Consider the following 288,358-nt stretch of genomic DNA (forward strand, 5'->3'; position numbering starts at 1 on the left):
AACTCCATATTCTGAAATGGCAACCTGGTGATAGACATTTCAGACATTAGATGAGCTTCGACATTAGATGTGCTTCCCTCGTGCCAAGTAATCTGCCTCAGTCAATCACCAAGGCTAACACTGAATGCGTTGAAATTGTCATTTCAGGCTTGCTGCCTTGATCCCTCTTATTTTATTATCCCTATTATATCCCCCCTTGATTAGTAAGTGTGTCAATGGTTATGAGGAGAAGGCATGTGAATGGGGTTGAGAGGGAAGGGCAGATCATCCATGATTGAATGGTGGAGTAGACCCGATGGGCCGAATGGCCTAATTATGCTCCTATGACCTATGAACATGAATTTCCATGAATGCACACTTTGAAGAAGCTGTGCAGGGTTACATGCGGCAAGCAGCTTGGAAATCAGCAATATTTCTTTAATATTAACGGCAGTTTATGTTACATAAAGTGCAAACAAAATTAAACAACTTCTGATCAACCCATGGGATGCAAACTGAAGCAGCAATATAGACCTTTGATCAGGAGAGATGCCAACTGATCAATACATTCTCGGTAAAATGTTAAAATAAAACAATCTCCATGAAATGAATCTGAAAACATTGCATTTCGATTTAGCAATAAACAGAGCTAAAACAAGTCGGGTTTGTTTAAAATGTTCCTGATAATGTAAGACTGGTGACATCAAACTGACAACTGCTTGCACACAAAATCAGACAGGATGAGGCTAGTCTGGTGTTGGCTACTTGCTTCCCATTACAGCTGTCCATTCGCAACACAGTGGCGAGGCGGTAGAGTTGCTGCCTTACAGCATCAGGGACCCGGGTTTGATCCTAACCATGGGTGCTGTCTGTCCGGAGTTTGCATATTCTCCCTGTGACCATTCTCTTGGTGCTCCAGTTTCCTCCCTCATTCCAAAGATGTGCAGGTATTTAGGTTAGAAACAAGAAACTGCAGATACTAATAATAATAAATTTTATTTATGGGCGCCTTTCAAGAGTCTCAAGGACACCTTACAAAAATTTAGCAAGTAGAGGAAAAACATGTAAGCGGAATGAAATAAATAGTAGAGACATGACTAGTACACAAATTAAAGACAGAATTCAATTCAAAACACAATATGAGGCAATTCAAGCACAGATGAAAAGGGAGGGGGACGTGGGGCTAAGGATAGGCAGAGGTGAAGAGATGGATCTTGAGGCGGGACTGGAAGATGGTGAGGGACACGGAGATACTGGTCTATACCAACGATAGATACAAAGTACAGGAGTAACTCAACAGGTCAGGCAGCATCTCTGGAGAGAAAGGACGCTTCAGGTTGGGCCCTTTTAATTTACATCTGTAAATTGTCCCTAGAGTGTAGGATAGAACTAGTGTACGGGTGATCGTTGCTCCGTGTGGACTCGGTGGGCCAAAGGGCCTGTTTCCACACTGTATCTCTAAACGAAACTAAATCAATACATTACCAAGAACAGCTCATCCGAGACCCTTGTCCTAAACAAAATACAGATCTGAGAAGGCGGTCCTTATTTTAAATCCATTCTAAGCATGGTGTCAAACCATGTATAAAATTGACCTTGTCCAGTCAGGTTGCTGATACATTTAAACCTTCATTCAGTGCTATTTGTGTCGTGGTTTCAAAGTGATGCTAACTTTGTTCACGTTGCAGCATTGTAGGAGACACTAGAGATGACAGTTGCTGGAATGGTGATCAAATAGCAAAGTACTGGCAGAACTCAGTGAGTCAGGCAGCAACTGTGGAGGGAAATGGACTGATAACGTTTCAGGTTGGGACTCTTCGTCAGACTGAGGAGTGTGGTCCAGAATCTGCTATGATCTCACATCATAGAAACATAGAAACAAAGAAACATAGAAAATAGGTGCAGGAGTAGGCCATTCGGCCCTTCGAGCCTGCACCGCCATTTGATATGATCATGGCTGATCATCCAACTCAGTATCCCATCCCTGCCTTCTCTCCATACCCCCTGATCCCTTTAGCCACAAGGGCCACATCTAACTCCCTCTTAAATATAGCCAATGAACTGGCCTCAACTTCCTTCTGTGGCAGAGAATTCCAGAGATTCACCACTCTCTGTGTGAAAAATGATTCTCATCTTGGTCCTAAAAGACTTCCCTCTTATCCTTAAATCCTTAAACTGTGACCCCTAGTTCTGGACTTCCCCAACATTGGGAATAATCTTCCTGCATCTAGCCTGTCCAACCCCTTAAGAATTTTGTAAGTTTCTATAAGATCCCTCCTCATTCTTCTAAATTCTAGCGTGTACAAGCCGAGTCTATCCAGTCTTTCTTCATATGAAAGTCCTGCCATCCCAGGAATCAGTCTGGTGAACCTTCTCTGTACTCCCTCTATGGCAAGAATGTCTTTCCTCAGATTAGGAGACCAAAACTTTACGCAATACTCCAGGTGTGGTCTCACCAAGACCCTGTACAACTGCAGTAGAACCTCCCTGCTCTTATACTCAAATCCTTTTGCTATGAATGCTAACATACCATTTGCTTTCTTCACTGCCTGCTGCACCTGCATTCCTACTTTCAATGACTGGTGTACCATGACACCCAGCTCTCGTTGCATCTCCCCTTTTCCTAATCAGCCAGCATTCAGATAATAGTCTACTTTCCTGTTTTTGCCACCAAAGTGGATAACCTCACATTTATCCACATTATACTGCATCTGCCATGCATTTTCCCACTCACCCAGCCTATCCAAGTCACCTTGCAGCCTCCTAGCATCCTCCACACAGCTAACACTGCCCCCCAGCTTCGTGTCATCTGCAAACTTGGAGATGTTGCATTCAATTCCCTCATCCAGATCATTAATTTATATTGTAAATAACTGGGGTCCCAGCACGGAGCCTTGCGGTACCCCACTAGTCACTGCCTGCCATTCTGAAAAGGACCCGTTTACTCCTACTCTTTGCTTCCTGTCTGCTAGCCAGTTCTCTATCCACATCAATACTGAACCCCCAATATCATGTGCTTTAAGTTTGTATACTAATCTCTTATGTGGGATCTTGTCGAAAGCCTTCTGAAAGTCCAGATATAACACATCCACTGGTTCTCCCTTATCCGCTCTACTAGTTACATCCTCGAAAAATTCTATAAGATTCGTCAGACATGATTTACCTTTCATAAATCCATGCTGACTTTGTCTAATGAATTCACCACTTTCCAAATGTGCTGCTATCCCATCTTTAATAACTGACTCTAGCAGTTTCCCCACTACCGATGTTAGACTAACTGGTCTGTAATTCCCTGTTTTCTCTCTCCCTCCCTTTTTAAATAGTGGGGTTACATTCCTCAGGAACTACTCCAGAATCTAAAGAGTTTTGAAAAATTATCACTAATGCATCCACTATTTCTGCGGCTACTTCCTTAAGTACTCTGGGATGCAACTTATCTAGCCCTGGGGATTTATCGGCCTTTAATCCATTCAATTTACCTAACACCACTTCCCGGCTAACCTGGATTTCACTCAGTTCCTCCATCTCATTTAGATTAGATTAGATTAGATTAGATTAGATTAGATTCCTTTATTGTCATTTAGACCTTTCGGTCTAAACGAAATTATGTTGCCTGCAGTCATACACAGAACCAATAAAAACAAAACATACAATAAACACAAATTAAACATCCACCACAGTGAGTTCACCAAGCACATACTCACTATGATGGAGGCAAAGTCTTAGTCTCCGTCTCTTCCCTCCTTGTTCTCCCGGTCCCTTGCTATTTCCGGCAGTTTATTTATGTCTTCCTTAGTGAAAACAGAACCAAAGTAGTTATTCAATTGGTCTGCCATGTCCTTGTTCCCCATGATCAATTCGCCTGTTTCTGACTGCAAGGGACCTACATTTGTTTTAACTAATCTTTTCCGCTTCACATATCTATAAAAACTTTTGCAGTCAGTTTTTAGGTTCCCTGCCAGTTTTCTTTCATAATCTATTTTCCCTTTCCTAATTAAGCCTTTTGTCCTCCTCTGCTGGACTCTGAATTTCTCCCAGTCCTCTGGTAGGCTGCTTTTTCTGGCTAATTTGTACGATTCATCTTTTGTTTTGATACTATCCCTGATTTCCCTTGTTATCCACAGATGCACTACCTTCCCTGATTTATTTTTTTGCCAAACTGGGATGAACAATTGTTGTAGTTCATCCATGCAGTTTTTAAATGCCTTCCATTGCATATCCACCGTCAACCCTTTAAGAATCATTTGCCAGTCTATCTTGGCCAATTCACGTCTCATACCCTCAAAGTCACCTTTCTTTAAGTTCAGGACCCTTGTTTCTGAATTAACAATGTCACTCTCCATCCTGATGAAGAGCTCAACCATATTATGGTCACTCTTGCCCAAGGGGCCACGCAGAACAAGACTGCTAACTAACCCTTCCTCATTACTCAATACCCAGTCTAGAATAGCCTGCTCTTTCGTTGGTTCCGCTACATGTTGGTTTAGAAAACTATCCCGCATACATTCCATGAAATCCTCTTCCTCAGCACACCTGCCAATTTTATTCACCCAATCTATATGTAGATTGAAGTCACCCATTATAATTGTTGCACGCATTTCTAATTTCCTGTTTGATGCCATCCCCAACTCCACTACTACTGTTAGGTGGCCTGTACACAACTCCCACTAGCGTTTTCTGCCCCTTAGTGTTTCGCAGCTCTACCCATATCGATTCCACATCCTCCAAGCTAATGTCCTTCCTTTCTATTGCGTTAATCTCCTCTCTAACCAGCAACGCTACCCCGCCTCCTTTTCCTTTCTGTCTATCCCTCCTGAATATTGAATATCCCTGGATGTTCAGCTCCCAGCATTTGTCACCCTGGAGCCATGTCTCCGTGATCCCAACTATATCATATTCATTAATAACTATCTGCACATTCAACTCAACCACCTTATTACGAATGCTCCTTGCATTAAGATACAAAGCCTTCAGGCTTGTGTTTACAACACTCTTACCCCTTATACAATTATGTTGAAAAGTGGCCCTTTTTGATTTTTGCCCTGGATTTGTCTGCCTGCCACTTTTACTTTTCACCTTGCTACCTATTATGCCATGGCATTGGCTATACATCTCCTAATGTAGGAAGGAACTGCAGATGCTAGTTTATACTAAAGATAGAAACAAAGTCCTAGAGTAACTCATTGGGTCAGGCAGCATCTCTGGACAAAAAGGATGGGTGACTTTTCGGGCCAGAACCCTTCTTAAGAGTCCAAAGAATAGTTTGATAAGGTCGTAAGTGATAGGTGCGGAATTAGGCCACTTGACCCATTAAGTCTACTCCGCCATTCAATAATACTGGAGCTGATCTATCTCTCTCTCCTAACCCCATGGCTTCTCCCCATAACCCCTGACACCCGTACTAATCAAGAATCTATCTATCTCTGCCTTAAAAATATCCATTCATTTGACCTCCACAGCCTTCGGTGGCAAAGAATTCTACAGATTCACCACCCTCTGACTGAAGAAATTCCTCCTCATCTCCATCCTAAAGGAACGTCCTTTAATTCTGAGGCTATGACCTCTTGTCCTAGACTATCCCACTAGTGGAAATATCCTCTCCACATCTACTCTATTCAAGCCTTTCACCATTCGGTACGTTTCAATGAGACCCCCCCCCCCACCCCCTCTCTCATTCTTCTTAACCCCATCGAGTACAGTCAAACGCTGATCATATGTTAACCCACTCATTCCTGGGATCATTCTTGTAAATTCTACTGACCCGAAACATCACCCATTCCTTTTCTCCAGAGATGCTGCCTGACTTGTTAAGTTACTCTAGCACTTAATGTTTATATACATATCCTTTATGGTTTAGGGATGTCTATGAACGTACTGCATTTTTGTAGGCCACTCTTACATCTTCTGTATTTTGTTATATTTTCCAATAATACTTTTATTTTTAATTTAAATTTTCCAGCTTTGTGTCTCTTATTGCAATTAGTCTGAAGAAAGGTCTTGACCCAAAAAATCATATTTAGAGTTGCAGCATGGAAACAGGCCCTTCGGCCCACTGAGTCCATGCAGATCATTGGTCTCCCAGTCACACTAGGTCTAAATTATCCCACTTACACATCACTCCCTGTGCACAAGGGGTAATTTATAGAGGCTAATTAACCTACAAACCTGGACGACTTACGGATGTGAATGGAAGCTGGAACACATGGAGCAAACGCATGTGATCACAGGAAGAACATACGAACTCCACACACATCGAACCAGAGGTCATGATCGAACAGAGGTCCTAGTGCTGTAAGGCTGCAGCTCTAGTGCTGTGCCACTGAGCTGCATAGTGCAGTCAACTGTCCCTTTCTCTCCATACATGCTGCCTGATGCACTGATTACCACCAGCATGTTATTCTTTGATCATTTAATCATATCAGTGATTGCCACAATTAAATGCGCCGCCCCACCCTCCCCCCCCTCCCCACCACGGACCTCGCCTCCCTCCCCCACCCCCCCCCCCCCCCCCGCCGGTCCCTCGCCCCCACCTCACCTTTCCCACCCCCCCGCCGGGCCCAAGCCTGCGACCAGCGATCCCCCGCACACTATCCCACACACGCTAGGGACAATTTATACAAACCTGTGTGCCTTTGTAGTGCGGGAGGAAACCCTAGCCCTAATCCAAACCCTGATTCTAGCTTGATAGGGTATAAGTAAAAATTGTCTCTAGTGTGTGTGGGATAGTGTGCGGGGATCGCTGGTTGATGCGGACTCGGTGGGCCGAAGTCACTGTATCTTTGAACTAAATGTGACACAGGGGCCCCAGGACTGGACTAAAACCCCCAATATTCTACCTGCTCCTCAAGAGAACTAAACTGTTGTTCCCAAAGTCTGCATTTATCCCGTAGTCAATGTTACTAAAAAAGTTGATGAGGCCTTTATGCAGAACTATTAGTGGGATCTAATTGCCACAGGCTGGGTCCACAGATGGGGAGCGTCGGGAAAAGCGAGGGTGGGGGGGGGGGGGGGGGGGGGTGGAGAATGGAAGAAGGGAAGGAGAGGAGGAGAAGGGGATGGGAGGGGAGGGAGTGAAGAAGGGGGAGAAGAGTGGAGTGGAGGAAGGGGGGGAGAGGGGAAGGGAAAAGAGTAGGGGGGGAGTGGAGAAGGAGGGTTTGAGGTGGGAAGGGGTGGAGGGGAGAGGGGAGTTCAGTCTACACTCACTGAATCCATCCCTGTGAAAAGTGGTGATTGAGATGGTGATTGAATCTGGAAGCGGACCAATACATCTGTGTATAAAATTGGACAGACATCTTTTCATTTGCACAATTGATTTTATTCTATTAATTTTAATATATTAATGTTTAAAATCCATGCATTGAAGGTAGAATAATTTACAGCCCATCTGTGGACCCTAACCCCAACCCCAACCCCAACCCTAACCGGTCGTCACCCGCAGGACAGCACACGTCAGCGTGTGACAGGGCGCACGACATGATGAGACAACCAGATGTTGCCCCTGGATTTTGAACATTCCAAAATCCAGGGGCGACAGAGAGTCACCGTGCGGCACTACATGCGTCATCACACATCACGCTGCGTCACGACCCGACCACGACGCGACAACCTCTTTTCAGGCTGTCGCCAAAAATGTCATCCAAGTGGGACAGGCCTTTCACGCTGCGAAACTTGAGGGCAAGGCTTTCGAAGGCGGCAAACTTCTCCCTGGCCAGATTCTCGATCACCTCGGGCTCGAGTCCGCAGTGCTCGAGGAAACTGTCCAAGCCCGAGCAGGCTCGGGAGAAGTGGCAGCTGTGGTCGGCGTGCGAGCGCCGTAATCTGCCTTCACCAACCCGCCGCTTGAGCAGCTCCTTGGGGCGACCTACTGCTGCTTCTCGTGGCGCTGCTGGCGTGGTTACTTGTGCACCCTGGGATGCTGCGGGCGTAGAGACTGGTGCTTCCTGGGACGCTGCTGGTGTAGTTACTTGTGCACCCTTGGGTGCTGCTGGTGTTGTTACTTGTGCACCCTTCGGTGCTGCTGGTGTGGTTACTTGTGCACCCTGTGGTGTTGCAGGCGAGGCTGCTGTTTCTCCCTGGAGTGCTGCTGGTGTGGCTACTTGTGCATCCTGGGGTGCTGCAGCCTCTGTACCCTCTGCTAATTCTCCCCCTTCCGACGTTGCTGCTCCCGTTGCCGGCCCCTGCTGCTTGTCGCCCCGGCCCCTAGAGCCGGGCAGCAGCCGCCGGACCAGGCTGCCACTGCCCTTGAAACCGCGGGAGCTGCTGGTGGCCGCCGCTCCTCGCACAAACTCGCACTTCTGCCGGTACGTGACCAGCGAGTCGGGCCTGAGCTGCTTCTTGGAGGTGGAGCGACGCACAATGTCAGTCGGGAGCCCCAGCTGCTCACTCTGCTGGGGGCTGCCGGAGGCCAGGTAAGTCTTCGTGCTGCTGCTGGCCCCCCTGCAGCTGTTGCTGTCTTCCTCAGAGGCAGAGCTGCCCAAACCATTGGGCTCCACTTTGCACCCCCTCGTCGTCTGGCTCTTCAAGTACTTGGCCTTGTTGGCAGCCAGTCTCTCCGCGGTGCTCTGACGACCCCGCCAGTCCCCTTCCATTTGATTGCGGAGGTAGCCGGGACCCTTGGTCATGAGCCTAAGCGGCAGCATGCTTACAGTGGTCGCGATCTCGCTCGGCATCTTACTTTGATCAAGCCAACGAGGACAAACACGTTTTCACATCTGCGAAGAAGCAAAGACAGAACTTCCATGAGCAATGACAGGCTGTCTGCAATTGCCTTAATCCACATTCACTATGACTTTGCCCATAACTTGGACTAAGTCGTGACTAGTAATGCGTAGTTACATTCTTGGAAAATGGAACTGGAAAACATGATTTATGGCTAAATGGCAATATATTCAGGCGTGCCACGAGTGTCCGTCACCTGCATCACTACACCAGGACTTCCATGAGCAATGAGCTGCCTGCACCCGCCTTAATGCACATTCACTATGACTTTGTGCACGACAGGTTTGCACAATTACATTCTCAGAAAATGGCACTGGAAAATGTGATTCATGGTTAAATGGCAATATATGCTGGTCTGCCAAGAGTGTTGTCGAAGTCTGTGAGAGGAACCCTGAACTGTCTGCTTATCCCCTCACACTTCGGGAGCCCAAACAGGGCACTGCAAGAAGAGATAGAAGTCGAGCCACCTACATCAGTGTACTAGCTGCGGAAAGACACAGGCCTTGGACAGCATTAACGAACTGAGGACTGCCATTAAAGATAAAGTCACACGTTGGGAGACGAAACGGGGCACTGCAAGAAGAGGTAGAAGTAGGGCCACCTACATCAGGGGGGGGGGGGGGGGAGTGGCGTCACACACACTAACTACCATCCCGCACACACGCTAACTACCCCACTTGATATTATATGAATATTATTAATTTTCTCCTTTTACCCCATAACGGCCCTATCCACTGACGCATAGCCCCCAACTCGCAGACACGTCTAGAAGGGGGGGGGGGGGGTAGAGAGTGAAGGCAGAGAGAGAATGGGGAGAGACATAGAGAGAGGGGCAGAGGCAGAACGGCAAGAGGGAGAGGGGGGTGGAGGGGAGGAGGAGAGGATGGGTGGGTGAGGGGGGGGAGGGTGGGGGAGGGAGGGAGATGGGGAGTGGGAGGAGAGGGAGAGAGGGGGATGAGGATGGGGAGAGGAGGAGAGCGGGGGGGGTGAAGGGGGAGACAGGGGTAGGGGGATGGGGGTGGAGGAGAAGAGGGGTAGAGGGGAGAGGAGAGAGGAGAGAGGGACGGTGAGGAAGAGGGGGAGGGGAGAGGTGGAGAGAGAGTGGAGGGGGAGAAAGAGGAGATGCCGCACGCGTCTCATGCACCAAAGCTGTTGGGGGGGAGGAGCATGCGTCGTCACACACACTAAGCACCCGCCCAGACAAACAGCGGGTCCTTTGTAACATGTCAGTGAAGACTCTGGAGTTCGGGGGGAGGAGCGTGTGTCATCACACACACTAAGCACCCGCCCCACAAACAGTCACACACACACGGGCAGGCGGGCTGGCGGGATTTCTCCCCTGAAGCAGGTCGGTCGGGCACAGTTGCCAGAAGCTGAAAAACTGCAGCTGCAGTTCTGGCAACAGCCGGTGTTCTGCTCTGTATGGGGGGAGAGTGCGAGTGGGGGTGAAGGGGGAGAGGAAGGGGAGGATGGGGGAGAGAGGTGCAGTGGGGGAAGGGGGTGGGGGGGTTGGAGTGAGCGGGCGGGCAGGAGTCGAGCTGCGGGAGGCGTGGCGCGTGCGTACTTGGCGTGGTGCGGGCAGCGGGGGGTTGTGGGGGGTGGAGGAGAGCCGGGCTGCCAAATGAAGAGAGAGAGAGAGAGAGAGAGAGAAGAGGCTTCTGACTGTAAACCCACAGCTGGAATGAGCGTGCAAGGCTTCACGAGCTGCGCCAACAGCGATGATAAGGTTCAGCGCGTGTGGAGTCGCTGCCCGAGATGTGTAGAACAAAAAAGCTATAGCGGAACGGAGCTGTAGAATGTTTGTTCTGCAGAACTTTCTCGATCTCTGCACCTTTAATCCACAGCGGCGGGGGGGGGGGGGGGGGGGGGGGGGGGGGGGGGCTGGAGGCAGGTGGGCCTGAATTGGTCGGCATGTGGGCATTGTGATGTCACAGCTGGTAAGAACCGTTTAGATCTTAAAAATTGAGTGGGGGGGAGGATTTTATTAAAAAATGTGTACATAAAAATGTCTAAATGTAATGAGGAGTGGATTAGCGAATGCAAAAGTGAAATCGCTAGCGAAATGGAAAAAATCTCGGAGTTTCAGCATGTGATTTTGGCGGACCAAGGAATCAAAGGCCAAAAATCTAATCTGAAAAAATATCTGAAAATCGAATCTGACATGCACCCACAAACACACACACACACACACACACACACACACACACACACACACACACACACACACACACACACACACACACACACACACACACACACACACACACACACAGAGCTTTAATATATAGATAGATATGATATCTTGGAATCAAAATCAAGAATTATAAATTCACATTTCAAAAATGGTTTCACAATTCAGTAGTACTGATTTTCAGTCTTCCATACTGGTATTTGAGAATACATGAGGTGGCATGCATACTGATTTTCAAAAATCCAGTTTCTGTGTGGTACGTTCTATTGCATTTATGTGAGAAATACCGATTTCCCCAACAAACTACTGATTTTCAGCCATCAAAATACGGAAATGCTCCTTGAAACTTGGCAGCTCTGCAATTATTAACAATTACATTATGTTTCAGAAATCAAAATGTGATTTGTGATCTTGTTTATGTCATCATGGAACTAGAATTTGTTATATTAGTATGACAGTAAAATAGGTTCATAGGAAAGCGGTCATAGTAATGTAAATGCACCATTTAGTTTGACTTCAATTTTCATGACGGAAATTGAAGTCGAACTAAATGTTGTATTCACATCACTATTACATGTTGAAATTGATGTGGTGTGAAGTTGTTAGGTCAGGAGGACCATTAAAGGTGCACTGCACACACAAACACAGTCGAACAGTAACAGGCATTCAAATCAACACACAAAACATTTTCTAAAAAAAGGTTTTCTTTAGTGTAAAAACTTACAGTATTTTATTTGCAGTTTTTGCATGCTCCTTTATAACATTTTACATAACATTTTACAACAGTACAACTTGATTATTAAAACAAGGACAACAATTCTTGATTTAAAAAAATGTATACAACAATGACCCCAATCATCCCATTCCACCCACTCATTACCCTCGATTCAACCAAAATTATTTCTGTAATATGGGTCATAAATTTGGTGCAAAAATGCTCCAAAATAAGGCTCAGAATGCACCAGAGAACATCTAAAACCCCAGAGCTTCCAGGGCCCTTAAGGGGGCACTGGACCTCGGCCGCAAAGAGCTTCGCGCTCGTGATGTGTAATTCTGTCATGCCACCCCGCTTTTTGAAAAGCTTCATACGGGCTGATTCTCCATGTTGCATTCTGAACAGCAGCATGTTATCTTAACAAAACAGATTGATAATTTCTATTATTATTTGTTTATACTCCCTTCTGAAGTTGTGATTTAAAACACCGTACACTATAGCATTCAAACAGCTGTTGAAGTATGCCATGAAATAGCTGGCGACGAAAAGCCACTCTGGTATCAACTTTGCCAACTTTGGATTAACCGCCACTCCCAGGCCGATGAAGTTCAACGGCGCCCAGCAAATGGCAAAGAGCACGAGCACCACAAACATCGTCAGGAAGTTCCTGAAGTCGTGGGGGTTTATTCTGGATCGGTTTTCGGGTTTAACTCTCCTCTTGACCCGGATGACAAAGATCCAGATATGTAGGTAGCAATATGAGACGATGCTGATCGGCAGAATGAAGTGAATGACTACCACGGTCACAGTGTAAAGAGAACTGACTGACTGAACGAAAGTGCAGGAGTATATCCGGCGATCATACTGCAGCGACTCTACAAAGAGATTGGGAATGATCGCTAAACACGCAAACATCCAGACCAGTAACACATAGCAGAGGGTGCTTCGGTGGCTGAAGATCTTGTTGTATTTCATACCATGGCAGATGTAACAATATCTGTTGATTGCAATGCCGGCGATGTTAAAAATGGAGCCGATCACACTCAGCCCCATGAGGAACCCACTCATTTGACAGTGGATGTAGCCATGCACCCATCCATTGTGAAGTATTGCTGTTAGAATGAGGGGAAACGGGTAGATCGCCACGACAAGATCAGCAATGGCAAGACTCACCACAAAGGCATTACCTATAAAAAAAAACACAGTGGGTTAACTCAGCAGTAAACACCATGGCTTTTAATTATGTAAAGGTAGGAACTGCAGATGCTTGTTTAAACCAACAATAGACACAAAAAGCTACAGTAACTCAGCGGGTCAGGCAGCATCTCTGAAGGAAAGGAATAGGTGACGTTTTGGGTCGAGACCCTTCTTCAGACTGAGAGTCAGAGATGCTGACTGACCTGCTGAGTTACTCCAGCTTTTTGTGTGTATTATGTGTTAATTATGATAGTTGCATTAGAATTGTTAACCTTATGCTGCCAGATGCTTAAGGGAGACATAAAGTTTTGGATTATCGCCACGCCACCCCTGCTAGGCCCACGCCACCCTCGCTGGGCCCACGGCACCCCCGCTGGGCCCACACCACCCCCGCTGGGTCCACGCCACCCTCGCTGACCTCCGCTGGGCCCAAGCCACCCCCGCTGGGTCCACGCCACCTTCGCTGACCCCCGCTGGGCCCACGCCAACCCCGCTGGGCCCACGCCACCCCCGCTGAACCCCGTTGGGTCTAAGCCATCCCCGCTGGGCCCATGCCACCCGTGCTGGGCCCACGCCACCTCCGCTGGGCCCACGCCACCCCCGCTGACCCCCGCTGGGTCCACGCCACCCTCGCTGACCCCCGCTGGGCCCACGCCACCCCTGCTGGGCCCACGCCACCCCCACTGATCCCCGCTGGGGCCCCGCCACCCATGCTGGGCCCACGCCACCTTCATCCCCCCGTCCGCTGGCCCCCACTGGGCCCGTGCCACCTTCATCTTCGCCCCCCCCGCAGGAAAGAGGGGGGGATGTGAGAGGGGGGAGGGGGAGGGAGAGAGGGGAAGGGAGGGGAGAGAGAGATGAGGGAGGGGAGAGAGAGATGAGGGAGGGGAGAGGGAAAGGGGGATTATCTTTAGTGAGATTGCAAAATTAAGGTAGGTTTTAGAGCTATTATGTTTTCTCCTCCATATGAATAATATTAACTAATATCAAATATTATCAAACAATTGGAACTGCTTTCTTTTCCTTGATAGTAATACTGAAAAATATGAATTCCATAGTTTGTGACTTAAATACACATTTTAATGGGATCATTATATACAGATGTAACATTTCCATTTCAAGATCGGGGGGAGGGTTTGGGGGCAAATATGCGTCAAGCTGATAGCCCCAACAAATACAGCCAGACCCCAGTCTACAAAGAATGGACCCTGCACCCTCTCCTTCCCATTCACCACTTCACACCTACTTAAGGCAAGACTCCAGTATGAAAAGAGTGGACCCTTTCCCACCCCAACCAACACTTCACACCCACTCACAGCCTGACCTCAGTCTGCAAAGACTGGGCCCTTCTACACCCACCCCACTCCAATCACCACTTCACACACAATTACTCATTTTTAACCAGTCCCTGCAAAGATGCACTGTCCCTGCCTACTTCAAAGTCTCCACTCTTGTCCCTGTACCCAAAAAGGTAAGGATTACTGGTCTTAAAGACTACAGGCTTGTCACACTGACCTCTGTAGTCATGAAGACTGTTGAAAGGCCAAGCTAAAAAATATCACAATCGCTCTGCTGGACCATCTGCATTTTGCATATTGGGCCAATAGATCTGTGGATGATGCAGTCAATCTGGGCCTGCACTTCATCCTCCAGCACCTAGACCGCCAGGGGACCTATGCGAGGATTTTGTTTTATTGATTTTAGCTCTGCATTCAACACCATTGTACCAGAGCTACTACGCTCCAAACTTTCTGAGTTGACTGTGCCTGAACCCCTCTGTCGGTGGATCACCAGCTTTCTGACAGACAGGAAGCAGCATGTGAGGCGGGAAAGCAATCTCGGACCCGCAAACGCTCAGCATAGGAGCACCGCAAGATGCGTACTCTCCCCTCTCCTCTACTCTCGCCACACCAATGACTGCACCTCCACAGGCACCTCTGTCAAGCTTCTCAAGTTTGCGGATGACACAACCGTGATTGGACTGATCCAGGATGGGGATTTCTGTACTCTTTTCAGTTTGATATCTTTCCTATAACATGGTGCCCAGAACTGAACACAATATTCTAAATGCGGTCTCACCAACGTCTTATACAACTGCAACATGACCTCCCGACTTCTATACTCAATACTCTGACTGATGAGGGCCAAAGTGCCAAAATACCTTTTGATTACCTGATATACCTGCGACACGACCTTCAAGGAACCATGCAACCATCAACCATTCCTCTGCCCACCTGGCTAATTGATCCAGATCCTGCTGCAATATTTCACAACCATCTTCACTATCTGCAAAACCACTCACTTCTGTATCATCATCAAACTTGCTAATCTTGCCCTGTTCTGTGACGTTTCACAGAGTGCTGGAGTAACTCAGCGGGTCAGGCTGAGTATAGAAGTTGGGAGGTCATGTTGCAGTTGCATAAGAAGTTGGTGAGGCCGCATTCAGAGTATTGTGTTCAGTTCTGGGCACCATTTATAGGAAATATGTCATCAAACTGGAAAGGGTACAGTGAAGATTTATGAGGATGTTGCCAGGACTAGAGGGCAGAGCTATAGGGAGAGGTTGAGTAGGCTGGGACTCTATTTCATGGAGCACAGGAGGATGAGGGATGATCTAATAGAGGTGTATAAAATCATGATTTGAATAGATATGGTTGAGTCTTTTGCCCAGAGTAAGTGAATTGAGGAGCAGAGGACATAAGTTTAAGGTGAAGGGCAAAAGATTTAATAGGAATCTGTGGGGTATGTTTTTCACACAAAGGGTGGTAGGTGTATGGAACAAGCTGCCAGAGGAAGTAGTTGAGGCAGGGACTATCGCAACATTTAAGAAACAGTTAGACAGGTACATGGATAGGACAGGTTCGGAGGGATATGGATCAAACATGGGCAGGTGGGACTAGTGCAGATGGGAAATGCTGGGCCGAAGGGCCTGTTTCCACACTGTATCACTCTATAACTCTATCTTTCCCTCTAAAACCCATTCTCCTGCCTTCTCCCCATTACCTCTGACACCCGTATCAATCTAGAATCTATCAATCTCCTCCTGAAAAATGTCCATTGACTTGACCTCCACAGCTGTCTGTGGCAATGAATTCCACAGTTCACCACCCTCTGACTTAAGAAATTCCTGCTCATCTCCTTCCTAAAGGAATGTATTTTAATTCTGAGGCTGTGGCCACTGGTCCTAGACTCTCCACTAGTGGAAACATCCTCTCCAAATCCACTCCATCCAGGTTTTTACCAGGCTGGGACAGACGGCAACAGCTTCACACCGTGTCCCAAAGCTTGTGTCCTGTCATGCATCACTCAAGGTAGCAGAGACGTTATAGGAGAGGGTAAGCACTGTAACAAAGTAGCTCACGATGGTTTGGGTAACATTCAGGAATGTCTATGCATGACACATCATGAATATTACTGAAGAACGGTCTTGACCCGAAATATAATCTATACCTTTTCTCCAGAGATGCTGCCTGACCCACTGAGTTACTCCAGTACTCTGTGAAACGTCGCCTATTCATATTCTCCGCAGATGCTGCCTGATCCGCTGAGTTACTCCAGCACTCTGTGAAACGTCGCAGATTACCTCTCAGATTCCTGTTAATTTCTGAAATATTGGTCATAAATTTGGTGCAAAAATGCTCCAAAATAAGGCTCAGAATGCATCAGTGAGCATCTAAAACCCCTGAGCTTCCTGGGATAGAGGGACTTCACGCTTCGCGCTCGTGATGTGCGCAGCGCGCACATTATTTCACATTAAATTTTCTGTAATCCTGTCATGCCACCCCCCTTTTTGAAAAGCTTTGTACGGGCCTGCAACTACATAAAAGGTAACATAAACATCCACCACAGCAGATTCCCCACGTTCCTCACTGTGATGGAAGGCAATAAAGCCCAATCTTCTTCCTCTTTTATTCTTCCGCGGTCGGGGTAGTCGAACCATCCACAGTCAGGGCAATCGAAGCCCTCGCGTCAGGGCGATCGAAGCTCCCGCGTCGGGGCGATCGAAGCTCCTGTGGCTTGGAGTTCCCAAAGTCGGTCTCTAAGCAGAGACCGCGAGCTCCATTATGTTAAGTCCGCAGGCTCCTGCAGTGGAGCTCTCGAAGTCGATCTCCAGCAAAGGCCGCCAACTCCTCGATGTTAGGCCGCAGTGCGGACGGAGATACGATATGGGAAAAAATTGCATCTTCGTCGAGGTAAGAGATTAGAAAACGTTTCTCCCAACTCCCCCCCCCCCCCCCTCTCAATCCCCCACATAAAACAAGCTAAAGAACACTAAAAACATGCATTTAACACATGCAAACAACAAAGAAGGAAGGGACAGGTAGACTGTTGGTGAGGCAGCCATAGCTGGCACCACCCGGTGGATTCCCGTGGATACTTGACAGAAGTATATAAAATTATGAGAGGCATAGATAGGGTAGATATTCAGAACTTTTTTTTGCCACAGTGGAAATGTCCAACACTGGAGGGTGTAGCTATCAGGAGAAAGGGGAACGTTTAATGGATATGTGCAGGGCAAATGTTTTACCCAGAGAGTGGTAGGAGCCTGGAACGCAAGGCCAGGGTTGGTGGTGGAGGCAGATACGATAGTGGCGTTTAAGAGACTTTTGGATAGAAACCATGAAGTGCAGGGAATATAGGGATATGGATCATGTCTAGGCAGATTAAATCAGTTTAACTTGGCAACATGTTCAGCACAAACATTGTGGGGCCGAAGGGCCTGTTCATGTGCTACACAATTCTATGTCCTACAGCTGTTGGAAGAGCAAGATACCAAACTATTCAATCAATTGATTAATCATTCTAAAACCCCATTTTAATTAGTGTTCATTAGGCTGCAGCATTACTTCAAAAAACAACTGGCCTTTGATCCCAATACAACTGCCTTTCTCCAACCCTGACCTTGGGCAAGCCACCAGAGATCAGTGTTCTTTTTCAAGATAGAACCAAGCCATAGCTTCAGTTAAATCCTCAGGATGATGGTAAAACAAAACCATATTGCAGAGGAGTACTGAGTACAGTACAGCGACATACAATAACTATACTAAACGGCCGGCAGCACTAAACTCCAGTCCTAAAGTCCATCAGACTAAATTAATCTTCCGTGACTGGAAGAGGTCGAGTTAGTCTTTATAAATCAGATCACCGTGGGCATCTTTTCATTCCTGGTTATATTTATTTTTTATCCTGTTTATTACGTCACATAATTGACTGTTTTAGACAAAATGTATTTAGAATCAAGATTCTGAGCAGCATAATAGTTCCTTATAAACTGAACCAGGATCATGACAGAAGCCTCCTCGTGGCAATCCCCGGAAACGATGACACGATGCACTCTGTGACGAGTCGGGCGACCAATTCTGTCAACATGTTGGACGACGACAGAAGCCAACGGCGAGCTGACACACGAGCAAACGAATAAACGGAACATGAGTTGCTAATTTACAACAACATTGAATGTTGAAAGCCACAACAGGTGAGTTGTGCAGGTGTATGTGAGCTCAAAGATCAACTGATTCTTCCCCTTGTTGCAGTGCATTCCCATCTATGGGTAGGACGGAACTGCAGATGCCGGTTTACACCGAAGACGGACACAAATGCTGAAGTAACTCAACAGGGCAGGCAGCATCTCTGGAATGTAATGACACAAAATGCTGGAGTGCTCCAGAGATGTGGCTCGCCCTGCAGCATTTTGTGTCTATTTCCTTTTTTTTTAAATTTTTTTATTTTTATTAGAAGTAGACATATTATAAAATGTAGTTACATATTATAGTAAAAAAACTTTTCATATACATCAGTCATACATTATTACAATTTTCCATTATCAATTACTTCTGCTTCTAGTGTTTTTATTTTTTATAGAAAGAGGGAAAAAGAAAGGGTAGAAAGTTACAAATAAAAAAGAAAGCAAAAAAAAACACAACAGAAAAACAAGGGAGGTGGAATGGGTTACCTGTAATACATCAATGGAGATAGGTTCGTAGGTTATAAAGTATAGTTTTTCATCTATTCCTGAGTTCAAGTTTCAGCTGGGTCCTCGTGCTGTGCCAATCTATCCCTTCAGATAGTTAATGAATGGAGCCCAAATTTTATGGAAAAGATCTTGTTTGTCCATTAAGACAAGTCTAATTCTTTCTAAGTATAGGGTCTCCGACATTTCCGTAATCCACATTTTAATTGTGGGGGTTGTAGGGCCTTTCCAAAATTTTAATATTAATTTTTTTCCGGTTATTATACTGTAATTGAGGATATTTCTTTGGTTTGTTGTGAGTGTTAAGCTTTGTTCTGATATTCCAAGTATTATTAATTTTGTGTCTGGGTCCAGTTTTGTATTAATAACTTCTGAAGTTATTTCAAAAATATCAGTCCAGAAATGTTTAAGTTTTATACAGTTTGCAAACGTATGTGTTAAATTAGCCTCTAAATGTAGACATTTATCACAAATAGGAGAGATTTGTGGGAAGATTCTATTTAGTTTTATTTTAGAGAAGTGTAGTCTATGTAAGACCTTGAATTGTATTAAAGTATGTCTGGCATTTAATGAACATTGATGTATTTGTTGTAAACTTTCGTCCCACATATCTTTCGTGATAGGATGACCTATTTCATTTTCCCATTTGTATCTATATGGTTCGGTCGGTGGTACCTCGTTATTTAGTAGGGTGTTATAAATATAAGCTATTAGTTTTTCAGTATTAGGATGCTTGTTCAGACATTCATCAAGAATTTCTGATTCCCTATTCCTGTAGACTTGTGTATTAGATTTAACATAATCTCTAATTTGTAGATATCTGAAGAAATTATTTGAGTGCAGTCCATAATTCTGTTGTAACTCTTGAAATGAAAGAAAAGTACCTTTCCCATAAAGATGTCCTATATTTTTGATTCCATAATTTTTCCATTGTGTGAAACCTTTGTCCATAAAGGATGATTTGAATAAAGGATTATTTACAATGGGAAGGCAGAGTGGTATATTATTCAATTTTAAATCTTTTTTTATTTGTTTCCAAATTCGTATTCCACTATGTATTATGGGATTTTGTGTCTATTTCCTTCTATGTTTTTGCTTTGGATCTCCAGCAACAAGAGTTCTTTTTTCAAACATTGAATCAGAATATCTAAAAATATTTTTGATAGGTTGAAGGTTACATTTTTCTTCAAAATATTTATGTTGTCTTGTTATTCTTGAATATAATCTTATTCAATGACTGCAACATCATATGGTCAGACCAGGGTAAATGTTTGGTGATATATATGTCCAGGAGCTCAAAGTTCTCAACCATTATGGGTGACACACCAGTGTAGCAGTAGAGTCCCTGCCTTACAGTGCCAGAGATCTGGGTTTGATCTTGACTATGGGCACTGTCTGTACAGAGTTTGTACGTTCTCCCTGTAAGAGCGTGTTTTTTCACTGGGTTCTCTGGTTTCATCTCACATTCTAAAAACGTACAGGTATGTAGGTTAATTGGCTTCTGTAAGTTGTAAAATTGTTCCTAGCGTGTGTAGGTTAGTGTACAGGGTGATCGCTGGTCGGCGCAGACTTGGTGACTGAAGGATCTGTATCTCTATGCGTATGTCTATGTCTATATTGTCTTCTCTGGCACGCATTCCTCCACACACTCACTGATGAAGTTTGTGACGGCAGTGGCATTCTCATTGAGGTTGGCCGCAGAGTCCTTGAATATGGACTCAAAGCTCATGCAAAGGATCTCATCTGTTTCATCGGGCCAGCACTAATTTCTTCCCATATCCCAAAAACATGTGGGCTGGCAAGTTAATTGGTCTCTGTAACTTTTTCCTAAAGTGTAGGTGAATGGTAGAATTGGGGGGAGTTGATGAGAATGTGGGGAGAATAAAACATGAGTTTAATAGAAGTTTAATAGATTGGTGCAGACTTGATGGGCTGAAGGATATGTGGTGCTAAGACTCCAGTTGGTTTTCTTGCAAACCTGCTCTAATATGGTCAGACATCATTTAGTTATTTTATCCATATGCCAAGGATTCTGCAAGCACCCAAACATTCACGACAATTTATTTTAATTGCTACAGTGAGATGATATGAGCGGCACTTTCCAACTATTCATTCAGAATTTTCCGTGGGGCAAATTTTATGGTCACTTTTAGACTCAAGAGAGAAACACACAGAGGTTCTCCTGAACATACCCATGTAGCTATCACTAGAATAATGAGTTATTCAATCATCTATTTATAAATCATCCTTAATGTCATTGAAACTTCTCAGGGCAGTTCACAGGAGAGTTTTCACACCAAATAACTGATAGCAAGCCACACATAGGGATTTGGAGCAGGCGATACCAAGCTTGGGGAAGGAGGCTGGTTTGAAGGATTGACTTAGTGGGAAAGGAGATGGCGAGAGGTGAAGAGGGTTTGCCAAGTATATTTAGATATAATATAACCATATAACCATATAACAATTACAGCACGGAAAGCAGGCCATCTCGGCCCTTCAAGTCCATGCCGAACACTTATTCTCCCCTAGTCCCATCTACCTGCACTCAGACCATAACCCTCCATTTCTTTCCCGTCTATATACCTATCCAATTTAATTTTAAATGATAAAATCGAACCTGCCTCCACCACTTCCACTGGAAGCTCATTCCACACAGCTACCACTCTCTGAGTAAAGAAGTTCCCCCTCATGTTACCCCTAAACTTCTGTCCCTTAATTCTCAAGTCATGTCCTCTTGTTTGAATTGCCCCTACTCACAATGGGAAAAGCTTATCCACATCAACTCTGTCGATCCCTCTCATCATTTTAAAGACCTTTATCAAGTCCCCCCTTAACCTTCTGCGCTCCATCCAAGAGATGGTAAGAGTTTTGGAAGCTGGAGATGAGTTCACCGATGATGATGAATTAAGATGGAGACTGAGCAAGAGTTCAAAATTGCAATAGTGCAGATGGGAGGTTACAGAGGAAGGAAAGGTGAGATTATGGACGGTGCAACAAAAAAATTATGAATATTACAAGTAAGATATTTTCATTTATAGAAATAGGGACCAGGTGGTGAGAGTCATGTACAAGATGATTTTGGATTCCATGAGGAAAAATAGATGAGAAATTAGAGATGGTTCTAAACGTTTCCAGCCAGTGCTCAGCCTCCTCTTTTCTTCAGCGTGCTGGAAGATGTGAAGTTCAGGAAGAAACACTGTTGGCAAATTCATTCCTTTTTAAATTACCTCACTTGAATTGTCATCAAAAATGTTATTTGACTCGGACTGCCTCATAAATTTTCAACTTTCTTCTGTGCGCAGACATAGCAGCTCATGGTTTAAAGCCAGACTACAACCATGCTGGGCAAATTCAGATCTTCAAATCCAGTTTAGCAATAAAGGCAAGAAAAACACTGCAGAGAAAGCGTGTCTTCACTTCCAGAATGACTATCTTTGATCGGACTTTACTGGACTTTATCTTACACTAAACGTTAGTCACGTTATTCCAATTATCATGTATCTGCACACTGTGGATGGCTTGATTGCAATCATGTATTGTCTTTCCGCTGACTGGTTAGCATGCACAAAAGCTTTTCACTGCACCTTGGTAGACTTGACAATAAACAAAACTATCAATATCAATATAACTATAAAACTCTGATCTTGTTCATGTGTGTGTGTTTGTGTGTAATCACTTCGCGAAAAAACGATGCCGTAAAGTTCACATTTTTACATATTCCAGTAGAGATTTATCCCGTGGACTCTGAAATTGCCACATCTGAATAATTCATGCATTATTTCTCCAGTTATTAATCAAAATGTTCAAAAATCTGAAATATGGCCACGCGCCATCTCCCTGTGCCTCGGGTCTCTCTCCCACTCTCCCAGGCCTCTCTTCCGCTCCCCCTACCCCCCGCTCTCCCCCCGCTCTCCCCCCGCACCCCATCTCTCTCCACCCCCTCCACCCCCCTCCCTCTCCCCCCTCCCCTCTCCCCCTCCCCTCTCCCCCTCCCCCCTTTCCCCCTCCACCCTCTCAACCCCCTCTCCCCCCCACTCTTTCTATCCCCCTCTCCCCCCCCTCTCCTCCCCCCCTCTCTCTCTGCCTTTCTCTCTGCTCCTCTCTCTCTCTGCCCATCTCTCTCATTCTCTGCCCCCTCTCTCTACACCCCCTCCCTCTCTAGACGTGCCTGCAAGTTGGGGGTTATGCGTGAGTAGATAGGGTGGGGATAGGGCAAAAGGAGCGAATTAATAATATTAATATTACATCAAGGGGGGGGGTGGTTACTGTGTGTGTGTGGGGGGTTGTTAGTGTGTGTGCGTGTGCGGGGTGGTTACTGTGTGTGTTGGGGGGGTTGTTAGTGTGTGTGCGTGTGCGGGGTGGTTAGTGTGTGTGTGGGGGTGGTTAGTCTGTGTGTGTGTGTGGGGGGGGGGGTGTGGGGGGGGTGTGTGTGTGTGTGTGGGGGGGGGTGGTTAGTGTGTGTGTGTGTGACGCCGCAGGCCACCCCCCCCCCCGCCACGGAGTGTTGAGGGGATGGGACCCAACGGGTCCCACTTGGTCTAGTAAATCATATAAACAATCTATTATCCCAGAAAGCGAGGAGGTAAAGGTATTGACTGCCAGCTCCTTCATTCCCAACTAAAGATATCATTTGTGCAGAACACATGGAATTTCCACACCTGTACAAGTCAGTAATGTGTAGGAAGGAACTGCAGATGCTGGTTTAAAATGAAGACAGACACAAAATGCTGGAGTAACTCAGCGGGACAGACAGCATGGGAACGGGAAACAACAAATATAGACGATGATGTAGAGATATAGAACAAGTGAATGAGAGATATGCAAAAAAGTAACAATGATAAAGTAAACAGGTCAGTGTTAGCTGTAGCGAGGTGAGAACAAAAGGCTGGTGTGACTTTGGATGGATGGACAGAGAGGGAATGCAGAGATAAATCAATATTCATACCACTGGGCTGTAAGCTGCCTAAGCAAAATATGAGATGCTGTCCCTCCAATTTACATTTAGCCTCACTCTGAACATGGAGGAGGCCTAGGACAGAAAGGTCAGTGTGGGGATGGGAAGGGGAGTCAGTAACATGCTGCACAACACCTCTCTTCCGTGTTGTGATGTTTTAGATCGCTTTCATATCTGTCTCAATCACCACCCCCCTGGAAGCATGTTCCAGGCATTCACAACCCTCTGTGTAAAAAAAATACTATCCCACACATCCCCTTTAAACTTTGTCCCTCTCACCTTAAAACTAAGCCCGTTAGTATTTAATATTTTCATTCAGGGAAAGAGATTCTGACTATTTACCGTATCTATGCCTCTCATGATTTTGTACACTTCTATTACATCTCCCACAGCCTCTGGCATTCCAGAAAAGCAACCCAAGTCTGCCCATCGTTTCTCTGTAGCTAATATTCCCAAATCCAGGCTTCATTCCAGTAAATGTCCTCTGCACCCTTTCCAAAGCCTCAACGTACTTCCTGTAATGGGGCGACCAGAACTGCATGCAATGTTCCAAATGCAGCCTAACTAAGGTCTTATAAAAGCTGGGAATATTCAAATATTTAAAAAAAATCTTGTGAATGAATAATGAATTAGCAACCTCACGGCAAGAAAGAGTCTGTCCTCCTAATACCAAAGTATTTTGCCATAAATTCTTACTATCCTTATAATTATAATTATCCTGAGAATATCCGTATAATTATCCTTAGAATTCTGTAGCCAGACAATTTGTACAATTGTTGGAATTATTAGCTACCTGTAATCGAGCAAAATACTTCAGAGGGTTATTATCAAACAAAATATGATTACTTGGAATCATTGTTAAAGCTCAGAAGAAACTATTTAGCCCTTTCTTTCCATAATACTGCTTTGAAAGGACTATTCCCATTCCCTTTCCCCAAAGCTCTACAACATTGTTCCCATGTACATACAATGCTCTTCTGAGAGATATTTCTAAAGGGGCTGTCCCACTGCGGCGACCTAATCTGCGAGTTCTGGCGAGTTTGCACTCGACTCATACTTGCAGCATGGTCAACACGAGGTCCTAGGAGGTCTTTGTGACTCTCCTTCATGCTCGAGGGTAGTCCCCGCGTACTCAAGTCCTCAGCTAGGTCGCGGCGGATTTTTCAACATGTTGAAAAATGCTCGCGAGTAAAAAAAGGTTGCCATGGAAAAAATCAGTACTTTTTTTACTCGTAGGTTTGGTCGAAGTAGGTCGTAGTAGGTCGGCATGTTATTCGTAGGTAATTGAGGGTAGTCGAAGGTAGTCGTATATAGTCTTCATCATAGTCAAAGGGAGATCGAAGGAGATGGAAGGAGGTCGGCTTCACTCTCCACTATTCGGTGTCCAATTTTCCCGAAGCTAGTCGACGCTAGTCAAAACTAGTCTTCAACATAATCGAAGGAGGTCGTAGGAGGTCTTCAACATGACATTTTTTCTAACTCTCCTAAACTCTTCTAAACTCACGAATTAGGTTGCCGCAGTGGGACAGCCCCTTTATTCTGCTCCCATCACCTTTGCCGACAGTACGTTTGTGATTGCAGTGTGAATTTTTCATCACGTCACCTCTTATTCTTTCCATAATTATCTTTGCTCTGTCTCCTTTGATTAATAACCCACTTGCTACTGAAAACATTTAGTCAAAAAATAATTTGCAGGGTGTGGCACTCACTGGCAAGTCTGGTGTCTGAATGACTTTGAGTTTTCAGTCTGTTTCAGAAAGTAGTTGGAAATGAACCACATGCTGAGAGTCTGGAAACACATGTAGGTGTGTGAAGGGTGTGGCAGCGTAGTTAGTTGTTGTAGTTAGTTGTTGTATGGTGTTCTGACCGTCTGAAAAACAGTTGGGTGTGTCTGCAGAATGGCCGCACTTACAGATTTCCTTCCTTTCAGGCAGAGACCTGATGCAGGTACAATGGCCCATTAAAATGAAGGGGTCTGTAATGCAATGAGCCAAGCCAAGGCATTAGCAGCCAAGCTCCCAATGAAGAATGCAGCAAGGGTGGCACAGTGGCACAGTGATAGAGTTGCTGCCTTACAGCGCCAGAGACCCAGGTTCAATCCTGACTAAGGGCGCTGTCTGTACGGAGTTTGTACATTCTCTCTGTGATCCCGTGTGCTTTCCCCGAGTGGTCCGGTTTATTCCCACACTCCAAAGATGTATAGGTTTGCAGGTTAATTAGCTTTGCTAAAAATTGTAAATTGTCCCTAGTGTGTAGGATGGCATTAGCATACAGGGTGATCACTGGTCAGCACAGACTCGGTGGGCCGAAGAGCTGTTTCCGTGCTGTATCTCTAAACTAAACTAAACACAGTGCAGGTATCCATTGACCTACTGAGTGGAAGAAAATCTGCTCCTCTGTGGGCATGCAAGTTATCCATTAGTAACTTTCAGATATAGAGTCATAGAATCATACAACACAGAAACAACCCCTATGGCCCAACTCGTCCATGCCGACAAAGGTGCCCCATCCATGCTAGTCCCATTTGCCTTCATTTGAGCTGTATCCCTCAAACTTTTCTTTCCGTGTACCTGATCAAGTGTCTTTAAAAATGCTGATATAGTACCTGCTTCAATTATCCCCTCCAGCAGCATGTTCCATATATCCACCACCATATATCCACCACCATATATCCACCACCATATATCCACCACCATATATCCACCACCATATATCCACCACCATCTGAATGAAAAGGTTACTCCTCAGGCTTCTATTAAATCTTGCCCATCTCACCTTTAATTTCTGTCCTCTGGTTCTTGATTCCCCTGCCCTGGGTAATAGATTTTGTGTATTCATCCTATCTATTCCCCGCATGATTTTTATACACCCATGTACTGTAAGATCACCTCTTAGCCTCTACACTCCAAGGAATAAAGTCCCAGTTTGCCCAACCATTCCCTTTAGCTCAGGCCCTTGAGTCCTGCCTTGTAAATCTTCTCTTTCCAGCTTAATGACATTCTTGTTATAGCAGGATGACCAAAACTGAAAAAAATACTCAAAATGCGGCCTCACCAGCTCTCACCAACTTGCTCTCTGGAAAGCAGATATATGAAACTGCAGATGAAAAGACAAAAAATGCTGGTGTAACTTACCGGGTCAGGCAGCAAGAAAACATGGATGGATGGCTTTTTAGGTTGGGACCCTTATTCACGCTGTCCGACTCGCTGAGCTACTCCAGCACTCCAATAGTATTTATTATTGGTCTATATTTTGAGAGAACCAGTGGAAAATACGTGAATTCATGCACCAGTATTCATACAGTATTGGTAAGTCAAAGAAGTACAGACTGGGATTTGTTTCTGCACCATCGAGATCAGGTGATTGGCGGAGAGGATGCTATCTTTAAAAATATCTGGGTGTTTGGTCGTAGGGAAATGCATGTACATGGACCAGAGCTAAAAATACTACAGTTGTCAGAAACCTAATATAAAAACAGAAAATGCTGGAAATACTCAGCAGGTCAGAACTGGGAATGAGACAAAAGAAGCTTGTTAAGGGGCTGTCCCACTTGGACGACCTAATTGGCGAGTTTAAAAGAGTTTGAAAAATGTCATGTTGATGACCTCCCTCGACTATGTAGAAGACCTCCTTCGACTATGTTGAAGACCAGCTTTGACAAGCTACGACTAGCTACGACTAACTTCGGGAAAATTGGACACCGAATAGTGGAGAGTGAAGACGACCTCCTTCAATCTCCTTCGACCTCCCTTCGACCTCCCTTCGACTATGGTGACGACTATCTACGACTACCTTTGACTACCTTCGACTACCCTCAATTACCTATGACTAACATGCCGACCTGCTATGACCTACGAGTAAAAAAAGTATTGATTTTTTCCATGGCGACCTTTTTTACTCATGGGCATTTTTTAACATATTGAAAAAAACGCCGCGACCTAGCTGAGGCCTCGAGTACGTGGAGACCACTCTCGAGCATGAAGGAGAGTTACGAAGACCTCCTACCTCCTCGACAACGCTGCGAGTATGGTCGAGGGCAAACTCGCCAGAACTTGCGGATTAGGTTGCCCAAGTGGGACAAGCTCTTAAAGCAGCAGAAAGGGTGACTGATAGTCTTTCACCTGAAATATCAGCTCTATTTCTCTTCCCCTAGTTGCAGCCTCTTTCCAGCATTTTCTCTTCTTATTTCACATGTACACGAGCAATGTTTTATAACAGGTGTCAAACATTGAAAATGTTATTAAAAGTAGTGTACAGATCTATACCACACATATGCACAATGGATAAAGTATTGGTGCCCATTAATGTAGTCAGTTGCCTTCAGCAAAAGATGAGCAACAAATTTGGAAACAAACTAAATGGATTGATTGAAAGGTACAACATGGAAACAGGCCCTTCGGCACCTTGAGTCCACACCGACCATTGATCACCTGTTTGCTCTAGTTCTACGTTATCCCACTTTCCCATCCACTCCCTACACACTAAGGAGCAATTTGCAGAAACCAATCTGCACGTCCTTGGGATGTGGGAGGAAACCAGAGCACCACGAGGAAGTGCACATGGGCACAGGGAGAAGGTGCAAACTCCACACAGACAGCACCCGCGGTCAGGATCAAACCCTGTCCTTGAACTAAACCCATCTGCAATTTGCAAAGACTCAGTTCTTGCAAAACCTGTAAGAAAGTAAAGAAGATTTTCTCATTGACCTCCACCTTTCTTCCACTGAAGTTATATCTAGGGAGATGAGATCAACCTGGAACTTTGCTTTATGCATGAAATAACATTGATTCGAAGCTGAACCGGTGATTGATGCAAATTGCTTTTGCATTCTTTTGCTCTCTAACATTTGCCTTGCATCATTGCTTTCTAACAACTCCTGGAGATTAGGCACTTGGCATTTGCCCATCAAAATGTACCCACGAGGAATTCACATCAGATTGTCTGCAGACGTGTAATACTAGGGCAGGCGTTATTGCATTGAACTGACTCCCATTATTTCTCAAGCTACATTCAGGGAGAAATTCATGGTTTTCTTTCAAACAAATATTAGTGTCTACTGAAACAAATCAAATTCTGTTTCTGTAAAGAAAAACGTCAGTGAAGCTGGAAATAGATATCCAGAGTCTGATGTCAGAAAAACAATTGTTCGAATTATTTCCAGAAGGTTTGAAACACCAGAGATATAAATGAACACTAGATATTCCCTTAGTTTCTCTGAGCTATAATAATACATTACTTGGACTGGGCCAGCAAACAGATTTATTTTATCCCATGAGCAAGCAACAAGCCCATCAGTCGTAACATGAAAATGTTATAAAACTGTAACTTTTCCAATTCTTTAGAAATCAATATTTAATTGCATGAATCCCTAAACACCATGTTACTCTGGGGCTCTGCAATTCCTGAGGCTATAATGAGTAGAATATCTCTGTCTATAAAGGAAGCAACATTTTCCCCAGCTTCGCTACAATTTCCCTTTATCCTGCTTTCAAATACATTGACACAGAAAATTGTCCTTGTTTGTACTAATTGAATAGGTGATATTGCAGCTTTTCACTGCACACCACTTCCCCAATGCAATCCTAAAGATCTACCTCCAATCTTTCAAACCACTCCAAAGCCCTTAAATATTGTAATCATAGTTCTGCAGCACAGAAACAGGCATTTTGTCTCATTTATGCAGTGGCAACCATTAAACCCCCATTTACACCAATCCTGTTGTGTTCTCTCCATATTCACATCAGCTTCCACTGGATCCTTGCAGTGACCTACACACGAGGGACTGTTTACGATGGTTGATTAACCTGTCAACTCACACGCCTTTGGCATGTTGAGGAATCCAGGGCACCCTGATGAAACATAAGTGATCCGAGAAAGAGTGTAAATCCTAATGTGCAGGAAGGAACTGTAGATGCTGCTTTACACTGAAGATAGACACAGAATGCTGGAGTAACTCATCACATACAGGTCAAGGTTGAAGGTGTTGGAGCAATGAGGCAGCAGCTCCATTACTTGTGCCCTGTTCCTCCCAAATATCTAGCCATTTTGGTGAGACCTCTTTGTCTGCATCCCACCAATTGAATATCACAGGATTTTGAATTGGATATGATTTTGTTAGGTAGGTATTTCCTGGTCAGCACTGACCCTGTGGGCTGGAGGACCTGTTTTCTGGTGGACGAATCTAAGTTTTCCAGATCTAGTTTAATTTTTGTTCATCCCTCCATTATGTGAGGGCATTGAAATACATAAAGCGGGTGTTGGTTTGGAATAAATATTTTCTGTTTTGTGACTGCAATCAGCCTGCACCCATCGCCTTGAAAATTTAGCCCAGGAATGAGCAAGTTCTCTCAGTGAATGTTATTAATAGCTTAGCCTGTGTAAAGGTCATATCTTTATGTTCAGTGTGCAAGATGTACTTAAAATTGAAATTGTGCAGCATAATTAATAATTCATATTATGAATTCCATATTTTTTTATAGAATTATCAAATATTACAGGAGAAAAAGTCACATTTCCAAGAGTGGTACATTATGAAAGCATTCACAGACTGGCAAAGATTTGCTTCATCAGCTGAAATGGAGGAAAGAGTCAGAAGGTTCCATTAATATTATCATGTGTATCTTTAATATTATAATGTCTGGGTGTTCATCATTGTTTTGACTTTGAACCAGTGATTTGTGATAATGGTGGAGTGACAAGGATAAAGAATGTGCATTTTTTTTCACAATTTGTGCAAATTGATTCTGACCTTTTTGTCAAGCTGGAACTATAATTTATCAATCCACATCCCTGCAGAAATGACAACAGGACGATCAAGGGAGTAGCCTGCTGTTGAGTCTGCAATCAAATCACTGTTTGCCCAACAATCTTAAAAGGACTGGAAACTCAAATAATCCACAAAGTGCTGGAATAAGTCAGCAGGCCAGGCAACATCTCTGGAGGACATTAATAGGTGACGTTATGAGTCTGGACCTTTCTTCAGACTGAAGAAGGGTCCTGACCTGAAGTGTTGCCTATCCATGTTCTCCAGAGATGCTGCCTGACCTGCTGACTTACTCCAGCACTTTTTTTTCCTTCCAAGGACTTTATTCAATAATTGCATATTGCAATGTACCAGAAGGTACAAAACCGTTCAAATGTCACGATGCATCAGGCAATCATTATAATACAACAGTGGCATTTGTTTCTACAATGCACTTCACCCCCCTGCGGCGACTAGCGGCAGGCCTCTAGAGTCCCCGTGGACACCGTGTGTTCCCTCTCCAGGGACAAGCGAGCATGGACATAGGCTCGAAAGAGGGGCAGGCAGCCGACTCTGGTGTGACCATCGACTGCCCGCTGCCTGGACCCACCAATGGCCATCTTGGCCAGGCCCAGGAGTAAACCGACCCACCAGATCGACCTTCCCTACTCCCTGCCTTGTGCCAAAATTCCAGAATCGTGGGACTAAAATGCAACCAAAACTTGAGGAGCAGCCCCTTCAGATATTCGTACAGGGGCTGCAACCTCTCACACTCCATATACACGTTGAATACGGTCTCTTCCTCGCCGCAGAAGTCTCAGGCGGCTGGTGAGTCCGTGAACTGACTCAAATATTTATTACACGCCAAGGCTCTGTGCAACACTCCCCACCCCAGGTCCAGGGCAGCCAACATTGGGTGAGAGTTGAGTGAGAAATTGTGAGAGACCAAGCCCGAGGGAGTATAGCGACCGGGTGTCCCCCTCCCATTGGTACGGACATTTGCATTTTTCAGCTTGAAATTGTGCAATATGGTGCATACTGTAGCGAGTCTTTTAACTAACACTTGAATGCAATATATATGCTTTAAATTGGATTGGAGCGTTTTTGAAAGGGGGGAGGCTGTGCGATCACTGGCCTTGGGGTTACCCGGTGAGGGAGTGGAGCAACTGAGTGGGGAGAGGGTGTGGAAGAAGTGTGCCCCCCCTCCCAGGGTAGGAACCTTTTGAAATTTGATGTATTAAAATCACTGTAGAAGTATGATTTCAATGTTTTTTGTATGAAGTATTTTTTAGAGGTAACTTTTTAAGGGGTAACTTTATCTACACAAAGGGTGATGGGTGTATGGAACAAGCTGCCAGAGGAGGTAGTTGAGGCAGGGACCATCCCAACATTTATGAAAAAGTTAGACTGATACATGGATAGGACAGGTTTGGAGGTATGGACCAAAAGCAGGTGGCGTAGCTGGGACATGTTGGCGGGTGTGGGCAAGTTGCACTGAAGGGCCTGTTTTCACACTGTATCACTCTATGACTACATTATACCTCCACCATGCATGAATGCTTCAAAATCAAGTGATTGAGTTTTATTGCCATATACTCAAGCATAGAAACATAGAAAATAGGTGCAGGAATAGGCCATCGGCCATTCGAGCCAGCACTGCCATTCAATATGATCATGGCTATTCATCTAAAATCAGTACCTCTTTCCTGTTTTTTCCCCATATCCCTTGATGTCGTTAGCCCCAAGAACTAAATTTAACTCTCTCTTGAAAACATCCAGTGAATTGGCCTGCACTGCCTTCTGTGGCAGAGAATTCCACAGATTCACAACTCTCTGCGTGAAGAAAGTTTGTTCTCATCTCAGTCCTAACTGGCCCCCCCTTTATTTTTAAACTGTGACCCCTGGTTCTGAGCGCCCCCAACATCGGGAACATTTTTCCTGCAGTTACAGTAAGTGAAAATCTAGCAGGCAAGCAGGATGCTTTCACCAACCACCCGCATTTGAAGTCCACTATCTTCTACCGTATCTACCCAGTGCTTGGTACTTACTTCCAGCAGCCACTGGTTGTCCTCCAGGATGCACCGAGCCGCAGCCTGATCCATGCCGGTCACCTGGGCGAATTCGGCACAGAGACTCTCACGGCAGCGGTGTAACGCTTCGATGCCTCCGACGGCCCGGGACTCTTGCACTGAGGCTGCTCCATGGCCGGAGCTGCAGTGAGCGACTCGCCAGCCCGGCAAACACTCGCCAGCCCCGCTCCCCGTCCGCATCTGTCCCCGCCGCTGCTTCCGCTTCCAACACCCGCGGTCCATGCAGTTGATATGAGTTTTGAAATTTTCGTTGATCACAGAATTTCTCACAACAGAGCGAGAGAAATTTGTGATCAGCGTGAGAATTTGGTGAAATGCGTGATTCTCACGCTCAATGCATGGGAGTTGGCAACCCTGCATCTCTATCCCCCTCTCCCTCTCCCTCTCCCCCTCTCCCCCTCTCTCGCTCCTCTCTCTCTCCCCTCTCTCCACCTCTCTTTCTCTCCCACCTCACTCTCATCCATCCCTCTCTCCCCTCTCTCTCTCCCCCTCTCTTCCGCTCTCTCTCCTCTCAACCCCCCTCTCTCTCCCCCCTCTCTTTCTCCTCTGTCACTATCTCCTCTTTCTCTTTGCCCCCCATCTCTCTCTCTTTCCCCCTCTCTCCCTCTCTCTTTTACCACCTCTCTCTCTTCCCCCTCTCTCTCCCATTCTCTCCTACCCACTCCTCCCTCTCCACCCCCTCTCTCTTCCCTCATTCTTCCCTCTCACCCCTCTCTCTCTTCCCTCTCTCTCTTCCCCCCTCTCCCACCTCACTCTCCCCCTCTCTCTCTCCTACCTCTCCCCCCTCTCCCTCTCCATTCACGCCCCCTCTGTCTCTCCCCTCTCTCTCCTCTCACCCCCCTCTCTCTCCTCCCACTGTCTCCCTGTCTCCTTCCCCTCTCTCTCTCCACCTCCCTTTGAGAGTCTGTCCCTTCGGCGCTGTCGAGTGCTCCATGGCCGGGTCAGCCCCGCAAACACTCAACAGCGCCGCAAACACTCGCAAGTCCCCGCTCTCCGCACCTGTTCCTGCTGCTGGTTCTGCTCCCATCCCTCCCGCAGCCCCTGCTCTCCAACACCCGCGGACCATGCAGTTTATCCGAGTTTTTACATTTTCGTTGATCACAACATTTCTCACCACTGAGCATGAGAAATTTCTGATCAGCGTGAGGGCGTGAGGGTTTGCTTGAAGGCGTGAGTCTCACGCTCAAAGCGTGAGAGTTGGCAGCCCTGCAGGTCCCCGATATAGCACTGGGCCCTGCTCCCGACGTCAGGTGGTGGTAACACGGTCTGCCAGGGCGTGTCCGGACGGAAGCCGAGGGTGAGGAAGTGTAGAGTGTGCAAGAGCAACCTGTACAGTAAACGTCTCTCCGGGTCACGGAATGGCACGCTGGGCATCCCGGAAAGGCGGCTCATGTAGTGTAGGGCCGGCTCTCGGGAAAGATTCCGGGGCCTGGGTCCAATGAGCAATTCCGACGGAGCAGGGGTAAGGTCGATTGGAATCGCTCTGCGCACACGCCTCTCCTCGATACTCCAGCACTCTGTGTCTGGTTTTGTAAACCAGCACCAGCATCTGTAGATAGTGTTAATGTATGAGGTAGGTTCGGTGCCTGTTTCCACACTGCCTCATTAAAGTCTAAAGTTCCTTATGTCTAAAGAAAACAAAAAAAGAGAGACAGCAGATGTATCAAGATTCTGTTTCTTTTTCGAAGAACCTTCTCTGTCAAGATCTGGATGGTTGTTGGTGTGCAATGGCCATGCACAAGAAAATAATTAATGCACAAACATCGTTGAATTTAATGAACTGGAATGGAAACGAGTTATCTTCATTTCCTTTGAGAAGCAGACCAAAGAAATGAGGTAATCTTGTACAATTGTTCTGTAACAATGAGATGCTTAAAATACCAGCAGCTAATTTAATTTTTGATTGTTAACATACAAGCTGTAAAATTACAGCAGAGGGTTCAAGAGGCATCGCTGAAACGTTGCAATATTCTGAACTCGAAAATAACATGTCCACTGAATTATAATTAGGAGTATAATGGCGACGAAAATCTAGAGTGTCTATTTAAAGTCAGAATATGGTGGCAATCTCGAGCAGGCTTATGAGCAGATGAAAAGAGATGAATATTATTTGGGCATTCAGTTCTGATTTAATGATATATACGCACAGTTAGATCCATGTATCTGAAGGACTGCACAGCTTGCTTTCTGCTTAATCTGGTCTACATTGTTCGGGATTCATTAATATCATTATATTACTGCAATAAACACGACTGGTTTGATTTGATGGAACTGTTTGTTGTCTATTTAGAAATCTAATAAATATAATTTGGTCAAAACAAAACATTAACATGAATTGAGGACAGATTCATGAATTATAATCCAGAGTTTGAAGACCATAGGTTTAAGGTGAAGGGGGAAAGATATAATAAGAATCTAAGGGCTAACTTTATTACACAAAGGTTAGTGGGTATATTTAACAAGCTGCCGGGGGAGGTAGTTGAGGCAGGTACCATTGCATTGCTTAAGGAACATTTAGACAGGTACCTGGATAGAATAATTTTGGAGGGATATGGGCCAAACGAATGCAGGTGGGACTCGTGTAGATGGGACATGTTGGTCGGTGTGGGCAAGTTCGGCCGATGGGCCTGATTCCACGTTGCATGACTCGATGACTCTATAAAGATTACGACTTTGTCAAGGAGTTACTTGTGTAAAAGGAGACCCAAGAGGCAGCAGATGCTGGAATCTTGAGCAAAAAACATTCCTTCCTCTGGCACTCATGTTTCACACCTTTTCTACGCTTATCTCATGCTTTTTATCTTTTCATTTCCAGCCTTTGTTGGTGCCAAAGAATCCACCACCTCACCTGTATCCACCTATCACTTGCCAAGTTTTGTCCTACAAGTCTAGTCAAGAGAGTTTATTGTCTTGTGTCCCAGATAGGACAATGAAATTGTTCCTTTGCTTCACCACAACAGAATCAAAGCAAGAATTAGCTTCCCCCCCCCCCCCCAACTCCCTTCCAGATTTCTCCACCCCCCCCCCCCCCCTCCCCATTACAATCACTTTAAGAAGAGTCTTGACTAGAAACATTACCTATCCATTCCTTCCAAAGATAAACTCCTGACCCGCTGAATTACTCCAATACTTTGTGTCTTTTTTTTGGTAAACTTTCTTCTGCAGTTTTTTGTATCTGCAAAAAAAAAAAAACAGTTGGAGGAACCCAGCAGGTCAGGCAGCATCTGTGTAGGGAAATGTACAGAAGGAGGATCTCAACCAAAAATGTCATCAGTCGGAAAAGGATCTTGACCAGAAGCATTACAGATGCTGCCTGACCTGCCGAGTTCCTCCAGCAGGTACACAAAATTGCTGGGGAAACTCAGCGGGTGCAGCAGCATCTATGGAGCGAAGGAAATAGGCGACGTTTCGGGCCGAAACCCTTCTTCAGACTGAGGAGTCTTGGTAAACCGATGGGCCTGATTCCACGTTGCATGACTCGATGACTCTATAAAGATTACGACTTTGGCAAGGAGTTACTTGTGTAAAAGGAGACCCAAGAGGCAGCAGATGCTGGAATCTTGAGCAAAAAACATTCCTTCCTCTGGCACTCATGTTTCACGCCTTTTCTACGCTTATCTCATGCTTTTTATCTTTTCATCTTCAGCCTTTGTTGGTGCCAATGAATCCACCACCTCACCTGTATCCACGAGTTCCTCCAGCAGTTTGCTTTTCATAAGACTGATTGTGACCAGTGCTGCCACCTACTGTTTATAATGTGCACACTCAATGGAATAAGTCAAACTCATTTGGAACTCATGCACAAATGCCATGGTGTAAACCAGGTAACCTGTCTCAAACATATGATCCAAAAGTTTCATCTGGATAAGGGCAGAACTTGTATTAATGTGAATATGAGGGGGGGTCTTATAGAAATATTTAAAATTATTAATGGATTGGACAGGCTAGATGCAGGAAAAAATTTCCCCACGTTGGGGGAATCCAGAACCAGGGGTCACAGTTTAAGAATAATGGGTAGGCCATTTAGGTCTAAGAAAATGAAAAACCCTTTCACCCAGAGAGTTGTGAGTCTGTGGAATTATCTGCCATGGAAGGCAATGGAGGCCAATTCACTGGATGCATTCAAGAGAGAGTTAGATATAGCTCTTAAGGCTAATGGAATCAAGGGACATGTGGACAATACAGGAACAGGGTACTTATTCTGGATGATCAGCCATGATCATATTGAATAGTCGGTGATGGCACGAAGGGCCGAATGGCCTACTCCTGCACCTAATTTCTATGTTTCTATGGAGGTAAATAACACTGGACATCAGGATTGAACCAAGGTTATTGGAGCTGTGAGGCAGCAGGTTCACTAGCTGGACAGCTGTGAAACTATTGAAAGATGGTCAATTGGCAGCAGAGTTTCTGCTACAGTGATGTTTCAACCAACATTGTCCAGTCAGAATGATAAGTAATGAGATTATCAACAAAATGAAACCCTTGATTCCTTTGTGTATCTGTTGTAAGAGATCACAAAATGCCTCTTGTTCACATTGTATTTGGGGAAAATGGCAAACTACAAAAGCAGGACAAATTGAGGCATGAGTGGAATAAATTTATGATTTAAGTTGAGGAGTACTGTATACTTTTAAAAGAAAAGTTAAGGGAATAAGTGATCCAATTGAAGTAATCAAAATAATGAAAAGGCAGATAATGAATGAGTCATTGTTCTTAAAATGCAATCCAAAGCAAGAGAGCATTGTGCTAAAAAGAACATCAAAATAATTATAGGTAAAACATGTTTACATAAATGTGAAAATTAGTGGAAAACAATGCTTGAGAGGAGGAAAGGAGGGAAATAGAAAAGGGAAGTAATTTTACTTTAGTTTAGAGATACAGCATGGAAACAGGCTCTTCGGCCCATCCAGTCCGTGCCAGCCAACAATTACCCATACGCTAGTTCTATCCTACACACCAGAGACAATTTAAAAAAGCCAATTGACCCTCAAACCTGCACATCTTTGGAATGTGGGAGGAAACCGGAGCGCACGGAGAACCCACATAGGGAGAGCACAGAAACACCATACTGAAACCACCTGTAGTCAGGATTGAATTTTGGTCTCCAGTGCTGTCAGGCAGCCACTCTACTTCTGCGCCACCGTGCCACCCCTACAAAGATAGAGGGTGGCCGTGCTAAGGATGGAGTAAACGCACTGATCCAAATGGCATTCCTGTATTCCAACGAAAGTTGACAACAATACCATACATGGGAAAGGAATAAAAGGTTATTATAAAAGGAAAACGGGTTCATTTATTCATAGCTGGGATTTTGGCTGCTCCTTAAAAGGCAAGCGTGTTCTATTCATTAGTAACTGCCCATGAGCAGAGGCAGGTGATCCACGTTCTTGAACTGCTATTGATCTTGATGAACGTATTGCAAGACTACCTTGTGGGAAAGGCCCTGTAGGATGGGAGTTCCAGGACTTAGACATAAGGACAATGGAAGAATGGAAATATATGTCCAAGTCAGACAGTGCTGGCTTGCCCATGTTATGCTTGCCCTTTTGTTGATCGCAGGTTTGGCAGGATTTGTTGACGTTATATTGGCAAGCTGCCAGAGGAGGTAGTTGAGGCAGGTACCATCGCAACGTTTAAGAAACATTTAGACAGGCACATGGATAGGACAGGTTTGGAAGGACATGGACCAAATATAGACAGGTGGGACTAGTGTACGAGGATGGGACATGTTGGCCAGTGTAGGCAAGTTAGGCCGAAGGACTTGTTTCCATGCTGTATGACTCCATGACTCTATGACTCTGACACTAAGTAGCAGCAATGTATTTTATAAATGCTACATGCTGCAGTCATGTTAAATTATTCGTGGGGGGAATTCAATTCAATTCAATTCAATTTATTGTCATTTGGACCCCTTGAGGTCCATATGAAATGCCGTTTCTGCAGCCATACATTACAAACAAATAGACCCAAGACACAACATATTTTACATAAACATCCATCACATCGCTGTGATGGAAGGCCAAAAAAACTTTTCTCTCCACTGCACTCCCCCCCCCCGATGTCAGAGTCAAAGTCAAAGCCCCCGGCGGGCGATGGCGATTGTCCCGTGGTCATTTAAGCCACGCCGGGTGATGCAAGGTCGCGCACCGGGTCTTGGTGTTAGAGCCCCCGGCGTGCGCTCGCAAACTCCCGCGGCCATTCCAAGCCGCGCGGGGCGGTGCTGTAGGCCCCGCTCCAGGAGCTCTTCAACCCCGCAACTCGGGCGGGAGAAGTCGCCGTTGCGGGAGCCCTGAAAAGCGGTCTCCCTCCAGGGACCCGCGGGCTCCCGGTGCCGTCCGCCAAACCTGCAGTTGCAGCCACCGAATCTCCGGGGGGTCGGGCCGCAGCAGCGTCCACCACAGCTCCACCCGCTCCGGACTCGGCCAGCTCCGCGACGGTGAGGTGAGTGTCGGCACTGGAGCCCCCGGTCTTCCTGTTGGAGGCCGCTCCTCGTTGCAGCCCCAACGACAACGGAGACCCAACAAAGAAAAGGTCGGGTCTCCCGTGCAGGGAGAGATTTAAAAGTTACCCCCAACCCCCCCACACCCCCACAAACATACCCCAACAAAAATAACAAAAACTACATTAAAACATAGACATAAAATAATAAAAACGCAGACGGACTGCAGAGGCCGCTACAGACAAGAGTCGCGTCGCCTACCGGTTCAGAGCTTATTTGATTCTCACTACACATGTGCTCCTCCCGCCTAGATTACTGCAACTCTCTTTACACTGGCATCAGCCAATCTTCCCTGTCCCGCCTGCAACTGGTCCAAAACGCCGCAGCGAGACTCCTGACGGGCACCCGAAAAAGTGGCCACATTATCCCGATCCTGGCCTCTCTCCACTGGCTCCCTGTGCGGTTCCGTATACATTTCAAGACCCTCCTCTATGTCTACAAAGCCCTCAATGGGCTTGCCCCCTCCTACATTAAAAGTCTTCTCACCCACCACTCCACCTCCAGGTCCCTCAGATCGGCCGACTTGGGGCTGCTGAATATCCCGCGGTCTAGGCATAAGCTTAGGGGCGACCGCGCCTTTGCGGTTGCAGCCCCTAGACTGTGGAACAGCAGCATCCCCCTTCCCATCAGAACTGCCCCCTCCATCGACTCCTTTAAGTCAAGACTAAAATCGTATCTATACTCCCAAGCCTTTCCTGACGTCCACTGAGCGAGGGCTATATGTATATATGCATGTAGTTTGTTTGTCTATACTATTCTTATAACAAATGTAAAGCACTTTGGCCAACGAGAGTTGTTTTTTTAAATGTGCTATATAAATAAATGTGACGTCTTGACTTGACTTGACTTGACTGACTTAATGACATCGATTGTTTCTTGTTCCAGCATTTCTTTGACTTTAAAACTATCAGCCTTGCATTCATAGTGTTACTTATCTCCACATCTATTTTACTGACTCTCTGAATTCCTCTGTTTCTGGCCTCTTGGACATTTACAATTATAATCGTTCCACTTTTGAGAGTGGAATACACACATGCACTGAAGATGACTTACACACATATACAGATCTGTAAGCATTAGAATTTCCTCTACAAAGTGTTCTCTCTCTCTCTCTCTCGCCCCTAAAATAAATAAAAACTGAGGAAGTTGAGCCGATGCTGCAACGATATTAACACAGTTGGCCTGACACAGTGTAATATCAAGAGCAACTCAAAAGGGAATTAATAGTATATTCCTGGATCAAGTTCTGATACAATTCTGGAAGCAATTTCTTTATTCGGTTAGACTATCTCGTCCCTTTGGGTTTGTCACTGGGTCAAGTATATTTATTTGTAATAAAATGTTGACAGAAGGTAGGTACGACAGCAATAACATTGCCTGCCTTTCTCCTCTGTATTCCCTGAAACTGATTTCCTCATGCAATGCAGGAAAACTGTAGCAAGAATTTTTACCGGATCACTCCTTCCTTTATGGTTAAAGCTGTGAGTTGAAATTGCAGTCTAATAATCGGGGTGACACAGTGGCACAACTGGTAGAACTGCCGTCTCACAGCTTGTATTATGTGGAGGGTGGGGGGACACTTTTATTAATCTCATACCTCGACAGAGATGCGATTTTTTTTTTTGCGTATCATATCTCCATCTGCACTGCGGCCAAACATCAAGGAGTTGGCGGCCTTTGCTGGAGACCGACTTTTGACAGCTCCACTGCGGGGAGCCTACGGGACATTAACATAGCGGGGGAACATTCTTTGCCAGGGATCGACCTCGGAGCTCCAACTGTGGGTGCTTGTGGACTTAACATCACGGAGCTCACGGTCTCTGGTCAGAGACCGACTTCGCGAACTCCAAGCCGCAGGAGCTTCGACTGCCCCGACATGGGAGTTTCAATCGCCCCGACGCGGGAGTTTCGTTTGCCCCGACACGGGAGCTTCGACCGCCGGCTGTGGGAGCTTCGCACGCCCCGATGGAAGTGTCGACTGCCCCGACTGTGGGAGAATAAAGAGGACGAAGATTGGACTTTTTTTCCTTCCTTCACAGTGAGGAATGTGGGGAATCGGCTGTGGTGGATGTTTATGTTACCTTTTATGTAGTGTATCTTGTTGCTTTTTTTTCATATGGCTGTATGGTAATTTGCATATCACTGTACCTTAATGGTGCATGTGACAATAAAAGACCTTTGAAACCTTTGAGATTATATAACTGTTCTGAACATCAATGCCAATGTTTCTTATGTAGTGACTAAAGACATTTCTAATGCGGAAAGCAGGCAAATTGCACAAGCTCCGATAACTTGCTCGATGATTCATATTTTGTGGTCTGTCAGAAGTTCTGAGATTTAGCAGTCATCATTGAATGACAGAAGAAAGATGATAATAGTTGAGGTTGATATGCAGGCTGCCAAGAACCCCTTTGTGCGTGGCTACATTAAACTGTGTATAGATCTTTGATATACAAACATTGTGTTACATCTGTCAACAGTGTCGCTTACTCCACCAAATGTCCTTTAGAAGTCCGTAACCAAATGTCCTTAAATCGATCAAGCAGTGGTCTGCATGGAATGACCACAAAGCTCTGTGGAATTATGCCCCTGTCCCACTTAGGAAACCTGAACGGAAACCTCTGGAGACTTTGCGCCCCACCCAAGGTTTCCGTGCGGTTCCCGGAGGTTCCCGGAGGTTTTTGTCAGTCTCCCTACCTGCTTCCACTACCTGCAACCTCCGGCAACCACCTGCAACCTCCGGGAACCGCACCGAAACCTTGGGTGGGGTGCAAAGTCTCCAGAGGTTTCCATTCAGGTTTCCTAAGCGGGACAGGGGCATTAGATGCTGCATCTCGTTGAATCCCTGAGCAAATTGTCAAAGTCATATTTCAGCCAATTCTGTCGGTAGGACTTTCAAACTTGCACCGTCTTTGCATGACAGATGATGAGAAGGGCCCTCTATGACAGGTCCAAATGCAATCCTCACACACTATCCTCGATCCAGCTGTGCTGGGAACATGAACATCATTCATCAACTTGAGGCGCAGAGGCGGCACGGTGGCACAGCGGTAGAGTTGCTGCCTTACAGCACTTGAAGTGCCGGAGACCCAGGTTCGATCCCAACTATGGGTGCTGTCTGTATGGAGTTTGTACATTCTCCCCGTGACTGCGTGGGATTTCTACGAAATCTTCGGTTTCCTCCCACACTCCAAAGACGTACAGGTATGTAGGTTAATTGGCTTGGTATTAGTGTAAATTGTCCCTAGTGTGTGTAAGATAGTGTTAGTGTGCAGGGATAGCTGGTCAGTGCGGACTCGTTGGGCCGAAGGGCCTGTTTCCAGGCTGTATCTCTAAATGAAACTAAACTAAAGCTAAACCTGCTGCTTCACCACACCGGAGATCCGGGTCGATCCCAACCTAGGGTACTGCCTGCTGCATGCACTTTGCACGTTCTCCCTCTGGCCACATGGGCTTCCTTTGGATGCTCTGATTTCCTCCCCCATTGCCAAAGATGTGTAGGTTTCTATGTTAATTGGCCTCTGTAAAATCGCCCTTAATGTGTAGGGCGTGGATGAGAAAGTCAGATAACATAGAACTAGTGTGAACAAGTGATCGATGGACCGCATGAAACTGATGGGCTGAAAAGCCTGTTATCATACTGTAACTAAACAAAAGTAAACTTCTGGATTAAGTGATTAGCCCAAAAGATTTGCAAAGGAACGCAATAGTTCGTAGAGGTTCATCACAAACAGCTAGCAGGCCAGCTCTGCAGGCCATTGCTAAGAATGCACAGTAAGATTAGATGTAATGCTGCTGCAAGAACATGGACTCGGGGACTCTCATTAGTCTTCATATGCAAGAAGATGTCCGTGCTCAATTGCTGCTGACTGACACATCCAATGATCAGTACTATATGTTGTGGAACATGTTGATGATGGGCGCACCGGTCACATTGACTCAATGGTGAAAGTCTATTAGATAAGGAGGAGAAACTGAAACTGGGGTAATATTACCTTTGACTGTTTACTCAAGCAACTCATGTGGAGGAATATTGGTGTCATACTGAATTCATGTATATGGAATGATAAACCTGGTACAGACGATCTATTATGTACATTTGCAAGTGTTCTGAATAAAGTAAAATATTTGAAATATTAAAAAAAACTGCAGTACCACCGTTGACAAGTCCCTGAACATAAATTTCTTCAAAATTACTATTGGTAGGGAAAAAAATCTATGTAGTCATTGATATTCACAAGAACAGAACAGAGATATTATTCTGTGTAGTGAAAGCCTCATGATTTTTTACCTTAAATGCCACTTTTCATTAAATTGGTGTAAAAGGAAAACGGGTCGAGTCATTTTAATAAAAGTCGTCAAGTTTACTGCCATTCTCATTAGTACAATGAGTACATGTAACAATGAAAATCTTGATTACAGCAGCATCACAGGCACAGAGACTCACTTAAAACTTAACTTATATATAAAACCTATGCATAAATCACATGTAAATTACAGAAGGCAGTGAGAAAAAGATTGTGCAAAAAACAAGGCATTAGTGCAGAAACACAATTAGAAATAAGTTGATGATAGTGTAGGAGGTGGTCCATAGAATTCAGTTCCTGAGATAGGATTAGGGATGTGCTGGTCAGTTCAAGAACCTGATGTATTAGGAAAGCAGCTCTTCTTGAACCAAGTGGTGCAGGAGTTCAGGCTTCTGTATCTCCTGCCCAGTGGGAGAAGCATGATAAGGGTACGGCCTGCGTGGTTGGGATCCTTGATGATGGATGCGTTAGAGGAGGTGCACGTGAACCGTTGACACCTCCTAGGGTCTCTGGTGGGAGGTAAGGGAGGAGGTACACGGGCAGGTGTACCATCTTTTGCGGTCACAGGGAAAAGTAACTGGGGAGGGGGTGGTTTGGGGGGGGGGAGGTGGGGGGGAAGGGTTAAGTGGAAGGGTGGGGATGGGAAGATGTGACTGGTTGTGGGATGATGTTGGAGGTGATGGAAAAGACAGAAAATTATGTGCTGGATGCGGATGATGATGGGATGAAAGGTGAGGACCAAGGGGAACTCTACCCTTGTTCCATCTGCGTGGATGGGGCAAACAAGAGCAGACTATGGGACACAGAGGTGACATGGATGAGGGATGCATCCATGAAATTTACTAGGAAATCACATTTATTTAAGCAATTCACAATGGGCAATCCATCGATTGTTTATGCTTGCAGAATGATGATATTTCTATGATAATCTGAGGGAATGCTAAAGTCTTGTCTGTGATTGAAAAGTTGTCTAATGGTGCATCGCGGATATTCCACATTCATGTCTTAAACGGGGAATTGTAGGTAAATTACAAGCTGGAGAATTTGGCAAGATTAAAAACTGTGTGGGAAGGATAGCTGATTTATTCCTGTAATATTTATGGTGGCTGTTGAAAGAGACTTATTTTTCCCTGCAATTCTGACATAAATAGTTTGGAAGGAAGAAAAAAATTAACAGACAGAAAATGTAAAATATTGTTAAACAGGAATTCACCTCTTCAATAACTTTCCATTTCCAGGCTCCCATTGCCTCAACTTTACCATGGACATCCCGTCCCACTAAACCTCCATCCCCCACCAGGAATGTCTCAAGACTCTCTGATTCCTCCTTGAACAGAGAACCAATCCATTTCCCTTTACTAACACACACCTCTGCCTGGCAGAACTTGTCCTCACCCTCAACAACTTCTCTTTTGACTCCTCTCGCTTTCTCCAAGTTAAAGACGTAGGCACGGGCACTCGCATGGGCCCTAGCTACACCTGCCCTTCGGTCAGTTACATCGAACAGTCCTTGCTCCAAACATACACAGGCACCGTCTCCCAACTCTTTCTACAGCAACAGGGCTACCTCCTGCACCCGTGCAGAACTTGTTGATTTCATTAACTTTACCATTAACTTCCATTCTGCCCTCAAACTTACATAGACTATTTCTGACACCTCTCTGCCCTTTCATCGGTCTGAAGAAGGGTCTCGACCCAAAACGTCACCTATTACTTGGCTCCATAGATGCTGCCTCACCAGCTGAGTTTCTCCAGCATTTTTGTGTCCCCTTTTTGATCTCTATGTCTCCATCACAGGGAGCTGACTATCGACTGATGTGTAGCACATACATACCGACTCCCACACTTGTCTGGACTACACTTCCTCCCGCTCTGTCTCTTGTAAAGATGCTGTCCCCTATTCTCAACTTCTCTGTCCCTGTCGCATCTTTTTCCTAGAGGAGGCTTTTCATTTGAGATGACCTCTTTCTTTAGTAGATATGCTTTGCTGTCATAGATGGATCCCTCACCCACGTCTCTGTGTCCTGTAGTTTGGTTATTGCTAACCCTCCCCCCAGATGCAACAATGATAGAGTTCCCTTGGTCCTCACCTTCAATCCCACCAGCCTGCAGATCCAACACATCAGCCTCTAACAATTCCGTCACCTTCAACATGATCCACGACCAGTCATGTCTTCCCATACCCACCCCTTTCCACTTTCCACAGAGACCGCTCCCCAGACACTTCCCCTTGTAACTGCAGGAGAAGTAACACCAGTCCCTCTGCCTCTTCCCCCACCTCCATCCAAAGACCCTAGCAGTCCTTCCAAGTGAGACAGACCTTTTATAACCTCATCTACTGCATCTGATGTTCCCGATGTGGCATCCTGTATATTGGGCCGACCAAGCATAGACTCAGCGACCGTTTCGCCAAACATTTGCGCTCAGGCCTTCAAGATCTTCTGTTTGCTAATCATTTTAACTCCTCTGCCCACTCCCATACTGACCTTCATGTCCTAGGCCTCTTTCATTGTCAGTGAGGCCACTTGCAAACTGGAAGAACAGCACCTCATGTTGGGTTTAGGTGTTTTATGAACATTGAATTTTCCAATTTTAAGCAACTACCAAAACCCAGCATCCTTTCCTTCTCCCCCCCCCCCACTTTTTTTCCATCTCTCTCTCCCCTGTGCTCATCCCCATCCACCAACATTTCTTCCTCTAGTTTCACAATTCACAGCTCTTCAATCCTTTTGTCTCACACCTTTAGACTTTTCATCTCTGCCCTGTGTCCAACCATCTCCTTATCAAAAACCTCCCTCACCTCTGTCCACCATTGCTTGCCAGGATTTGTCTTGCTTCTCCTGTCCCACAACCCTCCCACGACCAGCCTGAAGAATGGTCCCAGTACAAAACGGCGACAATTTATGTTCTCCAGAGACGCTGCATGAATTGTTGAGATACTCCACCACTTTGTGCCTTTTGTTGTTAGTTTGTTAGACATGCCTAATCTCTTTCAACCAATCCATTAATGAAATTGGCACAGTCTCCTGATTTCCTCTTCTTGAAGTCAATGCTTAGTTCCTTGGTTTTGTTGACGTTGTGCGAGAGGTTTTTGTGGCAGTGCTTCCCACCCAGGTGTTCGATCTCCCTCCTGCTCTCCACACATCGCAACCCATTATTCATCCAACAAGAGTGGGGTCAGCAGTGAATTTACGGATGGATATTATGTCGGTTACCAATTTGATTCCGGGATTTCACAATAGCTGATTCCTCAATCTTATGAAGTTTGAAAATAAATGCTTTGCGTTTGCTCTGCCAGCCTGTGAATCACGTTCTTTTCACCTAATTGCTTTCATCCATTTCCTCCCACCTCCCGCCTGTCACAAATCACCCAAATTGACTGGCTTCAACACAGATTATTTCCTAAATTCACAGTAAGAAACGGCTTTTTGAGAGTGATATCGAAACCAATGCAATGACAGATAAAATGTGGAGAAAGGAACTGCAGTTGCTGGTATGTACTGATGATAGGGTCCCGACCCGAAGAAGGGTCCCGACCCGAAATGTCACCTATCCTTTTTCTCCAAAGATGATGCCTGACCCACAATGGCAGATAATGCTGGACATACTCAGTGGGTCAGGCATCATCTATGGAAAGTTCATCTTCGTGTCAATGACACCTCAGCAGAGTTCCAGTATTGGCCTGAAATGTTCACACTGTTGCCTGAGCTGCTCAGCCCTTTCAACATGTCTTTTTGTTTTCATTGCAGATTTTCAGCATTTACTGTGTTTTGCTTTGTGAACGTGAATTATCTCTGCTTTCGATATAATGTGACAGATGAGTATTGCAACAAACAAATTACCCACTCTTCGAACTTCTTTGCAACACTTTTGAGCAGCATTAAAAGGCATCAGTGTAGTGATCTCCTGTCAGGATTGCAGCGTAATACTCTGTTGAGGTAGTGGCTTAACAGAAGAAAGTCAAAGGGGAGAGACAGGGTAATGGGAGGAGTGGAAGAGGAGGGTCATAGGGAGGATTGTGGGTGGCATGGAAAGAGGTGGGGAAGGAGGGAAGCGACTGGGGGACTCGGAGGGAATGAAGACTGAGGGTATGAGGGGGGAGAGAGGGAAGAGCAGGCAGTGCAAGTGGGTGAAGCAGGAAAGGAAGGCTGTAAGGAAGTGTGGTGTTTGGAATGAGAGATGGAGAGAGATAAAGGGTGGGGTAGAGAGGAAAGGGTAAGAGGGAAGTTAGCAATTGGACCAGTGGGAAAAGGAGTGAGGGAGATGGCAGAGTGATCGGACGAGCCAGGATGTGTAAAAGGGTGGAATCACCCTGAATCCCTGAAGAAGGGTCTCGACCCAAAAAACGTCACCCATTCCTTCTCTCCAGAGATGCTGCCTGTCCCGCTGAGTGACTCCAGCTTGTTTGTGTCTATCTTCTGTGTAAAAGGGTGGGACAAGAGTCAGCGGAGGAAAGGATCGGAAGGCAGGAGATGTGGGGATTGGAAGTGGGGTACAAAGTGAAGATGTGGGGCTGGAATGGGAGGAGGAGAGGAGTGGGGTGGGCGTTGTGAGGGGTTGATACGCGGGCGGAGGAGGAGCTGGGTGAGAGTGGTGGATGGGAGGATTGGAGGGCGAGTGGAGGGAAGGAGATGGGGGGGATGTAGAATAGACACTGGTCATCCAGTAAAATCACTAAACTGTGTCCTACCGTGAAGAGCAGTATATCGGACCTTTCCGTGACTATAGATGGACGCAAAAATGCTGGAGTAAACTCAGGGGGTCAGACAGCATCTCCGGATAAAAGGAATATGTTGACATTTCGGGTCCAGACCCTTCTTCAGATCTTCTATCTTCGGTCTAAACCAGCATCTGCAGTTCCTTCCTATATCTGTAACTAAATTAAGTCCACTCTCCGCCACCACCCCCTCCCCACCTCCCGCTCCTCCTCCTCTCCAAGTAAAGTTCAAGGGAACTTGCCTGCATTTCGCAGCTTCTTGTTCCTCAACACGGAGACGATGACCAGCGAGTTGCCCACAAGGTCCACCACGATGGTGAAGATGAGCACGCTGGCCAGGGCGCTGGTCACCCACAGTCGCCGCTCGGGGAGCTTCTCCGCTTCCCCCAGCGACACATTCTTCGGCGAGATCCCCAGCCCGTTCATCGCACGAATCCCGGAGTTAGGGAGATACCGGAGTGTAAAGTGAAGCTGCTGGCGGCGGAGCTGATCCCTCTCATCCAGTTTCCACATGCGGCTCCGCGCTTGACTCCACCCCGCTTACTGAAACGCCACTCTCCATCAGTCCCTGGAGTCCAGGTGGCGACATGGCTCCCTCCCACCCCTACTACCTTCCTCTCACCCTCTCTAACCCCCCCCCCCCCCACTACCTCTCACCCCTCCACCTCCCTCCACCCTCCCACCCACTCTCCCTCTCCCTCCCACCCTGTCTACCTCCCTCTCACCCCCTCTACTTCACCCTCTACCTCCCTCTCACTCCCTCCACCTCCCTCACCCTCTCTACCTCCCTCCCACCCACTCTCCCTCTCCCTCTCACCCTGTCTACCTCCCTCTCGCCCCCTCTACTTCACCCTCTACCTCCCTCCCACCCCCTCCACCTCCCTCATCCTCTCTACATCCCTCCGACCCTATCTTCCATCCTCCAACTCCCTCTGGCTCCCTTCCACCCTATCTGACACCCTCTCACCCGTTCGGCTCCCCCAACCCCTAATCCTCCCTCCGACACCCCCCATCCCCCCCTCTGGTTCTCTCTCACCCCCTCTTGTTCCTCCCCCCCCCCTCCCCTCCCCTCTGGCTCCCTCCCACCCCCTCCCACCCCCGTTTCCCTCTAAGCCCCTCTGGTTAACTTGTACCCCCTCTGTTTCCCCCTCCCTCCTCTTTCACACCCCCCCCCCCCCCCCCATATAGATTGCTCTGACCGCTCTCTGGATCACTCACATCATTCCCATCTCCTCTGGTCCCATCTCCAGCTTCCTTTCTCCGACCCCCTCTGCCTTTCCTCCGACTCCCTGGAAGTTCCGTCCGTCCACACACACACACTATCTGGCTGACTCGTACACAATCAGATCGGGCAACATCGCGCGGTCCTGATGTTTAATGTATATCTATCACCACGGAGCTGGTCTTGGGCCAGGTACAGTTGTTTAACCAACTCTCCGCCGTGGGGAGGGAGACAGCGCTCGGGAGTGGTGTGAGGTGCGGAGAATAGATCCAGCAAGTCAACAATCAGTGAAGCCTGAAACCTCTCTCACAGACCTATGAACCAGTGTATAAGGGTCCCGACTCGAAACGCCACCCACCTCTATTATTCTTTATTCAGGGTCCGCAGGTACCAATGGCAAGATTTGCATTTGTTACTCAACCCTCATCACATCCGAGGAGGCAACATTTTCAACCGCACCAGTCCACATTGCAATGGTGCGGGGCAGAGCTACTTTGCAAGGTAGCTTGGAGTTTTTGACCAGGTGACAACGAAGGTCAAATCAGTGTGTACAAGGGTCCCGACCCGAAACATCACCCACCCTTATTCTCCAGAGATGCTGCCTGTGCCTAAATACTTTGTGTCTAACTACTTTCAAATCCAGGTGGTTGGTAATTTGCAGAGTTATGGGGCTTTTTCACGGGGCGACTTGACGCAAGAGTTAACCGGAGTTTAACATCGTGGGAACCTCGTGCGATAACAGTGCGGCATTCGTGGACCACCGTGGACCACCGTAGCGCTAACGGCAGGTCATCGTGTAACTTGGCCACTCGGGAGAAAATTCAAGAAAGTTTGAATTTCTCCAAGATTGACTTGTACACTTGTGGTTGAGTATTGCAACATTATATGAACGTAGTGGCCAGTGCGATATCCGTAAATAACTCTTACGGGTACCGTGGGAACTCCTGCGAACGGTGAACCCGGAAGCTGGACAGAGGGAACAGAAGGTGAGTAAAAATTATTTTATGTGGGATTGAATTTAAAAAATAAATAAAAATAAAGATTTGCATCCGCATATGGACATCAACTTATTTATGAGTTATGTTAATGAGATTCAAGAAAATAACTATAATCTTTAAAAGGGACTTTAAAAGGGACTTTACTGAAAGGTTACGCATTTTTATGGTCCGTGAGAAATTTTTCACATGTACTTCTTTGAGAGATACAGGTCGGAGTCCTCGGGTCCAGGGGTCCGGAACGCTACCAATCAATGTTGTACAGAGACCCGTGTAAGGAGTGAACTGCACATGCTGGTTTAAACCGAAGACAGACACAAAAAGCTGGAGTAACTCAGCGAGTCAAGCAGCATCTCTGGAGAAAAAAATCTGATGTTTCGGGACGAGACACATCTTCAGACTCAATTCCGATTAGGCTGTCTGAAGAAGGGTTCTGGTGTTGGGGGAGTCCAGAACCAGGGTCCCAGTTTTACAGTCTACCGTGGGAACTCTTTAACTCAGTAAAGTAAAGTAGCCTTTATTGTCATATCAGCGCACAGGCAGCAGTTGACTGTTGCTCTATTCAGTTTCCCAGGGGGTCGGGACGGGACTGGAGTTGGGAGAGAAAGGTGGGGGAGTCGAGGGAGAGGAGGGGGAGACAGATGGGGGTGTCTTCATTTACTGACGGTGGGTGTCTGTCACTGAAACAGGCAGGTGAGATTTCACATCCACCTTGTGTGTGCCTCTCTCTCTCTCTCCCTCCCTCTTACACAGGCTGAGAGACTCTGCCTCTGTGAGTGTACGTCGCTTTCTCCCCCTCTCCCACACACAGTAAGACCGAGGTACTGTGCTCAGTCCATCTGTGTCTCCCACATACACAGTAAAATATGTCTCCAAATGAGCCAATTCAACCAAGGGAGGATATTTATAGTGTGTGAAAAAAAAAGTTACATCATTTGTGTCACGTGTAGTTCACGATGTTCATTCAAGATTTAACGGGAAAGCTCGGGAAACGGACAAGTCACTCGCACAAATAGCAGAAATGCCGAGTACCGTGGGAACTCTTTATCTACTGCCGTTATATCGTGCGAGACTCGTGCTGGACCACGACCTCTTCACTCTGGTGACATTTTGCGTCAACTCGCCCCGTGAAAAGGCCGCTTAACTGCAGGTAATCGTGTAACTTGGTGACTCGGGAGAAAATTCAAGCAAGTTTGAATTTCTCCAAGAGTGACGTACACTTGTGGTTGAGCATTGCAACATTATATGAACGTAGTGGCCCGTGCGATATCCGTAATAACTTTTGCGGTTACCGTGGGAACTCCTGCGAACGGTGAACCCGGAAGCTGGACAGAGGGGACAGAAGGTGAGTAAAAATTGTCTTCTGTGGGATTGAATTTAAAAAATAAAGATTTGCATCCGCATATGGACATCAACTTATTCATGAGTTATGTTAATGAGATTCAAGAATCTTTAAAAGGGACTTTACTGAAAGGTCCCGCATTTTTAGGGTCCGTGAGAAATTTTTCACATGTACTTCTTTGAGAGATACAGCTCGGAGTCCTCGCCGACTAGCGATCGATGCCTTTCCGAAGCAGGGTCCGGAACGCTACCAATCAATGTTCTCCAGAGACCCGTGTAAGGAGTGAACTGCACATGCTGGTTTAAATCGAAGACAGATACAAAAAGCTGGAGTAACTCAGCGAGTCAAGCAGCATCTCTGGAGAAAAATAGGTGATGTTTCGGGACGAGACACATCTTCAGACTCAATTCCGATTAGGCTGTCTGAAGAAGGGTTCCGATTCGAATCCCCCCCCAACTCCCACCCACACACACACAAATGCTGGAGAAACTCAGCGGGTGCAGCAGCATCTATGGAACGAAGGAAATAGGCAACGTTTCGGCCCGAAAAGTTGCCTATTTCTTGTGCATGTGTCGGAAGGAACAGCAGATGCCGGTTTAAAGAGAATGCTGGAGTAACTCGACGGCAGGCAGCATCTATGGGGAGAAGGAATGGGTGACATTTCGGGTCGAGACCCTTCTGATATGCTGCCTGTCCCGCTGAGCTACATGTTGTGTCTATCTTCGTTTTAATCCAGCATCTGCAGTTCCTTCCTGGCCGAACCCGAGTGAAAGATGAGAGGCTGGGCGATAGAGCACTGGGTGTGACAAGGATCAGGCTTCAGTAAGCAAAGTAAAGAGAGGTGGCAATGTTATGGAAATGAAGCGGGTAATCCGAGTGATGGCGAGACGGTATCCTCTAATGTGTCGGGAAGAACTGTAGATGTTGGTTTGCGCCGATGATAGACACAGTAATACTGGAGACAGACATAAAATACTGGACGGGCAGCATCTGGATAAAAGATAGATAGATAGATAGATATAATTTAATTGCCACACAACCAAGGTCGGTGGAATTTGGGTTGCCAGCAGCGGTACAGTAATAAAGAACACAACCACAATAAAAGTTTTACACAAACATCCACCACAGCATTCATCACTGTGGTGGAAGGCACAGAGCTTGGCCAGTCCTTCTCCATTTTCTCTCGTGGTCGGGACCATCACCCTCCACAGCCGTTGCTGCAGGCGTCCAGATGGTAAGGGACAAAGTCAAAGTCAAGGTGAGTCCAGGATCGGCTCTTCCCAACCAGAGCTTCAGGCTGGTGAAGGCCGCAGGCCGGCGGTCAAAGTTTTAAAGTACCTGCCGTGCCGCAGCCGGAAGCACCGCAGTCTGCAGGGCCGGCGGTCGAAGCTCCCCTCCAGGGGAGATGGTAAGTCCATGCCGCACCCGTGGTAGAAGACGGCCGCGGGCCGGCGGTGGAAGCTTCTTCTTCCCCCCGGGTCCTCCACGAGGGATCCCGGGCTGTAGACGCCGCACCAGCTGGAGCTCTGCAGACAGCGGCTTCAGGCTGCCGGCTGCTGGCTGCCGCAGGCCAGCGTAACGGAGCGCTCCCCTCCAGCTAGGTCTCACCCGCTCCGCGCCGAGAGTCCACGCTGCGCCAGCCGCTGAAGCCCCGGGCGCGTCTCCGGGAAAGTCCGCGCCGATCCTTGCTGTTAGGCCACGGGGGAGGCGACCTGAAAAAATCGCCTCTCCATGGAAGAGGAGGCCGAAACGGTTTCCCCCTTACCCCCCCCCCCACACCACCCCCCTCACATAACACACAAAGAAACATTAAAAACAGACTTTTAAACATACTAAAAAAATAAAAAAAGTTGGAAAAAAACGGACACGCTGCCGACAGGCTGCTGCCAGTGCAGCGCCCCCTGGAGAGAATGGGTGACGTTTCGGGACGAGACTCTGAAGAAGGGTCTCGAACCGAAACATCACACATTCCTTCTCTCCAGAGATGCTGCCCGTCCCGCTGTGTTACTCCAGCATTTTGTGTCTATCTTCCGTATGCTCTGTGATGGTCATCTCGGAGTCAAGTGGCAACTCTGGTCTGTAGACACGAGGAATTGCAGACGCAGGAATCACGAGCAAAACACAGAGCGTTGGACGAGCCTGACCCTTTGAGTTCCTCCATCACTTTGTGTTGAAGTCAGGTCTGGACATTGCTTGGCTCAGTCTCAGGCGCCGTCTAACTAGGAAGGTCGAGTCAAAGTCCAGCACTAACACTCAAGAAATAACGTTTGCGGCCTGATGTTCCCAATATTTAATTGAAATCATTAATAAAGTAAATAAATAGATACCGGTCTAATCAGTATCTACGGGATTGGACAGGCTAGATGCAGGAAGAATGTTCCCAATGTTGGGGGAGTCCAGAACCAGGGTCCCAGTTTTACAGTCTACCGTGGGAACTCTTTAACTCAGTAAAGTAAAGTAAAGTAGCCTTTATTGTCATATCAGCGCACAGGCAGCAGTTGATTGTTGCTCTATTCAGTTTCCCAGGGGGTCGGGACGGGACTGGAGTTGGGAGGGAAAGGTGGGGGAGTCGAGGGAGAGGAGGGGGAGACAGATGGGGGTGTCTTCATTTACTGGCGGCGGGTGTCTGTCACTGAAACAGGCAGGTGAGATTTCACATCCACCTTGTATGTGCCTCTCTCTCTCTCTCTCTCTCTCCCTCCCTCTTACACAGGCTGAGAGACTCTGCCTCTGTGAGTGTACGTCTCTTTCTCCCCCTCTCCCACACACAGTAAGACCGAGGTACTGTGCTCAGTCCATCTGTGTCTCCCACATGCACAGTAAAACATGTCTCCAATTGAGCCAATTCAACCAAGGGAGGATATTTATAGTGTGTGAAAAAAAAGTGACATCATTTGTGCCACGTGATGATTTAACAACACTTCACAATGTTCATTCAAGATATAACGGGAAAGCTCGGGAGACGGACAAGTCACTCGCACAAATAACAGAAATGCCCAGTACCGTGGGAACTCATTATCTACCCCCCCCGTTATATCGTGTGATATCGTGCTAGACCACGACCACTTCACTCTGGTTACATCTTGCGTCAAGTCGCCCCGTGAAAAAGCCGCTTTAAACCCCTGTCTCACGGTGCGAGTTCACCCACGAGTGATCACGAGTTTAAAACAAATCAAACTCGTGGTAATCACGTAGAATTAAAGTCGGAACTCGTAACGCTAACGGCAGGTACTCGGGAAACTTGTTAACTCGTGAAAATCTTTCAACATGATGAAAGATTTCCACGAATCAAATTTACTCTTGAAGTAAAAATTTTAAACTTTTAAACTCGTTGTAACAACGTAGTAGCCCGTGAGTTTACCGTAGTGACTCGTGAGTCTACCGTGGGCACTCTTTAACTCAGCGGCACAGGCAGCATCTCTGGAGAGAAGGAATGGGTGACGGGATGACGTTTCCAAAATCCTGCTGCGTCTTTGTGTTACTCCAGCACTGTGTGTTCACTTTTTGTCAACCAGCATCGGCCCTTTCTTGTGTATTTCACAAGTTACCAAGTTTCCTGAGTACCTGCCGTTAGCGTTACGAGTTCCGACGTTCCCGCTACGTGATTACCTCGAGTTTGATTTGTTTTACACCCAGGATCACTCGTGGCTGGACTCGCACCGTGAGACAGGGCCATTAACTGGAGGTCCTGATATTCTCATGTACCTGTTGCTCTGGGCCACCTGGACGTCATGGCTGGAGGATGACACTTTAATGAATCATAAAATCATACAGTTGGAAACGGACCCTTCGCCCCAACTTGCCCATGCAGACCAACTAGTCAACACATCTGCTCTAGTCCCACCCACCTGTATTTGCCCCATATCTCTCTTAACCTATGCTACCCATATACCTGTCCACATGTTTTTTTTTAATCAAATACAAATTGTTGAGTACAACTGTGGCTCATATGCTTAACATTCATTTCATGCTGTTTAAGCACATTGCTTTATCCATGACAGGATTGAGCCTCTTAGACCTTCATTCATTCAAGCAAGGAGATAGAATTTAACTTCAGATTTATATCCCTGAGACATGGTGAAGATCTTAGAAGCTGCAGGATAGTTTAGATGAGATTTTTTTAGTTTAGTTTAGTTTAGTTTATTGCCACGTGCATCGAGATACAGTGGAAAGCTTAATGAGATTCAGCGTAAAGACAATGCATGATTACAATCGAGCCATCCACAGAGTACAGATGCATGATAAAGTGAATAATGTGAATAACGTTTAGTACAAGATAATGTCCAGTAAAGCCCGATCAAAGATAGTCTGGGGGTCTCCAATTAGGTAGATAGTTGCTCATGGCTGCTCTCTAATTGTTGATAGGATAGTTCAGTTGCTTGATAACAGCTGGGAAGAAACTGTCCCTGAATCTGGAGGTGTGTGTTTTCACACTTCTATACCTCTTCCTGATGGGACAGGGGAGAAGAGGGAGTGGCCAAGGTGAGATGGTCCTTGATTATGCTGCTGGCCTTGCCAATGCAGCATGAGGTGTAGATGGAGTCAATGGAAGGGAGGTTGGTTTGGGTGATGGTCTGGGCTGTGTCCACAATTTTCTGCATTCCTTCCATTCTTGGATGGAGCTGTTCCCAAACCATGCTGTAATGTACCCCGACAAAATGCTTTCCATAACGCATCCAGATGTTGGTGAGAGTTGTTGGGGACATACTGAATTTTTTCAGCCTTTTAAGGAAGTAGAGGTGTTGGTGTGCTAATAAAGGCGTTGGTGTGCTGATTGGAATAGGTTATTCCTGCAGGATACCCAACCTCTCTTCTGGCAGCAGTATTTCTGTGTCTGCTCCAACAAGGTTTCTGGTCAGTGATGGCATCCAATATGTTGACCAAAATTCTGAAAAGATGCTGGAAGCCTGAAACAAATAGAAAATGCAAGAAGTGTTCAGCAATTCAGGCAGCATCTGTGGAAGGAGAATCAGAAATAATGTGTTCAGGTTAACAACCCAACTGGGGAGCACAATGGTACAACTGTAGACACGGTACATCACAGTGCCAGAGAACTGAGAACTTCCAGTGTTCAAGAAGGAACTGCAGATGCTGGAAGATCGAAGGTACACAAAAATGCTGGAGAAACTCAGCGGGTGCAGCAGCATCTATGGAGCGAAGGAAATGGGTGACGTTAAATTCCACCTCAGGTTACGTTTTGCTTCATCGTTATGATGCGAGATGTACATGAGGCTTATTTACATTGAGTAACAATAACCTTCACAAAGTTTATTTATCCAAGGAGTTAATTCCCCTTTGCTCTAATTCAATATTGCCGTCGGTCTAAGCATCTATCTACTTGTGCTGGATCATTACAGATGTTTAATAAAGTAATGCCCAGGAAGATCCATGCACAAGGTAGACCTCGTTCTTCGGCTAACATTTTATAACCACACTTTATAACTGGGAGAAAAAAAAGATTCGGTAGAAAGCTATCAGATCCCCATGGCAAATATTGCACATATCCGAGGCTCATCTCTCTGCGGGACCAGTCGTTTAAACACACAGTCAACTAGATAGAGGTCACTCCAGGGAATGTCAAGTCAAAATGATGCGAGGTTATCTCACATCGCTGCACGTTGTTTTTTCAGGAGTTAAATCTGCACTATTGCACTGAAATTCTAGTCGAATATATTCAGTGGTAGTAATGTTCAGGGGTAATATTAATTCTGAAGATAAACACATAATGCTGGAGTAACACAGCGGGACAGGCAGCATCTCTGGATGGAAGGAATGGGTGACGATTCGGGTCGAGATCCTTCTTCAGACTGAGAGTCAGGGGGAGAGGGAGACGGAGATAAGGAAGTGTAAGGTGAGAAAACGAGACATCAAAGGGGATGGTGCTCAAGGAAAACGTAGAACAGATCATTGTTAGCTAGAAGAAGGTGACAATGAAGAATACACAGATAACATTTAATCAAGGGAACAGTGAAGGGAAGAGTCAGAGAACTAGGATGGGGAGGGATGGAGAGAGAGGGAAAGCAAGGGTTGCTTGAAGTCAATATTCATGCCGCTGGGGTGTAAGTTGCCCAAACAAAATATGAGGTGTTGTTCCTCCAATGTGCGCTGGGCCTCACCCTGACAGTGGAGGAGGTCCAGGACAGAAAGGACAGTGTGGGAATGGGAAGGGAAGTTAAAGTGTTTAGCAAACGGGAGATCGTCAGCATTGCAATCACCTGCGCATGGATCAAGGTTATGTATTTTTAAAAATTGATTCTATTTATTTACCTTTTATGCATGAGTTCTGTATAAACATGTTTTATTCTGTATTACAATATTTTGATTTGTTAATTCCGTTAAGACGTAAAAAGGGAATAATCTGTAATGGAGTTACATGTGCAATCTTTCTGTCCTTGGGAACCATTCTAAAATTTATGTATTTTGGAAGCATTGATGACCTACACCAAAATCTTTTGGTGTAGGTCATCAGGTCCTGGGAATTTATCAAATTTCATTAGTTTCTCCCATAACCATGTAACTGTTAGTGCCACTTTTTTTCACCCTAGATCCATTGCTCTCTGTTACTTCCCAGAGATTTTCTCTATCTCTTTCCCATCAACATCTCACGGATTCTACCACCCAACTTCACACCCACAGCAATGTACAGTGGCCAATTAATCTTTGGAATGTGAAGCAAATGGGAGGACCTGAAGTAAAATACAAACTCCACACCATCCGCACTGGTGGTCAAGATGGATCCATGGCCACTCGAGCTGTGAGGCTGCAACTCAACTAATTACACCACCAAATAACTGTATCAAGTCAAAATTAAAGCATTAATATCCAGGCACTGGGAGGCAGGAGTGAAATTAGTGGCAACAAGGCCTGGATGAGTGGAACTTGATGCGATATTACGTGTAGAAAGGAACTGCAGATGCTGGTTTATACCGAAGACGGACTCAAAGTGCTGGAGTAACTCAGCGCAACATCTCTGGAGAAAAAGGATGGGTGATGTTTCGGGTTGGGACACTTTTTCATCCCGATCCAAAATGTCACCTATCCTTTTTCTCTAGATAATGCTGCCTGACCCGCTGAGTTACTCCAGCACTTTGTATCTATCTTTGATGTGATATTAGTTGGTGGCAGTAGGAATCTATGCCAAAATGGATATCAACTGGAGACTCAAACGTAAGATCCTTGACTTACCTCCATGAGTTCAATTTGGAGAAAAGTTGAATCATTTTACTAGTGCCGAGATAGGGACAAAGGTAACAATTTAAAATCATACAGCATCATTAATACCATTATAATACCATCATTAATACCATTATACCGTAATATAATCTTATTAATACCATTTACAAAATTCACTTACAGGAAGCATAGTAGGGTTGCATCACAGCCAGATTTGGCAACAAATATGTCCAAGACAGCAAGAAATTGTAGAGTTGTGAATGCAGCCTAGTCTATCATGGACACCAGACTCCACACATTGACTCCATCCACACTTCACACTGCCTCGGAAAGTGGTCAACATAATCAAGGAACTTTCTGGATTAATTTCTTCTTCTCCCTGCTTGCATCATGCAAGATATACTGAATCTTTAAAGTGTGCACCACCAGACTCAGGAACAGTGTTCCCCCTCCCTGTTTTCAGACATCTGAACAGTCCTTCCATTTAGCTCGGGTACAGGGATGGGTGACGTTTCGGGTCGAGACCCTTCTTCATACTGACACAGGGTCTCGACCAGAAACGTCACCCATTCCTTCTATCCAGAGTCTCAAGGAGAGTCTCGACCCGAAACATTCCTTCTATCCAGAGATGCTGCCTGTCCTGCTGAATTACTCCAGCATTTTATGTCAATCTTCAGTGTAAACCAGCATCTGCAGTTCCTTCTTCCACATCTAGGGTACAGTACTGATTTGTCAACCTGCCTCATCGTGGACATCTCTGGATTCTCTACAATGCTGAGAAACTATATTCTGTACTCTGGAATCTTTCTCTTCACTCTACCTTTTGCACTTGTCTTGGCTTGATTGTATTAATGCATGTTATTGTCAGATTGGATTGGATATTGACAATAATAAACGTGAACCTGAATCTCTAATGTGGTGCAGCAGTTCTGCTGATGGAGTGGGTTTTGGAAACCTGGACTAAAATCAAAAGCATTAATGCACTCTCCACTCAGGCAGCTAGGGAATTTATATTCAATGATCTTCATAAATTTAAAATGTAAAAGTCAATGGCAGTTATGAAGATCTTAACGAATATGATGGATTATCATCATCTAGTTCACAAATGCCCTTTCTGAGATGGAAAGGCGATATTCTGGTCTGGACTACATTGGATATCAGATTCACAGCAATGGTGCTAATTCTTAACCTCACTCTGAAATGGCCCAGCAAACCATTTATTTCAAGGATAATTTAGAATGGACATTAAATATTGGTCTCACATCGCATGCAAAAATAATAAGAATTATTTTCAATAGTAGGAGTTGACCAACAAGTTGGAGGTGATCTAGGTTTATGACTTACAGTTAACAGTGTGCCATACAAGAAAAAAATATTTTGCTCAGAAAGTTGAACTCACTTAAATGGTGGAGGAAACAGATACTTCAGTATCGTCTTTCAATAAAAACAGGGAACGTTTACAAAGAAATTGCAATGGACGATAATTACATATAAATTCTGTGTATAAATGTAATTACTGTCTGCAAATTGGTGAGGTTAAAGGGCCTGTCCCGCTGTACGAGCTAATTCAAGAGTTCTCCCGAGTTTCTCCTGATTCGAACTCGGAGAATTACGGTAATAGCTGCTCGTAGGAACTCGGGGCTCACATGTTGAAAAAACTTCACGAGCTTACTGCGTTTCCCGAGTACCTGCCGTTAGCGTTATGAGCCGCTAAGAGACGTCCCGAGCTCCGACGTACCCGCTACGTACATTCTACGTACTTACCACGAGTTTGATCATTTTTTAAACTTGGGAGAGCTCTTGGGTAAACTCGTATAGTGGGACAGGCCCTTAACAAACCTTATTGGTAAGGGATAGACACAAAGTGCTGAAGTAACTTAGCATCAATGGAATAAAAAAGATGGGTGGCGTTTCGTGTTTGATGGGGAACTGGTAGATCATCTGTTGTCAGTTTAAGTAGTCTTAATATAAAATACTGTTTCCAAACTGGATGAAGATCATCTTGCTGAGGCAGGACAAGATGCTTGGAGGAGGACAGAGAATGATACTTCAACATGTGCACAAGAGTTCAAGTTCATCTTCTCCATACATTGCTAAGTTTTAACAAGGATGTTGTGTTTAATATTTGATAGGCATCTACATTTTAGTTTCAGTTCTAGTTTCAGTTTTACAGATACATTATGGAAACAGGCCCTTTGTCCCACCAAGTACATGCCGACCATCGATCACCTGTTCTATATTGTCTCACTTTCCCACTCCCTACACTAGTGGCAATTTACAGAGGCCAATTAACCCACAAACTCGCACGTCTTTGAGATGTGGGAGGAAACCCACGAGGTCACAGGGACATTGTGCGAACTCTGCAAGTGCAGCACTTGAGGTCAGAATCGAACCCGGATCTCTGGTGCTATGAGGCAGCAGCTCTACCAGTTGTGCCACAGTGCTGTCAGAACCCTACAGTTCAAATCATGACATCTGGGACCCGAGTCTTCAGGTGAGAAATGTAATCTCCATAATCAATGTGAATGCTGGATGTGAAATTAGCAGTGGGAGGTTGGAGAAAAATGAGTGAATTCAATGTTGACCCAGGAACAGGAAAAATAAAAATAATGGATTTTCAGAGAGAGTAGAATAAATTATTCCAAATCATTACAATTAACTACATTTAAAATTTGACAATGTTTTAATCCCAAGCAATAATTCATATCTGAAGGAATTAAATCCACATTTAAATTGATGTAACAGAAAGGTTAACTGGAAGTAATTAAAAATTAGCAGAATTGCTAGTTATGTTGGACAGATTTCTTACAACAATGTTACACCCATCCTAGGCATTTTAACATGAAGCTGAGAGCAGCTTACAATGCCCGCAAACCTAAATACAGAGCGACACAAGTGGAGGATACTAGTGGATACTGGTATTTAACTGAGTATCAGCCTAGGTTGCCGTAACAATTAGCAGTGAATGTGTGGACTCGGTATATGCTAAGGATTGGAAAAGGATACAAAAGAAGGGTCTTGACATGAAACGTCACCCATTCCTTCTCTCCAGAAATTCTGCCTGTCCCGCTGAGTTACTCCAGCTTTTTGTGTCTATCTTCTTGCCAAGGATTGATCCAAACAGCTGAGTAACAGAGAACATGCTAATCTTTGGGCTGTTCTCAGCGACATCGACATTCATCATCACAGCGGAAGACACACTTTGGTCTGCCTGAAACTTGTTGGCTTTGCAGAGCAATGCCAAATCCATTAGTGAATGCTGCCAGTTGGTACAGTCCAGACTGTAGGAGTCCATGCTGAGGGATACACCGAAGCTCGGTGCAGCCAACATGAAGACTTTGTAAGGAAAGGGGATGGTCTACACTGGATACAGAGGGCTGGGTCTTGTGTCCTTCCAGCACCTCCAAACTGAATTGTGTGCAGCTCTGGTTGCCCCATTACAGGAGGGATGTGGAGGCTTACCAGAAGGGTGTTTAACATGATACTCTGCATTAAAGGGTATTAACTATAAAGTGAGGTTGGACAAACATGGACTATGTTCTCTGAAGTATACAAAGTTGAGGGGAGATGGGGGGGGTGAGATTGAAGGATTTGCAAAGGGCACGTTTTTTTATACTGAGTGGTGAGTGCCTGGACCATGCTGCCAGGGATTGTGGTGGCGGTAGATGCCATAGTAACGCTTTTAAATAGGCACATGCATACGCAGGGAATGGTGCAGACGTTATGTGCTAACGGGCCTTTCCTGTGTTGACTTATTATATGCCCTATGCAATATGATCTATGAAGGAGGAAACATAAGTGTAAAAGCATGTATTTGTTTGAAGACACAATTAATGCATTGATTTGATAGAACATGAATATAAAGAGGCAGCACAGTGGAGCAGCTGGTAGATCTGCTGACCTGGGTTCGATCCTAACCTGGGGGTGCTGTCCGTGTGGCGTTTGCATGTTATCCCTGTGACTGCATGGATTTCCTCTAGGCCAGGGGTGGAGAACCTTTTCATGTTGGAATGACGCATTAAGTTAGCTGTAATCTAATAAGGCCGCATCCAATAAACTTCCATTAGATATACTTTAAAATGTACAGTATTTTGTAAAAATCTAACTACTATGTACTACAAGTAAATGAAAAAAATTGTTAATTCTAAAGTTAACTAATCTTTTAATGACTTGATTGTGACTGCTTTTTGTGGGAAAGCATTTGAATATTTGGTTGCAACATGGAGGTACACAGTTTCAGCTGTGATGGGTATCTGTCATTTGTGACCTTAAAGGGCCTGTCCCACTTACGCAACCTTTTCGACAACTGCCGGCACTCGTCATAGGTCGCCGAAAATTTTCAACATGTTAAAAATTCTGCGGCTAACCAGAAAGATGCTACGACTCTTTGATGACCTCTCACGACCATAGGATACCTCTCACGACCATACAGGCAACCCCTGGCGACATGTCGCGGGTGACCTCTCACAACCATAAAAGACTTCTCACGACCATACATGTTGAAAATATTCGGCTACCTATGACGGGTCCTGGCAGTTGCCGAAAAGGTCGCATAAGTGGGACAGGCCCTTGAGGGTGTCTTGATTTGGGTTAGGTAGGAGAATGTAGAATAGCAGCAATATGTGGTTGAAAAGCAAGAAAGCATTTTTCGTGCAAGTTGTCGAAGATGTGGGTATTCTATTGCATTTTTCCATATTTCAATCAGATCTTTCTTAGCGTTAAATAAGGAATTTAAAATGGCATCTTCTGAGAGCTCAAATCAGTTCCATCTGTAGTTCTTTAGGAGCCTTGGAGACATCAACTAGGTGAGGTTGAAATGCTAATTTGAGTGTGATGTCATGATTCTCAAAGTCAGTGAACCTTTCATTGAATTCTTCAATTGATAAGTCTATAACAGCTGCGTATTATTCAAATGATTCACATGAATCCTCCTGTTCATCAATGACCTTCGCTAACTAGGGAAAATGTTAATCTGAAATTACATTTTGAAGAAGAAGTGAAAAAAGATAGCTTTTTTTTAAATGTTTGTTTTTTTTTTGCCACATATCATATATAGACTTAGTTTTACCTTGCAAAGAAAAATTCAAGTAATTTTGCTTTGACATGATAAAACACAGAAATGCAATATTTCTATAGAAATCTTCTTACAATAGTTCACATTGCTGATTCCGTTCTTTATGAAATTTAACTATCTGTTCTCGCAAACATAAAAAATGGTGTTAACACCTGTCCCTGCAATAGCCAACGCACTTTACAATGATACGGCAAATCCACACTGAATGCCTCATTGTCCAACATTAGCACATTACGAAACTGACGATGCCCTGTTGCATTTGCACGAATATAGTTAACAATACTTATAACTTGTTGCAAAGTGTCACTTAAAATAGTAAGATTAAACGAGAACTTACCGGTTTGAAGTTTGATCTTTATTTTATGAGGAGTAACGTTGAGGGATTACGTGAAGAACCCGCCAGGACGCATGCGTGTCAACCTTCAAAGCAGCGGTGTGAAATCACAGATAACAGTAAATGAACTGAACATAGTAAGATTAGAGAAATAGGATACCAGTTGAACTTTATGATCGAGGGTGGGCGTGGAGGGCACGTAATCCCTCAACATTACTCCTCATAAAATAAAGATCAAACTTCAAACTGGTAAGTTCTCGTTTAATCTTACTATTTTACTTTGGAGTCACGTGAGTGACTACGTGAAGATTTTAAAGCTCTGTGATTTCATGCCGTGGAAACGAGTCCAGGCGTCATACACAGCATCAGTGGGCCAATGATGAGTGAACATTAATATTGCATTCAGACATGACATAGATTTAGACATGTTGATGCTATTAATGAACAATAGTGGGAATCGTAACCTCCCTCAACCTGGAGGAAGTATGAACCATACCTAACATAGAGTTGGCAAATACCCCCGATCTGGCAATGGGTTTATTCTGAATATTTGCACAGATTAATAGTTCGACCATCCTGCAGCCACTTGGATGTGGTTCATAACCCTGCTGCTGAGGTATAGCGGTCCTGGTAGAGTGAGACTCAATTTCAATGTACACTCCTGTATATGCCAGACCCATTTAACCATCAGGAGAAGGTTCGTAGTGATTCCTTCTAACTAGGTTTTATCTAAATAACAATATTGCTAGTCAGAGTCTATGAGGATCTTAGGGACCTTGACATACTGGTGTAGATACGTGTTCACACGCAACCCAAGGTCCATGGGATATGCAACATCTAGTTTGGTCTGTGTCCCTGTCTACTCTGCTTGACTAATCATTAACAAAACATGTTATTATAGCCCACAGATATGATCATTCTATCCAGTGTAGCAATGACTGGACCCGTAGCGCTGTACTCAGCGCCATGGCATAACCACTAGTACGTGAGTTTGACCAAGGACAGGGATGTTGCTGGTGTCTATCGGCGAAGTGATGTAGCACAATGTTAACAACCCATATCTCTGTGTCCCTAGGCCTAGGAGGTTTTTAGTTGACGATACCCTTCATAATCTAGACGTCAGAGGGTGAGATCGGACAGAGTGGTTTATATTCTCCACGGCCAAATGATGAAGAGGTACTTCAGGCACAGTAAATGGAATTTTAACTTGATGTTATAATCCCATAAAACTGAATTTCAATGTGTCAGTCATCCGTGCCGAGTTAAGCGTAAAAAAGAATAAACAATACTTCCCATCTCCTATGCGGTTCGCTGCTATTTGGTGCTATCCCTGCAATCTGCAGTGGCCACTCCTAATGCTTATGGTTTGACAACCCGAGCCGCAGGAAACGGTCTCTCCGAGTCTGTAAGTCTATGAATTGATTATATCATGCAGAGGATGGTTTCAACATCACAACTGAATCAGCATCTTTTTTTGTCCGGAAATAACCATGTAAGGTTTTATGCTCATTCCCCACATCAGCGGGAACCATAGGTGTATAACCCAGGCAGGCACTATGAAAACCCGGAAGCGGGAATCTTGTTGAATTTTGCAAGACCCGTCTATTGAGGCCAAGTGGAGGGAGACATAAAAGACCATTCCTCCCTAGTGTAGTGAGAATGCACCCTTCGCCACCCTTCGCCACTAATATGCCTCATATTTTGCAACTGTTGATTTGAGCCTGGATGCAAGCATCTCAATCGTTAGTGTTCCATCGATCCACAATGTCATTAAATACTTTGTGATCACACATTCATTCATTGATTTTGCATGATAATACACCAGTGCTAAATGCAGTTAGGTAAAGCTATCACCGGATACTTTGATTTGATTGTACCTTTGTGATTAACATATACCACCACCAAAGTGTATCACCTTGGACTTGTGCATGCAGGTTATGCATATCCACACGCCCTTTAATGCACAGAATGCACCTGGTGTCCATTGGCAGTTGATACCATGACTGAACATTTGATAACTCATGCTAATCCCATCTGCCTTCGTAACTAGAGATGGTATTAGTAGATTTCTCATCTTTGGGCAATAGCATCAGTTTGGAAATGACTGAAGATTTACAGATGAGAGGTTTTTAGTGGAGCACCGCTGAATACTGTTCGTCCATCATTGTGACTTTGTTAGTTTCAGCTTAGAATAGCAGAGTTTTGTCAGAGCTGATCCCAGACAAATAAATGGTTTGATTGTATCCCAATAATTAATAGTTTCAGTTGGTATCAACTTAATTTGAATTTAACTGGATGGGTGAGAAACTCAATTGATCAAATATAGCTATGTGGCTGATAAGGCTAATTTAGTAAAATACAGTATGTTCAATATCATCCAGATTGGCCATGCCACTTATTTGTTAGCTCTGTGCAGTCGAAGCACTGATTGTAGTGATTTGGTAAATAATCTGGAAACTGAAGTCAGCCCATTTGCAATGTTTCTGAGTGTATCATTGCCTCATCCAGTTAAATTTCAAATATCTTCAACCCTGTGAGAGGAAATGATCACATGGAAGTTATTCAGAAATGTCTATACTGCACATGCAGGTTGAGGCTGTTGACAATGATCAGTCCACATCCCATATTGTGAGCCTGCCTTGCAAGGCAACTCCAACCATACCTGTTGTGCAGTATAAACTAATCTTATGTTATCCCAAACCAGTGTAAATATTCAAACCAGTTTAAGTATTACCAACTTGTATCCGTGACGGGAGACGTCATCGATGTGGCTCCATACCTTTATCCGAATGGGAGGACTTATGCAACCCGACCCAGGAGCTGTCTCAACCATGTGTGCATGATTTTGCACTTCTGCTCCTGGGAAGTAGAGGAGCTCGAGTACGGGGTTGGCGCAGCTTCCAGGAAGGCCGTTCTAGGCTATGGCCTAAAAAAGACCTTTGTTCTGGTTGTACGGCCTTCAAGCTTTCACCAGCTTTAGTGCATCGTGGTTTGTTGGTGGGTGCTTAGGGGTGCTGCCGCCGGAGATGTGAGGTCTTGTGTGATGATGTGGCCTTCCTGAGCCCGATGGCCCTCGTCGAGCTCCTGCTGCTGGTAGTGTTGTTCCTGCACCCCCTGCACACTTGTGGTATCTTCAGCCAAACCCCTGTCTTCAGAGTCATCCCAGAAGTGACTTCTAATGCTCCCCTCTGTCGAGGGAGATGCATTATGCAGCCCTCAATAAGGTGCTGCCTTGGGCGTCCTAGGACCCCATGGTGACTAGACTCCATATACCGGAGCATGTCACATTGGAGCATCTGCTCCATCAACCGCTCCATGCGGGATATGCGATCACAGTATCCCGCTGGCGGTGAGTCTTCACAGCCCGACTTGAGTCTTGGGGCCTGTCCGACTTTTTGCTTGGCCTTCCCGCCAGTCTGTGGTGTCGATTCCGACTGTGCAGGTGCCAGGTCGGGGACTGATGATCGTTTAGCGGTCCAGGTGTAGCCAACAGCTGCTGACTGCCCGCACTCCCGCGGTCCTCCGCAGTCAGTCTGCATCTGGACTTAGTCCATGGTTCCTTTCCTGTAACACATCCTCACAGAAATAGAACTAAACAACCTGAGAGTAAAGAATTTACCTGCAAGTCCTGTTTTAAACCTTCTGCTGCGGGGGCAATGCTCCTCCCCCCCCCCCCCCCCCCCCCCCTTCGAGCTTGGTCTCGAGGTCCTTGTATGCAGCCGGGGTTCCCTTGTAGTCGGACCTTTCCTCCCCCCCCCCCCCCCCGCCGTGCTGGGTATCCCCGTGGTACCTGCAGCAGGGATATCCCCGCGGTCCCTATGAAAGGGATAGCCGCAATATACATTGTCGGGTGGTATCCCCGCTGTGAAGGTGCCACTGGCACCAGTATGAAGTCGCTGGCTCCAACGCCAACGGCCCGAGAGGCGAATTCACCGTCGCCGCTCCCGCATTCCATTGTCTTAAAAGCGGCTATATGTCACGGGGTAGCCCTGATGTTTTCCCCCCAGGTGCCACTGGCACCAGTATGAAGTCGCTGGTTCCAACGCCAGCGGCCCGAGAGGCAAATTCACCGCCGTCCGCTCCCGCCTTCCGCGGTCTTTAAAGCGGCTATATTTCGGGGGGGTATCCCCGATGTTTTCGGGTATGCCCGAGGTCGTGACCGGTATTCCCTTGACTGGGTCCTCATGACTTCGCCCCGGGCTTTACAAGACCTCTAAGTAGAGGTTCCTGCAGGAAGATAAAACCTGGAAAAAGTTTAAAAAACTTACCTTCAGGTCTGACTGCTGGCAGGAGAATCGCGTCCATCCTGCCAGTCGTACGCAATGCGTTAGACGATATGACACGCATGCGTCCTGGCGGGTTCTTCACGTAGTCACTCACATGACTCTGAAGTAAAATAGTAGATTTAGCACAGAGATTTTGCTGATGTAAGATACAATAAAAAGAAATGAGAGCATCTGGATCTGATAATACGTTTTTTATCTGTGCAATAAACCCTTCACGTTTTCCTGTCATGGAAGGTGCACCGTCTGTACACGCACTCACTAAATGAACCAAATCCAGTCCAACTTCACGACAATTATCTTGAAAGTTGTTGAAGAAATCTATTCCTCGTGTTCTACCCGTAAGAGTGCCCAAGCGAATAACTCTTCATAGCAAAGAAAATCTTCTGTTATGGCCCGATTGAAGTATAAAACCTGCGCCGAGTCAGTTGTATCAGTTGATTCATCCAAAGCGATTGAATAATATATATTTTCCTTTTGGAGTATTGCGTGAAGTTGTTCTGTTACGTTGAGGGCTAATTCATGCTGCCGATCAGTTATAGTTCTTGTTGAAAGAGGCAGTTGTTGTTACTTTGAAACCTTATCGGGGTCTAAGCATCCTATAACTTCGACAATGCATTCTTTTACGATTTCTACATCGCTAAAAGGCTTACCTTTTTCCCCCGAGTATATAAGCTACTTTATAAGTCGCTTCAGTAGCATTATTTCCGGTTCTTACGGCTGCTTGAAATAACTGCCTTTGCCATTGCTTTTCATCTTTTAATTTCTGCAATGCAACCTTTCGCGCCTGAAGACTGGACGGCCAGTGGACTCTCCCCGACATTTACCCTCTCGTCAACCAGCCTCAGGCAGTGGTGGCGCCAGTCAGGCAGGGATGTTAACGTACATTATAGAGTTGAATTAGAACTAAATCATCAGCATAACAGGTGTTAAAATAGCCCTCATGACTCATAATGTTTTAATTGCGACTGTCAGTCGGGGAGGATTAATTTGTTGAAACTTATTTTACTCTTTGGTATTTCAAATACGTTCATTTTCAGATTAAAATAAAAACAGTAAAAGACGAACAAAAACATATTAATAAAAATAAAAGGATTTATTCTACAAAATTTGGATTCATTCAAAAGGCCGCACTTAAAGGCCTAGAAGGCGGCATGCTGCCTTAAGGCCGCAGGTTCCACAACCCTGCTATAGGTGTTCCATTTTCAGCCCTCACCTCAAAGATGTGCGGGTTTGTGAGTTAATTAACCTCTGTAAATCGCCCCTAGTATGTAGGGAGTGGATGAGAAAGTTCTGATAACAGAACTGGCGTGCATGGGTGGTCGATGGTTGCATGGACTCAGGATGCAGAATGGCCTGCTTCCATGCTGTATCTCTAAACTAGAACTAAAACTTAACCTGCACTTTTTGCTTTTTATTTCCTGTGTATATTTTTTATGAATAAAATTTAGTTTTGATATTAAAAAATTACCAATATTATTAGTTTCATATTTAGTTTGAGGGAACAGTCGACCTTTTTGAATTAAAAGAGAACACTATCTTGTACATTTAAACAATATGTACTCAACCTTTTGTACCATCCTGGCAAATAGTTAAGGATTTCTATAACGTTGAGGGAGTTGCACTGGGTGAATTGAATGTAGATGATTATATGGAACTAAACGGCTGTGGAAGCTGCCTTGTTGGTGAAAACATTCATTAACAACCTGCCTAAACCGCCGGGCACAGTCAGTATGGATTTATGATGGGGTTTAGACCTGTTAGAGTTTCCTGACATTGCAACTAGCAGTATAGATAAGGGAGGACTAGCGAACATCATTTATTTTAGAATTTCAAAAGGCTTTCAATCAAGTGCAGCACAAAAGTCTTGTAAAAAAATCAGAGCACATGGGATAGGGGGCTAATGCTATGCTTTGGAATAAGGGCTGCTTAAATGGTAGAAAACAGAGAACTGGAACAAATAGGCCATATGTAGTGGTGCTTGGCATGTAGGTTGTAGCGATTTGCAACCTGTCTGTGGCTTAAATGAAGCTCAAGATATTCCATTCAACAGAACAGACCTTGCATAACAATACGTGAACCGGGGCCTTTCCTCTGCCAGCTCCACCACTACATCTGGTAGAGCAATTCAGGTGGGGATGTGGTACAGAGATGAAAGGAGAGATACAAGAATTTGGGTTTAGCAGAGTAGGACAGAAAGTGACTCATACCCAAAAGGAAGAGCTGCAAAAGCAAGAGGTCTGAGATGAAGTCAGCAAACAGATCCTTGTGTTAAAATCCAAGGCAATGAAACTGGTAAGCCTTTAAATACTTCACAAGGAAGCCTCACCTCTCATTTGAGGAAATGATTCTACTTGAGTGATCTGTGCCATGCACACACAAACAAAATGGACACTTCAAGTCACCTCATTGCATAAGCACATTATCGGATCATTACTGAACTACATGGTGCACAATAGATGGTTTTGACTTCATATTTTTACCCAATGTACAATACTGTTGGATTTTCCAGAGTCCAGAACCAGGGGCCACAGTCTTAGATTAAAGGGGAGGTCATTCAAGACTGAGGTGAGAAAAAACTTTTTCACCCAGAGAGTTGTGAATTTATGGAATTCCCTGCCACAGAGGGCAGTGGAGACCAAATCACTGGATGGATTTAAGAGAGAGTTAGATAGAGCTCTAGGGGCTAGTGGAGTCAAGGGATATGGGAAGAAGGCAGGCACGGGTTATTGATAGGGGACGATCAGCCATGATCACAATGAATGGTGGTGCTGGCTTGAAGGGCCGAATGGCCTCCTCCTGCACCTATTTTCTATGTTTCTATGTTTCAAGTGCCTTCCAGTTTTCACGCTCACTTTTGGGGAAAATTCATACTTGAAATCTGATCCCTGATTCTTGCTCAACATTGATAATCATAGCGAAGTGAATGTGAAATGAAGTTAGAAAAATGCGGGAAACACTCAGGAATCCAAAACATCCAAATGTCTATCATTTTGCCTTGAAAAAGTTAATATTAAAATTAAACCGATTTTTTTCCAAATGCTATATAAATTAACTGTAGATGCTGGTTTATACAAAGATAGACACAAAATGCTGGAGTAACTCAGCGGGTCAGGCAGCATCTCTGTTGAAAATCCATAGGTGATGTTTTGAGTCTAATTATTCCAAGTCAATTCCTCTAAATTCATTGTGCTCTTTGCAAGTTGCATTTTTTAGGGAAAAAATTATGTTTAAATATTTTTAAAGGAAACTGCTGTCAGAATTTTGAAACAGTTTGTAATTTTGGGATAAGGGTCTTCTTCTTCTTGCGAATCAAACATAAACCAATGGAATAGTTAGATCTCAAGTCGGGTGTTCAGCAGCCAGGTTGTTAGATCAATTCTTGAGCAATGAAGAAATAAGCTGCATAAACATCCAAGATCGCCCTCAGCTGAATCAGTAATGTTATTACAACGTTAAGGCATTGCATTCTATTACAACTTCAGCAGGTCACAGATTGAGATGGAATACAAACAGCAAAGCGAGCCATGAAGAGATATGAAATATACAGAACACATTCATTTTTCACTGTTTCTTATATGATAGATTTTTAGTTGTCCTGCCTCTCCCCTTTTCCAACTTTCCATTGCCCCCCTACAGTCTGAAAAAGGGTCTCGACTTAAAAGGTCATCTGTCCATATTCTCCAGAGATGCTGCCTGACCTGCTGAATTATTCCAGCACTTTGTGTCCTTTAATAGATTTTAACATTTTTTAATTGTACACTAAAGTTGCTGTATGTTATCGAAAGGACACAAAGTGCTGGAGTAACTCAACGAGTCAGGCAGCATGGATAGATGACAATTCAGGTTGGGACCCTTCTTCAGAGTACTTGTGAGGTGGAGGTGGATGGGTGAGGGGGGTGGGGGGGCATTAGCCCAAGTGTCTTCCAGTTTAGCACATTCATTCTTGGCTCAACTTCATACCAGGCTAGCATTTCCCAGAGTCTTTCCGATCTCATTGCCTCTGCGGATCTCCCCATCACAACCTCCCTCCATATCGTTCCCTAGCACCACATGAGTTACTCCAGCACTTTGTGCCCTGTTGTGTAAAGCAGCATCTGCAGTTCCGTGTTTCTGCACTAAAACATTTTATCGAGATGGGTTGATCTAATTATTCATGGCCTACAGATCTGTAAAACAGTGTATAAATATGGCAACGTCAATGGCAAATGGTTCTTTATTATCACATGTACAAACATACAGTGACATTCTTTTGTTGCATAGAGTTCAGTAAAGTAACACCATACCGCAGCACAAACACTGATTGGTACAAAGTGTATAGAAATAGTCCACTGAGACGGCATGCACAAATCGCCAGGTGTTGGCACCATTTTCAAAGTCCAGTCCGGTCCGCGCGCTCGGTCTTCAGGAATGGGGCCCGATCCAGTGGCTGGAGGGCCTCCATCCATCTCCTCCGTCAGGATCGTCCCGCGAACCATCGTTCCTTTCCTTGCCAACCTCAAGGCCACAGAAGGTAAGACCCCTGTTCACTCACCGATTTTAACTTTAGACTGTTTTGACTGTTTTACTGTTCTTTTTATAAATCATGTTTCTCGAGATATCTAAATCTAAATTTTATTAGTTAAGTTATGACATCGGATGGAAGCTGCATACCAAATCTTGTTGCACATATGTGCAATGACAATAAAATATATTATTATTATTATTATTATACAACTGTCAAATTATGTTCTCGAAGTGCAAAATTTAATGACTAAAACATTGCGTGTTTCTCCTAACCTCACATCCCCTGGTAGAAAAAGATCTGAATTTAAATAATGCTTAGAGGACCTCAAGAAGTCCCAGAGTAATTTCTTTCAAGCAGCAGTTAATTTGTCGAGCTATGTTATGCATTTCTTGCCCCTTTCAGAATGTCCCAAAACATTGTGTGTCCCATGAGTAACAAAGGTTCACCAAAGCATTTAGAGTTTAGAATTTAGAGATGCAGCGTGGAAACAGGCCCTTCAGCCCATCGATCAAAGGAACGGCACAGTGGGCACAACGAGACAAGAGCTCATGTGACCTGCTCCACACTCGAAATGGAGGAAACATGGAACGTGATGCTGGAGGAGATAGTTGAGGCAGGTACCATTGCAATGTTTAAGAAACAGTTAGACAGGTACATGGATAGGACAGGTCTAGAGGTATATAAGCCTAGGTGGGATGAGTGTAGACATAGACATAGAAAATAGGTGCAGGAGTAGGCCATTCGGCCCTTCGAGCCTGCACCGCCATTCAATATGATCATGGCTGATCATCCAACTCAGTATCTTGTACCTGCCTTCTCTCCATACCCCCTGATCACTTTAGCCACATCTAACTCCCTCTTTAATATAGCCAATGAACTGACCTCAACTACCTTCTGCGGGAGAGAATTCCACAGATTCACCACTCTCTGTATGAAAAATGTTTTCCTCATCTCGGTCCTAAAAGATTTCCCCCTTATCCTTAAACTGTGACCCCTTGTTCTGGACTTCCCCAACATCGGGAACAATCTTCCTGCATCTAGCCTGTCCAACCCCTTAAGAATTTTGTAAGTTTCTATAAGATCCCCCCCCTCAATCTTCTAAATTCTAGCGAGTACAAACCGAGTCTATCCAGTCTTTCTTCATATGAAAGTCCTGACATCCCAGGAATCAGTCTGGTGAACCTTCTCTGTACTCCCTCTATGGCAAGAATGTCTTTCCTCAGATTAGGAGACCAAAACTGTACGCAATACTCCAGGTGTGGTCTCACCAAGACCCTGTACAACTGCAGTAGAACCTCCCTGCTCCTATACTCAAATCCTTTTGCTATGAATGCTAACATACCATTCGCCTTCTTCACTGCCTGTGCTAAGATACCATTCGCCTTCTTCACTGCCTGTAGATCAAACACAGGCAGGTGGGACTAGTGTAGAAGGGACATATTGGTCAGTGTGGCGTTGGGTCGAAGGGCCTGTTTCCACTCTGTCTGACTCGATGACCCTATGGAACAAGTTCCCACAAGAAATACAGTGAATAATACTTGGATGTGTGTAAAAAATAAATAATGCTGGGTTTTGCAAGGTCACTTGTGTAAGCCCTTAATGTTGAGCAATGACATGTTCATAACCTCAAGGTGCACCGTGAGGTGTGGTGGCCTTGCATTGAATCTTGGTATCCACATTAATCAGTGGGATGGGTAAAGTTCTGATCCCTTCTCCCTTCAGCTTGTAGATGAGGATGATAATGCCCTTCTTCATTGATTCTGACACCAGCTTCAGAGAATTTGGTTTTAACCATTCACATATTCCTGGAGGCAAAGCACTCGACATCGATATGCTTAAGATCTACTGACAGACACCCTAACTAAAGTGCTATTATTTATTCTATTAAGCTAAGTGCTGGCAGGCATAAGACTGCTCTTTGTACTATTCTTTTGGACTTTCCCCAGCCCTCTCAAGTTTGAAACTGAGTCCCCCCTCAGAATAAACTAGAACAAAGCAAGTGATAAGAATAAGTTAAATGACAAATCATGATAGTCAAAGCTGCATTAGAGAAATCATGTCTAAAACTCTGAGCAAACCATAAGACAGTGATTGCTCTGCTAGGTACTATTTATTCTGATAGTGCAGCTAAACCTATTCAAATTGATGAAAATATTTGTATAAAGAAATATTTTTTAGGAACGCATTTAATTGAAAATAAATTGAAATATTAAGAAATGAGAAGCAGTGAAATAAAATAGAAACTTGAATAAAATAAATTAACTGGCCTTGCATACAGTTATGGTCGCCTCATTACAGGAAGGATGCTGAGGCTTTGGAGAGGGTGCAGAAGAGGTTTGGTTTAGGGTTTATTAGCTCTCCAGAGGTTGGACAGACTTAGATTGTTTCCTCTGGAATTCCAGAGGTTGTGGGGAGACCTGATAAAGTATATAAAATTAAAAGAGGCCGAAGGGCATGTTTCCACACTGCATCTCCAAACTAAAGAGCCATCCTGACTGTGCCTGATCAGCCTCTGCTGTTCCAAATGTACCTACATTCTATCCTTTCTCCACTAATTTCCCTACCACAGACGTAAGGCTCAATCTCTAGGTTTAGATTTATAATCGTCACGTGTACTGAGGGTCAATGAAAAGATTTGTTTTGCCTGCTGTCCAGTCAAATTAGATAGTTCTGTACATGAATACAATCAAGCCAAACTTGATAATTCTGGTATTTATATCCCTTAGTCTGTTCAGTGAAAACACTGACTAGAATACTTTAAATCATTCTTTTTTCACCATGGTGACCAGGTTTCTCTGTACCACCCTGGGAAGCTCTCTCAGTGGATAACGGAGAAACTCATGTGCTTAAACAAAGGAATTAGCCAATTAACCATATATATATGGTTGATACAGTGGGAGGTAACTTACAGAGGGTGGTGAATCTAGACTAATAACTACAGTATCACATGGTTATATAGGTGGACAATCTTGCTACCCAATTACAATCATACACAGTATAATACATCTTAGCCAATTACAATAGCATTAAACATCACATGTTTTCCTGGAAAAACGATGGAACTTAACTAAATGATGTAAAAATAAAGAAATTTAATACTTAAACCTTAGTCCTAAAGTATGCCCAATTCTACATATTCACAAACTCAAGTATAATATGTAGATCAAAGGGAAAGCTATGGAATGCAGAATATATTTTTCAGCCTTGTAGCATGACAGTTTGAGAGATAAATCCCATTGTCCGTAATGAGGTAGAGGGAAATTGTGCTGTAATCTACCTCATGGAAGGACCATTCAGAAGCAGAAAACAGAGGGGAAGAAGCTGTTCCTGACTCCTGTCTGCACACTTTTAAGTTTCTGTGTTTATTATTCATTTATTTTTATTTTAGAGATACAGCACGGAAACAGGCCATCCGGCCGGCCCACCAGGTCGGCAGCGACCGGCACATTAACACTATCCTACACCCACTAGGGAAAATTTATCAAGTCAATTGACCTGCAACCCTGTACGTCTTTGGAGTGTGGGAGGAAACTGAAAATCTCGGAGAAAATCCATGCAGGTCACGAGGAGAACGTACAAACTCCGTACAGACAGCACCCGTAGTCAGGATCGCACCTGGGTCTCCAGCGCTGCATTGACTGTAAGGCAGCAACTCTACTGTTGCGCCACCATCACTGCCCTTTTTCTGCCCAACAGGAGCGGGAGAGGAAGGAATCACAGGGGTGTGAAAGATCATTGATTATGTTGGTTGCTTTCCCGAGGCAACGTGAAGCATAGCTGGAGTCAATGGTGGGGAGTCTGGTCTGTATCCAGACTGTGGGTAGTCTGGATGGGCCACATATACAACTCTCTGCAATGTCATGCAGTCTTGAGCACAGCTGTTCCCAAACTAAGCTGATATACAACCTAAACACCATGTTCGTTGTCTGACATTCCTGCTCAGCTTTCACTACACATGCTACCCTGTATTGGTTGGCACTGATTTATGGTTGCCACAGATACAGTGAGAAGCTTTGCTTTAGATTCTATCCAAGTAAATCATAGCATCCATGAACGCAATCATACCATAACTAGAGGGTACATGAGGAGAAGTGAAGAAGGTATAGTATGAAAACTGTGAGGTCCAGGTTCAGGAGCAGCTCCTTCTCAACCTCATCAGGTTACTGAACATTAAAACTCCAATAAACTCTGAAATAGGAACTGTCTTTGGTTGCACTAGGGACATTGGGCGTTATTTAGTTATGCTCTAGATAGTTGTTTGTTTATGTTATATATTGAGTACTGTGTTTACAAACCTGTTGTGCTGTTGCAAGTAAGAATTTCATTGTTCCATTTCGTACGTGACAAATAAATACTCTTGATTCTTAACACAAAGTACTGGAGTAACTCAACAGGTCTGGCAGCATCTCTGGAGAACATGGATAGGTGGCGTTTCGAGTTGGGACCCTTCCTGTCTTGACTGTCTTGAAACGGTGCAGAATAATATTGCAGCGACAGAAAAACGAGCACATAGTGAAAGTGCAAGTACCACAAGTAAAGGTGCAAGTATCACAACTTTTCCTTCCTAATGTCCTGCTGACTGCCACCTCACTTTTATCTCCTCACTTTATTTTTGCATAAACAAAAGATTTTCTGGTGTTGAGTTACTAATTTTAAAGAAAAACTGAATAAAAACAAGAATTTAAAGATCTGTAATCAAAATAAAACCACATTTTATTGAATTTATTACAAAGTTAAAAGAAAAACACTTTCTGTACATACGGAGAAACAATATGAACAATGTACACTGGCCACACACAAATAAAACATGCTTGGAAATTCATTCCTCGTTTGGTTGTGCTAAATATGTTAGACAATGGTGTCAGTGTGTTGCTCGCCTTTGGGGACATGGTACAACACATTGTTATGATTTTACATTATATGTAACATTCCTGATGAATGGGGATGAATTTCTGGGCAATATACTCACATTTCACAAAAATGATTGAGGAAGCACAACATGTCAGCACAACTATACCAGCAACAATGGACATGTGCTGCACTTCGATCTCCGGGAGTTAAATTCAATGAACAATGAATCATTGCATCACGATAGTGTTTACCTTGACCAGTAACTTGGTTCATTCTGGGAAGTTGATCACTCTGCATTACCATTAGATATGAGAATCATAGTGGTTTAGCACCATTTGTTATGTCGCCTTGCAGGTAATAACTGAAATGAAAACTTGCTTTATTTAGTGCCTTTTATGTTCCATTCAGAATATTCCAAATGACACCCAGCTAAGAAGTGCAGTCACTGTGAAAGCAGCTCAATATCACAATGAAGTCACCCTGAAATGTTATACTCAAGTCCTTGAGCTGGGATGTGAACCAAGAACCTTCTGCTTCAGATGTGAAAATTACACTAACTGAGCCAGAGTTTATATTACTGGAAAAGACACAAAGTACTGGAGTAACTCAGCAGGTCAGGCTGCATCTCTGGAGAGCATGGATGGGTTGGGATCCTTCTTCATACTGATTGTGATGGGGGGCGGAGAGGTAAGCTGGAAAAGAGGTGGGGGGCAGGACACAGCCTTGCAAGTGATAGGTGGATACTGGTGAGGGGGAGGCCTAAATACTCCAATCAAGATACTAATCCAAGGCTGAATGCTGACTAATCATGTTTCTAGGAATGTGCAGATGTTGCTCTCCCTCAGGCAAGGGAGAAGTTACTGGATTTTAATTTTAAAATCTTTGCTATATATTAGAAACTTTCTAGATTTCGAATGATAAGCTTATTCTATTATAGGGGAGATGATTTTGCTTCAGCAAGCTCATTTCAACTCATTTGATTGATTGATTGATTGATTGAAAGATACAGCTTGGAAGCAGGCCCTTCGGCCCATTGAGACAATGCCGTCCATTGATCACCCATTCACACTTCTTCCCACTTCGACATCCACTCCGTACACACTTGGGGTGATGATTACAAAGGCCAAATTAACCTACAAGCCCACATTACTTTGAGACGTGGGAGGAAACCGAAGCACGTGGCCGAAACCCAAGCAATCCCACAGAAACCTGTGCTGACTATACAGGCAGCACCCGAGGACAGGATTGAACCCGGGTCTCTGATCTGTGAGGCAGCATTCTGCTGGTGCGTTTTCTCTCAGATTCAGAGGTTCCACCATTACCAACTCTCACAAGCTTCTGCACGCAGAAACATGCCCCTGAACTCCTGCTCGGGGGTGAATTCTTCATGATAATATGTTTTCTTCTTTTTACATCAACCATAACTTAGAAAATGTTCCCACACATTTAGGTAACATGCTCAGTAGTCAATTGATTAAAATGTATATAGCACATTGATTAGTAGAGGTGTCAGAGGTTATGGGGAGAAAACAGGAGAATGGGGTTAGGAGACAGAGATAGATCAACCATGATTGAATGGCGGAGTAGACTTGATGGGCCGAATGGCCTAATTCTACTCGTATTCCTTATCACATGACCTTATGACACAAATACATCTGCCTTATCACATCTTTGAGCTTTCAGTGGGAAGCTTGTCTTTAAAGCAATATTTACAGCTTGCCTGTAATAATGCCATGTTGACTAAATAATGTTTCAATTTGTGAACTGCAGGGGTAAAAAATGAATGGAATAATTTCTTGGGGAATGGAATAATTTATTTCCCAATTTAATATTGAAAGCAAAGTTTATTCCCTGGTCAGGTAGATTCAGAGTGAAGATTGTGAACTATGGCAGTGATTGGAGTGTCAGTTCCCATGTAGAGTAACAAAGGAGCTTGATGCACCATTATAAACATTATCACACCTCAATCCCACAAATAAAACATGCTGAATTCAAATTGTGACAGTCAAACATAACGAGTATTAAATTGGCTTTCTAGTTATTGTAATACGTGCATACCCATTAATAGCATACCTGGTGCAAATATCCATGAGCAAAGAGACAGTATCCAGAATATTGTCCACACTCCTATTATTTCAATACTTTTGTGGCTGGGGAGGGGGGAGATTATATTTGTATAGGACTACAAAAAACTGGAATTTCACCATCTCGCGAAGATTGCAATCTGAAAAGTTATAACATTGTGTTTGTTTCTTGCCAGTCTTCGGAGGGATGTTTCTCAGTCGGTTAACCTCCATACAATGTCACCTCAGTGCTGTAACCTCAGAACCTGTCTGCCGTTGTGCCACTGGTGTGACCACAGGCCAGGACTCGAATAGGCAGCCCAGTTGTTCAGATGATGACAAATCACCCATTCCCTCAATATGTTTGCTATGATGGCCTTCCTTTCGGATTTTTATAAAGTCATAGCGCATGATAAATGAGCAGTGAAGAAATTCCCTCATTAAAACATCACCTCTTCACAGCTGCCATAGTCACTCTCCATTAGATCAGAGTCTTCGTAACAAGTGGGGACTACCAGGTGAGGAGTCATGCCCTGCGCGTGCATGGGCCCGCACTCTGCGTAGGAGGGCTGGGCGACACTGAGACGGACGTGAACCTTCTGGTAGCCAGGCTGCAGGACCATGCCCGGTGCCTGGGCCTTCAGCAGCTCTGCCGGGTAGTAGCTGATGGCCGTGTACTCGTTCTGGCAGCGGGACGGCAGTAAAGGCATCGGGTTGCCATCGGGATAGTCCTCCAGCCTTTGGTCATTGTACTGTGGAGGCAGCGGTGCCCGCTTGCCCCATTTGGGGTGGTGGTCCAGCGGGAAGGGGAAGCCATCGAACGAGTCGAAGCGCTCGCTGCCCACCGGCCGTGGGTGATCCTCCTCCATTCCTTCATAACATGGGCATTCCTGTGGTCTTGAGAGCTGGGGCTGAGGAGCCCAGACTGGAGGGTCACCGTGGTAGACTGAAATATCAAACAAAAGTGAAAATAAATTATAATGTGCTTATTATACCTCCACACAAATAATCACCAGGCATTTCCAAAAGAAACCACAGCCTCTGAAGAAAGGCCCCATCCCAAAATGTCACCTATCTATGTCCTGCAGAGATGCTGCCTAATCTGCTGTGATTCTCCAGAACTTTGTGTCCTACAAAGATTCCAACATCTTCTTGTCATTGTGTCCACACCATATGCAGCCTTTTGCATGTTGTTACATAGTTTTTCAGCGTACCAACATAAACAGATCCACCAGCCCACTATGTCCATGTTGACATTTTTGTCCATCCACACACCCCTTCCCCTAGATTCCTTCCTCTGGCTTCACAATATGCACTTCTTCTATCCTTATCTCACACCTTCTCATCTCTTTTTTCCCCCCCAATCATATGCCTATCAAAACCCCCTTCTCGTGTATCCACATATAACTCAGCCTGAGGAAGGGTCCCGACCCGAAACGTCGCCTATCCATGTTCCCCAGGGATGCTGCCTGAACCGCTTTTTCTCCAGCACGTTGTCTCTTTTTTTGTGAACTGTCAGCTGCAATTCCTTGTATATCCTTTATACACTCATATTGGCTCAGTGTACATTATTCTACTGAGATAGGTCTGGCAGATAGGCTGGTCCTACACCCTTACTGTTAGCAACTCAGTACACAGATCAAGATGCTTAATATGCTGATATCTGCCCCTTTTAAGCCATTTCCGATTGTTCTATCATAGATATTTTCAATGTTCTAAACACTACCCCCACTTTACTAGTTGCAACAAAGAGGCTCTAAAGACACCCGAAACAGTGAATGTGTCTCTTTCCACGGATGCTGCTTGACTTGCTGAGTTTCTGCAGCACTTTGCACTTTCATGTCAGACCACAGTCTGTTCGAATTGGCGGAACTCAGTGGGTCAGGCGGCACCTGCGGAGGGAACGGACCAGGAGCCGCCCCAGGCCAGGGGCACCCCCCCCCCCAACAGGAAGGAACAGCAGATGCAGCCGTCCCCACAAAACGCCAAATGATACCGGGAATCCCAAGGCGAGAGGGTGAGAGCAAGAGAGAGATGAGATGGGGAGCGGGAGAGGGAGCACCGCGAGTGAGAGAGGGAGGGAGGGAGGGAGAGAGCGAAAGAGGGAGAGACACAGCGAGAGAGGGAGAGAGAGCGAGGGATGGAGGGAGAGAGAGAGGGACGGAGAGAGAAAGCGAGAGAAAGGGAGCGAGAAAGAATGAGAGACAGGGAGACCCCAGCACCCCAACCCCAAGCACCGCGGCAGACCAACGCCCACAAAAACAGTCATCCAGATCTTGAAACCCAAAACACCAATAGATTTAATCTGTTACCATCCCCAGAGATACAGCATGAACTCCTACATCCCTGCATTATCCAAGCAGCACGAGCCCAAGTCAACCTCACCGGGCCACCACCCCTCCATTGGTGAGAGGCATGGCAACGAAACAGGAAGTTGGGCCACTCCTGGCTGCTCCCACCTGCCCGCTGCACCTTGTTGTTACGATTATCTATGGTCGATTTTGCGTTGTTAAATACGGACTTTTAAAAAAATCCATATTGAACAACGCAAAACCGTACATCCGTATTCTTATCGCATTTCCGTACAAAATTCGTACTACTCCACAGCTCTGATATAGTGATAGTCATTGAGATACAGCATGGAAACAGGCCCTTCGGCCCACTGAGACCACGCCGCCCATCTATCTTCTGTTCACACTAGTTCTATGTTATCCCACTATATCCTACAAACCGGCACGTCTTTGGGATGTGGAAGAAAACTGGAGCACCGGAAGAAACCCATGCTGTCACAGGGAGAACGTGCAAACTCCACTAGGGCAACACCGGAAGTCAGGATTGAACCCAGGTCTCCGTCGCTGTGAGGCAGCAGTTCTCTGCGAGAACAAAATTGTTCTACGATACGATGTGATGTGACACGATAGAACTTGGGTTATCACGATAGATATGGATAGTTATATGGATGGGAAAGGAATGGAGGGTTATGGTCTGAGCGCAGGTATATGGGACTAGGGGAGATTATGTGTTCGGCACGGACTAGAAGGGTCGAGATGGCCTGTTTCCGTGCTGTAATTGTTATATGGTTATATGGTTAACTTTATTTATCCCAGGAGGGAAATTGATCTGAGATAAATAAAGTTCTATCCTATTGTATCACATCGTATCGTAGAACAACTTTGATCTCGCAGACAACTGCTGCCTCACAGCGATGGAGACCCGAGTTCAATCCTGACCACAGATGCTCCCCATGTGGAGTTTGCACATTCTCCCTTTGACTGCACGGGCTTCCACTTCTGACCAGTTTTGTGTGTTGCTGACCCATTTCCCAGAGGACAAACTTCATCAGCTCAATGCACATCTGTTGAGTTGCTGAGATCCTCTACTGCTAATTTCACTTTCTCTCCTATACTCCTGAACCACTAAATCCGACTGCACGATTCCGGGGTTTATGTTCACCCTCTCCAACATAACAAAACCTGTTCTATCCATTCACACGTTACCACGTGTTTCTTTTGTTAATGTGATTTATTTCACTGTGCGTCCTATTGCCTAATGTCATTGTTGCTTGTGCTGCTTCTCCACCCAACCACTTTACGGCTCATTGTATCTCCTGTGTATGTATTTGCATTCCTTCATTTGCAGAATCAGCCCAATATGAAGCACAGAAAGAAAGAGACACAAGAGACTGCAGATGCTGGAATCTGAAGCAAACAACAAACTGCTGGAGGACAAAAAAGAAGCATTCGGTCTATTGTGTCTGTGATAGCTCTTTAATGGAGCAATTTGTCCTACTCAAGTCGGAAGTAAAAACAGACCATACAGTACCTCAGTGCAATAAGATGAAGGTTTATAGCAAAGATCCTATAGCAAGCAAGATAGACCACTCCTTCTAAATGCAATGGGCTGACGTGTAGTACGCAACGGGGCGGAACGTGGGCCTTTTTTTCATCCATTTCAGTAACCGGACCTGACCCGACCGGACTCGCAGTGTAATCAGCATTGCGGGGGAACAGCTTGCGTTAATAAATTATAATTCTGAAAATGAGGAGAAGATTTTTCCCAAATAAACTTTATTTTTGCGAGGATGTTTCCGTAACCGGCTTCCGTCTCCGCACTAGTATCCTATGCGATCTTTGGTGCGGAGGCGGAAGCCGGTTACGGAAATGGGGCCAAAAATTACCCATGAATCTGCCCCATGACCGTACTATGTCTTTTTCGTCGAGTGATCTATCTTGCTTGCTATAGGATCTTTGGTTTATAGAAGCTACAGCACAGACACAGGTCCTTCGGCCCTACTCATCCATGCCGACCAATTAGCCTGACCGGGCTAGTCCCACTTGCCTCCCTATGCCCACATTCTTCAAAACTATTCCTACCCATGTACCTTTCCAAGCATTGATTAGTAGGGGTGTCAGGGGTTATGGGGAGAAGGTGGGAGAATGGGGTTAGGAGGGGAACTTATGCCTTTAAAATGTCATAATTGTATCTGTCTCTACCACTTCTGGGGTGGCACAGTGGCACAGTGGCACAGAATAGAAGGCTACTCCTCACAGTTCCAGAGATCCAGGTTCTCTCTGGGACCATGTCTTTTTGGTGCTCTGGTTTCTTCCTCCCTCCAAACACCCCGCACCTCCCTCTCTCCACATCCCAAGGATTAATTTATTACATGATTGCGGATCCACTTCTGTGAGCAGCACACAGAGTGTCTCCTGGCTTGGGCGCCATCTTGGATCAATTTGCCTCTGTAAATTGTTCTAATGTGAAGATGACCAGCAGAATTTGGGTGGAGTTGGATTGATTTGATTGAAATGTACAACATGGAAGCTGGCCACTTGGTCCAGCAGGTCCTCCTGAAATGTGGGAGAAAACCCACGCGGTCACAGGGAGAATGTGCAATCTCCACACAGATAGCACCTGATCAAATCTGTGTCTCTGGCTCTTTGAAGCAGCAGTTCTACCAGCTGTGCCATCTGAACCATCTCCTAGTGCTGATAAATATCAACCTGTTACAAATTGCTATAAATCCTACGCTGGCCTTAATTGTTTCCAGCATTCTTCTGTTGCAATAATCTATACAAAATAGTTCGAATTGTTGGCAGTTGTCTGTTGTGTTCAAATTTCTTGTGTCCGAAGAGGGTCCTGACCTAAAACGGCACCTATCCATGTTCCCGACAGATGCTGCCTGACTTGTTGAGTTACTCCAGCACTTTGTGTTCAATGCAAGACGTTAGAATCTGCAGTTCCTTGTGTCTCCATTTATCTTATCTCTGTTTTGATGAGCAACCCCCTTATTTCTAAGCAGAGACCCTTAGTTCTAGGTTCTCCTCTAGGAGGGAACATCCTCTACATGTCCACCAAATTAAGATACATGAATATCTTATGTATTTCATTCTTAGTCACTCCTTACTCTTTCAAATTCCAGTGGATACAAACTCAATCTTACCAATCTTTCCTCAGAAGTCAATCTATCCATTCCATCTATAGTGGATGGAAAAAGTCTAGAGCCTAGTTTGTGCTGAATTACTTGCCCACAGACATGGTGGGCCAGTGATCCACTGTTGTCCCTGGTGTCCATAAGCAAATGGTAGGGGGGTGGGCTAGTCCGACAGACCGGTTATGCCGAATTGGACCGCATTGCCTTTTACAATTCAGAACTGACAGGCCCATTAATAACGTCTCTTATAGAGCCTTCCAACAAACTTAAGTTCCTTAAGCTAACGACTCTGTTGTGCCTTGTGGGAATCATGAACCACATCTGCACTGTCCTACATTTGTAACCAAATCACTTCCTAAGAACAATAAAAGAAAACAAATGCTGGAGCAACTCAGAAGGTCTGGCGGCATCACTGGAAAGAATGGTTAGGTGACATTTTGGGTCGGGAACCTTCTTCTAACTGATTGTGGGGGGGGGGGGAGAGAAGAAAGCTGAAAGAAAGGAGGGGTAGGACAAAATCTGGCCGGTAATAGGATGACAGGGTCTGAAGAAGGGTCTCGACCCGAAACGTCGCCCATTCCTTCTCTCCAGAGATGCTGTCTCACCCGTTGAGTTACTCCAGCATTTTGTGTCTACCTTCGATTTAAACCAGCATCTGCAGTTCCTTGTATCCCTCTTCGGAACATTTTGCTACTGGTTATTTTCTTTGTTCAATTTCTAGAATGTTTATATAATTTAATACCCTACTATAATGTCCGATTTATTTTCTGCCTTAAATAGTTTGTTTAATATTCACTCTGTGATTCTTTCTTTACAATTTTGTTTCCACTTTATTTTTTCTTGTTCCTTTGCTTTAAATAAGGCTTTTCCATTCAAACAGTTGATGAAGGGAGGTTCTGACTCGGCGACAGGACCTGACCTGCGAGGCAGCTAACACTGAGACAGCAGTGCCGCGGGGAGTGTAATAATGGCGGAGAAACAATTAAAGGAATTGTCAACAAATATTCATGTTGTTGCAAGTGCCCCGTGGCTCCGGCATTTATCGTGCTGCTGTGTCACACACATTAGGGAGGCCCCAAAGTTAGGCTTCTGGCCTCACCAGCCGTCTCAGTACTAACAGAAGCAAATCGTTCTCGACCTAAGGCTCTGCTTGAAAAGGAGAGACTGACTTAGCAGTCACGTGCAAGTCTTTTAACTGCCTAATGAACAAGGATTACAAGAGAAGATACAGTATCCTTTTTCAGTATGGGATTCAATATGTTTCCTACATTAGACTGCAGGGTCTGAAGAAGGGTCTCGACCCAAAACGTCACCCATTCCTTCTCTCCAGAAATACTGCCTGTCCCATTGAGTTACTCCAGCTTTTTGTGTCTATCCTACATTAGTCTGATGGTTATATATTTAAAGTAGTTTGTTTGGCTGGTAAGAGCTTTGGGATGTTTCAAAAGATGTATATAAATGCAAACCTTTCCAATCTACTTTATCCTCCTGGAAGAGATATTTTTCTGAATAAAATATCCCTTATTTACCTCACCCAATAGATGATTAGGCAGAGTTCTAGTCATTACGTAACTCTGACACCAAGATAACAAACTGGGGGGGGGGGAATCTATATCTGCAGAAAGAGGATGGCTATGAATTTGTTTTAGATTGAAGAAGCAGTTTTAATGGCAGGACTGCATTTCCTCTATTACTCTTGGGAAGGTAATCATGAACCACAGCAGTCCTTCTGGTATAGGTCCTTCCACAAACCTCTTAGAATAACATAGAACAGTGCAGAACAGCCAACAAGCCCTATGGCCAACAATGTTCGTATCAAACATGATGCCAAGTAAAACTAATATCCTCTGCCTACATGTGATCAATATCCAGATCTAAAAGCCTCTTAAATGCCCCTATCGTATATTTCTCCACCACCACCCCTGGCAGCGCGTTCCAGACCCTCACCACTCACTCTGTAAAAAAAAAAATAGCATCACACATTTTCTTTAATCTTTTTACCTCTCCCTTTAAAGCTACAGCTTCTAGTCTTTGACCTTTCCACCCTTGGAAAAGGGTTCTGACTTTCTATTCTATCTATATCTCTCATAATTTTATATGTCTGGTGGGAATTTTAGGATTTGAACCCATCACCACTATGAAGGGTGATATACTGCTAATTCAGGGTGCCTTCATATGCAGGTGCTGGTATTATTATGTATCTTTCATCCTTATCTTTCTTGAGAAATTTGGAGCTGCTGTCAAAGTAGCTTGGGTGAGAAACACTGGTGAATTTATCAAATGGTGCACCGTGCTGTCTGAATACTGGTGTTGGAAGTAGTGAATATCAATCAGCTCCAAACCAATGGAGTAAGTAATATGTCCAACAGGATACATTTTGGGTCGCAAGGGTGAAAATTAATCCCATTATCCTCCGGATCAAAAGCTAATTGTGGGCACTGCAAGTCCAGCTGACCTCCCCACCATCAAAGGGATTTACCGGAGTCGCTGCCTCAAAAAGGCAGCCAGCATCATCAGAGACCCACACCACCCTGGCCACAATCTCATTTCACTCCTGCCATCGGGAAGAAGGTACAGGAGCCTGAAAACTGTAAGGTTCAGAAACAGCTTCTTCCCTACAGCCATTAGGCTATTAAAAACTACAACCTCAAATAAGCTCTGAACTACAATAGACTATTATTGCACTACTATTGTATGTTTGTTGTGTGTGCGTATGTGTGTGAGTGTATATGTATGTATATATATAGATATGTGTGTGTATTTGTGAGTATGTGTATATACACACTGGACTTTGTGTTTCTCTCTCATTAATCAGATTGTTTACAGTGTACTATGTTTACAGATTCTGTTGTGCTGCAGCAAGTAAGAATGTCATTGTTCTACCTGGGACATAGGATAATAAAACACTCTTGACTCTCTTGACTGTTAATAGATTTTCCTTCACTTGCAGAGATCAGTGGCATTGAATCTGGCTACAATTCAATGCTGCTTTGGGAACATTTTCTGCAGGTTGGGACAGGTTGACCAGAAGCCATAAAGGCCTTAAAGGCCTCCCAGGAATGCCATTCTAGGACACGATACAGACTTTAAAAGTTGAATTTGCTTCATAAAAATTGGATTTGGAAAACTATTTTATTTGAGCTTTATTTGAACTTGAGCAAAGGAATGGTGCACCATTTAAATTCTGACATTATACAGATTGATCCATCCTATTAGATTGCCTTATGAGCAAACAAAGCAAGAATTTGACACTTTCAAGCATATGGTTCCCTTTCATGCTTTTATTAATACTTATTTTCAGGAAATGCTTATGTTAGCAAGACCACACCTAATGGCATCTCCATGGCATCTTAAGAAACTGGTGAGATGCTTCCTTCATGATCCATTACAATTCATGAATTAATGTTGCTCCAGCAATTAAGACAGGAAGGAGGTGCTCTCACACCTTCTGTTCTTATCTCTGGCTTTTGTTCCAACCAAAGATAGACACAAAAAGCTGGAGTAACTCAGCGGGATAGGCAGTATTTCTGGAGAGAAGGAATGGGGGACGTTTTGGGTCGAGACCCTTCTTCAGATTGCCTGCTTAACAATCAATACCCCTCTGTCTATTACCTGCCATGTTTTGTCCTGCCTCTCCTCTTTTCCAGTCCCCCCCCCCCCCCAATCCCCCCCCCCCAACCACACACAATCAGTCTGTCGAGGGTCTTGACCCAAAATGTCACCTATCGATATTCTCCAGTGATGATGCCTGAACTGTTGAATTACTCCAGCACTTTGTGTCCCTTTTAGGAAATGCTACATTATTGGCTTAGAAATGACACTGAACATTTAAACCCACTCAATACCAATTGGGGTATTAAAGCCATTTTGCTGATCTATTGCAAGCTGTGCATTTAGGAAATTCAGCATATACATGGCATCAATCCTGGAATTGTCCTGATCTACTCAGATCATTTGGTTAGAAAGGAACTGCAGATGCTGGTTTATACTGAAGACAGACACAAAGTGCTGAAGTAAGTCAGCAGGCCAGGCACCATCTCTGGAGAAAAAGGATGGGTGACATTTTGGGTCAGGACCCTGCTTCAGACTGAAAATGGAAGGGAGGGAACTGGAGGTAAGAAAAAGTCAGAACAAATAAGGGCTGCAACAGATGACCAAGGAATGGTGAAGGCCATAATGGCCCATTGTTGGCTGTGGAAGAGGTAATAACAAAGGGGTACATTGATGCGAACAGTGGAACTAGTAGGATGACTAGGGTGGGGGAGGGGGGGAAGAGAGGGAATGCAGGGGTTGTGTGAAATTAGAGAAATCAAATTTCATAGCACACTGGTTCAATTCACTGGTCTGATAAAAATTAAATCAGAGATTATTAAACATATAATTTGTTCCCAATAGAAAGAACACAAAGGAGGAACTGAATGCTCTTACCTTCATACTCGCACTCCCAGGTGGTTTTGGGGATGGACTCGTTGTCTGAGCTGGATGAAGGAGGTGGGGGGAGGTTGGGTGCCACACTGCACACCACCGTCGGCCTGCCCTTGCAGTGGGACGGTGTGAAGGAGTTGAGCTCTGGTTGTCCCTGGCATCCGAATCCTCGGTAGGGATCTTTGTTTAAGTCGTAAGTGGAGCCCTTGAGGATATTGAGCGGGATGAGTGCTAATGAATGTGTCTCACAGCAAGGAGGGATCTTGACGGATTCGCTCTTGGAGAGCTCGTTGCTGCCGAGGACACTCAGCATGGGCTGCTTCTTCTTGCCGCACTTGAACTTACGGAAGATGACAAACAGAGCGACTAAGATGCAGACTGCCAGGATAGCCATTGCTATCTCAATGATTTCGTACTTGCTGATCAGCAGTGGAGAACTGCGCAACGGTTCCTTCACCGAAACCTCACACAAAGTGCCGGAGTATCCAGGCACGCAGCTGCAGTTAAAGGAACCATGCATGTTCTCACAGCTCCCATTGTGCATGCAAGGGTGCTTCAGACATTCATCCAAATCCTCGTCGCATCTGGAAGTTGAAAGCAAGCAACTGTTAGGAGCTTTCATGGAGGTGAAACACTTGAATTGATCGATTGATTGAAAGATTGAAAGATACAGCATGGAAACATGTCATACTGCCCATCGAGTCCATGCCAACCATCTATCACCCATTCACACTGGTTCTATGTTACAGAGCTGCCAAGTTTTGTCAGAGCTTTCAGTATTCTAGTACCTGAAAATCAGTTTTTTGCTGAGGAAATCAGTATTTCTACGTGGTGCATATACATGTAAGAGTACAAGAATGCATAACTTTGTACCAATTAACATGTCTTCTACGCACCTTACTTGACAGTGCATTCATTGCCATCTCTTTGTATACTGATCTTTGAACGGCTGCTTCCTGCTTTTAGCACCAGATGATGATGTAGAAGCCATTTTGGAAGCCTCTCTCTCCCTCCCCACCCTCTCTCGTTAGGAGACTACACAACCCATAAAAAAACACCCGACCGAGGCGCGACGCGCCGAGGGGCCGGGTAAGAAGAGAGGAACAACAGCATGAACAACCACCCCTCCTCTCCCTCCTTCGTCCCTTCTCCATCCCCTTCCCTCTCTCCCCACGCCTTACACTCTTCTCCATCCCTCCCTCTCTCCACCCCTCCCTCTCTCCACCCCTTCCACTCTCCATCCCTCCCTCTCTCCATCCCTCCTTCTCTCCCCCTTGAGCCCACCCACCGTTCTGTAAAATCAAGGCCAATCCCAATGTAACTGCAATCCCACTGGTAACCTTTCACCACTAGTCTTATCCAGAATTCTACCACTGCCTGAAAAATAATCAAAGGCTCAAAGAGAATTCAAAAGACTCATTGTTATACGAGAAATTTCCTGAACAGTCTGTGACCCACAGTGCTGTGGCCATAGTGCTATGTGTAAAGCCCATAGCGCTATGTTTAAAGCTCATAACGCTCCTTCCGGTAGCGCTATACTTAGAACCCACAGCGCACAGCTCTTCGTTTCAATTTCCACGCATTAAACTGACAGCACGCTGTTTAAACCTGGAACGGGGCAGGCAGTGACTGGAGAGAAGGAATGGGTGACGTTTCTGGTCGAGACCCTTCTTCAGACTGAGCTGAACTCCGTATTAAACAACACAAAATCGTACATCAGTATTCTTATCGCATTTCCGTACAAAATACAGGAAATCCGTGCTACTTGGCAGCTCTGATGTTATCACATTTTCACCTCCATTCCCCACACACCAGGGGCAACTTATAGAGGGTAAGCAAACTTCAAACCCACACATCTTTGGAATGTGGGTGGAAACCCACGTGGTCACAGGGGGGGGACGTGGAAACTCCACACAGACAGCACCCGAGGTGAGGATTGAACCCGGGTCTCTGGCATTGGCACTGTGAGGTGGCAGTTCTATGAGGTGTGCCACTGTGGTGCCCTGCGCCATTGTACCACCACAGTTTCTATTTAAAATCACCATTTTGAAACAGGCAAAGTCGTGGTCAACCTTGAATCCTACTACAGATGGTTCAGCAAAGAAAAACGGATCAGGATTTAAACTCTTCACTGTCTCATCATAACTGCTGTTTTGTGTTGTGGGAGCACGGAAAGCTTTGCAAGAGAATGCAATAATGATTATTTGTCATATGCCCGGATATGAACAGGAACATTGAAATTCTTACTTGCTGCCGTTTTACAGGCACATTAGATAACAAAAATATATAATAAATTTTCAACTATTCTAAGTAAACTAGACCATGATGGTGCAAAGACCAAAGTATGTAGAGCAAACATCGTAGAACAACTAAAGTAAATAGAGCAACCTCCACAATTCACAAACATTGATAGCAAAACCTACCGGCGAATAGAACACAAGGTGCTGGAGGAACTCAATGGGTCAAGCAGCATCTTTTTTTTTTTTAAATAATTTTTATCAAAACATTTATATCAATTATTAAAAATAATATTTACAATACAATAAAACAAAACAGAACCCACAGTTTGTCTAATACAAGACAAACAAATATACTAATTAAATTACTATACAACTATGTTACAATCCTTGTAGAAGATGCATTCAACCCCTTGCGGTGCCCAGTGGTCCCGGAACTCCCCCAGGGTGCCCGTGGTCAGCGTGTAGTCCCTCTCTAACACCACCCGGGCGCGGACGTAACCCCGGAAAAGGGGCAGGCAGCTGGCTCTTCCAGAGCCCTCTTCCACCTGGCACCGTGACTCGCGGATGGCCAGCTTGGCCAGGCCCAGGAGCATCCCAGCCCAGACATCTTCGGCCCTACCCTCTCCCCTACCCACAGGGTCAAGCAGCATCTATGGAGGGAATGGATGGGCAATGTCTCAGGTTGGGAACCTCTCTTCCTACTGAAGGACATTGCCTGATCCGCTGAGTCCCTCCAGCACTGAGTTTTGCTCAAGATTTCAGCATCTGCATTTTCTTGTGTCTCCACCAGGGAATAAGACTGATGCCACCTCCAAATGGGTGAATTTCAAATTATTCTGATGTATAAGAATTGTAGGCAGGCAGCAAAGGATATTTCCTTCTTTTTCCTTTTAAAATGTGTTATCTTCAATTGAAAAATTGCTTTGCTTCACTGTCTCTCCAAGTATACAACTTTCACTAACACTGAAGAACCTTACAGTCTTATCTCTGAAGTAACAAAAGACTTAGATGAGATCTGAGCGATGCTGTTAATATTATAATGTAATTCAATCTGACTGACACAAATAAATTGCTTCCAATTTAAGGTGAGTCAGAAAAGGAGGTAAAGATGCAAAAGAGCTATGAGGTTATAAGGCCTCAAGTGATAGGAGCAAAATTAGGCCATTCAGCCCATGAAGTCTATTCCGCCATTCAATCATGGCTAATCTATCTCTCCTAACCCCATTCTCCTGCCTTCTCCCCATAACCCTTGACTCCCGTACTAACCAAGAATATATCTTTCTCTGCCTTAAAAATATCCATTGACTTGGCCTCCACAGCCTTCTGTGGCAAAGAATTCCACACATCCACCACCCTCTGACTAACAAAATTCCTCCTCATCTCACCAAAATATTGTTGGACTAATTGAAGGAAAGCTACATTTGGATGAAAGCAACAGAAGGGGACTTTGTTCATATCTGTTATCACACCGACATGTACTGAACAACATTTTTTTATTCTGAGTACCATTGATAGAAAGGAACTATATATTGGAAGTAGAGTCAATTCCACAGTTAGCACTACTGATCAGGTGGAGTAATTCTTGAGGTTGGCCAGGTCAAGAAGTGAAAGTTATAACAATCTTGTTGAAAGAAGGTAAATTAAATTCCCTGTATATCTGTGGCAAGGAATAAGAGAATCATGGAGAGATAAGCATTGAACTGTAAAATAATTGATGCCAATCTCCCGAAATAATCTACACGCGTATGCGTTTGGGTACGGGCTGATCAGGTACAATGATTCCACAATGAGGAATGTTTGGAATGACGAAGGTTGACAGCCCCTGTAATATTATGCAGGAGTTAGACAGGCATTTAGCATGATTTTCAACTGAGGGGTGCACAATGGGAGCACTGTTTTCTTAAATAAAGTGCTTTGTTTCAAGCAATGAAGCAACACATCAGATATAGCCTGCAGCTAGTGATGTGAGAGATTTTATTTAGCATACCGCAATGTTTAGCCCTTCTCTTTGTCAATACGGAGGTGGAAGGAACAGAGGCAGTGAATGTAATTAGGTCTTTACCTCGGTCCTGAAAACTCCTTTGTGCAGTTACACGTGTAGTCACTCTTATGTGGGATACAAGATCCGCCGTTTGAACAGGGCTTTGATAGGCAAGGGTGGTTGATGAGCTCACAGTGCACACCAAGTATGTTCTTTGGACACTCGCAAAAATATCCTGGATTAAAGACAAAAAAATATATATTTACATATTCTGTTATAAACTGCACTGTTAACAGCCTTCTTTGCCTTTTCTGCTAATCTTATCCACTTTTCCATTAAACCTTCTGAGCTATTATTTGTAATCCATAAATATCATTGGAACCTCATTCTTCATTACAGAGCATAGACAATAAAGGTTAATGATTTTGCTGGTATAGGGGCATTTTAGTTACTAAATGAACTGACTGAATTACCAGATGAGGTTAGATAAATGTCCTTTAAGTCTACAGCATGCAGGGCAAAATGTCTCGTCTTTTACTGATGTGTGGATTACTCACCTCCAGGTAGAATTTCCTTGCACAATCCTCCATTCTGACATGGCGCTTTCATACACCCTCCAACACGGGGGCAGCAAGCTTCAATTCCCATTGACGTTTCAATGACCACATATGGCTTACTCTCCTCACCATCTTCACTCGTGTTCCTTCTCTGGAACTCAATAGAACGAAGGCACCCCTTAAACTCCCTTGTAATTTTCTTGTGATTATTCTGTCCCGGGTTGTCCTCTTGAACTTTACCCCCAAAGAACACTGCAGGATTTCTGCGGCAGGTTTTAGAGAGTGCAGCAGAATCAATGTGCACAGTGTCCAGCACTAGCTTTGCTAACGCGTTGGTTACCTCAACCACAACAGAGTGCCACAGGCCATCATTGACTGATACATTCTTCACTGACAAAACACTAATCATTCCGTCACAGGCATAAGTGAACACCAATTTTCCATCGATAACCTGTGAAAGACAATCAAAGAGAAAGATTTTAAAATATGGTCACAGTAAATCTCTAGAAATATTGTTTCTATCAGTATTAGTTAATGTTATGCAGACAACGCAGCCTCGTCAGGTTATCTCATAGGTCCTAGGGGCAGAATTAGGCCATTCAGCACATCAGGTCTACTCTGCCATTCAACCATGGCTGATCTATCTTTCCCTCTAAACCCCATTCTCCTGCCTTCTCCCCATAACCCCTGACACCCATTATATTGATCAATTTCCAGCATCACCAGTTTCAGCAGTGTGTTTTCTATTATTTACAATCTTTCTCATCATTTTTATTATATCTTCAACCATCAGCCATTCACTCTCAGGATGTTATACCCCCACCCATCCCTCACGGAAGTTAAGATAGACTGTTCACCACCTTGATGGATAATTGTCCCACAGGTGAGCTTCTGAGGATGTGCTCATTTTGTCACATGTTTCTACCTGGAGCCAGATAATAGTTTTGGAGTAGGAGGGCATTCAGCCCACAGGTCTGTGCTAGTTTCTATCAGAGATAGTTTCTATCAGAGCACACAGTGGGTGGTGAATGGGCTGGCACACAAGGTGGTGAAGGTAGATACAATTACAATGTTTAGAAGGCGTTTGGACATATTTTGGACAGCAAAGGTGTAGAGGGATAGGAGCTTGAATTGGTATAGACAGGCAACACAGTCGGCATGGAGGAAATAGGCTGACAGGTATTGTTCTTGTGTTCCACAATACTGTCATTCTATTTATTAAGAAAGTCTGAAAGATATTTAACTGTCGATCATCATTACTAAAAGAAGATGATATAATAACCATCTCATCACAGTGGTGGAAGATTGCTTTGTGCAAATAGGTTGCAGTGTTTCTCTGGGCCAGTGTCATTACAGCACAGAAAGAACTATTCAGCCCATTCCTCTCCCTATTCCTATGGCTTTACTCGTCAATTTCCTCAAGTAGCTATCTAATTTCCTTTCAAAGTGTTAAAAATAGCAGAAATGCTGGAAGAACTCAGCCAGTCAAGCAACATCTGTGGAAGGAGACACCAGTGAGTGTTTGTGTCAATGACTCTTCCTCAGAATTTGGGGAATGGTGATGGGATGATGTTGTGCTGTTGGAAATTGTGAAGGATAATACACTGAATGCAAAGCTGTGCCGCTTATACGCTATTGATGTTAAATAGACCAGCTTGTGACCAGTGATTTTATCACTTTCTTGAGCAACTTTCTTACTCTTTGATCAGACTACAAATAAAAATTATCTGGGTTATCCTGAATGTGAAAGGAATGGAAGTAAATGCAAGTCTCTCTCTCTCTCTCTCTCTGCATTGAACCGATTGTGTTCTTACCTCAACAAGGCTAGAGTCAGTTCCACGAGTGTACATCACGACTGCCTCTCTCTGCACTGTTTGCATTTGGAAGTTGATCTTTATCTTCATTGGATCTTCTTCACTCAAATAACGATACTTCAGGTAACTGTCGCCAGTGAATCTCAGAGAAGAATCTGAAATATTAAAATATCTTTGATGCATTTTCAGCCGACAACATAAATGGGAGAAATAAGTTCATAGTCAAGTCACAAATGCGAGAGCCATTTTATCGATGTGCCATTTTATGGCCCAACTCAGCACTCATACAGAGATTTGTCATTTTACTGAGAAGTCCAGTGTCTTAATTTGGCAAGAAGCTTTTCCAGCCTGCCGTTTGTGCTGTTGGCTGCCTGTGTTCTCCATCTGTAAAATCCTTGTGGACTCAACCAGGCATTGCAAACTTCTACTTCTGAGCTCTCAGGCTGGGAAATAAGACCACACAGCCCAGGGCAAGTTACGCCTGGCACAAGTACAGCTACTCTGTCAACATGAATGGAAGAATTTGGCTGTAGGCAGGTAAAGGTAAATTAAGCTTTCTCATTATTTAAATTTATTGAAATATTTTTGTGAATGTGAGTGTGTGTGTGTGAGAGAGAGAGAGAGCGATTGTGCGTGTGTGAGCGTGCACATCAGCGTGCATGTGGTTTGAATAATTAAATCTCATTATTTTACATAGAAACATATAAAATAGGTGCAGGAGTAGGCCATTCGGCCCTTCGAGCCTGCACCGCCATTCGATATGATCATGGCTGATCATCCAACTCAGTATCCCATCCTTGCCTTCTCTCCATACCCCCTGATCCCTTTAGCCCCAAGGGCCACATCTAACTCCCTCTTAAATATAGCCAATGAACTGGCCTCAACTACCTTCTGTGGCAGAGAATTCCACAGTTAAATAGCACTGAATATTATTAAATATTTGTCAGATATTCTCAAGCATTTAGCAACAGTGGCCATTATAGCTGCCATTGAGCCTGGGGACAGGGGCTCATCAACAGTCAACATTGCTGTGAGGCAGCACTGTGAGTGGACCCTGCATGTAACTGGACCAGACTCCAGAAGATCAAGGCTTGGGGCTCTATGGGAGGAGCCACTCTGACAGCACCTTCCAAAACCCCGAGCATTACCGCCAAGAACATGGAGATAGCTGGCACTTGGAAGCACCATCAACTGAGCGCTCCCTTCCAGATCTAGGGAATCAGTTGCTGCCCCTTCATTGTCATTGAGTTTACATCCAAGAACTCCCCCGTTTTTTCACCTGTTCAAGAAGGTGACTAATGACGAGAGGGGTGATGATAAATTCCCGTTTTGCCAGTGATGTTCAAATAATTGTTAAAATAGAATGGCATTTCTATTAATTTATTAATAAATTAATTTATTAATAGAAATTAAAATATTTTTTTAAAGACCATGGCCCAAGGCCAGTCTGGGGCAATATTTTTTACAATAAACATCCCCCTCATAAAGAACTGAATAAATAATTTAATTGGTGGTGATTTTGAGAAAGAGCCGCATGGGGGCAGGATGGAGTGTTTAATATGAATTACCCATTCGGTAAATCACCATTGATGATCTAAGCTCTTACCATAGATCAGAGCAAACAAATAATCTGAATTTTCTGGCATATTTTAATGTTGCATGAGCAATACTGTGATTTATTCATCTGAGATAATAAGTTATTGGACTCATTGTGTAAAAGACACAAATACTAATTTAACTTCATTTAAAGTCTTCTTCAGGCATCACTTTGAGCATGTCAAATGTTTGTATCCCAAAGTGACGCTTTAGAAACTATTCAGGGAAGAGCCAAAAATCCAGTGCAAAGCATCTAGTTATTAAATTAAGCTTAAAAACAAGAACTGTACACTTCCCAGTGATGTATTTAAGTGTGCGTAGGCATATATATAGAAGTCTTGAAGGGAGCACACTGCATTCTGCTTGACAGACTATTACAATTATATAGATTAGGCAGGACCAGGGTTTATAATTTTAAATTGCATTTGAGCATATCCAGGTTGGACATTGAGGTGAAATTTATGCCAACTTCGAGAACAGGGATCCAGATGACATTTCTCTGATGGCTCAGATAGACATTATATTTTTTTACAAAACGTTGGTCTCGGAAATACATGTCAGATTGTTTCCTGTAGAATGGAATGGGGCAACATCTGGTTTAGCTCTCTTCCTGACGGGAGATCTAATGATTTCAGTTGTTGCCGAGTACAAGGTGATAGTTATGTGGAATGTGCTGGATATACCTGAGGGGCAGCAAGTTCAGATTACTACTAGACAGTCTCCAGACCTGTAGATCATCAGGTAACTTAACATCCTAATCGTTTCAGCAAGAACCTGGGATTTTGAATTTTCCCTCCAGTGTTCAGAAGTTCTGGTCCGACTTGTGCCAAAACACAAATTCAATAATGAGAAAGGGAATTAGATCAACTAGAGTGGTTCCAGGGATGCAAGATTCATCTATGAGTTTACAATGCAGATGCTGGGTTTGTTCTCCATGGAGAGATGAAGGATGAGAGGCTAGGTGGTAGAAGTGAACAATGTAGATAGGGTAAAAGGTGGATTCTGTTCACCATTAGTGATTGCTTCAAAGACCAAATGGTACAGAATTATGTAAGTTCATGTGAAAGAAGTAGAATCAGGCCACTTGACCCATCATGTCTACTCCGCCATTCAAACATGGCTGACCTATCTCTCCCTCCTAACCCCCATTCTCCTGCCTTCTCCCCTGACACCTATAATAATCAAGAGTCTATCTGTCTCTGTCTTAAAAATATCCAATGTCGGCCTCCACAGCCCTCTGTGGCAAAGAATTCCACAGATTCACCATCCTCTGACTAAATAAATTCCTCCTCATCTTCCTAAAGGAATGTCCTTTAATTCTAGTGGAAACATTCTCTCTACATCCATTCTATTCAGACCTTTCACTATTTGATAAGTTGCAATGAGGTCCCTTCATCCTTCTAAATTCCATCGAGTAGAGGCCCAGTGCCATCAAATGCTCATCATACGTTAACTCACTCATTTCTGGGATTATTCTTGTAAACCTCCTCTGGACCCTCTCCAGAGCCAGCACGTCCTTCCTCAGATATGGGGCCCAAAATTGCTCAAAATACTCCAAATGTGGCCTGACCAGCGCCTTAGAGAGCCTCAGCATTACATTCCTGTTTTTTTGTATTCTAATCCTCTTGAAATAAATGCTAGCATTGCTTTTGCCTTCCTTACTACCGATTTGACTTGCAAATTAACTTTTTGGGAATCCTGCACCAGCACTCCCTAGTCCCTTTGCACCTCAGATTTCTGGATTCCCTCCTCATTTAGAAAATAGTCTATGCTTTTATTCCTACTACCAAAATGCATGAATCCACACTTTGGAGTTTAAAGCAAGAACAGGGTACTGATTTTGGATGATCAGCCATGATCATATTGAACGGTGGTGCTGGCTCGAAGGGCCGAATGGCCTACTCCTGCACCTATTTTCTATGTTCTATGTATCTATGCTACATTGTAATATATATTTTTTTGCAATAGTTACAAGAGGTAGATGTAAAACAATGTTTTCATCAAAGAGGGATGTGATCTGGAATTCACTGGCTGTAGGGGCAGTGGAAGCAAAATCAATCAGTACATTCAAAATAAAGATGGACAGTCAATTGAGAGAGAATAACAATTGGAAATAGGACTGGATTACTCTATTAAGAGCTGGCATGGGCTCAATGTGCTGAATGGCCCCCTCTGTACTATTGTCATTCTCTGATTCCGTGAACACCATTAATAGGAATGTATTGGACGAGTGTTGGCTTATCTGGACCACTGCTGAAGTTCAGATGTTTGCCGTGGCTGAATTTATATACAACTGGTTCCTAAATTCCCAAGAAAAATTCTGAACCTCTTAAAATGTTAAGGAGTTTGATTGCTAACGGATGGTTAATAAAAAAAATGTTGACCCTACATAGTGGTATGAATGTCTATTCAACAACAAAGTCGGATGAATACATATACATAAATAATTTGACCAAAGCTAACAAAAGAGATTTAGACCATCAGCAAAACTTTAGCCGGTATACTCTGTTGCAGCCCTGATAATGGTGTAAGATGTGGTACATTGAGTAAAAGGGTTGAACCTAAGTGTTCACCATTCAAGAGGCTTTTTCTTCATTAATTACAGCATGTTGTTATAATCTGAAATGCACTGACAGAAAGGATAAAGAAAGTGAGCATGAAACTTTCATGGGTCTTAAACATGTACCTGAAAAGAGTAAATATTACAGTTACAGAGAAATATTAGCAAATTGGGATTAATTGAATGGTTCTTTCAAAGAATTAGCACCCTCCCCCCCCACCCCAATCTTTGTACATCCTCTATCCTTTCCCCTCATTACTTTAATTTCATGTTTCATGTATTTTGTGTTTTTATCACTGTTGGCAGATCAATTTCCCTCCTGGGATAAATAAAGTTCTATCGTATCGTATCGTATCGTATCGTATCGTAGTACAGCCATAATGGAATTAATGCTCTCATTTTGTGCTGTAGAATTCAATATTGAAGCCATACAGCACAGGATTGGAAGTCAGTTGTGTAATAGTGATTAAAGGATAAGATAATTTTGAAAATCTACTGCTTTATGGCATACTGTACACAGTTTCCTTGTGTAATAACAGTGGTGTCAGTGGATTGGCATGGTTTCCATTGGTTAAAGTGAGCATCCATTTTAATGCTCGCCCCACGGTGATCAGGAAGAAAGTAAAAGTTGTAATTAAGTATTGGGTGGAGGTGTGGCGTTAGTGCCGTGCCAGCAAAACATAGATACTGCTACTTGCAAATTTGCCTCGGATGAGAAACAGAGCTAATAACACGTGTGCAAATTGAACATACACTTTGGTTATGCTTGAAATAAATCATATATCACCTAACATATTTCCAGGGAAAGTCAACAGGACTTTGGTTAGGCTGCATTTGGAGTATAGCGTGCAGTTCTGGTCGTCCCATTACAGGAAAGATGTGGAGGTTTTGAAGAACGTGTAGAGGAGCTTTACCAGGATGCTGCCTAGATTTTTAACTATAGGTAGAGGTTTGACAGACTTTGACTGTTCTCTCTGGAAGCCAGTGGTCGAGAGGGGACTTGATAGAAGTATGTAAAATTATGAGAGGCATAGATAGGATAGACAGAACATTTTTCCCATGGTGGAAATGTATAACACATGAGAGCACGGCTACAAGGTGAGAGGGGGGTAGTTTGATGGAGACGTGGTGGGCACAGAGAGTGGTGGGGGCAGATACGAGAGTTGTGTTTAAAAGATTTTTGGGGAGGCACATGTAATTGCAGGATTTGAACGATATGGGTCATGTAAATGGAGATGCTATCAGTTCGCATCATGTTCGGCATAAACATTGTGGGCTGAAGGGCCGTTCCTGTGCTGTACTGTTCTATGTTCTATGGATTTTAAATTGGCTCAGAGGATGGTTAGTCTAAGAGGCATAGAAACATAGAAAATAGGTGCAGGAGGCCATTCGGCCCTTCGAGCCAGCACCGCCATTCATTGTGATCATGGCTGATCGTCCCCTATCACCCGTGCCTGCCTTCTCCCCATATCCCTTGATTCCACTAGCCCCCGGAGCTCTATCTAACTCTCTCTTAAATCCATCCAGTGACTTGACCTCCACTGCCCTCTGTAGCAGGGAATTCCATAAATTCACAACTCTCTGGGTGAAAATGTTTTTCCTCACCTCAGTCTTAAATGACCTCCCCTTTATTCTAAGACTGTGGCCCCTGGTTCTGGACTTGCCCCACATTGGGAAAAAATTTCCTGCATCTAGCTTGTCCAGTCCTTTTATAATTTTATATGTTTCTATAAGATCCCCCCTCTGGGTGAAATGGTGGGAAGGAGAGAATGAGAAAGAGAATTGGTTCAGAGAAATCTGGAGGTGAAAATCAGGATCCTACTGAGGCAACTGAAGTCAAGGAGGTACGTGGCAAAGTGACAGAGGAGGTTTCAGAGACCTGGGCTAAAGCCTACACCAGCAGCAACTGTTGGCAGAGGTGGGGACAATTTAAAAAAAAAATTTAACACAAATTTAAGAAGCAATTAGACAGGAACATGGATAGGATACTTTTATAGGGATATGGGCAAAACACAGATGGTGGGACTAGTGTAGATGGGCTATGTTTGTCGGCGTGGGCTAGTTGGGTGGAAGGGCCTGTTTTTACGCTGTATGACTCTATGACTCTGTATTGAAAGAATGGATGGTTTGTTTGAGAACACAGAGCAGACTGGAAGGAATCAAAGAGACTTAAGCATTTAATAAGACAAGAATCTTAGTTAATTCCCTGGTTCACAGGAACAAGTCAAGGTGTAGCTCCTGTTCTGCAGGTATGTTTAGATACACTACATTACATAGATGGGATTGCAACTGATTGAATTCCACTAGTCAGCATTCAAAGGCAGCGCACTGGTCTTCTGGCAAAATGAAGCATGAATCACAAATACTAACCATTTTCAAAGAACAACGTGTGAGCAGTTTTTTTTCTTTGCTGAACATATATTCGTCTCTTTAGTCGTGATAATACAGAAAATGCAAGAAAAACTCAGCAGATCAGGCAGCATCAACAGTAAGAGAAATCGTTAACGTTTCTGATTGAAATGTGTTTTGGCAGTTCTGAGGAAAGATTTTCAACCTAAATCATTAACTGCCTGAAGAAGAGACCCCACCAGAAATGTCACCTGTCCATTCCCTCCACCGATGCTGCCTGACCCACTGAGTTCTTCCAGCACTTTGTGTTTTGCTGACTCATCAACCCGTTCTTTTTTCAATAGCTGCAATCCAAATCTCTCAGTGTTCCCAGCCTTCGTTGTTTTCATTTTAGATTTGCAAAGACTGCGGGTTCTTAATTTTCATTAGTCATATTTTAGAATGCCTCGTTCTTTATTTTGGAGCCCTCATAATTCTCAGTTGGTATATCTGAATGGGGTAGATAGATACTGATATCGGGATTTAATATGTGGCAGTCAAACAAGCCTTTCAGGATCTCTGGAATATAGAAGGAAACATCCAGCAGGATTTGCTCCTCCTAATCGCGATGTATGGGCCCTAGCGAGGTGGTACATGTGTGCATGGATGATAGATACAGGCAGGATTAGGCCAGATCATAAGATCTCCCCAAAGCAATATCGTAACGCCATTTTGCTGAAATTCTTTATTGGAGGATTTTCTACTCAAAGAAAGAATGATGGCATAATCTGGCAGTTTTTTTTAGTTCTTTTTTATTATTTTTTAAGTGAGGAAATGGGACTAGATTAGATGGGCTAGCTTGGTCAGCATGGATAATTTGGGCAATAGGCCCTGTTTCTGTGGGCGACACAGTGGCGCAGCGGTAGAGTTGCCTTACAGCGCCAGAAATCCGAGTTCGATCCTGACTATGGGTGCTGTCTGTAGGGAGTTTGTAAGTTCTCCCCGTGACTACGTGCGTTTTCCCCGAAATCTTCGGTTTCCTACCACACTCCACAAAGATGTACAAATTTGTCCGTTAATTGGCTTGCTATAAATGTAAATTGTCCCTAGTGTGTGCAGGATAGCGTTAACGTGCGGGGATCACTGGTCGGTGCGGACTCAGTCAGCCGAAAAGCCTGTATCTCTAAACTAAACTAAACTGTGCTGTATGGTCCTTAGAGTAATTGTATAGGGAGGTTGTTGCACTTAAATGGCCAGTCAAGGTGTTAATGATATTCGTCATTGGATAACTTTCCAACATCACGTGGGGAGTGCGCCCTTCTCTCAATAGTGCGCTGAATTGCAAGGTTGTGTGCTCGTGTACATATGTGGGGTCTAAACCAAAGACCCACTGATGTTCAGAAGGCACTGTAGCCACTAAGCTATGGTTGGCATCCTCCAGAGAAGAGGATAAACAGAAAAAAATGGACGGGTCTTTGATTTAATGATCATGCAAAAATATCTTACCATTACATGAGCAGGTGCGATGGTGCATGTATCGAGGAACGATGAAGCTCAGAATGGTGGTGGTGTATGTGAACACATTTCCCATGTCCAGTTGAAAGTTTCCTTGGCAGTGCTCTTGGGGGCAGTAGTAGTCGGAGCAGTGGTGAGCCACTCTAACTATGTGAACTTCATCTTTCCTCTCCAAGTCCGCAGCAGAGGAGATGAGCTTCTCTTTCAGAATGCTGGGTTCATAGAAGGACTCTTCTGACTTCTTTACCACCAGGAGCACATCCAAGTTGGGTGAGCCTTGAGTTGGCTGCAAGCTGATGAGATCAATGAAGTTCTTGCGAACCTGGAGGAGACCTGCCAGGGATCTCCGAAAGTTCCACCAGTGTTCACTGATGAACCTCTCTGGTGTAACCTGGGCCAGCTCCACCAGAATGGCCTGGTCTAACGTATCCGCCGTCACATGCATGACATGTATTTGTGCCTCCACCGTGGTGATGAACTTTCGGTCGGAGACACTGACATTGAACAGGTAGTGCCCCGTCTCTAAGGCCTGCTGTGCCTGCACTTTGCCATCTGTGCTGCCAATGGCAAACATGTTATTCAGGCCGAAGCCTGGGATCATGCTGTAGGTGAGAGTGTCATGTAGATCCAGGTCAGTTGCGTGGATTTTTCCAATGAATCCTCCTTGGAACTTGCTGCGCGTGGTAACAATGAAGACTTGCAACGGCTGCACGGATGGCGGGTACCGACTCTCCTTGATCACGCGGATGTTTATAAAAGATGAGGATGACAAAGGTGGCCAACCATTGTCTGTCACCTGTACAAAGCAGAGTTTTTTTTTAAATATCATTGCATCAATGCTCACTCCCTGTTTTTTGTTGAAATTAGGACAGACAGGATTCAGTGAATAAACATTCTGGATAACAGTGCAGAACTTGTGCCAAAACCAGACAGTACCCAACTCTATGAGGCTCTCATTTGGTAAATCAGCAGAATCTACCTAATGTCATAACCCAGTCTATAATTCCTTCCCATTCACAGTGCTCCAGCCAGGAGACATTTTAGTGAAATGGATTCCTAGAAGTATAGACCATAATTGTATTATACCTATTACTGAAATAATCTGTTTTCAGAAAGACATATCTGTACTAATGAGATAATTTTATATGCAAAGAATTAGGCAGGATCTTAAGTAAGGAGGCACATCAATAGTGGCATTGTTTACTGTGTTGTAATAATGCCAGGGTTATGGATGCGTCTGAACAGGTTGGAAGTATGCTGCTTGCTGCACCAGAAATAATCTGCAGTTATATCTCAAAGGATCCGATGGCATGAGGCAACAGTACTGCCAGAAGTGTCGAACAATGGAGATTGCCCTCTGTTTATTCAGCACCAGCAGCACAGGATCATGAGGGAACATAATCATTATCATTCATCATTCTTAAAAACTGGGGTCAAGGAAAGAGCATTCACGTCGCGGCCCTGTTTTCACCAATCTTTCCACCACCATGCACAAGAGGCACAAGCGCAAGACAGACACCATTGTAAGCAGATGCTGAGAAATGTGTTCAGCTCTGGCTGAACAACTAATCTTGTGTGTGGGCTCGATAAGAAGAAGAAGATTCTTAAAAACTGATATCATGAAATGACACCTAACTTCATGGAACCTGAATTTCCTTTGCTTTTATCTTCCCACTTTGTGCTATAGGAAAGGATTAAGCAGAATGTAGAATGTCTTGGTTAACTTACCTGGACCTGTAGAATGTACTGCTCTCTCACTTTCTGTTGGAGACGTGCCTGAGTCGTCAACAGTCCACGTTGGTTGATGTGAAAGTTGCTTTCCTCATTGCCGGCAGTGATAGTAAAAAGGAATGGCGGTCCGTTGGAGGCAGTATCTCTGTCTATCGCCACCAGTTGCAGTACACTTGAGCCAATTGCCTCGTTCTCCTGAGAATGGAGAAATCATTCATAGTCTACAGGTTTGTTGATCAACATCAGCCATGAATTCACACAGCATGGAAAAAGACCCTTCAACCAAGATGCCCCATCTAAACTAGTCCCATCTGTCCGCATATACCTCTAAGCCTTTCGTATATTGATCTATCTACCTGTCCAAGTGTTTTTTTAAATCCTGTGACAGTACCTGCCTCAACTACCTCCTCTGGCAGCTCATTCGTCTGAGTGAAACAGTTGCTCCTTGGATAACTATTAAATCATGCCCCTCTCAACTCACCCCCACCTAGTCTGATTCTGGATTCCCTGACCCAGTTCCACTTATGGTTTTATGTACCTCTATAAGATAACACCTCAGTTTCCTGTACTCCAAGGAATAAAATCCAAGCCTACCCAACCTTTCCTTATAGCTCAGGCGCTCAAATCCTAGCAACATCCTCATAAATCTTATCTGTATTTTTTCCAGTTTAATAACATCTTTCCTTATGCCAGAGTGACCAAAACTGAACACAATACTCCAAATATGGCCTCACATGTAAAACTATAACAATGTTCCAACTTCTATACTCAATACCCAGACAGAAGAAGGCCAATGTACCAAAAGCCTCTTCACCATCCAATCTACCTGTGACATCACTGGCAATGAATAGTGTACCTGCACTCTGAGATTTCTCTGCATTGTGGTATCTTTATCAAAAATTGGTCAGTGTTGCTTCATTGATGTTGGTATTTCAGCAATATGAGGGGAACAGATCTAAAGCTTGGAACAGATGCTGCCCACCTTTTGACACCTCATGTTAGTATTAAATTAGGAATGCAACCAGTTAGGTGTGACTGGCTTCTGGACTAATCATTTGACCAGCATTACCTTTGAACAAGTCTGATTGCAGCTGGTTCAAAGTCAGAATGCCTGGTTTACAATTCTCTCTCTGAATTTCCCTCTTGGTTGAATATGAGAAGTTCTCCCCATACCACATGCCAACTGTTCCCTTTCAATTACGTAATCTTCAATTTTTAGTTTGTAATTTTAAGATGATTTAAGTTTATTTTGATCTTTTACACATTTGTTGCAAATCTGCACGTGTTAAATGACCACCCAAGCGTAGCACCCAAATTGAAGATCAATGTTTTCCGGTAGGTTAAATCTATAATATACAAAGGGTACAGTGGTAGAGTGAAGGAAACTTGCTGAGTGATGATCTTGGCTTTAAAGTGTCTTTAACCTGCTGCTCCTATAACCCACCAATACAACTTGCCAAACTGCAAAGGCTTGTAGTCTGGCAGCACCTCAGTGTTACAATTCTTAACTTTAGTTTCAAATCTTTACAAGGTCTTGCCTCTTCCTGTATCTTTAACCTCCTGCAGCCAACAACCAACCCTTCATGCTCACTCCAATTCTCAAAATTCCACCCACCCTAATTTTCTTCATTCCACTCACAACTGTGTCTTCATCTGCATCTGCCTGGATTGTATCCTTTGCAAACTTCTCCCTTATTCTCCTTCCTTATCTATCTCCTTTAAGACAATCCTTAACACCTATTTATTTTTTTAAACATTTTGATCAACTATCCTAACAGATGGCTTGTTGTGACGTAACTGCACGCTAATATTACTGCACACAGCTTTGGGATGTTTTATTATGTTTAAAAGTGCCATATAAATGCAAGGTATTAGTACTTTGTCAGCGATAAAATGCATTGCCTAGAAATTGGGCTTTAATTATTCTGGCTTGCTAAATAGGTACTGTGAATAGTGATAATACTACATTAAAAAGTCACAAAAAATTGCAAAGCTGTAACATCTTCAGGTAATAATTATTGTGCCCTGTTCCTCTCCAGGAGTGTTAAAATCCAACCTATGTATTTCATAGAGAGCAGTTGCCTGTCTGACACAACACATTGGATCAATAAAGGGATCGGGTGCATTTTAGTGTAGTTTAGTTTGTAGATACAGCGCGGAAATTCGGCCAACCGAATTGGACCCGAGTCCGCACCAAACAGCGATCCCCGCACATTAGCACTGCCCTACATGCACTAGGGACAATTTTACATTTACACCTAGCCAAATAACCTGCAAACCTGTACATGTCTTTGGAGTGTGGGAGGTAACCGGAGATCTCGGAGAAAACCCACGCAGGTCACGGGGATAACGTACAAACCCTGTACAGACAGCACCCGTAGTCAGGATCAAACCCGGATCTCCGGCGCTGTGAGGCAGCAACTCTATCACTGCGCCACTGTGCCACCATGCATTTGTGGTACAGTGTTGGAAAATGCCGGTGGATATGGAAAACAGAGATGTGGTAAGATGTGGTGCATTTTGGAACAAGCCCAAAGGTATCGCATGAATTAGAGCTCTGGGATCTACTCTGGAGGACTGACTGGCACATATAGGTTACCATTATAGAGAGATGATGCAGACTTAACGGAACAAATGATCATTTTACATGCTGTAGTTATGCTTCTCCGGAATATGACGTGCAAATAAAACCTGCAATTAGTTGCAATGATGCATGGAAGTGCCCCACACAACTTTACCATGGTGAAACCAATGTCAAGAATGCATGCGGAGGATTCAAAATAGGGGGATTCTGCTCTCGACCAGAAAATGTATCCAATTTCTAGGCAATTATGTACTTCTTTCTCTGAAGTTGCATCCGTGGGACATTAACTCCTACCTGAATAACCACACTGTAGTTGAATTGAAACAACGTGGGTGGATTATCATTCACATCTAACACCTGGAGGTTTACAATGGTCTCACTGGACAGTGGTGGCGTGCCATTATCCGTGGCCCGGACTACCAAGGAATAACTGGATATCTGGGGAAAGAGCAAACACATGACTTGGAATAAGTTACAGTTATAAAAATATAATTGTAAAATACTTGTACTGTATTTCTATCATGCTGTTGAAACAAATGAATCATAAAGTCATATAGCTCAGAAACAGAACCTTCGGCCCATTTCATCCATGCTGACCAAGATGCCCATTTAGCCCCGTCCCGTCTGCCCATATTTGACCCAGATCTCTCTGAACTTTTTCCATTCATGTTTAGTTTAAAGGCCCACCGAGACCGCACTGACCAACCATCATCGGTTCTCACTAGTTCTATGTTATCCCATTTTCACATCCTACATACTGAGGGAATTTACAAAAGCCAATTAACCTACAATCCTTCACGTCTTTGTAGTGTGGGAGGAAACCGATCACCCGGAAAAAACCCACACGGTCACAAGGAGAACATACAAACTCCATACAGACAGCACCCGGGTCTCCAGTGCTGTAAGTCAGCAACTCTACCACTGCAATACTATTCCTGTCCAAATGTCATTTCAATGGTATGTTGTACCATTTAAGCGCCTTGAGTATTAGAAAGGCGCTATATAAATCCCATCCATTATTATTATTACCTGAATCCTTTTTGAGTTTGACTGTAAAAATGTACCGTGATAATGCTGTGATAATGTTCTGTAACGTGATTAAACGTTTCTAAGTTTTATTAGTCTGAGCTGATTTAGTTGAGATGCGCTCGGGGGGGATAAATGTTGGGATTGTTCTCAACATGTCTAGGATGATGGTCAACATATTTTTTCATAAATAAACTACTGCCCCTGACAATAACATTTGCAGAATGTCCTCAACACTTAAGCAAGATGTCCTGGTGAATGGGGAAGTATAATTTATCACCCTATTCCGAAGATACGTTTGGATATGTAAGCCATATCTTCAGGTAGCTTCAAAAGACATCAATTTTACCATGACACGACACGATGAAGAATACTCATAATTGAAAAGAATGAAATAATGGAATGTTAGCTAATAATACATGGCAATGTATGTCCATTCTTTAGTAAACACAAAGATCAGAACAAGAGGAGATTCCTCTCCCTTTATCTGTCACAATTTGCCAAAAAGATCACATCCTTTTGCTTATCTTTTGAACCATGGTGTAAGGTAGAAGAAAAATTATTCCAGCCATTGCAAGGTTTAAATTGATTGATTGATTGAAAGATATAGCATGGAAACAGGCCATTTGGTCCACTGAGTACTCACAGACTATCCATCACCTGTTCACATTAGTTCTATGTTATCCCACTTTCACATCCACTGCCTGCACAATTGGGTCAATTTACAGAGACCAATTAACCCTCAAACCTGCACGTCTTTGGGATGTGTAGGAAGGCAACTGCAGATGCTGGTTTAAATCGAAGATAGGCATAAAATGCTGGAGTATGTAACTCAGCGGGACAGGCAGCATCTCTGGAGTTTCAGTCTGAAGAAGGGTCACGACCTGAAACGTCACCCATTCCTTCTCCCCTGAGATGCTGCCTGTCCCGCTGAGATACTCCAGCATTTTGTGTCTATCTTCGGCTTGGGATGTGGCAAGAAGCCGGCGTAGCCAGAGGAAACGCACGCGGTCACAGGGAGAAAGTGCAAACACAGACATCACCCGAGGTCAGGATCCGACCCGCAGTAGCAAGAATACTTTGAATCAAATCCCTCTTACGGTGGCCAACATATATATTTCATAAAGTATGTAAGCGTCAGCTTTCTTCTGGTGCTGTGAGGAAGCGGCTCTATCAGCTGAACCACTGTGCCGCCCGTAAGGTCTATTCTGATGAGGTCTATACCCTGTTCAAAAAGGGCAATATATTCTCAAACAGACTAGCAATGAATCTTTCCTGCATCTATTCTCTTGTGAGGACATTGGCTTATTGCCTCTATTTCTCAGTACTTCAGTCAATGTCTTTGTACATACCTCCTCCCTGTCAAGATGCTGTGATAACAAAATCTCCCCATTCTTTGAGTCAATAGTTAGATGCTGGTTAGGATCTCCATTAACTATTGAATAATGGATCAGATTGTTAAGGGGTCCATCCTTGTCAGAAGCTGTCACCTGAGAAAACACAACAGAATATTTTCAATGTGTTCAAAAAATGGAATAAAAACACAAGTGGCTCAATGGTTCTCTTCCACGCGTTGAGAAAATATGTGAAAAATACGAGGTGCTGTGATCACAAAATCTTTTTATTCTTTGAGTCAATAGTAAAGCACTGCTTAAGATCTCCACTTACTGTAAGGAAATATGAGAATAATGCATGTCGTGAGTTTAACCAGAGGGATCACTACAGGCACAATCTCTGTTCAGACTGCTGGCAATCCCACCTGCATTATCCACACTATGTATGCTCTCCTCCATCTTTCCTGCCTCAACGGTGCACCTCACCTCCAAATGGCTTCCCACTGGTCTAAACACTGGCCCAAATAGGAAACTGTTCATCCTTTGTTACCTTCTCTCCTGACTGAAGGTCCACCTGACATTAGAGAGCTGCAGCATCCAGATGATAATTGCAGATATGGACATTCAGAAGCTGCCCCCCAACTCATCATTATCTTATTCAGCAAACCCTTCAGTAAAGATTTTTAAGACAGTAATTCTAACTCTGTTTATTTTCTTATACAAGCAGAAGCACAAGTGAGCCTACAGACTCGACTGTCACTGGCTGAATTCACCTCTAAACATTTGACAAGAATACAATAATAACTGTATTACCAAGTCTTCTGTTGGCTGTTTATTATTTCAATGATAACTCAGGCCAGCCAGACATTTAATTATAACTTTATTGTTGGGGTTGGCAAGAATCATGAAGATTATTTTCATTTTGCAACTGAAAGTTACCTTTAAAATATTCTATCTGACCTTTGACAGATCAGACACTTGATTTCCCTGCAGGAAGGAGACACAGGGCATAGAATGAAGGAGGTATAGCTCGATCTTACATACCTGAGCTGTTTATAAGCTTGAGGCAGATGGGGTGGAGTTGGTGTGTAACTAATTTATCACCAGGATAGATTGTGTTGTTATTGCTATAAATCATCAGTGCTACATTTCAAGAGCAGTTTCTTTCATGTGCGTCTGTCTGACCACAATTTGACGACAGTAGAATTGTAAAGGTTTTGTTTTCCCACTTACTTTAAGGAGCATTTCTCCCAGTGGAGCATCCTCACTGACCTCGGCAGCATGTACACTGTGGCCAAACATGGGTGGGTTATCATTCACATCCGTGACATTGAAGATTACCGTTGTTGTATCACTGAGCAACGGCTTCCCTTTCCTGTTGCCATCAATTGACAGGTAATACTCCTGGCAGGATTCATAGTCTAGGCTCCCATTCACGTACATGGCTCCTAAACACAGTAACAGATATGGCTTCTTTAGGAAAGGATTAACGTCAATAGATTTCACAATTAAAAAAAATATCTGCCATTTCTCCACTCCACTTGTGTGACTTATAAAATAATCCAAATTCTTAAAGAAGAGCAACAAATCCCTCAGGACCTCTCAAAGTACTTTCATATATAGTGAACTATACTGAAATTCAGAAAGTTAACTTTAGTTTTTACAGATGCAACACTGAAACAGCCCCAAGGCCCAACAAGTCTACGCCGACCAGCGATCGCCCCGTACACCAACACTATCCTACACACTGGGGACATTTTTACAATTTTACGGAAGTCAATTAACCTACAAACCTGCACGTCTTTGGAATATGGGAGGAAACCAGAAGTCCCGGATAAAACCAACACAGTCGCAGGAAGTACAAACCATAGTCATGATCGAACACAGGGTCTTTGGTGCTGTAATGCCCCGTCCCACTTAGGAAACCTGAACGGAAACCTCTGGAGACTTTGCGCCCCACCCAAGGTTTCCGTGCGGTTCCCGGAGGTTTTTGTCAGTCTCCCTACCTGTTTCCACTACCTGCAACCTCTGGCAACCACCTGCAACCTCCGGGAACCGCACGGAAACCTTGGGTGGGGCGCAAAGTCTCCAGAGGTTTCCGTTCAGGTTTCCTAAGTGGGACAGGGGCATAAGGCAGCCACTCTACCCCAGCTTAAGTGTTGCATCCCTAATTGGCCGAGTGAATGTGGCTTTCATTTAATATATGGCCTTGTCTCCACAATGGAAAGTCAGAACGTTTCTCAGACTGCACAGTGTTTCCATGAGGATAGACTTTAACATTGACAGATCATGGCTGTTATGCCTCACTGAAAGGCAGCAATTTTAATAACATAGAAATCTGTCTTTACTTGCAGAAGAGGCAGCATGGAATATGTTCTTACACACCCAGCAAATTTTGGCTAATCTACATTATGAGCCCACCTTCGGCAATATTCAGGATCAGCCATCCAAGTACTGATGCATATTAATCGTACATTTGACAAGCTGCATCTCAAGGCAGACAAAAAGAATGGACACTTTTAGTTGGTGCAAGTGTTACCAGATCTGGAATGACACCCTGCCCTGGTTTCATTGTGTGTTCAAAGCTCAAAGGGAAAAGTCTAGTACTGAATATAAAACAATATATTTCCTGAGGCAGTGAACTGCTTCGGCATGTCTAGGTAAGTCTGCAGTAAAGTGATATGGCTCTTTATGCTTTATTCCATGTGACACATTGCTCTCCCGTCTACACACTTAAAGAATGAGAGAGAATGTGCAGGAAAGAGCTGCAGATACTGGTTTAAATCGAAGAAAGACGCAAAATGCGGGACAGGCAGCATCTGTGGAGAGAATGTTGAGTTGCTCCAGCATTTTGTGTCTATCTAAGAATGAGAGAGAATTATTTCCACATGTTGGTGAAACAAGCAACCGTGCTATTTTGTAGACAAAGGCATGTAGCAGATTCTGGCTTACAAAAAATATATACAAAGTGCTGGAGTAACTCAACTGGTCAGGTAGCATCTCTGGAGAACATGGATAGGTGATGCTTCAGGCTGGAACCCTTCTCCAGTCGGAAGAAGGGTCCTGACCTGAAACATCACCCATCTATGGTCTCCAGAGATGCCACCTGACCTGCTGAGTTACTCCAGCACTTTATCTCTTTAACTGAGTTATTTTACTGCATAACCCCAAGTCCTTCATTTATTGGTGTCCCTTGGTGAATAATGAGTTGATAACAAACATAACATTTATGTTTTATATCATCCTAGCAATATAAATATTGATTTCTCTAATTTCACTTATCCCTTGCATTCCCTCTCTCTCTGTGTCCCTCCCCACCCTAGTCATCCTGCTAGTTTCACTGTTGTCCTGCTGAGTTTCATTGTTTATCACCTCTTCCCAGCCAACAATGGACCATTGTGGGCTCTGCCTTTCCTTGATTATGGGTGCTGGCTCTGATTTGTTCTTTTGATACCTTTCATTCATTTGTTCTTTGTACCTTTTCATAATCCTAATTTCCCTCTCCTCGGACTCTCAGTCTGAAGCAGAGTCTCGACCCGAAACGTCTCCCATTCCTTTTCTCCAGAGGTGCTGCTTGACCCGCTGAGTTACTCCAGCATTTTGTGTCTATCCTTGGTGTAAACCAGCATTTGCAGTTCCTTCCTACACATAAAATCTATCTGATGAACAGCCAAGAATGGCGTAGTAGAATTGATGGGCCGAATGGCCTAATTCTACTCCACTCACTTATGAACTTATGAAGAAACGATACAATATTTACACAGCAGAATGGCAAGCTCAATGATGGAGTAATACTATTGTGTATTATACCGATTACGGCAGTATGATGATTAATAAAAAAACGTTAAAGCCTATATATTTACCTGATTTGGAATCAATGCGGAACTTGCCATGCTCATTGCCATTCATAATGGTGTAAAGGATCTGTGCATTATTCGTGGCATCTCTTGTTAATGCTGACACGCTGAGTATCTCTGCTCCATTCTGCACGTCTTCTGGGACAGTGGCGACATACTCCCTTTGTATAAAGACAGGGATGAACTCTTCAATGCCTATGACTGAAACTATGATAGTGGCAAATGAAGAAAGACTCTGTGGAAGACCATGGTCTCTGGCCTGAACAATAAGGTTAAAGGTTTTCTGCTGCTCCTTGCGTAATGACTTTGCCAGGTATATGACACCAGAGAGCTCCTCCATAGAGAAATACTCATTTGCTGATTCCACTAAGGTGTATGTGATCTCCGAATTGCGACCTATTGATGGAAAAAAAGAGGTCAACCAAAAGCAAGCTAAAATATCCAGATGTTAAGAAGTTAAATACAAAATGCTGGAGTAGCTCAGCGGGTCAAGCAGCAGTTAGAGAAAAGGTATAGGTGACATTTCGGGTCGAGACCCCTCTTCACATGACCAAGGAGAGGTGGAGCCCACGATGGTTCATTGTTGGCTGTGAAAGAGTTGATAACGCAAGGATATATCGATGCGAACAGTGGAAAAGACAGGATGACCAGGAGGGGCGGAGAGAGAGGGAATGCAGGAGTAATTTGAAATTAGAGAAATCACCATTCATATCACTGGGTTGTAAGCTGCCCAAGTGAATTGTGACGTGCTATTCCTCCAATTTGTTTGTGGCCTCATTCTGACAGTGGAGGAGGCCAGGACAGAATGGGAAGGAAAGTTAAAATATTTGGCAACCGGGAGATCACATAGGCAAAGGCGGACTGAGCGCAGGTGTTCAGCGTAACGACCGCCCAGTCTGCACTTGGTGTCTAATTTAAGCCAGGAAGGATAATGAAGGACAGGGATTTCTCCAATGCTGTGCATGCCATGCAGTGCAAGACCAGTGTCAAACTGAGTTTGGCTATTCCTCTGAAGAATAACCCATCACAAAATCTGAAGAATCACAAGAGTCTGAAGAAGAATCTCGACGCAAAACGTCACCTATTCCTTTTCTCCAGAGATGCTGCCTGTCTCGCTGAGTTACTCCAGCATTTCGTATCTATCATTGGTTATTCCTTGGTGATTTAGAATACGAATTGGTTAAATGCCTGTATATTCAGTCAGAACCCCACAGGCCTGAATGTGAAATGAAGTGTACAGCATAGCCATGGACAGATTTGAGAATCAGTGCACGTTAATGGTATAACAGCCCTAGTAATAATAATAAATAAGTCTGAATTGCATAGTTAATGAGTCACTGGGAAGAAGAAATATTTCAGGTGAAGATCCTTCTTCAAAGCAGAAAAAAGAATGTGAACATACATTTTAATATAATAGGATAATAAGCGAGGGGGGTAGATAAAGTTGCTGCTTCTGTTTATTATAATTAAGGCATTATTAGTGAATCGGGCAATTTCACATCACAACTGCATTCCTGTTTCCAGGCAGTAGATGTTTACATTTGTGAGTGTGTAGCGCGTTATGGAAGGTTGTTTGACCAGCTCTTTCTCAACTCTGACATCATTAACGTTGGCTTGTCTAGGCTCTCCACAGATATTAGCTTGCCTGCCAAATGATTCCAGCTGTATCTGTTTTGTTTCAGATTATGGGCACCCATAGTACCTTACTCTCTCTGGCTAAAAGGGAACCAATTGACGCTAAGCCAATGCATGCACCACGTTTGTGAACCTCACAGGTGAGTGAGGGCCGACTTACAAAGCCAAATATGGACACTTGCCGGTGACTATTTGGGATTCTTAATCCAATACCAATCACAATGATTGATCCACTTACCAATATCCGGATCCCTGGCATGGACAACTGCCACAGGGGTCTTAACAGTGGTGTTATCAAAGACAGATACCGCATACTGTGAGGCGGAGAATTTGGGAGGGTTGTCGTTCACATCTTGTAGAACAATGCTGATATCTGCCTCGCAATATCGGCCACTCCCGTCAGATGCTTTTGCAACCAGGTTGTACACAGCTTGATTCTCACGGTCCAGAGTCCCAACCGTCATCAGTTTTCCTAAGGTGGGGAAGAGAAACAGGTATTAAGTGCAATAATTTGCCATGCAAATTTTTAACAATGCTCTAATGACTCAAATAAGTTCACTTTACTGAATAACTCAGCCAAGCCAAACAGGAAAGTCTAGGTTCAGTCCCAGCCTATATTGAGTCTACTCGTCACCGCTGGGACTGCTATTGTTGCCCTTAGGCCTCATACAGCAGGTGACGGAGAAAAATAGATGTGCTCATATGGTCAACTTCATATGGATTTCAGAACATCCCATGTTTTTGATGGCCATGCAATATTTATGCAGCAGATTAACTGTAGTGATGCAGAAAAGGCATTGGCCAATTTGTGCACAGATAGTTCTCATGAACAGCAAAGAGAATAATAATTAGATAATCTGTTTTAGAAATTGTGACCAAGGGAAAATATTGGCCAACTTAGCAGGGATACTCTCCTGGTCTTCTTCGTAGTGATGCTGTGGGATGGCTAATATGAGAAGACATAGACAGAAGTGATTAACTTACTACATGGTTTGATGTTATTAATTTTTATGTTTAATTTTCTTTTTCTGAAATAGTTTAATTTTTTTTAAATTGATGACCTTAATATTTTAATGGCTTTTACATTACGCTGAACACCAGAAACATTGAAAAGTCACTGGGCAGCACAGTGGTGCAACTATTACAGCTGCTGCTTCACAGTGCCAGAGACCCGGCTTCGATCCTGACTTTGGATGCTGTGTGTGTGGAGTTTGCACGTTCTCCCTGTAAATGGGTGGGTTTCCTCTGGGTGCTCTGGTTTCCGCCCACTTTCCACAGACGTGCGGGTTTATAGGTGCATTAGCCTCTGCGAATTGCCCCGGGTGCATAGGGAGTGGCTGAGAAAGTGGGATGACAGAGAACTAATGTGAACTAGTGTGAACGGCGAGCATGGCCTCTGTTTGCCAAACGGCCCGTTTCCTTGCTGTATCTTGCTATTAATAAATCAATTCAATCCATCAAGACAGTCTGGAGCTTATCAGTTCCAAGATATCACTGTTACCAGTACTGTCTGGATCCTTATGTGCAAGTTTGTGGAGTAGGGCTTGATGCCAGAACCCGATTCAGAGACAAGAACATCACAATCCAAGGCACAGTTGATAATCAACAAAAAGTAAACTCATGCCTGGTGTCTAAGTAAGTAAGTAATAAGCAAGAATTCTATGCAAGTTAGAATTTCAATGTTCTATTGTGGGACATGTGACAATAAAACACTCTTGGCTCTCTTGACTCTTGCTGCATGCTAAGCATCTACCCTGCTTGAAGTGCGCTTCTATGATTGACAGATAAGAACAAGATTGGCCTCTTTGGTCAAGTCTCCACATATTATAAATCCCACTCTTGCTCGCAAGTTCTCACAGATATTTCACTTATGTTCACTTGAGTAATCACTAGGTTGGTCAGGAAACAATGGCTAACCAATCAACCAATGCCTGTGGAACCATAGTCCAAAAAAGTGTGGTGGACTATGACTAGCCAAGTCATTCCATTCACATTACATCAGAAATGACTTCAATTTTCGTAAGCAAATGTTTCTAAAGGTATTTCTAAACAATATTGAATGAGCCCATCCGGTCCATCGAGTCTATACCAGCTCACAAACCAATTCTGTTCCGCCTCTAATATTCCCATTAAACCTTTCTCAACACATTTCAATCAATTCTTCCACTCATGAGGGACATACCTCCTCGAGATGTGGAAGGAAACCAGGGCACCTGGAGGAAACCCAAAAGGTCAGGATTGAACCTAGGTCACAGGAGATGTGAGACAGCAGCTCTAGTTTCTAGTCTGTGCCACTAGTTTCTACATAGGTTCTAGCCCAGGGGTGGGGAATCTTTTCATGTTGGAATGCCGCATTAAGTTAGCTGTAATCTAAGGCCGGATCCAAGAAACGTCAATTAGATATACTTCAAAATGTACATTATTTTGTTAAAATAGCCCTCATGACTTACTAATGTTTTAATTGTGGCCGTCAGTCGGGTAGGATTATTTTGTTGAATCTTCTTTTATTCTTTAATATTTTAAATACGTTCATTTTAAGATTAAAATAAAAATAATAAAAGACAAAAACATACTAATAAAAATAAAAGGATTTGTTCTACAAAATTTGGATTCATTCAAAAGGCCGCACTTAATGGCCTAGAAGGCCGCATGTGGCCTTAAGGCCGCAGGTTCCCTACACCTGTTCTAGCCACTTCAATTACGCAACATTTAACCTGTGGCCTTCCTCATAGAGATACACCAAGCTTCAGTGTATCCCTCAGCATACAGGTCAGGTCCAAAGAATGGGTCATTCTGCAGGACTTGATCCTGGACAGCTTATTGCATGGGAAAACCAACAACTTTAGGGCAGACCATGAGGGGTCTTTCACTGAGTTGATCATTTTCCAACCAAATTGGTATTTGTGTCAGTGTACGTCCCTTAGAGTAGCTCGAGGAACACAGGGTATTCTGTTATGCAGCTGTTTGCGCTCTACCCGGATAAACACCATTGCATCTCTTTCAAAACCTTCTCAGATAATGTTCATTCCTCGAATTAGATGTTTAGCCATCTTATCCCCAATGTAACCATTTTGAGGGTAGTGCCTGATGGCGTAACGACACCAGCTGCCCAGGAAGAATCTTCACGATAGGATAAGCGAGGTTTTGTTGCATGTTTGAACAATCTGGTATTGAGACGTTCTGCCCAGTGATTTAGACAGCATTTCCTGAAGGGCTTTGACGACATTCACGGAGATCATAGCCTGACTGACTTGGGGCATCAGAGTGGCGCAGCGGTAGAGTTGCTGCCTTATAGAGACCTGGCTACTGGGTGCTGTCTGTATGTTCTCCTTGTGACCGTGTGGGTTTTCCCCGTGAGCTCACTTTCCACCCACACTCCAAAGACTTAGGATTGTAGGTTAATTGACTTTGGTAAAAATTGAAAATTGTCCCTAGTGATTAGGATAGTGCTAGTATACGGGAATCGGTGGTTGGGGCAGTCTCAATGGGCCTAAAGACTCACAATCAAAGGTGTGCTTCTGGAACGAGTGGTGCAGTGGGCCACACATGGAGCGGCCCAGTCACAGTCAAAGGAACGTTCCACAGTTTTGTGGCCAGGCTGGGGTCAGGAAGAACTTCAGTGTGTTGTGTTTATGTACCTAGCTTGATGTAGCCACACACTAAGATAACCATCGGGGTGAGGACAACATTAGGTGTGTTTTTCCCCTCTCTCTCAATGTGTGTACATTGTGTTTCTCAATAAAACATGATTTATTTTTGATCTCCAGATAAACTGGTAAAGGACTAGGTTTGAGACAGATAAAAGGGATAGGTTATACTCCTACTGTGTTTGTACAAAGTCATGAGAGGAAGTGTTAAAAAACATGAGGGCAATAGGTTGGGTAAATGCCCAGTCTTTTGCCCAGAGTAGGGGAATCAAGAACCAAAGGACATAGGTTTAAACTGAGGGGAGGAGGAGGGGGGGGGGGGGGGGGGAGATTTAATAGGAACCTGAGGGGTAACCTTTTTACACAAAGGGTGATGGGTGTATGGAACGAGCTGCAGGAGGAAGTAGTTGAGGTAGATACTATTGCAACACTTAAGAATCATTTAGATAGGTACATGGATAGGATAGGTTCAGATTAATATGGGCAACATGCAGGCAGATGGGATTAGTGTAGATGGGACATGTTGGTCCATGTGGTCAGAAAGGCCTGTTTCTGCATTGTATGACTATATATAGCAAAGCCAAGAACACATGATCAGGTTCCTTCTTGTTATCATGTAGAATTTCTAGTTTTCCACTCACATCTATATGCTCCACCATGTTCTTGTTCTCTTGCAGGTGCTGCTGAAAACTGTGCCCTGTATGTGTTCGTAACTTGAGAACCTCTATCAGCTCCAGGCTGCAAGGGCGCTTATCGCATTTTGTTTGATATGGGTAAATAGCACAGTGCTATTTTAATATAAACTTCAAAATCAACTGTTTATTTCTTACCTGTCTGTGGGTCAAGTCGAAACATGTTAGCGCCTGGCCCCAGCAGAGTGTAGGAAATCTGAGCGTTGATGCCAGCATCTGGGTCCATTGCAGCAACTTTCAAAATGTACTGTCCCCACGGAGCACCTTCAGAAATGATTTCATTGTACATCAGCTGTGAAAGGAAAGGCCAAGTTCAAAATACAAAATGGCTGAAGTGCTGTCCTGTCTTTATTCTAAATCCATAAAAGCTAAATGCCAATATTCACGTTTCCAGAATACAATGTCCCATGACCACTGAAAGAAGAAAATCTAACACGTTGTAATACACATTATCATAGAAACATAGAAAATAGGTGCAGGAGTAGGCCATTCGGCCCTTCGAGCCTGCACCGCCATTCAATATGATCATGGCTGATCATCCAACTCAGTATCCTGTACCTGCTTTCTCTACATACACCCTGATCCCTGTAGCCACAAGGGCCACATCTAACTCCCTCTTAAATATAGCCAATGAACTGGCCTCAACTACCTTCTGTGGCAGAGAATTCCAGAGATTCACCACTCTCTGTGTAAAAAATGTTTTTCTCATCTCAGTCGTAAAAGATTTCCCCTTTATCCTTAAACTATGACCCCTTGTTCTGGACTTCCCCAACATCGGGAACAATCTTCCTGCATCTAGCCTGTCCAACCCCTTAAGAATTTTGTAAGTTTCTATAAGATCCCCCCTCAATCTTCTAAATTCTAGCGAGTACAAGCATTGTAATATAACAGTGACTCACGGAGGTCGATAGATTCTTCATTAGTACGGGTGTCATGGGGAGAAGGCAGGAGAATGGGCCTAAGAAGGAAAGAAACTCTGCCGTTCATTATGATTGAATGGCGGAGTAGATGTGATGGTCCGAATGGCCTAATTCTGCTCCTATCACTTACGAACTTAAGGTCATTCCTTCTTCTCACCGCCGCCATCAGGCAGAAGATACAGAAGCTTGAAAGCATGCAACACCAGACTTGGAAACAGCTTCTTCCCTTCTATTCTCAGATCTTTGAATGGCCCTTCCATAAGCTGGGGGATGGTCCAATTCTCTTCTACTCCATTGTGGACGTTAAACTTTGTCTCTGGAATTGTTGTGCTATAAAGCTACAATGCTGAGAACGTTGTACCTTCCCCTTCGCTCGACCTATTGTACTTGAGCTAGGCTTGATTGTATTTATGTGGAGTATTATCTGATTTGGTTAGAGAGCATGCAAAACAAAACTTTTTGCTGCATCTTGGTACACATGACACTAATAAACCTAAACCTATCTCCACAACTGTGTAGGAGTTAATATATTGTATACTGCACCTTTAATGAAAGTATTGCACAGAGGTTAACATGTTAATATAAAAAAGTTCTTGGTGGACTCTAAACCCTTTGATGTGTTCTCTGAGGTCAGAGATAATTGCCAAGGATTGTGGTGGAGTTTCTAACGATGTGCTACCACTGTTGAAATTTTAATTACTGGCGTAGGTGTTGTTAGAAAATAGAACATAAGAACATATGAAAGATAGGAACATAGATAACGAGAAAGATACATTTAAGAACATACAGCACAAGAACAGGCCCTTCAGCCCATAATGTCTGTGCTAACACGATGTCAAGTTAAATTAATCTCCTCAGCCTGCATGTGACCCACATCCCTCCATACCCTGCATGTCCATGCATCCATTTAGAACCTTCTTAAATAAGCCTATCACCTCTGCTTCCATCACCATTCCTTGCACCCACTCGATGATGGCTCGATTATAAACATGTATTGTCTTTCCGCTGACAGGTGAGCACGTAACAAAAGCTTTTCACTGTACCTCGGTACACGTGACACTAAACTAAACTGTAAATTGTTTTTGCACCCTCTCCAAAGTTGAGGTATAATTACCGGTTGACAATGTGGGCTGTTGTCATTAACGTCCTGAACAAGGACCTCAACCATAGACTCCGCCAGAAACCTGCCGTCAGTGGCCGTGATATTCAAAACATATCTTTCTCTCTCCTCTCGGTCCAGTGGTTCCTTTACAAAAACACGCCACTGGTTTTGGAACTTTTCAATAGCAAACTGGCCCAGGAGATCACCGTCTGCAAAACAAGTTGTTAATTCACAGATTTTCATGGCAAGCATTGTGACTTAAACGGCGGCAGATTTAGTTGTAGCTTTGTCTGACAACAGTTTTAGTTGCCCAAATTGTTAGTGTGAACTTTAATTCTGAGATTATTCGTCAACTGAAGGAAAAATGCTGGACTAACTCAGCGGGTCAGGCAGCATCCCTGTAGAACATGGATAGGTGACATTTCAGATAGGGATGCTTCTTCAGACTCAGGGTCCTGACCCAAAACGTCACCGATTCATGTTCTCCAGAGATGCTGCCTGGCCTGCTGAGGTACTCCAGCACTTTCTGCCTTTCCTTGGTAAACCAGCATCTGCAGTTCCTTGTATCTTCATCAACTGAAAGCGTGAAATCAAGAAAATAACATCCTGACAATATTGGTGGCTTAGAAGAGTGAAATATGAGCAGGCCCGAATGGTCTTTTAATGCAACAGGTCAATTATATTGGGAGCCCTTCCTAAACTGCAGTTCCCTTCCATTGCCACAACAGACAAGACAATCTATACTGCTTGTTTAAGAAGGAACTGCAGATGCTGGAAAATCGAAGGTAGACAAAAATGCTGGAGAAACTCAGCGGGTGAGGCAGCATCTATGGGGCGAAGGAAATAGGCAACTTTTCGGGTCGAAACCCTTCTTCAGACTGATGTGAGGGTGGGGTGGGGTGGGGGGAGAGAGGAAGAGGAGGAGCCAGTGGGCTGAGGGAGAGCTGAGGAGGAGAAAGTAGGGACTATCTGAAATTAGAGAAGTCAATGTTCATACCGCTGGAGTGCAGACTGCCCAAGCACCACACCTAAATAATAGGTGGAGCTAGTGACCTAATTTATTTGTATCTCAGTAGTTCTTGCTGCAACTTCCTAGAGCAGCAAGAATATGGGTTTGGCACATTCTGAAGCGTATTTGTTTCAGGAGTCACACCACACAGCACAGGAACAGGTGCCGAACATAAAGCCGAGCTGCACTGATCTCATCTGCCTGCAACTGATCCGTGTCCCTCCATTCTCTGCATAGCTATGCATCCATTTAAAACCCTCTTAAATACCCCTTTCGTGTTTGCCTCCATCACCATCCCTGGCAGCTCATTCCAGGTACCTACTACTCTGTATATACCTTGAAGCCATGCCCTCTAGCATTGAACATTTCCATCCTGGGAAAATGGTTCTGGCTGTCTATCCTATCTATGCCTCTCATAAACCTCCAACGTTCCAGAGAAAATAATCCCAAGTTCATCCAACCTCTTCCTGTAGCTGAAACCCTCTAATCCAGGCAGGACTCTGGTAAACCTCCTCTGCACCCTCTCCAAAGCATCCGCATCTTTCCTATAATGGGGCAACCAGAACTGCACGTAATACTCCAAATGTAAATGATGTAATAGGAAGACTATGTGGGGAATGGATTAGGGCAAATACAGTCAGCAATGAAATTAAATTGATCAGCATACCATCATCTTCACCGCCTGACAGTAAATGACAGAAGGTATTTGCGGAAAAAACAGTTAAATCAATGGGATGGAAATCAGACACGAATTGGCTGAATTCTACTCAGTGAAGTTAGTGAAGGTAAAAATCATACCCATTATTCTGGTGGAACATAATTAAATTTCTAACTTATTGATGTAAATGTATTTTTCAAAAGGGTTACCTGTAATGTAGCAGGTGGCTTGTCTGTTGGATTCTGTAACATCGGCATCTGTCATACTGAGGGCAACGACCACTTCCCCGGGTTGGCTGTCTTCACTGACCAAACCCTTGTAGATGTTCCTTGTGAACTGAGGGGGATTGTCGTTTTCATCACTGACCTCAACCTCGACCATGGCCGTTGAGGACAGCTGCACTTTTCTCCCATGATCAAAGGCCACCACGGCAAACTTGTACCTTCTCTTTGTTTCGCAGTCCAGTTCCTTCAGGGTAGTGAGCCACCCACTCACACCGTCAATGGCAAAGACATCGCCAACATCATCAAACCCACTGGAGAGGCTGTAGGTCACATGTCCATTGGTTCCTGTATCCTGGTCATTGGCAGTTACTTGTATCACCGTGGTTCCTGCTGGCATGTTTTCTGGGACAAAAGCTTTGTACGGATTGGCCTCAAAAATGGGTTGGTTATCGTTGACATCCTTTACCTGGATATTGATAGACACTGAAGAAGCCACCTCAATGTCTCCATGGAAACACTGGGCAATGACTTCAATTTGGTACCACTTTGTTTTCTCATGGTCAATGTTCTTGCCAATTTTCAAGGTTCCAGTCTTCTCGTCGAGGGTAAACACTCCATCCTTGTTGCTCTCATCAGTGTTTCCCTTCACCAGGCTATAGATAACGGGTTGGTCCGCTTCTGCCGTGACCAGACCAATTTCTGACCCAGCGGGGAGATCCTCTGAAGCAGAGAAGGAGTACAGTGGTTCTGAGAATCGAGGGATTGAGAGTTCAGGTGGGATAACCTTAACAATGACGGGAACGCAGGAATTCTTCTGCGGAGAGCCCCCGTCCTGAGCCTTCACATAGTAGGTAAACGAGTTGTTCTCCAGTCCAACCAAGCTCTCCTTGATCGTGATAAATCCCGTGTGAGGGTTGATCTCCAATATATCCTCGATTTTGTCACTGCTGGAGGCAACAGAGTAGGTGACATCAGCATTCATCCCTTCGTCAGCATCTATAGCCACTATCTGGATGACAGGAGCTCCTTTAAGGGTGCTGGCAGGGATATGCACCTTGTACTCAGCAGCCTGGAATTGAGGGGCATTGTCATTTTCGTCAGTCAATATAATATTCACAGTACAGAAGTCCACCTTGCCACCGCCATCCTTTGCCATTATTTTAATGGCAATGAGCTTTTCCGTCGAGTTCTCGCGATCCAACTTCTGAGAGGTCAAAATATCACCACTGTTATCGATGCTAAATTTCTCTTTTGCTAACTTATTTATGATGGTGTAGTCAATGCTGCCATATGGACCGGAGTCTGGATCAACAGCTAGGAGTTGTACCACATGTGTCCCCACCGCTGTGTTCTCAGCAAGTTCAACCTCGTAGATGCTTTGATCAAACATGGGCTTGTATTTGTTTGTCTTGGAAGTTCTAATTTGGACTGGTATCGATCGCCTGAAAACTCGGTCAGAAACAGACACATTCAAGTGGTAATTTGCTTCCAATATTTTCTTGCAAGAATTAGAGACAGAAATGATTCCTGATTTTGTTCCGATTGTAAAATGTCTCTGCTCGTTCCCTTCCAAGATGTTATACTCTAGGTTGTTGATGTCCATGTTATCTGAATCTCTTGCATGCACCCGTATAACAAAATGGCCACAAGTAGCCACTTCACTTATAGTTGTCTCGTACTGGTTCTGTTGGAATATAGGCGGATTGTCATTAAAATCCGAAATGTTTACATTGAGAAGGACTTCGCTGCTTAATGAAGGGATACCATTATCCACAGCCCTAATTATAAGACTGTAATGTTGTGTCTGTTCGTAATCAAGTAGGCGTGCTGTTGTTACAAGACCATTGGAGGTGTCAATATGGAAATATTCTGAACCATTGGTAGCAGCTGCAAACTGGTAGCTAATAGCTTGATGTCTTCCAGAATCAGCATCAGTGGCACTCACTCTCACCACAGAAGTACCAATGGCCGAGATCTCAGATATCGTTGCACTGTAGACCTTTTCTGTAAAGATGGGAGGGTTGTCATTGACATCTTCAACTTCAATCTCAATGATGGCCTCTGCATAAGATCCGGTCACTGAATCTGTGGCCCTCACGGTCAGCACATGCTTTGTCTGCCTTTCATAATCCAAGGAATTGATGACACTCAGTACTCCAGCCTTGAACTCAATGGCGAAGAGGTGCAATGCACTCTCAGTGACAATGTTGTAGATCACACGGAATCCTGAAGGGTTGTAGGCATGCACATGAAAAACTGGAGTGTAGGGAGAAATATTTTCAGGCACATTGACCCTGTAGTAGGCTTTCTCAAACATAGGGGTGATTTTATCTCTTACGGTGACAACTACTTCAGCCTGTGCATAAAGTGGAGGATCCCCCCTATCTTGAGCGATAACAGCTAATATATACTTATCCGCAGCGTCAGAGTCAAGGTGCTTACTAAGTGAAATATCTCCAAGGTAGGGATCAATCCAGAAGTACCTGTAGTGATCCAGAAGGTTGTAATGGATGACTGCATTATCTCCTGTGTCTTTATCATTAGCAGTGACTTGGTAAATAACATCCCCTGGCTCTGCATCATCTTGGACAGTACTTAGATAAGGCAAATGGACAAATTTCGGTGCATTGTCATTCATGTCCTCCACGAAGACTTTAACCGAGGTGTGGGCAACTCTGGGAGGATTGCGCATATCACGGGCCTCAACAACAAACTCGTATTCCTCCTGTTCCTCGCGGTCACATGCCACTCCAGTTGTTTGAAACACGCCCGATGTGTAGATGATTCTAAACTTTTCATCTGGATTTAATATGTAATAAAAGATGGGTTCGTTTAACTGATTGCCAGATGCTTTCACGACACCTAAGGTTTCAGCCAGCGTAGTGTTCTCTAACACTGAGAATGAATACAAGCGCTGAGCAAATGTTAGGCCACTCTCCTTTATATCGGATATTTTTATTTTTACCACCGCAGTGCTTTTATACGTCCCGTCAGATGCTCTGACCGTCAATTCAATATAGCCTTTGAGATTGGCTGCATCCTTGACAGAAATTAGACCAGTCAGTGAGTCAATAGCGAATGCCCCCTCGTTATCACCTTCCACTATACTGTACGTAATCTCCGAGAAGCTGTCAGAGTCCGCATCTGCTGCTTTAACTGTGTGAACAGCGGTCCCATTGAGAGCAGGTATTAGCAATGTGGTTTCATACAACTCTTTCTCAAACCGTGGAGGGCAATCGTTAATATCCGTTACCATTATAGTGATACGTGCCACGTCCATTGCAAATAGACTCGGATGCCCTCGATCATGCACCTGCACCGTGAGATGAAAGATCGAGTTCATTTCATGGTCAATGATAGCAGCTGTGCTCAGGATTCCCATATTGGAATCAATAGTGAAGTATTTCAGTATATCAGGTTCCATGATCTGATACACCAACATGCCATTGATATCTTGGTCTCGATCAGTAACTTGGATTATAAGAGGTGCATTTCTGTCATCCAACACAAGGCTGTTTATTGGAGAGTTCTCAACAATTCTACCAATGTACTCAGATTGAACAAAGACAGGAGCATTGTCATTTTCATCTAAAATGTCTATTAACACCATAATATTGTTGGATAGACCAGCCGTATTGGTACCTTGAATTTTTAGTTTATAAACTGAAATCGTTTCAAAATCCAACTTCTTATGAACTGATATTACTCCCGAAAATGAGTTGATATGAAATGCGTCATCTATGTTTCCATTCTTAATTTCATAAGTGACTGCTGACTGGCTGGTTGCAGATACCATTGCAACAGAAGATCCAATGTCAGTTCCTTCACTGATTTCTGCAAAATATTCCTTCATCAAAAACTTGGGAGGTGAATTATCGGAAACTATGACAATAATATCAACACGGACAAGTGTGCTGAGCTGAGGATAGCCTTGATCCTTGGCATTCACTGTCAAACTGTAGGATCCTTTGACAGCTTGATCTAGCATCTTAGCCACGGTTATCTTGCCTGAAGCAGGGTCAATGGCAAACGCATTGCCGTTGTTGCCTGGAAAACATTTGGAAGGAAGGTCACAGTTTACATGACTAGTAAAGGTGAAGGTTTGCAGCTTAGAAGACAAGATATTTGGGGACTATCCTACTTATCCTACATCCTGCTCATGAACATGCTGTTATACAAACGTTTGTAGCAAGTCTGCAGCTTCCATATATTTTGCTTAGTGTGCGAACAATAAACTTTCAAGGAAAAAAGAGTAACGACCCAATATTTTACTGCCAGATATACAAGCATTTGACAATTGTCAACACGTGTTCAACTGGTTTCAGTCTTAATTATAAAATATGGCCAAAATGAATACTCCACTATTCTATGCACAGTTAAAAGAGAAAGTATAGTGGAATACTCTATCTGGCCTTGCACATAGTGCAGATTCATCATTGGGTCATTTGTTCACTTCTAGGTAGAGAGACAATTAAGGAATCAGTCTGTCCCTAATGCCCCTGTCCCACTTAGGAAACCTGAACAGAAACCTCTGGAGACTTTGCGCCCCACCCAAGGTTTCCGTGCGGTTCCCAGAGGTTGCAGGTGGTTGCCGGAGGTTGCAGGTAGTGGAAGCAGGTAGGGAGACTGTCAAAAACCTCCGGGAACCGCACGGAAACCTTGGGTGGGGCTCAAAGTCTCCAGAGGTTTCCGTTTAGGGTTTCCTAAGTGGGACAGGGGCATCAGAGTGCAGAGCAAGTTCACGAGAAAATGTGGCTGTTTTCTTTAAAGGAAGCACAACGTGCAGGAGTATACGAGTGAGTCAGGCAGTATATCTGGAGAACATAGACAGGCAAACTTTCAAATTGGGACCCTTCTTCAGACCCGAAACATTAGCTATCCATGTTCTCCAAAGATGCTGCCTGACCCGATGAGTTATTCCAGCACTTTGTGCCATTGTTTGTAAACCAGAACCTGCAATTCCTTGTGTCCACAGTTAACTGGTTATTTTCAGAGGCTGAAAAAAGGGAAACATGGGGAACTGTGGAGAATTATGTCTTTGGTCACCAGCGTCAAGTGTATCATCAAACAGTTGTATTCACCTCTGCACATCCCGATTCATTGAAGCCAATGGCACACAATGTGTGAGAGGTGAGTGCAAACCTGACCAATACTATCCCATGCATTTAATGCTACAGACTACAGAAAATAAATCCACCCATCCCCTTTTAATTGTAAAGTAGAAGGTGAATTCATGCCGACGCCCTGAACATCATTGTAGAAACAAGGAACTGCAAGTGCTGGATAATACTCAAAAGGACACAAAGTGCTGCAGTAACTCAGCAGATCAGGCAGCATCTCAGGAGAACATCCATGTTATCCAGAGATGCTGCCTGATCTGCTGAGTTCATCCAGCTCTTTGTGTCCCGGAATATCTTTGTTATGCAGAATATGAAAATAGCATGGCAGAGGCTAGAGGCACAGCATTGAAATTGGCTAAGGTTTATTGCTGAAATTAAGGGATTGTAAATCTTTGTGGGCTATTGTGTAAAGACATGCTATTTTTAAAAATTTTAATCAGTGTATAGTTATCCATGTTTAACAATTGCATGGAATGAATGTTCCACATTACCCTTAAGATAGCTTATTTTGATAATTTACCTGATTGAATGGAGAACATGATTTCTGCATTTACTCCTGTGTCCTTATCCAAAGCGGTCACTTGCAGAACTTCAGATCCAAATGGTGCATTTTCAATGATACTGCCTTTGTAAACAGGACTAGTAAACCTGGGAGGGTGGTCATTGGAATCCTCCACGTTGATATTGACTCGAACAAAGTTCCGCTTCACTGGAACTTCCTGGTCACGAACCTGTCAGACATACACAAAAAATTATTCCTGAGAATATTTTCATTTTATTGACAAATTGGATTTTTTCAAATGTTAAATTTTCATCTACTCTTGAGCAAAATGAAACAGATTAGTCTGTGAATTTTAGGTCACATTACCTAAATGGGCTACAATATATGCTCCATACCTCTAACAATGTCCCATGTTGTACCTTCACCTCGTTGGAATCATATTTTATGGTAGGTACTATTGGCAGATTTTCTTGCCATAGTCATTCAGGCAGGATTTTATCAAAGACTTGATGGAGGTGGTACAGTGGGAGTTATTTTGTACCATGAGATTACAATGTTTGAACGGTTATATGCATCAAAGTCTATCAAATCTACAAGGCTGATAGATGCAACATAGGGTGTACCAAAAACAGCAAATGCTGGAAAAACTCAGCAATTCTGACATCATCTGTGGATAAATATTGCCTGGCCTGCCTAGTGTTTCCACCATTTGCTGTTTTTGTTTCGGATTTCCATCATCTGCAGATTCTTGATTTTCATGCAGAAGGCTGTCCTCGGTGTCGATGTGAAAACTTGCCTTCTTAAGAATTGTGCGGGTGGTCACTAACACCCGACATTTACATGAGCCTCTGTAGTCAGAGTTCATCAGGTTTTCCTTCATGTTAGAGAACTCGCTTGCCTCAAGCAGTTTTACCATCATTATTCAATCAATTTGACCAATGGTGGTTCTAGCAAGACATTCCAGCTGATGGATTGAAGTCTCCCACTCACAGTATATACTACACCCATGCTATCATCAGTACTTCTGCCAAATGGTATACAAGATGGAAGAATATTGATTCATCGGTTAAGGATGAATATAAAACCATTCTCAGCAAGTGAATAAATTATGTTGTATATTGCCATTTCACGTGGATCCTAATTAAGCTCTAAATTATTCTGCACTTGACACAATGAATGAAAGCATTACCTTTTCAAGCCTTCTGATCTCACAGAGAAAAAAATAATCTCTGAGGAAAAATCATTATTAAAGAGTGATTGACAATCATAATCTTCTAATAAATGAAACGCAGCCAATTTTTTGATATTGGCAAAGTATCCAACAATTCTATTGGAAGGCTGCCATTGTGTCCCTCAAACCTATTATTTACAGCCAGAATTATTTTCTGGGATGAACAACAAACATTTTTTTTTTAAACTATTAATCCTGAGTCATGTCCTTATATTTTTTTGTGCAACATTATTGACATTGAGCTAAAAACAAAGTACTGGAAGAATTTACAGGCAGCATTTGTGGAGGGAATGGACAGATAACGTTTTTTGTTTGGGATCCTTCTTCAGACTAATGGTCTGAAGAGGATGTCTGATGTGGATGTCCCAAACCAAAATGTCATCTGTCCAATCCTTCCACAAATTCTGTGACCCATTGAGTTCCTCCATTATTTACTCAAAATTCCATCATCTACAGTCACTTGTGTCTCCATTATTGACACTGATCCTACGCCATTGTACCTCCCTTATTTTGAAATATTTCAATTACTTTATTGGTTAATAAAACTGAACCAATATTTTATGAATGATTGACCTTTTTGAAAGACCATACAAATGTCACTTCCTTAAACCTAATTAATCAATCTAATTCCTATCACTCTAAATTAATAATTTGTGCATCTAAATTTACTTTTTTCTAATTCATTATTTTCTGATTTCTGGTTTAGTATGATTGGTGAGAAAATCAAGACAATATTAATCTGCCCCTCAAAATGTTATTTCAGATTTTTTTGGTCAAATCCATCTATGAAGTCTCTATGTCTCAGGAAAGCAGTCAACATTCCTTCCGTCACTTCTATCAGGATGAAGATACAGAAGCTTGAAGTGTGACCACCAGACTCAGGAATATCTTCTTCCTCGCTGTTATCGGGTTTCTGAACAGTCCTTCTATAATCGAGGGTACAATCTGATTTTCCTCGACCTAACTACGGTTATTGGACTTTGCCTCTGGAACTGTTATGCTATAATGCTAGGAAATATATTTTGATTGATTGTATTTATGTTAAATCTTATCTGATTTGACCGGATAGCATGCAATCCAAAGCTTTCACTATACCACGGCACTTGAATCATTAGTAAACTTAAACCTAAACCTATCCGAGTAATCTCCAGTCTAACAGTTCTTCATGAGATCTGTTCATTGTGAAAACTGGCTTCTTGATCATTCTTCAAAATCATTGCTCCAGCATTGGCAGCATATTTTCATCAACATGATCCCAAACACTGGAATCTCTTCCCTAAACTCTGCATATCTAATGCTCTTTTCTATTTAAAATGCTCTACAAAATGAACTATTTTGGCCAAGTGTTTGATCATCAACAACAATAGAGTCATAGAATGATACAGCGTGGTACACACTAGAATTTAGAAGATTGAGGGGGGATCTTATAGAAACTTACAAAATTCTTAAGGGGTTGGACAGGCTAGATGCAGGAAGATTGTTCCCGATGTTGGGGAAGTCCAGAACTAGGGGTCACAGTTTAAGGATAAGAGGGAAGTCTTTTAGGTCCGAGATGAGAAAATCATTTTTTACACAGAGAGTGGTGAATCTGTGGAATTCTCTGCCACAGAAGGTAGTTGAGGCCAGTTCATTGGCTATATTTAAGAGGGAGTTAGATGTGGCCCTTGTGGCTAAAGGGATCAGGGGGTATGGAGAGAAGGCAGGGATAGGATACTGAGTTGGATGATCAGAAGGGCCGAATGGCCTACTCCTGCACCTATTTTCTATGTTTCTATGATACAGGCACTTTGGCCCAACTTGCCAACACCAGCCATTATATCCCAGCTACACTAGTTCCACCTGCCCGCATTTGGTCTATATCCCTCCAAACCTGTCCTATCCATGTACCTGTCTAACTGTTTCTTGAACGTTGGGATAGTCCTTGCCTCAACTACCTGCTCTGGCAGCTTGTTCCATACACCCACCACCCTTTGTGATGAAAAAGTTACCCCTCAGATTCTTATTAAATCTTTTCCCCTTCACCATAAACCCATGTCCTCTGGTCCTCAATTCACCTACTCTGGGCAAGAGACTAGAGATTCTGTGCATAACACCAATTGCATTTATATCTCATGCCAATTTCACTATATATGGCTGACTCAAATGCTGTTTGTTAGCACACCCGTGGAGCCTGTTCAGGTGCTTCATTCTGTTAAAGTCGCAATGAAAATACAAGTGGTTGCTGTTGCAGAATCACCATCAAATTTGATACAAATGGAGAAGCAGCTGACAACTCATTTAACTCGCTGAGACTTGGCTGCCATTCTGCGGGGAACGAATTATGTGGAACAGCAACACAACATCACATTTAATGAATTCAGATCCAGACACAACCTATCGCCCTCTCTCTGCTGTCACAACGGTATGTCTCCATGTTAAACAAATCCAAAAGAAGCATAGAAAATAACAAGGGAGTGGATGTAGTCTGACTGGTGGAGTTATAGATAGATAGATAGCCTTTTATTGTCTCAAATCTCAAATCTTGGTGTTAAAGGATGGTTTGATGTGTGTTACAGTACCTACGATGGAAATTAAATAATCTGTCAGTTTGGAGGTTGAACAGAATGCTTTACGACCATGAAATTTAACAAAGTAGGCCTCAGAAATACTGCGTTTATGACCTTGAATATCCAGATCTGCTTCCAAGTGGTGTGGAAACTAATATCATGTATCATGTTGCTCATTGACAGCAACCATATGGTGGATGGTGCAGGTTTGGCTCAGTCCTGGCTTTTCCCATATGCTGCCAGCAATAATGAAAATGATTTCCGGTTCAAATCCTCAGCCTCCACAGATTCATACTGTGATCCTTTCAATGCCATTGTTATGGAATCAGTTTGAAATGAAATTAAACTTTTCCAATTAATTTATCTCAGACTTAAAATGGCAATGATATTCCTCAATCCCAGTACAGACCGCACTGATTTCCGTAAGCGTTGCGTCCCATGGACCCTTGCATGAGTCAGATGTCAAGCAAGTCGTAAATAGAAGCGCGACTGCATAGGTTCACTATTCATACTGTGTAGTACCATGTGGGAGCTCCATCATGGAGACCACATGGGAGCTCCAACATGGAGACCAGGTGGGAGCTCCATCATGGAGACCAGGTGGGAGCTCCATCATGGAGAGCAGGTGGGAGCTCCATCATGGAGACCACATGGGAGCTCCAACATGGAGACCACGTGGGAGCTCCGACGTGGAGACCACATGGGAATATCCACAAGAACAGCTGACGGGCTTGTGGAAGCAGCTTCATGCGCAGTGGCGCACTGCTACAGAGAATACCGAGACGCAGAACCCGAACATAAAGCAGTGGGCTTAAAGAATTGTTACACAAGTGCAGGTTTACATACGTTGCCTATTAAATAAGTCACGGATTGCCTGAATAAGAAAGAAAGTTCAATAGGAAATCACTATCCAGTGTAATAATCTCAGATTTCTGCAAATTTCATTTTAACTCTGCCTTATCTCTTTAATACTTCCAATTTCAACCTCAGTTGATGGATTGGCTCCCAATGAAAATGAGTCTGGAAGAGATCGATCCAGTTCCCATGTGGAAATATGTGCCCAGCAGATATCTGTGCAGCTTGTCTCTTCATAAAAGACCAGAGTGGAGAGGCAGTGAGAGTGGAAAAATGTTATGATGGAACAACATATAATTGGTACACAGTATTGAAGTACATTGTTGGGAGACGTTAACTATGTTTCTCTTTCCACAGATGCTGACTGATCTGCTGAGAACACCCAGCACTTTCTGTTTTTATTTATGGTTGATGGAGAGAGTTGCACCCAACCTCACAGTGCTGGATTTAATAAGGGCATGTTTGATGCTAACAATCTTCAACGGTCTGCTTCGCTTGGGGCAAGCTGCAAGGCCAGGCTTGGGTGGGTGGGGGGCGTCGAGAACAAAGAGGGGCCATTGGGAAATTCAATGAATACTATGTAACTTTGTCGACCCCTATACTTGGCGACTCTTTGCATATCTTGTATATGGTGAGCAAAACAAAGAATTTAACTGTGACATGGCGCATGTGATCATAAAGTATCAATCAATCAATTAAACAATCAATTGTGCTTCCACCAATTTGCTGCCATTGAAGTGGGGACAGTACTGAGAAAACTGCTGCATATATTAATGATCTGGATGAGGGAATTGAAGGCAATATCTCCAAGTTTGCGGATGACACTAAGCTGGGGGGCAGTGTTAGCTGTGAGGAGGATGCTAGGAGACTGCAAGGTGACTTGGATAGGCTGGGTGAGTGGGCAAATGTTTGGCAGATGCAGTATAATGTGGATGAATGTGAGGTTATCCATTTTGGTGGCAAAAACAGGAAAGCAGACTATTATCTAAATGGTGGCCGATTAGGAAAAGGGGAGATGCAGCGAGACCTGGGTGTCATGGTACACCAGTCATTGAAAGTAGGCATGCAGGTGCAGCAGGCAGTGAAGAAAGCAAATGGTATGTTAGCTTTCATAGCAAAAGGATTTGAGTATAGGAGCAGGGAGGTTCTACTGCAGTTGCACAGGGTCTTGGTGAGACCACACCTGGAGTATTGCGTACAGTTTTAGTCTCCAAATCTGAGGAAGGACATTATTGCCATAGAGGGAGTACAGAGAAGGTTCACCAGACTGATTCCTGGGATGTCAGGACTGTCTTATGAAGAAAGACTGGATAGACTTGGTTTATACTCTCTAGAATTTAGGAGATTGAGAGGGGATCTTATAGAAACTTACAAAATTCTTAAGGGGTTGGACAGGCTAGATGCAGGAAGATTGTTCCGGATGTTGGGGAAGTCCAGGACAAGGGGTCACAGCTTAAGGGTAAGGGGGAAATCCTTTAAAACCGAGATGAGAAAAACTTTTTTCACACAGAGAGTGGTGAATCTCTGGAACTCCCTGCCACAGAGGGTAGTTGAGGCCAGTTCATTGGCTATATTTATGAGGGAGTTAGATGTGGCCCTTGTGGCTAAAGGGATCAGAGGGTATGGAGAGAAGGCAGGTACAGGATACTGAGTTGGATGATCAGCCATGATCATATTGAATGGCGGTGCAGGCTCGAAGGGCCGAATGGCCTACTCCTGCACCTAATTTCTATGTTTCTATAAAACCATCCTGCCCAAAAAAAAAAAATGGTTGAGAAGATGAGAAGGGCAGCACAGTGCCGCAGCGGTAGAGTTGCTGCCTTACAGCGCTAGAGATCCGGGTTCGATCCCGACTGCGGGTGCTGCCCGTACCGAGTTTGTACGTCCTCCCCGTGAATGCGTAGGTTTTCTCTGAGATCTTCAATTTCCTCCCACACTCCAAATAAGTACATGTTTGTAGGTTAATTGGCCTGTTATAAATGTAAATTGTCGCTAGTGTGTAGGATAGTGCTAGTGTGCGGGGTGATCGCTGGTCAGTGCGCACTAGGTGGGCCGAAGGGCCTGTTACCGCTCTGTATCTCTAAACTAAAAAAGCGAAACTTTACATACAATCCATTAAAATTGTTCGACTACCTTGATGGTAATGTATTTCACCTACCATAACAGTGAGGGTGTGTAGGTGAATTGATTCATAATCTAATGAATCAGCAGTCAGTAGCATTCCACTGGCAGGGTCCAGGTAAAACAGCTTCAGACTCTCAGCATCCACGCTGCTCTGGATGGTATAAATCAGCTTGGTGTTCCCGTCTGTATCTCGCGCACTGATCTGCAGGATCGCAGTGGAGCGAGGAGTATCCTCAGGAATCCACACGTCATATTTACTCTCCAGGAACTGTGGCCGGTGGTCATTGATGTCAATCACTTTGACATACGCCTGGTGCATGAAAAGAAATGGGATTACAAAGTGCTGATTTTCATGTTGTTAATGAACATTACAAATAAAGGGAACAATTCCTTTTCCCGAAGATCCATATATTAGATGGGTGAGAATGAGAAATAAGTATGCTGACTTCCTGTGCCCACAACCCCAACCCACTTCATCACTTCATTTTGGGCATCAAAGTATCACTAACATCTGTAGGAAGGAACTGCAGATGCTGGTTTAAACTACAGATAGACATAAAAAGCAGGAGTAACTCCGCGGGTCAGGCAGCATCTCTGAAGAAAAGGCATAGGTGATGTTTCGGGTTGAGTCTGAAGAAGGGTCCCGTTCCGAAACATCACCTATTTCTTTTCTCTAGAGATGCCGTCTGACCCACTGAGTTACTCCAGCTTTTTGTATCACTAAAATCTATGCTGTGCCTCAAATGCTCCAAATCTTTCCTAAGGTGCGATGCCCAGAACTGGTCACAGCATTCCATGCTTCGTCTAATTTCTACCCATTATTAATCTGTTATTTTAGATATTCAGGTCTCAGCAATCCATGAAATGAACTGCCCATTCCCTTCGGGAATGGTTTAATTACTCAACTCTTAACAATGCTTCCTGAGCAGTCAAATGTCTTTATTGTCGTAACAAACTTTGCAACTATTTGTTCCCGATCCCAAAAAGCCAACGTTGTAAAAGCCAACGTCCCACTTAGGCGATTTTTTAGACAACTACAGGCGACTAGTTTGTCGTCACATGTTCACCTGTGGTCGCTGGGAGTAGCCTCCTCAGTCGCACAAAAATTTGTAGCATCTTTCTGATTGCCGCTAAATTTTCAACATGTTGAAATTTTTTTGGCGACAGTGGGTTTCATGCCAATGAGCACTACTCGACTTCTCTTGACGTAGGTGCAGTCGTAGGTAGTCGCCAGGATGACATAGGTTGTCGCCGGTTTTTCGGCGACCTGCTACGACTATGACAGTCGCTGGCAGTTGCCTAAAAAAATCGCCAAGTGGGGCAGACCCTCTCTGCATTGTGGGGCAAGCAGCTTCTGATATTTGGCTCATGGAATGTTTCCAACTCAGGCTCTTCATAGACCCTTGAATATTAAGTAACTAGTGCACCATGCTATTAAGTAACTAGTGCACCATGTTAACACAAATGTTCATTTACTCTTGTACCTGAGTTGTGACGGTATTTGTCCCATTGGTCAGTTGTACTGTCAGGTTGTAATTTGATGTCCGGCTGGCATTCAATTCTTTGGCAATGGTGATCGTACCACTGTTCTTCTCAATTTCAAACTCTTCCTCAACATCCCCACCTGTTGGAGAATACAAAGAGATGAGATGACAAACCTGAAGGTATTTGAGACTGAAGTTCTGGGTCCCCTCCTAGAACAAGAAGGGGACCCAGCGGGTGGGGAAGGCATCGAGAATGTAGAAGGACCCCGGGGTGGGGGGGCTGCTGCCACGTGTAGCAGAAGGCAGTAGATAGAAATGTTCGGCACCAAAACATGGCAAGACGTGTACTGCCTTGGTGAGGTCTTCTACATGATTTTACCAGGTTGTAAGCAAAACAAAGCATTTCACTGTACTTAGCTACATTTGACAATAAAATATCATTGAATCATTGAGTCTCAAGAAGCTGGAATTCAAAATATCATTGAATCATTGAGATGCTGGAATCTTGAGAAAAACACAATGTGCTGCAGAAGCTCAGTAGGTCTGGTACAGCAATTGTGACACACTGTAAGAAGCTGCAGAGACCAGTGGACTCAGCCTGGTCCATCAAAGGCACATCCCTCCCCACCATCAAAAGCATCCGCATGAGTTGCTGCTTCACCAAGGAGGTATCTATCATCAAGGATCACCACAATCTGCCTCAAGTCCCACACAAACACACTCAAGAACAGCTACTTTCTTACAAGTTCTTGAACCGACCTGCACACCCCTAATCCTACATCAGTAACGGAATACTATGGACCACCACTTGCAACACTATAGGCTTGTTTTCTGCTTGTGTTTCTGCACTAATATCTTGTTTTTTGGACAGTTATTTTCATTTCATTGTCTTGCACAATTTATGTTCTACTAAAGGTCTGAATCTGTGATGTTGCTGCAAGCAAGATATTAATTGCACCTGCACCTTCCCATAATTGTGCATATGACAATAAACTCAACTTCACTCACTTCCTCGTAACTCTCTTTGAAAATCTACACATGTTCTTGTCAGTTAAAATGAAATAAAGTTCATTCTTACATTAGCAACTGGAACTATACGATTGATAAATCATTTAAGGGGAATGCCTTGTAAGTTCATGCTAGCTGCATTATCGTTTGATTGAATCTCATCAACGCCTCTAAAATGGTATTTCCAGTTAAAATCTGTTTCCAAGCGGTACAGAAATTGATTCATTCACAAATCAGCCTTATTCAGTGTCCTATTTGATGTTACTGTACCATGGAAGTGACTGCATAGTACATCCATGATGCTGCTCTAAACAAACGCAGGCGCAATGGTGCATTTATTTCAAGAGGGCTAGAATTAAAAAACAGGGGTGTAATGCTGAGGCTCCATAAGGCGCTGGTCAGGCTGCATTTGGAGTATTGTGAGCAATTATGGGCACCACATCTGAGGAAGGATGTACTGTTGGATGTACTGGATAGAAGGATGCACTGGATCTGGAAAGGGTACAGAGTACGTTTACAAGAATGATCCCAGGAATGAGTGGGTTAACATATGATGAGCATTTGACGGCACTGGGCCTGTACTCGCAGGAGTTTAGAAGGATGATGGGGAACCTCAATGAAACTTACTGAATAGTGAAAGGTGTGGATAGAGTGGATGTGGAGAGGATGTTTCCACTAGTCTAAGACTAGAGGCCATAGCCACAGAATTAAAGGACGTTTCTTTAGCAAGGAGATGAAGAGGAATTTCTTTAGCCAGAGGGTGGTGAATCTGTGGGATTCATTGCCACAGATGGCTGTGGAGGCCGTCAAATGATGTTTATAAGACAGATAGATAGATTCTTAATTAATCTGGGTGTCAGGGGTTATGGCGAGAAGGCAGGAGAACGGGGTTAGGAGGGAAATATAGATCAGCCATGATTGAATGGCGGAGTAGACTAGATGGGCCAAATGGGCTAATTCTGCTCCAATCACTTATGACCTGTTGACTTAATGAAAATTTCACTTTCATGAAAATATTATTCACAATTGGGACATTCAGTTCTCTACAAAAACACCCACTAAAAATATTCTTCCTACCAGGTAGAAAAGAGAAAAGCTACTCACACAAGGTTGCTGGTTCAGGAAGTCTGGAATTTAGATTGCCTAGCAATTGGCAATATATAATGGAATGATAATATAGATAAATGATTCTCTAAAAATAAACTACAAAATATTCTTCCTACCAGATAGAAAAGAGAAAATATAGTGCAATGAGTTAACAATGTAATGAAATGACATCTTGGTGGAATCTGAGCAACAGGAGATGTATTATTTGTATAGCCAAAGAGAACACATTGTGATAAGCAGATGGATTACCCAGTGGGAATGGAGAGCGTGACAGATCCCATATGGTAACTCCTTGAATGGAATGACATTGAGAAGGTGCAAGGACTTTCTCAAGCCTCCCCTTGCAAATCCTCTTGTTTTTACTATATTCACATTCAGATGCTTCATTGGTTGCTTTACAACTTGCACATAATTTGCACCTCTCTTCTCTCAGTGTAAACTAACTTCACCAGCATTGAGAAAGAGCTATTAAACAACCAATTGTCACTGGGAGATAGAGCCAACTACAGCGGTAAATTTAATAAATTAATGACTCAGTTGGAACAGAGAAGGAAAGCGCCAGAAACATGCTCTACTTGGTGCAGCGATGCTATTTTTGATGTTAGCGTGTCAGCACTCACAAAAACGCAACTCATCCAGGATCTGAAAGATATTCTATCATAACAACAGAAAATGCTCAGCATGTCAGGCAGCATCTGTGGAGGCTAAACACAGTGAAAAATTTCAAGATCATGATCTTTCATCAGAACATGAAATTCTGTCAACTCGGCTGAGGACAGGAAAATTTAGTGAGGCCAAGCTTGTTTCTACAATGTGGTCAATTTTAGCCAATGTCCATTTTTGTGAATGCACAAATGAAAAATGACTGCATCCCAGTGTAGATTAGAATCATACAACATAGGAAGAGGCCATGCGGATCATTGAGTCTTTGATTGATCAATTGAACGGATTGATTGAAAGATAAAGCATGACAACAGTCCTTTCGGCCCACCACGTCTGTGCCGACCATCGATCACCCATTCACACGAGTTCATCATCATTAAAAGAGCTAATTAATTACTCATTTAAAGTCCTGGAGAAAATAAAGAGGAGGACTCAGCTTGATAATATATGACTGGAAAACCAAAGCCTAGTAGAAACATTTTGAATAGATGAGGTTTTTTTTTCTAAAGAGGGCAAAACTGTTTCTGATGAGTGAGAATGGGAAAGGACAGATTTAAAATAATTGGCAACAAAATTATAAAAAAGACAAGGTACAGATATCATAGCACTAATCAAAGACAACTCATGGAGTAAATTAAACTCTAGGATAAATTGATTTATGGGAAATATTGATGTTTGGGTCTAATCTGAAGAAATGAGATGATTATTGATCAAATGGCCTTTTGCTGTCCTGCTATGATTCACGAATACCACCCTTTGAAATCCATAAATCATTGTAATCTTGATCAGATCAACCATTAATCTTCTCCATTCAAGATACAAGCCTAATCTGTGCAAATCGTAGCCCCAATCATTATTGTGACAGATCTGTGGGGCACTTTGCACCTTCCAGCCCAAAATATGGCACGGTATGTAGACATAATGCGGTATGTACAAGGACAGCCCCTTCAGCACTAATGTCCATGCCGAACATGATACCAAGTTAAACTAATCTCCTCTGTCTGCACGTAATCCATATCCCTCCATTCCATGCTTATCCATGTAGACTCATAAATGTCGCTATCGTCTCGTATCTACTTATCGTATCTGCCTCCTCTTTCTCCTTTATACGTTGCCCCTTTCACAAAGCTATACCCTCGTCTTTTGATACTTCCACGCTGGGGAAAAGGTTCTGACTGTCTACTCTATCTACGCCTCTCATAATTTTATATACACCTATCAGATCTCCCCTCAACCTCGAAGCACAAGAGAAAACAATCCACGTTTGTCCAACCTTTCAATACAGCTAATACCCTCTATTCTAGTCAGCATTCTGATAAACCTGTTCTGCACCCTCTCCAAAGCCTCCAATACCCTTCCTGTAATGGGGTGACCAGAACTGTAGGCAATTGCCCACTTGCGGCCTATCCAATGTCCTATAAAGCAGCAACCTAACTTCTTGTGTCTTATGCTCAACACCCCAACTAATGAAGGCAAGTAAATCGTGCGCCTTCAGAAAATGCACTGAAAAGAATACTCCAAGTGAATCCATGGAATCAAGGAATATGGGGAGAAAGCAGGAACGGGGTACTGATTTTGGATGATCAGCCGTGATCATATTGAATGGTGGTGCTGAGTCGAAGGGCCAAATGGCCTCCTCCTGCACCTATTTTCTCTGTTTCTATGTAAGTGGGATCTCACTAGAACTTTCCCGCATAGTAACATAACCATTGTTTGTACACTAACCCAATTGAAATATCCCGAGGAAACCCTTGTGCAGGCCCATCCCAAAAGATCAGGAGATACAAAAGTTTTTTCATAGATGTGAGGGTGCATAAATTATGAATGAGTTTAGTAAGCTCGATGATCATGACCATCGGAGGGCATATTGCACTGTGGGTTATCCCTGTCGCTCACTACATTCAGAACAAAGTGCTAATGTGAACTTTCCGAGCCTATGAGCTTACAACCAGCCAGATCATATCTGTTAACACTTGGACTGAATGTTCTCACGCGGTGAACTAAAAGGCAAAAGCTGCACGCACCTCCTCACAAAAACTAGTCACTGTAACCACATTTTCTTTGGATTTGCAACGAAACATGCATGAACTTCACAACAATAACGAGCAGTATATATATTTTTAAAAAACACATCTGAACAAAACCTCAAGGATTAAACCAATCATAAAATTGATTCTTATCTGCAGGTGTACGGTTTCTGAAAGAGCTAACCTTGGCTCTACTTTCAAAGGTTCTTTGAAAAATACATCACCAGCTGGGCTCATGACATTGATTGAAGCATGTGGATGCAGAAAATACCAGTATAAACTCGGTGGGCCAAATGGCCTCATTCTGTGTTTTATGAGTCACTTTTGCATTTCTCGTTAAAACCATAGATTGATGTCTAAATCCAGAGGCTCAAACAAGCAATCCAAATTGATTTTCTGTGGGATGATGTATTGAATGAAGCCTGAACAAAGAAAATCCTTAGCAAGCAAAACTGTGGATTATTTTGTGCAACAATGAATAACAGTGGCAGCTTTGTATCCAGGATTCCACCAGCAATATTCTTTCATGCACAAATCCCAAGGCAACAATAAAACTCCATGACACGGACAAACAAAATCTTTCCTCTCTTAGATCGGTCATTGCTGGGAGTGGGGAGAAAATGCATGGATGGAGATAAGTAGATGTAGAGTTGGGTTGTGGGGCTCAGAGACATGAAGAAAAAATACATCACAGAAAAAGAAATTAAGACAAGAAATGTTGAGGGAATGAAAATGGAGGGAAGTTAAACTGAGGAAAGAGGGACAATGGGGGAAAGAATAAGGGTTTATTAAAGAAAGAAATGTTTAGCTACAGGACATTGGGAGAAGTGGCATAAAAGATCAATGAAGTAATGAGACGAGTACTGGAAAATGGGTAGATGTTAGCGATTTGACTGGGATCTGAATGACTTGGCAGTAAGAAAACAGTCATAATCAGGATCTGCCTTTATGTGAGAGCTTATGCTACTGATGGGCAATGGATGAATTAATTAGTATTTTGAAGGTGGTGTGAAGATGTACGTTGCACCATTTGATGCTGCAGCCCATGGTTGATAGTATTTAGGTGCATGAATGTTGTACAAATGGGCAATCCAGACCAAGCTTTAAAAATTATCCACTCACCCACACAGTCATGTTTTGGACTACATTTCTTCAAGGGGCACACAGAAAATTGTGCTATATCGGCACTTATATAGGAGCTTCTTATAGAACCTTTGATTCCCCTGCCTCTGCTTATTCTGTAAAGTAAGGATGCATGCAATGTCTTTATGTATCATAGACCAGAAAGTTTATCCATCAACAGTAACTGCTGTTGGTTGACTTCTCTTCAGGTTAGAATGGGGGTTGGAATTGTGGCATTCCTCACTGCTCACTGACTGACAATCCAGTCACCTACTCCAAGGTGGAATTGCCAAGGCAATGAAGGCTACCGACCAAGTGCGGGTACATGGACTTAGTGTGGCTGGTCGTATTGGACCTGAAGGGCCGAAGGGACAATTTTATGTGTGTTATATGACTCTGACTACACAACTCACATTCAAGAGAGTACATCCCCAGCTCCCATATCAAGCAACAAACCCTGATTGCAATAATATTTTGTGCATTGTTGCACTTTCCCCAAAACTGGATAGGGTGGATGTGGAGAGAATGTTTCCACCAGTGGGAGAGTCTAGGACAGGGGTGGGGAACCTGCGGCCTTAAGGCCGCATCCGGCCGTCTAGGCCATTAAGTGTGGCCTTTTGAATGAATATAATATTTGTAGAACAAATCCTTTTGTTTTTATTATATGTTTTTGTTTGTCTTTTATTATTTTAATTTTAATCTTAAAATGAACGTATTTAAAATACCAAAGAGTAAAAGAAGATTCAACTAAATAATCCTCCCCGACTGATGGCCACAATTAAAACATTAGTAAGTCACGAGGGCTATTTTAACTACATAATGTACACTTTGAACTATATCTAGTTGAAGTTTCTTGGATGCGACCTTATTAGATTACAGCTAACTTGATGCGGCATTCCAACATGAAAAGGTTCCCCATCCCTGGTCTAGGACCAGAGGTCAGAGCCTCAGAATTAAAGGACATTCCATTAAGAAGGAGATGAGGTGGAATTAATTCTGTCAGAGGGTGTTGAATCTGTGGAATTTATTCCCACATAAGGGCTTGGTGGTCAAGTCAATGGATATTTTTAAGGCAGAGATAAATGGATTCTTGATTAGTAAGGGTGTCAGGGGTTATGGGGAGAAGGCAGGAGAATGGGGTTAAGAGGGAAAGATAGATTAGCCATGATTGAATGGCAGAGTAGACTTGATGGGCTGAATGGCCTAATTCTGCTCCCATCACTTATGAACTTTTAAACTCTGTATTGTTGCAGGATCTCTATTGTCAACCATTTCCAATCACTGTCCCATGTGTTCAAGTATTCCCCTTCTGACCGGATGACCAGAGGAGGGATGATCAGACTGGATGACCCATTCCTTCTCTCTAGAGATGCTGTTTGAACCGCTGAGTTACTCCAGCATTTTGTGTCTACCTTCGATGACCAGAGGGATAAGTAAAGAAGTACTAAAGCAGCTGCTAGGAACTATCAGAAATTGTTTAAAATAACTGTTTAATTTGAGTTCTCCTCACAGTTCACACACACACATGCCCATGTCCCCTGGTGCCTCCACGATGCCTCTCACCATTTCAATTATTAACCTCACTACATGTCATGAGAGTTTGGTATTTTGGTATCATGAATAAAGGGAACACATTTATCTGGTATTGAATTGAAGAGCAACAAAACAGTTAACTTAGCAATGGTGGTTTTATCTCCTTGGTGCAAAAATACAAATAGGATTATAAGCTTAGTGTATGTTAGCTTTAAAGTGGTGATGCCACAAGATCATCCTGAATACTGCCTGCCCAGACACTGCAAGTTTACTCTCACTGTTGTACAGGAGGCCAGATCGGGAATACTGACATGGGAAGAGATGAAATAAGTATTAAAAGTTTGTTCTACTTAAAAACATATATGCTTAAATTTCCTTTTCACTACGAGTTCTGGGAGAACATGTCTTTACGTGCCTGCGAGTTCAGTGTAAAGCGAGTGCTAGCAGTGCCCTTCCAATGCACTTGCAGTAATATGTGTAATAAATTCTCAGTCGGCATATGTTCCAGTGATCTGCGTTTGATCCTGGTGCCATCTGTGTGGTGCTGCAATCCCCTCCTTGTCACTGTGACTTCCCCTGGATGCTCCAGTTTCCTCCATGTCCCAAAAGTTAATTGGTTACTGTAGACTTTTCCTCATGCAGGTGGATGGCAGGAGAATTGGGGAGGGATGCAGGGTAAATGAATTAGAATTGGTAATGGGGAAATTAATGGGGAATGGGACTGTTGGGATAAACCTGAGGGGCCAAATGGCCTCTTTCTATGTTGTGAGAAAATATGAAAACATAGACATAAAAGGCCCATGGTAATATTTTGTGAAATGGCAAATGTTAAATCCTCCATTTTGTTGCCCCTCGTTCAACATCACCCACCATTGGAATCTGCCACAGGTTCTCATGGAAGTGTGCGGTGGGCAAAATGACTCTTTTATCTGCATGTTAAATGTCTACACATGAGAAGTATTTTATTGCAGTATAGTATTTATTCACAACTTGTAATTATAAACAGAGCTCACTAAAACTTTGTTTTCACTTGAAATTATCTGTTAAATGTAGCTCTAATTGTAGCCTGCGAGTGAAATTGTATAATTAGCACCAATTAATATCAAACTGTGGGCAGATTGAAGTGAGAACACTTCTGTCAAATTGGTCTGGCTTGTACTTAAACAAGGTTGTCAGAGGCAAGACAACTTATCTTCCTTGCATTTAGGAAATTGATGTTACATTAATAACCTTGTGTGTTTTGTCAACATGTTTTATGCTTGAGTTTGTCTAAAGTATATGGTAGGTACAGTTTGAAAGGGGAAACTTGTACACAGCCCTAATATTGATAACTTACCGACAATATCAAACCACAGCTGGTTCCTGGTGAGTTCTGTGCTGGTCACCCCAACCATATGATTCACAGGATCAGTCTCCATGACAGCAAAGTTAAAATGAGGTTCATCAAATACCAACGGTTCAATGGATGGTGAAGGTTTCTGAATCCACTCAATGTGCAGGCGAACTGTTGTAGACTTCTGAGGGGTCCCATTATCAGAGGCACGGATCTGAAAGTAGAATTACAGAGTTTGACGGCTAGGATTCCATAAACATTTCTAGTTTAGTTTAGAGATACAGCACGGAAACAAGGCCTTCGGCCACACCGACCAACAATCCCCACAGGTTAACACTACCCTACACACACCAGGGACAATTTTAACATTTATACCCAGCCAATTAACCTACAAACCTGTACGTTTTTGGAGCGTGGGAGGAGACCAAAAATCTCAGAGAAAACCCAAGCAAGTCACGGGGAGAACGTACAAACTCCGTACAGACAGCACCCGTAGTCAGGATCAAACCCAGGTCCTTGGCGCTGTCTTAAGGCAACAAGGCACCAACCCCTAAGGCAACAGCAGGTCCTAAGGCAACAACTCCACTACTGAGCCCTGTGCTACCACTAATTGTGTATCAGACTACAATCGTACCAAACTCAGTACCAAATTTATTTCAGCTCTACTGTGAATAGATCTTGACTATAAAAAGTAATTTTGTAGTAATTGAATAGTAATTGTGTTATATATCTGTTATGTGGTGACTTTTGATGTTACATAGAACAGTACAACATCACTTTATATAACATCAGAAATGGGACATGGCTTATTGCCGACTTTATACAACTGTTCCATTTCATGCACAATCCCTTGAAGAGAAAGAAAATATTTAAAAGTGGTATGGAACTTCACAAGCTCACTGATCATCTACTCCCATCCTAAGGATGAATTTGGAACAGAATTATTCATTTGGAAATTAATGTATAGTTGTGCCATAGATCATTGATGAATAGAAATCTGCTTGAAAGGCAAAATGCCAAATCTGAAGATTTCAGGCACTTGGTCCGCAATGTTACATCTTGTAATATTGCAGACAAAGTTTACATGTGGCAGTTCAATTCTAAAGTTTACTGGCAATTTCAATGGTAAATATTACTATAAAAATGACTGAAGAGAGTAGGGAACTGAATGAAAGTGTCAACACATTTTTAATATTTCCATACATGTATATGACCTTCCAAACTATTACTTCTATCTGATAACAACATGAAACAGAGCATTTTCATAAGACATCGGAGTAGAATTAGGCCATTAGGCCCTTGATTCTGCTCTCTCATTCAATCATGGCTGATCTATTTCTGCCTCTCAACCCCATTCTCCTGTCTTCTCCTCGTAACCTTTGACGCCCTTACTAATCAAGAAAATGTTATAAGAGCTCAAGAACTCAAGACATTTTTATGTTTTGCTGCCACAATACCCAATAATGTGAATTAAATATATTTGCAATTAACATGGTTTAAATGAGCAATTTAAAAATATGATCCGACATTTGTAATACAAACGAATCTTGAGCGGGTAACAATTTATGACACATTTATGGACTTATTACAAGCATAAGGTGCAATAGTAATTTAAAAAATAAATGGTGCCAGGATCTGGTAATGGGGGGTGAAAAATACAGTTGGTATATCCCTTTTTGTGGAGTTTTTTTAATTTTTATAATAGAGCGATTGTTACTCTTTCTTTCTTTCTTTCTTTCTTTCTTTCTTTCTTTCTTTCTTTCTTTCTTTTCTAGGATCTATTTCTTAACCTGCTTCTCTAACTCCTTTTCTAATGGGCTTTCTTTTCCCAACACTTTCCTGCACCTTCACGACTCTTTCTCACTTTCCTTACTTCTTTTATTTCTATCTTTTTTAAAGTTAAAAAAATGAAGGGGTACAACAAATGTAAGAGTGGAATGCCATCATGGGTTCTCTCCAATTCAAATATGGTCAAACCCAAGCATACTCAAACAGCGAAAGGCCTGGTTAGAGTGGATGTGGAGAGGATATTTCTATTAGTGGGAGAGTCTAGGACGAGAGGCCACAGCCTCAGAATAAAAGGATGCACCTTCAGAAAGGAGATGAAGAGGAATTTTTTTAGTCAGAGGGTGGAGAATCTGTGATATTCATTGCCACAGAAGGCTGCGGAGGTCATTATTAAGTATTTTTAAGGTGGAGATTGACAACTTATTGATTATAAAAGGTGGTAAGGGTTAAGGGGAGGGCAGGAGAATGCGGTTGAGAGGTAAAGATAGATTAGCCATGATTGAATGGCAGAGTAGACTCAACTAGCCAAATGGCCTACTTCTGCTCCTATGAGTTATGAACTTATGAACATTACTTTAGCTGAATTATTTCTTCACACGCTACCGTTTGTCAGCTCTCCACACCCTAATGGATTATTTTATATCTTTGTTGTCGCTAATCTCTCTACCTGATGGCATAAACTTGCAACAAAACATGAAGGAACTAGATTTTCCCAGGTGTTCTGCAACTTGGCATTAACTGTTGGAAAACTGTATAAAATGCACTCTTCTACCTAACGACATGTTCTGAAGTTGTATGGATGTGATAATGCGCCTAATACTCATCTATCTATACTATTAGTAAAACTCTCATCTTGACCACATCCGGTCTGCATTTTATTTAAATGTGCGCAAAAATGATACCCTATATCGCTAGGATTTTTTCGCCGCCTTACTCACCGGTCTCCTCTGCTCCAAGCGAACTATGTTTTGTTCCGATCGGTGGAATATTACAAAAGTTATGAAAGTATAAAAAATTGTGAGATGAGCAGATTGGTCTTCTCGCCTGTCAGTCACCATGAAGGTAACGCCCCTTCTGGCACACACTGTCCAGTGGAGAGAATAAAGCTGAAGCGGACTGCGAGCGGGGGCTGTGTACTGCGAGCGGGGGCTCTGCTCTGTGAGTGAGGGGCTGTGTTCTGCGAGTGGGGGCTGTGTTCTGCGAGCGAGGGGCTGTGCTCTGTGAGTGAGGGGCTGTGTTCTGCGAGTGGGGGCTGTGCTCTGCGAGCGGGGGCTGTGTTCTGCGAGCGGGGGCTGTGCTCTGCGAGCGGGGGCTGTGTTCTGCGAGCGGGGGCTCTGCTCTGTGAGTGAGGGGCTGTGTTCTGTGAGCGGGGGCTGTGTTCTGCGAGCGGGGGCTCTGCTCTGTGAGTGAGGGGCTGTGTTCTGTGAGCGGGGGCTGTGTTCTGCGAGCGGGGGCTCTGCTCTGTGAGTGAGGGGCTGTGTTCTGCGAGCGGGGGCTGTGTTCTGCGAGCGGTGGCTGTGCTCTGTGAGTGAGGGGCTGTGTTCTGTGAGCGGTGGCGGCGACCACCACGACGACCCTGGTGCCGATGTGTGCAGCTGGGAACGAGAGCCGGTGAGTGAGTCTGGGGCCGGTGAGTGAGTCTGGAGCTGGTGAGTGAGTCTGGAGCTGGTGAGTGAGTCTGGAGCCGGTGAGTGAGTCTGGGGCCGGTGAGTGAGTCTGGAGCCGTGGAGTGTGGTCGGAGCCGGGGCCTGGAGCCTCTGAGCCTACACACCCCCATACACTCCCCCGTCAAACCCCTCTCCCCCCCACACCACCCCCTCCCCTCCCGCACCACCCCCTCCCCCCTCGCCGGCCGCGACTGCGCAGTTGGAGGCCATGCGTGAGTGGTGGAATATTGGAATTGGTGGAGAGGTGGAATATTGCGTTGGGGGACCAGCCCTCCCGTGTGAGAATGGGACCCAACGGATGGGGTTTGGATGGGGTTTCAAATGCAGCTTGCATCTGTACATTACTTGAAACCGTTGTATCGTCTACCCCATGTGTGTGCTTTGTTCATGCTTGCCTGATACATAGTCATTAAAAAAAAGATAGTAACAACATTCCTCAAGCATCATAATGTGATGCCAGTGTTGCCTGATTGTACTATGACAATTGAGGTAAAGACATGCATGAAGCACAAAATGATGGCGTAACTCAGCGGAACAGGCAGCATCTCCGGCGAGAAGGAATGGGTGATGTTTCGGGTTGAGACCCTTCTTCAGACTGCCCCTGTCTCGACCCGAAACATCACCCATTCCTTCCCTCCTGAGATACTGCTTGGCCCGCTGAGTTACTCAGCATTTTGTGTCTATCTTCAGTTTAAACCAGCATCTGCGGTTTGTTCCTACACATGCATTAAGCACATAGAGAGCAGTGATGGGAAGAAGCTCCCTGTTCAATCCTCAGGTACATTCAGGCTTGCTGGATATTGAATGGAAGCCAAACTGGTTATGGATGCTTGTTGCCATTTGACATTTTTGGACAATCCTGTAGTATAGTCTTGATGGAGTACAATGACTGAAGATGCACTACAACTTTAGCGTATGTTCATTGCAGCCAGACATGGGTGACTGCGGTGAAGCCAAGAGGGGCATGTTAGCAGGACTACCAGAAGAAGGCAGTTGTCCAAGTCCCCATGACTCCCTGAAAGTAGTAACACAAGTATATAGAGTGGCAAAGGAGGCACATGCTACACTTGCCTTCATTGGTTGGGGCATTGCGTACAAGAGCCCGGAGGCTGCAATGCACCTTTATAAATCTGTGGTTTAGCTTGCATTGTGTGCAATTATAGTCACTCCATTAAAGGAGATGTGGAGGTTTGGAGAGGGTGCAAAAGTGGTTTTCCAGAAAGCTGTCTGGATTAGAGGGCATCAGCTAAAAGGAGAAATTGGATAAACGTCTCTTGATTGTTTTCTCACTGGTGGCAGATCCTGATAGAAGTTTATAGAGGCATAGTTAATCAGAATATTTTCTCAGGATAGAATTGACCACCGCGAACAGTCTGTCGGTTTTTTTGTCTTTTAAATTTTTTTAATGTGTGTTAAAAGTTTGAGTAAATGTTCTCCAGTTTGTTTCATGTGGGGGGAGGGGAAGGGGTCGGGGGAAACTTTTTTCAGTTTCTTACCTTGCCAGAGAAGCGATTGTTTGCCGGATCATATCTCTGGTCACTCTGCAGCCTACCATCGATGGAGCTGGAGGCCTCCTCGGACTGACTTGAGCCCCACCACGGGGCATGGACATTGGGACATTGGAGCTGATCTCTTGCCTGGGACTTACCATCAAGAGCTTGCAGTCTCGGGAGAGGCTAGTCCAATGAAGCAAAGGCTCGACCAGCCCCAGCCCCAGAGTCTGATCGCCGGCTCGGGGCAGCTGACATCCCTCCGATGCAGGAGCTGATCGCCCTGATGCGGAGGTCCCAAACGCCGCCGGCCACGGGAGTCAAGATCGTCCCGTCAACGGAGGGCTCGAGACCTTCCATCACGGTGTGGAATGTGGAGGAGTCACTGTGGTAGATGTTTATGTTAAAATGTATTTTGTGTGTTCCATTGCATTTTATTTGGCAAATGAAATTCCTCGTATGTTGCAAAACATACTTGGCTATAAAGTATCATTGTGATTGATTGATCGTGATTGCCAAATATTAGAGAGCATGGCTTTGAAGTACGAGGGGTAAAGTTTAAAGGAGATGTGCGGGACAAGTTTTTTTTAATGCACTGTGTGGTGTGTGCCTGAAACGTACTGCCTGGGGGAGTGGTGGAAGCAGATAGAATGGAAACATCTAAGAGGCTTATAGATAAGCATGTGAATATGTAGGGAATGGAGGGTTATGGGTTGCAGAGGAGCAATTTACCATCATATTCGGTATAAACTTCATGGGCTGAAGTCCTGTTCTTGGGCTGTACTATTCTATGCTTTCATAAAGGTTCTCCTATATCCACTGTGCAGGCAGCAATATTCAAAGGAGGTGGCCACAGGCATCAGCCACCTGCAACAACTACAGTGTAGTTACAGATTAGACCAATAATACTGGTAGCTGAAGAGTTGGAAATGGAGGAGGGGGAAGAGGAATCAGCATCATGTCCTGTTTGCTGCCTCCAGGGGCACACTCCACCTTCGAGGTGCCCTGCACTGCCTCCTGCAGCTGATCCACTTACCAGCCCACTGTTCCGTGCATCCACCGCCACCTCCATCTTGGGTATCTCCTCCTACTTAAGTCATAAGGTCATAAGGGATAGGTGTAGAATTAGGCCATTCGACCATCAAGTCTACTCTGCTATTCAATCATGGCTGATCTATTTCTCCCTCCCAACCCCATTCTCCTGCCTTCTCCCCATAACCTCTGACACCTGTACCAAACAAGAATCTATCTATCTCTGCCTTAAAAATATCCACTGACTTGGCCTCCACAGCCTTCTGTGGCAAAGAGTTCCACAGATTCACCACCCTCTGACTAAAGAGATTTATCCTCATCTCCTTCCTAAAAGAACATCCTTTAATTCTGAGGCTATGACCTCTGGTCATAGACTCTCCCACTAGTAGAAGCATTCTCTCCACAACCACTCTATCCAAGCCTTTCACTGTTCTGTATGTTTCAATGAGCCCCCCCCCCCCCCCCCCCCCTCCTCATTCTTATTTTTCTTGCGAATGAAACATAAACCATTCTTCTAATCTCCAGTGAATACAGGCCCAGTGCCGACAAACGCTCATCATAGGTTAACCTACTCATTCCTGGGCTACTTCCCCAAGCCTTGTGCACGAGCAGCAACAGTGAGTGAGCCAGGCCTACTGTAGGTGAATATGTGCGGCACTGCGGGTCTCCCTGCTCTAATCTCTTTAGACACGTGGCTATACAGCTAAGCAGCTCCAATACCATTTATAAATCCACCAAAGGCACCATTGTTGTTGGCTGAATCATGTTAGTGATGAGTCAGGGTATAGGAGAGAGATAGAACACCTGGCTGAGTGGTGTTGCAACAACAACCACTTATCCAATGCCAATGAACCCAAGGAACTAATCATTGGCTTCAGAAAGGGGAAGTTGGGCACCAGCTTTCATTTTCCGGTTGGGAGTGGAGAGATTAAGCAGCTTCAAATTCCTGGGTGTTAACATTTCAGATGACCTGTCCATCATATCGATGTTATCACAAAGAAAGATTCCTAATGCTTCTACTTTATAAGATGTTTACTTTGGTTTGGCATGTCACTGAATACTCTACAAACTTGTACAGGTGCAATGTGGGAAGTATCCTGACTGGTTGCACCATGGCGTGCTCTGGCATTTGTAGCCCACATGAACACAAGAGGCTGCATAGAGTGGGGGACTCAGCCCAGTCCAGCAGGGACACAAACCTCCGCACCATCTGAAACATCTCCACGAGGCGCTAACTTAAGAAGGCAACATTTATCATCAAGGATCCCCACCATCTTCTTGCTGATACAGTTGGACAAGATGTACAGAAGTCTAAAGTCCCACGCAACAGATATTTCCCTAAAATTATCAGCTTCTTTAACTGACCTGAGAAATACTAATCCTATCTCAGCAATGGAACATTACAGACTACCACTTGCACCATCATGGACTTGTTTCCTATTGTGTATTTTTGCACAAACACATTTCGAGAATCGTAGTGTTATACCACACAGAAAGGCCCCTTCAGCTCAATTTGTCCATGCTGACCAATGTGCCCCATCTAAGCTTATCCCATTTCCCCACATTTGGTCCATTTCCTTCTAAATTCTTCCTGGCCATGTTACTGTCAAATGTTTTGTTTACAAGTTGTTTTCATTTCCCTGGCTTGTTGAATTTATGCATAATTTAGGTGTGATTTATGTTTTTGTGTGTTGTCTGAGTCAATGTACCTGTGACCGTGCTACAAGCAAGATTTTCATTGTATCTACACACCTCAATGTAAATTTATGTTTATTTGACTTGCTTAATATCAGAAGATCTTTCGCTGCCCAGCAGAAACTATGTGGTTACTTCCAGATTAATAAAGCAAAACAGAAAATGAAATGCATCACAACACAAAAGAAAGAAATGCCCAGGTTGTGAAATTCTCACGTAATATTAAAGCAATTCCGCCTCCACTATATACAGTGTATAATAGGTATGAAAGCCATTTGCTATGTAACCGGTTTCTAATTGGATTGATAAATACCATCACGTAAATATTCAAACTAACCCATCCAAACGCAGAACCAACACCCCCCAACACTCCAACTTATCAATTTTTTTTATGGATAAGCTCACATGGAAAGAAGAATAGACACAAAATGCTGGAGTAACTCAACGGGACAGGAAGCATCTCTGGAGAGAAGGGATGGGTGACGTTTCGGGTCGAGACCCTTCTTCAGACTGAATGAAGAATGCCCTGTTAATACATTGGTGCAAATAGGCTGATATTTATTCACCCTTGCTAAAGGAAATCCATACCTTCCAACTAACCCAACTCCTCATAGAGAAACTGCAAAGTAACAGTCCAATTCAAATGCTAAACCTGACAATTGTAAATGCCAATGTGTAACCAGTAATGCATTATTCCTTGATCCTTCAACACCTCTGCGGCCCAACTAATTAGGTGAGGTGTTGTTTAAAAAAACATCCTTTGAACCAATCATTAAATATAATTAAAAGTGTAACTGTTTGTTAACTGCTAGACTTTAATTATAACTGCAAATGTAACAAATCCAAAATGCACAGACTTTGTGCCAATACATCTGTTTACAATCTCCAGCATAATTTCCACTGTACCTTGGTACACGTGACAATAAACTAAACTGAAATGTAATTAAAATAGGCAGATTAGGTATAGAACACAAAATGCTGGAGGAACTCAGCGGGATAGGTGGCATCTCTGGATGGAAAGAATGGGTGATGTTTCTGGTTCAAGTCCATCATTGGAACATTCAGGCAAGTGTTAAGGTATGGTGGGCTGACCTCTACCATGCTGAGGCAGGTGTCAGCTCTCAGACTCCTCCTCATTCCTACCCCTTGGCCATGACCACACAGATGAACACCAGGGCAACGTCTCCTACACCGTTATCGATCTCATCAACTTCAGCAGCTTCCCCTTCTCAGCCTCCAAATCTTATGGTTCCCCAACCCAGCCCTGCCCATTGCTCTGTCCTTCCCAAAATCCACCAGCAGCAAAATTCACCAGGCAGACCCATTGTTTCTGCCTGCTCTTGTCCCACCAAATCCTCCTTGTGTCTCGGTATATTGGGCTGATTTCTGGCAATCCTTTAGTACCTTGGGAATTAGGTTATTTCAGAGTTCATCCCATGGTTTTTCATTTCTCTCAAAGATTAAATGGGAAAAGTCCACAACAAATGCAATTTTTAGTTGAGTTTGAATGAATGAATGAAAACGTTATTGTCATTCAGATATACACCTAGACACAGTGCACCTTGAACGAAATTTCGTTGCATTTGACTCTCCAAATCAGGTAAATAGTAAAAGTAAAAGTGCTAGGTGCGTCCATAAAAATGCCTCATGTGCATGGTTCTGTAAAAATAAATATATATAAAAAGTTTTTAAAAAGTGTCGATATTTAAAAAGTTCTAGCCTCGGTTTTGTTGATTGTTCAGTAATCTTATGGTTACTAGAGTTTCTAGAAGAAATATTGAAATTCCATACAGCTTTTGTTCATTGAAGATATTACAGTTGTATCTAAATGCATGTGAGCTTCTACACTCTAGGTTGGTTGCAACTGGTGCATAATTATGGTCTTTGTCAAAATAGATATGGAGGCACTGGAGAAAGATTACACTGGAGCGACTGATTGTAAATAATGGAAAAGACTTACCAGACTGGTGATTGTTTCTCAAAAAATAAAAGGTAATTAGTGACCTAATGCAGCTGTGTAGGTGTAGACAAATTTGTGGGGTTCTGATAGGATTGATATAGAGCAAATATTCTCACTTGTAAGGGATTCCGTCAGTAATGGCTATAAATATAATATATTCACTAGTAAATTTTGAATAGAAAAGGGGATGCTGTTTTAGCCTGAGACAAGTTAGAATGTGAAACTTCAGAGATGATATGGTGGTAAAAACAAAGAGCAGAGATTACTTAAGAAGAACAGACAGCAGAAAGTAATAGAAGTCTATGAATAAGGGTGGAAAGATTTGCGAAAAGCATGCTTACTTTGCACTTTGTATCATCTTCTGTTATTAATTTCCAGGACAACGCACTTCCTGAGGAAACTCAAACAGGCCTCATTCCCCACCAACATCCTCAGGACTTTCTACAGGGGCACGGTGGAGTCTGTGCTCACGTACTGCATTAACATGTGGTACTCCAACTGCAACTGCTCAGACAGGAAGGCTCTGCAGAAGGTAGTGAGGGGAGCAGAGAGGGCCATTGGCGTCTCCCTACCCTCTGTACAAGAACTGTTCCAGAGCTGCTGCCTGAAAAAAGCACTGAGCATTGCAAAGGACACACTGCACCCCCTCCACACACACCTGAATCTCCTGCCATCGGGCAAGAGATACCACAGCATCAAAGCCCGGACAACCAGGCTACTAAACAGCTTCCTTCCACAGGTTGTGAGGCTGCTAAACAGTCACTCCACCTGATTCTGCTGCTTTTTTTTTGCACTGACACTTTAATAACAAACTCTGGCACTGGCCACTTAAATCAGCTGCTCTGGACAATTTATGACTGTTTTTACTTGTATTTTATTGTTGTTTTTTACCTGCACTTTTTTAACTATTTTTATCAGGGACTGGATTGTTTTTATTTACGTGTGAAATCTTTAAGTTTTATGTGCGATGCTCTGGTATTCCCTGGGAAACGTCTTCTCATTTTGCACTGTACAACTGCTGCTTTGCAAGATGACAATAAAGGTTGGTTTGATTTGATTTGATTTGATAACTGAAGTCTGAACCACCCACACATGAGTCCACACGGATGTCCCAGCCCGAAACATCACCCATCCTCTTTCTCCAGAGATGCTGCCTGACCCACTGAGTTACTCCAGCACTTTGTGTCTATCCTTGGTATTAACCAGCATCAGCAGTTCATTTCTACACACATTATCAACCATCCTCAAAGCAAACCATGGTTCACAATGATCTTTTCAGTTTCCATTTTCCTGAGGGCTCATCAAAATCATTACTATTCTATTTTTCTTAAATAGAAGCCAAGAAGACAGTTTAAACATGCTGAAGCAATAATCCAAACATTAATTTCTTGTTCCTCAGCTTTCACATTTTATTTTTACATAAGAGATTCCTTGTCCCCAGAAAGTGTAATTAAAATGTTTTGAATTGCGCAATATTTTAAATGTCATTTAGCTTTCAACCAGCTTCATAAATTGATAAACCTCTTGTTTTCCTACAAAAAGACACAACAGTGTGTTATTACATCAATTACATAGCTGATTACACTTCTTCAACACTTTTTCTGGCTCTTATCCCTGAGCCAATTAAGGCAGGTTTGACAAGTTTTTTCCCAAACATCACTGAGGGATCAGATAAAATTGCTCAACAAATGACATTGTCAAAGAGTAGAAACAAAGAACCGCAGATGCCAGATAATACACAAAAGGACATAAAGTGCAGGAGTAACTCAACGGGTCAGCCGGCATCCCTGGAGAACTTGGATAGGTGACGTTTCAGGTCGAGACCCTTCTTCAGACTGATTGTAGAGAGGAGAGAAGAAAGCTGGATGAGGGGATAGGCAGGACAAAGCGTGTCAGGTAACAGGTGGCCAGAGACGAGAGGGGGTTTTGATAGGCAGATGGATGGAACAAGGGCAGATCGTAAAGCCAGAGGGAGCAACGTAGCAGGAGAGGGGGAAAGGAGGTGGGTGGACAGAAGGAATAGGTAGGAGCCAAGGTGGGGTATAGTGAACAAAAGGAATGGGTGAGGAAGAGAGAGGGACATGTGTGGGGGAGAAAAGGAGGGAGGCAAGGGGTTCATGGGGGAGGGGAGGAAGGTTAGTGAGAGATTACCTAAAATTGGAGAATTCAGTGCTCATACCATTGGGTTGCAAGCCACGCAAGTGGAATATGAGGTGCTGTTCTTCCAGTTTGTGTTTGGCCTCACTCTGGCAATGGAGAGGCCAAGGCCAGAAAGGTCAGTGGGAATGGGAAGAGGAGTTAAAGTGGTTAAAACATGAATGTATCTGAAGACAGCAAGAAAATAGACTGTATGAATTAGTATGTTCGTGTGAAGCAAAGACCAGTTGGGTTGGATGATCTGTTTCTGTGAAATAATTGTTTTTATTTCAAAAAAATCGAAGTTATCAGGTCCTGAAATGTTTTTCCCATTGTTATGAGACTGTATTTCCTGCAATCACCTTCTCCATCTCCCTAGTCTTCACTTCTGCAGCCGCAGGAATCTCTTCCATTTCTCATCTATATGCTCCCTCTTCCCATGAAGCTAGAGGAAGTTGAAAGGCCAAATTTGTGTGAAATTACCTGACCTAAAACTGAATAAAAGGGCATCAGACCAAAATGTAAATCAAGATGACAAAGAAAATAACTTAGTGAACATGCCTTTCAAAGCTCTTGCATTTGGTATCTGAAATAAACTAAACTAAAGCCTAAGCTAATTATACAATGAAGAAAAATACACAAGGAAAAGCAGGCAAAAATAGATAAGCCATCTTTAGTTGTTGCCTGAAGCACATGTGAGTTGTGCATCTTACGTTCAACAATGTTTATGTTTTTGTTAAAAGATGACGCATCAGGTATAGTTTGCAACAAGTAATGTATATCCACGATCTACTCCTTCCTGACAAGGTTGGCTGACCTCCAACAGAAAACAATGATACTTTAACTATTCTGAAATGATATTAAGAGTTCTTTCCTCGCTGAAGCTAAGATGCAAAGAGAACACATTAAAAATAATTTGTGAAGGATTTGAAACTCTTTAATTAGCACGTTGATTTTCTGTCTGATGGCACAGTGAGAGGATATTTCAAATCTAATGCTTCAATCAACCAACAACTACTAAATGGGCCAGAGAAGGGTATCCAATGGTTACCAGTTGGCATCACTTCCAGCAACTTTTAGCCATCTTCAAGTTTCCAGCTAAGCAACAGGGAGAGGACTTCTTGGAAATATTTTATAGGAGGAATGGAGTTTTTGCAAGTGGATGGAGATTAATTCTTCCTCTAGGCCCCACAAGAGAACATTTTACACTCAGTTGAAGACCTCTTCTTTCTACAGATCTGTTGCAGGCTTGTTTCCATCTGGGTGCAACAGGTAACATTACATTGTGTCATAGAGTCATAGAATCATACAATGTGGAAAGAGGCCCATTGGCCCAACTTGCCCACACCGGCCAACATGTCCCATCTACACTAGTCCATCTTGGCTGCATTTGGCCCATATCCCTCTAAACCTGTCCTATCGATTATGGTCCTCATGGGACTCATATTTGGGGTTTTTTCTTTTTACTGGTTAAGTTTATTATTGTCACATGTACTGAAATACAATGAAAAGCTTTTTTGTTGCGTGCTATCCAGTCATCGAAAAGACTATACATGATTACAATCAAGCCGTCCACCCATCAATTTATGCGTCTCTTTTACATTGGTCATCTTCTCTGCTTGGATGCTCTTACCAGAAGCCAAACTTGCTCCAACCAACCCTTCATTTGGGGAGTTCCTACCTACTCCACCATTCCGACCATTCAATTTTAATTCCCATGCTCTGATTCCATCCACGCAGAGGACATTCATAATTCTTTTTAATTAAGGCTTACCAGTTAGGAAAAAAAAGGCATATTCTCACTTACTGTCAGGATGTCATAGTCTCCTGGCAAGAATGCCCACATGGACGAAACCATCCCAGATTTAGGATTAATGCTGAATTTCTCTTCTTTGGAGTTACTTTCAATGCTGTAGGTGACATCTGCATTTGGGCCTACATCTTGGTCAGAAGCGATCACCTTGTAGATTGGTTCTGGCTTGTTGGAGTTGTTGCGTTCTAGCAGCCTAACGTTGTACAGAACCTCTGGGAACCTGGGAGCATTGTCATTTTCATCCATAATTTCCACCACCACCTTTGCTGTGGACTGTTTTGGAGGAATGCCGTTGTCACTCACAGTCACCTGTGAGAAAGCAGAGAGAATCCATTTTTACCACTGGGTGAAAAATGCCATTCACCATGCAGTTCCAGGAACCACTCAGTTCAGCCAATGCACAGGAACATATATAACGTTTACAATCGCAAAAAATATTTATAGCCACGCACCTTTGTGATGAGATATAGGAATTTGAATGCAAGGTGAACAAGAGATGATGAAGAATGTTCATTGTGTACTATGTCCAAGAGCATATTTAACATCCATTCCAAGTTTAACATTCATTTCAAGTTCAGTCCGCCTCTCATTTAGATACCCACACTAGGGTGGATTTGAAGCAGAAGGGTTAATTGTCGATTTGTGAGTAAATTTGACTGTGAAATAATTTAAATTGTGTCTGTGACTGCATTGAGATGGGTCATGAAATTTCCCACATGAAATTTATGGAGGATAGGATGGAAAATTGCACAGCAAATGCCTGCAATCCGATGGCAAGGAAGAATTCACAGATCCATCCCAGCGGGAAAATAAAGGCAGCAGCACAATATGAATTCTAAGTTTCAAACTGCGAGACCTGACTTCTCGCCCCAGGCTGTAAATCAAAAGAAGAGTGGGATATCACACTGATCAAAGAATCCAGCTGCAATCTTTCAAAGCAAGGCGCAGAATTAATCTCCCCATGACCAGAACTGGTTGTTGGATCGTAAGCCTCGTAATTTATCCTGTACGTCAAGATCGGCAGATCTTGATATTCTGCCTGTACCCCTGCTGACAGGCAAGTTCATAAGTTCATGTGATAGGAGTAGAATTAGACCATTTAACCCATCAAGTCTACTCCGCAATTCAATCATGACTGATCTATCTTTCCCTCTCAGCACCATTCTCCTGTCTTCTCCCCATATCCTTTGACACTCTTAATGATCAGGAATCTATCAATCTTTGCCTTAAATATACCCAAAGACGGCCTCCACAGCTATCTGTGGCAATAAATTCCACAGGTTCACCACCCTCTGACTAACGAAATTCCTCCTCATCTCTTTCCTAAAATACGTGCTTTTATTCTGAGGCTATGACATCTGGTACTAGACTCTACGATTAGTGGAACCATCCTCTCCACATTCACTCCATCCGGGGCTTTCACTATTTGTGGTAAAGAGCCCTGGAAGTCTCCTACCTCGCCCCCATCTCCTGACCATTACATGTTGCACAAACTCCGCCCGCACACATGTCACAGGATCACAGTAAAGTCACAACACAGAAAGAGGTCATAGTGTATGCCAGTTATATGCAATGACAATCATAGGTCAATCATTCCCACCCTCCCTCCATACCTTATTATTAAACTTTCAAGGACTGCATTTATCTGAATCTGTTTTAAAAGTCATGATTGAACCTGCCTCCATTGTCTCCCCTGGCTGCACATTCTAGTCCTTAACAACTTGCCGGATAAAAAAATTCCACGATGACTTTTGTTTCTTTTACCAATCACCTTTGTTCTATAACTCTTCTTCAGTCTATGTGACAGATACAGGCTTAGTCTTACAGTGAAACAGTGTGGAAACAGGCCCTTCGGCCCAACTGGACAACATGTCCCAGCTACTCTAGTCCCACCTTCCTGAATTTGGTTCATATCCCTCCAAACCTGTCCTATCTATGTCCCTGTCTAAGTGCCTCTTAAACGTTGGGATAGTCCCAGCCTCAACTACCTCCTCTGGCAGCTTGTTCCATACACCCACCACCCTTTGTGTGAAAAAGTCACCCCTCAGAGTCCTATTCAATCTTTTCCCCTTTACCTTAAACCCATGTCCTCTGGTCCTCAATTCACCTACTCTGGGCAAGAGACTCTGTGCATCTACCCAATCTATTCCTCTCATGATTTTATACACCTCTGTAAGATCACCCCTCATCCTCCTGCGCTCTAGGGAATAGAGTCCCAGCTTACTCATCCTCTCCCTACAGCTCAGACCCTCTAGTCCTGGCAACATCCTCGTAAATCCTTGTAAGTCGTCAAAGGAAAATATGATAGACATTGTTGCGACCTTTCAAATGCTGGAATCAAGGGAAATGGGGATATTGCCGGATAAATGACATGGAGGGGGATCAGCCATGATTGATGAACGGTGGAGCAGGCTGAAAGATACTCCTTGTACTAGTTCTTATGTTCATACATATACTATGGGGGCCACCTGCTGTGTGCCATGTCAGTGTTCACAGCCGGTTAGCATTGACCGAGGAAGAATATTCTCAAGGGCATTCACCAGTTCTGCCGTATACAGCCTCTGTTTATGACTGAGGAGATAACGTGATAGGAAGAGGCAATAGCCAATTTCCTTCTGTTATTCCAACTACCCACGGGCTGCGACCATAAGCCTGTGTCATCTCCTGCCTCATTTCAGATTGTACAAAGTACTACGAAGCATTGGAATGTGAGGGAGAATCAATCTTCCAAATGGATGAGGCCAAACATTTGGAGCTGGGTTATGGGAACCATTTCAGGCAGCTGGAAAACATAATTCCCAGGAAGGAAACTTCTGAAGGAAGGGGAAAGTGGGGAAAGCAGCAAGCTTACATGGAATACCCAAGCAGGAAGAATGCAAGGACGTACACTAATATTAGTAGCAGTTTTGGCTATTTATTCTTCATTATAAAAGTAACTTGTGGGACTGGCCCTTTAGATAGAGCTCTAGGGGCTAGTGGAGTCAAGGGATATGGGGAGAAGGCAGGCACGGGTTATTGATAGAGGGTGATCAGCCATGATCACAATGAATGGCGGTGCTGGCTCGAAGGGCCGAATGACCTCCTCCTGCACCTATTTTCTATGTTTCTATGTAACTCCAAAATCAAAAGTATATGAATGCACCATTCTGTGTGAAGTGACTGAGTGAGTTTTGTCAGCCTGACCATTGGAGTTGTTGTTGTCTTATGCTCCACTGTTGTGTTGCCTCGCCACATTGACAAGAAACCAGCAACCTTCACCCACTCACCTCCAGGTTGTGCTCGTCCCTCTTTTCACGGTCCAGTTTACGTGCTGTGGTGGTGATGAGACCTAAAAGCAAAAGGGACAAAACTTTTTAAATAATGGTTTTCACTACACCTGGTAGATTCAAGATTCAATTTAATTGTCACATGTACCAATTAAGGTCCAGTGAAATTTGTTACCATACTAAGTAAAAAGCAAAAATACACACAGCACATAAAATAAAGTTTAACATAAACATCCACCACAGTGGAATCAACATACACGTGACAACAATAAACTAAACTAAACATTAAATACATCTGGTTGAGTTCAACATTTCCACTCTCTGGCATCCACAATTCTCATTCCATAAATATGCAAAAAGTTGATTGAATAATCTATCAAAAATATTAGTCATTGTGACTAAAGTTGCCAGAAAAATCGCACAATAATTGTTCGATTACTCCGACCATACATGGGCAATGTTTTCTTTGCTGTGTAGCTGGATGTCATAGAGGGATACGGTACTGAATTAGGCCCTTTGATCCACTGAGACCACACCGACCATCAAGTATTTGTTTTTACACTAATCCATTTTATTATCCCGCATTCCCAAGAATGCGCCACAGATTCTACCATTTACCTAAACATTAGCACCAATTCACAGGGAACAATTAACCTACCAACCTGCACATGTCTGATATTTTCCTAGCATTGACCAATGAAGAATATCTACAATCACTTTGCTTTTCTCCAGTCATTGCTATTGATTTATTTTTGTGGGAAAATAGAGTTTCTGTGTCTGTCTCACATAAAGATTCAACTCTACCCAAATTTTATGTCACTAACTTTCTGAGGAGGTTTGGATCTCGGCTTTTGTGTACTTTGGGAAGAAATGCATGCACCTAGAATTTAAACTTTAACACAATTTACACTAAACCGTGCACAAATACTGTAGTGCCCACATTCCTACAATTTCTTCAGGGAATGAAATCTAGAGAAAGGCCCAAAATTATTCCCACCATTGCCACAAATGTGCATCCTTCTGGTCAAACAACCCTAGGCCTAAAATGTTGATGACTGGTATTGGGATCTTTGGTGAAAAAAACTATTTTCAAATCATTCTGGAAAATACGAGAGGCAATTTTAGTCAATGGGCAAAAGGTGAACCATATTCTCTATTGCTACCTCTGGGCAAAGAAAACAGCACAATACAGTTAAAAAAAAGAGTAGTGATCTGCTATATCAAATTGACATGGAATTTATTTAAATGCCATTGAAACATCATGGCAGTCTTGCGTTCTTCTTCTGACTGGAAATTTGCTTCACAAAAGGACACAAAATGCTGGAGTTAATCAGACAGTCAGGCAGCATCTCTGGGGATCATGGATATGTGACGATTCGGGGCTACACCCTTCTTCCGACAGATGTTGCTTAGCTTATCAATGCTTTTGTGAGCATATCCCAATATACTCCATCTTAATAGAATGATGGCAGAAAACCAACATGCACTCTTAACTTCCAAAACAACCACAGCACTCTTAGTAAGATATTTGACTTCTGGGCAAATATCTTGCAATTTGAGCAATCCAAATTGAAAACAAGTTGCACATAATAAACAGAGGAGTACCCAGTGAAAAGGAGTAATAAAGTGTGCAGATGTCTTTGCTTCACTGCTACTTGAAGCCTCTGCCAATCATGTCTGAACAGGAAAATGAAACTCAAATTGCTGGTTTCCTTTTTTCAAAGATGAGTCTGCCTTTACTTACTGCCTCTGGGCAATGATAATGTGCAGAAATGATTAACTATCTGCGATATCAAACTGACGTGCAATTTCTTTAAAGACCATTGGTAAGTCATGTTCTCTCAAATCACTTCTAACTTGAGAGCTGCCTTGCTTATATATATAATTTGTAAGTATATCTTAATGTTGGGCAGATAATCTGTTTAAAAAAAAAAGAAAATACTGAAAAATGGGACAGCTAACTAATTTAAAGTGAGATTGTTTTAATTAATAAATATTTCAATTTGGAAATATGCATTGTGAACAACACTCAACAGCATTATTGAATCCAAAGACAGAACAGTCTATAGAAGGGTCTAGACCCGAAATGTCAACTAATCCTTTTCTCCAAAGATGCTGTCTGACCTGCTGAGTATACTCCAGCTTTTTGTGATAACCTTTATATCAATTATTTACCTCCTTGTGCCTTAAAATATTAATTGACACCACTTCCACTGCCTTTTGAAGGCTCAACTCAGAAACCTCTTGAGAAAAAACATTTATCTTCATCTCTGTCTTAAATGGATGACACCTTTTTTAAACAATAACCCCAAGTTATAAATTCTCCCTCAAGATGAAACATCATCTCTACATCAGTCCTATCAAGACACCCAGGATACTATATGTTTCAAACAAGTCTCTTCTTACTCCCTTAAGCTACAGCAATTACAAGCCTAACCTGTACAATCTTTTCCCTTAAAGAAACCTGCTTTTTCTAAGTATTAGCTGTAAAGATTTCTAAATGTAGTAAGGAGACAATGGTATACACAGAACTCCAGATGTGGGTTCTCCAATGCGTTTCTAACAGAGCGAGCGGCTACGGTGGTGCAGCGGTAGAGCTGCTGCCTTACAGCGCTTGCGGCGCCAGAGACCCGGGTTCGATCCTGACCACGGGTGCTGTCTGTACGGAGTTTGTACCCGTGACTGCATGGGTTTTCTCCGAGATCTTCAGTTTCCTCCCACACTCCAAAGACGCAGGTATGTAGGTTCATTGGCTTGGTGTACATGTAAAATTGTCCCTAGTGTTTGTAGGATGATGTTAATGTGCGGGGATCGCTGGTCGATGCTGACTTGGTGGGCCTGTTTCCGCGGTGTATCACTAAACTAAACCGAACAGAGGCATAACATTGCTCATTTTGTGTTTGCTGCCTTTCGCAATAAATGATAACATTTTGGAGATGCAAGGACCTGCAAATGCTGGAATCCTGAGCAAAACACAAAGTGTTCGAGGAACTCAACGGGGCAAGCAGAATCCGTGGAGGGAACGGACAGGTGACGTTTCAGGTCAGGACTCTTCTTCAGTAAGATGGATACAAGTTGGGGAGTTGGTGGGGGGTAGATCAAAGCTTGGCAAGTGATAGGAGGATACAGATGAGAGGGATTTGATTGGCAGATAAGTGACAAAGGCCAGAGGACAAAAAGAGACGAAAAGACGTCATATACGAAAAGGAGGAGTGAAATGTAAAGCCAGAGGGAGGAAAATAAAGTACTCGGGTATGGAAGTTGAGTGTTTGGAGGAAGGGAAAGGATCATGGTGACTGAGGAGGTGGGAGATAGTGGGATAAGCAGGTGTGCACCAGATTGGAGGCGTGTACAGGAAAGACAGAAGGAATAGGGGAGTATACTTGAAATTGGAGAATTCATTGTTCATACCGTTGTGTTGTAAGCTACCCAATGATAATTAATTCTGTACGTCTGTACGATAATTCACCTGTACGTCTCCAAAGCATACTGGTTTGTAGGTTGATTGGCTTGGTATATATGTAAATTGTCCCCTGGTGTGTGTAGGGTAATATTAATGTGCGGGGATCGCTGGTCGGTGCAGACTAGATGGTCCGAAGGGCCTGTTTCCGCTCTGTATCTCTAAACTAAATTCTCTGTTGTTCCAGCACACAGGCCTTTTGTGAATAGTGCACTCGGACACTTAGATCACTCTGCACCGCGGAGTTCTACAGTCACTCATTATTTTTTATTTTAGATTTTTCCAGCAATTTACGTACTTGAGAACAGCAGCTAGACAGATGACGAGTCCCACTCAGGTACAGTGTCCACTGAATGAGGTCAATGGGGAATAGTTGAGCCACCCTTTGAGAATAATTCAATTCAATTCAATTCAATTCAATTCAATTTATTGTCATTTGGACCCCTTGAGGTCCAAACGAAATGCCGTTTCTGCAGCCATACATTACAAACAAATAGACCCAAGACACAACATATTTTACATAAACATCCAACACATTGCTGTGATGGAAGGCCAAAAAAACTTCTCTCTCCACTGCACTCCCCCCCCCCGATGTCAGAGTCAAAGTCAAAGCCCCGGGCGGGCGATGGCGAATTGTCCCGTGGCCATTTAAGCCACGTCGGGTGATGCAAGGTCGCACACCGGGTCTTGGTGTTAGAGCCCCCGGCGCGCGCTCGCAGAGTCCCGCCGCCATTCCAAGCCGCGCGGGGCGGTGCTGTAAGGCCCCGCTCCAGGAGCTCTTCAACCCCGCAACTCGGGCGGGAGAAGTCGCCGTTGCGGGAGCCCTGAAAAGCGGTCTCCCTCCAGGTACCCGCGGGCTCCCGGTGCCGTCCGCCAAACCCGCAGTTGCAGCCACCGAATCTCCGGGGGTCGGGTCGCAGCAGCGTCCACCACAGCTTCACCCGCTCTGGACTCGGCCAGCTCCGCGACGGTGAGGTGAGTAGTCAGCACCAGAGCCCCGGTTTTCCTGTTGGAGGCCGCTCCTCGTTGCAGCCCCAACGACAACGGAGACCCGACAAAGAAAAGGTCGGGTCTCCCGTGCAGGGAGAGATTTAAAAGTTACCCCCAACCCCCCCACACCACCCCCACCCCCCCACACACATACCCCAACAAAAATAACAAAAACTACATAAAAACATAGACATAAAATAATAAAAACGCAGACGGACTGCAGAGGCCGCTGCAGACGAGAGTCGCGCCACCTACCTTTGTGTGTGCCTTTTATCATTGCTATCAAAATCCTGCTGCTCAGCAACCAGAACACAAAGTACTTCACACGTTCATGCATTACTTAAAAGACTGTAAAATGTGGATGCCCATTATAAGCTGTTCCTCCTTAAGAACACCTTTCAGGTGTCACCTTTGCAAGCTTTGTCACCAGAGGAACTTCAATCCTTCCTCATAACTCAGGCACAAGTGGCACAGACCATGTGTGTCTTCACTAAACTACCTATTGTTTCTTCACAATTAGATCTGGGAAGAGCAGTTTTTAGTGCAGTCTGCCATAACGTTTTGGCTGCAAGTTTATCACTTAACTGCCTGTTGATTGGTGTTCTGCATGAGGTAGACATGTTTACTTTACATTTATAAGTGTCTTTATTTTGTAACATAGAAACATAGAAAATAGGTGCAGGAGTAGGCCATTCGGCCCTTCGAGCCTGCACCGCCATTCAATATGATCATGGCTGATCATCCAACTCAGTATCCTGTACCTGCCTTCTCTCCATGCCCCCTAATCCCTTTAGCCACAAGGGCCACATCTAACTCCCTCTTAAATATAGCCAATGAACTGGCCTCAACTACATTCTGTGGCAGAGAATTCCAGAGATTCACCACTCTCTGTGTAAAAAAATGTTTTTCTCATCTCGGTCCTAAAAGATTTTCCCTTTATCCTTAAACTGTGATCCCTTGTTCTGGACTTCCCCAACATCGGGAACAATCTTCCTGCATCTAGCCTGTCCATGTAACGTGCATTCTTTGAGCATTTTGCTGCATTTTTCTTATTTTCTGCCACCAGTTTTATTTGCATGTAGAAATAAACTTAGGAGAATTGAAACCGACTGATAATTAGATGTTAGTTCCATATGAGGAAAAACTTTTTCACCCAGAGAGTTGTGAGTCTGTGGAATTCTCTGCCACAGAAGGCAGTGGGGGCCCAATTCACTGGATGTTTTCAGGAGTGAGTTAGATTTAGCTCTTAGAGCTAAAGGAATCAAGGCATATGGGGAAAAAAGTCAGAACGGGGTACTGGTTTTGGATGAGCATATTGAATGGCGGTGCTGGCTCGAAGGGCCGAACGGCCTACTCCTGCACCTATTGCCTATGTTTCTATGATATTGCAAAAGGTCAACATTAACCGCTTTCCACCAATCCAATATTCAAATGCTAAAGATAGAGGTGTTCCAAACAATTGGTCAAGTACTCCCTGTGGTGAAACCGGTCTAAATGATCGTCAGCATCATCATTGTTGAAAACATCAACGGGCACGGTGCCTTACAATGCTATGTACGACAGTGATAGCAACTTCTACTGAAGTGTGGATGGCCATTGGCTCACTAGAAGCTCATCCGCCCTTTGACAGGTCTAGTTTTTGGTCCGACTGGGGGTCCACAGCCCCCTCCTCACCTGGCAAGCCCGGTGGGGGAGATGGTTTAGACGCCGACTATCCGACCATGGAGCAGGTATCACGGGATTACATGGTACCCGTGGCGGGGGGAACTCCCCCCAACCTGACCTGACCTAAATAATCACTGTACAATAAGATGCGTAAAGATATTATTTTAGATATTTAGCATAATCATCTCAATGAAGTGATATAGCAAGGCCGCACAGTGGTCCAACGGGTAGTGCTATTGCTTCCCAGCACCAACAACCCGGCTTCAATGCTGATCCTTGTAGCTTTCTATGTGGAGTTTTCACGTTCCACCCGTGACTGTAGATTTTTCCAGGTGCTCTGGTTTCTACCTAGTTCCCAAAAGATGTGCTGGTGGCTTGTCTGATTATTGCAAAGTGTAACCAGTATAATGTGTAGTCAGAGCATTAGGAGGCAAATCAACTTTAGGCTTATTTTTGCCATGTGTTCCGAGATACAGTGGAAAGGATTTGTTTGTGGAGATAAGAAGTCATAAGATCATAAGCGACAGGAGCAGAATTAGGCCATTCAGTCCATCAAGTCTCCTCTTCCATTCAATCATGGCTGATCTATCTCTCCATCCTAACCCCATTCTCCTGCCTTCTCCCCATAACCCCTGTCACCCCTGGATGTTCTATCCAATCAAGTCAGATAATACTATGTATGAATACAATCAAGCCAAATGCAAGTACAAAAGGTAGCATGAAGAGGAAGGTAACAGAGTGCAGAACAGGGGAATGTGAATGATGGGATTCTGAGTAGTGACAAAGGCTCAACATAGATATGAGTCAAGGCTGTCCAAGGCAGCTTTGGGCCATGTTCAATGGTGTAATGGTCCTCCTTCATTCTGATGAGTTACATTGCATTGAATGTAATTCCTCAAGGGAAGCTGATGGCACCCTCCCTCCTCTCCAGATGCCGAGAGGTCATAGAGTCATTAAGTCATACAGCACAGAAACAGTTCGGCCCAACTTGCCCATACCGACCATGCTGCCCCATCTGCACTAGTCGCAATTGTCTGTGTGTGGCCCATATCCCTCTAACCATTTCCTGTCCAGGCACCTGTTCAAATGTCTTTTAAATGTGATTGTATTTGCCTCAACTACCTCCTCAGGAAACATTGAATATACCCATTACCCTCTGTGTGAAAAAGTTGCCCCTCAGATTACTAATAAATATTTCCCCCCTCACCTTAAACCTATGACTTTTGCTTCTTGATTCCATTCCCCATATGATCTTACACACCGCTAAGATCACCCCTCATCCTCCTGCGCTCCAAGGAATAAAGTCCTAGCCTCCTCAACCTCTCCCTGTAGCTCAGGCCCTCAGGTCCTGGCAACATGAGGTATGCCCAAACTCTTTTTCCTTTCATTCCCGCTGCACACGTCTATCTCAACCAGGCTCCCCCAGGCTGAGACTATAGTTCAGCTACTAATAACGTGGTAACAGAGTGCAGATCAAACCAAATATGAAGAATAAGAATATTTTTGAATGCTGCTGGTCCATAGCCGCAGGGAGAGAACAGCAGTCAGAAAACCAGGAGCAAATAACTAGCTTGTTCCTCTCCCGAACATGACTTTTGAAAGTTCCCCCATCGCATTCTCCCATGTCTTCAGAAAGGGATTCAAAGACTTCAATTGAAACAAGATGAAAGAGCCAGGGATAATTGATAAAAGCCACATATAATCACTTGAACTTAAATTCTAATGATCATGGAACTACTTGCACATTTACTCATGCAAGTAAATATTTGCAATATGGCAATTTTACAAGTACAAATTGCATTATAATTAAGCATGAAGCTGAGAATGGAAAATGTTGGCAAGGATACGGATATGTGTATTATATCTTTAGCTGAAGGTTCAATCTTCTGAATAGTCAATTCATGGTTTAAAATAGGAAAGGGGAAGGGAAACCATGGATCAGATCAGACTCAGGGAGCTGGATGCACACATTTGTTACTTCAAGCAACTGTCCAGCGATCCCCAAGATGTGGCATGACTTGCCTATTTCAATTACATGCGTTATTCAAGTCTTGCTTGCAACTCGCTGCTGCAACTGGCATGTCTTTCTCTCAGAAAGAAAGAACAATTACTGGAACCTTACACCAAACCAACAATGAAGTGTCAGGCGGCGGAACCTTCCAGAGGTGCCGTGGCCACGGTGCACGCCCGGAAAGTTTGAAGGCTTGGAGGTCGGTGGGGCCCCAACCGATCACCCAGCGGTTGGTGGGGCCCATTTGAAGGCTCATCAGTCGACTGAGGCCCCCAAAGGCTTGTCAGAATGCAGACCTGCCCAAAGGTTCATCGGTCGGCGGGACCAGGAACCCGCCCGAAGGCTCGCCGGACGGTCAAACCAGGAAGGAGTTGGAGACGCTAGATGTGAGGAGCAAGAGCCGGTAGGAGGGTGAACCAGGGTTATCCTTCCAGCGCCTTCAATGTCGGCTGCAGGAGGCAACCCCGGGATACAAAGATGGCTGGATGAGGAGAGGGACGTCAGTTCGCGGGAACTGCTCCAGTATATCGAGCGCGCAGACCGACCGGACTTTGGACATGGCGCTAAAACATGGCAGGGCCTACATGTATAATATATGCAAAAATAATTTCACAGTGCCGTTGCATATGTGACAAACAAATGACCATTGAACCATTGAATATACAACAATTCACAATGCATTTACAATTCTCTAAATTCTCTAAAAAAAAATTATTATTTCAGTCTATGCCAAATCTAATCACCAAATGACAGATGCTTTTAGCAATTAATTATTTTAATGAAATGTTACATGTTCAATACTAAGTGTAATTATAAGTTCAAAAGCTATCATTAAAAAGAGAATGGTGGAAATGCTCAGCAGGTCAGACAACATTTCAGGAACAAGAAATAGTGTTAATGTCTCGGGTTGCTCATCTTTGAATGGAACGGAGTATTTGGAAATCAAATGGATTTCAATGTTCAGAAATAGGGAGGGGCAGAACAGGCTAAAGTAGTTGCATAACACAATTGGTGGTGATACTGGCTGAGACTGGATGACAAAGCCTTATTTATTGCCAATAATCTAGTGGGGAAATACAAAAGGAAGGAAGAAATAAAACATGAGGGGAGAGAAAAGAAGGAAAGAAAAAGAAAAATTCTGGAACTCTTGTACTATCTTGTGAAGCACAAACATTGCAGATGCTGGAAATCTGAAATAAAAACAGGGAGTGCTGTAAATACTCATAAGGTTAGGAAGTATCTGTGGAAACAGAAACATAAGGTAGAAACAAGGGCCCGCAGATGCTGGTTTCCAAAAATTTGAAGTAAGTGCTTAAGTAATTCAGCAGATCAGGCAGCATTCCTAGAGAACATGGATTCATGTCGGGACCCTTCTTCAGACCCTTTTTCATCAGTCTAATGAAGGGTCAGTCTGACTCTTTCACTAGTCCGAGGAAGAGTCCCGACCCGAAACGTCACCCATCTATGCTCTCTGGGGATGCTGCCTGACCCGCTGAGAACATTGTGTTTTTTTTAGAAAGAAATTGTGTTAATGAGGTAGGTTGATCATCTTTCAATGGAAGTGGCCAACTCTAATGGAAACTGGAGGGGCTAATCATCCAAAATTATTGAAGCTCGTGTTAAGTCCTGATGCTTACAATGTGCCTGGTTGGAAGATGAGATGCTGTTGTCAAGTTTATACTAGTATTTATTGGGATATGATAGGAGGCCATTACAGAGAGGCCAGAGTGACTGTTGGATGAAGTATTGAAGTGGACGGCAACTAGATGCTCAGTCACCATTTTGGACTAAATAATGTGCTCTGCAAAATGGTCACCCATTCTCTTCCGCTCCTCACCCTTCCCTGTCGTGTAAAATGTATTAGATCTGTAACTATTACCAGTTCTTCATAAAAGACCACTTAACTGAATGTGAAAACTTTTTACAGATCTCTCTACAGATACTGGATGACTTGGTGAACCTCATCAGCATTCTATTTTATTTCAGATTTCCTATATCTACAGCTCTAGAAACAAATAATTTCTCAATTTTACAAAAATAATTTACATTTCAAATAGAATTAGTCACCTTCTGGTGCTGTTAAAATGATTAGTATTGGTTTTGCATTTGATTGAAGAATAATATTCTCTGGCCAAAGGAAAATGTGTCTACAAAACCAGACAAAAACCAGTAAAAAATCCCCCTAAAGCAGCACTAACCTAGAGACATATTAAAATAAATAATACCACTGATGGATAAAAATAATTTGCATCAAAATGATGAGAACTATTGTAAATAGGAAGCAATGCTATCCAAAAAACTAACCTATCCATTCAGAATGCACCTATAAAGATATTAGTGCACAAGCCTAATCTAAACAGATGCTTAATGCTGAAAGCAATTTTAGATTCCTCCAAACACAAATTATGAATTATAATAGAGAAAAAAGTCCAATAATAATGTTTTCATGCATTCATATTTTGTCTACAAGGCTCTAGTTTGTGAAAATGGCAACAAATCTGATCTTCCCACCTCCTGAGGCTAAATTGATAAATCATCTCAAGTAATTCTGCACAGAACAATAAATACCCAATCACAGAAACAAACTTGAGGACAAACAAATACAGAAGGGTCCAGACAATATTAACATACCTGTCTTTGGATCAATTGCAAAGAATCCTCTTGGGTTTTCACTGCTGATCCTGAAGGTCAGCTGGCCCTGTGAGCTAGAATCAGGGTCATCGGCTTCAATTCGAAGGACAGACATATCCATGGGGGAGTTTTCGATGATTGAGGTGTAGTAAACAGGTTCTGTGGTCTGAGGTGGATTATCATTGACGTCCATAATCTTGATGAAGACCTCAGTTGAAGTTACCAGTGGAATAACCCCTAAATCCGTGGCAAGAACTGTCAGCCAGTAGTGAGGATATCGTTCACGGTCAAGGGACTCTGCAGTCTTTATTACTCCTGCAATCAGACGAAGCAGATTATCCTTACAAACTGACTTCCCTTCAATCATGTGGCTCTTCACCTTATTTTATTTTGTTTTCTTTGTCCCAATGAACAGATTCTGGCATTAAGTAGTGAAGTTTACCGATATAGCATGGAAACATATAGCTTCAGCCCATCGGATCCATGCCAACCATTCATCACCCATTCAATCTTGTTCTATGTTACCCCATTTTCGCATCCACTCCCTACACACAAGGGCAATTTACAGAGGCCAATTAACCTTTGGGATGTGGGAGGAAACCGGAACACCTGGGCGTAACCCATACGGTCACAGGGAGAAAGTGCAAACTCAGCACAGACAGCACCCGAGGTCAAGATTGAACCTGGCTCTCTGGGGCTGTGAGGCAGCAGTACTACCTGTGCCACCCACAATGAGTGAATAATTTAATACAATGTGTTGGGTGCGAAATCCATCAGATCAGGTACATTATTGGCTTTACTATCCATCTGATTGATCAGATGAATAATTCTGAGCAGGATGCAAATTCACTTGTATAGCCATTCCCATATGGTAAGTTGCTCCAGAAGGTTAGAACATACGAGATCCAAAAAGGATGTACAATTGGAGACACAATGTGCTGGAGTAACTCAGTGGGTCAGGCAGCATCTCTGGATGACATGGATAGGCACCATTTCAAGTTGGGACCCTCTTCAGATTGATTACAGTAGAGCGGGAGAAAGTTGGAAGAAAGGTGGGGGTGGGATAAAACCTGGTGAGTGATAGGTGATACAAGGGGGTTGATAGGCAGATGGGTGGATAAACAACCTCAAGGAAAAGCACTCCAACAATTTTGCAATATTATGAGTTTATGGTTTCCCCTGATTGGGCATTGACACTAAACACAACCAGTGTTTTACACGCTGAATAAGAGTAAAATCTACTTTTAAACCAAAATACCAGGTATGCCTGAGATTTCCGTTTTCCATATGCATTAGATTGACGATCATCAAACTATGCAGCAATTCTTGATGGCAATGTTTTTGATATCTTTGGGCACCTCCCTACCGTCAGTTCTTTCAAACCACAAATCCATCCGACATATTTTCATAGGTTTTAACACACAGAAATTAGACACCACAGAGATTTCTTGCCTTATGAGGCAGTGGCGTGTTCCTCCTTAAAGCATGCTCGGTAAAGTGAAACCATTGATGAACTTAAGCAAAAATCAAATTACCGCAGTTCCCCCAGCTGTTTATTTTTAACTCAAGATTCCAGCATCTTTAATGTGTCGGAAGGAACTGCAGATGCTGGCTGACACCAAAGGTAGATACAAAATACTGGAGTAGCTCAGTGGGACAGGCAGCATCTCTGGAAGTGTCACTCATTCCTTCTATCCAGAGATGCTGACTGTTCCGCTGAGTTATTCCAGCATTTTGTGTCTATATCCAGCATCTTTAATCTCTTGTGTCTCCATTTTATAAACGTATCTCTGCCAATTATTTACTTCACAAGATATCAAATTTCCATTCCAATGGCTCCCATTCCCACAAAGATTAAGATTAACATTCTAACTTTGAAATAGCTGGGTCAATCAGGAACATTGTTCGAGATGCCACACAACTGTTTTATCTTTATCTGGATCACTAAAGATTAACATCAAGTTCTCTTTAATTTAGTTTCTAATGTTAGTCGAACCTCCATAGCAATTGATTGAGGACATTTAAATAACAAACGTTAATTCCAGATAACAACTTCCAATCCTTCAATTCAATTTGTAAAGTGCCAATATATTTTATGGGAACCACAGAAATCTCTTGCATAACTAGTAGTGGTGTGTCCCACCTTAAGTATTGCTGAGTGAAAAGAACCATTTATAACCTTATTTCATCTGATAATTCAATATCTCGAACATTCAATAATTCCCATTATTCAAATTACCTTTTCACAGATTACTATAAAATTAGGTCATTTTGACATTCACCACATGTAATTGCAATTATTATTTGAGAAAATTAAGGGGTTGTCTGTTCTTGTTGAGCATTCCTGCTTACATTCCTACCTGTTTCTCCATTTATCGTGAAAATACCAAGGCCTGTTCCGCCCGTGATCAAATATCGAATCTCGCCGTCCTTCCCTTTGTCTTCATCTTGCGCTGTGAGCCTCATCACTGAGGTCCCCACACGCACTCCTTCACTGACTGCACCTTTGAACGCAATGGAAGAGAAGTGCGGCCGATGAAGGTTTTCATTGACGTCAGTCACCTCAATTTCCACGTAGCAAGTGGAGCTCAGAGAATATGGTTTCCCGTCATCGGCAGCATGAGCCGTGAGATTATAGAAACGAGTAGTTTCAAAGTCTAGTTGCTTAGTGATGCGGATTGCTCCCACACGTTTGTCAATGTGGAAAGTGTCCTCTCTCGTAATCAGGCTGTAGTGCACATCACCTCCCTCTCCTAGATCCGGATCAAAAGCCTCCAGCCACACTATAACAGTCCCCACCGGTATATCCTCAGGAACTCTCACCCTGTAGAAAGATGGGACAAACTCCGGAGGATTATCATTGACATCTTTTAAGACCACTGTTAGCTCGGTGGTTGAGAATAGTTGGGGTTCCAAATAAGACTGATCTCTGGCTTCGATCTTCAAAACATACACTGGACGATGCTCCCGATCTAATTTACCATTGACGGACACAGCACCTGAGGTTTTGTCAATGGAAAATATCTTGGTATCAGTCAAGAGTGAATATTTTATTTCTCCATTGTCTCCCAGATCACTATCTTTCGCCTTCAGTTGGGCTACAATTCGCCCAACCTCAATGTTTTCAGGAACTATTGCTGAATAACTATCCTGTAAAAATATTGGTTTGTTGTCATTTGCATCCAGCACATGCACTGTCAGTAGTCTCCAAGAAGATTTCTGAGGCCTTCCCAGATCGTATATCGAAATGTTTAAAGTATAAAGAGTTGTTGTTTCATAATCCAAGGGTAAGACAACCTTCAGATCCCCAGTCTCCATCTCTGCAATGAAGCAACTGTCATCGTTCCCATCCGTGATCACATAGAGCAGCTTACCGTTGAATCCAGAGTCAGGGTCGGTCGCGTGAATTTTCAAGATGATCGAAGAGACTGGGATGTCCTCTCTGACATCAATGGAGTTTGGAAAGTTGACGTCAAACTGTGGGGTGTGGGCATTGACAATGTGGACATAGGAGAAGGAATCATCCTCATGTGGTTGATGTGGTTTTACAGAAAGTAGGAGGGTCTCGGCCAGCAGTTTAATTGCTCCAGTGTCTTCACAATGCATGCTGACCATTTTCGAGTCATCCGTAACTGTGAGGTTGACATCTATAGCAGAGGCATCGTTCTCCCCATCTGTGGCTGTGATTTTAAGATTAAAGTGCAGCACACTGGCTGGATTGTACGAGAACAGATGCTTCAACATTAGTGCTCCAGAAAGTGGATTGAGATCAAAGAAGTCCAGTTCATTACCAGACAACAGGTGGTATTTAATCCCTTGGAGTTCATCTGCATCGACCGCTGAGACAGCGGTGATGAGGTGCCCGACAGGAAGATTTATTGAAAGGTTGCCCTGGCAATTGTTCTTCTCAAATAGTGGCTTGTTGTCATTCAGGTTCTTCAAGTAAATTGTGACAGGGACTTCCATTTCGTAGTCATATGGTGAACCCCAATCAGAGGCCCAAACTCGTAGATGGTAAACCCGCTGCATGAGTTCATAATTCAGCTCCTCAGATGTCACGATGGTCCCTGTAAAAGGATGAATGTTGAATGGAATAGGAGCCACATTGGCAATGCTGTATGTCACATAGCCATTTTCCCCCTGATCTTTGTCAGTTGCATTGACCGTTAAGATACTTGTTCCAATTGGAACATTTTCATCAATACTCCCCTGGTAAGAAGATGCTATAAACTCTGGAACATTATTATTGCTGTCCATGAGATCAATAAGAACTCTTGTTGAGATTTGGCCAACACTGGTCTTCACTTTCAATTCAAAATGGGACTGTTCCAAAAAATTCATTGGGCCTGCAGTGGTAATGAGGCCAGTGCGAGGATTTATCCTAAACTTTGTACTGCCGTGGTTGTGTTCCAAATTATATGCTTGATTTGGAAGTTTAGGATGAGCTTTAACCATGACAACAGGACTATTTGAAGGTGCAAACTCACACAATTTAACTTCGTAGAGGTCTTTCTCAAACTTTAATTCTGCTGGCTGTTTTAATGGTACATGAATGATCTTTACAGGTGAATATTTAGTTGGGTTACGTTTGCCTCTCGCTTGCAGAGACAAATTATAGCCATGGGAATTGCTCGCCCACTTGGCCTCATTGTTATAAATTAGCTTAAACTCCCTACTGCCATAGTAGATGGGTACCACACGGAAATGATGTGATGAGTCCCCATCCACAATATCCACTTGTTCGACTCCTTCTTCTGCCGTGATGATAGCATACGTGGCATGGTGGTCAGATCCAGCAGGAATTAACCGCATTGAGAGGATACCAGGTACCCTCGTACCAGCCTGCTCTACACCGACGGTCAACTTTGCCACGCTACCAATCCCACTTCTTCCATGCAGCTTCATCATGCGGTCGATTGCCAAAATCTCTAGGTTATATTGGTTCAGGGTTGTGTAATTTAGGCGACTTGCCAGTGTGACAATTCCACTGGTGGGATTAACAGCAAAGACATCAGTCCTATCTTTGAAGGCGTAATAAAACTCTGCATTGCTTCCAACATCAGCATCTGTTGCTGTGACTCTGGCAACACTTGATCTCAGTGGAGCATCCTCTGGTATGGAGACAACATACGACAGCGGGGAGAAAAGAGGACGCAGGTCATTTCTGTCAAGGATTTGGATCACCATCTTGGTCCAGGCTTCGTGGTTGAATGTTTTTTCCGTTGCTTGCACTGTCAGAACATAATGGTCCCTCACTTCTCTGTTTAGTACGGCCATGTTTGAGCTTCTGGTCCTTATGCGTAAGAAGCAGAAATCACCCACCGAGTATTCCTCAGCTTTGAAAATGTTTGCGATGTCACCAGATACTATTTTATACCTAATGTCCCTCACAGACTCCATAATCCGAATGCCCATTTTGCTGCTGCTTTCCACATAGGTCTTGGGGGAGGAATTTTCGTAGATGGTAGCGTTGTAAATATGATGGGTGAATTGGAATGGCAGGGCATGCGGTTTCTCCAGATTCACTTTGGAAACGGTAACCACCACCAAAAGGGCTGCAAGTCGTAAGCTCTTTGCCGCCATGGTTCATCGAATTGGTGTGCTTCTTAAAATCTGTAAATACAATGGAAAGTGATTAGCACCTTGGCATCACAAGCTCATAATACATTATAACTCTGATAGTCCAGCACTTTAGAGGTGCCAGACCAGCAGATGTTCGGGATGTTAGATGCTACTCTCATTAATACCCAAACACACTCATGCTTTTCATTACATGCTTTTTTAACTTGTTACACGGGCACAAAACATTGTCCAGTAGAGTGATAGAGTGATACAGTGTGGAAACAGGCCCTTCAGCTCAACATGACCACACCAACCAGCATGTCCCGTCCACACTAGTCCGACCTGCCTGCGTTTGGCCCATATCCCTCTAAACCAGTGTACTTACGTTTTGCTTAGGTTTAGATAACATTTCTGGCTCTCATATCATGCTTGACCATCAGATGAACCCAGGTTATTCAGATGTAACGGTGCCATTAAGGCATCCCATGTTCTCATCATACAAAGAATGATGAGATCATCACCTATAACTCATAGAGGGTCATAGTGGTAGCATCATGCGGCTCTGGGCATAATCTTGTTCAATTCTTGATCTCCAATGATATCAATTAATTTAATTAAATTTAAGGATGTGAAACCTCATATCAGTAATGGAGACCGTGATACTCTCAGATTTTCCAAAAAATGTCCTTCTGGGTAGGAAACCTTTCCTTAATGTAGAATCAAGGAACTGCGGCTGCCGGTTGACACAAGAGGGCACAAACTGCTGCGGGTCAGGCCGCATCTCTTCAAGAAGGGTCCAAATCCATAACATAGCCCCCATCCATGTTCTTCAGAGATGCTGCCTGAACCCGCTGAGTTACGCCAGCACTTTGTGAACTTTTCCGTGATGGTCTGGCTTATTTGTTATTCCAGACCCACATCATGGATGACCCTGAGATACACTGTGTCTGTCTCTCGTGCCTACTCAAATGATGCAGCTTGGAAAGAATTATTGATGGTCCGGCCACATCCATGAGAGCTTGAAGTTGTTTTGCTTACCAGTCCAGGTGAGTTTATGGGCATTTCTATCCCTGCTACACTTAGCATTCTCTTTGTTTTAAGTATTTAACATGAAGATGTAAAAACAAAGACAATTATAGCATTATGACAAGTGCTAATTTGAGGATCAGTTGGATAACAATGATAAGAGCCGCAGGTATTTCAACTATTTCTACCTGGTACATTGATGCACAGTGTGCCTTCATCTGCAATAGCAAACATTTCAGCAGGATCTGTGATTCAGGGCTGTTGCTACACGCTGGAAATATAATAGCTGACTACTTTTGGCTCCAGTGTTCAGCCATAAGGTCAAGTGTGCAGAAACTTTACCCTCAAGCCCAAACTAAGCTGAACATGTACAGTGGAGAATGAATACAATGAATCAGATTACCTTGGGGCATCTGTGGCCACTTGTACTGGGTGTGATAGGACTGCTCATTATTCTTTGGTATGAATACAGCAGTAAATCTAACTTTCAAAATTTCCCTTACTTCTATGATCGGATTCCAATGGTTTGTGACAGATGATGTGATTGCTAGTTGAGGCTGACCTCCCCTTCATTGTTAGGGACTCTGGCCAACCTAACTTTCTTCTTGCCTCCAGTCAAGTCTTGCTGGAGTGTGCATTGTTGGCAGAACTAGATGTCAACTTTGTTCCCTTAGTCTTGCTGGAATGTGCATTGTTGGCAGAACTAGATGTCGACATTGTTCCCTCCCTTTATCTTGTCAGCTTAAAAAAATGATCACCATCACTCTGCCTCGGTGAATGGAGGTCTACTAAATTAAATCAATCCACAGAGTTATTTAATAACAGCAAAAAGATAAACATACAACATAGAACAGAACCTGAACAGTAACAAGAACAGGCCCTTCATCCCTCAATGTCTGTGCCGAATATGATATCAAGACGTAACGTGTAGGGGGGACTATAGATGCTGGTTTACTCCAAAGATAGACACAAAGTGCTGAAGTAACTCAGGCAGCATCTCTGGAGAGAAGGAATGGGTGATGTTCCGGGTCGAGACCCTTCTTCAGATCGAAGGGTCTCGACTCGAAACATCACCCATTCTTTCTCTCCAGCCATGCAGCCTATCCCACTGAGTTGTCCAGCATTTTGTGTCTATCTATGATACCAAGAGCATCAATTATCTATCTGCACATAACCCACACTCCAAACACGTACAGGTCTGTAGGTCGATTGGCTTCTGTAATTTCCCTAGTGTGTAGGATAGAACTAGTGTATAGGCTTCTCGCTGGCCAGCGTGGACTCGGTGGGCTGAAGGGTCAGTTTCAACCCTGTATCTTTAAAGTCATGTTTAAATTATTGAAGTCCTTTGACCTTGCGGAGGTCAATCGGCATTGCAGGATATTATCAAGTTTGTGTCTTCGGTCAAACCATCTTCGATCATAAGGTCCGAAGTGGGAATGTTGCTGATGATTGTATATTATTCAATCCCATTTAAAACTCCTCAATAAATGAAGCTATTCAAGCTTGATGCAGCTAGCTCAAGACAACATTTAGCAATTGGTTGATAAATGGCAGGTAACATTGATGTACCTGACAATGACCATTCCCAGTAGGGCAACCTAACCATTTGCCATTGACATTCATTAACAATATTATCGTCACCGAGACCACCCCCCCTCCCCCATCAATATTCTTCGGTCACCTGTTGACTTGAAAACACAACTGAAGGCAAATGAATAAATAGCAAGGCTGGGTATATTTCCAACATCTACACAACACAAGTCAAGAGCATGATGGAATACTCTCCACTTGCCTGGATGAGTACAAATCCAACAATTCTCTAGAACCTTGACAGCATTGAGGACAAAGCTACTCTTTTGAATGGCACACCATCAACCACTACTTTGCTCTGCTATCAGTGCATTGCGGTTGCAGTGTGTGCCATCTAGGAAAACCACCGCAGTTATTTGCCACAATTACATCAGCCGCACCTTCCAAAGCTACACTCTCTACTACTAAGGAAAACAAGGCCAGAAGGTGCATTGGTATCCCATCAGCTGCAACTTTCCCTCCAGGTCATACATTGACCTTAACCTGGAAATATATGCCAGTCCTCCATCATTGCTGGATCTACATCCTGGAACTCCCTATCCAACTGCACTCTTTAGAGTACATTTATTAGGATTGCAGCAGTTCAAGGTGGCGGGTTAGCATTATCTTCTCTGTGGCAAATTGGGCAATAAATGCTGCCATTGATGATGGAAACAAGTTAAAGATAGTCCTTGCTTCCTCCCTCCTTCCCCTCCCCCTTGCCAGCTCCCCCACAAACCTACATTCTTGCCATAGAGGGAGTACAGAGAAGGTTCACCAGATTGATTCTTGGGATGGCAGGACTTTCATATGAAGAAAGACTGGATAGACTCGGCTTGTACATGCTAGAATTTAGAAGATTGAGGGGGGATCTTATAGAAACTTACAAAACTCTTAAGGGGTTGGACAGGCTAGATGCAGGAAAATTATTCCCGATGTTGGGGAAGTCCAGAACTAGGGGTCACAGTTTAAGGATAAGAGGGAAGTCTTTTAGGACCGCGATGAGAAAATCATTTTTTACACAGAGTGGTGAATCTGTGGAATTTTACTTCGGAGTCACGTGAGTGACTACGTGAAGAAGCCCGCCAGGACGCATGCGTGTCATTGCGCTACACGCATTGCAACTCGTCATTGTTGGGAGGAAGGACGTTCTTCCCAAACGGCAGAGTTTCGAACCTGCAACAGAAAGGTAAGGGAACGTCGTTATTTACTTACCTTTTCCTACAGGAAGGCTGTTGAAAGCTGGCAAGGGAGGAATCTGCAACAGCAGGTAGCCAGCAAACGGCCACTAGCACGACAGTCCCTTAGCGGGAGTTCGTGCGACTTCAGCTGGGGGGGGAAAAGAACGCCGACAGGAGTACCCTGGAGCCGTCAGCCCGACATCTCGGCAACAGCCCAAGGACCTACGCTACGGGGTCCGTGGGGCTGCGGGAGGAAGGACGTTCCTCCCAAACGGCAGGCTGAGAACCAGCACAGGTAAGAGAATTCTCCTTACCTTTTCTTTACAGGCGTCGCTGCCGTTTACTGAACAGCAGCAGGCAGCAACTAATGTCGGCACCAGCATCTCCCATAAGGGAGCAAGTGCCAAAACTTCACCCCAAACGGGTAGAGGATCAGAGCCAACAACCCACAGAGACAGTGGGTTGTATTTATGTTCTGTCCCCTTTTTTAAAACAAGGGGACATAGGAGAATAGAAGGCATGCTAACTCCCGTTATGGGAACAGCTGTGTCCAACTTTCTCCCGACTCGCTCCCACACCGGTCAGGGCGGGAGAGGGAGCAAAACTAATGTTTTTCCCTGCATGGGTCTTTACAGAAGGGGAAGCTGGACAAAGGAGTGTCCACAAGTACTGCTAGTGAAGCTGGCTGGGGAAGACAGCGGAATCGCAGGCAGCCAGCAGCAGCTGTAGGCACGTTTTATCACCCGCTTTAGGAAGAGCAGTGCCGACTTTTGGTTTCCACTCCGGCCAGAACACCACGGCCGGGCAGGAGACCATTCATATTTACTTCAAGTTGACTTTTGATAGTCAAGTAAGGCAGCAGACGGGGTGGAACGACGTTCACCCGTAGCTACGATTTAACTTGGACCTGCAGGTAAGAGTTGCAGTCTTTTTGTATTTCCTTGCTAATTGCAGGTGCAGAAACAACGGGCTGCGATAAAGCTGGTGGGCTAGATGAAATCAGCTGTGCCAGATGTCCTCCACACGGGCCATATCCACTCCACGTAAGAACAGTAAGGACAAAGCTCGAAACGGAGGACCGTGGAGCAGCGGGCAACCAGCAGCAGCCAGGCCACTTGGATCACCCATAGTGGGATCAGCTGTGCTCAATGTCGCCTCCGCACCAGCCAGGTCCACGCGGCTAGGCGGGAAGGCTAGACACAAAACAAACAAGGTCGTGGACTCAGAGGAGTCCGACTTTGAATAACCGCAGGCGGCCAGCGCCCGAGAGCGCTGGAACGGAAGAAGCGGTGTATGGAGCTTTGCTCCAATATGACAGACTCCGGGAGATGGAGTCGGGTCACTGTGGGCCCTATGATAAACCCACAGCAGTACCTCTTTGAGGGCTGCACAATACTTCTACCTCGTCAGAGGGGAGCACTGCGGGTCAGTTCTGGGCTGACCTGGAAGAGGGGTCCGCAGAAGAAAAGATAAGCTCGAAGGACCGGTATCCAAAACATGAGTCTTTTAAAGGCCATGGCCCAGGCCGGCCTTCCTGGAAGATGCGGATCCCCATCGCCGAACAAAACCGAAAAATCCAGACTCCAGCGCTACAACAGCAGCGAAGAACCTACAAGAGGTAAACCTGCCACTAGAAACTGTGGAGGTAGGTGGGTCTGGTTCCCTACAATATACAATGGGAACGGAGATTGGGTAGAGTTTACACTCTTTTTTCTGAATGCATGGAGCATGATTAAGCAGTATCCAGGGATATACAACAGAGTTTACACACTAGTACAGCCCTCCAGTTCAATATATACTGAACCGAATGTTCATGCTTTTGATAAGGGAATCAAAAGCGCAAGCTGAACTGAAGCGGGTTTTCACATGATAATGTAATTGAGAAACTCAACACGAACTATTAGAATTTGTGTCCTATATATTTATCAAAGACAAAATAGATACCTTTGTTACTGCTTAACAATATAACCCAAAGGTTGCTTCAATGGACAGCATCGATTTAAAAGATGCTTACCATTCAGTGCCTATACGAGGTGACCACAGATGTTACTTAAAAATTCTACTGGATGGAACAACTCTGACAGTATTAAGCACTGCCAAATGGGTATCATCAGCCCAGGCTGTACATGGCATATTTAAATGACATACTCATTATGGGCAAAACTTTGGAATTGGCCAAACTGTAACAGCCACAAAAAAGTTATTTGGAAAACTGAGATTTATTTTCATCCAGTTAAATCTAAACTAACGTCTTCCACTACTATGGACTACCTGGGGTTTCACCTTTGACTCAGTTCACATGTCGGTGACTCTGCCTAAGGGAAAGGCGAGAGATTTAATAGAGGTTGCAATAACCTCACTGACATCAGCAAACCATCCATCAGATTGGTAGCAAAGCAATTGGCATAATAATGGCTGCCTTTTTTCCAGCCACAATTTTGGACCTCACTACCAAAACAAACAGGGAGCAAAATACAAGCACTCTAAATTATGCAGATCACTTTGACAGATCTGTGAAAACTACCAATCAAGCTAAAATGGAACTAAAATGGTGGATAGACAACATCTGGCCTTGTTCCTATCCAAGCATTGTCAGTAACCTTTCCAAGGTACTACAATCTGATGCCAGTGCACTTGGGTGGGGAGCCACCAATACCAATACCACCGTGGTAGCATACAATAACCACAGGGTGGAAACAAATCGACATCATGTGACAACCTGGCTATACAAATTGGCAATGGTGTATCCAGAGAGATATTTGGATATCAGCCACTTACCTACCAGGAAGACTAAATTCAGTGGCAAATACCAGGTCTCGCAAATTATGGAAAACACCAAATGGATGTTGAATAAAATAGTATTTGCTGATATCACAGCAAAACATGGAACTCCAGATGTCGATTAATCCGCGTCCAGACTTAACCACCAGTTATCAAGTAATGTTACGCGGGAGCCAGACCCTGAGGCAGCGGCGACAGATGTATTTTTCGCTCCATTAAGGGGAATTGTTTATTTACGCATTTTTCCCTCCTTTTTCCTGCCTCATCAGTCGGGTATTAAGGAAATACAACAAGACTCTGCATCTGGTATTAATAGTACCCGATTGGCCTACAACCATGGTTCCCAGTGGTATCGAACGTGGAATCAGAGACATAAACATCCAATCTGTTCTGGAATATCTGGCAGGCCTCCAATATGATGAGGGGCTCAGTTACAGTGCCATCAACTGCGCCAGAAGTGCCCTATCGACTTACCGATGGCAGGGGACAGAGCATTACACTGTTGAGACTCACCCACTGGTACAAAACTTATGAGGGGAATTTTTAATACTATCCCCAAGAACCAGATACTCCCAAATATGGGATGTAAGAATAATCCTGAAGATGCTCAGGAATTGGTCTCCAGCAACAGTTCTGTCCCTACACAGACTGACAGAAGTGCCTTATTGACCTACCTATTGCAGGGGACAGACCATTACACTGTTGAGACTCTCCCACTGGTACATACCCATGAGGGGAACCAGATACTCCCAAATATGGGATGTGAGAATATCCTGAAGATGCTCAGGAATTGGTCTCCAGCAACAGTTCTGTCCCTAACCAGACTGACATTAACAGTCATACTAATGGTATTGGTCACGGCACGAAGGATACAGTCACCACAAACACTAGACTGGACAACATAATTTCTCAACAGATAAAATTAAGTTTCATATCTTTGAGATAATAGCAGAACAGAAAAAGGGATCAGCAGGCCTCAATATACAATTAGGTCATACCCAACAGATGACCGTCTGTATATAATAAGACATCTGTCGTTATACATGAAGAAAACGAATATCCTAAGAGGCTATGAAAAGGCACATTTTGGTCAGCCACTAGCAACCACACCAAGAGTGACGGTCCAGACCATCTCAAGATGGCTGAAACAGTTGCTAACCCAGGCTGGGGTGGATACTAATTTTTTTTTAAATCTTTTCCACCAGGGCTGCAGCCACATCGGCAGCATACAGTTGGATGTACCAATGGACCAAATCCTCAAGGCAGCAGGATGGTCTGGAGGGGAAACATTCCAATTATTTTGTAATAAACCAGTAATGAAACCTGGAACGTTTGCAGAAACAATTTAAGTTCTGTAAATTAAATTAAACCCATAAAAGGGGTTATAAACTTGTGTTAAACATTTTATGATTTCAAAGTCGAATTCATGTCCAAATTATGTTAACACAATTCCTCCCACAGTCAAGGCAGACGTGATGCATGGACTCGTTCCACGGCATGAAATCACAGAGCTTTAAAATCTTCACGTAGTCACTCACGTGATTCCGAAGTAAAATAGTAAGATTAAACGAGAACTTACCAGTTTGAAGTTTGATCTGTATTTTATGAGGAGTTACGATGAGGGATTACGTGCCCTCCGCTCCCACCCTGATCATATACTTAACTGGTACCTGTTCTTTAATCTTACTATGTTTAGTCATTACAGTTATCTGTGATCTCACACCGCTGCTTTGAAGAATGACACGCATGCGTCCTGGCGGGCTTCTTCACGTAATCCCTCATCGTAACTCCTCATAAAATACAGATCAAACTTCAAACTGGTAAGTTCTCGTTTAATCTTACTATTCTCTGCCACAGAAGGTAGTTGAGGCCAGTTCATTGGCTATATTTAAGAGGGAGTTAGATGTGGCCCTTGTGGCTAAAGGGATCAGGGGGTATGGAGAGAATGCAGGGATGGGATACTGAGTTGGATGATCAGCCATGATCATATTGAATGGCGTTGCAGGCTCGAAGGGCCGAATGGCCTACTCCTGCACCTATTTTCTATGTTTCTATGTTTCTACTGTCTCCGCCTCTTCCTTTCTTTTTCCCACCCCCCCGACATCAGTCTGAAGAAGGGTCTCGACCTGAAACGTCGCCTATTCCTTCTCACCATAGATATTATACTGCCTCACCTGCTGAGTTTCTCCAGCATTTTTGTCTACCTTCGATTTTTCCATCATCTGCAGTTATTTCTTAAACAGTTTATCAAGATAAATCTATTTTCCCACAGTAATTGTTCCTACATCCTTAGAGATAATTATCAGGGCTTTGCTTGGTAACCATGCACTGGCTGAAGATAGAAGCTCCCTTTTTGACCAGTGTCTACATCTCATCATTCTGTACAGCATTCCTGAGCTGACTTGCCTGGGCCTGTAGCCCTTGAGATCAGATTGGTATGTAAGGCTCTCATTATCTGACTGCGCAGTATGGTGCCTATACACGGAAATTACTGGGTGTGAAGAGTTGCAACAATCTTAGCACCAAACACCACCGAAAAATAAAGATGCATAATCTTTATAGAAAAAGCAGTTGATACTCCAATATTTTGTGGCTTCCGTTTTCAGTGACGTACAACAATTAAGTTTTGGGCAAAGCTGAACAGCATTAACTAAACTTTGATAACAGATATTTCCTGCATACATTTCTATGCTGGTAAAGCTGATCTCTGCTCAAAGTCAAAGTTGTAATCATTATACCCTCATCCCCAATGTAACATTATCCCTTCCCGTTCTCTCTTCTTTACAACTGATTTGACAGTAGGGGCTGGCTGGCGCATGCAAGGGTAACCATTAGTCTGGCCTGAAGGCCACTGCTGGCTCTGGTTTAATCTCATACCACTGTGTATTGGAGTCCTGCTCCACCTCGAAGCACAAAAATCTAGGAGATAATCGGAGACAATATTGAAGGGATGTTGCCATTTGGGTCGAGACCCTTCTTCAGACAATATGCCTGAAGAGGGTCTCGACCAGAAACGTCACCCACTCCTTCTCTCCAGAGATGCTGCCTGTCCCGCTAAGTTGCTCCAGCATTTTGTCCATCTACGGTTTAAACCAGCATCTGCAGTTCCTTCCTAGCCATTTTAATTGAAGTAGGTTTCATCTACTAATAGTTGAAACAAGGAACTGCAGATGCTGGTTTACACAAAAGGGTACAAGAGTGTTCAAGTAACTCAGCGGTCAAGGAGCATCTCTGGAGAACATGGATAGATGAGGTTCCAGGTCGGGATGTTGTCTGACCTGCTGAGTTACACTAGTACTTTGAAGATCATCTGCGCATTATTTTAAACTTCCAAGTTCAAGTGAATGATGGTGTGGAGACTACCCTATGTCAGAACTAGTGCTTTTTTTTTCAACGCGCTTATCGTTGCTGGGTTTCAGTCGTGTGATCTTTCTAATAATTAATATGGAATTTTTAATACATTTGAGTTGAGGAAGTTGATAGGTGGAACCAGATAAGGGAAAGCCAGGTGAAGGGCAGGTGGGACTTGCTGGGGCAAGCGATAGAGGATCCAGTAGCAGAGTGAGTGGGTGATTAGGGAAATGGAATCAGGTGGAGGAGAGAACTGATAGACCACGAGAGAGAAAGAAGATCAGTGTACGGTTTACCCAGAGTTGGAAAATTCAACGTTCATACCATTGGATTGCAGATTACCCGGCTGGAATCTGTGGAGTTCATTGCCACAGACAACTGTGGAGGCCAAGTCAATGGATACTTTTATGGTGGAGATTGACGGATTCTTTATTGGTACGGGTGTAGGGGCTATGGGGCGAAGGCAGGAGAATGCGGTTGAGAGGGAAAGATAGATCAGCCATGATTGAATGCCGGAGTAGACCTGATGGGCCGAATGGCCTAATTCTGCTCCTAGAGTTTATGAACTTATGGAAGAGCTCCCCAGCTCTTCAAAATCATGCCATGGCTGCACAATCTCAATACAGGACTCACTGGAAGCCGCCTGAGATTGGTGGGTACTGGAGGGGCTGAAGTGCTGTGTGGTCACGGTGGTTAATGCTTTTATTGGAGTAGATTTAATGCTATATTTAGTTATTTTAAAAGAAAACTGGAAAAGGAAATCAAAGCACCATACAAAATGAGAGCTTGCGGATGAAGTCTTTGATGTCTGTCGAGGATTTAGTTCTTCAGCAGTTGGCGTAGAACCCGTCACCATTGTACTCAGTGATGGGGGTGCCTCAGTGAACAAGTTCCACTCATTGCGATTCAATAACAAATCTTACGTTTTTCATAAATCGGCTAAGCATTATAATTTTTTTATTCTTTTTCCTCAGCATCTAGAATCAAAAAAGACATTCCACTGAATTCCAATCCATGCAGCTGCTGTGTGAGCACTTTTACAAAAACGTCACTATTGGCGATGATTAATTATGTAATTACAAAGCTTTGCCCAACAGTTTTGTGCAGTATGGTGCATCACTAAGAAATATTGTGGGTTCAGCTCCCAGTTGTTGCTGCTTCCAGATGATCTCAATCCAAAGAAGCATCCGTTGTGTTTAGAATCTGCTTCAACACCCATGCCCAGCTACTGCGATAAAGAAATCATCGGCAACCTTGCTGTTGAAAATGGCTGAAAGTGTCCCGCAGAATGACTGAAAGTGTTCTGCATTTCTGTTGAACAAGAACAGCACCCTTATTAACTGCTATTCTAATGATGATCTTCTTGGCAGAGTTTAAAGAATAGTCATGTTCATGGCATTTGAGGGTTGCTAATACTTGTGCAACCACACCTAATCAAGGCACCTGAGCAGGTAATTTGAGTGAAAATTCAGGACTTTAATAGTCAGTGGGATTATTTTATTTATTCAACAAATATGGATATTATTGGTTTTGTTTCTTAGTTATTTCCCCTGAATTGGATGCTAAGGACATATGCTAAGGTTGAATTCCCGATCTTCCAATCTACCCTTGCATTTTTTACAAACATTTAATTTTCCTGTAACTTTACATACTATCCGAGCACTCTATTTCCTTGCACACTTTGTGCCACCGATTATACTTTTGCATGATATGATTGTACTCATATTTGAAATGATTTGCCCGGATAGCACACAATACAAAGTTTTTTCCTATATCTCAGTAAACATGACAATAATAAACCAGCACCAACACTGGGCTACTTCAGAAGACAAATAATTACATTACTATGGGCCTGACTGGAAAAGGACCCAAAAGGGAATTGGCTTTCTGATAATTCACCAGCCTCAGGTGTCCATTTTTATATTTCATATGATTGAAATGAATTTAAATTTCCTGGTTGCCATAAGGATATTAAATTCCACATCACTTTTTTTAAAACAGAGAATGAAAAGCAGAATAGTGGGTGATAGGCAAATGGACTCCAGCCAATAAACAGAATACTGGAAAGACTCAGTCAAGCAATATCTATGTAGGCAAATCATTGACTTGCATTTTTTACATCCCCAGATGCTGCTTGGCCTGCTGAGTTCTTCCTGCAGTCTGTTATTTCCCAGAGTTCCAATTTCTGCAGTTCTTCTTGCTACAAATCCAGCCTTAAATCCACACAAGAACATTCATCCCTAAACCTTGCTAGAATTTAGAAGATTGAGGGGGGATCTTATAGAAACTTACAAAATTCTTAAGGGGTTGGACAGGCTAGATGCAGGAAGGTTATTCCCGATGTTGGGGAAGTCCAGAACAAGGGGTCACAGTTTAAGGATAAGGGGGAAGTCTTTTAGGACCGAGATGAGAAACTCATTTTTTACCCAGAGAGTGGTGAATCTGTGGAATTCTCTGCCACAGAAGGTAGTTGAGGCCAGTTCATTGGCTATATTTAAGAGGGAGTTAGATGTGGCCCTTGTGGCTAAAGGGATCAGGGGGTATGGAGAGAAGGCAGGGATGGGATACTGAGTTGGATGATCAGCCATGATCATATTGAATTGCGGTGCAGGCTCGAAGGGCCGAATGGCCAACTCCTGCATCTATTTTCTATGTTTCTATGTCATTCCAGCAGAAACCAGGTGATGAAGGTTTCTCTGGAATTCCTTAATAGATTTATTCATTTGTTATCTTGTTATCGTTCCCATCTACTGTTGGAATACACGCCAAAGTAGCTCATGTACATGCATCAATGCTTGCTTTCCTCCATGACTGAATATGTGAGAAAAGCTTTTCACTGTACTTTGGTACACATGACAATTATAATAAAATAAACTAAACTAAACTATTTGGTCAGTTTATCTGCATTCAAAACTCACTGCATATAATCCGTTATGGTAAAAGTAAGTGCAGCACCCACCTAGCCTCTGTGAAGTTGTCGGCTGCTGTAAGCGCTTGTCTCCAGAATCATTTCTGATCTATAACCCAGCCCTCTTTGGACTTAAAACTGGCCCTGCGAGGAATGTTTCACTTAAAAAAACCCAATCTACAGCTAAATGTCAGCTTCCTGTTAGCAATCCTTTCCTGACTAATGAACAAAGGCTACAGTTCATCACACCAATTAATCAAATTGCCTCCTCCATGGAGTTTTGAACGCTTATCTGGCATAGTCATGCATCTCTCTCCAATGTTTAAACTACCTGTATCAGAGACCAGTTCTTACTTGTGTGGTGATCTTATCTTGCGCTACTAAGCGAGCTTTCTGAGCACTGGAAGAGTTGCTGAGAAAGAATACTTTGGAGACCAAGCAGAGTGCAATAGGCTCAACAGGAACAGAATTAGTGCAAGGTACACAAAAATGCTGGTGAAACTCAGCGGGTGTAGCAGCATCTATGGAGCGAAGGAGATAGGCAACGTTTCGGGCCGAAACCCTTCTTCAGAGTGAAGAAGGGGCGGTTTGGGTGGGAAGGGATGAGTTAACCGGGGAGTTGCGGATGTCTCTGTGGAAGGCGGAAAGGGGGTGGGTGTGGGAAGGTGTGACTAGTGGTGGGATCTAAGGAGGTGGCGAAAATATTGGAGGATTATGTGTTGTATGCGATGGCTGATGGAGTGAAAGGTACCTTCACCTCGTTAGCCATCACATACAACACATTTTCACCCAATAAACAGCTGACAATGGCCTGTTTTCTTTATCATTGTTACTTTATTGCATATCTTTCATTCATTGCTCTATGTCTCTCTACATCATCGTCTATATCTCTCATTTCCCTTTCCCGTGACTTTAAGTCTGAAGAAAGGTCTCGACTCGAAACGTCACCCATTCCTTCTTTCCAGAGATGCTGCCTATCCCGCTGAGTTACACTCAGCCTTTTGTGTCTACCTTTGGTTTAAACCAGCATCTGCAGTTCCTTCCTACACAATAAATATGACCCGATAGGCAAGGTAAATTGGATCAAAATATTTTAAAAAACAGCAGATGCAAGAAATCTGAAACAAATCCAGAAGAAACTAATCTGATACCCAGATCAGCTTCCACCTATGTAAGGAGAAACAGTTAAAATTTGAGATCCTGGATCCTTCATCAGAACCAATTGAACCTATTTCCTATGGAGTTAATGAGGGTGCGATTAGGGTGGGGTTATTTTGCTCAATCATAAAATTGGTTATATCATTCAAGAGAGAAATCAGAGAGCTCTTCTTCATAAGATACATATTATAAAATTTGGAATCCTCTCTCCAAAGCTTGAGTTGAGCATGAATGTAGAAACAAGGAACTGCAGATGCTGGTTTACAAAAAAAGACAGATTGAAAGGTGGCATAGTGGTGCAGTGGTAGAGTTGCTGCCTTACAGCGCCAGAGACCCTGGTTCGACCCTGACTACGGATGCTGTCTCAACAGAGTTGTACATTCTCCCCATGACCACATGGGTTAGTTTCAGGTGCTACGCTTTCCTCCCACACTCCAAAGACATGCAGGTTTGTAGGTCAATTGGCATCTGTAAAATTGTCCTTAGTGTGTAGGATACATGGACTCGGTGGACGGAAGTATCCACGGTGAATCCACATTGTATCTCTAAACTGAACTAAATTGAACTAAAGGGTCTGAAGATATGTCCCAACATGAAACATCACCTATTCATGGTCCTTAAAGATACTGCCGGACCTGCTGAGTTACTCCAGTACTTTGTATCACTTCTTGAGTATGAATATTTGGTCAACTGAAGTTTTCACGACCGGAATTGTTAGATTTTTGTGAATAAATGTTTGTTGTTCGAAATATCTAACTTTGGTGAGATTGAGTGTTGGCTTAGTGGTCAGTGATCTTGCCTCCAGTTCCCTAGTTGTAGGTTCGGACATGTGTGCAAGATAGCAGCATCCTGTTTTGTTTGTCCTTTCACCCTCTCGGGAGATGTGGAAACCCATGGCACCATTTGGAGAAGAACCGAGGAATCATAAGTTCATGTTATTGAAGTAGAATTTGGCCATTCAGCCCATCAAGTCTACTCTGTCATTCAATCAAGGCTGATCAATCTTTCCCCATTTATTAACCCCATTCTCCTGCCTGTTTTCCAGAACCCCTGTCACACTAATCAAGAATCTATCTATCCCACCTTCAAAATATCCATTGACTTGACCTCCAGAGTCACCACCCACTGACTAAAGAAATTCCTCCTCATCTCCTTCTAAAGGTATGTCATTTTATTCTGCGGCTATGGCCTGTGATCAAGATACAAGATACATTTATTTGTCACATGTGCCAGATGGCGCAGTGAAATGAGATAACCATGCAGCCATACAATAAAAATAAAGAACACAACACACGATAGAATTCAACATAAAAACATCCCCACACAGCAGAATCAACGATTCCCACTGTGAGGGAAGGCACCAAAGTCAGTCTCTTCCTCTAATGTTCCCCAATGTTCACCCGCGGTCGGGGCCTCCCCGAGCCCTCCGCAGTCGCCGCTACGGGCGGCCCGATGTTCAGGCCCGCTCGCCGGGGTGATGTAAGTCCGACGTCGGGGCTGGGGGACGTCCTCAGCGGCCTGGACAACAGAGTCGGCACCCAAAGTCCGCAGGCGGAGACTCAACGCTGGCGGCCCTCGGCAAGGAGCCCCAGGACTCCGCGATGACAGTCAGCCCCGCCCGCGTTGGGAGCTCTCCCAAACCGCAGCTCCACGATGTTGGAGCAGCGGCCCAACGCTCCGGAGCTCCAAACGGCGATCCCGGTAGGCATCGCCCGCTCCGTGGTGAATTCAGCGCTGCGCCGCCGCTGTTGTAGCTCTGGTCCGGTTCCCGGTCCCCGGCAGGGAAGGCCACTCCAATCCAGGTGGTAGGCCGCAAGGTGGGGGGCGAGGACGCGACTCGGAGAAATAGTCGCGTCCCCGCCAGGAAGCGACTGGGAAACAGTTTACCCCTTACCCTGCCCCCCTCCCCCACATAGAAAAGTTAAAGTTTCCCCCCATAACAGACATTAAACTAACTGAAAATTTTAAAAAAGATTGAAAAGACGAACAGGCTGTAGGCAGAGATTGCCACCAATGCAGTGCCCCTGTGAAACTGTGGACTCTCCCACTAGTGGAAACATCCTCTCCACATCCATGCTATCCAGGCCTATCATTATTCGGTGGGGTTTCCATGGGGTCCATTCTAAACTCCAGCAAGTACAGGCCCAGTACTTATCCAATATTTATTCCTCCAACACCCAGGCAATCAGGTGATTAATGAAATTCAGATTTGCTGCCACAGCCACGTGTGTTTTCTCAGTGCTTGCTGATTGTTCTGTCCCTTTTTTATTCCTCTCCCCTGACTCTGTCTGAAGAAAGGTCTCGACCTGAAACGTCACCTATTCCGTTTCTCCAGAGATGCTGCCTGACCCGCTGAGGTATTTCAGTATTTTGCACCTATCTTCATTAATGAATTGGTGTTTATGGAAATTTGTGGTGTACCATTTTAACAGGGAAGACATTTCAAAAATATTTAATTAGGTTCACAGCATATCTCCAAGTAGTTAAACGTGCAATGTCAATCCAAATATTCTCTTTCAATCTTTCTGCTCTTTGGAATAGAAGGAATTAGAGTCAGTGAATATGTCAGAAATCTTGCTATAGATTACTATCCAACGTGCCATAATAATTGTGTGCAATGGGAAATTCCTAGGAGCACTAAGGCATGTTAATACAATGGCGTAGATAGAGGCATCTATAAAAACTGACCCAGCAAGAATCAATGCCTTCTTTAAGAGGAGTAAAATATGATATAAAGAATTTGCTTTTTAGCTCCTCAAGGAGTTTCATAGGTTTTGAAGCACATTTGAAGTGCAATATGGTCAAATCAATTGGAGCACAACATCCTGGCAGCAGCACCAAATTGAAGAAAGGTCTTGACCTGCAGTATCGCCTATCCATGGTCTCCAGAGATGCTGCCTGACCCGCTGAATTACTCCATCAATTTGTGTCTTTTTTATTTTATGAGAAGCTTAATTTGGTAGATCGTAGGAAACCTATCCCCAGAGCAAAAGTATCTAAAACCAGAGGCCATTGGTTTAGAATAAGGGGTAAGAGGTTTAGAGGAGCTCTTAGAGGATAAACACTTTCACCCAGAGGATGGTTGGAATCTGCAAACTACTGCCTGAGTGGAGACCAGTATTTTCACAACATCTAGAAAGTGAAAAATTGAATCACCAATGCATAGATGGCTCTGGACCAATGCAGGTAAATACTCTCTCACAGTATAGAGAGGTACGATAAATGACAAAGTGGGCCAAAGGGCTCTTGCTGTGCTCTATAACTATGAAATAGAAAACAGAATTAAGCAAACCAGCTTTTCCTACTTCCCAGTTAACAGGCAACTGAACCATCCTAGCAATGACTAGAGAGTGGTCCTGACCCACTATCCACCTCATTGGAGACCCTCGGACTATCTTTGATCAGAATTCACTGGACTTTATCTTGCACTAAATGTTATTCATGTTTTTCCCATTACCATGTATATGTACATTGTGAATGGCTCGATTGTAATCATGTATTGTATTTCCGGTGACTGTTTAGCACGCAACAAAAGCTTTTCACTGCACCTCAGTACACGTGACGATAAACTAAACTCAAACTCAAATTCAAACTTTAAACTGAAGAAGGGTCTGAGGAAGGGTTCTAACCTGTAGATTCTCTGCACAGGTGCTGCCTGACCTGCTGAGTTCCTCAAGCACCTTGTGCCCCCATTTGGGAAAGCAAAGTCTATCTCAAAACATCCAAATAAAACAAGTCAATGTCTCGATGCCTCAACTCATATCGACACCTGGAGCAAAAGGCTCCCCGTGCTAATTGACTAGATTTAATGAACAGTGGAAAAACGGTGTGACCTTAAAAGTTTTTTAAAAAACAGGATGCGCCGAGTGTTAACTGTTCAGCTATTAGTCACTTCTATTAGCATGTAAAAAAGAAGGAAATGATGGAGTGTGCATGAATGTCAATAATGTCCGCCTCAGCACGTTGCTTTATGAAATGAGGCCATAATCTTTTGTCAAGAGGACAATACCTCTGCTTTCTCTGGCAGCTGTTCTAGAGCATGAATAAACATAGGTTTAAGGCCCAATTGCCTGGTGATAAATAAGCCAATAGCTGCTCTGTTGCTGGGGCCCGCTGCTTCCTCACCTGTAATCTCCTCTATTCTGGCACTCTCCAGGATGGCCTTTATCCTCTGCGACCTTTACTTCACCCTGGGCCTGAAGATGTACTTGTCCTTGCTCTCAGTTCTTGATCTCTACCTGCAGGCTCCTCACACTTGAGGATCAGCACTGTCTGGGCAACAGCAGGTTGTGCAGCTGTCTTAAAGCTTCAGGAGCACAGGTTCAATCCTGAACCCTGCTGCTGTAAACATGGAATCTGCACATTCTCCTCGAATGGGATTCGCCCGTCTTCCCCGGTTTCCTCTTTTTTGGAATTTTTTTTAATTAATTGGCTGCTTTAAATTCTGCGAGAGTGGGGAAAATTGGATCAAAGTTAATGGGCATGTGGGAGAGAATAAGTAGGTAAAACGGAAATAACTGAGAAAATTTCATTTTTAGTTTAGTTTAGAGATACAGCGAGGAACAGGCTCTTTGCCCCACCGAGTCTGCGTCAATCAGCGATCCCCGTACACTAGCGCTATCCTACACACACTAGGAACAATTTACAGATCACAGGGAGAACGTGCAAACTCCATACAGACAGCACCCATAGACAGGATCAAACCCAGGTCTCTGGCACCGTAAGACAGCAACTCTGCTGCTGCGCCACCGTAACACATTGATGGGATTGCTGAGAGCTGGCATAATTTCAATGGGCCAAATGATCTCTTTCTACATGTAAGGAATGGCCTCCTTCAACATGTAAGAAATATGAATATAAGTAAGTATTTGATGCGGTAAAGTTAAATGGAAACCAAACTTTAAAATGATGTTCATTTAGAGGGGGAGAACTTAGTGGGAAGGGGAGCAGAAAATCAAAACTCTCTGAAGTGGGGTGTAACAAGAAACATTTTGAAACTAATTGTTCAATACTTTAAGTCAGTCCAGAGCCATGCCTCTCCCTAATCTTCGTCACCGCTGTGACATCCTTTCCACTGTAACCCTGGAGCATCATCTGGTTAAGTTGTCAAGACTCCTGAATCTGAATCCCACTCTAAGGACTTAAATGCAAACATCTAGCCAGGTCAGTGGGTACAGGTCAGTCAGTATTGAGGAGATGCTGCACTGTCAAAGGTGGCATCTTCCAAGTGAGATCTTCATCTGAGGCCAAACCACTCTCAGAATTAGATGCAAATGATTACATGCTGTTGTTTTGAAGAGAAGCGTGTGATCTTTTATCAATTAAGTACAAATCGACTGCCAGGATTCTTGCAACACTGAACATTGTACTTCATTGGCTGCGGGAATCTCTTTGGGATATTCTGGAAGAGATGTGAAAGGTTACAAAATGCCACAATGTGTAGTTGGACCATATTGCTGGCCTAGACGATGCTTAGTATACCCTAGGCATCCTCTATGCTTAGCATTGGACCTTGAGTCTACTGAATATTCTTGAGTATACCCACCTGTATGACCAAGTACAGATGCTCCCCGATTTAACAAAGAGTTATGTCCTGTGGACCCTTGCATGTCAGACGTTACTCAAACAAAAATGGAAGTGCAACTGCTCATACAAAAATTTACTATTTGCTGCGGAGACCATGTGAGAGGTCCCAAGCGGAGACCACATTGGAGCTCTGACACGGAGACCACTTGGGGGGAGCTCTGACACGGAGACCACAGGGGGAGCTCCAATGGGAAAACCACGTGGGAGCTCCGACAGATACCACAGGGGAGTTTCGATGCGGAGATCACGTGGGAGCTCTAATGCAGAGGCCACGCTGGAGATCTGACATGGAGACCACTTGGGAGCTCCGACGTGACCATGTAAGAACAACTGACTGGATGCAGAAACAGTTGCATGCGACGGAGGTAGTGCCCTGCTACCAAGACATGCAACAAAAAGGAACGTCAGAGGGGGCGCTGCACTGCAGCAGTCTCTACCTACAGCCAGTCTGTATTTCAATCTTTTTTTTATTTTTAGTTAGTCTAAAGTTTTGTGTTGGGGGAAACTTTAACTTTTCTATGTGGGGGAGGGGGGCAGGGTAAGGGGGAAACTGTTTCCCAGTCTCTTCCTGGCGGGGACGTGACTATTTCTCGGAGTCGCGTCCTCGCCCCCCACCTCGCGGCCTATCAGCTGGATCGGAGCGGCCTTTCCTGCCGGGGAGCGGGCGATGCCAACCTGGGTCGCCGTTTGGAGCTCCGGAGCGTTGGGCCGCTGCTCCAACATTGTGGAGCTCTGGTGCGGAGAGCTTCCAACGCGGGCGGCGCTGAACAACATCGTGGAGTCCTGGGGCGCCTTGCAGAGGGTCTCCAGCAGCAGTCTCCACCCGGCACGGTCTGCGGACTTTGGAAGCCGCCGACTCCGGTAGGAGGGGGCCGACTCTGGTGTCCACGCCGCTGAGGACGTCCCGCAGCCCCGACGTCGGACTTGAATCACCCCGGCGAGCGGTCCTGGACATCGGGCCGCCCGTAGCTGCAACTGCGGAGGGCTTGGGGAGGCCCTGACCACGAGGAACAGTGGAGGAAGAGACTGACTTTGGTGCCTTCCCACACAGTGGGAAACTTTGATTCTGCTGTGTGGGGATGTTTTATGTTAAATTCTATAGTGTGTGTTCTTTATACCCTTTCTGGCTTAATCCCTCCCTTCACCACCTCCAGTTTAAATTCCAGTTGGAATATTTTGGAGGACCCAAGAACCAAGAACCAAGAACTGGGAAATAAAGCAGTGGGATTACACAATTGCCTATGTAAATGCGAGTTTACACAAGTCATCTATTACGTAAGCCAGAGAGTGCCTATATTTGATCATACCTGCAGCATCTCCCCACTCATGAGGTGATCACTGGCAAGGCAAATTTTATGCTGAGTTTGAGAGATTGGTGGTGAGGTTACTTCTTGCAACTTTACCGTACGCACAGTAAAGGTGCTCCAAAGAGGAGTTCCCTTCTATTCCCTTCTATTTGAGAGCACTTTGGGATTCCATTCTACCTTAAAGAGTTGTTTGTAGGTGAATGCAGCTGCTGTTACTCCCTTTGCTGGCACTGTCAAATATATGTGAATGCCAAACTTTATACTACATGCCTTGGGCAAAGTCAGCTTTCTGTACCTGAATCAGCCCACCCATAATAACCTGCAAACTGGCTTAATACTTTTCTGGTTCAATATTAACATCTGGGCAGGTTAGCAGCCAAAGAAGATTGAAACATTGATAGACATTTACAAGCAAAACAGGATTATGACTTCTTAAAACTGCACAAATGTCTCATTTTGTACACGCAGGTGGCTCGTTGTTATTTCTAGTGTCTGAAAACCTCAGTATAATCTCAATGGATCCAAATGTGGAGAGTCTCTGGGAAAACAACTTGCATTTGTAAAGCGGCCTTTACTACGGACACGTATCACTTGGTATTTCAATGGCATGCAGTAAGGTTTGTATGTGTCACCATGTTATCAGCAAGGCTCATGAAAATGTTGGCAATTGAGATATTAATGAGAGTTAGAGTAAAGATGGAGAGAAATATAAAGGATAGGTTCTCCCCAAGTTTAAGACTTAGTTAAGAGAGGGCGCACCTGTATACGGCTGGGTTGAAAGAACTGAGGGTTGCATTGAGGTCCAGAATTGGTGTATTACTGGGTGGGTGGCTGGAAGAGATAAACTATTTAGGGAGGGAAAAGGCTGTCAAGGGATCTAAAATTAAAGGTGTGAATTTTTGACATGAGGTGTTACCAAATTGCAAACCGATGCAGTTAGAACATAGAACATAGAACAAAAAAAAGAACCGTACAGTACAGGAACAGGCCGTTCAGCCTCCAATGTTCACGCTGAACATGATGTCAGGTTAAATTAATCTCCTCTGCTTGTGTGTAATCCATATGTTTCCATTCCCTGCATATCCATTTGCCAATCTAAAAGCCTCGGATGCCATTATTGTATCTAACTCCATCATCACCCCTAGCAACACGTTCCAGGCACCCACCGCCATCTGTGTCGAAGTCTTGCCCTGCACACCTCCTTTAAAGTTTGGCCCTTTCATCTTAAAGCTATGCCCTTCAGTCTTTGTCATTTCCACCCTGGGAAAAAGGTTATGCATGTCTAGCCTATTTATGTCTCACATCATTTTATAGACCTAATCAGGTCTCCACTCAGACAATCCAGGGAATCAATGCAACTTTGTCCATCCTCTCTTTACAGCAAATACCCTCCAATAGAAACATAGAAACATAGAAAATAAGTGCAGGAGTAGGCCATTCGGCCCTTCGAGCCTGCACCGCCATTCAATATGATCATGGCTGATCATTGAACTCAGTATCCCATCCCTGCCTTCTCTCCATACCCCCTGATCCCTTTAGCCACAAGGGCCACATCTAACTCCCTCTTAAATATAGCCAATGAACTGGCCTCAACTACCTTCTGTGGCAGAGAATTCCACAGATTCACCACTCTCTGTGTAAAAAATGATTTTCTCATCCCGGTCCTAAAAGACTTCCCTCTTATCCTTAAACTGTGACCCCTAGTTCTGGACTTCCCCAATCCAGGCAGCATTCTGGTGAACCTCATCTGCTTCCTCTCCAAAGCCTCCACATCCTACCTGTAATGTGCCAACCAGACCTGCACATAATACTTCAAATGCGGATTAATCAAAGTCTTCTAAAGCTTCAACATTACTTCCATGACTTCCTGACTCAATGTCCCGACCAACGAAGTCATATCTATCACTCTATGTACTTGTGTTGCCACTTTCAGGGAGCTCAGGACTTGGACCCCAAGATCCCTCTGTACATCAATACTATTACGGGTCTTACCATTAATTGCACATTTTGCACTCATATTCGACCTCCCATAGTGCAACGCTACACTTGCTTGGATTAAACCATGTCTGTCACTTCTCCGCCCTTTTCTGGAGTTGGCCTACATCCCAATGTATAATTTGGCAGCCCCCCTCTCTGTCTGTAACTCCACCAAATTTTGTGTCATCTGCAAATTTACTAACCAAACCATCTACATTTTTGCCTCAGTCATTTATATATATCTCAAACAATAGAGGGCCCAGCACAGATTCCTGCGGAACGCTGGTGGTCACAGACTTCCAGCAAGAAAAATGTACTAACCCCACAACCCTCTGGCTTCTATGAGTAAGCAGTTCTGAATCCAAACAACCAAGTTAGCTTGGATCCCATGCATCTTAATCTGCTGTATCAGCCTACATTGAGGGACCTTACAAATGCCTTACTAAAATCCATGTAGACAACATCCATTACCCTACCTTCATCGATCATCTTCATCACGTCCTCCAAAACTTCAATTTGTCTGTAAGACATTGACCTGCTATAGACAAAGCTGTGCTGACAGTCCCTAATTATCCCATTATTTTCTAAATGCAAGTAAATCCTATTCCAAAGAATCCTCTCCGATATCTTCATAAGTGATAGGAGCAGAATTAGGCTATTCAGCCCATCAAGTCTACTCCACCATTCAATGATGGCAGACCTATCTCAGTCTTTCAACCCCCGTCACCTGACATGAGGCTCAACAGCCTATAATTTCCTGAATTATCTCTACTTCCTTTCCTAAACAAAGGAACAACATTAGCTTCGCTCCAGTCCTCTGGGACCTCACCTATGATTAGATAAGATACAAAGATATTTGCTCTTGACTCTCTCTCTCACTCTCTTTCTCTCTCAATCACCTGGGATAGATCCCATCAAGCTGTAAATAACTATTTGACAATGCTCTTTAAGAGCCCCAACACCACCTCCTTCTTGATCTCAAAATGCCCTAGCGTGTTAGTATTCCCCACACTGATCTCTCTCTTCTCCATGTCTTAACTGGTGCTGACAATGATGGACAAATGGTTTGGGCAGTGAAGTTTTAAATGGACTTTAATAAATGATAAAGGATTGATGGGCCACAGTCAGAAGACCAATGGGAAGTATACTACTATCATCAGCCACAACCTGACCTGGACCGTCAACATCACGGCGACGGCCAAGAAAGGACTTCAAAGGCTTCACTTCCTGAGGTGCTTGAAGAGGGCACGTCTCCCACAACAGCTGCTGGTGAGCTTCTACAGGTCAGCCATCGAGTCAGTTCTTACATACTGCATCACAGTATGGTACTCTGGCTGCACCGCAGAGAACAGTAAAGCTCTCCAACGCGTCATTAAGACTGCTGAGAGGATCACTGGCACCCAGCTCCCCAGTCTGGAGGACATCTACCGGACCCGCTGCATCCGGAGGGTCAAGGGCATCATTAGAGACAGCACACACCCTGGACACTGTCTCTTCACCCTCCTGCCCTCAGGAAGACGATACAGGACACTGAGCGCCCGCACGACAAGACTGAAAAACAGCTTCTACCATAGAGCTGTGACACTACTGAACTCTATCCCCCTCCCACACTGATTCCCCCCCTCTCACACACCCGCCCATACTCCTGTATGTTTATAGTCTAAATTTTTAATAGTTCTTTTTTAAACGTATTTTTATATTCATATTCCTGTGCAGCTGGAGGATTGCTCCAACAAAATTTCGTTGTCTCGTACAATGACAATAAAGATTATTATTATTATTATTATTATAGAATAAACACATTATGCAACTGCTGCCTCTTAAATTAAGAACAGAATAATGGAAATATATACAGTAGCTGAAATTGAAAGAGATTAAATTTACGTGAAATCTTTTATCAGAACATTTGTTTATGGTCTTATTGCAGCTTTTCATGTGAAGTGGTTTTTCTCTCATTTCACATTAGTGGAGGATTAATAGCTCTGGTGATATAATCGTGCTGCGCATTGTGTGGAAATGTTTAAGGATAAGGTTCAAAGACGAGTCTAAATCCGACAAATCACTAAAGAGCAACAATCATGAGAGTCAGGTGTATAATGGAACATTCTTCACTTGCCTGGATGGGTGCAACTGCAACAACATTGAAGGAGCTCACCAATTAATGCTCATCATTAGTAGCCCAATCAAAAATTATCCAGTATAAAAGGACTGGACAAGCTAGATGCAGGAAAAATGTTCCCAATGTTGGGCGAGTCCAGAACCAGGGCCCACAGTCTTAGAATAAAGGGGAGGCCATTTAAGACCAAGGTGAGAAAACACTTTTTCACCCAGAGAGTTGTGAATTTGTGGAATTCCCTGCCACAGAGGGCAGTGGAGGCCAAATCACTGCATGGATTTAAGAGAGAGTTAGATAGAGCTCTAGGAGCTAGTGGAATCAAGGGATATGGGGAGAAGGCAGGCACGGGCTAATGAATGGCGGTGTTGTCTCGAAGGGTCGAATGGCTTCCTCCTGCACCTATTTTCTATGTTTCTATGTAAGAAACTGCAGAGGCTGGCATCTAGAGCAAAACACAAAGTGCTGCACAAACTCAGCTGGTCAGGCAGCTTGTGTGGAGTGGGGTGCGAATGGATAGGTGACTTTTGGGGTTGGGATCCTTCTTCAGTCTTGGTGTTTTGCTCAACCATTATCCACTTCACTTACTGCCAGTGCACTCTGACTGCAGTATGTATAAGTATGGGATGCTCTGTAGAAACTTTCCAAAACCTAAGACTTTCAGGTCTCTGGGCAAAGAGCAGGAAGCTGGACTAAGAGAATCTGATTCAAAGTATCAGTATACGGTAGGTGAACTAAAAGTCCTTCTTTTGCCCTGTGTAATATGACGCTGCTTCAAGCCCTCACCATTAACCACCGAGAGCAACAGATCCATGGAAACATGATCACCTTCAGGTCTTCTCCAAATTACATGCCATTCTCATTTGGAAATATACCTGCATTAAAAATTAGCCCCAGTTGACACTGCAATGTAGCAGCAGCAATGAGATGAGATTTTGGACGCAGATTAAAATATCCTGATACCACTATACATCATGTTCAGCATAGCCATCTCCATTTTCCAGAGTTGACATTTCTTTCAGTAATGAAAATTCCAATTAACTTATGGGAGTAACTGCATAGCTTGCTAATCACTACCTTCGCAAAAGTGACTGGGAATTGTCAATAAATAGTAGTCCTGCCAGGATTGCCTATGTCCCAAGAATTAATGCAGAGAAACAGAATACTGAACCAATATAGCCAAAATGGTGCAGGCAGCTCATCCACCGGAGCACAATGCCCAGTTCAAATGAATTGTTTAAGTCCTAGAATTGGATCAGAAATGTCACAAGACATATTTAGAGGAATCAGATCACTATGCTACCAGCTATTGGTGAAATGTAAGATTTACAGTGTAGGTGGTCTGATTATTCAGCATCACTGATTATTAATTTAGACTACAGTGGTCTGGTTACCTAGTATTACTGATTATTAATTCATTTTATTATTGATCAATGTATATTTATTTATGTGTTATTGTGCTATTGGGCTTATAAAACAACAGCAAGTAAGAATTTCCTTGTTCTGTTGCTGTCACATACAAGAATTAAAAGCATTTGACTCTTGATTTATGACACTTGCAATTTGTCTTGAGTTATTGTAACTATTAGTAACTGCACATCCAGCTCAAGTGTTACAGATACTTTTTGCTCGATATTTGTGTTCCACTAAGAAGCATGACCTAAATTATGTTCCTACAACTTCTGGAACTTGACATTATTGATAAAGGTTTATATTGTGTAAACTTGCAGGAACAGGCAAGGATGTGACAGTCTTAAGACATGAGCCATACATTATATTGCAGTCGGTTATTACCACTGTTATCAGATTTGATATTTCTAAAATCAGCAATTATTTATCATAACTTTTTGACTATTGCCTGTCATTTGCAAAAATGGCCAAAATACCTCACACTACATTTTTCACACATTGTGTGAACATATAAATATAGTTTTAAATGTAACATGCGACTTATGGGTATTATTATAAAGTATAAACAAGTAATTGGTGCCTTTAGAAATAGTACAACTGACTAAAAAAAAGTAGTGAGAAGGAAGGTTAGATTCACCTCCACTAACCAGATTGTGCACCTTTTTTTAATCTAACCTGACCATCTCACCATGAGTAGACAAAAATGCTGGAGAAACTCAACGGGTGAGGCAGCATCTATGGAGCGAAGGAATAGGTGACGTTTTGGGTCGAGACCCTTCTTCAGACTGATGTGAGGGTGGGGGGCGGGAAGTAGAAAGGAAGAGCGGAGACAGTAGGGTGTGGGAACGCTGGGAAGGGGAGGGGAAGGAGAGAGAAAGTAAGGACTACCTGAAATTGGCGAAGTTAATGTTCATACCGCTGGGGTGTAAACTACCCAAGTGAAATATGAAGCGCTGCTCCTCCAATTTGCGATTGGCCATGGAGGAGGCCCAGGACAGAAAGGTCGGATTCGGAATGGGAGGGGGAGTTGAAGTGAAAACACCCGTTCCCTAAAGAATAAGGACATCTCTGATGCCATGGTTTGGAACATCTCATCCTGGGTGCAGATGCGGCGTAGATGGAGGAATTGGGAATAGGGGATAGAGTCCTTACATGAAGCAGGGTGGGAAGAAGTGTAGTCCAGATAGCCATGGGAGTCAGTGGGTTTGTAGTAGATGTCGGTCAATAGTCTGTTACCTGCGATGGAGATAGTGAGGTCTAGAAACGGTAGGGAGATGTCAGAAATGGTCAAGGTGAATTTGAGTGCCGGATGGAAGTTGGTGGTGAAATGGATGAAGTCAGTGAGTTCTGCATGGGTGCAGGAGGTAGCACCAATGCAGTCGTCGATGTAGCGGAATGGTGAAATCAGGCTGGTTCTACAACGGGAAGCGGCTGAGGAGGGAGCTGGGGAGGGAGGGCTGCAGTATATGTACACCAGTTTACTCACAAGCATCAAAGATGTAATTTACCCCCATCCCCTCGCCAATGACACAATAGATTGCACTAGAGATAGCATGAATTAACTCGTCCATCAGGAGTAAAATAAAACCCATTTAACGCAGACTGCACAGGAAACTTCCGTGACGTTTTTAACATTATATTTTTTTAAGCCAATGCAAAAGCAGGACTACAAAATTAACAGGGTGGGTTCATAATTGTGACCTTTAAAAGGTGCACCTCTTGTGCAGTCCCAGGAACACTCATCTCTGAAGACTGCAGTATGACACATCGCTTATTGCTCAAGGCTGATCCAGTCTTGCCAGCCACTAATTTGCTGATCGCGTCATTTTACCTCCTTTGTGTTCAAATCCCTCCATAATCCCACAAACTTCTTCAACCCTTCAACTCTCTGGGGTCCCAGCCTTGCTCTAACTTTGAATCTACAAACATCCCTGACCTGCTGCACTGCACCACTGCTTTGCCCTTGCCACCAACCACATATGGTCTAAACTCAGGGGTTCCCTTACTGAACTCCCGCTTTCCTTGGCATCCCTCACTGTTTTTAAGACGCTCCCTAAAACAAACAATTGATCACCCGTCCTTGTTTCTACATGATTTTTTTTAACAAAGTTCCTGTGGGGTTCCTGGCAAAGCTTACCAAGAAGCTACACAGAAGATGCAATCAATTATTGTTCAGTAATAAGGATTATTACTTAGTAATAAGTAATTATTGTTTTGTGTAAGAATATTGTTTAATAACACGAATTGGTAAAAGGAACAAGAGCAGAAACAGGCCATGAAACCAGTATGTGAAGGAAGGAACAGGCCATGAAACCTTTAAGAAAGAACTGCAGGTTGGAATAATCGAAGTAAGACAAAAAATGCTGGAGAAACTCAGCGGGTGAGGCAGCATCTATGGAGAGAAGGAATTGGCGATGTTTTGGGTCAAGGCCCTACTTCGAGAAACTCATGGTTCATGAAACCATTTGGCCTGTTCTGCCATTCCATAGGATTATAGTGAGGACGGCATGGAGACGCAGCGGTAGAGTTGCGGCCTTACAGCGCCAGTGACCCGGGTTCGATCCTGACTATGGGTGCTGTTTATGCAGAGTTCTTATGTTCTGCCTGTGACCGTGCTCCGTTTTCCTCCCATACTCCAAAGACCTGTAAGTTTGTAAGTTAATTGGCTCTGTAAATTGTTCCTAGCGCGTTGGATAAAATTAGAGTAGGGGTGAGTGCTGGTGAGAGTGGACTCGATGGGCAGAAGGGCTTATTTCCACACCGTATCTCTAAACTCAACTCCACTAATCTATAGTTACTTGGATCCTTGGTTCCAACTTCTTGCCCAAACCCCACAGTCTTTGAGTCCAAAAAAAAACTGCCTCATCTTTAAATTTATGCACAATGTCCAAACCTTCATGGCTACCTGGGTTCACAAATTCCTAAGTTACATAGTCCTTTAAGTAATGAAATTCCTCCTCATTTCCTCCAGTGAACTGTGCCTCTAATGTTAGAAGGGTTCATAAAACATTTTACCCCATTTTCATTGTTTCCTTCCGATGTGCAGAATTGTTTCTCAAGTAAATGCTTTTGATCGAAGATTGATAGAACAACTATAATCTAACCTTGGTTCTTTCTGAAATTAAGATCTTAAAATCCGAGTGAGCACTCGTGTACAAATTTGTTTCAGCTTGCTGGATTCTTTCTTATTGTTATTTAATTTGTTGGATTTTGTAATCATGAAATCTCAGCGGTAGACCCACCTCAAATTTTGGCAGTAAAATGTATAACAGACGAAGAAAAATAACATGGTATTTTCGTCTTTTAATTGATCAGTGGTAGGTCTCAACTCTGAGAGAAGTTGAAAGTTCAATACCATTACAAAACTCCAGGTTGACACTTCAATACAGAGGGAATGCTGGCTGCACTGTTAGACAGGCGGTCACTCATACACAACATTAAATCCTTACATCTTCTGGCTATTATGTTCCTGGAATATTGAATTCCCAATCTAGGTCATACATTCATTAATATACCTATTTAGTTTATTTGTTTAGTTTAATTTATTATGTGTGAAGAAGGGTCTCGATCCGAAATGTCACCTATTCCTCTTCTCCAGAGATGCTGTCTGGCCCGTTGAGTTACTCCAGATTTTTTTGTCTATCTTTAGTTTATATGAAGACACCACTGACAATGACATATTTTATTAGAGGTTCATTGAGTCATACAGTAGAGAAACAGGCCCTTTGGCCCACCATCTCCATGTCGACCATCAAGTACTCGTCTATACCAATCTCATGCATTGTTCTCCACTGGATTGGTGCGCCAAGAGCCATAGAGACCAGGCAGAATAAGGACTTCCCTACCTGATGGTCATCAGTGAAACTTGGTAAACTGATTGATATTGCACCAATACCAATGATAAACTAATGTCAATACCATTAATGAAATGAGTTTCTTTTTTAAATTCTGGATTCATTTAATGAGTTGAATTCAAATCTCCTAACTTCCATGGTGGGAATTGAACTTGTGCCCTCGGATCAATGATTAAACTCCAGCTGCTCGTCCTGTACCATCATCCCTATCTTAATGTATCTTTGCAATAATTTTGTTAACAGGATCAAATTCATTTTACCTCTATTAATGTAGCCTTAAACTCACATCGTGACATAAGCAAAGCAAGAATTTCATTGTCCTATACAGGGACACATGACAATAAACTCACTTGAACTTGAACTTGAACTATTGTATTATTGCCATTACAGAACTGTCTCATTCCGATTTCATTAAAATTGCTACTGCGCTACATTGCCTTGAATTAAGTCTTAAATGTATTGTTAGCTGAACCTCCTCTCCAATAGTTTACAATCACATCTACCCTCTAGTTACAATTGACTCTTGACTTGAGGACTCTGGTTGAAGCCCAGTTAGGCTGTGGGCTGAGCATCGAAAATGTGTCTAGAATTTAACATTCGTGACCCATGTCCTTGAAATTTGTATCTCCTTGAAATTTGGGACAGATTTAGATAAAATATAATTGAAAAGTTCATAACTCGTCAGTGTCAAAAGTTGCACGCTAATTAATTAAGCTAATTAGAAAATTAGATCGAAAAAGTAAACGCCATCTAGTGCTCAATGCTCATATTACTCTATGGGGAGTCTAATTATGTGCTGCTGTCTATTTAAACCATATATTATTATACCATTTATATATATATGATGTGAATATGACTGGAGTTATATATAAGTATATATAATTATATTATATAAAAATAACGTAATGAATGTAATTGTGAGTGTGTATGTTGAGTGAGACTGCCGCAGAGGTCCCGGGTTTCATCGGCTCCTGAACCCGTCAAATTAATGGGTGAGGGCAGATCCTGTGTGTTCCCATGTCTACTGAACCCCACTGACTGCCAGTGGGCAGAGTGGGAGTCACAGCCATAGTTGGACTGGGGCAGTGCCAGGCTGGGTGAAGGCTACGGCATCTTTCACTGAGAGGAAATTGCCTAACGCTAACCCTAACCTGCCTCCCTTCCAGAGCAGCCCACGGCTGGAGCTGGAGCCGCTATGGGACCAGCTGCCGTCCCCGTAAGTGTGGCCACTCAGCGCGTCCACCTCGGCCAGCATGCCCTTCTGGTTCATCATGGTGATGATGGTGGGGAGCAGCACTGCGCTGCACGCCGCCTGGGCCGCCTTCAGCATCCTCATAGCGCCGGCTCTGTCAGACCACCCACTCGCTCACTACAACACAATAATAATAATAATAATAATAATAAATTTTATTTATGGGCGCCTTTCAAGAGTCTCAAGGACACCTTACAAAAATTTAGCAGGTAGAGGAAAAACATGTAAGGGGAATGAAATAAATAGTAGAGCCATGACTAGTACACAAAGTAAAGACAGAATACAATTCAAAACACAATATGAGGCAATTAATGCACAGATGAAAAGGGAGGGGGACGTGGGGCTAAGGATAGGCAGAGGTGAAGAGATGGGTCTTGAGGCGGGACTGGAAGATGGTGAGGGACACGGAATTGCGGATCAGTTGGGGGAGGGAGTTCCAGAGCCTGGGTGCTGCCCTGGAGAAGGCTCTGTCCCCAAAACTGCGGAGGTTGGACTTGTGGATGGAGAGGAGACCGGCTGATGTGGATCTGAGGGACCGTGAGGGTTGGTAGAGGGAGAGGAGGTCAGTGAGTTATGGGGGGGGCCAGATGTGGAGGGCTTTGTAGGTGAGGATCAGGATTTTGTAGGTGATCCGGTGGGAGATGGGAAGCCAGTGAAGTTGTTTGAGGACTGGAGTGATGTGATGCCAGGATTTGGTGTGGGTGATGAGTCGGGCGGCTGCGTTCTGGACCAGTTGGAGTCGGTTGATGTAGGTGGAGCTGATGCCAAGGCCTACCGACAGCCCGACCGACCATTCGCAGCACTCACCAGCCTATCTACAGCCCGACCAATCCTTCGCAGCATCCACCGGCCTACCGACAGCCCGACTGACCAACTGACCGACCGATTGACCGACTGACCGACTGACTGACTCTAATCCTAACCCAAGCTCTACATTTTTATTTATCATTTTTATTTAACAAATCACATCATAACTTTACAAAGATAAATGAAATGTAAAACAAAATTATCAGCAAGGTTAGCATTACCTTTATTCCTTCGAAACCTTGCTATTATTTTGATGTTATTAGGAGGCAGCCATGATCCCAGAGTGCTTGCTGCCTAGCTACCTTGAAACAAAGCGCGTGATTGGTCAATTGGCGTCCGACGCAATGTCAAACGTGCATTGATTGGACAATGACTACTCGGAAAATTGGAAGTTTTTCTCATATTTTAAAAATATGTGCAGGTTTTGTTCTTGACGAGTTTCAGATACGATTTCTATAATATTTTTACACAATATGTTACAAATACAGGTTGATACGTGATTTGGGTCACGAAATGAAACAGAAAAGCACCTCAGTCCACAGCCTAAGTGTAAGTGGAGTCAATCCACAAAACAGTTTCGTCGTTCAGTCTCTGTGATTTGATACCTCTAGTTCTCACATCACACTTTCTTATCATTTCAACCTCTGATCCAAAGATCATAGAGTGGAGCTCTGTCTTTGCTCTGATCTGTTCATCACTATTCCCATTTGCATGTTGCTCAAACAGAGATTTGACACAAAAAGCTGGAATAACTCAGCGGGTCTGATCCCAGCTTTTTGCGTCTATCTTCTGTTTAATCCAGCATCTGCAGTTCCTTCTTACACATTTTTAATTTGGACGCTGTTATTGAAGCTGCCTCTGCAAAAATCGTTTTCTGCTTCTACCTTCCTTGGTGCTTCTTACACAGATCACAACAATTGGATTCTGACCTTTCTTCCCCGAGTTATTCCCCAGTGGTAAGGAACCATCATTGTTGCTGGAACAAGGCAAGCTAGATAATTATAGTCAATCTCCAACCCCACTGAAGTCTTTTCCCATTTTTCCCATTGAATGGACTTCTATTCCAAGGTGTCGATATGCTTTTGTCATTCCACCGAGCAATCATTGCTCGCATTCATACCAGCAGCATGTGCCTTGTACCCACTGAACAATAGCCTAGACTGAGCCTCCTCTAGCGCTGCATCTGCCCATCCCTGGTTACTATTCAAATTGAAATTACTACATTCACAGGTCAAATTAAACAACTATTAAGTTGCAGATGTGTTGGCTGAAAACTCATTACTTTCCACAAATACTGTAATGCTGCAGAATAGCGTGGCCGTGCGCTTAACGGTCAGCAAGGACACCACACGTCACTTTGATTTCATGTTTCATGTATCTTGTTGTGTTTTATGACTGTTGGCCAATTTCCCTCTTGGGATAAATAAAGTTCCATCGTATGGTATCTATCGTATCGTAATAGGCAGAGAGGCCTGTTTCTGCGCTATATGAGTGTATGTCCCTTTAACTCTATGAGATACGATACAGCTCTTGAATTGACATCTCCCTCTAACCATGTCCTATGTATTCAATTAATTAGTTTCACATAATTTATTCAATTAGTTTAATTCTCGGCAGTTAATTGAACTACTGGTGCTTCTTCTTGGTTGCTGTGGATGAATTTTCATCCATTATATCACACTCTGCTTACGAAGCACCACTCACAGTTGCTGTGCTCTTCCTCCAAAACAGTACATGTGTAAACAAGAGTCACAAGAAACTGCAGACGCTCGAATCATGGGAATTTGTGGTTTCCAAAGGAGCTGCTGTTTTTTACTTTAAAGTAGTTATCATCTGGCAGATCAAAGGGATCGAATAATCAGAAGCATAAAATAGCAATCTGTGCTTGGAGAAAAAAACAATACCAGGTTCCTGTAAATGTACTGCATGGAATAGTTCAAGGAAGCAAGTTTACCCTCGTTTAAATATAGGTGATGAAGTAAATTATTGTCCCATGACAAGAATTTGCACTGTATGTAAGGAAGCTCATAAGATCATAAGTGATAGGAGCAGAATTAGGCCATTCAGCCCATCAAGTCTACTCCGCCATTTAATCATGGCTGATCCATCTCTCCTTCCTAACCCCATTCTCCTGCCTTCTCCCCAAAACCTCTGACACCTGTACTAATCAAGAATCTATCTATTTCTGCCGTATATCCACTGACTGCCTCCACATCCTTCTGTGGCAAAGAATTCCACAGATTCACCACCCTCAGACTAAAGAAATCCCTGGTACACACAATTGCTGGGGAAACTCAGCGGGTGCAGCAGCATCTATGGAGCGAAGGAAATAGGCGACGTTTCGGGCCGAAACCCTTCTTCAGACAGAAATCCCTCCTCATTTTCTTCCAAAAATAAGTCCTTTAATTCTGAGGCTATGACCTCTAGTCCTAGACTCTCCCACTAGTGGAAACATCCACTCCACCTCCAATCTATCCTAGCCTTTCACTATTCTGTACGTTTCAATGATGCCCCCCCACTCATTCTTCTAAACTCCAGTGAGTAGAGGCCCAGTGCCGACAAACACTCATCATATGTTAACCGACACATTCCTAGGATCATTCTTATAAACCTCCCCTGGACACTCTCCAGAGCCAGCACATCCTTCCTCAGATATCGTGCTCACAATATTCCAAATGTGGCCTGACCAATGCCTTATAGAGCCTCAGCATTACATCCCTGTTATTGCATGCAAGCCCTCACAAAATCAATGCTAGCATTGCGTTTGCTTTCTTTACTACTGATTCAACTTGCAGATTAACTTTTTGGGAATGCTGCACCAGCACTCCCAAGTCCCTTTGCACCTCCACTTTCTGGATTATTTCCCCATGCAGAAAATAATCTTCGCCTTTATGCCTACTACCAAAATGCATGACTCCACACTTTGCTACACTATATTCCATCTGCCACTTCTCTGCCCACTCACCCAACCTAATCCAGAGTCCCTGCTTTCTCTACACGCCCTGCCCCCCCACCTATTTTCGTATCATCCGGAAACGTGGCCACAAAGCCTCCAATCCCCTCATCCAAATCATTAATATACGACGTGAAGAGCATCGGCCCCAGCACCGAGCCCGGCAGACTTCAGCTAGTCACTGGCGGCAGCCACCCAGAAAAAGTCCCCTTTATTGCCACTCTTTGCCTTCTGCTATCCAGCCAACTTGCTATCCATGCTAGTGTCTGCCCTTTGATACCATGGGCTCTCATCTTCCTTAGTAGCCTCCCACGTAGCACCTTATCAAAAAGGATTTCTGAAAATCTAGCTATACAACATCTACTGGCTCTCCTTTGTCTGTACTGCTAGTTACTTCAAAGAATTCAAGCAAATTTATCAGGCAAGACATTCCCTTCACAAAACCATGGTGACTTATTTTTATTGTGAACTGCTAAGTACTCCGTAACCTCATTCTTTATAATGGACTCTAAAATCTTACCAACCACCGAAGTCAGACTAACCGGCCTATAGTTCCCACGATTCTGGTTTCCTCCCTTCTAGTGCAGCGGGGTAATATTGGCAATTTTCCAATCATCTGGCACCACAGAATTACATCCCTGTTTTTGACTCTAGTGAGCCTTGAAATATCACTACCAATGCCTCCACAATCTCTAAAGCCACCTCTTTCAGAACCCTAGGGTGCAGTCCATCTGACCCAGGTGACTTATCCACCTTCAGCCCTTTCAGCTTCCAAAACACCTTTTCCCTAGTAATAGCCACTCCACTAACTTCCACCCCCTGACTCCCTTTAATTTCAAGCATATTGCCGGTGTCTTCCACTGTGAAGACTGATGTAAGAAAGTTATTCAACTCCTCTGCCATTTGTTTATTCCCCAATATCACTTCTCCTGCATCATTCCCCAGTGGTCAAACGTCCACTCTTGCCTCTTTCTTGCTCTTTATATAACTGAAGAAACTCTTGCTATCCTCTTTTATATTATTAGCTATCATATCTTTTCTCCCCGTATTGCCTTTTTAGTTACTTTCTATTGTTCTTTAAAAACTTCCCAATCCTCTGGCTTTGCAATGTGATATGCCTTCTCTTTTAGTTTTATACTGTCCTTGGCTTTTCTAGTCAGCCACAGTCACACCTTTCTCCCACAAGAATCTTTCTTCCTCTTTGGAATGAAAAGATTCTGCATCTTCTGAATTGTTCCCAGAAATTCCTGCCATTGCTGTTCCACTGTTTTCCCTGCTTGGGTCCCTTTCCAGTCAACTTTGGCCAGCTCCTCCCTCATGCCTCTGTAGTCCCCTTTGCTCAGCTTCAATACCGACACATCTGATTTCATCTACTCCCTCTCAAATTGCAGATTAAAACTTATCATATTGTGGTCGCTACTTCCTAGTGGTTCCTTTACCCTGAGTTCCCTTATCAAATCTGAGCGGTATTTGAATCTGAAGCTGTTCCTGAGTCGAGTGGTTTGTGCTTTCATGCTTCTGTATTTTCTGCCCAACGGATGTGGGGAAGAAGGAATGACTGGGGAGGGAAAGGTCCTCAATGGTGTTGGCTTCTTTCTAGAAGATTACACGTACGTTAATGTGTTTTTCAGCATTTATGTGGTGAGGACTATCCTGGCTCACCATGATGACACTGACTTTAAAATGGTCCTACGCTCTGCAAACGCTCTGCAATCCTAGCCTGCTCAACCTCTCCCTATAGTTCAAGCCCTCGAGTCCTGGCAACATCCTTGTAAATCTTCTCTGCACCCTTTCCAGCTTGACACCATCCTCCCCATAACATGGTAACCAAAACTGTACACATACAGTATAGTGGCCTCACCAAAGTCTTATATAACTGCAACATGATCTACCAACTTCTATACTCAATACTCTGGCTGATGAATGCCAATGTGCCGAAAGACTTGTTGACTACTTCATCTACCTGTTACGCTACTTTCAAAGAATTATGCACCTGCACTCCTAGATCCCTTTGCTCTACAATATTCCTCAGGACCCTACCATTCATTGTGTAGGTCCTACCCATGTTAGACTTCCCAAAATGAAACACTTCACATTTCTCTGTGTTAAATTCCATCAACCATTCCTCAGCCCACCCGCCCAACCAATCAAGATACTGCTGCAATTGTTGACAACCATCTTCAGAATCCACCCACTTTTGTGTCATCTGCAAACTTGCTAATCTTGCCACGTATGTTCTTATGGCCATGTACATTCCTATTAAATCATTTCCCTCTAAACTTTAATAATAACCTCCCAACTTAAACACTCTGGACCAGGACTGTTCATGGCCAATGTAGCCAATGCCTTCTTGACCAACCTATTTACTTGTGACATTACTTTCAGGGAACTGCACTCCTAGATCCCTCTGCTCCACAGCACTCCCCAGGATCATACTATTCACTATGAAGCCCTGTCGTGGTTTGACTTTCCAAAATGCAACACCTCACACTTACCCGCATTAATAGGATATGGTGGGAAACTGTCGGAAACGCTACACATTATCCGTGGAAGAGTAGCTGCTCTTTCTCAGTGATTCCTACATGCAAATGCATCCATATGTGCATGTAAATGTATGTGGGGATTATGTGTATGTCTGCTTGTGTAAAGAAGTAGATGTTTGTACTGTCTGTGTGGAGTTTGCAGTTTCTCCCTCTGGGTGTTTCAGTTTCCTCCCACATCCCCATCAGGTGCAAGTCTGAAGGTTATTGGCCTCTGTAAATTGCCCCTGGAGTGTTGGGATTGCATGCAAAAGTGGAAATAACGCAAAACTAGTGCGAATGGGTGATCGATGATCAGCGTGGACTTGTTGAACCAAAAAATGTGTTTCTTTGCTCTATTTTTCCATCAATCAATCCATTTCCCAGCACTACAGTCAGTGAGTATCACAGCATCCCTAAATGGATATCTGCTTCATCAGTCACTGTTCAGGAGCCTAGCAACATACAGCTTTCCAGTCTACTTAAAGGCCAAGAGCCATTTTGACTTTGGTTCAGGGGCTCACTCCTGATACAGGTGTTATCACTCTTACCAGATTGTATCAACAAACCAGTTTTATAAAATTATCTTCTATACAATGAAAGTCTAGAAGGTATTTTTCCAGAACAAGAAATCATAAATTGTTCATGCTATCCATACCTAAGATCTTCAAGTATATTGAAACCAAGGTCCATAGAAATTTCGCAACAGCAGGAGCCCAGACTAATTTGCTTTACATCCCTGCACTAACTCGCTAAACCGAATGAATAACAAATGGCTCCCTCTCCGAGTTCAGGTCTTTTTATACTCAATCTTAATAGGGTGTGCCAATAGCAATAAAACGTTGCTAATCCAATATGATTAAATAACGAGTTCTGCTGCTAGATTCTTCAGTGGGTGCCACAATAAAGAGTTAATATCCATTGACATCAAAGAGTTAAGTGCTTCGGGCACTTCCCCAGATTGAGTGACTCACTACAGGTAGCAAAAGCTATTCTTCATCATTAATGTCCTGCATAAAACAGCTCACATTTCTAAGGACATGATTCACACCAGCTAAGCATAATTAATGGTAATGGTATAGAACCAGAGAAAGGTTAAGCAGAAGAAGGCCATCCCACTGACTATTAAAGCAACTGGTTCCATCTGCTGATAGATACAAATGATGGAGTAACTCAGGGGACAGACAGTATCTCTGGAGAAAACGTGGGATACCTTCCCTCAAAAATAAGGGAAGGTATCCCACGTCAGGGGGCCACATGAGTGGCACGGGTGGGGGACAGATTTGTGAAATGTGAGAAATGTATATAAACTGCATTGAACAATTTGTATAGCCTCCGAAAATGTCGGATGAATTCTTCGCACGGTTCATGTATTGTATATATTTATTACCTGAATAAAGTCTATTTTGAAGAAAAAAAAGTATCTCTGGAGAAAAGGAGTAGGGGATGTTTCGGGTCAGGACCCTTCCACAGACTGTTCTGAAGAAGGGTCTCGACCCAAAACGTCACCTATTCCTTTTCTCTAGAGATGCTGTCTGACCCGCTGAATTACTCCAGGTTTTGTGTCTATATTCAGTTCAAACCAGCATCTGCAGTTCCTTCCTACACTGGTTCCACCTGCTTCTCCACAGCCTTGTAACATTTTCCTCACCATATATTTATCCAATTTTCACTTGAATCTTACAATGGAACCTTCCTCTCCCACACCCGTGTGCAGTATATTCCACACCACAATCATGTACTGCCAAAGTAAGTTTCTCCCTGTGTCTCTCTTCATTGCCTACTTCTTTATTGCATGTCTGTGACCTCTAGTCTATGACCACTACACCAGTGGGAGCACTCTCTTAATAGTAAATCTATCCAGTCCTCCCAGGATATTATATGTTTCAGATAAATCTTCCCTTAGCCTTCACCTCTCCAAAGAAAGCAGTTCTAAACTCTCCAATCCTTGGAGACACAACAGACTGCAGTTGTTGGAATCAAATCAGCCCTGATGCAGGGTCTCGGCCCAAAATATCAACCATCCCTCTGCCTCCATAGATGCTGCCTGACCCTCTGAGATCCTATATTTGGTATCTAGATGACACACATTATTTCAGTTCTTCTTGGGAACGTTGGCAATTCCATGGGAATGTTAAGACATCAAAACGTACACTTTAGTTTTATTCATTCAAGGAATGTGGGTTTTGCCCATTCCTAGCTGCCCTTGATAAGGTGACAATGAACTGCCTTCTTCAACTGCTGCAGTTCTTGAGGTGGTTTCACCCACAATGCTGTCAAGGAGAGAGTCCCAGGATTTTGACCCAGAGACATTGAAGGAACTATGATATATTTCCAAGTCATGAGACATGATCTCCCATTCATAAATCCATGCTGAATATACCTAATCATCCCCTGGCTTTCCGAATGCATGTCTATCTTATTCCTCAGATTCCTCTCTAATACCTTATGGTGCCAAGTGGAGATTTATCTTCCTTAACATAGTTTAGGACATCCAGTGTCTCCTCGGCTGCAATATTGACTGTCCTCAAGACCGCCATTAATTTCCATAAGTTCCCTCTTCTTCATGTCTTTCTCCGCAGTAAAAACAGGGAAGAAATATTACCTTGTACCTTGTACCTTCCGAAGAGTCCACCAGGGACTAGACTGGAAGTTGGACAATTTTATACTGGATAATTTATCAAGCCAATTAACCTACAAATCTGTACATCTTTGGAATGTGGGAGGAAACCGAAGATCTCGGAGAAAACTCACACAGGTCACGGGGAGAATGTACAAACTCCGTACACACAGCACCCGTAGTCGGGATCGAACCCGGGTCTCCGGTGCTGCATTTTTGCTGTAAGGCAGTAACTCCACCGCTGCGCCACCGTGTCTGAGGACTTTGCCCATCTCCCTGAGGACTTTGCCCATCTCCTACTGGTCGACACGTAAATGACCACTTTGGCTTCAAGAAGCCCTATTCTCTCTTTCTTTCCTTAATATAGTCATAAAATCACCTCCAGTTCGGTTTCTGGTCAGTGGTTAGCCTCTAACTATAAAAACTTTAGTAGATGTGTAATAAAAGAAAAGGTAGCAAATTTAATTTGGGAAATGATATTGGGCGATAAGGAAATGTCAGGGAAATTAAATAAATATTTTATGCGTACGTTCACAAAGGATGGCAATGAAAACGTTCTGACAATTACGGAGACCGACAGTCCAGAGTGAATGATGAGCAACAATATAGAATTGGTTAAATTAATGGAGCTGAAAGATAATAAACCCCCAGGACCTGCCGACCATCTCTAAAGGCTTTCATAGCAGGAGTCATCCATAGATTGTCATCCTACAAATTTTTTATAAGGCAAAATTATTTGAGGAAGGCTCAGAGATGCAGCTGATAGAATTACTCCTCACAGTGCCAGTCACTAGGTTCGATCCTAACCTTGGGTGCTGTCTGCGTGGAGTTTGCTGATTCTCTCAGTGATCACATGGGCTTCTTCTGGATGCTCTGGTTTCCACCCACATAGCAGATCCAGCATAGAGTTTATGAAAGGGAAGTCATGTCTGATAAAACGTAGAATGTAGAACAGTATAGTACAGTTCGGTCCCCAGGGTTCATGCCATGACGCCAAGTTAAACTAATCTTCTCTGCCTGCACATGATCCATATCCCTCCATTTCCTGCATATCCATGTGTCTATCTGAAAGCCTCTCAGATACCACTATCGTATCTGCCTCTACCACCACCCCAGGTACTCACTATTCTCTGTGCAAAAAATTGCCCCACACAACTCTTTTCCCCTTTACCCCTCCCACCCTAAAGTTATACCCTCTAGGCTTTGAGATTTCCATCCTGGGAAAAAAGTTATGACTGTCTATCCTAAAATGCCTCTCACAACTTTATAACTTTATATACGTCTATCAGATCTCCCCTCAGCCTCCGACGCTCCAAAGAAAACAATCCAAGTTAAGCCTCGACAACCTTCCTGAAATGGGGCCACAACTGCACACAACACTCCAAAAGCAGCCAAACCAAAATCCTATCAAGCTGCAACATGACAAGCTGACTCATACTCAATGCCCTGACTGATGAAGGCAAGCACACCATACATCTTCTTTACCACTCTATCTACAGTACTTGTGTGACCAAGCTTTTTAGAACTTTCTTAAGGGTGCTGCTGGCAGAACAGAATTGGAAGAAATCAGAGGAAATGCTGCCTTTCAAATTGTTCTCAATTTGGTGCCAAATGAGAGGTTATTAAATAAAATGAAAGCACATGGGATTGGTGTAATAAACTGACATCAGAATCAGAATCAGAATCACACTTTATTCGCCAAGTATGTTTTGCCACATACGAGGAATTTTATTGGCCAGGTCAGTCATACAATTAAAAGTAACAGAACAATCAAAAACACATTTTAACATGAACATCCACCACAGTGACTCCTACACATTCCTCACTGTGATGGAAGGCGAAATAAAGTTCAAGTCCTTCTCTTAGTTCTTCCTTGGTCGTGGGCCTCGAGCCCCCGTTGACGGGACGATCTTGACTCCCTTAGCCGGCGCATTCGGGCCCTCCGCGTCGAGGCGATCAAGCGCCCGCATCGAGGGGATGTCAGCTCCCCCGCGCCGGGCGATCGAACCTCGCGTCGGGGCTGGTGAACCTTCCGCGACGTTGGAGCTCCCGACTCGGCTTCTCCCGAAGACTGCGAGCTCTTGATGGTGATTCCGCAGTGGTCGCGGTGGGAGCGATCCCAGGCAAGGGATCAGCTCCGATGTTAAGTCCGCGCCCCGTGGTGGGACTCACGACAGTCCGAGGAGGCTTCGAGCTCAGCGAAGGTAGGCCGCAGAGCCCGGAGAATGTGATCCGAAAAATAATCACATCTCCGGCAAGGTAGGAACTTGAAAAAAAAGTTTCTCATGATCCCCTCCCACCTCCCCCCTCCCCCCACATAAAACAAACCGCAGATCATTAAAACAAAAACTTTTAACAAACTAAAAAATAACAAAAAGAGTGAAAAGACAAATAGACTGCCGGCAGGAAACCAGAGCATCCAGAAGAAGCCCATGTGATCACTGAGAGAATCAGCAAACTCCACGCAGACAGCACCCAAGATTAGGATCGAACCTGGTGACTTGCACTGTGAGGAGTAATATTTGATCATCTCGGAAAATCTGCTCATCCGCGTGTGGCAGGTGAACAGAGTTTCATTGTACTGCCTAAGCTTCCTTTGTTATTGCAGTGGGGCGTCTTTATTTTTTACATTTAAATCATCTTGCAATAAACATACCATTTGCCTTCCTAATTGCTTGTTGTACCTGCATATTAGCTTTCAGTGATGTGTATATGTCCTCTGAAAACCAACTTCTTTCAGCTTGGTATCATCAGCAAACTTGGATGTATAATATCAAATATTATTCTACTATTACTCGTGCATAATTTCATTTCAGTTTTTTTATGATGTTACACATCATAATCAATTGTTCTCTTGAAACCAATAAGTATTAATAGCCCTGTCCCACGGTGCGAGTTCATTCCATGAGCTCTCCCGAGTTTAAAAAAAATCAAACTCGTGGTAATCACGGAGAATGAATGTAGCAGGTACATCAGAGCTCGGGGACGTCTCTTAGCGCTAACGGCAGGTACTCAGGAAGACTCGCTAACGGCAGGTAAGCATGGGAAGACTCGTGAAGATTTTTCAACATGATGAAAAATGTCCATGAGTGCCCCGAGTACCGACGAGTGGCCATTACTCGTATAGTGTCAATTGTACAAGTATGTTGAGGTACAAGGTATAATGAAAATGTTGCTTGCAGCAGTTTCACAGGCACATAGACTTAGACAACACACCAGATTACAAATTAGACGTAGGTTATGAAAGACTGCAAAAAAACAAAGCATTGGAGTTCCAGGGAGCGCAGGAACAGAGACTATGATGAGAGAAAAGGAGAGCATAAAGTAGGCCACCTACAGAGTTGAGAGGGAACATGGGTCCTCAGTGATTGGAAAGGAGGGTGGGAATTGGGGGTCCGGTGAGTGGTAGGTGGCCTGGGAACCAGCATCTGCCTAGCAAGATACTGAACCATCAGCACAAGTTGGGTCAAACGGCTTGTTTACGGTCTGTGTAACAGTATGATTTATGGATATAGATATCAGGATCTCAGCATTTTATTAAAACTAAAATACTGTGCACAGTTGACAAACTAAGGAAGGGTGTACTTGCAATAGAGCTAGTTCAACAAAGGCTTACCATATTAATTTGGTGTTAATTATTAATTAATTTTTGGGGATGTTGCGGAGATGGGGGGCCTATACCAAGTTCCTGATTAACTCTTCAGAATTTAGAAGTGGTCGCCTCACGGCCTGGTTTGGTAACTCAAGAGTCCATGGACGAAGGAGGCTGCAGAAAGTGGTAGATGTTGCCTAAGAAGTATTGTCTGAAGAGGGTCTCGACCCGAAACGTTGCCTATTTCCTTCGCTCCATAGATGCTGCCTCACCCGCTGAGTTTCTCCAGCACTTATGTCTACCTTTGAATATTGACCTCCTCACCAAGACAACGTCTCCAGGACATGCTGCCTCAAGAAGCAGCTACTGACATCACCCTGGCCACGCTCTCATATCACTGCTACTACTAGGAAGAAAGCACAGGATCCTGAGAATCGTTCATGAACAGCTTCTTCCCACCAACTATCAGATACTTGAACCAAAGTACAGAACCCTAATCACAAGCACCAAACTACTACAGATTTTTTGTAGAAGGGTTACATTGCATATTTCACTATTATGGTCCCGTTATCTGGCATTATTGATAATATATTGTATGATTGTTTATTGTTGGTGCTTTATTGTGCATGCAAAGCTGCTGCAAGAATGTGTCCATTCCTAAACCAACAACTTTAAGGTCAATCCTCGTGTTATTTCCATTGAGTTCACCTAACCCCGCACTGGTCAGATCATTAACCTGAAACTATTCTCTGGAGCTCAGTTGTACATTAGCTATTTGGAGCAATCCAACAGCCCGAAGTCAGATTAGTTCTGCATCATTAAATAATGGACACAATCTCTTATTTTTTGAATTTCTGAATCTTGAAACCTATTCAAGGTTTCCCGATATATTTTGGATTCACGAGTCTCGTATGTGCACGCTCTCCATTGAGTCACCATCGGGTGATGGCAGCCTCGCCTACAGTCTGTCTGTCTTTTTGTCTTTTTTGTTATTTTTAGTGTATTTTAAAAAGTACTTGTTAATGTTAATGTATGTGTTCATGTCTCTGGTTTGTTTTATGTGGGGGTTGGGGAGGGGGGGAGGGGGGTCGGGGGAAACTTTTTTTCAATCTCTTACCTTGCTGGAGATGCGATTTTTTAATGGATCGTATCTCTGGTCGCTCTGCGACCTAACATTATGGAGATGGCGGCCTTGCTCAAGACTGACTTTGAGCCCTATGGTGGGGCCGTGGACTTACCATCGTAGCCTGTGATCCCTTGCCTGGGATCGACACTCCAAATGTGGCCTGCGTATTTCAACATCGAGGAGCTCACAGTAGGGACTGATGTTGGGAAGCTGCAAGCAGCAGGAGGTTCGACCAGCCCCGACATGGGAGTCCGATAGCCCGGCGCGTGGACCTGAGATCCCCGATGCGGGAGCTTGATTGCCCAGATGCAGAGGGCCCGACCGCCGGTTGTGGGAGCCAAGATCGCCCCGACAACGGAAGGTTAGAGTGCCCCGACCGCAAAAGAACAAAGAAAGGAAGAAGATTTAACTGTTTTTGACTTCTATCACAGAGCGGAATGTGGGGGGGTCGCTGTGGTGGATGTTTATGTTTAAAATGTATTTGGGTGTCTTGGTGATCTTTATTGGTATGACTGTATGGCAATCTGAATTTTACTGTACCTGTACCTTAATTGGTACATGTGACAATAACCAAACCTTGAACCTTGATCACGCCATCTACTGGTGAACAACCACTCATAGCCATGCCTCACAAGTAACAAACTTGCCTCTTAGTCCACTAACAAGGTTATTGTTCAAATCTGAGCACAGAATCTCTACCTGACATCTTAGTGCTGCACCAAGGAAGTGATCCACTTTTGGAGGAGCTGCATGAAACCTTTAACTGAGGGTTTATCTAAATACTCAGATAGGAATAAAAGATACCTTGGCACTGTCCATCCTACCAACAACTTGAGAGCAGTCCTGAACTACTATCTACTCATTGGAGACCCTCGGACTATCTTTGATTGGACTTTATCTTGCTCTAAATGTTATTCAAGTTATTTCCTTCATCATGTATTTGTACATTATGGATAGCTCGATTGTCATCATGTATTGTATTGTCTTTCCACTGACTGGTTTGCACGCAACAAAAGCTCTTCACTGTACCTCGATACACGTGACAATAAACTAAACTCAATCAAGAGTCAAGGCGCTTTCTACTGTTAATGTTGATTACTCGTGCATTACTAATGGATCAGTTTACTGCTGTCGATGGGACCTTGTGCATATATTAGCTGCCAGCATTACAACAGAGGCGATGCTTTGAAAATACTGTCAAGAATTTGTGAACATCCTGTGATTATGCAAGGCCTGAAATCAACGCAGGAAACTCTCTTTGTTCGCCTTGCAGTCCATTGACATGCTGATTGCTCTACCCTTTTAACAAGTTCATTTTATATTACAGCTAAATATGTTTGCTCTGTCTTCTGAATTAGTATCCTATTGTATCTTATTTCTGCATTTAATTTTTCAATTTGATTAAGCATCCCCTCCCCCATTTGCTGACTAATCACTGTTACCTACTCAATCTGAGGTGGGGGGGACAAACCTTTTTTGAAAAGCCTGACACTTTTTTTCTGACCGACTACTCATTCGTATTGAGTAGTTGCAGCATTTTGGTCCACCCTCTGTACTTTCTGATTGCTGAAGACATGTACACACATGCTTGTGGAGCCTGCCAGCTATATCACTGAAAACATACATATCAGGTTTAAACAGCCAGGGAGAGGCTCATCCAACAGGAGTTGCTGGTCAACTTAATAACGAACCAGGCTGATGAAAAATTTTAGTCTTGAGGGAGTGATTCACTAAATGAAACTTAGATTTAGTTTTGTTTGTCATTTGCACTTCACATATTCAAATGTCGTAGAATGTGATTCTTTTCACTGATTAATATATGTCCTGAGCAATAAGGAGCAAAGCAGTAACACGCATTTCAAATTAACATTTACCTCTGATTATTTAAATCAAAACAACTTTGCTATGGGGTGTTAACAGAAAAGCCACATTTATTGATGTCTGGCAGAAAAGCAAACTTCTTGCAGCAAATCTTCAATTTTCCCTCTGTATTTGATCATTCTCATATGTTTCCTCATGTTTATTTGTACTGTTCACTCCTTTTGTCTCTTCATTCTAGTTACAGTTCCACACCCCTTAACTTTGCCAAACAATAACAGATAAAGTCAGCATCTGCAATTCATTCTTACTAATTATTTAACAGGTTAGTTCATTGGTGAACATAACTCTGTGTCTATCTGATGTCCATAACTAAGCATGTTCAGCATAGATCATAAATATAGACTGTGGACAATGTTTTCCACCATCCTCTTGCCTTTACTAATCACTCCAGGAATGATGAGCATCACTGTAACATACTTCCATCTACTCCTAAAATCAGTCAAGTTAGACTCTCAAGTCTCAAGTTTAAGAAAGATCCCAACCCGAGACATCATCCGTCCTTTCCCTCCACAGATGCTGCCTGACCAGCTGAGTTCGCTCCATCACTTTATTTCTTGCTCAAGATTCCAGCAGCTGCAGTTCCTATGTGTCCATTTTAACTGTACTATGGCAGTACTAGTGAAGGACATACACCACAGCAGATCACAGAGTAACTACTCTAATCTTTAGTCAGGGGGTGGTGTATTTGTGGAATTCCTTGCCACAGACGGCTGTGGAGACCGTCAATGGATATTTTTAAGGCAGAGATAGATAGATTCTTAATTAATACAGGTGTCAGGGGTTATGAGGAGAAGACAGGAGAATGGGGTTAGGAGAGAATGGGGTAACCCTGTCCTGGTCTTTAGATGTTGAAACAGCTCCTTTATAAAGGAGCTTATTTGACCTAACATGCCTGTTTTTGCAAAGAATTCATTCTGAGTACCTGTTATGCTTTGCATAGTGTGTGCACTTAAAGCAAATAACTTGTTCACATCCGACAATCAAATTGTATCATGTAGCAATGGCAATTTAAACAAATATAGATCAAAGAGATTTCCATTCCTTTTTCTCCCCATCAGATCTAACCTTTACATAGTTCTTCAAATTCTATCCAATACAGGAAAGCTAGCTTAAAAATAGATGCCACAAAATTATTCATCATGCCCTATATCGGAACTGCTGGTTGTGTTTTTAGAGTAGAATGTAAACAAAAACGAGCCAAAAATAAAACAATGGGGGCAGGATAAAAGAGTGATTGGAGAGATGGAATTTCAAGATTTTAAGATGAATTTTAAAAGTGAAGATGAAGATGGAATCCAAGTGTAGGAATTTATCTTTGTATCATCTGGTGGCTAGGGAAACAAGTCCTCTTATTCTACATTCATCCACAGATATCAATTCCTTGAACTGAATGAAAAAAGAGTCCAATGGCTGACCATTGCACAGTATCCCTTTATAGGGCATTTTACAATGTATTATTAAAGGACATCATCCCTTTATAAGCATCTCTGTATACATAAGGCACAGTATCCCTTTAGCATTGTAGACACAAGGAACTGCAGATCCTGGTTTACAAAATAAAACACATTTTTTTGTGTGGAGTAACTCAGTAGTAACTCTGCTGGAGTGACTCAGCAGGTCAGGCAGCATCCCTGGAGAACATGGATAGATAATGTTTTCGGGTCGGTACCCTTCTGGGGCTGCCTGACCCACTGAGTTACTCGAGGACTCTGAGATCACTTTAGCACTGGTGACCAAAACCAATTCTAATGATGGCTAATGTTGCTGTTGTCCATGGTGTGATAAAAGGAAAGAGGAAAAGAAAGGAGGAAAGCACAAGGAGCTGGCATTACAGGAATAATAACATATTACACATATTTACTATGTGTAGGAAGGAACTGCAGATGCTGGTTTAAACCAAAGATAGACACAAAATGCTGGAGCAACTCAGCGGGTCAGACAGCATCTCTGCAGAAAAGGAATAGGTCACGTTTTGGGTCGAGACCCTTTTTCGGACTGAAGAAGGGTCTCGAATCTAAACGTCACCTATTCCTTTTCTCAAATGATGCTGTCTGACCCACTGAGTTACTCCAACTTTTTGCATCTATCCTCACTATTTACCAGTTTGCTTGAATATAATCAACTTCTGTGCAATATATCTCAGTACATGATTAGTTTTATATTTACCGTACGCTTTGATGATTATTGCACATGTGCTCCACATATAAATATCATGTTCTCTCTCAATAACCTAATACTCATTCTGATTTAAATTCATTGCTCATCCCAATCTGCATAACATGTTCAGAACCCTTTGAACATTGGCTGTTTCTACATTACTTTTCTCATAACTAATTTCACAGAGTTTGACTCTCTTGTGCAGTCTTGTGTCCTCAGACACTGTGGGCACAGCTCACAGATAGGAAACTGTCAGGCAGACTGTAGAGGCAACCATCCTCATATCATTCTGATCGCTGCCTTCAACGTTAGACCAAAAAAAAGGAGCAAATATATTTCACATTACATGTCCGTGTGCACACCAAAGCCATATATCATTCATTTTATGAACCTTACATTCATGTGACATACTTTTACATCCGGATCATTTTTTGTCTTGAACTTTAGACCCAGGGCTTGCCAAAAATCACAACAGACACAGAATGCAAACCAATAATTATGTATCATAATTAGTGTGTTTTCTATTAATATGGAACAGAAAAAACACTGTTTCTGAAGCATAAATATGTCATAGAAAACAGCATCCAGAGATGCTGCCTGCCCCACTGAGTTACTCCAGCATTTTGTGTCTATCTTCAATGTAAACCAACATCTGCAGTTCCTTCCTAAAGAAAACGGCTAAATATTATCGATCCATACATACTCCCCCCCGACTTATGCAATAGGCGACTTACACAAACTCACACTTACGTAAGCAGTTCCTAGTGCAATCAAGGCAGTATGTAATTTCAACAACACACTACGATCATTCAAGTTTACATCAGAAACAAGTGGCAATGACAGCGTTGCTTACCCAGAAGGCCCCGCGCCTCAGAAAGTGCCCTGGACACAGTCGGATGCCAATGAGACAGTTAATACTCTCAGTGACAAACACAAAGACTTGAAACATAGAAACATAGAAAATGGGTGCAGGAGTAGGCCATTTGGCCCTTTGAGCCAGCAACGCCATTCAATATGATCATCTTAAATCAGTACCTCGTTCCTGCTTTGTCCGCATATCCCTTGATTCCGTTAGCTCTAAGAGCTATATCTAACTCTGAATTGGCCTCCACTGCCTTCTGTGGCAGAGAATTCCATATTACAGTAACTCACCGGACTAGGCAGCATCTCTGGAGAACATGGACAGGCAATGTTTAAGGTCTTCAGACATAGTGAGTATTTCCGGTCAAGGGGTGTGGATGGTGATTCTGACAGGTGAAATCTAAATGACGTTAGGATTCACGGTACATAACCCTTACGTAAGTCAGGGCGTATAATTTGACCACTTCAAGGTTTTGTATCAATTTTTGGTTGTTCTAAAGACTTATTACTTCAGATGATTTGCAGATACATAAGTCTATTTATGCTCATTTTCTTCCCATTCGCACATATTATGTCCTAGTTTTGGTCAAGGGACATTGCTTGACAAATATTCTATCTGAACATTGATGTTGGATTTCAGAAACACAAATCATGGAAAATTTCAAAATGAGCTTCCCAGTACTGTGATCAATTTTGTGTTTAAAGTCATGAGCAAACAGTTTTGCAAATAACAATATTTCTTTCCTCAAGCAATACTGGTCTGCTTGCATCTCATTAACTAATTTCTGTGATAACAACAGCCAATGAGTTTAAAACTTCACCATCAGCCTCCAGAACATCATCAACCATTTCACACCACGATCTTTGATTTGCGATTCTGTGTACTTAGATGGGGATCGAGGAGTGGGTGACAACATTTAGAAGAGACCTTTTGCAAGTGTGAAACATGCACACTGGGATCTTCTGTTGTTATGTTTATCCTAGGAATGTGGAGCAAACATTCAAAATGATTGCTGGAAAACCTTGTAACCAAAGAGCACTATTCATTACTGTGGGATCCAAGACCTGCTAAGTTTCCCATTTTTGTTGTGCTTCCGTTCTTTCCAACCTCACCTCCCCCCTCTTCCCACAATGGGCGCTTTCAATGCACGGTGATTAGCAACTTGCATCCAGCATGTGGTGACTTTTCCAGATTCTCCGCTGTGCCTACAAGGACATGCTTGGCTACCATTCCCCAGGCACAGCCAAGCTCAGTAATCACCAGGTGGAAAAAAACAACCACAAATGCACAACGTGCACTTTTAATATGTTCCATCACCTGCCAGGTGTTATTGATTTCACCTCACCATCAGGAGAAAATAAATTCTCTTGTGTTCCATGGAATTATGGTTAGAATCATGGTCATTTTCCAGAACTGAATTTACAATTCGTCACAGTCTGGTTTAGACAGAATAGCATTTGCATCCCTTTCCCACAGACTTGACAAAATGTATTCATTCACCAGTTGATTTTCCAATAGCGGGTTAGCTGAGTGGCAGAAGGCAGAGAGTGGCAATAAAGGGAGCTTTTCTGGTTGGTGGCCAGTGACAAGTGGAGTTCTGCAGGGGTTGGTGCTGGGGCCGCTACTATTTACAGTGTATATCAATGATTTGGATGAGGGAATTGACGAAGGCATTGTGGCGAAGTTTACAGATGATACGAAGAGAGGTGGAGAGACAGGTATTGTAGAGAAAGCAAGGCCTAGATAGAGTGAATGTGAAGAGGATGGTTCCACCAGTTGGAGAGTCTTGGACCAGAGGCCATAGTAAGGGTGTCAGCAGTTATGGGGCGAAGGCAGGAGAATGGGGTTGAGAGTGAAAGATAGATCAGCCATGATTGAATGGCGGAGTAGACTAGATGGGCCGAATGGTCTAATTCTGCTCCTAGAACTTATGAACATGAATATTTTTGGCACCAAACTGCATTTTCTTTATATATTAATGAGGTTCAAATTTCTCAAAGAATATTTGTTAAACATTTTTTAGCATATATTTGTCAATGCAAATCAAGTAAAAAATTCATAACATCCATGAAATGGCCCGGCTTATGCATATGATACCATAACAGAAACAACAAACGATTATCAAAATTCCGGGTAGCTCATGGGATAATACTGTTCTTTTACTTTTATGCATTCATTTTGCTCAAATGTGCACTCCTATGTTTATTTTGGTGTTCAGATAAATGTTTGAAAGCTTCAGTGAATAATTCCAAATGTGAACACAATATGAAAGAGAAGGAGATAAAGTTACTGCAAGAAATCAGGTAGGTTTTGACTTCAGTGGCACATAGACTCTAGAAAGACTGATCAAGACTTAGGTGCTCCATTGTTTTGTGTGTTTGAAATCTTATAATAATGTCTAAGATAGCTTGTGAATAAGTTTGAGATTTTTGTACCATTTAATCAGATTGAAATTAATCATTTTTACCTGGTGACGTGGTTTGAGAAGATAATTAAAGAGCATATTAGAAAATGGCCAAGCTACTCAGCAAGTCGGGCATTGGCTACGGAAAGAGAAACAACTTAACATTTCAGGTCTGAAGTGTTTAAGAAGGAACTGCAGCTGCTGGAAAATCGAAGGTAGACAAAAATGCTGGAGAAACTCAGCGGGTGCAGCAGCATCTATGGAGCGAAGGAAATAGGCAATGTTTCGGGCCGAAACCCTTGCACTTTTGTCTACCCATTTCAGGTCTGAGATCCTTGGTCAGGCTGATTAAAGATTTGACACCTGATTCGTTATCTCTGATGACACAAGGAACTGCAGGTGCTGGCTTACAAAAAAAAACACACACACACACAAAGTGCTGGAGTAACTCAGCAGGTCAGGCAGCATCTCTGGAGAACATGGATAGATTATATTATACACCCTTCTATGCTGCCTGGCCCGTTTAGTTACTCCAGCACTCTGTGGGTGTGTTATTTTGTTAACCAGCATGTGCAGTTCCTGGTTTCAACAAAGAAAACCAATCAGGGCTCAGGTCATTCATCAGCCCGACCAAAGATCCCAAACCTGTTTCTCTTTCCACGGATGCTGCCTGACCTGCTGAGTGTTTCCACCATCTTCTGTTATTTCATATTCCTAGCTTCAGCTGTTTTCTTTCATTTTCAATGGAAGAACAAATTAATCTATTTAATTACTGCAAAACATTTTAAAGGAAAATAAATAAACTCTGGTAGTTATATGGCAACATTTTCAACAAAAAAATGGACATCCTAACAGAAATGTAAAATATTTTATGGTCCAACATAGAAGACATAACAAACAGTATGCTCACAATTCCTCCCATAAATAACTTGGTGATAGTGACATGATCACTGAATGTTTGTATTATTGGTGCTGATTGAAAGATAACTATTAGCCAAGGAAACAGTGAATATATGTTCTTCATGGAAAGATCCAAACACGAACAACATTTTAATTTAACATTTCATCAGAAGGACCTGGACAACAGTGCACTGCCACTGTGCTGCAATAATGTGTCTCAAATTCCCAAGACAATCTACAATGCCCATGTTCCAAGATCAACCACAAAGTTCTGGTTCACAGTCAAGGCTGTTTCCAACTGAACTACTGCTAACACCCTATTTCTCTAAGTAAAACTCTTTCTCACGCCGTTTTGAACATGCGTTTATATTACCAATGAGGAGAGCGACATGCTTCCTAAACTTAGATCCGACTCCAACTACATGAACTAATTGAGGGGTGTCTGAAGAAGGGTCTCGACCCGAAATGTCTCCCGTTCCTTCTCTCCAGAGATGCTGCCTGTCCCGCTGAGTTACTCCAGCACTTTGTGTCTAACCTATTTGAGGGGAACGTTTCCGCCGAGGGAAGCTCCCTTAACGACTGTTCTTCTGTCTTAATGGACCCTTAACTCCATTTCCCATCACCAGATACACATTAAGGGGATCACAGTTTAAGAATAAGGGGCAGGCCATTTAGGACTGAGATGATTAAACATTTTTTCACCCAGAGTTGTGAATCTGTGGATTTCTCTGCCACAGAAGGCAGTGGAGGCCAATTCACTGAATAGTTTCAAGAGAAAGTTAGATTTAGCTCTTAGGGCTAAAGGAATCAAGGGATATGGGGAAAAGGCAGGAACGGGGGCACTGATTTTAGATGATCAGCCATGATCATATTGAATGGCGGTTCTGGCTCGAAGGGCCGAATGACCTACTCCCGCACCTATTTTTCTGTTTCTATTACGTTTTACTTTTTTAAATATCAATGTAGATTGCATCGAAAAATTCCTACAGAAAAGGTGGTTTAATTTTGCAGATTTCAATAACTTTTTTTCTCCCAGGTTAATTAAGTTCTTTAAAATTAAATCCCAAATGACATTCAATACGCTCGCAGGAGATTAGCGCTTTAGCCGTTAAACAATTCTTCTCTAACTTGCTGCAAACTCTCATCAGGTACGACTGTCCTGAAAGATTATCTTTGGTAAAGAACCATTTCACAACTTCAGAGCGCTGCGCCGCATATTTCAATTTCGAGACACCGACGTCGAGCAGGCATGAGAGCAGCAACTTTTTTTTGTTTCAGAGGTGAGAACCATTTACCTGGTGCGGAGTTGCTCCAGGAGAACCTGTCTTCTGTGCTCCCTGTCCTGCTTGCGATCGCAGCCCCTCAGTTCCCCCGCCTCTAGGCAGACTTCAGTGGCATCCTTCAGTACGATGCTCCCGCTCCTCCCAGTACAACTTCTCCATGCATTCTGCAGACCTCTCTGAGTCCCAGTTCCGTAAGCTGTCATGGGAAAGACTTGGCTCCGAGATCGAAAACCTGGAGCCTCCTGGAACCTCGTCAAAGCTGGAGAGGAGCCAACTCATCTAGAATACTGATTCGCCGGACAAACAGCACAAGCATTTCATTTACCTTAATTTTTATTTAAAAAAGTACTTCGCCAAAGCGAGTCTTTTTTTAACACGATACGATGCTTATTGGAGAAGTTGAAAAAAGTGATTTGAATCTCTTATTACAACGATTGATCATCCAAAGCGAGTCTTTTTTAACACGATACGATGCTTATTGGAGGTTGAAAAAAGTGATTTTGAATCTCTTATTACAACGATTGATCATGCCCACTCACGTCTTGTCAATTACTTTATTTTAAATATGACTTAAAATGTAACTCTAAGGGCAGTTAATGTACGGATAAGCAAAGATCTAATTGAAAAATCCTGTAAAAGATAAAATGACCTTATGTCCCATTTTTCTTTATATGGTTTGGAATTGCAGAGACCAAACCTTTACCACCTCAGACAGCTGAGGAAATTCAAAGTCTCTCTGAGGATCCTTCAATGCTTCTACTCTGGGGCTGTTGAAAGCATCTTGTCCGGCAACATCACAATCTGGTTTGGGAACAGCTCTGCCCAGGACAGGAAGGCTCTGCAGAGAGTAGTACGTTTGGCCGAACGCACTGTGGGAACTACACTCACCCCCCTGCAGGACCTATTCACCAGGAGGTACAGATCCAGATCCAGCAACATTATAGGGGACCCCTGTCCACCCCAGCAACGGACTGTTCCAGCTGCTACGGTCAGGCAAACACCTCCGCTGTCATGCCGTGAAAACAGAGAGGATGAGAAGGAGTTTCTTCCCACAGGCCATCAGGACTGTAAACTCTTATCTCACCAGGGACTAATTTACTGTACTAATTTACTGTTGTGTTGTGTCTTAAAAAAAAAAAATTCTGACATGTAAATAATGGTTCTGTTCTATTCTGTTCTGTTGTTTTTGCACAATCCGCAGGCATTGTCACTTTCATTTCACTGCACATCTTGTATGTGTATGTGACAAATAAAGTTGACTTGACTTGACTGAGAGACTAAGGATATTTGGACATGGATATGCAGAGATTGGAAGGATATGGATCATGTACAGGCAGGGGAGATTGCTTTATCTTGGCAACATGTTTGGCATGGACATTGCGGGCTGAAGGGCCTGTTCCTGTGCAGCGCAGTTCCATTCCCTATCACACTGGCATATCTCATTTGTGTTTCAAGGCAGGCAATGTGGAAGATTCTGAGAAAATAATTCCCTGAAAGTGGCAACACAAATTGATAGAGCAGCAAGAAAGCCTACGGTATGCTTTCCTTCATCACTTTGGCCACTGAGTTTCGGAGTCAGGAAGTGATGGTGCAGTTTTATAGGACTAATTTTGCCACATTTGGAGGATTGGTCGCTTCAAAACAGAAAGGATGTGGAGGTTTTGGAGAGGGTGCAGAAGAGAATGCTGCCTGGATTAGAAGATATTAGCTGTAAGGAGAGGTTGGACAAACTTGGATTGCTTTCTCTGAAGCTTCAGAGGCTGAGGGAAGACCTGATAGAAGTATATATATTATGAGAGAAATAGATAGGGTAGACAGTCAGAACCTTTATCCTGGGTGGAAACGTCAAAGACTCAAGGGTGTGGCTTTAAGGCGAGAGGGGCAAAGTGTAAAGGAGATGTGAAGGGCAAGTATTTTACATAGAGAGGTAGGTGCCTTGAATGCACTGCCAGGGATGGTGGTGGAGGCAGATATGATAGTGGTATTTAAGAGGCATTCAGATGGGCACATATATGTGCAGGCAGTAGAGGGATATGAATCATGTACAGGCAGAGCTGATTAGTTTAATGGCATCATGTACGGCATGGATATTGCTGGCCAAGGGGCTGGTTCCGATGCTGTACTCTTTTGACTTCTAGGATTCCCACTCAGGTTATATTACCCAACGATCTGGCCAGATAACAAGGTTGAGGATTGATCTGGATTTGACTCAGATACTTCAGTTGTTAAATGCTTCAAAATAATTCATAGAAGAAACAGGCACAAAGAAGACCGCATCTTTGGTGAGATACCAGAAAAATACAAATGGAAATGCAACAAGCAACGGCCGATGTTGACTGAAGATGAGAGAAATGTGAAAAATTTAAAGATAACATCTCACAAATGAAGAATCTTAGCTGATTCCCTCTATTTGTCAAATCTTTATTAAATAGCCCAACACTCAAGTAGCATCATCTTGCAGTGCTACATAGATGGTCTGGATCCAAGTATTGTTCTCAACACATTTCTATCCCAATATGTAAAGACATGTAAATATGTCCAATATTTCTACAACGGCAATGATTTTGTAAGGAGCTTGGTTAATGAGTGCCTATCTGTAACACTAATTCAACACATGGAAGTTTTTCAATATCAAGCATTGAATACCAATTAGTTATATTATGTTTAAATATTGCAGGCCTCAAATACTGAACCGATGTTAGACAGCAAAGTCTGTAGCGCTGATTAACTACACCATGGTTTTTGGAGGCCGTCGTTCTTGCAATATTAATTAATACTGTGTCAATTGTGTGATTATGCAATTCATTACACATTGATGAATTAAATATGTGAACATAATTAGCATTTTCTAAGGGAATTTCTTTTTTTTAAACAGTAATATAAACAACAGAACGTATTGGAAACACTCAGCAAGTCAGGCAGCAGTTGTGGGAAGAGACACAGAATTAATGGTTCTGCAAAAAAGACCCTACATTGCTTTGTTTTGCATACTACCCGGTAAAATCTACAGGCCTCACCTAGGCAGTACAATAGAGCCGTCATGTTTCTGGCGCTGACAAAGTTACAAGTTCACCTAACAGATTAATCTTCTGCTCGCAACGGCAAACCAGGCCTGTCTCCGCACACGGAAGCAGGTAGCCCCCGCCAGTCAAGCCTCCCTTCGATCTCAACAGCCCACCGTCCGGGTGCCCCCGTCATTCTCGGCGCCCCCTCATCGCTGGGCGCCACTTCATTCCCGCCGGCCCCCTGCCTGGTAACCCCCTCATTCTCGGCAGACCCCTGCTGGGTCATTCCTTCATTCTCGGTCAGCCAGGTAGCTCTCAGCGGCGCGGGTTCCCTACGCTCTCGATTGTCCACCTCGCTCCCAGGGAAGAAATGACAGGGGATGTGATTAATCAACCTAGATTGGGAGTCTCAGGAGACACGAGGAACTGCAGATGCTGCAACAAATCAAAAGCTGCAAGAACCTTTGGGACCCAAAAGGTCACCTATCCATGTTCTCCAGAGATGCTGCACAGCTCAGTGGTGAGTTACTCTAGCACTTTGTGTCCTTAAGGGCCTGTCCCACTTAGGCTATATTTTAGGCGACTACAGGTGACTAGGCCGGGGTGTCACCTGCATGGTCGTGAGTAGTCTCCTCAGTCGCCCAAAGAGTCGTAGCGACTTTCTGGTCATCGCTGGATTTTCAACATATTGAAGAATTTTCGGAAACAGTCGGCGACAGTGGTTTTGATGCCAATGAGCATAGCTTGAGTTCTCCTGATGTAGGTGCTGTCGTAGTTGTCGCCAGGTTAACGTAGGTTGTCGCCAGTTGACGTAGGTTGTCGCCGGTGCTGACTTCATTTTTTTGTTGGTGTTAAATTAATGATTCTATTTCAAATTTTATGTCGAAGGGGGGTCCAGTCGCCGTTTTTTCAGCGACCTGCTATGGCTATGACAGTCGCCTAAAAATAGCCTAAGTGGGTCAAGCCCTTTAAGCAATAAGTAGATACAATGAAGGAGGTTTGTTTGTCAGAGGAGTGGAGCAAGTGGCAAATACTGGAGATGAAAAAGGAGACAAAGTGGGGTCAGATAAGAAGAATAAAAGAGTCAGATGGAGACACTTTTATCTGATACACTTGTGTCTCCTTTTTATCTCCAGTCTTTGTCACTTACTCCACATATTTGCCAATCAAAACCCCTCTCGCCTGTACTCATCTATCTCTCTAAAGGAGGGTCTCAACCCAAAACGTCACCTATCCCTGTCCTCCTGAGATGCTGCCTGACCCGCTGAGTAACTCTTGCACTTTGTGTCCCACCTATCCATTGCCAGGGTTTCTCCTGTCACCACTTCTCTTTTCCAATTTTCTCCCCCTTCAACATTCAGTCTGAAGAAAGGTCCCGACCCAATACATCGCCGATTCATTCTCTCCACAGGTGCTGCCTGATCCGTTGAGTTACTCCAGCACTTTATAAGTCGGGCGTTTTCCTGGTCAGTATAGTCCAGCAGAAACAGCATCTTGGGCCAGGTAACCAAGGGCCTGTGATGGATAGGAAACCACATTACAACATTCAATGCCACCATAACGTGAGAAGTGACAACCCAAAAGATTCTGAGGAGGAAGAATTTCACCATAGTGATTGAGATTTTATTCTCACTATCATTCATTGCTACTGGAATCTAATCACTTGCAGAGATGATGCATATTAATCATGATGTGATTTGAACCCATAAATTTTGAGAAATCAATTTGCACAACAGGATATATTTCACTTGCATAGCAAGAACTATTGCCTTTACATGTCAAGTATTGTCTCAATTACTTAGCAAGGGGATTCTTTGTTTACATAGTGGGGGAAATGTTCTGTATGCAGATGCCTGTCCTTACACATTCAGTGTAGATTCTCGGTTCTTTGTTCAAGAAGGAACTGCAGATGCTGGAATATCGAAGGTACACAAAATTGCTGGGGAAACTCAGCGGGTGCAGCAGCATCTATGGAGCGAAGGAAATAGGCGACGTTTCGGGCCGAAACCCTTCTTCAGACTGATGGGGGGTGGGGGGGGGGAGAAGGAAGGAAATGGGGAGGAGGAGGAGGAGCCCGAGGGCGGGCGGATGGGAGGGTGGGAGGAGACAGCTAGAGGGTTAAGGAAGGGGAGGAGACAGCAAGGGCTAGCAAAATTGGGAGAATTCAATGTTAATGCCATCCGGACGCAAGGTCCCCAAACGGAATATGAGGTGCTGTTCCTCCAATTTCCGCTGTTGCTCACTCTGGCAATGGAGGAGACCCAGGACAGAGAGGTCGGATTGGGAATGGGAGGGGGAGGTGAAGTGCTGAGCCACCGGGAGTTCAGGTAGGTTATTGCGGACTGAGCGGAGGTGTTCGGCGAAACGATCGCCCAACCTACGCTTAGTCTCCCCGATGTAAATCAGCTGACATCTAGAGCAGCGGATGCAGTAGATGAGGTTGGAGGAGATACAGGTGAACCTTTGTCGCACCTGGAACGACTGCTTGGGTCCTTGAATGGAGTCGAGGGGGGAGGTGAAGGGACAGGTGTTGCATTTCTTGCGGTTGCAACGGAAAGTGCCCGGGGAGGGGGTGGTGCGGGAGGGAAGGGAAGAATTGACGAGGGAGTTGCGGAGGGAGCGGTCTTTGCGGAAGGCAGACATGGGGAGAGATGGGAAGATGTGGTGAGTGGTGGGGTCACGTTGGAGGTGGCGGAAATGGCAGAGGATTATGTGTTGTATTTGCCGGCTGGTGGGTGAAAGGTGAGGACCAGAGGGACTCTGCCCTTGTTGCGAGTGCGGGGATGGGGTGAGAGAGCAGTGTTACGGGGTATGGATGAGACCCTGGTGTGAGCCTCATCTATGGTGGCGGAGGGGAACCCCCGTTCCCTGAAGAACGAGGACATTTCCGATGCCCTGGTATGGAATGTCTCATCCTGAGAACAGATGCGGCGTAGGCGGAGGAATTGGGAGTAGGGGATGGAGTCTTTACAGGGGGCAGGGTGGGAAGACGTGTAGTCCAGATAGCCATGTGAGTCAGTGGGTTTGTAATGTATGTCGGTCAGGAGTCTGTCCCCTGCGATGGAGATGGTGAGGTCAAGGAATGGTAGGGAAGTGTCGGAAATTGTCCAGGTGTATTGGAGTGCCGGATGGAAGTTGGTGGTGAAGTGGATGAAGTCAGTCAGTTGTGTGTAGGTGCAGGAGGTGGCCCCAAAGCAGATTGACGACTTTGGGGCAACTTGAGCGCCCAGGAGAGGAAAAGACTACAAAAAGTAGTAAACACTGCCCAGTCCATCATCAGCTCTGACCTCCCTACCATCGAGGGGATCTATCGCAGTCGCTGCCTCAAAAAGGCTGGCAGCATCATCAAGGACCCACACCACCCTGGCCACACACTCATCTCCCCGCTACCTTCAGGTAGAAGGTACAGGAGCCCGAAGACTGCAACATCCAGGTTCAGAAACAGCTCTTCCCCACAGCCATCAGGCTATTGAACTCAACTCAAACAAAACTCTGAACATTAATAGCCCATTATCTGTAGTCCTGTAGGTCTGTGTCCAAGATGGCTGCCGTGAAGAGAGAGTGGACGCTGGCGCGCTTTGGCTGCCGCTGCTCTCTCTTCACACTGTGTTTTTGATTTTCTGTTTTTGGATTGAATCCTGTTTTTAATTTGTGTCTCTGTGATGTCTTTATTGTTATATTCCGATTATATGTTATTCCGATATACTATGTAAGGTGTCCTTGAGATGTTTGAAAGGCGCCCATTAAATAAAACTTATTATTATTATTATTATTATCTGTTTATTTGCACTTTATCTGTTTTACTTATTCGTGTGTGTATATATTTATACAATGGTATATGGACACACTGATCTGTTCCGTATTCATGCCTTCTATAATTCTGTTGTGCTGAAGCAAAGCAAGAATTTCATTGTCCTATCTGGGACACATGACAATAAACTCTCTTGAATCTTGAATCTTGAATTGACACAAATTGTTCACAGCATAGTGGCAAGATTTGTGAGAGCTGTCAATTATACAATACGACAAGTTTCCTGTAGCTGCCAAACACTGCAAGAGCCAGGAAGCGAGCGGGCAAGATCATCTCTGACCCCTCTCACCCTGGCCACAATCTCTTTGAATCACTTCCCTCTGGAAGGCAACTCCGGACTGTCAAAGCTGCCCCAGCCAGACATAAAAACAGTTTTTGTGCACGAGTAGTTGCTCTACTCAACAGCCAAAAATCTGTAGCCTCCCTTTGATCTGGTATTTTGTTGGTTCACATGCTTGATCAATGGTGTTTTATCATTAATGTCTTATTATTATTAATGTTTAGTGTTTTCTGAGTCATTCGTAACTGTCACTGTATGTCATGTTGTTACTTGTGGGCGGAGCACCAAGGCAAATTCCTTGTATGTGTATACTTGGCCAATAAACTTACTTACTTACTTACTTACTTACACAGAATAATCCAATTTACTTATCAAGTGTCATCAAGTGAAATCACAATGGTTCACATTTGATCCAAATTATATCTATTCCACATAATCATCTGACTGCTTAAAGCTCTCTGCTATTTTCATGTTCATAATACAATACAATACAATACAATACGGTTTATTTGTCACATTGCACATAAAGTGCGAGTGAAATGAATATGTCAGCAGCGGTACAATGATAAAGAACACACACAAAAACACAATAAAAATTTAACACAAACATCCACCACAGCATTCATCACTGTGGTGGAAGGCACACAATTTGGCCAGTCCTCCTCCATTTTCCCCCGTGGTCGGGACCTCAACCCTCCGCAGCCGTTGCTGCGGGCGTCCAGATGGTAAAAGGACAAGGTACAAGTCCAGGTAAGTCCAGGATTGGCTCTTCCCCACCGGAGACCGCGGCTTTAAGTTGGTGTAGGCCGCAGGCCGGTGGTCGAGATTTAAAGTTTAAAGTTCCCGCCGCGCCGCAGCCAGAAGCACCGCAGACCGCAGGGCCGGCTGTCGAAGCTCCCCTCCAGGGGTGATGGTAAGTCGCCACCGCGCCCGCGGTAGAAGTTGGCAGCGGGCCGGCAGTGATGGCTTCTTCTTCCCCCAGGTCCCCCACAAGGGATCCCGGGCTGTAGACGCCGCGCCAGCTGGAGCTGTGCAGACCGCGCGCAGCTTCAGGCTGCCGGCTGCCCCGGGCCAGCGAAACGGAGTGCTCCCCTCCAGCGAGCCCCAGCGAGGGCTCACCCGCTCCATGCCGAGAGTCCACGCTGCGCCCGCCGCTGAAGCCCCGGGCGCGTCTCCGGGAAAGGCTGCGCCGATCCTTGCAGTTAGGCCACGGGAGAGGCGACCTGGAAAAAGTCGCCTCTCCATGGAAGAGGCGGCCAAAACGGTTTCCCCCTCACCCCCCCACACCATCCCCCACACAAAACGCACAAAGAAACATTAAAAACATACTTTAAAACATATTTAAAAAAATAAAAAAAGTTGAAAAAACTAACGCGCTGCTGACAGAGCTGCCGCCATTGCAGCGCCCCCACACGACATACACATAATCATGTCATAGTTGCAGAATTAGGCCATTCGGCCCATCGAGTCTACTCCGCCATTCAATCATGGCTGATTTATCTTTCCCTCTCAACTACATTCTCCTGCCTTCTACCCATATCCTTCCTAATCAAGAACATGTCAAACTCTGCTGTACATTGCCCAGACTTGGCCTCCACAGCCGTCTGTGGCAATGAATTCCACAGATTCACCACCCTCCGGCAAAGAATGTTATTAGGCAAGCACATCCATTCAAATAACCTTGCACTATGCAACTTAGTTTGATTTATTATTATTTTTATTTACCGAGGTACAGTGTAAGGATTTTTTGTTGCATCCAGTCCAGTCAGTAAAAAGACAATACATGATTACAATCAAGCCGTCCATAGTGTACAGATACAGGATAGAGGGTATGGCGTTTAGTGCAAGATCAAGTCCAATAAAGTTCAATTAAAGATAGTCCTAGGGTCTCCAATTAGGTAAATGGTAGGTCAGGACCGCACTCCGGTTGGTGAGAGCATGGTTCAGTTGCCTGATAACAGCTGGGAAGAAACTGTCTGTGAATCTGGAGGTATACGTTTTCAAACCTCTGTACCTTTTGCCTGATGGGAGAGGGGAGATTATGGCCCTTGATGATGCTGGTGGCCTAGTCGAGGCAATGTGAAGTGTAGATGGTCAATGGAAGGGAGGATGGTTTGCGTGATGGACTGGACTGCATCCACAACTCTCTGCAATTTCTTGCAAGATTTGCAAGATGACAAACTCAAAGTATTCATGGCTCCTTGTGTGCTGGCACAAGTTTGCACTTTTGCCCATGGATTCTTAATCAAATTAACCCATCAGCAACACATCCCCCTACGAAGTCCACATGATGGCAATGAAGATGAGATAACAATGAGCAATTTATTTTCCTTTCCTAGCATAGAGGTCAATTCTTGAACCCTCAACACCACAAAGTGGTGATAAATATTCAGTGCAGAGAAACACTACATTAAATTAGCATTGAGCTGGGTGCCAGCAACCTTTGGTAATGTTGCACTGTGCTGTGTAATGACTTTAGTTAGTTTAGTTTAGAGAGAGAGCGCAGAAACAGGTCCTCCTGCCCACGGACTCCACACCGACCAGCGATCCCCGCACACTAATACAATGCTACAGCCACTAGGGACAATTTACAATTTTACCAAGCCAATTAGCCCACAAACCTGTACGTCTTTTGAGTGTGGAAGGAAACCAGAGCACCTGGAGAAACCCTTGCGGGTCATGGGGAGAACGTCCAAACTCTATGCAGACAGCACCTGTAGCCAGAATCGAACCCGGGTCTCTGCCGCTGTAAGGCTGCAACCGCTGCGCCACCATGACATCTGGAGAGTTAACTTTGATTAAAACCATTTCTATTCCCTGCCTGTGAACAAGTCGGGCACTTTAAGCTGTTCTGCAACAGCGAGAAAGGCTTACATTTTTATTGCACCTTTCACAGGTTTAAGATTTTGCAAAGACATTTTTTTAAGTGTAGTAATCGTTGTGTAAAATGGGAGACACAGGAATCAACTTGTACGCATCAAGCTCCCACAAACACGAATGTGATAATGACCAGACAAATGTGAATGAGTGAAATTGATGGAGGAATGTAATTGCACAGGATAATATTCTTCTATAAAATAGTGTCATTTTTCTTTTCTTGAAAGGAGAAATGGGGCCTGGATTTAACCATCTTATTTAAAGGTCAGCATCGTTGATATTATGACAGCATGGATCTGGAGCGTAAGCCAAGATATATTTTGTGCTAAAATGTCTGTAAGTGTATTTGATCACAAAACCATTCAAGTCCAAGAGGGCTACCAGCTGAAGCAAAGTTTACAAAGGAAAACAGGCGAGTGTCAGAAGACTTACTATAACAAGAATGCACATTGCACTGTTAATGTATCAAATTATTCCAGAGCTATTTGTAAAGGCAAGTCCCGACCCAAAATATCTTTTATCCATTTCCCTCCACAGATGCTATCTAACCCATTGAATGCATCCAGATGTTTTTATTTGTTTAAAACCGAAAATGTTGTGGATACACAGCAGGTTAGGCAGCTTCTGCCGGGATAGATTGGATGATGTTCACAAGAACCACTTCCTACTACTAGGTCCCCCTCCAGCCTTATAATCCTCCAAGATGTCAGTATCTTACAATTCAAATTTCTTGTGCAATGTTGATAATAGAAAATTGGCTGCAGTACCGAAAGTAGTGATGTTCAGAGGTGATGAAATGTTTGGGTAAAGAAGTCGGGTTTTAAGGATGCAAGGAATTAAAATGGAGAATTTAGAAGGATGAGAGCGGACTTTATGGAAACATATAAAATTATTAAAGGATTGGACAGGCTAGATGCAGGAAAAATGCTCCCGATGTTGGGAGAGTCCAGAACCAGGGGTCACAGTTTAAGAATAAGGGGTAGGCCATTTAGACAATAGACAATAGACAATAGGTGCAGGAGTAGGCCATTTGGCCCTACGGGCCAGCACCGCCATTCCATGTGATCATGGCTGATCATCCCCAATCAGTACCTCGTTCCTGCCTTCTCCCCATATCACCTGACTGCTATTTTTAAGAGCCCTTTCTAGCTCTCTTTTGAAAGCATCCAGAGAACCTGCCTCCACCGCCCTCTGAGGCGGTGGATGCAGAGGGCCATTTAGGACTGAGATGAGGAAATTTTTGTTCACCCAGATAGTTGTGAATCTGTGGAATTCTCTGCCACAGAAGGCAGTGGAGGTCAATCCACTGGATGTATTCAAGAGAGAGTTGGTTATAGCTCTTAGGGCTAACGGAATTAAGGGATATGGGGAGAAAGCAGGAACGGGCCACTGATACTGGATGATCATACATGATCATATTGAATGGCAGTGCTGGCTCGAAGGGCTAAATGGCCTACCCCTGCACCTATTTTCTATGTTTCTATGTTTCAGGACTTTGTGTTTGTCACTGAGAGTACCCTCAAGGTCGGCTGTGCGAGGCACCCTCTATGCATGAAGGTAGAAGGTGGCGGGGAGAGGTTAGGGACGATGGTTCACAAGACGATCCGGTTATGGCGCTGGCTGCAACGGGCCTTTATGGCCAACTACAACTGGGCTTTGAAAATGGTGCCAAAACCTGGTAACTCTTGCATATGGACTCAGTGGGCTATGTATATGCATTCTGGACTTACTCCTTGTACGTGTATGGCAATAACCTCATTGATCTGTATGTTAAAAAAAAGAATTTCACTGTACCTTGGTGCATGTGATAATAAAGAACCTTTGAACCATTGAGGTCATGCAGGGATTTAAATTTGAGCTTTAGAGTTCAGTTTGTGGTGTAGTGGGAATTTAATGGAGGTTATCATGAATATTGATGATGGAGAAATAAAATGTAACAGGTGGTAGGAGGCAGGTAGGAGAGTTGGAACAAGCACACTAACAGTTCATATTTATATAACCCTTCCTAAAATGACACAAGGTACTTATCTTGAGCATGATTGTTCAACATTTGTTAATGAGCCACATAAGATGTTCAGGGGAAATGATCAAAAGCGTAAAGTGATAGGTTTCAAGGAGGATATTTGGAGAGGGAAGAGAGGTATAAAGACAGAGCAATGAGGGAAATTGCAGAGGTCCGTGCGTTGCAGCTGAAGTCAGAATCAGCAGAGGTGGAGCGATTAAGATCAGGGATGCACAAGAGACCAAAACTGGAAGAGCACAAATATTTCAGAGGTTTGCAACACTGGAAAGTTACAGGGGTAGGAAGGGCTGTACCAAGTATCAAATTTATAAATATATATAAGAATTATAAAAGTGGAGGGTTACTTAATTGAGAGTCAATGGAGGTTCACAACAACAGGAGTGGAGGATAAACCAATTCAGAAATTTGCAGAGTGTAAAAGATGAGTAAACGACATGGTAATTTGACAATGACAAAGTAACAGTGGCAAATGAGATGAAGTGACAATGTAGGCACATAGTTTAATGGAGGTATTTGTCAATGTTTGATTATAGGGAGAAGGGGGTTAAGAGGGAAAGATAGATCAGCCATGATTGAATAGCAGAGTAGACTTGATGGGCCGAATGGCCTAATTCTGCTCCTATCACATGAACTTATGAACTGTATGTTGTAGTTAGGATGAAATTGAGTTAGAATAATAAAGATCAAATTGAATAAACATTTTATGAATGTAATGATTAAGTGCAATACAGTAGCTGGAAGGAAAATGAAGTCAGTGGCAGCTTTAAAGATTTTATGAAAGAATCAAAGATGATATATTCAGCTTTTACAATGTGTAACCATAGGAACAATTCATGACTAGGCTCTGAACAGTGTATTGAAAAGACAAGGAGCATATAACTAAGGAAAGGAATGACACTGGGAATCGTTTCTGGGGGATTCTGGAGGAAGAAGGAGAAAGAATGGATGGAGATACAAGCGACTACTGGAATCTTCAGCAATAATCAATCTGCTGCAGGAATTCTGAGCAGCAATGATGGAGGCAAAGGGACGACTGGGACATTGGGACACTACTGAATCAAGATTGAGAGTGTGGAGGGAAGATTATCAGTATAAAGCGGTAAGAGGCTGGGCAAAGATGAGGACAAACAGAAACTAAAGAAATAACACTACAGTCCAATGGTATGAACATTTAATTTTACAATTTCCTGTAAATTTTCCACTTTAGACTTGACTTTAGAGACACAGTGTGGAAACAGGCCCTTTGGCCCACCGGGTCCGTGCCAACCATCAATCCTCCGTACATTAGCACTATCATACACACTAGGGACAATTTATACTTACAGAAGCCAATTAATCTACAAACCTGTACGTCTTTGGAGTATGGGAGGAAACCAGAGCACCCGGAGAGAGCCCACATAGTCACAGGGAGAACGTACAACATGCGTACAGACAGCACCCGTGGTCAGGATCGAAATTGGGCCAAGGAAGCAACTCTACCGCTGCGCCATTGTGCCGCACATCTATGAGTCCACTTAGGTCACCTCTCCATTTGTTCATCATTTCTATCTCAAACAGCCCATCACCTACGCACCTGTCCAATTGGGTTTCTTCTGCCTTTGCCTACCTTCCCAGTCCCCTCCACCATTTTGTTCCATTTGCCAATCATCTCTCCCTCATCTGGTTCCACTTCACATTTCTTCTACTTGCGTTTGAGTCAGCAGAAGTCCGCAGCAGGGTAATGCCATCCGGTTCGACAACCGTAGGTGCCCACCCTAAAAAGGGCGCATGCTCTGGGTTTGCGCTAAGCTGCAGCGCTACTGCTGCCTCTGTTTGTTGTCGTCCGCCTGACTGAGGGCGGTTGACAGGGCTCACCACGGGGAGGTCGATAACATGAGCCGTCTCTGTCTCTACCTTCTCTCTTCTCTCCCCCCACCTGGCCTCATCTGTCCATGGCATTTGGCATCTCCTATCTGTTTGTACCTGTCACCCACCAACCTCTGTCACTTAACTCCCCCTCCCCAACCCAAATCCATCAGCCCATCATCCTCCACCTCACCTGGTTCCATGTATCACATACCGATCCCTGCCTCAACCCTCCCTCTCACCTCCTTACACTGGCCATCTTCTCTCCACACTCTCAGTGCTGATGCAGGTCTCCATCTGAACCGTCCTTTGCCCCCACAGATGCTGCTCAACCCACTGACTTCTCCTGTCAGCAATAGATGTAATGCTTCAAACAAAAGTAGCATTAAGTGAAAAGGTTTTTGCTGAGCTGAAAAATAAGAAGAGGCATTGACTGAGTCATCTACTGCAAAAAATTAAGAGACGAGGAGAAATTAGGCATTTCAATTCCCCTTTGCTTTCACACCCCAACCAATGCACCCTCTGCCTTCTCCACTGCTTGGGTGAGGCCCAATGCAAAAAAGAGGAAGAACATCTTATATTCCACTCATGTAGTTTGCAACCCAATGGAATGAAAATTGAATGTTACTATTTCAGGCACCCTTATGTTCTGCATTTCCTACCTATCCTCCCTCTCTCTTTTACAATGTCTGATCTTTCTGTTTTGCTCGCTTCTCAGACCCACCCCTCCAGCCCCTATCACCTCTTTCCATCCCCTTTCCCATCTTGGTCCCATCGTTCCACTTATCTCACCCATGGCTTCCCTTGGTCTGGTTCCATCTGCTCTGAACCTCTCCCCTTAATGTTCCCATTATCACATTTCTTATTTATCAGATTGTACCACTGTTCTTGCTTATCAGTCTCTACATTCATCCTCCCCTCCACTCACCTGGCTCCACCTCACAGAGGTATTGAGTCATACAGTGTGGAAACATGCCCTTCGGCCCAACTTGCCCATGCTGACCAACATGCCCGCCCGTATACACTAACCCACATGTGAGTGTTTGGCCCATATCCCTCTAAACCTAACCTAAATCTTATCTTTGTACCTGTCCAGAAGATAGACCCAAAAAGCTGGAGAAACTCAGCGGAACAGGCAGCATCTCTTGAGAGAAGGAATGGGTGACGTTTCGGTTTGAGACCTTTCTTCAGACCTGTACCTGTCCAAATATATTTTAAACATTGTTGTAAAGGAGTGATATCTGACACACTGTAACCTTTACTGAGAGTTTAATACAGCACATGGCACACACGTCCCAGCACTGACTGCATCCAGCCTTCAGGCGTACTGGGACCTAGTGGGAGGAACAAAGGGAGGATACTACAGATATACTAATATGATGGGGCGTGGTTAGTGGTGATGAGGTAACTACATTATAGGTTGCATGCATAACCCATCTACATCCTTCCCCTTACAATTCAAACAAGTTACAACAAGCTAAGCATACTCTCCGTAGCGAGCCGGAGGTTTTACAATCCGACCCGAGCGAGTGCGCACAGCACCTTCACCCTCCCCACCAGAAAGAATAGGAGGAGGGACAGGAACAGAAACAGGAGGGGGAGAGAAGGTGGGCGGAGAACCCAGCTTGGAGGGGGAACGGAGAGGCACAGGTGAAACAGAAGGGGTAGAATGAGCAGAAGTGGGAGAAAGAGAAGACCTTGCAGGGGACAACAGAGCCTGGGGAGCAAAACCGGGAGGAGCAGGGGGGGGTACCCGAGGCAAAAGGACCGACCGTGGCATGCAGGGAGCAGAGGGTACGTTAGTGGAGGAAGGCTCGACACGCGACGGAGGGGTATACGGAATCGCAGGAGGTGGTTTGGGCTTGTTAACCGCCAACAGGTGCTGGCGGCTGCGTCGGTATACAGTCCCTTCAAAATCCACGAGGTATGACCGTGGTGCGCTGTCAAACCCGACGACGGTGGCAAGTCGGGAGTAGCCGGTGGACGTCTGCAAACGGACGACCTGTCCAGGCATCAGTGGCGAAATAGGGCGGCAGGATTTGTCATGCGAGCGGCGCTGGATCTCGTGCTTCTGGGCAATGCGTTGTTGAACATCAGCAGGCTGCAGGACTTTGGGCATCAGGGACTGCTGGGCAATAGGCATCGGAGGGCGGACAACACGGGACATGAGTCGCTGGGCAGGGGATCCCATGGTACTGTCTCTGGAAATGTTCCGAAGGTTCAGGAGACCCTGATAGAAATCCCCGTTCGAGATGCGGGTTTGTTCAAGCAGGTGCTTAGCGCTGCGGACCGCCCGTTCAGCTAGACCATTGCTCTGCGGGTACTCCGGGCTGCTGGTGAAATGATTAAAGTTCCACTTTGCAGCAAACGCTCGAAATTCGGTGCTGGTGAACTGGCGTCCGTCGTTTGTCTGCAGCCGGACAGGGGAACCAAACGTGGCAAAGTGACGGCGAAGTTTGCTGATCACCATCTCGGAGGTGATGGCAGGGAGGAGGTCCACCTCGAACCAATTTGAGTAAGAGTCTACTAGCACAAGGTATTGCTTCCCACGCCAGTCGAAAATATCGGCAGCCAGAGAAGACCAGGGCATGTCAGGGGCAGGCTGCTGCAAAAGCGGCTGTCTTTGCTGATGCGGGGCAAGAGAGTTACAGTCCGGACAGGAATCCACCCTGGCCTGGATGTACTTAGCCATGGCCGGCCAGTAGTACTGTTCCTGGGCATGCGAGATAGTTCATCTGCCCCGGGATGCCCCATGTGGGCGGCGTCAAAATATAAGCCATGCAGCGAGGCAGGGACGACCACTTTGTGTCCTTTGATAATAATGCCGTCCCGGAGGACCAACTCATCGCGGACCAAAAAATAGGGGTGGACGCTGGCAGGCAACGAATTCCGTTTGGTGGGCCACCCGCGCTTGATGACATTATGTTCACTTTCACCCCCGTGTCCAGCTTAGCAGAGAAGGACTTATTGTTTACAGTTATGTTCACAGAAGGATCGGGGAGGCGAGATCGGCTGTGTAGGAGAGTGTAAACACTTACATCTCCCGTGGAATAGCTGTTCTCAGAGCTGGGGGCAGTGTCAACAGTGGACTGAGAATCCATCTCGCTATCAACTTGCAGAAGGTTGTTTAGGAGTTGTCTGGGAGCTGAGGGCACTTTCCCACGGGACCGGCAGGCAGCTGCAAAATGGTTCATTCTCCCGCAGAAATTGCAGGTCTTCCCAAGGGCTGGGCACTGTGACTCCGTGGAGTGCACGTAATTGCAGTTTGGACACTTTTGACATCGCGGGACCCGGGATGTACGAACGGGCCGCGGTGGAGGGCGAAAGTTGTCCCTCATACGTCGTTGTCCAGCAACACCAGTTAGATTTATTGCTCGGCTGTCAGACCCCCTCTGCCCATGCGGAGGGGTGACCACTTCGGCAATGCGGCACGCATGCATTGCCTGAGTCAGGGTTAGGTCAGGCCGTTGCAGCAGGTCGGCACGTAGCTTCTGATCAATCATGCCAGTGACGAGAATGTCCCTGGTGAGCTGGTCGCGCATGGTTTCAAATCGGCACCGCTGGGCAAGGTGCCGCAGGTCAGCGATGAAGCACTCAACAGGTTCATCCGGCTGTTGCTTGCGTGAGAAGAACCTGGCCCGCTCCAGTATACGGTTGGAGGGCAGGTCGCATATCTCCGCGAACTTGCGCAAAAGACATACCGGGTCGTCGGCCGATTCAGCTGGCTCGACCGGCTGGTCGTTGTCATCCAGGACCGCTGGTTCGTAGACAAAGGCTTGAGCTCTCTTCATTGCGTCGGGACCGGCCAGGTTGAGCAGGAGTGATGCTTTGACCGCGGCTGGGTCGTTCCGGTGCGCAATATTGACGTAGTGAGTGTAGTCCATCACAAAAGTCGACCATCGCTCCGCAATGTCAGCGTCGAAGACAAGGGGAGATGGCTTTCGGCATGAGGATGCCATGTCAAGGGAAACCCAACACTGGGCACTGACGGGGACAAAATAAATAAAAACCGATAAACGGGAAACGCGAGTTTAAACTTCTGACACCATGTAAATGAGTGATATCTGACACACTGTAACCTTTACTGAGAGTTTAATACAGCACATGGCACACACGTCCCAGCACTGACTGCATCCAGCCTTCAGGCGTACTGGGACCTAGTGGGAGGAACAAAGGGAGGATACTACAGATATACTAATATGATGGGGCGTGGTTAGTGGTGATGAGGTAACTACATTATAGGTTGCATGCATAACCCATCTACAATTGTGGTAGTACCTGTCTCAACTATCTCCTTTGGCAGCTCATTCCATACACCTACTACCCGTTCTGTAAACAAGTTGCCCCTCAAATTCCTATTAAATTTTTCTCCCCCTCATCTTAAAATTATGAAGGATTTCGGCCCGATACGTTGCCTATTTCCTACGCTGCACAGATGCTGCCGCACCCGCTGAGTTTATCCAGCACTTTTGTCTACCTTCGATTTTCCAGCATCTGCAGTTCCTTCTTAAACTTATGTCCTCTGGTTTTGATTCTCCCACAATGGGAAAAAGATTCTGTGCATTTACTCCATCTATTCCTCTCCTGATATTATACACCTCTATAAGAGCACCCCTCATCCACCTGCGTTCCAAGGAATAACGTCCTAGCCTGCTCAACCTCTCCCTATAGCGCAGGCCCTCAAGTGATGGCAACATCCTCGTAAGTCTTCCCTGCACCCTTTTCATCTGCCTCTTCTTTCTTTTATCCCCCTTCATCCATCACCCGCCTGCCTCTCTCTCAGCTTCACCCCTCCCATTCCTTATTTGACCCAATCAGCTCACCAACCTTCACCCCTCCTCAGACCATCAGTCATCCACACACCCCTTTCTCACCACTCCCCCTCTCCTCTATACACTCTCCCCTCTCCACTCTTGTAGGGTTTTGACCTGAAATATTGTCAGTTTTATTCCTGTCCCCACAGATGCTGCTTAACAGGTTGGTCTCCACCAGCAGATTGTTTGTTGCGAGAGATTAGATACCATGGTCGCACTCGTAGCGTGTTGTTAATGGCAGGTTTATTACTGTGTGAGACTGGAGAAACTTAAGCAGAGAGTTGCAAGAAAGATGAGTCATCATCGGCGGTCACTCGAAACAAGTATGATTGTCCTCTCCTCTCCATAGGGTCGTCTACTAGTGGGTCTGCAGATGTCTGTAGAGGCCGATCCGCAATCCACACACCTTGGTGCAACGTGGGCAGTGGAGACTGGCGGTGGTTGGTAGTTGTCGGGTCCCCTTCTCTCTCTTCTTATGGTCCTGTTGCTTTGTCTCTGCGACACACAGCGTAGTTCCATTTCGTGACATGCAGCTCCTTCCTGCACGGATTTCCTCCAGGAGCGCCTGTCCAGTGCAATGTGCTCCCAGTTGCTCGATGTGATGTGATTCTTCAGACTGTTCTTGATGTTGTCCTTGAAGCGTTTCTTTGGCCCGCCAGGGCTCACCGACCTTTCTTCAGTTGAGAGTACAGGATTTGTTTAGGGAGACGTGTGTTGGACATGCGGATGACATGGCCAGTCCATCGAAGTTGGTGCTGCATTATTGTGGTGGTGATGCTGGCCATGTTGGTTTCCTCCAAAACGCTGATGTTGGTGCGTTTGGCCTCCCAGCTGATCCTCAGAATCTTTCGTAAGGATCTTTGATGGTATTGTTCCAGGGCTCTCAGGTGCCTGCTGTAGGTTGTCCATGACTTGGCTCCATACAACAGGGTGGGTAGGACAATAGCTCTGTAGACCAGCAGTTTTGTTTGAGCCTTTAGGTCTCGGTCTTCAAAGACTCTTTTCCTGAGTCTGGTGTGGGCTCCACTGGTACAACTCAGGCGATGGTTGACCTCAGAGTCGATGTCAGCTTTTGGGTAAAGAATGCTGCCATGGTAGGGGAAGCGGTCAATGTTTTCAAGAGTGGTGTCGTCCACTTTTATAGTGGGCTGGGTAGACAGCTGGTTGGGTGGAGGTTGATGTAGGACATGGGTTTTCTTGATGTTTAAGGCTAGGCCCATGGCTCTGTATGCCTTGGCAAAGGCATTCAGGATGCCCTGGAGGTCTTCTGCAGAGTCTGTTGCAATGGTGCAGTCGTCCACGTACTGAAGCTCCATGATGGCGGTGTTACTGACTTTGGCTCTTGGCTTTCAACCTAATAATGTTGAAGAGCCCACTGTCAGTTCTGTAGAGGATTGGGATCCTGTGGCAGCTCTTCACCAATGATGTGATGTATGGCAGCAATAAAGACAACAAACATGGTGGGTGCGATGATGCATCCCTGTTTGACCCCCGTTTCCACAGTGAAGGGCTCGGACTCGGAGCCGCAGTTGCTGAGCACTGTGACCGACATGCCATCTTGTAGAAGCCTCAATATTCTGATGTACTTGTCATGGCAACCTTGATAGTATGCTCCAAAGAGTCTGGTGGTCTACCAAGTCAAACGCCTTTGTCAGGTCTATGAAGGCCATGTACAAAGGTTGCCTTTGTTCACGGCATTTTTCCTGCAGTTGGCGTGCTGTGAATATCATGTCTGCTGTACCTCTGGATGGGCGGAAGGCACACTGTGATTCTGGGAGTACATCCTCAGACAGTGGTAGAAGTCGGTTTACGAGGACACGAGTGAGATGACAGAAGCGAGATGCCCCTGTAGTTTCCACATTCAGCCTTGTCCCTCTTCTTGAAAATAGTGACCAAAGATGAGCGTGAATTGCAAGAAGACAACACAATCTGTGGCTGTGGTTCTCTCTTTGATGAAACTGCCGAGGTTTATACATGAATATGGTGAAAAAGTCCACCTTCCTAATGGTCATATCCATCTGAAGTAAAGCCCTGACCCAAGACATCAGCTATCCATATTCTCCAGAGATGCTGCCCGACTCACTGAATTATTCCAGCACTTGGTGTCTCTGTAGGTTAAGATTGATTGGTTGATTGATTGAAAGAGACAGCATGGAAACAGGCCCTTCGGCCCGCTGAGTCCAGGCCGACCATCGATCATCTGTTCATACTCGTTCTATATTATCCCACTTTCTCATCAACTCCCGGACACACTGTGAACAATTAACAGAGAACAATGAACCCACAGACCCGCACGTCTTTGGGATGTGGGAGGAAACTGGAGCACGTGGAGGAAGCCCACATGGTCACAGGGAGAACGTGCAAACTCCACACAGACAGCACCCAAAGTCAGGATCAAACCTGGATCACTGGCACTGTGAGGCGTCAGCTCCCTCAGCTGTGCCACTGTGCTGCTCTCTTTTTGCAGAATTCAGATTTCAGGGAAGAAAGTCAGAAGGAAGGAAAAAAATAATGGTGAGGCATAAACAATTAATTTATCAGTCACTGGACCACAAAATCCAGTGACGTAAACAAAAGCTCCCACTGTTTCAGACTTTGCCCCAAGAAAGTCAATCTGTCAATTGTTCTACAATTGTGCAGAAGTCAGGTGTTTTCCACGGGTTTGCAGGTGAACAGTTCCATGCCCATGGGGAATCACACTCACTGCCATCTGTTGGACCAAAGAACCACTGATCCAAATAACAAATGAGCATGGTGTTTGCTTTCACGCCATATGTCCATGATCTTGCAGGAGCAGTGCACAATGTGGCACTGTTATTTACAGCAATACCTTCCAGGTGGATCATGATGTCACCACATAGGAGTTATGGATCAGACCCCACGCTCTGCTGAACCCCTGCTGTGTTCCGCAATTAATTACACTGCTAGGCAGTCCATTACTGTATATATAGCAGTTTATTTCATCAACACAGTAATTTGAGCAGCGTTATCTAATTTGCTCTTTCCAATAGTTTTGCTGCGTGTGTCTCAATCTTTTTCCCCCCAGAGTTACATCCAGGATTACAATTCCATGAACCCTGGCAACTACTCTGTACTCTGTCTGCTTCACTGCACAATCTCCTCAAGTGAGAAACCTTGCGGTGGCTGAGTGGATCCCTCATCGAACATCTCCTTCCACTGGAAGACCAACATGTTCCAGGAAGATCAAAATGCATCTTTCATCGGGTTCGGGACATAGATGATCTTGAAAGCACCGAGGAATCTGTGCTTGTCATGTTTATCAGAGGGCTGCAAGACCTCTGCTCACTTTCCACCCACTAGCCACTCTTCAATTTAGTTTAGAGACACAGCATTGAAATAAGCCCTGCGGCCCAGAGTCCACGTCGACCATTGATATTCTGCACACCAGTTCCATTTTATCCCACTTTCACATTGTACACACGAGAAGCAATTTACAGAGAGCAATTAACCTACAAACCTGCACGTCTTTGGAATGTAGGAGGAAACCGGAGCACCCCGAATAAACCCACGTGGTCAAAGGGATAGTATACAAACTTCGCCCGGACACCACCCAGGATCATGATCGAACCTGGGTCTCTGGCGATGTGAGGGAGCAGCGTTACTGCTGCACCATTATGCCACCCATGCCGCTTTAGCTCATAGGTTTTCTGTTCAGATGCCTGTAGAGCTATTTAGGAGACATCAGACTGCAGATGCTGGAATCTTGAGCAAAAATCATACTGCTGGAAGAACTCAGTGCAACAGGCAGCATCTGTGGAGGGAAATTGGACCAACATAAGTTTGAGTTCTTAGTTCCTGACCCGAAATATTGCCCATGCATTACTCTGCACAGATCCGCATTGACCCCCTGTGTTAATCCAGCAGTTTGTATATTTGTAGAGTTATATTGTTTCCTTTGAGACATGGTGGAACTATTATGTTTTTGTGGAGAATAACTAACCGAGGATAAACACTGATTAATAGTCCCCAGGGCTGAATGTCACCAGCTGAAGATGTTTATCATACATAACACATCCCACTCACAGTCTTCTGGGTTTTGGGGTTTTAACATTAGCAATATGTGTGAACAGGCAACACATTTGGCTATTCGTACAACAAAATTGTGAAATAACAAAATAAACACTACCTGGGTTAAATTATAGTTATTAAACCATCTCCATTCTCCTCTGATCTGAGAAGGAACCTAGCATTAGTAAGACAGTGACTACCCATGGCCTGAATAATCTCTGATAGGAACACGTTAATGTTGCATTAATGGTATGAAAAGATTTATGATCTTAAATGAGAAATAACATTGTGCAGAGGTTAAAAGGGCAACACATTTTGTCCCTACATGGTGTAATTAATATTTACGATCATTACTTAATACGATTCAAAATAGTGTTTTGTACTTGAAAAGAGGAATCAAGATACCAGATATCGTGGGACATAAAATGCTGGGGTAACTCAAGTTCAAGTTCAAGTTCAAGTGAGTTTATTGTCATGTGTCCCTGTATAGGACAATGAAATTCTTGCTTTGCTTAAGCACACAGAAAATAGTAGGCATTTACTACAAAACAGATAAATGTGTCCATATACCATGATATAAATATATACACACATGAATAAATAAACTGGTAGTGCAAATAACAGAAAGTGGTTGCTAATAATCAGAGTTTTGTCCGAGCCAGGTTTAATAGCCTGATGGCTGAGGGGAAGTAGCTATTCCTGAACCTGGTTGTTGCAGTCTTCAGGCTCCTGTACCTTCTACCTGAAGGTAGCAGGGAGATGAGTGTGTGGCCAGGATGGTGAGGGTCTTTGATGATACTGCCAGCCTTTTTGAGGCAGCGACTGCGATAAATCCCCTCGATGGAAGGAAGGTCAGAGCCGATGATGGACTGGGCAGTGTTTACTACTTTTTGTAGTCTTTTCCTCTCCAGGGCGCTCAAATTTCCGAACCAAGCCACGATGCAACCGGTCAGCATGCTCTCGACTGTGCACCTGTAGAAGTTAGAGAGAGTCTTCCTGGACAATCCGACTCTCCGTAATCTTCTCAGGAAGTAGAGGCGCTGATGAGCTTTTTTGATAATTGCGTTAGTGTTCTCGGACCAGGAAAGATCTTCAGAGATGTGCACCCCCAGGAATTTGAAGTTCTTGACCCTTTCAACCATCGACCCGTTGATATAAATGGGGCTGTGGGTCCCCCTCCTACTCCTTCCAAAGTCCACAATCAGTTCCTTGGTTTTGCTGGTGTTGAGGGCCAGGTTATTGCGCTGGCACCATATGGACAGTTGCTCGATCTCTCTTCTGTACTCTGACTCATCCCCATCAGTGATACGCCGCACAATAGTGGTGTCGTCAGCGAACTTGATGATGGAGTTCGCACTGTGGTTCGCTACGCAGTCATGGGTATAGAGTGAGTACAGCAGGGGGCTGAGCACGCAGCCTTGAGGTGCACCCGTGCTGATTGTTATTGAGGCTGACACATTTCCACCAATACGAACAGACTGTGGTCTGTGGACGAGGAAGTCGAGGATCCAGTTGCAGAGGGATGCGCAGAGACCCAGTTCTGCGAGTTTAGTAACCAGTTTGGAGGGGATGATTGTGTTAAATGCCGAGCTGTAATCAATGAATAACAGCCTGACATATGAGTTTTTGTTGTCCAAGTGGTCCAGTGCGGAGTGGAGGGCCAGCGAGATCGCATCCACCGTTGATCTGTTGTGGCGGTATGCAAACTGCAGTGGGTCCAGGTTTTTGTCGATGTAGGAGTTGATTTGCTCCATGATCAACCTCTCAAAGCACTTCATCACCACCGGCGTTAGTGCTACTGGTCGATAGTCATTGAGGCACGTCACCTTACTCTTCTTGGGCACCGGTATAATTGATGCCCTTTTAAAGCAGGTGGGGACCTCAGACCTCAGAAGTGAGAGGTTGAAAATGTCCGTAAAAACTCCCGCCAGTTCGTCCGCACAGGTTTTTAGAACACGGCCGGGTATACCATCAGGTCCAGGTGCTTTTCGGGGGTTCACCCCTCTGAAGGATTTCCTGACATCGGCCTCTGTGACTGAGACTGAAATGCCATCACAGCGAATGGGGGATCGGGAAGGCACATCAGTATTCTCCCTGTCAAAGCGTGCGTAAAACGCATTGAGCTCGTCAGGGAGTGATGTTACACCGGCATTCGAGCTGCCTCCTGGTTTTGCCTTGTAGGAGGTGATTGCATTCAGACCCTGCCACAGCTGCCGAACATCTGTCTCGTCCTCCAGTTTGGAGCAGAAGTCCCTTTTGGCCTTCAGCAGGTCAGACAGCATCTCTGGAGAACAAGGATAGGTGACGTTTTGGGTTGGGACCCTTCTTCAGACTGATTGGAGGAGGGGTAGGAAAAAGCTGGGAGAGAGGGGGGCAGGACAAAGCGTGGCAGATAAGAGGTGGACACAGGCGAGGGGGGGTTTGATAGGAAGATATTTGGAACAAAAGGACAGAGGTTAAAGCAGAAGGTGTGAGACAGACTAATTGAAGAGTTGCAAATTGTGAAGCCAGAGGAACGAATGCAGGAGGAAGATGGGGAGGGGAGAAATAGGTGCGAGTCCAGATGGGGCGTAGGGGAGGAGGGATCTTCATGTATAAACCAGCATCGGCAGTACTTTGTTTCAACACATGAGACTGCACATGCTGGAATCTGTAGCAAATCGTTTGGGCAGCTTCCAACCCAGCAATATGAACATTGATTTCTCTAATTTTAATTAACCCTTGCATTCTTTCTCTTACCCCCCCCCCCCCCCCTCCCCCCTCCCCCCCTAGTCATCCAACTAGTTCCACTGTTCGCATCCCTGTATCCCTTTGTTATCACCTCTTCCACAGCCAACAATGAGCCACTATGGGCCCCATCTTTCTTTGATCTTTGACTAGCCCCATTTTCCTACCTCCAGTCTTCCCCATCGTACTTTCAGTCTGAAGAAGGGTTTCGGCCCGAAACGTCACCCATCCTTTTTCCCCAGAGATGCTGCCTGACTCCCTGAGTTCCTCCAGCAGCTCTTCATTTTCTACCAAAGAGGATTCAAGATAATCTATGGCAGGAAATATTATTCATAGTGTACCTGTGTACTTTGTCCTCTGTCGGATGATAGGATATGCACTGACCTGCAGACAAAGTCATGTGGAAAAACAGTTGAAAATGCTTATGTGTAGGAAGGAACTGCAGATGCTGGTTTGCACTGAAGATAGACACACAATGCGAACAGGCAGCATCTCTGGAGAGAAGGAATGGGTGACGTTTTGGGTCGAGAACCTTCTTCAGAATGCTTATGAGTCCTTCGCTTTAAAGCAAATATGGAGAATGCTAAATGTAAAATGTTTCAACAGAGCTTCATAAAAAGCATGAGGTTTCTTCCCATACAGTTGGCCTTCATGGAATAAGGATATTACTTACCTGGTGGCAAGGAGATAGGACCACAATTGGAAGCAGAATTAGTTTCAGCTAAATTGTTCTTGTATCAGAAAAGGTTAAAAGTAAATTTAATGGGAATATTCAGAACCAGAAAGGTTTTTACTGCAGTAAACGTGGAGAAGCTGCTTCTTGAAGCAACAGCACCATGAAGAGAATTGATTCTGTCAGTTCATGCTCTGGTATGCACAGTTTCAAAGGAAGCTGGAAGCAGATTCAATAACTTTCGGAAGAGAATTGGGTGAACTTTGGATGGGACTGGTCAAGAGAAGGTTAATAGGAGCAATTTGATTGTTAGATTGCTGTTTTAAAGAGCTGGGAGACACACAATGAATTTTGTATCGTATTGTATTGTATTCAAATTTATTGTCATTGTCTCAATTAGAGACAACGAAATGAATTTCCCTTTACAGTCAGTATCATAAAAATAAATAAATAATAAATAATAAAACATATTAAAAATAAAATAGAATTTTAACAAAAAGTACAAACACAGAAAGTCCACGACACAACATAACACAATGGCACCAAGGTGAGGAAGGCACCATAGTCCAGCCAGCCTCCCCTCCAATCTTCCCAGATGTTCACCCATGGTCGGGGCCTTCCAAGCACCCACAGTCGCCACCCCAGGCGGCCCGATGCTCAGGCCCTCTCGCCGGGCTGATGGAACGCTGACGCCGAACCCCGACGGTGAAAATCCTCCTCAGCGGCCCGGACCTCCCGATCAGCCGCCTCCCACCGGAGTCCGCAGCTCCTGAGTCCGCAGGCCGAGCCGGGCAGAGTCGCAGGACCCCACAATGTTTGTCAGCGCCGCCCGCGTTGGGAGCTCCGCGACCCACAGCTCCAGGATGTCGGTGCCGCAGGCCCAGCACTCCGGGCTCCAGACGGCGATCCCCGGTAAGGCATCGCCAGCCCCGCGATGTATCAGCGCTGTCCCGCCGCTGCTGGAGCTCTGGTCGATCCAGGCAGGGAAGGCCGCGCCAATCCAGTAGGTAGGCCGCTGGGGGGGGCGAGGACGCAACTCGAATAATAGTCGCGTCCTCTCCAGGAAGTGACTGAAGGACGGTATCCCCCGCACCGTACCCTCTTCCCCCACATTAAAACATTAAAAAAAAAACATAAAAAACACACTTCAACATAACAAAAAAAACGAAAAAACAAAAAGATATCGGGCTGAAGTTGGAGGCAGCTGGCACCAGCGCCACCGAATGACCAATGAGCAGATTGGTCTATTTCTGTGCTGTAACATTCCACAAAAATAAAGGGGAAGATAGACACAAAATGCTGGAGTAACTCAGCGGGTCAAGCAGCATCTCTGAAAAAGAAGAAATAGGTGACGTTTCAGATTGAGACCCTTCTTCAGGCTAAATACTATTCACCTATTCCTTTTCTCCAGAGAACCTGCCTGACCCACAGAGTTACTCCAGCACTGCGGGTCCATCTTCGGTGTAAACCAGCATTTGCACTGACTGTTTGCTGAGTTGTTAACAGTTGGTGTTTTATCTTAGCCAATATGTCTAATTGAGTCAACATTTCTAAAAGAACATATTGTCTGGACATTTGAAGATTATCTGGATGAGCAATTCAGTGTATGATGCTGAAGAGTCAGTGCTTTGCTACATTAAAGGTGCTTGGTCAAGACCCAAATTGGGGTGGTACGTTGGAATAGTGGTCGAGTCGCTGTGTTACAGCACCAGAGACCCAGATTCAATCCTCTTTATGGGTGCTGTCTGTACTGAGTTTGTACCTTCTCCCTGTGACCACATGGGGTTTCTCCGGGTGCAGTTTCCTCACACACTCTAAAGATGTGCAGGTTTGTAGGTTAATGGGCCTCTATAAATTGTCCCCAGTGTGTAGGATAGAACTAGTGTTTGGGTAATCTCTGGTCAGCGTGGTCTCACTGGGCTCAATTTCACACAGTATCTCTAAAACTAAAACTAAAACCTTTCAGCTCTCAAACTAGATGAAGGGCCTCAACCGGAAACATTGACAGTCCATTTCCCTCCACAGATGCTGCCTGACCCTTTGAGTTCCTCCGGCAGATCTCATTACGAAAATCATTGCGGTGCTGGCTCGAAGGACCGAATGGCCTCCTCCTGCACCTATTTTCTATGTTTCTATGATAGCCATGTTCCATCATGATGGAAATCAACTACAAAGAAGCTCAACATCTTACATAAAACCAGTGCATCACTGTGATGGTGCGACTAGCATGACGTACCGGCACCGTTACAAAGTTAAACATCATTATTTTGCTTTCCAGCCACGTGACATGTATGTTTATTAGTAGAAACAAGGAACTGCAGATGCTACTTTACATGAAAAGTCACAAGTGCTGGAGTAACTCAGCGGGTCTGGCAGCAACACTGGAGATCATGGATAGGTGCTTTTTCGGGTTGGGACCTTTCTTCAGGCTGCTTATGGGGGGGGGGGAGAGGGGGGGAGGGGGGGGAAAGCTGGGGCGAGTACCTTATAATTTATGCCCTTTCATGTATGTCAATTAATTGTGCATATTAGCACATTTTTTAGCGTACAAAAAAAACTGCATAGTACCATTCCAAGTACCGGCAACACAACTCTTAGTTGTGAGTAGTCCATTTTAAACCCCATATATTGTTGATTTTTAAATGTCTTTCAAAACTGAAGATGCACAATTTAATTTGGCAATGATTTGAATGCGTTAACATCAATTTAATTGTTAAGACAGTTTTGTGTAACTTCTCTTGATTCAGCCTCCAGCATCAACCACATTTAATGATACTTTGATTTATATTGACTGAATAATTATAAATGATACACTCCAAATCCATGTCAGGATTCTTAAAGCAATTGATGGCTTTGATGACCAATTTTCATGCAAGGAAAATCACACTTAGTTTATTGCACCCATTGTAAACACTATATCATTTCTCCAGAGGTTCGAAAAGAAATCCTTTGCTGACACTTCAGTGAATCACTGAGAGAATTCTACACTCTTGGAGATGGTGCTTTTTCAATTAAAGTTACACCGTCTATATCAAGTCTTTCAGTCTGAAGAAGGGTCATGTATTCCTTTACTCCAGAGATGCTGCCTCTCCCACTGAGTTACTCCACCATTTTGTGTCTATCTTCAGTGTAAACCAGCATCAACAGTTCTACATCTACACTCTATATGCACCCTGTTAGGTAAAGATGAAAGATTCCCCGATATTATTTGAAAGAGCGCAGCAGTTATGCCTGGTGCAATAGCAATAGCAATATTTATCCTTCAAAAACGCTCCTAAAACAGCATATCTTGATGCCATGGCATTACCATTTGTGAGAAGCTTCTGAATTCAGGTAGACTGCACTGTACCTAACATACAACAGTGATTATGTTTAAAAGAAACACATTACTGAGATTTTTCCAGCATCTGCAGTTCTTTCTCAAACATTACTGAGTGCGAAACACACAGGGAAATTGTTTTTTGTTTGAATTCAGTGAAATGTAACTTGAATCCTCAGCCTTCCCACTCACAGGCATCGTGCCACCAACTGAGTCACAGCTCAAGAGAGAAGAGTTTATCATTGTTAAAAAAAAGGGCAGTGTAAAAATAAAGTGCTGGAGTAACTCAACGGGTCAGGCAATATCCCTGGAGAACATAGATAGGTGACATTTCAGGTTGGGACCCTTCTTCAGACTGGTGGATCCTGACCCCGAAACATCACCTATCCATGTTCTCCAGGGATGCTGCCTGACTCATTGAGTTACTACGGCACTTTTTGCGTCTTTTTTTGTAAACCAGCCTCTACATTTCCTTGTTTTTACAGTATTTAATTACCATGTGTACCAACAGAAAAGCATGACATTCTTACTTGCTGAAGATTAACAGGTCCTTAAATGCAATAACACATTGATTATATATCGTGATAAAAAATACTATAACTGAATAACTGTAATACTACGTAAACATTACAGTGCAAAAGATTAAAGTCCATAGAGCAACTGTATCCATCGAATATCATAGTTGTTGAGATTAGTGTTGTGTAGTATTCAAGACTCTGTAGGACACTGAGAAGAAGCTATTCTTGAACCTTATGGTTACAGTTTTCAGGCTCCTGTACTTTCTTCCTGATGGTAATATCGAGATTTCTTCCTGATAGTAGTTTTCTTCTCCGTGGATTGTCACCTTGTCGTGGTGGAGAAGCTTACGTGGTCCTGAGATCCTGAGAGCGATGCCATCCGATGCTATGCTCCTGGTAAGGCCACCCATGGCGGTAAGGTCGAGGGGGAGGTCCCTGACAAAGAGCAATCCAACCAAGACCTCAACGTTAAAAAATGCGGAGGATGATGGCTGACTTTAGTGGAGCACATGGGCGGAAATCCCGGGGGGGTGGACAGGGGGACACATCTCCTCCATGTTTTTAGAGGTGGGGGACGATCCCCCCCCCCACATGTTTTGTAATCCGGATTTTGAAATTCGGTGAAATAAAAATCTCCTCTTTCTGCGAGACGGTGGGGGTGGGACTGATGATCGAGGGCGCCGATTGGACGAGAGAGATGTCAGTCAGCAGGCAGTGGGGAGGGGGGAGAGACATGATGATTCAGCGCTATGATTGGAGGAGGGAGGTGTCAGTCAGAGGCGGCAGTAGGGGGGTGGGACTGAGGATAGAGCGCGGTGATTGGAGGAGGGAGACGTCCTGGAGGAGCAAAGATCATAGAGCGGAGTTTGAATTGGCCCGTTCGCAGGGCCTTTCTTCGCCTGGCCCAGCGTGGTTATATTCGGCCCCGGGATCATCCATTGACCCGCGGTCAAGTTTCTGCGTCGAAGCGATTGAGGCTCCCGATGTTGAAGCTCCCGCTGGGCGATGGAAGATCCCGCGGCCGGTTTTAAGCCGCGCCAGGCGATGAAAGGCCCCGAGAACGGGCCGATTGAAGCCCCACGATTCGGGGCTGACGAAGCTGCTGTTGCTGGAGTTCAGAGCCGGTCACCAACCAGGTCAGTTCCCGATGTTATCGTCCACAGGGTCCATGGCCGAAGCCTCCAAAGCCTTGCGTGTGTGCGCATGCGGCCACCAAGAAATTGTATTCCCCCTATGTTTTGATAGCAATTTCCGCCCCCTGGTGGAGCATCACAACGGTTGGGAAGGCGGATGAAGGCTGCAGCAGAAAAGGGTCCCCCGGTCATCTTGGACTCCATGCCACTGGATTCTGACCCAGATCTGTCAAGGAAAGTGTGGTGGCTGTCTCTGCACCAGTCTCTCCACGTTAAATAAAGTCACGCACAGGTGTCCTCCCAAAAGAGGACAGTCATACTCGATTCGAGTGACCGCCGATGATGATTGAAATGAGAGCATGGCCAGGGTGATGAGGGTCTTTGATGATCTTGGATGACTTTTTAAGGCAGTGCATTCTATAAACCCTTTAGACGGTGGCCAGGTGAACCAGGTATAAGATACAAGATACAAGATACATTTATTTGTCACATGTGCCAGTTGGCACAGTGAAATGAGATAACCATGCAGCCATACAATAAAAATAAAGAACACAACACACGATATAGTTCAACATAAAACATCCCCACACAGCAGAATCAAAGTTTCCCACTGTGAGGGAAGGCACCAAAGTCAGTCATTTCCCTCTAATGTTCCTGATGTTCACCCGGTGGTCGGGGCCTCCGGAGCCCACCGCAGCCGCTGCTACGGGCAGCCCGCCGTTCAGGCCCGCTCGCCAGGATGTTGGAACTCCGACATCGGAACGTGTGGCCAACCTCAGTGGCTTGGACCTCCAAATCAGCCACTTCCCACCGGAGTCCGCGGCTCCCGACATCCCCAGGCCGTGCTGGGTGGAGATTCACGTGGCGGCCCTTGGCAAAGGGCCACAGGGACTCCGCGATGTTGGTCAGTGCCGCCCGCGCTGGGAGCTCCACGTACCACAGCTCCGCGATGTCAATGCCGTAGGCCCAACACTCCGGAGCTACAAACAGCGATCCAGGTAGGTATCGCCCACTCCGCGGAGAATCCAGCGCCGCACCGCCGTTGCCGAAGCTCTGGTCCAGGCCCCAGTAGGAAACACCGCTCCGATCCAGTGGTAGGCCGCGAGGAGGGGGGGCGAGGACGCGACTTGAAGAAATAGTCGCATCCTCGCCAGGAAGCGACTGGGAAGCGGTTCCCCCCTTATCCTCCCCCTCTCCCCCACATAGAAAAACTAAAGTATCCCCAAAACAAACAGTTTAGACAAACTAAAATTAAAAAAAGATGGGGAAAAAACGGGCAGACTGTAGGCAGAGGTGCCTTCAATGCGGCGCCCCTAGTGGACGACTCTCTGTAATCTCCTTCGTTCCTGGGCATTTGAGTTGCCAAACCAGGTTATGAAACAGTCAGTCAGTATGCTCTCTACTGTACACCTGTAGACGTTTGATAGTATTGGTTGATGTGCTGATGCCTCATCAGTTACCTTAGAACCCATAAAAACAAAATTGGAAGTAAGTCATCCTCGATCCCAGGCAACTACCTAAGAAAAAGAGAAATAATTATCTGATTTTGGAAAATTAAGCCCATGACTTTTGTTATCTGTAGTTTGTACTCTCAAATTCAATTCAAGTCAAGAGTGTTTTATTGTCATATGTCTTAAACGGGACAATGAAATTCTTACTTGCAGCAACAGAATATGTTAACATAGTCACAAAAAGCTGGAGTAACTCAGTGGGACAGGCAGCATCTCTGGAGAGAAAGAATGGGCAACGTTTCTGGTCGAGACCCTTCTTCAAACATAGTACTCTGTAAACAATATAATAAACAAAAAAAGCTCAGTATATACACACACACACACACACACACATACATACATACATACATACATACATACATACATACATACATACATACATACATACATACATACATACATACATGCGTACATACGTACGTACATGCATACATACATGCGCACATACATACATAATGTGTGGGAAGGAACTGCAGATGACGGTTTAAACTGAAGATAGACACAAAAAGCTGTAGTATCTCAGCGGGACAGGCAGCTTCTCTGGAGAGAAGGAATGGGTGATGTTTCAGGTCAAGACCCTTCTTCAGACAGAGAGTCAGGGGAGAGGGAGGCATAGAGATATGGAAAGGTAAGGTGTGAAAATGGCAGATCAAAGGAGATAATGCTAAGGAAATGTAGAATGGTTCATTGTTAGTGGAGGGGAAGGTGACAAGGAGGCATACAATCAGTAAAATGTAATCTTGAGAACAGTGAAATTAATCAAAGAACTTATTAGGAGGAGAGATGGAGAGAGAGGGAAAGCAAGGGTTACTTGAAGTTTGAGAAAGCAATATTCATACCATTGGGTTGTAAGCTGCCCAAGTGAAATATGAAGTGCTGTTCCTCCAATTTGCGCTGGGCCTCACTCTGACAGTGGAGGAAGCCCAGGATGGAAAGGTCAGCGTGAGAATGGGAGGGGTTCAACTATTTAGCAATCGGCAGATCAGGTAGGCCTAGGGGGACTGAGCAGAGGAGTTCAGCGAAACGATTGCTAAGCCACCAATGATCAGTTAAGGTCCCAAACCTTTCCAGCATCCCATTATCTACCACCCTCACAATTACCCTGCTCATTTCCCCTCCTTTGTGTACTCATCTCCCATCCCAAGTCCCTCATTGCCCTTTAACCCCCCGTCTCTCCCCTCTCCCCTTCCATCTGTATTTCCCTCCAACTTTACTTTTCACCTCTGTTTTTCAAGCAATCCATTGTCTCCTTTGTCTTATATCCACCCATTTGGTAATCCAAACCCCCTCCCCCGCACCTCTCCGCCTCAACTGTATCCAGGCTTTGTCCCGCCCCCACCTCTCTTTTCCAGCATTCTCCCCACCACTACAATTATGCCACTTACGCGACTTTTTAGGCGACTACAGGAGACTATGAGGTCGCCACAAAGTCACCACATGCTCGCCGGAGATCTCCGGGGTGTGGCCTGCATGGTGGTGAGTAGTTCCCGCATTCTCGCAACATGTTGCAAAATTAGCGGCGACCAGAATTTTGACGCCATGGAGTAGCGAGAATTCTCGCAGTGGTAGTGGGTCACCAGGAGGTCAGAGGTTGTCATAGGTACTTGTAGGTGGTCGCCGGTGCTGACTGGTGAATTTCATTGGCTCATTGGGGGAAAGAAAACGTAAACAGTAGTTTTAAGAACCAAGGATGCCGACCGGTAATGTTAATGCCCGCCGAGGTTCAATGCCGTGTATCTCTGGCTTCTTAAAAGTTGTCTCCAGTCCTTCTCCCCACCCCGTCTCCCCCTTCTCCCCCCTTCTTCCCCCTCTCCTCCCTCTCCCCCCCTCTTTTAAAGGACTTAAGTGACCCTTCCCGTACACTGTGCTTTCACCGTCTTAATTACAGCGCCAAACTTCCTGTTCATCGCGGTGTGTGTCTGTATCACATTGGCTTTGCACCGAGTAAATTTCACTCATATGGCACTCCACCCGCTTGCCCTGTCCCCCGCCTGCATAACTGGCTGGTGAAGGAAGCGATGTGTATATATGTGTGTGTGTTCCACTCTAACAGTCACCGTTCCAGTCACCGGTTCTTCAGCGGCCTGCTAAGACTTGACAATCGCCGGCAGTCGCCTGAAAAATCACCTAAGTGGGACAGGCCCATTAGGGTTTAAGAAGGAACTGCAGATGCTGGAAAATCGAAGGTACACAAAAATGCTGGAGAAACTCAGCGGGTGCAGCAGCATCTATGGAGCGAAGGAAATAGGCAACGTTTCGGGCCGAAACCCTTCTTCAGCATTTTTGTGTACCAGGCCCATTAGGGTCCCGATCTGAAGTATTATCTGTCCATTCTCTCCAAACATACTGACTGACTCGTTAAGTTCCTCCAGCACTTTGTGTTTTCCTCAAGATTCTAGCATCTGCAGTTCCTTGTGTTTCAATTCCCGTACTTCATGAAGCAAAACGCTCTGGAAGATTTCTATTTGATGCTGTAACGTTCCTTGAAAGTGATTTAATAGTCTTCCCCAGTGAATATAACCATATGGGTTGCATTGTACAAGTTGACTGATCATATGGAAAATTACACTGCCACAAGCTACATGAGCTTTGATAGAATGTGGTTCAATGATTCACGATGCACTAAGTTTCATTATAAGATCCCATGGAATTAAACCCAAACCTTTTGTAATGATGGCAGTCAGATGATTTAGTACTGAGCTGTTTGTAATTTTCGCAACCTCTCTTAAGGGTACACTTTCTTATATATTATTTATTCATTTGGGATATGTGGGCTCATGGGCAAAGGATTGCATTTATTACCCATCCCTCACGGCGGTGGGGCAGTCTTGAAACACTGCAGTCCTACAAAATCCAACCTGTATATGTGCACCATGATGAAAGAGAAATAAAAGACCCATTTACAAAAAAACGAACGGATTACATCTAGTTCTCTTTGGTGGAGTGAATAGGATAGTACAAAGTTTTAATCTGCAATTTGAGAAGGAGAACGTTAAATCGGAAGTGGCAGTGATGCAGTTGAACAAAGGGGACTATGAAGGCGTGAGAGGGGAGCTGGCCAAGGTAGACTGGAAAGGGATCCTAGCAGGAATGATGGTGGAACAGCAATGGCAGGAATTTATCGGCATAATCCGGAAGACGCAGGATCATTTCATTCCAAAAAGGAAGAAAGATTCTAAGGGGAGTAGGAGGTAACCGTGGCTGACAAGAGAAGTTAGGGGTATAATAAACTAAAAGAAAAGATGTATAACACAGCAAAGAGTAGCCGGAAGCCAGAGGATTGGGAAACTTTCATAGGACAACAGAAGGAAACAAAACGGGCAATACGGGCTGAAAAGATGAAGTACGAAGGGAAGCTGGCCAGGAATATAAAGAAGGACAGTAAAAGCTTCTTTCAATATGTTAAGGGAAAAAGAGTAGCAAAGTCAAATGTGGGTCCCTTGAAGGCAGATACGGGTGAAATTATTATGGGCAACAAGGAAATGGCAGAAGAGTTGAATAGGTACTTCGGATCTGTCTTCATTAAGGAAGACACAAACAATCTCCCAGATGTACTGGAGGACAGAGGATCTAAGGGGGTAGAGGAACTGAAAGAAATTTTCATTAGGGGAGAAAAAGTATTGGGTAGGCTAATGGGACTGAAGGATTAGAAATCTCCTCGGCCTGATGGTCTTCATCCCAGGGTCCTCAGGGAGGTGGCTCTAGAAATTGTGGACGCATTGGTGATCATTTTCCAATGTTCAATAGAATCAGGATCAGTTCCTGTGGATTGGAGGATAGCTAATGTTATCCCACTTTTCAAGAAAGGAGCGAGAGAGAGAAAACGAGGAATTACAGACCAGTTAGCCTGACTTCGGTGGTGGGAAAGATGCTGGAGTCAATTATTAAAGAGGTAATAATGGGGCAATTGGATAGCAGTAAAATGATTAGTCCAAGCCAACATAGATTTATGAAAGGGAAATCATGCTTGACTAATCTTCTGGAATTTTTTGAGGAAGTGACAAGTAAAATGGATGAAGGGGTGCCAGTGGATGTAGTGTATCTAGACTTTCAGAAAGCCTTTGATAAGGTCCCGCACGGGAGACTGGTGACTAAAATTAGAGCACATGGTATTGGGGGTAGGGTGTTGACATGGATAGAAAATTGGTTGGCAGACCGGAAGAAAGAGTAGGAGTGAATGGGTCCTTTTCAGAATGGCAGGCAGTGGCGAGTGGAGTGCCGCAAGGCTCGGTGTTGTGGCCGAAACTGTTTACCATATATATTAATGATTTGGAAGAGGGAATTAGCAGCAACACTAGCAAGTTTGCAGATAACACAAAGCTGGGTGGCAGTGTGAACTGTGAAGAGGATGTTAGGAGGTTGCAGGGTGACCTGGGCAGGTTGAGTGAGTGGGCAGATGCGTGGCAGATGCAGTATAATATAGATAAATGTGAGGTTATCCACTTTGGCGGCAAAAACAAGGGGGCAGATTATTATCTCAATGGGGTTAGGTTAGGTAAGGTGGAGGTGCAGTGAGACCTGGGCGTCCTTGTACACCGGTCACTGAAAGTTGGCTTACAGGTACAGCAGGCAGTGAAGAGGGCTAATGGAATATTGGCCTTCATAACAAGAGGATTTCAGGAGTAAAGAGGTTCTTCTGCAGTTGTATAGGGCTCTGGTGAGACCACATCTGGAGTATTGTGCACAGTTTTGGTCTCCTAATTTGAGGAAGGACATCCTTGTGATTGAGGCAGTGCAGTGTATGTTCACGAGATTGATCCCTGGGATGGCGGGACTGTCATATGAGGAAAGATTGAAAAGACTAGGCTTGTATTCACTGGAATACTGTTTAGAAGGATGAGGGGGATCTTATAAAATTATAAAAGGACTGGACAAGCTAGATGCAGGAAAAATGTTCCCAATGTTGGGTGAGTCCAGAACCAGGGGCCGCAGTCTTAGAATAAAGGGGAGATCATTTAAGACTGAGGTGAGTAAAAACTTTTTCACCCAGAGTTGTGAATTTATGGAATTCCCTGCCACAGAGGGCAGTGGAGGCCAAGCCACTGGATGGATTTAAGAGAGAGTTAGATAGAGCTCTAGGGGCTAGTGGAGTCAAGGGATATGGGGAGAAGGCAAGCACTGGACGATCAGCCATGATCACAATGAATGGCGGTGCTGGCTCGAAGGGCCGAATGGCCTCCTCCTGTCACCTATTTTCTATGTTTCTATGTTTCTAAACAGTGTATGTGTATTGTTCTTCATGTAGTGTCCAGGACCCGAAATGTCACTTACCCATTCCCTCTATGGATGCTGACTGACCTGCTAAGTTACTCCATCACTTTAAAGAAACAGGGAACTGCAGATGCTGGTTTACAAAAACAAAAGACACAAAGTGCTGGAGTAATTCAATGGGTTTTGGGTAGGGACCTCTCTTCAGACCAATCTGAAGAAGGGTTCTGACCCGAACCGTCACCTATACATGTTCTTCAGAGATGCTGACTGGCCCGCTCCATCACTTTGCATTTTGTTCCTTTTTTCCACCACTTCGTGTTTCGTTCAAGATTCGAGCATCAACAATTGCTTGTGTCTTTGTATGTGTTCTTTGATTGATAAGTGACTGGAACATCAACCATTCGCAATGTGTAAGCAAAGTGATGACTAACAATACTTCTCTATTCATTGTCAACAGATTTGTAATCATTACAAAGGAAGTTCCAAACCTTTTACTTCTGTAAGATTTCGAAATCAGCAGGAATGAAAGCTTTAATCCCCTAATGTAAAACCATTCAATTACTACAAAAACATACCATCCTGGAAATATTGATTCTTGGTCTATACTGAGTGAATTAGCCTAACCGCAACAGCGATCGAGAAGCCAGTGAAGTAATTGGATCCCAGGCCACTCTCTGATGGCTCCTGCTGTGAGAATAGTGCTGGGTTTGTGGTGTAAGGGGGGAGCACCTGCTATTTGTAGAGCCCAAGTGCCCCTGCATGTATTTAACACCTTTAGAACATACTACACATCAGCGGCATCCCTGACATTGGGAATGAGGTGCCCAGACCTCATACACCTGCTGTTGAGATCACATCTACCTTCCCTTCAGCATTGTATTTAAGAAGGTAAAGGAGAATTTTGAACTTTTTTTTGGTAAAGAGGTTGTCAGAGTTTCCCATTCTGTACAAAGCCAATGTAATATTCCCAGTTTCAATGGAAACCTGCTTATCCCAAGTTTCAAAGAGTCTGAAGAAGGGCCCTAACCCAAAATGTCACCTATCCATTTTCTCCAGAGATGCTGCCTGACCCACTGAGTTCCTCCATCACTTTGCATCTATCATTCTCAAGTCTCAGTCATTACGAGCCCACTTGGCTGGTGGTGAGAGAGGCACCTAAGGCAGATCCTTCCTGTACTGTAGCTGGGCACACTGCCCTTGGGTCAGCTGCTATAAAGAGGAGATGATCGCCCACCTCTTTGCAGAGTCTGCAATTGCTAAGAGGGTCTGGAGAAAGATGCAAGGGTCTTTGTCACAGTTCATCCCAAGCAACTGCGTTACAGATTACTCCCTTGATTTACGGGCTGTCCCCAGGGACACATTGAGAAAGGAACATTCAATACTGCGGGAAGACCATCAATTCAGTGAAAGACATTCTTTGGTCTGCACAAAGCCTTTTGGTCTTCAAGCACAGCTAGACGTCTGTAAGGAATGTTGTCGACTGGCCCATTGCAGATTGCAGCAGTGCTGAGGGACATGCTGAAGCATGGTGCAACCAACGAAGGCTCTGTGGCGGAGGACCACAGTCTGCTAGTCATTGGGGGGCAGAGTTTACTTGGGCCACACAGCAAACAAGGGAAGGGATATCACCTCAGGGGGCCACATGAGTGGCAATGGCGTCATGTGTAAGGAATAAAGGAGGTGCTAACACTACTATCCGTATCACTAACCATATTGAATTATTAAGAATGCATTAGGAGTTTTCCACAGCTATTTTTTTGAATGTATTTTTTATTACGAATAAAGCTTATTTTGAAGTTAAAAAAGTCTTTATCAGGTGACTTCTCCAAGAGTTGGGCCTGCTGCTGTTATTGGAAAGTAACTAATGCAGTGCTTTAAGAGAATTAGGCACAATCCATTTATGAATTGGTATAAAAACTGATCATTTTTTTAAAAGCTCATACATAAAACAATAATTACACACCTGTGTGCCTGACATTCTGAGCAATTTACACAGGACCAAGTGCAGCCCAAATTTGACATTTCAATAACTGCCGCAACAGTAGATTAACGATTTAAAGAAGTCTAACATGAATATCCAGTCTTGTGGGCCAGACAAAATGATCCTTATGATAAAACAAATGGAGCTTTGCACATGGTGTGTAAACTTCTCCTGTTTCCCAACGGTGAATAAACGTTGGCGAATTCAGTTTGAATACTCACAAAGACAAAAGGTTTTTCTAAAACTTCCGTGACAGCCAAGTGATCTTGAAAGTTCTTACTTTTGTGTTGTAGTATTGTCCTTATTAATTTAACATTTTAGGATAGTTTACCAACGTATTATCCAATGCATTTTTTTAGTTAAATGTAAGCAAGGTTTTCCTGATAGATTGTTTAGGAAGGAACTGTAGATGCTGGTTTAAACCGAGGATAGACACAAAAAGCTGGAGTAACTCAACGGGTCAGACAGCATCTCTGGAAAACAGGACTAGGTGACGTTTCAGGTTGAGACCCTTCTGCAGACTGGTAGCTTTGTAGGTAAATGCACTAACCTTTATGTTGCTGAGTCACACAAAACCTCTAAAAGTGATGATTGTACAACGGTCATTTCCTTTCGCAACTCCTCAGATTACAGGATGCAACAAAACCCTGGCAACACTTAAAAGTGTGACCTGATACATGGAAAGTAATATTCACACCACTTAAATGCCAGGCAATTAACAGTCTTCAACACATGGCAGTCTAATCACACTCCCTGACACACAATCCAATTCTGATTCTATACTGTCCAATTCTATACTGCCATCGTAGAGTCTGTCCTCACCTTCTCCATCGTGGTCTGCTTTGGCTCAACCACCAAGCACGACACCCAGATGCTGCAGCGAATTGTTCGATCAGCTGAGAAGGTTGTTGGCTGCAACCTTCCCCCCATTGACTGTAAACTGTAAACTCCAAGGGTCAGGAAGCGAGCGGGTAAGATCATCTCTGACCCCTCTCACTGGTCTCAAACTCTTTGAAGCACTTCCCTCTGGAAGGCGACTCCGGACTGTCGAAGCCGCCACAGCCAGACATAAAAACAGCTTTTTTCCATGAGCAGTAGCTCTACTCAATAACCAAAAGTCTGTCGCCTCCTTCTCCTCTGGTATTTTATTTCATTCACATGTTTAAATTATAATGTTTTATTCTTAATGTTTTATGTTTTATTCTTAATTGTTTATTGCATGTCGTGTTGTTACTTGCAAGCGGAGCCCCAAGGCAAATTCCTTGCATGTGTACATACTTGACCAATAAACTTCTTCATTCAATGAAATTTCAATTGACAACTCCTCCACGGCAAACATTTTGCAGAAACTTCTATTGAACAGAAACTTAACTGAATCTGCAGCATAAGTATAGCAACAAAGCCAGTCAGAAGCTGGGTGTCCAACGGTGAATTTGTGGACTGTTTTGATTCAAGAAAGCAGTTCACACCACCGGGCAAATATAGGTGGGCATTAAATGATGACTCTGCAGGAATTACTCTGTTCCTTGTTTAAACAAAGCAAATGTTCTCATGGTGTGAGTGTGCGTGCGTGCGTGCATGTGTGTGTGCATGTGTGGTGTTCGTGTGTTAGGTGAAGCCAAGATGGTTTCCTTTTATGTACAGAATGTCTCCTGGTTGGATGAATTACCACAGAAATACAAGTTCATTCCTTCCTTTAATTTGCATGGTAGTTTAGTTTAGTTTAGTTTAGTTTAGTTTAGTTTAGTTTAGTTTAGTTTAGTTTAGTTTAGTTTAGTTTAGTTTAGTTTAGTTTAGTTTAGTTTAGTTTAGTTTAGTTTAGTTTAGTTTAGTTTAGTTTAGTTTAGTTTAGTTTAGTTTAGTTTAGTTTAGTTTAGTTTAGTTTAGTTTAGTTTAGTTTAATGATGCAGCATGGGAACAGGCCCACCCCAGTCCCTGGTCCCAAAGGACAATCTACCATCAATCAATACAATGACCCCACTCTTTTAAGTCTTTTTTCCACTTGTAAATCTATCATTACTTCTCGGTGGTTGTTAGTTGGCATCGGTCCATCTGCGATTATTCACGTTATTCGCTTTATCATGTATCTGTACACCATGAATGGCTCGATTGTAATCATGTATTGTCTTGCTTTTGACTGGTTGGCACGCACAAAATACTAATGGCATGTTGGCCTTCATAACAAGAGGTGTTGAGTATAGGAGCAAAGCAGTTGTACAGGGCCCGAGTGAGACCACACCTGGAGTATTGTGTGCTGTTTTGGTCTCCAAATTTGAGGAAGGACATTCTTGCTATTGAGGGAATGCAGCATAGGTTCACGAGGTTAATTCCCGGGATGGCAGGACTGTCATATGTTGATAGAGCGACTGGACTTGTATACACTGGAATTTAGGATGAAAGGATATCTTATTGAAACATATAATATTATTAAGGGATTGGGCACACTAGAGGCTGGAAACATGTTCCCAATGTTGGGGGAGTCCAGAACCAGGGGCCACAGTTTAAGAAATAGCGGTAGGCCATTTAGAACGGAGATGAGGAAACTTTTTTTCACCCAGAGAGTTGTGAACCTGTGGAATTCTCTGCCTCAGATGGCGGTGGAGACCAATTTTCTGGATGCTTTCAAGAGAGAGTTAGATAGGGCTCTTAAATATATCAGAGTCAAGGGATATGGAGAGAAGGCAGGACGGGGTACTGATTGTGGAGGATCAGCCATGATCACAGTGAATGGCACCTATTATCTATTGTCTAAAAGCTTTCCACTGTACCTCGGTATATGTGACAATAAACTAAAACTAAACTAAAACTAAATTAGACTAAACTAAACCAAACCTGCAAATACTCTGACCCCCCAATACTTTCTCATCTACAAGCAACTTTCGTAACTTGTCAGTTTCTTTGTTGAACTAAATTAAGGCGCATGTTGCAATCAAAAGCGCTTGAACAATTGATTGTTAGATATGGACAGAAAATTATGAAAAGAAGGAGAAAGAAAGACTTTGCATTTTACATGCAAACAACAATGACCTGTCCTGGTGTGCTTTTGAATCCATTTATGTGTTTGGAATATGATCAACAATTGTAAAGTAGAAAAAATGGCAGCACATGAATGCACACAGCCAGCCTAATTATTTGTTTTACTTGTGCTAGTTGTGGAAAAAATATAATCCAGGCCATAATACCCTATTCTTCTTCTTCAGATTGCTGTTAGATTGGTATTTAAATTACAACACTTCTAACAATGGAAAAACTCACAGTGCTACAATGATTAGCACTCTCTTGTGTCTCCACCAGGGTGGAATGTTGGCCGAGGTTTTATTTTCTAAGTCTGTAGAGAGGGTCTTGAATTCACAACCTCCAAACCCAAGTGCTGGTGCCTCCCAGGTACATCTGATTCCAATGTGCAAGTTTGCATCAAATCAAAAATGTCGTTGCAGATAAATGGATAAAACTTGGACCGTCAATTAAGTTTACAGTCAAGCTTCCAAACAGATGTACCAATGAAAAGGTGAAAAGATGCAGCTACTTTAGACCTTAAGAGTATAAGACATAGGATCAGAATTAGGGCATTCAGACCACTGTGCCATTCAGTCATGGCTGATCATTTTTTTCCTCTGAACCTCATTCTGCTGCCTTCTCCCCGTAACTCCCCAACACTCTCCCTAATTAAGAACCTATCAATCTCTGCCTTAAAAATACCCAATGACATGGCCTCCACTGTCGTCTTTGGCAATGAATTCCACTGATTCACCATCTTCTGGCTAAAGAAATTCCTCCTCATCTCCATTTTTAAGGTACGCCCTTTTATTCCGAGTCTTGCGCCCTCTGGCCCAAGACTCTCCCATTACTGGGAACATCCTTTCTATGTCCACTCCATCTAGGACTTTCATTATCTGGTAGGATACCTTACCTTCTGAACTCTTACTTTGGCACCAAATAAACACAAGCAGAAATTGCAAGTGGAAAATTTATGCAATTCTCAGGCGTTCAGAAGAATATTTGATTTGCAAGAATTTGTCTGTATTTTGGTACAATTTCTTACATCAAAGTGAACACGGAATTGTCAGTATTTCTAGTCGCTCTCCAGTGAACCAATGTTTTACATGATGAGAGTAAATCACATAAAAGTTTCAAGTTATAATTGGGTGTGCATTGGCAACAAAGGAGCTCTAGTCACCTTTGAACATGATTGACTGTGTGTGTGTGTGTGTGTGTGTGTGTGTGTGTGTGTGTGTGTGTGTGTGTGTGTGTGTGTGTGTGTGTGTGTGTGTGAGTGTGTGTGTGTGTGTGTGTGTGTGTGAGAGTGTGCGAGTGTGTGAGTGTGTGTGCATATGTGTGTGTCTGTATGTGTGTGTGTGCATGTGTCTGTAAATGTGTGTGTATGTGCGCATGTGTGTGTGTGTGTGCGTGTGTGTGTGTGTGTGCGTGTGTGTGGGTGGGTGAATGTGAGGCGAAGGGGTGGCAGATAGATGTTGTGGGGAATTGGTTAAACCTGCTCAGATTCATCTTGTCTACATGAGCAGGTAGGACATAAATTATGATGAAAACATACAGTATAACTATCATGTGCAGAAGTTAGCATTCATCTTAGCAGTGCAGAAAGAAAATAATTTGTAAGTAAAAAAATTGTAAAAGAATAATTCATTTTCTATCACCTTAATACGCTATTTGGCTGTGAACCAATTTTAGCTCAGTATTATTTTTTCTCAGGCAGTGAATGCGTCTCTTTCTTATGTATGAGTTGTCTCAACAAGACGGGAGTGTCTTGAATTCTGGTACTTCTGCTTTGTGTGAGAACATGTTGCTTGATTATATGCAGAATCATCTCCTTGAATAAACTTTATAGTTTCTTCACTTCCTGAGCCATTTCCAAACTTGCTGAATCCATTATGATAAGACATCACAAAAGATCTTTTTAGAATTTGATTATTTTGTTTGCACTTTTAAAATACTTATAAACCTTGTAAAATGTCATATGTGATCACATTGAAATTACTTCAGAAAGAACCGCAGATGCTTGAAAATCGAAGGTAGACAAAAATGCTGGAGAAACTCAGCGGGTGAGGCAGCATCTATGGAGTGAAGGAAATACTCCATAGATTTTGATACTCACCCAGTTTTGCATTAGATATTTGATCATCACTAATATCCATAATCCACTTTATTTTCACCTCCACATGTAGCTATTCCAATGTTCTTCCGGTCAACAACAGCTCCATAAAACATATTTTGACTGTACCCACCTCTGTACCAAAGAAATTTGCCTTTGCTTGCCAACCCATAATGGATCTCAACCAACCTAAAACAAAAAATAATATTATTTCCCATTATATTCAATCCTTCCCTACTTCACTCCACTCCTTCTCAGCCACTCAGCACTCCATCACTCCGAATCAGAGTTGTGAATCTGTGGAATTCTCTGCCACAGAAGGCAGTAGAGGCCAATTCACTGGATGAATTTAAAAGAAAGTTAGATATAGCTCTAGGGGCTAGCGGAATCAAGGGATATGGGGAGAAGGCAGGCAAGGGTTATTGATTGTGGATGATCCTCCATGATCACAATGAATGGCGGTGCAGTTAATGAAGGGCTAAATGGCCTCCTCTTGCACCTATTTTCTATGTTTCTATCTATGTTTGTATCACCTTATTTTCCCAATACTGGCCATTTGTGCATTCACATGTTCCTTTGTTCCACAATTATAGAGTCGCAATCAGAAGGTAGTAGTTATATCATATTAATATGGTTGTTTGCAATAGCTGACTAACAGAAGTTAGAGGGTTGTAAGAAGAGCCTATTCGTGAGCTGTACCTTATGTACTACGTACATGTAGACACTGGAAATCAAAATTAGGTGTTGGGAGAATAACTGTGAACAGCAGGGGATTGCTGTTTCTCTCCAAGATTTACAGAAGAAAGAAAACTTTGAATGTTTTCGGGTGCTGGAGAAACTCAGCGAGTCATGCAGCATCTGTGAAGGGGAAGGACACAATGATGTTTTGGACAGGGACCCTTCTTCAGACTGATGGAGGTAATACTGTTTTCAAAACTATTAATGGTGTATTTATAGTTCATTTTGTACAAAACTATGATGATTTTGGTAGTTTTATTGGTTTATGCATCGGTGACTGAGCGAGATCGTGATGATGAATAACAGCCATTTTTTATTGTTTTTGTTTTGGAGGGGGGGAGAATGAAATGAAATGTATGATTTCTAAAGCTATCAATAGATAATATGAAAATTATTTGTGGGGTTTTCACCACTTACTATACTAGTCCACGGCCACGGGCTGTATGCACGGTTGTTGACTTCTGAATGAGTTCTGCATGTACATGTGTAAGTAAAGTTGCATAGTACAAACTTAGTCACAAGCCTCCTGACTAATCATGTCTCTTCTGATTCCCATTACATTGGATAATTTTAATCAATATTTAAAGTTCCAATTTTCTGTTATAATCAAAACACACATTGCCGAATCATCAGATATGGGATGAAAGAAGATTTCTTCCAGCCATCTAGCATCAAAATAGCTATAGGCCTTGCCTTCTTTGTAGTCGCTAAGCAGGCGAGACTTCAGTGAAGTAACTGGCTGGTTAGCCTCATCATAACTGGCAAGATGATTTGACAACTCGACAATGGATGTGGGAGGCCAGCAGTTTAGTCCTCTCGATTCTCCAAGCCACCCATCTTTCAGTTCGCTCATAGGATCGGGAATAATTTTTTCTCCACATTTCAAGAGTTCCGTGTATTGATCAGCATGACGATGTTTTTCTTCGCCGGCTGTCGGTAGCACGGGCTTCTTCATGTATGAATGCAGCGTAAGCAACAGCAGCAAGTTCATCTTTTCACCCCGTCTTTTTCAACCCCCTGTCTGCTAAAAAAATGCTTCAAAGCTTCGACTTTCCATCGCAGAACATCATCCTGTGTCATATCATCGTCATTTGGGTCAGACATAACCAATATAAGATTCAAAGAAGACGAAAACTCAGACCAAAAATGTACTCACAATTTATACAGTACTGTGTTTGCTTTTTAAAAAATCCCGAATGACCTTTGACAAATGCCATGATTCCTTGTGTTTATCGAGATACTGAACTCGCTTATTCCTAAAAGCATTTGCATGAGTAACAGTAAAAGTGGTATGAAAATCTGACATCTCTTGGCTTACAAAGCAGTATTAGGTTTCAAACATCTGATAGTCACTACTTCCTTTTCTCAGCCCATCAGTCTATCACATCATTCGCACTTACTTATAAGTGTTTGTTGCTTCACCACTCCTGTTTTATCTTGAAGCGCTCCGTTGAAACACAATGGACTAAGTAGTGCAATTATCAAACGTAGACAAAAATGCTAGAGAAACTCAGCAGGTGAGGCAGCATCTATGGAGCGAAGGAAATAGGCAACGTTTCGGCCCAAAACCCACCCACTGAGTTACTCCAACATTTTTGTCTGCCTTCGATTTTCCAGCATCTGCAGTTCCTTCTTAAACAACTGCAATTATCAATCAATTTTCTGATTGTGTCTTCTCAAATTAATTGTGAAAGGTTATTGTTTTGGGAAATTCCTAAATTTCACACTGTGTGAGGATTCTGCCAATTCAAAAGCAGATGAAGATCTCATTCTAAAAGGGCACAAAGTGCGGAATTAACTCTGCAGATCAGGCAGGTTCTCGGGAGAACATGAATGAATAATTTTTTGGATCGGGATCCTTAAAAGGTATCATTCTGTAGCCTGGGGGAAAAATAGTCAATTAATATTTTTTCTTCATCTCACCTAAAACAAACATTTGGCCGTGTAAAGGGCCTGTCCCACTTAGGCGACTTTTTAGGCGACTAGAGGCAACTAGGCTGTCGTCACATGGTCGCCAGGGTGTTGCCTGTATGGTCGTGAATAGTCTCCTCAGTCGTCCAAAGAGTCGTAGCATCTTTCTGGTCGCCGCTAGCTTTTCACATGTTCAAAAATTTTCGGCGACAGTGGGTTGACACCAATGAGCATAGCTTGACTTCTCCTGACGTAGTTGCTGTCGTAGGTTGTTGCCAGGTGACGTAGGTTGTCGCCCGTGCTGACTTTGGTGAATTCCATTGTCGACTACCCACGTCAACCGATGACAGGTACAGGTGACTGAATTGTCTTCAGTTGTTTTCAGTTGTTGCTGACAGGGTCGTATCTTGTCGTAGCTTGTCGCAGGTGGACATAGGTTGACTTCAGTTGTTGTAGGTTGTCTCCTGTGTGGTCGTAGGTGTGGTCGTAGGTGGACGTCCTAATGGGTCGTCGGTTGTCGGTAGCTTACCATAGCTTGACCTCGACTAGGTAGTAGGTTGTTGTAGCATGTCATAGACATTGTCGTAGGGGAGTCCACTCGCCGGTTTTTCATCGACCTGCTACGACTATGACAGTCGCCGGCAGTCGCCTAAAAAATCGCTTAAGTGGGACAGGCCCTTAAGGCTCCAGATATGTCTATGAGCCGAAGGTGGACACAAAAAGCTGGAGTATCTCAGCGGGTCAGGCAGCATCTCAGGAGAATAGGAATGGGTGACGTTTCGGGTCAGACTGAGAGTCAGGGGAAGGGGAAACTAGAGATATAGACGGTGATATGGAGAGATATCGAACAAATGAATGAAAGATCTGCAAGAAAGTAATGATGATAAAGGAATCGGTCCATTGTAAGCTGCGGGTTAGGTGAAAACGAGCTATATCAACGATGAGTTAGCGAGTTAATCATGCAGTTAGCAGAATGTACTTGCACCATACCGTCTTGAACCATCTCTTTCAGTCTGAAGAAGGGTCCTGACCAGAAATGTCAACTATTCCTTTTCTCCAGAGATACTGCCTGTCCCACTGAGTTACTCCAGCTTTTTGTGTCTATCTTCCGTTGAGTTACTCCACCACTTTGTGTCTTTCTTCGGTGTAAACCAGCATCTGCAGTTCCTTCCTACACACTGTACTTCAACCATAATCCACTGACGGCAAGAATATTACTGGTGTAATGTAGCAAAGACACGTGCTAATTTGCCCATCTCTTTGCAGATTGTTTTTGAGCTAAGAGGGCGAAAGACACAAGAATCCTTGTCACAGTTCATCCTAAGTAACTGTATAAACCTTTACAGATGCACCATAGAAAGCATGCTGTCAGGATGCGTCACAGCTTGGGTTGGAAATAGGTTTGCTCAAGACAGTAAGAAATTGTGGAGTCAAGAGTTGTGGAGGTAGTCAAGTCCATCACACAGACCTGACTTCCCACCATTAACTCCATCTACACTTCATGCTGCCTCGGAAAAGCAGCCAACTTAATTAAAGACATGTCACAGCCCAGTCAATCCATCTTCTCCCTACCCCTGTGAAGCTGGAACGCGAAATACCAAACTCAGGAACAGTTTCTTCCCTTCTGTTATCAGGTTTCTGAACGGTCCTTCCATAAGCTAGGGTACAGCCCAATTCACCTCTACTGTATTGAGACATAGGACTTTGTCTAAGGGACTGAAGTGCTACAATGCTGAGAACTGTGTACTGCACTCTGTAATATATTTATTGTACTTGAGTTTGATCTGATTGCATCTAAGTATGGTATATCTGATGTGTTTGGATAGCATATAAAACAAAACCTTTCACTATACCTTGGTATGTGTAACAATAATAAATCAATCTAAATCTAACAAAGAGCTCTCTGATTTACAAGGTGTTTCCTGGTACATCATCGGCGGTCACTCAAAACGAGTATGACTGTCCTCTAATGGAGGTTGCCTGTGCTGACTTTGTTTAACATGGGGAGACTGGTGCAGAGACAGCCACCACACGGTCCTTGACAGATCTGGGTCAGAATCCAGTGGCATGGAATCCAAAACGACCGGGGACCCTTTTCTGCTGCAGCCTTCATCCGCCTTCCCAACCGTTGTGACACTCCACTAAAGTCAGCCATCATCCTCCGCCTGTTCCACTGTTGAGGTCTTGGTTGGAGACCTCCCCTTCGACTTTACCGCCATGGTGTGTTTACAAAATGTGTTTACAAGGAGCATAGGTCCAGACGGCATCGCTCACAGGATCTCAGGACCACACAAGCTTCTCCACCACGACAAGGTGACAATCCACGGAGAAGTATATAGTGATGGACATTCAGTGCTGCTGGAAGATAATCAGCTGTCCAAAGTTTATTGGTCTGCCAGCACAAGGAGAAATCTGTAAGGGAATGCTGCCGATTGCAATATTCCATACTGCAGGAGTACCTGCTGAGAAATGCACTGAAGCTGAGAGTAATAAAACATTTCAAAGCGATTCCTCAATCATTATCAAACTAAATTTGAACCAAGCATCATGGAATTATTTGGACAACTCAAAAATGTGTTTGCAGTATGTTTGAGATTTTGTGACTTAGATACAAAGAGTCTGCCATCAGGAATCTAGAAACAGAGATTAGGTTGTTTTCTAGGAATAAGATTTTTTTTAAAATTTCTTCCCACTAAGAGCAATGAATCTCAGCCACCCTGTACCAGAGGGCTGGGATGCTCAGTGAGTATATTTGAGGCTGATCAAAAGATCTTGGACATGGGGATCAAGCTGCAAAGTCAGTGAATATCTAGCCAGGATCTTATTAAATCGTGGAGAATGTCAATGGTTGTGAAGAGCTTATCCTGCTCACCTTTCTTACAACACGAAGATATAGCAGAAATGTAGCAATATATTTTTTTAATTGCAGAGTTTGGAACCTCAGCAACGAAAGGAACAGCAGTCAACAAGAGAACAATTAGAATTGGGTATGCACAGTAATCTAAGTGTGGAGGAGTACAGAAATTGAAGGGAAGTGTAAGGCTGGCAGAGGTTTCAGCGATATGGGAAGGGGACAAGCTCTTGTGTTGCCTTCACTTCCTGTGAGGCATTCAAGCCAGGACTCACTTGGCCTTTGTCCAACCATCGGCCTATTAAAACGCCTCTCACCTCTGTTTACCTATTAATTGCCACGCTTTGTCCTGCCCTTCCTCTCTTCCAGCTTTCTATCCCCCTCCCCGTTCCACAATCCCTCTGATGCAAGGTCTTAACCCGAACATCATCTATCCATGTTCTTCAGGGATGCTGCCTGAACTGCTGAGTTACTCCAGCACTTTGTGTCTTTTTTTGTAAACCATCTTCTGCACTTCCTTGTTTCAGTATTTAGTATTTTCGCTCTCTTCAAGTACCTACATCTTTGTCCTGGGTCTACAGTTTCATTATTCTGCTCTTTTCTCAGATCTTAATCCAGGGCTTGAATCTCTACTGGAATAACCCACAGCCCCAACAAATCTTCTTCCTGCTTTGTCTTTCTTGACCATTCTCATCTCCTCTGACCAGAGAATCAGCGACCAGCACTCTCCACATTTCCAATGACCATTTATCAATAATCTCACCTATCTGTGCGCATTGTGAGCTTCTTCCAGTCCATCTATTCGTCATCCCATCTTTAATTTGTGGTTTGGAAGGGTAGAGCCCTGGAGCTGTTTCTGTGGTGTTCAGGTGTTTAAATATATTTTTCATAGATCAGCAGCAAATATATAAACCCAGCCAAAACTGTACATTTACTGAGGCAGCAAACCAAAAGCTTGTGGTTTTGGCAGAAAATGTCTATTTAATACTGCTCCTCTAATAATAATAATAATACATTTTATTTATGGGCGCCTTTCAAGAGTCTCAAGGACACCTTACAAAAATTTAGCAGGTAGAAGAAAAACATGTAAGGGGAATGAAATAAATAGTAGAGACATGACTAGTACACAAAGTAAAGACAGAATACAATTCAAAACACAATATGAGGCAATTAATGCACAGATGAAAAGGGAGGGGGACGTGGGGCTAAGGATAGGCAGAGGTGAAGAGATGGGTCTTGAGGCGGGACTGGAAGATGGTGAGGGACACGGAATTGCGGATCAGTTGGGGGAGGGAGTTCCAGAGCCTGGGAGCTGCCCTGGAGAAGGCTCTGTCCCCAAAACTGCGGAAGGTAGGACTTGTGGATGGAGAGGAGACCGGCTGATGTGGATCTGAGGGACCGTGAGGGTTGGTAGGGGGAGAGGAGGTCAGTGAGATATGGGGGGGCCAGATGGTGGAGAGCTTTGTAGGTGAGGATCAGGATTTTGTAGGTGATCCGGTGGGAGATGGGAAGCCAGTGAAGTTGTTTGAGGACTGGAGTGATGTGATGCCAGGATTTGGTGTGGGTGATGAGTCGGGCGGCTGCGTTCTGGACCAGTTGGAGTCGGTTGATGTAGGTGGAGCTGATGCCAAGGAGAAGTGAGTTGCAATAGTCCAGTCAGGAGGAGATGAAGGCATGGATGAGTCTTTCAGCAGCGGGAGGTGTGAGAGAGGGTCTGAGTTTGGCGATATTGCGGAGATGAAAGAAGGAGGTTTTAATGACATGGCGAATGTGAGGCTCAAGGGAGAGGGTGGAATCAAAGATCACGCCAAGGTTGCGGGCCTGGGGAGATGGGGAGACAGTGGTGCCGCCGATGGTGAGAGTGGGGTTAGTGATTTTGCTGAGTGTGGCTTTGGAGCCTATGAGGAGGAATTCTGTCGTATCGCTGTTGAGTTTGAGGAAGTTATGTTGCATCCAGGTTTTTATAGCTGACAAACAGGAGTTGGTATGGGAGAGGGGGGGGGTTGTGGGAGGATTTGTTGCCGAGGTAGATCTGGGTGTCATCGGCGTAACAGTGGAAGTCCAGGTTGAAGTGGCGGAGTATCTGACCAAGGGGGAGGATGTAGATGATGAAGAGGAGGGGGCCGAGTACGGATTGGTGTTGCACGGTGGCACAGCGGTAGAGTTGCTGCCTTACTGCACCAGAGATCCGGGTTTGTTCCTGACTATGGGTGCTGTCTGTACAGAGTTTGTACGTTCTCCCTGAGACTGCGTGGGTTTCCTCTGGGTGCTCCGGTTTCTTCCCATATTGCAAAGATTTGCAGGTTTGTAGGTTAATTGGCTTCTGTAAATTGTCCTGAGTGTGGAGGACAGAACAAGTGCATGGGTGTGCAGATCAGTGGGCCAGAAGGGCCTGTTACCACACTGTATCTCTAAACTCAACTAAACAAAACTACTCCTCTTAATTTAGTTTCCTTAAGTTATTGTCACATGACCTGAGGTACAGTGAAAAGTGTATTTTAAATGTGTACCTTGTTGCTTGGCCCCTGTGGTGGATCACAATCACACATAGAGTCATACAACACGGAAACCGACCTTTCAAACTAACTCAACCATGCCACCCAAGATGCCCACCTAAGCTCGTCTTATTAACCCAATTTTTACACTGAAGCATTCCTGCCCATTTACGTATTCAAATTCTGTTATTATCACAGCCTCAACTACTTCCTACATTGTGAAGGTGGACAATGGAGCAGCAGTTAGTGTTGCTGCCTCCTAGCAGTGGACTGAGTCCAATCCTGACATCATGGATCTATGGTGA

The 288,358-nt window shown here is 44.0% G+C and overlaps 3 protein-coding genes across 3 annotated transcripts; all 3 read right to left on the reverse strand.

The window, feature by feature from the left end:
• Positions 1 to 6,131: 6,131 nt before the first annotated feature.
• LOC116978410 (protein FAM110C-like) lies at positions 6,132 to 8,648 on the reverse strand. The gene is made up of 3 exons (XM_033029530.1): positions 8,010 to 8,648; positions 7,631 to 7,886; positions 6,132 to 6,172 (listed from the first exon to the last, which is right to left on the reverse strand). Exons 1-3 carry the CDS (start codon positions 8,646 to 8,648, stop codon positions 6,132 to 6,134), a joined length of 936 nt encoding a protein of 311 aa, XP_032885421.1.
• A 3,335-nt stretch (positions 8,649 to 11,983) lies between these two features.
• LOC116978411 (melatonin receptor type 1A-like) lies at positions 11,984 to 48,509 on the reverse strand. Its single transcript, XM_033029532.1, has 2 exons — positions 48,326 to 48,509; positions 11,984 to 12,790 (listed from the first exon to the last, which is right to left on the reverse strand). The coding sequence occupies exons 1-2, from the start codon at positions 48,507 to 48,509 to the stop codon at positions 12,021 to 12,023; spliced, it is 954 nt and encodes a 317-aa protein (XP_032885423.1). The 3' UTR covers positions 11,984 to 12,020.
• Positions 48,510 to 77,703: 29,194 nt separating this feature from the next.
• LOC116978624 (protocadherin Fat 1-like) lies at positions 77,704 to 235,451 on the reverse strand. The gene is made up of 24 exons (XM_033029910.1): positions 235,204 to 235,451; positions 177,413 to 180,665; positions 175,053 to 175,367; positions 164,296 to 164,357; positions 161,024 to 161,338; positions 147,452 to 147,662; positions 138,656 to 138,795; positions 137,206 to 137,481; positions 130,434 to 130,644; positions 124,779 to 128,840; positions 122,915 to 123,111; positions 121,019 to 121,172; positions 116,780 to 117,013; positions 114,913 to 115,302; positions 112,283 to 112,497; positions 111,068 to 111,205; positions 108,984 to 109,127; positions 106,103 to 106,300; positions 104,366 to 105,170; positions 96,376 to 96,530; positions 94,562 to 95,012; positions 94,086 to 94,239; positions 89,787 to 90,367; positions 77,704 to 80,873 (listed from the first exon to the last, which is right to left on the reverse strand). Exons 2-24 carry the CDS (start codon positions 180,633 to 180,635, stop codon positions 80,368 to 80,370), a joined length of 13,137 nt encoding a protein of 4,378 aa, XP_032885801.1. The 5' UTR covers positions 180,636 to 180,665; positions 235,204 to 235,451; the 3' UTR covers positions 77,704 to 80,367.
• Positions 235,452 to 288,358: the final 52,907 nt, after the last annotated feature.

Source organism: Amblyraja radiata, chromosome 11 (assembly GCF_010909765.2).
Source record: "Amblyraja radiata isolate CabotCenter1 chromosome 11, sAmbRad1.1.pri, whole genome shotgun sequence".
Classification (NCBI taxonomy): domain Eukaryota; kingdom Metazoa; phylum Chordata; class Chondrichthyes; order Rajiformes; family Rajidae; genus Amblyraja; species Amblyraja radiata.

Bases quoted from the DNA above. Each gene is read 5' to 3' on its own strand.
- LOC116978410 (XM_033029530.1), bottom strand. From the start codon at position 8,648: ATGCCGAGCGAGATCGCGACCACTGTAAGCATGCTGCCGCTTAGGCTC. The intron at 7,887-8,009 runs GTAACCACACCA...GCAGCATCCCAG, and splicing joins CAACACCACAGGGTGCACAA to GGTGCACAAGTAACCACGCC. The intron at 6,173-7,630 runs GCCTGTCCCACT...CATGTGTTCCAG, and splicing joins CAAGTTTCGCAGCGTGAAAG to CTTCCATTCACATCCGTAAG.
- LOC116978411 (XM_033029532.1), bottom strand. From the start codon at position 48,509: ATGAACGGGCTGGGGATCTCGCCGAAGAATGTGTCGCTGGGGGAAGCG. The intron at 12,791-48,325 runs GCAAGTTCCCTT...TTTTTTTTATAG, and splicing joins CAAGAAGCTGCGAAATGCAG to GTAATGCCTTTGTGGTGAGT.
- LOC116978624 (XM_033029910.1), bottom strand. From the start codon at position 180,635: ATGGCGGCAAAGAGCTTACGACTTGCAGCCCTTTTGGTGGTGGTTACC. The intron at 123,112-124,778 runs GTAACCCTTTTG...CTTGTTTTGCAG, and splicing joins AGCCACCTGCTACATTACAG to ACGGTGATCTCCTGGGCCAG. The intron at 111,206-112,282 runs GTAAGTGGGAAA...GTGTTTTCTCAG, and splicing joins TGGGAGAAATGCTCCTTAAA to GTGACAGCTTCTGACAAGGA.